At 43.0% G+C, this 288,358-nt stretch overlaps 3 protein-coding genes and 1 non-coding gene across 5 annotated transcripts in view; 3 read left to right on the top strand and 1 right to left on the bottom strand.

Annotated features, from left to right (window-relative positions):
- STON1 (stonin 1) overlaps positions 1 to 27,662 on the top strand; it is a 38,098-nt gene extending 10,436 nt beyond the window's left edge. Inside the window, exons 2-4 of the mRNA XM_064277114.1 lie at positions 15,223 to 17,196; positions 24,729 to 24,931; positions 25,736 to 27,662. Coding sequence (XP_064133184.1) covers positions 15,270 to 17,196; positions 24,729 to 24,931; positions 25,736 to 25,810 — 2,205 coding nt within the window. The 5' untranslated portion in view covers positions 15,223 to 15,269 and the 3' untranslated portion in view covers positions 25,811 to 27,662. The remainder of the gene's footprint in view (positions 1 to 15,222; positions 17,197 to 24,728; positions 24,932 to 25,735) is intronic.
- Positions 27,663 to 49,861: 22,199 nt separating this feature from the next.
- On the top strand, positions 49,862 to 102,064 carry GTF2A1L (general transcription factor IIA subunit 1 like). 2 transcript variants are annotated; one of them, XM_064277115.1, is made up of 9 exons: positions 49,862 to 49,882; positions 52,269 to 52,370; positions 52,561 to 52,684; positions 69,874 to 69,929; positions 71,850 to 71,943; positions 73,142 to 73,728; positions 91,867 to 92,127; positions 92,857 to 92,946; positions 101,227 to 102,064. In XM_064277115.1, exons 1-9 carry the CDS (start codon positions 49,862 to 49,864, stop codon positions 101,332 to 101,334), a joined length of 1,443 nt encoding a protein of 480 aa, XP_064133185.1. In that variant the 3' UTR covers positions 101,335 to 102,064. The 2 variants fall into 2 exon arrangements, with proteins under 2 accessions (XP_064133185.1, XP_064133186.1); XM_064277116.1 differs by lacking the exon at positions 52,269 to 52,370.
- Positions 102,065 to 114,355: 12,291 nt separating this feature from the next.
- On the bottom strand, positions 114,356 to 185,774 carry LHCGR (luteinizing hormone/choriogonadotropin receptor). Its single transcript, XM_003417582.2, has 11 exons — positions 185,617 to 185,774; positions 160,871 to 160,942; positions 158,833 to 158,907; positions 154,531 to 154,605; positions 150,141 to 150,215; positions 149,975 to 150,052; positions 135,390 to 135,458; positions 128,499 to 128,573; positions 124,445 to 124,630; positions 120,525 to 120,605; positions 114,356 to 115,505 (listed from the first exon to the last, which is right to left on the bottom strand). Exons 1-11 carry the CDS (start codon positions 185,772 to 185,774, stop codon positions 114,356 to 114,358), a joined length of 2,094 nt encoding a protein of 697 aa, XP_003417630.2.
- Positions 185,775 to 197,144: 11,370 nt separating this feature from the next.
- LOC111752694 (small nucleolar RNA SNORA70) lies at positions 197,145 to 197,276 on the top strand. The gene has a single exon (XR_002787572.1). It is a non-coding gene; the product is annotated as a small nucleolar RNA SNORA70 (small nucleolar RNA).
- The last annotated feature ends 91,082 nt before the right edge of the window (positions 197,277 to 288,358 follow it).

Here is a 288,358-nt window from a genome sequence, read left to right as displayed (position 1 = left end):
AGGCTTCCCTGACCTTATTCACTTATCAGCCTTTCTCCACATCACCTACATTAACTCCTGGTTCTACCCAGAGGCACCTTGGAAGAAAGGCCTGGAGCTCTACTGAGAAATCAGCCATCGAAAACCCTGATACACATGGGGTTGCCATGAGTTGGAGTCAGCTCAGTGGCAGCTGGGTTTTGGTGTCCCCCCACAGCATGGGTGGGAGCCAGGGGGAGGTTAATCTGGGGCTAGCAGGAAGGGGAAGAGTTGCATCCTGCCCGTATGATAATGAGATACACTTACTGATAAAGCAGTGAAGTCTCCATCACTGGAAGAGTTTTCATAGCGTCTGGATAATGCCTCATCAGGGATGTTGTATTAGAGATTCCTGAATTGCCAAGGTTGGACTCAATTATTCTTGAAGTCTTTATCTGATTCAAAGAGTCTTGTCTTCTCGTGTCCTCACCAAATCTCATCTAGGTAAACTCTTCCAGGTCTTGTAGCTCGTCCTTTTATAACATGAACTCAGCATGTCCCACTGTCCTGGTCACCCCCCCTTTGAGAGCGTTTTAGTCTTTGAATGTGTGACTTCCTTCAAGTCCCAGGATGGAGCCCCTTTGTCCGTTACCAGAGTCCCTGCCCCCTGCACTGCTGTCTCTCCATTAGGTCATCCTCTGCGATAACCTTTTCTAGAACTCTGGGGGTCAGCGTACGGCCTTCTGGCCTCTAGTTTTCTCAGTCCTTTGTTTTCTCTTTTGTGAAAATTGAAATAGTATTTGCCCATGTCTGCCCTTCTGGGCCTTCTGCCACTTGTGGATCCTCAAAGCTTTTCAATGGATTCAATGACAAGTTCCAGTTCATTTGGCTGGGAATAAACTCTCCTGGACCCGGAGACATGAACTCCTGTGACTCCATTCAGTGCTCCCCGCCCCCCCCCCGCCACCATCTCCTCTCTGACTAGGGTGGCATCAGCTCTCTAGCTCTCTTTTTTATTGTGTTAAAAATGTATCCCAACATTTGCCGATTCAACATTTTTTACCTGTACAACTCAGTGACATTGATTAACCATGATGTGCGACCTGTACCTTTCATCTAATTCTCCATCACCATTAACAGATACTCAGTGCTTCCTAATCAATGATGTACCCTTTCCGCCTCACTCTCGCCCCTGGTAACCACTAATAAGCTTTGGTCTCTATACATTTGCCTTTTCTTGTCTTTTTGTGTAAGTGAGGCCGTATAGTAGTTGTCCTTTGACTGACTTATTTCACTCAGCATAATGTCTTTCAGCTCCATCCACATTGTAGCATGTATCAAGACTTCATTTCTCCTACTCGCTAAGTAGTATTCCATTTGATGTATTGTCTTAGTCATCTAGTCCTGCTATAACAGAAATACCACAAGTGGATGGCTTTAACAAAGAGAAATTTATTCTCTCATAGTCTAGGAAACTATAAGTTCGAATTCAGGATGCCAGCTCCAGGGGAAGGCTTTCTCTCTCTGTTGGTTCTAGGGGAAGGTCCTTGTCATCAATCTTCCCCAGTCGAGGAGCTTCCCAGCACATTGACCCAGGGTCCAAAGGATGCGCACTCCTGGCTCTTGTTTCTTGGTGGTATGAGGTCCCCCTGTCTCTGTGCTTTCTCTTTTTTATATCTCGAAGACATTGACTTAAGACACAACCTAATGTAGATTGAGTCCCGCCTCATTAACATAACTGCCTCCAATCCCCCCTCGTTAACGTTATAGAGATAGGATTTACAACACATAGGAAAATCACATCAGATGACAAAATGGTGGACAATCACACAATACTGGGAATCATGGCCTAGCCAGGTTGACAGACATTTTGGGGGGATATAATTCAATCCATAACATGTATGTACCACATTTTGTTTATGCATTCATCTGTTGATGGACCACTAGAGTGGTTTCCACCGTTTGGCTATTGTGAATAGTGCGACATGCATCAGTTCTCTCTTAATCAAATTTGTTCCTCCTTCTTCCCTTGGAGGATTGCTCTTGGTACAGAAGGCCCAAGTGCAAAAAGAGTCGGCGAACCGGGCTTCTCTAGAGACCTTACCCAGTTTTTCCAGGTAGTAGACCTATTAATTCCTCATCTGTCTTCTTGCTCTGAGCTGAGCTGTACAAGCAAACAGCAAAGCACTTTGATTTCTTCTACTATGTGTTCATGCCACCTCAAGTGATGGAAGACTTCACTTCCTTCCACTCCACTTTTCTCTGCTACAGCTGAACTTCAGAAGCCTCTGGGGTGAATCTTCTGATCCAGACACTAACTCTCAGACTCGGGGACACTTTCTGCCCTGGGGACTCCTGCAGCATTCTTTCCTTGGCCTCACACTTCTGAGGGTCTCACACTTTACCCCAAGTGCTTGCTTTCTCTCCCTTTTATTTCTGTCTTTTCCCCTTTTATTTTTCTTCTGCATCCTTTCTTTCTCAGCTCTCCATGCCCACTGAATACTACATTTCCACTTGTACAGTGTTTTTCTTTTCAAATTCTTCACCCTCCGGGTATCTGGTGAATAGGACTGTGGGTGGCTTGTAAGCACCGTTGTGCACATGAAGACAAATGCCCGCAGAAGTTAAGTGACGCACTTCATTTACTGGCAGAGCCTACAAGGCTCCTGACTCCAGCCCATCCTCTGTCTGGAGATCTCCCTGCATTTTCAAATAGCGCTGGAGCCACAAAGAGCGTCTAGCTTCACCTGGGAAACCATCTCAGGCCTCCAGAGACTTATAGTCTGAAACCATACTGATGAAAACTAACAAGAGTAACCAGAACAAAAGAACTTAGAGAGTGCTTCATATTTTTCCAGGAAACTTTTGACTGTATCACCTTATATGATGCTCCCCACAGCCCCTTGAGGTGTAAGAGCCCATGTGAGCCTCATTTTGCAGGTGAAGGTCAAGGATGTAGTCCAGGCCTGAGATGGGCTGAGGTGACCCTGAGCAGATGTGCTGGCTCCCAGTTCACAAACCTTCCACATGGTCATAGAAAACTAGGAAGAGAGGATGAGTTGTTTTCACCTGTTATTAAGGTGGTTGAGGCCCTGGGAGTGGGGGCAGAGGGTTCCAGTTTCAGCGGTTAATCTGAGAAGCAGCCTAGTGATGTGTTTAGTGAGGTGGGAGCCAGGCCAGAAGGTTGAGGTCAGGGCCAGCGCCAGATGAGTGGGTCTGGAGACTATCAGTCTGGACAGGAGGGACGAGCGTAGGCTTGGGGAGCTGGTTATTAAGACATGGGCAGACTGGGAGGTTGGCCTCTTGGGGAATGAGGCAGTGTTCTAGGATCTGGTACTTACTCTAGCTGGGAATTATGAAGTGTAGAGAGGAACCGGCTGTCACTAAATGGATGTCTTGTTAGAATCTCAGGTTATTTGGCCACTTACTCAGCAGGTATCAGTAAGTATCTACGTGAATATATTTCTAACATTTACAGTTTTTCTTATGAGGACCTTTTACATATGGAGCCTTGGTAGCACAGTGGTTAAGTGTTTGGCTGCTAACCAAAAGATCGGCAGTTCAAATTCACCAGCTGCTCTTTGGAAATCCTGTGGAACAGTTCTACGGTGTCCTATAGGGTCAATATGAGTCAGAATTGACTTAACGACAGTTTTTTTTTTTTTTTTTTACATATATCATATACATTTTATCTTATTAATGTGCATAACCAAATCATGGGAATGTGCAATGTTATCCTGCATTTTATAGTGAAAAAACTGAGGCCCAAAGAAGGCATTTTAGTCAGGGTCCCTAGAGAAACAGAAGTAATAAAATAATATGTGTGTGTGTGTTGTTGGGTGCCTTTGAGTTGATCCTGACTCGTAGTGCTACCAAATGACAAAGTAGAACTGCTCCATAGGGCTTTCTAGGCTGCAATCTTTATGGGACCAGATTGCCAGGTCTTTTTCACCCATGGAGCCACTGGGTAGTTTTGAACTGCTAACCTTCTTTTTTTTTTTAATTATACTTTTGATGAAGGTTTGGAGAACAAATTAGCTTCCCATTAAACAATTAGTACACATATTGTTTTGTGACGTTGGTTACTAACCCCACAACATGTCAACATTTTCTCTTCTCAACCTTGGGTTCCCTATTACCAGCTTTCCTGCCTTCTCATCCTTGTCCCTGAACTGGTGTGCCCCTTTAGTCTCGTTTTGTTTTATGGGCCTATCTAATCTTTGGCTGAAGAGTGAACCTCAGGAGTGACTTCGGTACTGAGCTAAAATGGTGCCCGGGGGCCGTGAACCACCAGCCTTTTAAGTAGCAGCCAAGGATTTAGCATTGCACCACCAGGGCAGGAAATTTCAGGAGGGTGTCTGTGTTCAATCATGAGGCAGCATCCTACTCCCTCAGGAAACCTGTTTTTGCTCTTCAGGCCTTCAACTGACTGGATGAGGCCCACCCATGTTATGGAGGATAACCTATTTAAAGTCAACTGATTTAAATGCGATCATTTAAATATCTTCATAGTGACATCTAGACTAGTGTTTGACCAAACAACTGGGCTCCATAGCCTAGGCAAGTTGCCTCATAAAATACACCATCATGGTGGGCCATTGGTTTGCAGAGTCCCACAGTTAGAAGCCGGGCCAGCCCCCCGATCCATCATTTCTGACTTCTTTCACAGATGCTTATAGCTACTTTCCAAGTGTTAAGCAATTCCTAACCTTCAGAATGTGTGGTTTGAAGAGAAATAGAGAAAAACTCCTTTGGAGCTGTTGCTCAAGGTGTTGCTTTATCTTTGGAGGCTGGAAAACCTGAATGCAGGGCTGATACACAACTTTCATCCTTTTTGCTAAACCTGCGAGTGGGCACTTGCATGGTTGCCATCCACTCTTTAAGTAAACCATGAGCAAGTCCTCTTTTTGGACTTGGGATTAATATGTGTACTTTAGTGTGTCCTGACCTGAGCCAGGCACCCTAGTTAGGTGACCATGTGGAGCAGCACAGCAGGAAGAATGGGGTGGACTCTGTGTAGAGAGGGTTCTCCTAGGTATAGAGGAGGGACTGGGGTGATAGTGCAGCCAACATGGGCCCTTCTGTAAGGAAGGCAATCTGCTGTCCCAAAGCTCCCAGAGGCTCAGTATGTGATTCAGCTCACAGTTCAAGTGCCCTTCCCTCCTCCCACCCCGCAACTGTGCTATGACCAAGAGCCAAGCCCCTCCAAGGCCTCCCCCTGCCCTGTAATGGGCACATGGGGTTCTACTGCCTCCAAACCCAAAGAATCAGGCCAAACCAAGCTTAGGGTGATCCCGAGAGACCTTATCCTGTTGGTGCAGCCAGATGCCCTGCTGCTGTTGTTAGCTGCCAACTGGGCTCCCAACTCCTGGCAGACCCATGCACGAGGGAACGAAACACTGCTCGGTCTTGCACCATCCCCGCGATTGGCCACAAATCAGACCATTGTGATCAGTAGGTTGTGATCCATCTGATTTTCATTGGCTAATTTTTGGCAGTAGCTTGCCAGGCGTTTCTTCCTAGTCTATCTCAGTCTGGAAGCTCTGTTGAAACCTGTTCAGGATCATAGCGATACACAAGCCTCCACTAATAGATGGGTGGTGGCTGTGCATGAGGACTTGAATTTGGAGCTCCTGCATGGTCGATGAGATGGTAGGTGCCTCACTGATGCCCTGCACAGCCTTCCTAAGCAGGCCTTGCCTTCAGATGTCTGGGCCAGGTAAGGGCTGTCACTTCCACCACAGACATTGTGTTGGTCAGTGCAAAGAGCGGGCGACCCAGATTCAAGGGGAGGGGAATAGACCTCACCTCTTGATGGGGGGACAGGGTGACTTTCAGAAGAGCTTGGGATAGGATATATTTTGCAGCCATCTTAAGAAGACTTCCAGCCTGAAGCATGGTTGCAGGAGTCTAAAAGAGCTGAAGCAGGAAGGGGTCTTCAGTGAGGCACACACTTCTCTGCAGGCCCATTTTTAGGAGAATTAATCCTCATAGGTTGTTAGAGTTTGATGGGACCTTGGAACCACTTGCTAGCAGTGATTTGTTTAAACTTACAGACCCAGAGAGAAGCAGGGCTGGCACAAAACCCCTGAACACTGGCCCCTTGGCTCCCAGGATGGTCTACCAGCTGTGGGACCTCACTCAGAGGGACCCAGGTGTGCCATGAGCAGGAGAGCAAAGGTCTGGCCAAGTGAGTGTCTTTACAGGGAACAGAGCCTAGGAGTGTCCAGTGGAACCCTGAGAGCACGTTAGAGGCTGGGCGAGAACCTGGCTCTGCTTAGCGGTCTATCTGGAGCTCACAGGCCCCTTGCAGGGCTGTGCATACTCGGCTGGGGTAGCCTTGGCCTCAGAACAGGCTTCCTGAGGAGGCTGGGGGTTACACATTTAAATGGGGACTCAGGAACGAGATGAAGGAGGTGAGTCTGCCAGGAGCTCAAGCTCTTCTCGGGTTGAGACTTACGATCTGTGATTTTACATAGAGGCCAGGGTTGGTTCAGTGGTAGAATTACCACCTTCCATGCAGGAGACCCAGGTTCTATTCCCGGCCAGTGCATCTCATGTGCAGCCGCCACCCCTCTATAAGTGGAGGCTTGCATGTTGCTAAGACACTGAGCAGGTTTCAGCGGAGCTTCCAGGCTAAGATGGACTCGGAAGAAGGCCTGGAGATTTACTTCCAAAAATCAGCCAGCGAAAACCCTATGGATCACAAGGATTTGACTCCATGTGGGGTCGCCATGAGTCAGGGCTGACGTGACAGCAGCTAACAGCTACAGCAGCAACATTGCCCTGTGCAGAGAACGCCATTTGGTAAACCCATACTTTCCGGCCCACTTACACGTTTCTAATCTGACTTTAAGTGTGAAATTCTTTGCTAACACCTTTGGTGGCCTTCAAAACACAATAAAATCCACATGTATGTTTTTAAGCACTCCCTGGGGTCTTAGAGACACAAATATTATTTTTCTGTGCAGATACTTGTATTTGAGGCTTCATAACTGGATTGTGAATGGGACCTTAATACGTGATTTTTTCTGATCTTTCCCTGTTCTTGGGATTGCTCAGATTGTTACATGTTGATACACATGTGCGTTCCATGGGCGTGGAGAGGGTCACCACCGAGAAAAGTGCTTTTTCTCTGTAATTCAGTAGATCTCTCCTGTGCGCCCACAGTGACGTGGGCCATTTCCAGGTGAGTTTGGTGGTCAGCAACAGCCTAGAACTGGATGTGGATAAACCACAGTGCCTAATAATTGTACCTCATGTAACTTCTATTTGGTTCTGGGGCACACATGCAGCCCTGGTGGTCTCTGAGGTTGGCTCTGTGGCCTGTGGCCCACTTTGAGCAGCCCGAGAGGACACCGACCATAGTGCTGATCATCGTGTATGTAGCTGGACTTTTTGTGTCTGCTTACCGGGGCGAATAAAGCCGGGCTGGAGAAACTCCCCTACCCTGGTGTTAACTGGCACCTGGCCCAAATCAGCAGAAATAGGACCAGAGGGCTGGATCGTGAATGCCTGATTTGCCACCCTGTGTTGAAACCCAAGCAGACGCCACCTCCCCCAGGAAGCCCTTCCTGCTTCTCAGCCATCCCGCAGTGCCGTCCCCTCTGACTTCTCGGTGCTTTAGCAAAGGAGGGTGAAAACATGCTGTCTGTCACTAGATGTTTGTTTTTTCTGGTCTTTCCTACCATAGGGTCACTGTGAGTCTGAACTCAATCAACGGCAGTGGGCTTGGTTTTTGTCTTCAAGAGGTTGGCAGTTTGAATCTGTCAGGCGCTCCTTGGAAACTCTATGGTGCAGTTCTACTCTGTCCTATAGGGTCGCTATGCGTCGGAATCGACTCGACGGCAGTGGGTGGGTTTACCAGATTATAGGAGCCCTGATGGTGCAGTGGTTAAGAGTTACAGCTGCTAACCAAAAGGTCGGCAGTTTGAATCCACCAGCCACACCTTGGAAACCCTATGGGGCAGTTCTACTCTGACCTATAGGGTCACTATGAATCGGAATCAACTCGACGGCAGTGGGTTTGGTGTTTTTTTGACCAGGTTATAAGCACTTTACAGACAGGAATCTATAGTAATGACAGCCTGTATTTATGACCTCCCCCATGTACCCGCCATTTTTCATATGTCACTCTAATAAGTGCAAGAGCCCTAAAAGGTCACAATTATTACCCTCATTTCACACCTCAGGGCACAGGCTCAGAGAATTAAAGTAACCTGCTCCAGGTCCCCCAGCTAATAGGTGGCAGCGTTGGGATTCAGACATAAGTCTCCCTAACTTCTCAGATATAAGTCTCCCTAACTTCTCCACCCTTCTTTCTCCACCACACAAGATGTGAATCAGACTTCACCCATCTCTGTGGCCCCCACGGTGCTTCGCCCAGAACCCACCCTTAGAAGACACCCCCCAGGTACTCGTAGAATGAACGTGTGGTACGAGAGTTTGGACCAGAACATTTGGCGGATGGTTCCCAAAGCCCGGCATCCAGCATAGAGATTCTGGGTAACTCTCCCAGCAGGTGGTGGCCCTTCACTCCTTGGACAGACCATTCTAGTCTGAATGCAGCAAGGTTAGTGTGTGAGAAGGAATTACGTTTTTTTAAGGGAGTTAAATATCCTTTCTGGGCCATTTAGCTACCTGCCTCCTCTCAAAACACTGAAAGCAATTACACAGCAATTATGACAAATTACACGACCATTTTTCATCGCAAAGTGGTTGATTTTAGTTATCACCTCCCCCCCACCCCAAGTATTTAAGTCCTGAGAGATCTTTCTGTATCTAAACTTCCAGGACTTCCTGTTTATCTGGGGAGCGGGAGCCGGGGTCCTAAAGGGAGCCGGGAGGAGATTTACATATTTCCAAGTGGGCGATCTCAGCCAGGACCCCACAGCTAACCTTATCCTGGTTTCCTTTGCAAATTGAGAATCAAAACCCAGGAGCCACCATCTAGTCACCCCAGGGCCCTGCACCCCAGCCCAGCGCTGGGAGCCCTGTGGAAATAATACCCTTCTCATTTTTCTCTCTTTGAGTGCCTCGCTCTTTCCACTGAAGAACCCACGGAACATAAATGCCAGAAGGCAGTCCTGAAAACAGCCCTTGTTTGCAGGGTCTCGCCTGAACGCAGACTTCCTTGTCTGCCTCCTTCCACTGGCCGGGGTAGGCTGGATTTTTTGGAGAGTCGGCAGCCCTGGGAGCCATGGTGGCACAGTGGCTTAGAGCTTGGCTGCTAACCTAAAGGCTGGCAGTTCAAATCCACCAGCCGTTCCTTGGAAACCCTATGGTGCAGTTCTGCTCTGTCCTGTATGGTCACTATGAATTGGAATCAAGTGAACGACAATGGGGGTGTGCCTTTTTGGGGGGAGCGAGTGTGGGGGGACCCCCGGCCCTTTTTGTGTTGCTCCTGAGATCCAGAAGTAGGTAGGGTCAGAAGAGGCAGGCCCTTACTAGAAAACAACGCAGCAATCCGGGGAGCAGAACTGCAGGGAACCAGGACCTGGAGGGTGGAGAGGTCTGTGCCAGACAGCCTGGGCCCCAGCATCCGCGCTAGGGAAGCTGGCCTCATGCACCCTCTGCTGCTCGATTCCTGGCTGGCCTCTCCTCTACCTGCTGCTGTCACACACCCTTTGTCACTGTTGACCTCACCACTAAACCCCAAGGTCTTCCCAGACTCTATTGTCCATGCCCTTTGCAATTTGTTAAGGCCCCCATGAGGAAACTTTTCTGCCTTGGGGGTCCTGGCATCTCCTGGCTTTACTTGGCCTCCCGGGGTGTGCCTTGCTGTCTCTTCTGCATTTCCTGTCCCGTACCAGTGACTCCGTGCTCAGCCTTGGGTGCTCTGGGACCTATCCCACTCTCCCTGCAGTCAAGTCTCACCCGCCCTGAAAGACCTCCAACTCTACATTTGTAGCCCCCAGTTTTCTTTCAGGGTACTGTCTCTTGTTGCTAGCTTTTTGCTGGATGTTTCCACTTGGATATACTTTAGGCCTGTCCAGTGTGTCTGAAGGAAACCCTGGTGGTGTAGTGGTTAAGAGCTACATCTGCTAACCAAAAGATTGGCAGTCCAAATCCACCAGGCGCTCCTTGGCAACTCTGTAGGGCAGTTCTGTTCTGCCCTGTAAGGTCACTAAGAGTCGGAATCGACTTGACGGCAGTGGGTTAGTATGTCTAAAACCAGCCCCTCTTCCTGCCTTACCTGCAGGTGAGCCCACAATTCCAGTACCAGACACCCCCTTTTCCCTTGTGTTATAGATTGCATTTGGTTTCCAGGCCCCGTCAGTTATTTAAGAATCCTCCTTTATCAGCCTTCTCCCCTATTCTGCGTTCTGCCCTTGCAGTGTGGTGTCGTGGAAAGAGCATGAGATGAGAGACCCAAGACTGGGTTCCATTCTGGCAGCACCACTTTCTGGTTGTGCCACCTCAGGCAAGTTATCAAACCCAAGCCTTCGATTATCTACAAAACAACACACCCCTGCTTGCCACGCCCTCCGCTCACTGACCTTCTCACTGCAGAGCAGGTTTCCTTTACCTTGGTGCTACTGACATTTTGGGCTAGATTATTCTTTTTTTGTGGAGTAGCGTCCTCTTCATAAGATGCCCTGGTGGCGCAGTGGTTAAAGCAGTCAACTGCTAACCGGAATCAACTCGACAGCACCGAACAACAACGTTATGAGGCAATTTGCGTATGAGGTTGATGTTAATATCACCATTTTACAGGTGAGAAAACTGAGGTTCAGATACATTTGCTTAGCAAATTTCCATAGCATCTATGACAGTGTCATGAACATGATACCAAAGAAAACCAAACCCACTGCCATGGAGTCAATTCCGACTCATAGTGACCCTATAGGGAAGAGTAGAACTGCCCCATAGGGTTTCCAAGGAGCGGCTGGTGGATTCAAACTGCTAACCTTTTGGTTAGCAACTGAGCTCTTAACCACTGCACCACCAGGGCTCCTGAATATGATAATAAGTAAAGAAGTCAGAAATCAGAATGCCTGTCCAGCTCCAAATTCTGTCTTTGTTCAGGTAAAGGCCATCTCCCAGGGCCAGCTGGTTTGAGCTGATATCTGTTAATTGCCATCAGCTGCCATCTGGTCAACTCCAACTCATGGCGACCTGGTCTGTATCAGTAGAACTGTGGTCCACAGGCTCTTCGATGACTGATTTTTCGGAAGTAGATTGCCAGGCCTTTCTTCTGAGGCAACCTCTGGGCAGACTCAACCATCCAACCTTTTGGTTAGCAGCCGAGTGGGCTGTTTGTACCACGCAGGGACTCTACCTACTCTCTAAATTTAGGAAATGAACAGATGATAAATAAAGTTAGAAAAATTGCTGGGGCCCAAATTTATCCTGGCAAAGTGAAGGCTAAATATCACGTGGGAGGGGCGGGGCTTGTCCTCCACTTGAGGCATTAAGTTGGAACCAGCACTGATAATATTTGAAGGCCTCAGTTGGTTTTGGAAACCCTGGTGGCGTAGTGGTTAAGTGCAACGGCTGTTAACCAAGAGGTTGGCAGTTCGAATCCAGCAGGTGCTCCTTGGAAACTCTACGGGGCAGTTCTACTCTGTCCTATAGGATCTCTATGAGTCGGAATCGACTCGATGGCAGTGGGTTTGGTTTTGGGTTCGGTTGGTTTTGCTGTAGTTTAATGTTTTATGAATGGTATTTCCTGTCACGTAGCTGAATTAAATACTACACTCATTTGCTATTAAACCTTATAGGCTGCAGGACATCTGTGCTGATAATATGGTATGTGGGGCCTGTGAGTACTTCTGTGACCTCAGATAAGGGTGTGCTATGCAGGCTTCTTCACACCACTGAGGATTTGGTGGTGTTTTATGGTTCCTTTTGGTTTCAAGCGTTTAGTTTCCCCTTTAAAAGGGAAAATTCTATGGGAATGATCTTTTAAATACTTTGATAGCAAACCTTTCAGAAAACTCTTCACGGATGCACTTTTGCCCTCTGGGCTGTCCCTGGCTTGGGCTTTGTTTTAGAATATATGCCCTGGAATGGCGGCGAGGGTGGCTGGACTGCTGGCCTCTAGCAGCTCTGGAGGCTTTGCAGACGCAGCTCTGGTTTCCTTACAGCGTCCCTATTGAGGAGCCTGGCATTGGTGGGGAGACTGAGAATTCCTTATTTGGGGAACAGCCAATGAAACCACACAGATACTGACATTAGGACATTCTTTCTCCAGATTATGCAGTATTGTTTCAGAGCAGAAAAGGCAGAGGCATAAAAGAGCAAATTCAGCCTCTGTACCAGGGGCGACTTCAGGGAAAGGCCAGGCTGGGCCTGGGGGTCCAGATGTGCTCTGAGGCTTGGTTAGGAGCAGTTCGCTTGGGGCTGATCCCAGAAGGCTACAGATAGGTGTTGGTGGTGTTTCCCTGAGCTCTGCTGAATGCCTCGTCAGCATCAATGCGCCCCAACATCACGCAGACCTGGAGAAGCCAGACACTAGGGGCCATACTGGGAGGGTGTTGTTCTTCACAGACACACGCCGAAGTGGGGACAAAATCTCCAGCTGCAGACGGCCTGGAATGCTGACTCTACCACCCAGTGCATCTAGCCTGACTTTGACAAACAACCCCCAGGACAAGGTACAGCTTCACGTTACCTTTTATTTGGATGGTTTCTGAAGAAGAGCAAACACAACAGCAGAAGTAGACCCTTGAGAATAGATCGGGGTGGGATGGTGAGGAAAGGAAGCTCTTTGCAGGGAGCTACACAGAGTTTAGGAAATTAGACAGTGGGTCAGGATTGAGGGAGGGGAGCTCCTGGACATATTTGTTAGACGGCAATTCTGAGAACCGTTTCATTACTAAGGGTAGGAAACGGGGCAGGCTGAGTTATGAAAGCCGTTCTCAGGGTTGGATCCAAATCGATACTGAGCTGTTGTTGTTTTTGAACAACCTTGAGAAAAGCTGTGTTGTAGCTGCATTTCCCACAGCCTGATGTCCAAGGGGCAGGGGGGCTTCCCGGAGGAATAGGCTCTTCCGGGTGGGCACAGTATCCTTCCGGTTTGTGCTTTGCATAGATTTTTGGGCTTGGGTTAGGAAAATTTTTTTGCAACGTGTACTTTAAAAAAAGTTCAAGGGTCATTTACCAAAAAATGGGATTGATTTCTTTGTCTGGCTTAGGAGAATCACTTTATTTGTCTCATAATAAGAAAAAACTCCGAAGACACCAACATCATGGTTCCAAATTTTGGAACTATCAACGCGAAACTGAAGAGATGAAACATTTTGTACAGATCAGGATAGAATTCAGTCTGAAGCTGGATTATTTCTTCTCTGGATCTCCTCTTTCTTTTTAATAAGCCCAACGAAAGTAAATATTTTCATGATCTCTTACCCTGCGTGAGGAGTTATTTTGGCTGGTTTCCTCCTGAAGAGGGGATGGGGACGGGTCAGGAAACATTGCTGCTGATTTCCTGCCTCTCAGGCTCCTGGCGGCGTCCACTGAAACCTGCTCGTCCAGGGAAAGTGCTTTGTGGTAGCTCCAGTGTGATGGGCAGGGACTGTGAAATGCCAGGGAGAGAGCCAGCGAGCCTGAGAGCCGGAGAGGCTGCAGCTCTGCCGTGTGTTTTTGTGCCCTCAGGAATGTGTGGACGTAGCAAATGACAACACTGAGCACCCTTGCCCAGTGGCGCCCCAGGCTTTCTTTCTGTTTGTGTTGGCTCTTTTCTAAGCTTGAATGATTGGTTGCCTTTGCCGAACCTTAGGCAGGCTGGAGGGAAAGAAATAAGCCTTTCCCATGGGCGATATTTCAGCAGGTTATGAGTCTCCACACAAGTAGATCTCATGGAGTTTTACTTTCTGTCAGGATGGAAGTTCGGTTAAGGATCCCACCACTAAGGCCTTATACACTTAGTGATAACACAATTTCTTCTTTGGATACAAATTTCGGTTGGGCGTCAAGCGTCCTAGAGTAGGTTTCAGAGTTGGAAGGGACCTCAGAGATCATTCTAGTCTAATCACGTGTTTGCAGAGGTGGAACTGAAGTCTGTGAGGCTGTGCACTCAGCTGGTGGTGGCAGCATTCCGGCTACCCAACCCCCAGGTCAGTGCTGTGGTCCTTCAGCCCATTGCCTCTGGCATAGTTATAGTAATTCAGTAATTTCTGTTGTGTTAGATTGTGCTGAAGGGACCTGTGTTCAAATCCTGGTTCTTTCTGTGCCTGGAGAATGGAAAACACATGCCCACACAAAGACTTGTACACAAATGTTTATCCTACACAAAGACTTGTGCACAAATGTTTATCCTACGCAAAGACTTGTACACAAATGTTTATCATACACAAAGACTTGTGCACAAATGTTTATCCTACGCAAAGACTTGTACACAAATGTTTATTGCAGCGCAATTCACAATAGCCCAAAAGTGGGAACAATCCAAATGGTCATCTACTGATGATGGATAAACAAAATGTGATACATCTATGCAATGGGGTATTATTCAGCCATGAGAAGGAATGAAGTACTGATACAGGCTACAACCTGGATGAACGTCCAAAACACTGTAGGAAGTAGAAGAAGCCAATCAGAAAAGCCACATACTGTAGGATTCCATTTATATGAAATCTCCATAGAGACGGAGGGCAGATTCGTGGTCACCAGGACCTGGAGAGAAGAGAGAATGGAGAGTCACTGCTGATGGGCATGGGTTTGATTTTGGGGTGATAAAAACGTTCTGGAATTAGATAGTGGCAATGATTACACGACACTGTGAATATACTCAAAGCCTCTGAGCCGTGGACTTTAAAAGGATGGATTTTTTTTTTTTTGTAGGTGAATTATATTTCAATAAAGCTGTTATAGAAAAATCTTGGTTGTGCCTCCTACCAGCTGGGTAACTTTAGGCAGTGACCCTAAACCCAAGTAATCTCAGCTGAGAGTTGGGGATAATAACTCATACCTCACCGTGTCATTTTGATAATTGAGATCGTAAATTTGAAGATGTTTTCTAAATTGTAAACCTCACATATACGTTGGGCGGCCTATGGAATATAAGTCCGTTATAAATTGGGTTTTTTCCCTCATCTCCGATATTCTCTACAACCTTAACAAGGTCTGGTTATATAGAAACGGCTCAAAGACTTATGGTTTGAATCAAAAGTGCGACAGCTTTTAAACATTTCTTTGAATCCAGTTAATCTGTGAATCTGGGGGCTTTTACATCCGATTATTTCTCAGAACTAAAGACCCCTAGTAACTTGAGTTCTTCTTCTCATTTTCTGTTCCTGTTTTCTCTTTCTCTTTTAATAGAGACAGCATACCCGATCCATCAACAAGACCACAACCTCACCCCAAAGATGTGTTCCACGAACCCGGGCAACTGGGTCACATTTGATGATGACCCCGCTTTTCAGTCTTCTCAAAAGTCAAAGAATTTCCCTCTGGAGAATCAAGGCATCTGTAGACCTAAAGGACTTAAGCTGAACCTCCCTGGCCTCAGGGACTTTTCCAGTGGACCTCCCTCCACCAGCAGCACCCCTCTCCCGTCTCCCATCATAGACTTTTACCTCAGCCCAGGACCTCCAAGTAACTCTCCTCTTTCTACACCTACCAAAGACTTCCCAGGTTTTCCTGGAATCCCCAAAGCAGGGGCTCATGTGCTTTATCCTATTCCTGAATCGTCTTCAAACCATCCACTGACAACATCAGGAGCAGGTTCCTCCTTACTACCTACTAAACCGGCCTACGTATCCCATGCGTCCTTGCCCAGTGACCCCTCATGTGCACGCCAAGCTCCCAAAGTGGGTCTTCCAGATGAAACTAGCCCTCACCAGACTGAAAGCCTACGGTTCCAAAGTGACGCTCCCCAGTTTCAGTATTTCCAGGAGGACTGTGCCTTTTCAAGTCCATTTTGGAAAGATGAGGGCAGTGCTTCCCAGATAACCTTTGACCCCCCAGGAAGCAGGAATCCATTCGCATCAAAGGACAAGGAGATGCCCATTGATCAAAAAAGTCTAAATCAGTGTTCACTCAACTATATCTGTGAGAAGCTTGAACACCTCCAATCAGCTGAAAATCAAGACTCACTTGGAAATTTGTCCATGCGGTGTCTGTATGCGGAAGACCCTGCTTCTTCCTTTGTCCCCCAGGCACTCTTCCAGAGTCAGCCAAAAGCCGGATGGTCCTTCATGCTGAGAATTCCTGAGAAGAAGAACATGATGTCCTCCCGGCAGTGGGGACCAATTTTTCTGAAAGTCTTACCTGGAGGAATTTTGCAAATGTATTATGAGAAGGGGTTAGAGAAACCATTTAAAGAAATACAGCTCGATCCACATTGTAGGCTTTCTGAACCCAAAGTTGAGAACTTCAGTGTGGCAGGAAAAATCCATACTGTGAAGATTGAGCATGTGTCTTACACAGAGAAAAGGAAGTACCATTCCAAGACGGAAGTAGTTCACGAACCAGACGTAGAACAGATGCTGAAGCTGGGGTCCACGGAGTACCAGGACTTTCTCGACTTTCTGACTACCGTGGACGAGGAGCTGATGAAGCTGCCGGCTGTTTCAAAACCAAAAAGGAGCTACGAGGAACAAGAGATTTCCCTGGAAATCGTGGACAACTTTTGGGGTAAAATCACTAAAGAAGGAAAACTGGTTGAAAGTGCCGTGATAACGCAAATCTGCTGCCTCTGCTTTGTGAATGGGAACGCGGAATGCTTCTTAACCTTGAATGACCTTGAGCTGCAGAAGCGAGATGACCGCTATTTTGAAAAGGACCCGGAAAAAAGGGGGATTGATATCCTTGACTATCATTTTCATAAATGTGTGAAAGCTGAAGAATTTGAGCAATCGAGAATCATTAAGTTTGCACCTCTGGATGCCTGCCGGTTTGAGCTGGTGCGTTTCAAGACTTTGTATCACGGGGAGGATCTTCCCTTTTCCGTGAAGTCTGTCGTGGTTGTCCAAGGAGCTTACGTGGAGCTCCAGTCCTTCGTCAACATGGCGCCGTTGGCTCAGAAACCATCCCAAGCTGCTTCCCTGAGGTCCTGTGACAATATAATGATACACTTTCCTGTCCCATCACAGTGGATCAAGGCCCTCTGGACCATGAACCTCCAGAGACAGAAGTCTCTGAAAGCCAAAATGAACCGCCGGGCTTGTCTGGGGAGTTTACAGGAACTGGATACAGAACCTGTCATACAGGTCACTGTGGGGTCAGCAAAATATGAGAGTGCCTACCGGGCTGTGGTGTGGAAGATAGACCGACTTCCTGACAAAAATTCAAGTAAATATTCAACACCCTATGTTGACTTGTATGTGAAGTAGCTTCAATATTTTCACCATCCTCTGGGGGGTTGAAACCAGACTGAAACGGATGCTCACTGCAGTTGAGGCCACACTTAGCACCCGCGGCTGTAGAGCTGGGTCAGAGGCGATACATTTAGTCCAACAGCTGGCTTGTTTTATCCCTAACACCTGGTACACAGCAAGTGCTCAATAAAGGGTTGGTTGAATGAATGAATGCATCAGCTCAGATCCCCCAAACCTGCCTCCAGTTGGCGCCATGGTCCAGCATTCTGCTAGAAATAACTCAGTTGGAACAGAGAGGGGCCCTAGTTTTTAAAAAAAAAAGTGAAATTTATATTAAACCATATAAATTTTACTTTTTTTTTTTAAATCTTAAGAAACAGCACCCTAGGCTAGGATGTGGTTGTGGATGGTGGCACTGAGGGATAATTTGTGGGCATGTCTGGTTGGGGCTCTTGATGCCAACTTTCGAGTATTAAAAATATTGCTAACCTATCTTAATTCCCTTACTATCCTTTTAAGACCTGTCATCTGTGAGTGTACCTGAAATTTTTTTTTTTTTTTAGGTATTCTTAGCCAGTACTACTCCCTCCTTAGGTTTTGATCCTTGCTCTCTGAAATGAGACGGACTTTCATTTTTGCCAATGAAATTAACCAAATTGGCTAAATTAACCAATTTGGCCCTCTCAACTGGTTGTTTTAGAATTAGGTGCACACAGCCTAATTGTTTTAAAAAAATTTTTTTTCAGTTAGCCTTTGATTTTGCAATGAAAACTATCGATCTAGAAGTTTAAAACTTTGAAAAGACAGTCCTAGCACTGCATTCATTTTAGGATAGCTAGTTAGTTAGTTAGTTAGTAGTGGGAAACCCTGGTGGCGTAGTGGTTAAGTGCTACGGCTGCTAACCAAGAGGTCAGCAGTCCAAATCTGCCAGGCGCTCCTTGGAAACTCTATGGGGCAGTTCTACTCTGTCCTATAGGGTCGCTATGAGTCGTAATCAACTCGATGGCAGTGGGTTTAGTTTGGTTTGGTTTGGTTGTTGTGTAGTACAATCCAAAACCAACCAGCTGCCATCAAGTCAATTCCGACTCATAGTGACCCTGTAGGACAGAGTAGAACTGCCCCATAGAATTTCCAAGGAGTGCCTGGTGGATTTGAACTACCGACCTCTTTGTTAGAAGCCATAGCACTTAACCACTACGCCCCCAGTGTTTCCGGTGTAATACGATAGAGCAAAAGAGGATATTTTGAAACTAGGGCTCCTCCCTGATCCAACTGACTTATTTCTAGCAGAATGCTGGGAGATGGGGCTAAATTGGGGGCAGGTTTGGGGGATCTGAGTTGATGCACTCATTCCTTCAACCAAACCTTTATTAAGCACTTACTGTGTACCAGGTGTTGGGGATCAAGATGAATAAGATTTGATCCCTGCTTCCAAATAGCTCACAGCCTGATGTAAATTTCCCTCCTGGGAAATCTAAGCTCGTCTCAGGGCATTTTTGTTTGGGGTTTCCCTATAGCTCAACGGCAACAGGTTTGGTTTATATATTAATTTTCTTTTTTTATACAGTGTTTCTTAAACCTGACTGCATCTTAGAATAGCCTGAGAGTTTACAATAATATCCATGTTCAGGCTTCATTCCTTTACCAGTTTAATTGGAATCTGTGAGGGCGGGGTCCAGGCATCAGTACTTTTTTCAAAGCTCTCAGGGGAATGTGATGTGTAGCCAGGGTTGAGGAGCCCTGACCCTCCGTGAGGATCTCAGAGGGCTCATCCTGCTGGCTGGTCCAGGGGGAGTCAGAGCGGCAGGAAGCTGGGCTCCCAAAGAGCCCGTTCCTGCTGCTCACCTCCAGCTGGTCCTGGCCAGGGAAGCCAAGCTCTTTTTCCAACCTGAGAACCTATATAAATCATTCCTTTCTAATTTTGGAAAATTAAAGCTTCTTGTGAAAATACCCCTATTTACAACACTCCATTTCCCTGGAGTTAATTGATTCTGTCAGCAAGAATTTATTGAGAAGAGGGTTTGCTCATTCATTCAACAAACTCCCACTAGGTTTGTTTTAGATGCAGGCTCACTGCTGGGTGCTCAGATGATAGAGACGCAAACATAATCCCTGCTCTCCAGACGCTTAACAGCCTTGTAGGAAGACAGGCCCAGAAGCAGCTATCCAGACTCCGTGGAAATGTGCTTTATTCCAACATGTACAGAACTCATATGATGGGGGTCTCAGAGAAGCTGTCTGGGGGTGTCAGGGAACGCTTTGCTGGAGAGGCAAAGAGTGGCCTGCAAAAATGAGTAGGGTGTCATCAAGATATAAACACCAGAAACACAGGCACATAGGTGGGAGGTGGGCTTCAGTTTCGAGACTTCAAAGATGTGGTGAAACCCATGTGAAATTGTATACTACAGATTAGGAAGTAAACACAAGAAAGCCTGTGCGTACCTTGCTTACTGGTTAATCTACCCCTGCCCATGACTCATGGTGACCCCATGCACCATGGGATCAGACCATTTGTGCTCGTAGGGTTTTCTTTGGCTGATTTTTGGAAGCGGGTCACCAGACCTTTCTTCTTAGTTCGTCTTAGTTTCTAAATTCCACTGAAACCTGTCCAGCCTCATAGCAACATGCAAGCTCCACTGACAGACAAGTGGTGGCTGCACCTGGGGTGCTTTGGCCAGGAATCTAACCCAGGTCTCCACTGGGAGGTGAGAGCGCCACCACCAAACCATCACTGCCCGCTTAGGGTCGTTAAACCAAAAGCCAAACCCATTGTTGTTGAGTGGATTCTAACTCATAGCAATCCTATAAGACAGTAGAACTGCCCCATAGGGTTTCCAAGGAGCGCTGGTGGATTTGGATTCGAACTGCTAACTTTTAGTTCGTAACCATGCTCTTAACCACTGCACTGCCAGGGCTCCTTAGAGTTATTAGCACTTTGAAAACATGCTCATATTTAGACCTCATCCCACTGATCAGACTCTGAGGTGAGACCCAGGTTCTGGTATCTGGAAAGGATCTCCCGAGCAGCCAGGGTTGAGAACTGTGGACCTTGTGCCTCTCCTGTGGAGCCTGTTATGTCCCCTGGGTGGAGCTCATTCCTCCTTGCCCCCGTAACCTTGTGCTCCCAGACCTTCATCACTGCAGTATTTGACTTAATGAAGTATTTACTGATGGTGAGGTTGACGAGAACAGTGACATGAACGAACATTCCCAGAGAAGCTGGCTGGACTCGATCATAGCCTTGAAGGATTCTTTTGGAAGGCTGTCATAGCACCAGCTCACACAGAACAAGGCCTTACAAGCATTTTTGTCAATTACACAGTGATAATTCACTGAACAAATCCTTTGGGATCAAAGCAGCTTTGTTTGGATCAGGTCTCTGTCCAGAGGAGGCCAAGGACAAAGGCAGTGGGGCTGTGTCAGGTAGCGCTGAGGGCCCCACTGGCCTGGGGGGAGGACACATCCCAGACCATGGGGTCCTGTCTCCCAGGCTTCTCCAGTACTTCAGAAGGGGGAGGGATGGGGCGTGCCCTGGAGAGACTACAACCCAGTTTACTTTCTGAAAGAAGTGTAGAAAGAGTAAGTCTGGGGCATTGAGGAAATCTTTGTCCTAGCCAGTGTTTCCCTAACTTGTGTGCACATGATTCACTTTGGCATTGTGTTACAATGTAGATGCTGATTGTAGATTGTGTTACAATGTAGAGCAACTGGGGCCCAGGATACTGTGTTTCTAACCAGTGCTCAAGCGATGCCAGCGTTGCTGCCTGAGGACCAGAGTGGCCAGAACTTGAATCGTCGCGGTCTTTCTTTGTGAGCTTTGTGTATGGATAGTGGAAGATTTATTATTATTTTTTAAGCCTTTAAAAGGTTTACCCTTCTCAAATTAGTTTTTAAAAAACCAGTACTATTGGGGGAAAAAAAAATCAGAGATGGAAACTGACACAATATATGAATTAGTCTATATTATGCATTGCAGTCCCGGTGACGTAATGGTTAAGATCTTGAGTGCTAACCAAAAGGTTGGCAGTTTCAATCCACCAGCCACTCCTTGGAAACCCTGTGAGGCAGTTCTACTCTGTCCCATAGGGTCGCTGGGAGTCGGAATCGACTCACAGCAACGGGTTTGGTTTATTATGCATTAATATAAATTCTTTTTTTTTTTTTCCCCACTCACATTTGTGTAGGATTTGTGAGATCAGATTAACATTTCATATTCATGAAATCCCTTGGGTGTGATTTCAGGAGAGATGATAAGGGCTGCTGGTCCCTTAAGTGCCACTTCTTCTAGCCTGACAACACTGGATGTTCCTTTCACAATGGGTCAGGTCTTTCATTTTACAGCTAAGGTAGGTGTGAGGCAGGTAGCTCATAGAGTTCATTTATACTAAGGTGTGAATGGTGACAGAGGAGTGTGTCCTGAGAACTGGCATTGTTGGGAGGGATGGAGGGAGGAAGAAAGAAAGGGAGAGAGAGAGAGGACACCAGTTGGCCACAGAAGGTGCAGATGACGGCATGAATTAGAAAAGGAAGAGAGGGTTGTGGAAGGTCGATTAACAAATATGTCTAACTTCCTAAATTTACTAATTAAAAAAAAGATAGCCTGCCTTTACTTTTTTCTCTCAGTTCTTTGTTGTCAGCTCATTGGTAGCTGTCTCCTCGTCTTCTGTCATCCCTCAACTATGCATCCCTCGAGCCCTCAGCAATTCCGTTTCAGATGTGAAGTATTAAAGTTCAAGAGGCTGTGGACATCTCCTAGCTTAAGTAGATTTTGTGACTTGCATCTGAGCACCTAAGAAAATAGTTATGTTGAGAGAATCAACAGCAGTGGGTTTACAATGAGAGCAGGGCTTCCAGACAGTTCCTTCCAGTCTGAGCCCCTGCTGAGAATTTGCATTTCTAAGTTCCCAGGAAGTTATGGGTCAGATCCATCTGGGGATCTTGTTAAAATGTAGATCCTGATTCAGTATATCTGGCATGGAAATACAGATTCTCCACAGGAAGCTTGTTAGAAATGCAAATTCTAACAAGCTTGAAGAACCACTGGCTTGAAGTCCTGGCTGAGAGTAACAATTACCAAAGCCAGAGAGTGCCCCCTGGTGGTCAACGCTGGGATAAATGACATGATTTTTCTCTTAGCTCGTTTATTCATGAATTCAACAAATACCCATTGAGCCCAAAGGTGCCAGAGACATTGTGCTAGGGACACACATGGTCCCTGCCCTTATGAAGCCCAAAGTCTGATGGAGGAGTGTATCATTAAACATTGCACAGTATTTAGAGTTTGTAAAAGCTAGAAAAAATACACCAGAACATGAAAGAAAAAATGCCCATCTTCATCTTTTAGCAGTTCTTTTTTTTTTTTTTTTTAAGAAAAGCAGGTAGAAAGGTTTTGTTTCTAATGTTTTCAGAGTACCAAGTCTTCAACTCGCGTAAGAATTTTCATTGTAAAACTTCCAAAACCGTTTTTCCTATAAAATGTGGTTATCAAATGAGATAATCTCCAATTTCATTTTTGGCTGTGGGAATGTAGAATTCATAGTCTTTTATCAGCAAAAATGATAGTCATTAATTAAATTGGATTTATAACCTATGGCTTTTTACACAATAAAAGTAAAGTGTCTAGCACGTCTATACTGTCATGTGCCCACACGGCTGTGCTGACTGTGCGGGTTTAATCTCACAAGTCTATAAGGTTCATGTTATTATCATCATCTCTCATTTTCAGATGGGGAAACTGAGACCCAGAGAGGTCAAGTAACTTGCCCAGGATTACACAGCTACTCGGAAGCAGAATGGGAATCGACAGTGTCTGCGGGTGCTCTCAACCACTGGGCCATAGCAGATTTAACAGCCTTAGTTAAGACCGAATCCACTCCCAACGAGTCGGTTCTGACTCTATGAGAATCGACTTGATGACAGGGTTTGGGTTTTTTGGCTTGGTAACTAAGATTAAATGCATTTAACTTCACCCTGCTGCAGACAGAAGACCAGAAAGGGTAGTGGGTGTGGAAGCCCCTCTGGATATGGGTGTGGATAGATGGCTATCACCTGCTGCATGATCTGGGTGCCTTAAAGTAACTCAGTGGCCACTGTCATCCTGCCCTACGTGTAAATGGTGTGGGTGGCTAATGAGCATCTGTTGGTTACTTGATTGATGGCTTCTCAAGGCCTTTTAAAGCCTTGGAATTCTATTAGTCACTGTACAAGGAACAGGTTGTGAGGAATGAAAGGCAATTTATCTTTTAAGAATTAAGTGAAATCTCTAAACTCTTGTTTTTGTGCCTACAGCTATATTCTGATGGAAATGTTCTTTCTTGAGCTTTGTCAGTGGTACAGTAATTTAATCTGGCTTTGGAAATTACTGTCATCTCATACAGTTATTTAAGTGAAAAATAACAGCCACACTGGATATGTAGATGCTTTGAACAGTGCAACAGAGTCACAGAGTACTCGTGATGTTACTCCAGCGATGACATTGAAAATATTTTTTTGTTATAATACACACACACACACACACGCATACATTGCACGACCCCACTTAAAGTCTTTGCATGTCTGATATTCCTGAGTCTCGCACAGAGCCTGGCCTGGCACAGAGTAAGATGTTCAATAAATGCCAAATTGAATCAAATGAAAAGCAAATGTGAGCTTGACACATTGAAGGCCAATATGCCCGTTCCTACACTGTACGGCTGTTCCGGCCAAGGCTTTTAAGGAGGATGGGTGAGAATTACAGTCATAAAGAATAACCTGTTCTACTGAAAAAAAGAGTTCTTGGCCTGGAATATTTTCTGAAACATAATACAATTTCAGGAAGTTTTAAAAACTCAGAAGTTTTTAATAATGTAACCTAATTTGGGCTGAAGTTCACCTTTGCATTGTCTATAAATGGAGTGGTAAGGAACCAAGTAAGTTAAGAATTATTATAAGAGCTTATTCAGTCTGCTGAAGAGAAAGAGGCTTGTAAAGTTCCTAAGTATAGCCAGGCAAAAAATTAAGTTTAATATTACTCTTACCTTTTAATTAATTGTTTAATATTAATATTACTCTTTTAATGAACTAAAATAGCCCTAGTAATACTTCTAACTGAAACCATTTTTAGGAACTAATATATGCATATAGTAGATATGTATATTGTAAGAAAGTTATACTTCTTTTAAAGCTAGTACTTTAAAAATGCAGATGTTTTTCCCCTAGCTAGTGCATAATCAGGAAACCCTGGTGGCCTAGTGGTTAAGTGTTACAGCTGCTAACCAAAAGGTTGGCAGTTTGAATCCACCAGGTGCTCCTTGGAAACTCCATGGGGCAATTCTACTCTGTTCTAAAGGGTCACTGGGAGTTGGAATGGACTCAGCGGCAACGGTTTTTTTTTTTAAATGTAATTCACACCGCCATAGTGCTAATGGAATTGCTTATTAATGAGAAAGGTGAGTGCCTCTGTTGTTCAAGAGATATGTTCGAGGCCATGAAGACACTCTTTGACAGTTTGATGTTTCTTTTCTCAAGGTTCAGATCATCCTCATTGTCTGTCATACAAACTAGAGCTTGGATCAGACCAAGAAATTCCCTCCGATTGGTATCCGTTTGCTACAGTTCAGTTTGTTACACTTGACACCTTTGCCTCAAGGACAGAGGTCAGGTCCCTGGGTGTGGAGAGTGATGTCCAGCCTCAGAAACACATCCAGCAGCGAGCTTGCTACAATATCCAGGTACCCCCCAAGCCCCTTTGGTTCAGGTTGGGCAGATCTGCACCTGGTGGCAGGTCGTTTCAGAATGGTAGTCTTCCATTCAGCAAGTATCTGTGAGCAGTTTCTAAGTGCCAAGCACTGCTCCAGCTGCGGAGACAGACAGTGAGCAAGACAGACAAGGTCCTTGTGCCCACGGAGCTTACCTTTGAGTGGGGGGAGACAAAAATTAGGAAACAATAATATAATTGCAGAGTGTGACAAATAACTAAGAAGAGAATAAAATAAGATGATGGGTTGGAGAGTGATGGAGGACTTCCTGGTCCAGGGAGGTCAGGGAAGGCCTCAATGAAGAGGAGACGTTTGAGCTGAGAGGCAGCAGATGAGGGGCAGGCAGATGGGTCAGCCCAGCTGGTTTACTAGTTTGTGTTCTAGCTGATTAGAGATAATTGGGGATGAGTTATAAATCTCAGGTGGGCCAAAGCCTAGATAGATGGAGAATGGTCTATCACATGTCTAGCCCAATCTGCAAATGTCTTATCAATATTTATATTCTGTATACATTTCATTAAAATTCTAAGGGAGAGGGTTTTGGGTCTCTTCAAGATCAGAATCTGGAGGGAAGGACTGGTGTGATTCTGGTCCCCAAAAGGAGAGCAGATACCTTGCTATGGTGCTAGTGCGCAAGGGTGGAGGGGCTGTGTCCGAGTCAGGGCCCAAAGGATGAGGTGGCTACAGTCCTTGTCTCGCGTATAAGATAGGACTGAACAGGTGTTACTGTCACGTTGTACTTGTTAATGCTGCCCATGTTTTGCTTTTGAATAATAGGTTGAAATAGAAAAGAAATGGATTAAAATAGATGGAGAAGACCCAGATAAAGCTGGTGACTGCATAAACCAGTAGGAACAGGAGGACACCATGATGATGACATAACCCAGTAAGAACAGCAAGACGCCATGATGACGACGACCCACTTTTCAAATATGTAATTCGTAGAAACCACACCCAGTTCTGCTACTGCATAGTGGAAATGACTTTGGAACAGAGGGTTTTTAGGACTGGTTCAATGGCTGTGATTAGAGATTAGACCTGAAATCCAACCATCTGGATTTTATACTTTTGATATGTTTGTGCCCCAGGGCTTTGATAAAATGTGTCTATAGTTTGTGAGATGCTTTTGCTCCCTATCAAAGCCCAAGGGCATTGTCAATATATGTGTGACCCGGCAGCCAGATTGGCTAAACGATTTTTAATTTTTGATTCCTCGATGGCTCATGGTTTTGCACTGCGAGTTACCAAGGCGCAGTATTTATTCTCCTCAGCTGCCATCTCTTCTTGATGCATGAGCACTGGTACCAGAGGGTAAGCCAATCAAAGGAGACACGAACCCAAAATGCTTTGTTTTCCACTCTCTGAGATGTGGCTACGTGTAGACTGATGTTTATACCACAGGCAAAAAAGGAAATTTGGAGGTATTGTGAATTTTATATCTTCCTGTCCTTTTACCGGAATCCTTGGTGGCATAGTGGTTAAGAGCTACCGCTGCTAAACAAAAGATGGGGCAGTTCGAATTCACCAGGCGCTTGTTGGAAACCCTGTGGGGCAATTCTACTCTGTTCTGTAGGGTCACTAGGAGTCGGAATTGACTCAACCGCATTGGGTTTGTCCTTTTACCATGTTGATAAGCAATCATGGGCTGTATTTGGTACTTCTCTTTCACCCACTGTATTGTTATTGTGTTCTGGTGTGTGCTACAAAGAAGCCATTTCTATTGGTATATATGTATATATATTTTTAGTACAAGTTATTAAAAGATACTGCCTTTTCCTTGTAGGAATTCCTTTGAAAACGGAATCCCAGTATTGGCCGCTAGTTAAAATATTTGTGTACATTAAAGGTAAAGTTTTTAAGGTTCATAAATATTGTTTCCCAGTAGTAGAGATTCTAAGAACGTATGTTGTTTAAATGTTATTTGTAACACCAGCCTCATTTGAGTAGAAGTCTAAATCATATTACAATTTTATCTACTTTTGCAGTCAGGTTATTTTATACTAACTCCACCTAATTTAGAGTATTTTTCTTTAAAAGATGAGCAAAGTGAAAGACACTAGATTATTCCACCTTGATTTCTAAGAGGCAACATTTCTTTTCTTCAGATTCAGGTAAATGACTATAATAGTTTGGTTTCTAATGAAAAGCCGATGACATTAGCCATTGCAATTCTGTTTATAATTTCCTTTTTGTATTTACAGTGAAAGGCCAGAATTTTCAAATTGATGAAATCTATATTCTTTTTTTTATATTCTAGGCATTAATTTAGTCTGAAAAACAAGTTCTCCATGTGGTATTAATACACTTTCAGTTTATGTTGAATCTTAAATATAATTCCAAACCCAGTGCTGTTGAGTCGATTCCGACTCACAGCGACCCTATAGGACAGAGTAGAACTGCCCCATAGAGTTTCCAAGGAGTGCCTGGAGGATTCGAACTGCTGACCCTTTGTTTAGCGGCCGTAGCACTTAACCACTACACCACCAGGGTTTCCTAAACATAATTAGGAGTTTTTTTTTTTTTTTTTCTCTATTTACTAAATTTGTTTTGGGTTAGAACTGATATGATGTTCTTCCAAACAATGTTTATTTGTTGGCCCACGGAGTTTATTGTGAATGTTGTATTTAACATTGTATTACATTTGTTTTAAACTGTTAAAAAAAAAAAAAAAACAGACTTTCCTGATGGTCTGTATCAATCAGCAGATTTTATTGCTTTTCATCATTTCACTGGTAAAGGTAAAGGTAAAGGTTGCCCATGTCATGTTGCAATGAATTAGGACTGTTCTTTTTAACTTTGCTGGAGGCATTGCTCATTTTTATCATACGGTTGAGGCTCCCTGTTGACGTATGGAACGGCAAATCCGTTTGTGCGTCTTTTTTTTTTTAATTTCATCATATTTCCTTATGGGCACACTCTGGGGTGACTTCAGTTTGCTCAGAGCAAACGTGGAGGCGTGCTGAACCCTGATGGTGAACCACTCGTCCAGGGGAATTAGCTGGGTTAATTACTGCCGCTCTTTCTAAGCTCGTTCTATGGCATCCTGCCCATGAAGAGCTAGGAGTCTAATTGAGATGAACTTAATGAATATTTACACTTCAAAATAAATTCAGCAAAGCGTTCAGTTAATCACCCCTCACTCTTCACAGGCTGAGTGTCTGTGGCTACCTCACTGCAGGGGTGGTTTACTCTCAGCCATGCAGGCTTCTGGAGCATCTCAAGATTCAGTGTCGGAAACACAGAAAGAAAAGGCTGCCTTAAAGCCCAATTAAGTGTCTGCAGAGCAACGCCAAGGGTGATAGCGTGAACAGCGGGGTACCCCAGCATAATTGTTCATTTGCACATCCATTAGGATCCTTAAATATTCATTACTTAGCGTTAAATTAACATTCTGAGTAGAGAGGAGAGGCATTTTAATACAATTCTTCTGACCTCAGAAATGGCAGGAGGTCAAATGTAAGTGGGGAGCTCTAAGTGAAAAATCAGGGTGGGTCCATTTAGACTCACAAATTAAGAAGCAGAATCTCCTTCCAGAAAGTAAATGAAGTTCTTTATGAAGGGAGGGAAGGCAAGAAAGAAGGGAGTGCGAAGGGAAGAAATACTCCTTGCTGGCGTTTTTATTTAGGTAATTTAGGCCACCTTTTTATGAGTTTGACTGTTTGAGGGGGGTCAGTCCTTGGATTGACATAATGGCAGACTTCGAAGGAGTTGGCCAACTTCTGACTAGGCACTCTGGTCTGATTGTTCTGGGCTGGTTTTCTTACCAGCGGAAGAATCATGTTAACTGTAAATGAATTCGTGGGTTGATAGCTACCTGATCAATTGTGCGGATCTGGATTTAAAGACATTTCCTGTTTTTTTGTGGGCATCAAAACAGTTTATCCATTTAAAAACAAAGGTATGAAAAAAAGATTCTTTCCATTACGTAAATAAAGGCTGGCAATTTTGACCTGATTTATAGAGTAGACGGTGCCAGGGTTTTAGTTCCCTTCATCTGGAGCTATGCTTATCAGACAGCCCTTTTTCTTATAAATCCAGTTAGAAGGTCTTCCTGAACAATGACTAAGTACTATATTTTATTCAAAATATGGTTTTATGTCCTAGCACTACAAATATAAAACAGGTTGAGCCTTAATAATAATGTAACAAAGTATTTTGTAGATTGCATATTGATTTTTCTAAAATTAAAGATGTATTTCAAGTGATTCTTGCTGTGCTGTGGGCTTAAATCTTCTTTCGCAAGGTCTGGGGCTATTTTTTTTTTTTCCTTTTTATATATGAAATCAATTTCAATAACCTTAAACAATTGACTCTTTGTCAGGTGTGTGTACACTGCTTCACTATGAAGGAGCCAGTGAACGTGGCATCTTGGCACACCCTGGAAAAATAAAACCACTACCAAAGTGCAGTTGACGATGTTTAAGGGATGATTTTTGAGAGAGGGTAGAATCATGACTCTCACATGTGTCCAAGATTTTATTTAACTTGTTAATGCAGGAATCGGTAAGATATTAAAACAAAAAACCAAACCCATTGCTGTCAAGTCGGTTCTGACTCATAGCAACCCTACAAGACAGAGTAGAGCTGCTCCGTAGGGTGTCTAAGGAGCGGCTGGAAGATTGGAACTACCTTTTGGTTAGCAGGTGAGCTCTTAACCACTGCGCCACCAGGGCTCCAATAAGATGTTACGATCAGTTAAGTGGAGAATTCAAAGAGCAGACTCATATATAGAAAATGAGGAATTCTGTGTGAATGTAAGGGGCCTATCCACAGGGCAGTAATCAATTCCCATGTATTCACAATTAATTTGCATTTCTGTGGGCAGGGACAAGGATTATCATCAGTTTTCTGTAATTTACAGAGCAGTATAATAACTCAAAGACAGTGGAAGGCACTGATAAGAGGTGCAGTGAGGTCACCAAGATACCTACTCTTGCAGTCGTTTACAATTTTTCCTGACAAACTTTGTTCACAGAATGATTTTAAGGAATTTTCTACACTTGCCAACTTACATAGTGCTATTTACAGAAATAATGTGCATTTAAAGGAAAAAAATTTTAAGTTTAGAAAACTTTCTTATACAATTATACAGAATATATTTCAAATAAGGTGGGGGGACATAATAGATCCGAAGTAAATCAGCTCTGATTAAAAAAAAAAAAAACTAACAATCTCTCCATCCTCTCCTTTTTATAAGAAAGCCTTTTTCTTTTCTTTTTTTTTTTTATTGTACTGTAGATGAAGGTTTAGAGAGCAAACTAGTTTCTCATCAAACAGTACACACATTGTTCCATGACCTTGGTTAACAACCCCACAACATGTCAACACTCTCCCTTCTCAACCCTGGGTTCCCTATTACCAGCTTTCTTATTCCCTTCTGCCTTCCAGTCGCTGCCCCAGGGCTGGTGCGTTCCTGAGTCTTGTTTTGTTCCATGGGCCTGTTCAGTCTTTGAAGGGTGAACCTCAGGAGTATATAAAAAAGCTTCTGTGTGTTGAAGTTCTATTTTAATCCAGCTATTAAAGTTTCAAAACTTTCAGAGTCTGGATCATTAAGCACTGTTTTAATCCTTGCTGGAAGTTCGAATCCACCAGCCGCTCCTTGGAAACCCTATGGGGACAGCTCTGCTCTGCCCCATAGGGTCGCTATGAGTCGGAATTGACTCAATGGCAACAGGTTTGGTTTGGATTTTGGTTTGGAGTTAACAAAACTTGTTTCTAGTTCCTTAAACAACAAAAGGATGAAGTAGTATAAACTGACATGTGTAGAAAATTCCTCAGTTCGCATCAATCAATTCTTGACTGTCTCAACTCCACCCTAGATGGCTCCCCCCACCCTGCCCTTTACCTAGACACAGCGATTCCACTAGATTTTGATGTTTCTCTCCCCACTTCCCCATTCTCTGTGGCCGCTTCACTCTGGATTTTGTGCCCTTATCCAGGGTCCTAAAGCCCTGGGCTGTGTCTGTATTCAGCTGAATCATATGTGATAGCCAATATTGACCCATTCCTGATGACAGTTTCATGCGACTCAACCTAACTACCTGCATATTTTCCTGGTTTATATGAAACAAGGACTTTTCTTGTTACAACTGTATTAATAACTTCCTGCTTAGGACTGGCATAAAAACATGCATTTGATTATAATTCGTTTTTAAAGGAAGGCAGAATTGCTGCTCAGAAAGCAAATACTTGAGTTGCCATAAAAGATCATAGCTAAAAGCTGTAAGTAATACTCTTTCTTTAAAATCATGCTCCCTCTACAAGGAAAAGGAAAACTAGTTCGATGAATTGCCCTTATTTTAAAGAATTGAAGTTTGTGTCTATGAGGCTTCCTGCTGGGGAAATGCAAGTCCCCGTGATACTCTGGGGTTTGCCACTTTCCCTCCTCCTTCCACTCTTTTTTCCACTCTTGTATCTTCCTCAGCACAGCCTTCTAAACCTCAGGATTGATAGGACAACTGTACGGATCTGAATATGAGGGATATTTCCTTTTTCTGGGGAATTGAGACAGTTTAAAAAAAAAAGTTATGAAAAAAGATACTTTTCAGCACATAAGGACTGGAGTTTTTGACCAGGGTAGGGGGAGGGTCGTTTATTTAAATAACATGATTGTGTGTTGGCATTTTCTTGAGAAGCCCGTTTTGCTCTTCCCCAGAATTTCTGTGAATTCCAGGAAATGGGATGCAGTACTCTCTGAAAACAGAAGAGGGCACTCACAGCAAGCTGCCGCTGCCGAGTTAGACCCATCAATCAGCCTTGGCTTTTGGTGGTGCTTTTGTTATGATTAGTAAAAGATCTTGGGGGGCATTTTGCAAGGCATTTTCAAAGCATTGTGTGAGTTCGATGAAGTATAATTAAAATTAATGCAGTAGACAAACACTTTAAAGTATTCTTAACGACTGGTCTACAAATGCTATTGAATACAGTTTTATACATCCCAAAGCTTCCCCATCTTGAACATTTCTAACTACTAAAAAAAAAAAAGAAGAAAGAATGCCTTCCTTCTCAACAGATTTCAAACAAACTTCTTCTAAAGAGAGTTAATGAATTCTAAATCTGCTTTCTTTAAGCGATTTGTAAACATCTTCAGTCCGTCTTGTTCTGCTGTGAGTTTTCAGATTCTTAGGCAAGAACATGAAAATATATGTTTGTGGGAGAATATTCCATACTCCCTTGACTCGGGAAGAGCCTTTGCCCTTTTTCATCCCCCAGAAGCAGTCATAAGCCTTGTCCTTTCACCACGGGCTTATCTTTCTCTCAGAAATCTTCTTTCCAGGTGAATGTTGTAACTCTCTTATAAAGCCTGTTAGAACAACGTGTTTCCAAAGTTTGTATTGCACCCCACACACGAGATTGCTGAGACTCTGAGGTATTCCCGATGGTGTCTCCCTCTCTATGAAGGCTGCTGAAGTCATTAGTCCACCCCAAGCTGTGGCTCTGAGTCGCCTTAAAATTCTCTCTGACCATTGTTCCAATCAGTTGTCTTCCCAATCGTTCTAACGTTTATCGAGTACATGCTGTGGACTGGCATTTTCTAGGCACTCAAAACTAAAAAAACCAAAACCACTGCTGTCAAGTCAATTCCAACTCATAGTGACCCTATAGGACAGAGTAGAACTGCTCCAAAGAGTTTCCAAGGAGCACCTGGCAGATTCGAACTGCCAGCCTCTTGGTTAGCAGCTGTAGTACTTAACCACTGTGCCATCAAGGTTTCATTCTAGGCACTGGGGGTAACCAGATGGAGCCTTAGTGGCTCAGTGGTTAAGAACTAGCCTGCTAACCAAGAGGTTGGCTAATTTGAATCTACCAGCCGCTCCTTAGAAACCCTATGAGGCAGTTCTACTCTGTCCTATACAGGGTTGCTATGAGTCAGAATCAACTTGATGGCAATGAGTTTTTTAAAAAAGGGTAACCAATAATCAAAAACAGTTCATTCCTGCTCTTGTAGAGGGTATGTAGTGGTGGAGAAAGTCAGCTAATAAACAGATGTATATCGAGCTGTGATGATTGCAGAAAAATGAAGCAGGGTAAATTGACGAAGAGTAGCAGAGGAATGCCCTTTTACATAGGCTGGCCAGGAAAACCCTCTCTGATGAGGTGACATTGACCTGGAGGATGAGAGACAGCCAGCCACCGGATCCCAGATCCCGGAGGGGAGAGCGAGCCCAGCAGAGAGAACTGCTAGTAAAAGTCACTGAAATCCGGAGTGTGCTTAGCATGTCAGAGGAAACCCAAGGAGAGCAGATGGCCGCTGGGTGGCCCGAGCAGAGTGAGAAGGGAAAGGAAGGTAGTGGGGGAGATCTGAGAAAGGTTGTGGGTAGGTGGTGGAGGTGGATCATGCAGGGCTTTGGATTTCATTCTGAGTGTGATGGGAGCTGCTAGGAGGGTTGAGCAGTGGAGTGACATCACCTGAATTACAGGTTAACTCATTGCCTTCCAGTTGATTCTGACTCATAGCAACCTTATAGGACAACCCCACAGGGTTTCCAAGGAGCGGCCGGTAGATGCCAACTGCAGATCTTTTGTTTAGCAGCTGATCTCTTAACCACTGAACCACCAGGGCTCCGAATTACAGGTTAGGATGATTTTATGGACATAAAAGGGAGTGTCTTAGTTTTCTAGTGCTGCCATAATAAAAAATACCAGAGGTGGGTGACTTTCAAGAACAGAAATTTCTTTTTTCACAGCTCTGGAGGCTAAAAGTCAACAACAGGGTCTCAGCTGTGTCAATGTACTCTGTGGGCCTCGCTCCTGGTTTCAGGTGACCGCCAGCAATCCTTGGCATTTCTTTGCTGCTTATAGGCACACCTGCCCTGGTCCTGACAGGGCGTCTCTCTTTGTGCGTCTGTGCCCACTCTGCTCTTATTATAGGACACCACTCAGAAGTGATTAGGTTTCGGACTTACCCTGTTCCTATATGACCTCGCTAACAACACAAGGAAACTCCTATTTCCTAAAGGGTCATAATTACAGTTACAGGATCTAGGACTTCAGCATCACTGTTTGGGGGGACATAATTCAGTCCATAACAGAGGATGGTGGCAGAAGCAGAGAGCAGTTAGGAGGCTGTCTTAGTTACCTAGAGCTGTTGTAACAAAAAATACTGCAAGTGGATGGCTTTAAAGAAGAGAAATATATTTTCTCACAGTTCCAGAGGCTAGAAGTCTGAATTCAGGGCATGGCTTTAGAGGGAGGTCCTTCTTTGTCTATTTCAGCTTTTAGTAGCTGGCAGTTGTTGGCGTTCGTGGGCTTGTAGAGACATCTGCTGTGTGTGTCTGTCTTCACATGGCACCTTCCCCCGGTACGATGGTGGTTGGGTGTGGTGATGAGAGATTAAAAATGGCTAGACTCAGAACATACTCGAAACATGGAGCTAACTGTGTGTGTTGATGGCTAGGACGTGGGGTGTGAGGAAAAGAAGGAGACCAAAGAGGACTTCCAAATTTTTGGTGTGAGCAATGAAAGAGTGGAGCTGTCTTTTATGGAGGCAGGGAAGGCTGTTGTAGGAGCAGGTTTTGGAGAGAAAGATCAGGAATTCAGGTTTGGATGTGTTAACTTTGATACGCCCATCTATAGACATGCAAGTGGAGATGGGAAGTGGCAATAGGATATACTGGCATCCAGGGAATAGGGCTGGGCTAGAGATAGGACTTTGAGAACATCAGCATTTAAAGCTGTGGGGCTGGATGGGGTCACCTGGGGGTGGGTATAAAGAATAAAAGTGGTCTGAGAACTGAGCCTTGGGCTCTCTAAAGTTTGTTGTTGTTGTTGGGTGCCGTTGAGTTGATTCCAACCCATAGCGACCCCATGTGACAGAGTAGAACTGCCCCCATGTTTTTTTTCTTTTTTGGCCGTAATCTTTATGGAAGCAGATCACCAGATCTTTCTACCCTGGAGCCTCTGTGTTGGTTCAAACCTCCAACCTTTCGGCTGGCAGCCAAGTGCTTAACTGCTGGGCCACCAGGGCTCCATCTCTAAAGTTTAGAGGTCAGGAAAATGAGAACAATCCAGTAAAGGAGACTGAGGAAGATTAACTAAAATAGAAGAAATAAGAGAAAGGTGTTCTAAACACCAGATGAAGGAAGATGTCATCAGCTGTCTCCAATGCTACCGTTAGGGAGCATGGGGCCTGAGACTTGACCACCGAATTCAGCAACGTGGAGCTCACTGGTGACCTTGGTGGAAACGGGGTCAGTGGAGTGATGGTAATAGAAGCCAACTCCTGTGGTGCTGAGGCCATGAGTAGACGACTCTTTTGAGGCGTTTTGCTATAAATATGAATTAGAACAGTAGTTAGTGGGGATCAAATATTTTTTTAAACCCCCTTCCCCCCACTAAAGACAGAAGTCTCGGTCTTGATCTTTACTAGTGTCTCTTTCTTTGTTATTTTTTTATCCTACTGATGTTGACTCCTGCTAACATTTTCTTTCTTTTCCACATCAAGGCTTGCAGAAGATGACTCTTTGCCATCTTTCGGCCCTGTGTCACCTGAATTTGTGTTGTGTCTGGTGTAAGTACTTTGACTGTGACAGCTTGTGTTTCTTCAGCATTTTCATTAACCATATATGCGGCGTTGAAGGCACTACGTATTTCAAAATAAACCCAGCCATAGCTTCGGCCATCTCCTGTTTGGCTTTTATATTTTTTCTTGGTTGAGCTCTGCTGGGTTGATGTCATTTCATGTTGGTATGGGGATCCCACTTCAAATTTTGTTATGAAATTCAGAGTAATTACGAATCGGTGGCTGGTTTCATAACAAGTACCACGAGTACCTGCAAGTCCCTCCAAGTTTCTGTGTAATAAAAAAGCACAACCATTTCCTCGATAGTTTTTATGTCGACCCAATAGTTTGGAAGGAAACCCTGGTAGGGTCGTGGTTAAGTGCTACAGGTGGTAACCAAAAGGTCAGCAGTTCAAATCCACCAGGCGCTTCCTGGAAACTCTATGGGGCAATTCTACTGTGTCCTATAGGGTCGCTGTGAGTCAGAATCAACTCGATGGCAACGGGTTTGGTTTCGGTTTTTTTAATAGTTTGAACATTGATTCTTTGCTATAAAACCCAGTGCCGTCAAGTGGATTCCGACTCATAGCGACCCTATAGGACAGAGTAGAACTGCCCTATGTTGGATATAATAATATTCTATGTAAAAAAAATTGTCTACTAATAAGAGAATTCTAATAAAATTAAAATACATGAAAAGATTACAGAAGTATAGAATTTAAATAAATGAGAACTACCAATATTGTGAAAACCCTGGTGGCGTAGTGGTTAAGTGCTACAGCTGCTAACCAAAAGGTCAGCAGTTCAAATCCACCAGGCACCGCTTGGAAACTCTATGGGGCAGTTCTACTCTGTCCTATAGGGTCACTATGAGTCGGAATTGACTCAATGGCAATGGTTTTTTTTTTTTTTTTTTTTACCAATATTGTAACCATTTCAAAGTTACAGGGTGAGGCAGAGATTGTCTGGATTTTCATTTTCTGAAAGATGTAAAGGATGAAAGAGAGGCAACTGTTTTAATTGTACCACTAATATAATGTATTTGGCGCCCTGGTGGTTAAATGGTTAAGAGCTCAGGCTGCTAAACAAAACGTCGGCAGTTCAAATCCACCAGCCACCCCTTAGAAACCCTCTGGGGCAGTTCTCCTCTGTCCTGTAGGGTCGCTATGAGTTGGAATTGATTTGATGGCACACAACAACGACAATATAATGTATATTTTAAAAATTCAGCCTTTAGTTTTAAAACAATTAACAATTAAGATAGAAGAATAAACTTCAATTTTAAAGGTGAACACAGTAAATATTTCATGAATAAAGTAATCAAACAAAACTTAGCAAACAAAAATATTACATCCTTTCTTGCAACTCACCCTCTATTTCATGCTTTTAAATTAAAAGATAAAAATAAAAACTCCAAAAGGTCACATAAAATGACAGAATTGAAGTAACTCAAGTTCTATTTCTTCATCTTTACAATCAATGTTTATTTCGAATCTATGGTTTAAATCCAGGAACATTATTGTTGTTAGTACCGTTGAGTTGGTTCCAGTTCATAGCAACCCTATAGGACAGAGTAGAACTGCCCCATAGGGTTTCTAAGGAGTGGCTGGTGGATTTGAACTGCTGATGTTTTGGTGAGCAGCTGAGTTTTTAACAACTAAGCCACCAGGGCTCCTAAACACAAGAATAAAAAAAAAAAAAAAGAATAGGTAGTACCAAATGGGTTAGAAATATGAACTACACTTGAAGCAAGTTTGTATGATTCTAGACCAAACCAAAAAAACCCAAACCCAGTGCCATCAAGTCAATTCTGACTCATAGTGACCCTATAGGACAGAGTAGAACTGCCCCATAGAGTTTCCAAGGAGCGCCTGGTGGATTCGAACTGCTGACCCTTTGGTTAGCAGCCATAGCACTTAACCACTATGCCACCAGGGTTTCTGATTCTAGACCAGTATGAACTTATTGCCGAAATAAATATGTGTATCTGAGTCCAAGCGTGTCAGGGGTCTAACTGTGTAACTTGGAGTTCTCCAAACTGCCTTCCATGTAGAATATAATATTTATTAAATGATAAGAAATTAATATGTGCTGATTTGAAGCTTAAAAACGTGCATTATTAAAACTATAGCAATTGCAACGATTGGTTAGACTGTATGCCAATAAAAAAAAAAATGGAGGGAAGAGTATTTTATCATGGACATTGCTTAGAATTCCCGCGCACAGCGATAACGAAAAGCAGACTGACTTTTAGTCAGTTTTATTATTGTATCCAAATTCTCTACAGACCGCGCGCTCTGTTATTGCTTGCGCTCAAGGCTGACTGGACCACTACCCCGTCCTTGATACAGTGCTGATGTGGATGGTGGACATTTCTGCATGTGATCAGTGCATCCAGGAGGGAAAGGAAAATTGGTGACGCAAAGGAAAGAGAAAATACTAGGACTGTATCTCTGAGTAGCTGAGAGAGGATGGCAACCAAGGAGCTCACAGAGGGGCTGACTTAGATAGGAGCACGAACACTCACCCATTGCAACAGGAGGGAAGGTGAAGTTCATGGGTACAGATGCAGGTAGGTCTATGTAGACACAAGGTATTATTTCTTAGTTTTCTTTCCCATAAATGGAACTGGATTCCGAGACTCTTCACTCTTCCACGCACAGATGGTCTTGTTTCTTTAAGGACCCTTTATGACTGACTTATTTTCTTGAATACTTTAGTCACCTTTTCCAATTTACATGTTCTTTACTGGTAGTGATGCTTCAATATCAACTATACTATACTAACCTAAATAGAGACATTCTTGAGATTTTGGGACCAAGGTTATTAATCCCCTCTAACAGAGAAGAAATGGTTAAGGGACCTCTGATTCTGGAAACCAGTGGTGAACACTCTAGAATTTAAAGTCTCTCTCTCTCTGCTTCTCTTCTCTGAAAGAGACGCTACAGATCTGAGTGGCTTGGCGGGGGATGGGAGATGACACCAAGTTGCAGGGCTTGTCCTTCTCTACATGGTTTTATTTTGATATTTTCACACTACTCAGAGAGCATTCCATCCAACGGTCCTCAAGTGCCATGAAAAGGACAAGGAAAGATCATCTTTGAACAGTGGCATTGTTAAATGCCAATAGCCTGCCTCTCCAGTGGATAATTTTGAGACATTCTGAAACACTTTTCAAAGGCTTTGCTAAGTACTCATTGTGGAAAAGGACAAATTCTATATTAAACTCACACTGGGGGACCAGAGTTGGCCTTGGATAAAACAGTGAAATAGACAAGTTTCTAGTCCCTTTTTCTTGCCTGTCTCCCATCAGCAGATGCCCTATCCCGTTTCCCCAGACCACATCAAGACTCTTAGGATCTTCCCCTTTCTTCCCCCTTGGCTTCTGTGATTGAGTTCCAGGAAGAGGCACGCATCGGCCACTTAGATCTCGGTATTCTTCCCCATAGGAGCCCTGGTGGTGCAGTGGTTAAGAGCTCAGGCTGCTAACCAAAAGGTCGCCAGTTTGAATCCACCAGCCACCCCTTGAAAACCCTAGGGGGCAGGTCTACTCTGTCCTGTAGGGTTGCTATGAGTTGGAATCGACTCCAAGGCAATGAGTTATTCTTCCCCATGGATGTTGCTTCAGTGCAGGCTTTTCAAATGAAGCTGTTCATCTTCCACAGCCTGCAGATTTCTAAGTGCTGCTCTGCCCCCATTGTGGCCTTGCTCCAATCCACCCTCCATGCTGCAGCCAGTGGGGAATGCATCATCTGGCATCTGCTCACCAGGCAGCCTCAGCTCTTGCCATAACTTGCCTTGCTCTCTGTCTTCTGGCCAAAGTGAACTACTCTCTTCTTCAAACCCACCATTTCATTTCTCATACCCCGTGCTTTGGCTCATGCTGTGCCCCTGCCTGGAACACTCTTCTTTGCCTGCTTCCTCTGTCCCTTCCTCATCCCACATTCTAGGTTTAGGGGTCCCACTCCAGGAAGCCTACCTCGGCCCTCCACATTTGGCTTAGGCACTCCTCGTGAATAATTTTTAGTACTAATTCCATTATATTGTAATTGCTTATTTATTTTTCTTACAGCCCCTCCCCCATCTTGGATTTTGATGGAGTTGGCTCTGCCTGCAGTGATTTTCCATTTTCTGGGAAGAGACTCATATACAGGGATGGTGGTAGGTGGTGATAGTAGAAATGTCAGTCCTGACTCCTAGGCCAGAATTTATGACCAATGTGTTCAATAAAAAATATCCAATGATAAACCAGATACTACATCAACCTGAGATTGGAAGAACTAGATGGTGCCCAGCTACCACTGATGACTGCCCTGACAGGGAACACAACAGAGAATTCCTGATGGAGCAGGAGAACAGTGGGATGCAGACCTCAAATTCTCATAAAAAGACCAGACTTAATGGTCTGACTGACACTAGAGGGACCCCAGAGGCCATGGCCCCCAGACCCTCCATTAGCCCAAGACTGGAACTATTCCTGACGCCAACTCTTCAAACAGGAATTGGACTGGAGTATAAGACAGAAAATGATACTGGTGAGGAGTGAGCTTCTTGGCTCAAGTAGACACATAAGACTGTGTGGGCAGCACCTGTCTGGAGGCAAGATGAGAAGGCAGAGAGGGACAGGAGCGAGTTGAATGGATACGGGGAATACAGGGTGGAGAAGGGGAGTGTGCTGTCTTATTCGGGGGAGAACAGCTAGGAGTACATAACAAGGTGTGTATAAACTTTTTGTATGAGAGACTGACTTGATCTGAAAGTTTTCACTTAAAGTACAATAAAAAAAAAATACATATATATATATCGAATGAACCACAGGATGAATTTAGACCAATGTAATACTTCCGCCCAAGGATAGTCGCATTTTACTCCCTACTTTTTTCCCCCACAAATAGGCTAGAAATTCCAGTTTATAGCCGTTTAACAATAAATTCAAGTCAATAACTTTAATGAATACTTGCTTTTTTTTTTTTTTTTGCCATATTTGAGGTATTATGCTAGGAACTCGGGGCATATAAAGAAGAAGAATATGCAGCCTGAGTCCTCAAGAATTTTATAACTTATCATATTTAATATGATTACAAGAATACTTTTTCTTAATAAACACATATAGTTTCAGGGGGTTGAAAAGACTAAAATGTTTGTTTTTACATTTGACTTTAATCTTGTTTGGGAAAGCTGCTAAAAATGGGAAGAACCCTTAGCTTTTTAGTGCCTACATGGGGTGGGGTTGCTATGACTTGGAACCAACTCAATGGCAACTGATTACGTGGCAGAGGCTTTGCTAGATGCTTGTCACATTTTCTCACTTAATACTCAAAGCCAAGGAAGGTAATTGTTATTTCTAATCGTGAAATCAAAATATCTGTCTCTTGTAAAGGGTTTTTGGAATCACTACGTAGGCACAGAAGGTTTCTTGTTTTTTTTTTTTTTTTTTTTCTGCACTTGAAACAATTAACCAAAAAGACCCGTTGCTGTTGAGTTGATTCTGACTCATGGCAACCCCACGTGTCACAGAACAGAGCTGCTCCATAGGGTTTTCTTGGCTGTAATCTTTATGGAAGCATATCACTAGGCTTTTCTTCCCTGGCGCCTGCGGGGTGGATTTGAACTGCTAGTTGTTGTCGCTAGGTGCCGTCGAGTGAGTTCCAACTCACAGCCACCCTATGCACAACTAAATGAAACACTGCCTGGTCCTGGGCCATCCTCACAATCTTTGCTACACTTGAGCCCACTCTTGCAGCCACTGTGTCAAATCACCTCCTTGAGGGTCTTCCTCTTTTTCACTAACCCTCCACTTTACCAAGCATGATGTCTTTCTCCAGAGACTGGTCGCTCCTGGTAACATGTCCAAAGTATGTGAGATGAAGTCTCACCATCTTCACTTCCAAGGAATATTCTGGCTGTACTTCTTCCAAGACAGATTTGTCATTCTTCTGGCGGTCCATTCAATATTCAATATTCTTCACCAATGCCATAATTCAAAGGTGTCAATTCTACTTTGGTCTTCCTTATTCATTGTCCAGCTTTTATATGCATATAAGGCTTTTGAAAATATCAAGGCTTTTTTCAGGCATATCTTAGTCTTCAAAATGACATCCTTGCTTTTCAACCCTTTAAAGAGGCCTTTTGCAGCAGATTTGCTGAACCCAATGTGTCATCTGATTTCTTTACTGCTGCTTCCATGGGTGTTGATTGTGGATCCATGTAAGATGAAGTCCTTGACAACGTCAGTATTTTCTCCATTTATCATTATTGGTTCAGTTGTGAGGATTTTTGTCTTATGTTGAGGTGCAATCCACACTGAAGGTTGTGGTCTTCGATCTTCATCAGTAAGTGCTTCAAGTCCTCTTCACTTTCATCAAGCAAGATTGTGTCATCTGCACATCGTAGGTTGTTAATGAGTCTTCCTCCAATCCCTAGGCCCGGTTCTCCTTTATATAGTCCAGCTTCTCAGATTATTTGCTCAGCATACAGACTAAGTATGGTGAAAGGATATAGCTAATACGCACACCTTTCCTCACTTTAAACCAATCAGTATCCCCTTGTTCTGTTTGAACGACTGCCTCTTGGTCTAAGTACAGGTTCCACATGAGAACAAATAAGTGTTCTGGAATTCTCAATCTTCCCAATGTTTTCCATAATTTGTTATGATCCACACAGTCAAATGCCTGTGTGTAGTCAATAAAACATAGGTAAACATCTTTCTGGTATTCTCTGCTTTCAGCCAAGATCCATCTGACATCAGCAATGACATCCCTTGTTCTAAGTCTTCTTCTGAATCTGGCTTGAGCTTCTGGCAGTTCCCTGTTGACGTACTGCTGCAACTGGTTTTGAACTGCTAGTAGTCAAACGCAAACCATTTACACCATCCAGGGACCACTTGAAACAATACCAGGTGCTAAATTTCTCTTGACTTGTCCACGTAAGGATAAAATGCAACCCCAAATGAAAAACATTTGGATAAAGAATTACTCACTAGCTCACCTCAGATAAACACATCCCAGTCCTTGCTTTCCTCTTTCATAATTTTGTGATTTCAGGTACAATTGGGAGTCCTGGTGGCACAGTGGAAACCCTGGTGGCGTCATGGTTAAGAGTTTGCCTGCAAACCAAAAGGTTGGCGTTCAAATCCATCAGGTGCTCCTTGAAAACTCTAGGGGGCAGTTCTATCCTGTCCTATAGAGTCACCATGAGTTGAAAGCAACTTGACGGCAATGAGTTTTTTGGTACGGGTGGTTGGCGGGACACAACCCAAAGACACTTGGATAAACGAAAGGCAGAACTCTTTATTACTTACCCCTCTGAAGTAGAGAAGGCTTTCATGAAGGGCCACACAGGGGTTTTACCTTGGCAAGGGGTAACAGCAAGCCAAAACTGTAGGTGGCAGCTTATGTATGGTAAGCAGGGTGGTGTTAGCCAGATTTGTGGTCTTCCTGGGAATAAGGCATTTTGAATAATTCTGCAGGCCCAAGGAAGAAGGGGTCACCCTCGGGTGTTAGGCATCTGGGGGTCTCTGGCATTTTGTATATATGTGCCATAGCTCAGGAGTGGTAGAGCCTAGTAAGTGAAGTAGTTGGGGGTGTGGGTTAGACCATGAAGGGGAATTGAGGGTTCTTAAATAGGACTTTAAAACTGAGTCCAAAAATATTATACTACACTTCCCTAATATTTGAAAGCACCTAAGATAACAATATAACAATATAGAATATTCAAGATGCTGCCATTTACTCCTTATAAAATAAGACAAATCCAGAAAGAAGAAAAGTACACTTATTGAGGGAAAATGCTGGTTGCTTCTCTCCAGGTCATAGCCTCAAGCTCAGTTTATTGGTCTTACCTCTATCTTCTCTAGTGGAAATTTGGGTTGGAGAATTAACCGGAGACAATGAACATTGTTATCCCTGCTAATATTTCATGTTCACGTATGATTATTCACATTGTGATTAAAGGAATAAAAATGGAATCATTCGTTAGCTAAGAACTTACTGAATCCTTCTCAACACTTTGATGAGAATAATGAAAAAGCAGTGATGGGGAAAATTGTGTTTGAAGTCATCTTGCTTGCTTTCCATGAGTTAATACAATCTGCACCTTTCATATGTACACACCATTTGCATATTTCGAATATTAAAGCATTTTGCAATAGCCAGAAATGTGATGGAAATGTGACCATCAACGATGTTCCAAAGTGTGATAAGGTCACCAGCTGGCTGTAGCATTGTGTCATATGGTCACTTGAGCTGAAATCTTGTTGGGGGTGGGGAGGTGGGTAGGGATTCATCATGGTGGAACAGTATCTGACATTCAGATACTGTAGTTGATTTTAGAGTTGTATTAGAAAATGGAAAATGTTACTAAAATGCAGAGTATAAATAAATCAGAACTACCGACGTTGTAACCATTTCAAAGTTACAGGGTGAGGCAGAGATTTTCTGGATTTTCATTTCCTGGAAGATGTGAAGGATGAAACAGAGGCTGAAAAAACACAATACTGCTGGGTTTAGTGCATTGGTTGCAAAATATATAGAAACTCATCACGAATACTTGTTGCCTTAAGCCACGTGCTCATAGACTAACTTGTATTTTTCATTACATATTATTTAGAGTCTATACTTTTACTGAGATACCCCCCTGTATTTGACTGTGAAGTTTAGTATGCAAAAAAAAAAAAGGTCTGTTTCTAAAGGACATTTTATATACATACAAACATTTTATATACATACGTTTGTATGTATATAAAATGTCCTTTAGAAACACCACTATTTTTATACGTATATAAACCAAACCTGTTGCTGTCGAGTCGATTTGGACTCATAGCAACCCTATAGGACAAAGTAGAACTACCCCATAGGGTTTCTAAGGAGCAGCTGGAGGATTTGAACTGCTGACTTTTTGATTAGCAGCCTGAGCTCTTAACCACTGTGCCACTAGGGTGCCATGCATATGTATGTGTATGTATATATATATATATTCTCCTTAGACAAAGCACTTCACAGATAGGACCTTTTCTCTCCATAAGAAAAGTGAAGTTGTTTCTCTACTTTTTGAATAGAATCACTGATACCTCCAGGGAAATTAATGAGAACATACGGAAAGCAAAGAAATTAATCTGATAATTATAATTTGCTTAACTGCTACAAAGACTAGTGTTGGCTACAAATGATACACGAAATATGTATCATGGTCTGTCTCTAAACAAAGCAGGAGAAAACGAAAATCTGATGCTCTAAGTTGTGATGGGCACTTAGGGGAGAGCTTTATGCTTTGGCCCAGGTGTAACTTCAAAGTACTAGATACTCAAAGAAGAACCAAAGCTCAGCATCTTTTTTTTTTTTTTTTTATTATTTTGTATTTACTAACATAACAAATATTTACTGTAAAATGGCCTCAATGAAGCTTTGGGATCTTAGAGTTTCATTTTTAACATCAAAAATGCTTTGTGTATGGAACATACTTGCCCTCTGAGTTTGAAAAATTGACCAAAGAAATGTGACCATTACGCAAATATAGCAGTCTGCTTGTTTCATGAAAATCTTGGGTCAATTCTATCGAGTATCAGTATATAAAGACTCCTTTACATATTTTTCAACGCTTATAACTGACGTGGGTCCTCAAAATACTTTAAATGCTGAAATTACAATGAGGGAAAACTCAGTCTCCACTTTTTACAGTCCAATCAGAGCGTTAAAAAACAAAAACAAAACCAAAACGCAAACCCATTGCCTACGAGTTGGTTCCCACAGTTTAGGAAGCTAGAAATCTAAACAGCAATCCTTTAGGGCCGAGCAGGGCTGCCCCAGAGGGTCTTCAAGGTTGTAAATCTTTACCGAAGTAGACTGCCACATCTTTCTCCTACAGAACGGCTGGTGGGTTTGAACCATTGACCTTTTGGTTTGCAGCTGAGCACTTAACCACTGCGCCACCAGCGCTCCTTAAATCAGAGAATAGAGCCTGTATTAGTTCTCTAATATTGTGTGACAAATTACCCCAAAACTTAATTAACTGCTTAAAACAACAGATATTAATCATCTCACTGTTTCTGAGGATCAGGCATCTGGGAGCTGCTTGGAGGGTAGTTTTGGTTCAAGGTCTCTCACAAAGATCCAGTCGGGGCTGCAGTCATCTGACAGCTTGACTGGGGAAGGATCCACTTCCAGGCTCACTCACCTGGTTGTTTGCAGGCATCAGATCCTTGCTGGCTTGGGACTGGAGTCCTCAGTTCCTTGCCTCAGTGGCCTCTCCATAGGCTACATGAATGTCCTCAAGATATGACAATTGACTTCCCTCAGAGCGAGTGATCCAATAGAGACACAACCATTTATAACCTAATCTCAGAAGTGATATACCGTTGTTCATGCTGTATTCTTTTGGTCACACAGACAAACCATGATACAGTGTGGGAGAAGACAACACAAATCTGTGAATCCCAGGAGGTGGGGGTCGTGCACGGGCAGAGATGTAACTAAAGTATGGCAGGTAGGGTACGCGCTGTGGGTGCCACTTGAGGAGGTGGGGCTAATGAGCAGTTTCTATTGGCCATAGCAGTTTCCATTGCCACCTTGAGAGATCATTCAGCAATTTAAAACTAATTGCCATAGGCACTATTTTCCATAGATAGCCCTCTGATCATGGGGAGCATCTTGGAAACTAGCTACCACAGGTCCAGAGCAGATTTGCAACTTGAATTCACTCAGAACTCAAGTTAAATCATACCTCCTCTAATGACCACACTGTCTATTATTAGGAAGAAATTATAGCTGAGTTTACCAGCCACCATTCAGGCAGATCCTTAGGGACAAAGGGAAACTCACTGGCATTTCTCTGCCAAAGTTGCATAATCACTTATCTTAGTTTCATAGTGCTACTGTAACAGAAATACCACAGGTGGGTGTCTTCTTTAAAGAACAGGTTTTTCCCCACAGTTTAGGAGGTATCATGGATTGAACCGTGTCCCCCCAAAACGTGTGTCAACTTGGTTAGGCCATGATTCCCAGTATTGTGTTGTTGTCCTCCATTTGTGATTGTAATTTTATGTTAGAGGATTAGGGTGGAATTGTAACACCCTTACTAAGGTCACATCCCTGATCCAGTGTAAAGGGAGTTTCCCTCGGGTGTGGCCTGCATCACCTTTTATCTTACAAAAGATAAAAGGAAAGGGAAGCAAGCAGAGAGTAGGGACCTCATAACACCAAGAAAGACCAGGAGCAGAGCATATACTTTGAACCTGGGGTTCCTGCGCGGAGAAACTCCTAGTCCAGGGGAAGACTTGACGATGAGGACTTTCCTCCGGGGCTGACAGAGAGATAAAGCCTTCCACTGGAGCCGATGCCCTGAATTTGGACTTCTAGCCTACTAGACTGTGAGAAAATAAAGTTTTCTTTGTTAAAGCCATCCACCTGTGATATTTCTGTTAGAGCAGCGCTAGATGACTAAGACAGGAGGCTAGAAGTCCGGATTCAGGGCACTGGCACTGGGGAAAGAAAGATCCTCGTCTGTCTCAGCATTCTTTAGTTCCTAGGTGATCTTCATGTGGGGTGACATCTATCCTCCTCTGTTTGTGCTTCTTGTCTCAGCGTCTATGCTGCTCCTTGTACCTCAGCAGTGATTAGGTTTAGGACACACCCTATACTGATATGACCTCATTAACATAAAGAAAACTCTATTACTAATTGGAATTATATCCACAGGTATCGGGGTTAAGATCCCAACACATTTTATGGAGGACACATTTCAATCCATGTATATCCTGACTATAATAAGTATACTAAGTGATAGTTCTTAGCTACACTTTTCATGGGAACTATAAACATGGCATGGTATCAGACCTCGGCTAACTTCAGGACAAGGAAAGAGAATCAGCCCAAGGCTGACTCCTGTAAGGTAGAGGTCAGACATACCTCTGCTCACCAACCTTTTTACCAATTCCGACACCAGCTATTCCTCCCACGGCACCCTGTACTTCTCTGCTTGGTTTGATAATTTGTTGCAAAGGCCTCAGAGAATTCACAGACCGTACTCACAGAGTTTTTAGGGAAGTAACAGGTTACAACTGAGGATCAGGATCAACTTGGAAGTTAACAGGAAAAACCTCAGGATACAGTTCTTCGATCAGGACAGCTTCTTCTCAGCTGTGCCTGCAGGTAGGTCTCTCAGCCCTTGGCCCTCAGCCTTTGGCCCTCAACCCTTGGCCTGGTCTCTGCCCTGCTCAGGCAAGGGTTACAAAACTCTAGCTCTGCAGCAAAGTTTCCGAAGGCTCTCCACTCTGCCAGGAAGTCTTCTGCTCGAAGTGGCATAGCTCCCTGGCTCCGTGGGCCAAGAATCCCACCATGCCACCCGGCACAGGTCTCCTGCTTCCCACTGTCTCAAACCGCTGCTGCCTACAGCGTTACAGCTCTGTCTCCTGGGTTTAGGAGGTTCTCAGAGCAGTAACCCTGGGTCCAAAGACACGCTCCACTCCTGGCTGTTCTTAATGGTAGTGAGGTTCTCCCACCCCTAGCTTCTGGGATTGGCTCCCTTTAAGCCTAACAGGGTGGCAAAACTGACCAACCCCCTATAAAGGTTCCATGTGCCTTATTGCATTAGAAAAACTGTCCAATCCCCTTGACGGGTCACAAGTACCTTATCTGCATAGTCCCATCCAATCATTTTGTGGGAGTCACAAGACCATGGCTAGAAGGGCCATATAATAGTAATTCACTGCTCCACAGGTACCAACGTCTAAATTTAATTTTGAAAATATGTATGATCTACACTACAGCCCTGAGAAGGGTGTTATATATAATGAAGCAAAATAAAACAGTATGGTGTCACAAAAATTCAGGTGATTACCAACCCTGTGCATTTAGGAATCAAGTTTGAAAACCTGCCTATGAAAAAGGTGGAAAACGAGACATTTCAGCTTTCTTACTTAACTAGCTTGAATAATTTAATTCAATTTCATAACATGAATAGGAATCAATGACTGCTTTTAGCTTTTCTATTTTGGGTGAAAGGTAAGTCACTTTGACTACTCCTGGTAGTAAATTGCCAGGTAGAGAATTATTATATAAAATACTGGGCTTTCTGTAAATGAAATTTCAGGTAGTGGTCAATTTAGGAAAATCTTCTAAAGGGCTTCATATAAATCAGCTGCTTGAAACTCACAAACCATGAGGTAACCGACACTCAGGCAAAGCAAATACAGACTGGTAGGTCATAAACAGTTCCTTCATACTTACATGGGCAAATAAATATATGAGCACTTATATCAGCCAATTTTAAACCGAATAGTTTTAATCATCAAATAACTTAGCCACCTGGTTAGGTCAAGACCAATCTGCAGACTAGAAAGGCTGTTTAAAAGGCAGGGCAGTGGCAATACAAGACTTCTTCCCTTTTTTAACCTTCCTGGTTATCTATGCTCGCATCTACCGTCAGCCCTATGTAAGGTGTGCCCCTAGATGCCCGCTCTTCAGGGGTGGGGGGGAATTATTCCAAGTCAAGAGATGGCGATTTCTGCTGAAGAGGAAAACTGGGAGGCATTGGCAAATCCCGTAGGGACATCTCAAACTAATTGAATCAGTTGTTTTTTTTAAGCTTCCCAGGTGATTTTCAATGTGCAGCGAAGTTTGAGAATCCTTGTCATAGGTCAGTAGGTCTCATTTCAGAGCTCATCAGTCACCTGGAGATCATGGTTAAAATTACAGGGCGCTGGGCCCAATCCAGTTTCTGATATCAAAGATTTGGAGTGGGCCTGGTAATTTGCGTTTTAACAGGTTCTCAGATGGGGCTGGCACTGCTTGGTCCCGGGACTACATTCTGAGAACCAGTTTGTGAGGAATTTGGCTCTTGTTATTTTCACTGGAGTTCAATTGGGGGTGGCATGTTGGGGCGGAATGAAAATTGGTAGGATTGGGCCAGCTACCACCCCACCGATTTCAAAGCTGCAATAAGGGCGAATGGTCACTTCCTTGCCCCTCCACTTTTCCTGAAGTCTATTTCACAGATTGAGGAAATCAGGGTACTTAAGGGTCACGTGAGCTGCCCGGCATTGGTCTAAACCAAAAACCGCTGCCCTCCAGTGGAGAGTAGGACTGCCCAAGGAGCGGCTGGTGGATTCCAATGGCGACCTTTTTGGTTAGCAGCCCAGCTCTTAGCTACTTCGCCACAGGGCTCAAGAGTTGGCCTAGACCCGAGTAAACCACCCATTTTAGCTGCCTTGACTCAGGCCAAGGTGCCCGGATCCACCCCTCCAGCTAAGACAGCTTATTTCGTTAACCTTCCTCTCCTTCCCCGCCCCGCTCCCGCGTCCTTCTGCGGCTGCGCAGGCCGCGCACACCAAGCGTTCAAAAAACGCCCCGGATGCGCTTCCTGCGGGGGTCAGGCGTGCTGCGCACGCGCGAGGCGCTGAGTCCACCGGCATGGCTTGTGCCAACTCTGTGGTAAGGACGAGCCTGGTCTCTGGCCTGAGCAGGGTGTAGGGGGAGCCCCCCACGACCCTGGACGCATGACTCCAGGCAGCCCCACCGGCACACCCCTTTCTTTACCCTGGTCCCTCACAGACTTTCTGAAACCGCATCTTCTTCACCTCTGTGTTGGAGGAAGCCGAAGAGGGCCAGTGAACCGGAAGTTGGCCCTGGCCCCTGACCGGAAGAGCAAGTTTCCCCCTCTTCGTCTTTTTTCTCACCCAAATTGAGGAAGACCCTGGGTGGCACGCTGGGGCAGTTCTACTCTGCACACGGGATTGCTGACTCGATCGCAACTAACAAAAACAATGGGGTACTTTAGGTGGAACCCAAAATCCTCCCAGTTTCCTGAGTCAAGAAAATTTCCAGGTTCATTTGTACTGTAATTCTCATTTTTAGTATGAGTATTGTTGATTCCAAGCCATATTTTTTTACTAACATGAAAACTAGGTAATGTGGTGTTTCGTGTTACTCAACCGCGTATTTTTTGGGCCCTTCAAAGTCCCCTTCTTTAGCATCTTAATGCGTAAGTGTACAATTCGAATTAAAAAAAAGACATTTATCTTTTACTCGACAGCTATCTAAATCTCACAGTGAGAGTTTATAGGATACACGCACTTTAAGACCCTCCATCAATCTTAAAAACCTGAATTAAAAGGAAAAAAAAAATCAAGAATTCACCTTTATTTTTAGTTCCGGTCAACAAATCTCACATTTTGTGAAAGGCAGTGTGTTTATAGGTGTGTCATTTTCATATGTTCTGTGAATGATACATATGCCAGCCTAAAAAGGTCTATTTTTAGAGATTATTTTAATGTGCATCTACTTCTGATGTTAATGCGTTTTAAGATACGTAAAATACTTATACTTGAATACACATTTACCGTGTGTACTATTTTATCTGACATGAACTCCAGGAAGGGGTGTGTGTTTTCTTTTACTTAACGAGGGGTTAAAATAGATTTCCTGGACTATATGCCGTTTTATCAAAGGTAAAGCAAAAATAAAGCCTCGAAAGAGAAAGTATGTCCAATACCTATTTTGGTTTCAAAAAATTGTTTTAATGGGCTCTCTTTTTTTTTTGACTGCTGCTTTTAGGCCGGGAGGGTGGATCTTAAAGATGTTTTTAGACCTAGGAGTCCCCTCCCCCTCCACTTCCCCCAGCTTTAAATGTGATCACGCTAGGGTGGGACTAATCCTCAGGTGTTGATTTAGCAAGCCTTAATTTTTTTTTTAATCAAGGTAAACCATTCTAAAAAAAGCAACTAATCTTGGGGCACTTAATCCCAATGGATGTGCTTGTGAATACCTTCTTATTTAAACATTTCTGATTAGCCTATTCATAGGGTTGCCCTGGATCTTTAGAAGATTTAGTTTAAAGCCTTACCCACCGATCGCATGAGCAGGAATGTTTAGAGTGTTTATGAGAAAGCAGTCCTAGGATGGCACAAAGTTCATTTTGACCTGATGAAGCAATTTGAAATAAGAGCAGCTCAACTAAATTCCTGTTTTGCCTTTTTTTGTTTGTTTGTTTTAATCAGTGGAACGTCCACTAGGTCAGTATTGTTAGCACATTTGCCACTTTGGGGCTAGGGTGGGGGAGAGAGCACAATTTACATAGATATGAAGGACTTTTTTCATGCATCCGTTGTTCTGTTGGTAAAACCAGTGTATAATCTGAGTAGAGATCTGCTTAATATTATTGTCTTGGCATGTTTTTACTAGGAAGTGTATTAGGATGTTACTTAAAAAAAAAAAGCCATTGCCATCAAGCCAATTCTGACTCATAGTGACCCTAGAGGACAGTGTAGTACTGCCCCATAGGGTTTTCAAGGGGTGGATGGTGGATTTGAACTGCCGACCTTTTGGTTACCAGCTGAACACTTAACCACTGCGTCACCGGGGCTCCTAGATGTTACTTACCCTTATGAAATTTGTAGATTGTGTAAGGGTAAAGTTGGTTCAGGTCCTTCTTAGTTTTTGTTAAGAAATCCATCTCATATCCAGATATGGGCCTGAAGCTAATACAATTTATGGAAAGCTAAGAGAGACGGTGGCACAGTGGTTAAGAGCTTGGCTGCTAACCAAAAGGCCGGTAGTTCAAAGCCTCTAGCCGCTCCTTGAAACCCTGTGAGGCAGTTCTTCTCTGTCCTTTAGGCTTGGTTGCTATGAGTTGAAATCAGCTCCACAGTAATGGGTTTGGTTTTGGTTTTTAAGATGATACTGGGAGTGGGAGGTAGTTAGTAAAAGTCCTTATAGTGGCTTTTCTTTAAACTACAAGTTAGAGAGTACATTGCATGTCTTTTAAGGGTAAATACATGCAAACGTGGAATTTAAACCTTTAACAAGTGCTTTTATGTAGCCTACACTCTACAGATCTGTAATTGAAGATGTAATTGAAAGAGTGCGGAATCTATTTGCTGAAGAAGGCATAGAGGAACAGGTCTTAAAAGACTTGAAGCAGGTTTGTAGACAATACATGTTTCTCTCTCCTTTTTTATTTTTTTCAGCTATAAAAAGTGGTAAATTTTAGTTTAGTCCTTACCCGTTCATTGTGCTATTAGATGACAATTAAATTAAAAATGTTATAAAAAACAGAAATAATATGTCCCAATGATTTTTTTTTTTTAAAAACAAACCATTTTTCTCTGCAGCTCTGGGAAACCAAGATCTTGCAGTCTAAAGCAACAGATGATTTCTTCAGAAATAGCATCCATTCACCTCTCTTCACCCTTCAGTTGCCACATGGCTTGCACCAAACATTGCAAACATCAGCAGGTTGGATAGTAAATTAGTACTGTTTGAATCTTCAGAACAAATTCCTTTGGTGGGGTTTTTTTCATTAGGGTAGTGTTTTTAAGGTGAGAAGGCTTGTTTGTACCTTATGGTGATTCCTGTTAAATAAACTGAGCGTGAACCATCACCCCATGTAACTATGATGAAAAAAATCAGTTTCTCAAATTGCTATTTTTTGTTTGTTTTTCGTGTCAAGTTTCACAAAAAGTGTTAAAGCCTTCAGAGGAACAAGTTGTATAGTTTGTGGGCTGTTGGAGAACCCACTGGTTCCATCAGAGAGTTGGATTGGGTCTAGTCAAGGAGGAATCCAGCCACCATTGCTTAGGCAGCAGACGGAAAGGCGCATGCCTGTGAGCGTGTGCACTGTCTTCTGCTCTCTCCTTTTCTGCATTATAATCCTGTTAATGTATCGGAAACAAAACAGAGTTCATAAGAGTATGGAGATTATTCAGACTACTTTCTCTTCTGGGTATGTAAAATAATGGCTAGAAATTGACCATACGCATTTTACCTTTATTTTTGGACTTCTTGAATCTAGATCTCTGCTTTTAAGGAAAATATTCGTCCACGGTGTATATGTATATATATATATATATATATATGTAAACTGGAAATGACTTAGCTGATTAGATAAAAGTGGTACTGGTACTCTTCTAGAGAGCCCAGGTGGCATGGTGGTTAGGTGCTGGTCTGCCAACGGAAAGGTGGTGGTTCGAACCCACCAGCTGCTCCTTGGGAGAGAGATGTGGCAGCCTGCTTCTGTAAAGATTTAAAAAAAAAAAAAAAAAGGTTACAGCCTTGGAAACCCTATGGGACAGTTCTCTGTTGTATAGGGTTGCAGTGGGTTTGGTTTTTGGTTTTGATACTATTCTGTCTTTCTAGCCTTTAATCTTTCTTTTCTCCTCTGGTTCTTACTGTATTTTTGCTGCTGTACTGGGTGTACCTGTGTCTACGGAGACATACACAAATAGGTTTTATTGAGTTTTACTGAAATTCAGTAGACTGGTGTCTCTTAACAAGTGCAGGCAGGCTTGGGTTAGGTTGTCAGTAATAACTCGAGCGTTCATCGCATGCTCAGGTAAATTCACATGAAAATCACTTGTGCCAAGGTGAAGAGAAGAAGTAATAGTATCATTATTAAAAATGAGAGAATTTAAGTATGACAGCAATTATAATTTATAAAAATGAAATAAATTAACAATGAATATTGAATCACCAAACGTGAGTTTTACCCAGTACTATGCTTATAAAAATTACCCGTGGTTGTGTTAATTTCTAAATTGACACATTGAAACATTTTTCATCAGTTGTTGGGTTTTTGGGGCTATGCTTTCATTTTTAACTTTATGGTTTTATCAGGACATCCCCTGTACTTCCATGTTTAAGTAACACTCTTCTTAACTTTTTTTCCCCTTATCTCTATCTTATTTATAAAGGAATTTAAAGATTTTTTTTTCCGAGGGGTGGAACAGAGGTGGTAGTGTGGAGAAGGAAACACTTGATGTCTTTTAGCCAAAGTCTAGTTAGACTTCTCAGGTTCTTTGTCATTCAGAATTGCAGTACTTGGTTTTGCCGCAAGATGGTAATATTACCAGTCATTTAAATCACAAGTCTTGCAGTTAATATATCTAGCTGGTTTTCACTCAGCATCTTACTCGATATCTTAGAAGTTAGAGTAATAGAAATAATTGCATTTTAAACAAGACAATTTTTCTTTTTATTCTCTTCTACAACATTTATAATGAAGTGGTTCAAGAGGAAGTACGTGTAGTTTTTAAAAATGCCTTATAGGCCTTGTTCCTCTCTTCATTACTAGCTACCATACAATAACATTTTCCAAGTAAGTAGTGTCATAAAATTGAACTACTTCTTAATCTTAATGCTTAAGTGTGATTAAAATAACCTAAACTAATGTCTATAGCCTTTTTATCTCCTTTGATAATAAGTTCAAATTAGATCAGCAGTGGACTGAGTCATTCGTCTGTTCCACCACTTGCCCAACCACATAAAAAATCCATTTATTTAGTAGTTTCATGGATCTTTAGTTCTTATTTGGTCTTAGGACCCTATTATACTCTTAGAAATTGAGAACCCCAAAGAGCTGTTATTTATGTGGATTATAAATATCTATATATCATATATGGAAGCCCTGGTGGCACATTGGTTAAGTGCTACAGCTGTTAACCAAAAGGTCAGCAGTTTGAATCCACCAGGTGCTCCTTGGAAACTCCATGGGGCAGCTCTACTCTGTCCTGTAGGGTTGCTATGAGTTGGAATTGACTGGACGGCAGCGGGTTTGGTTTTTGATTATATATCATATTAAGGAGCCCGGGTGGTGCAGTGGTTAAAGCGACTGACTGCTAACTAAAAAGTTGGCAGTTCAAAACCACCAGCAGCTCCTCGGAAGAAAGATGTGGCAGTCTGTCTCCGTAGAGATTAACAGCCTTAGAAACCCTACAGGGTCGCTATGAGTCAGAATCCACTCGACCGCAGTTGGTTTATATCCTACTAGAAATTAAAACTGAGATACTTGAAAAAGTTGGTGTATTAATCAGTTTTAAAAACCTATTACATGTTAGCATAATAACACGTTTATGAAAAATAACAATTTCCCAGAAAACAACAAAAAAAATACTTTGTTAGACGAATGGCATTGTTTTAGTTTTTTATGCAGAGCTTTTTAATGTCCAGCTTAATATCTGCTTCTAAATTCAGTCCGTCTCGATTATGTTGTTTTGGTTTAAATACACTAAGAAAGTCTACCTCTTACAGATACATAGTCAGAAAAGAAAAAAGTATTTTAATAGCTTTCTCAGATGGTACAGCACCAAAACTCCACACATGGTAGTTTCTGAGAGGTTAGCCACAAGGTGGAACCTGACACCATATTAATAAATTTTTCATAACATTATACTAAAATTCATTGCTTATCCTGCACTTTGAATGACTCTTTAACCTATGTGTCGATTTGTAGCATATGTTGGTTATTTGGAAAAGATTGGTTCACTAAGTTACCCAGTTGACACATTTGTTATACAAGGTAAAATCCTGTTCATTAAATATCGCCGATCATCTCATCACGAAAGTGTTTCAAATATGGGAAACCTGTCAAGCTTACTGTGGTAGATCTAAATTTTCCAAAATTCTGATTTTTGCTTAAAAGCTTGAGTCTTTTCTTTGGCATACAAATGCTGTCAGTTGTTTTCCTTGCAGTAATGGATACCAAAAAAAAAAAAAAAAAAAAGTCTGCCAAATGCTCCAGTCTGTATAACCATAGTTTCTGTCAGTTATTCCTTCATGTAAAAATGATGTTGTCATAGATTGAATTGCGTCCTCCCAAAATATCTGTCAGCTTGGCTAGGTCATGATTCCCAGTATTGTATGATTTATCTGCCATTTTGTCAACTGATGTGATTTTCCTATGTGTTGTAAATCCTGTCACTATGATGTAATGAGATGGGTTAGTAGCAGTTACATTGATGAGATCTACAAGATTAGTTAGTGTCTTAAGCCAGTCTGTTTTGAGATATGAAAAAGAGAAGTGAGCAGAGAGACATGGGGACCTGATAACACCAAGAAAGAAGCACTGGGAGTGTGTCCTTTGGAACTGAGGTTCCTATGCTGAGATGCTCCCAGACCAAGGGAAGACTGATGACAAGGACCTTCCTCCAGAGCTGACAGAGAGAGAAAACCTTCCCCTGGAACTGGTGTCCTGAATTTGAACTTCTAGCCTACTGGACTGTGAGAGAATAAACTTCTCTTTGTTAAAGCCATCTACCTGTGGTATTTCTGTTACGGCAGCACTAGATGACCAAGACAGAATTTGGTACTGGGAGTGGGGTGCTGTTCTAACAGATTCCTAAAATGTGGAAGCAGTTTGGAAGTGTGAATGGATAGAGGACTCAGAAGGAAGTGAGGAGAGCTGTTACATGGAGATGGCACAGGCTGAGAGAAGCAGCAGCAGCAGACCAGCATGAGACGTTGCTGGAGCTGACCCATAGAGCGAGAGAGCTGAGTGCCTGTGTGTAGGAGGCTTCCTGGCAGAGAGGGGTATCTCTGGGCACTTACTGGTGGAACTAGGCTTGCCGACCCATGGAGCAAGAGAGCTGAGTGCCTTCCAGCCAAAGTTTACTGGCAGAGTGGGGTGCCTCCAGGCACCTATTAGTAGAGCTACAGAGCTGGAACGCTTGCCCCAGCAGGGGAGATGTGGGTGTGCGGCCCGAGGGGAGGGTCTGAGGGACCAAGCAACCAGGAAGCAGAATCTGAAGCTATAAGGAACAGGAAGCCAAGCTGCCTCAGACTCAAAAGGTATGGCCTCAACCTCTGGTGGTTTCAAAGGGTGGAGCCATGGCATCTGGTGTTTCTAAAGGTGGAGTTGCCACTCAGATGAACTAGGAGAATGGTGCGCCTAAAGCCGAAGGAGCAGAGTGGCCACCCCAGTGGGCCTGGAAGGTGGAGCTGAAGCCCAGGGCTGAGGGGCCTCCAGTCACATTCCAGAGAGTGTGGCCAATACCTAGAGTCTGGAGGGCAGGGGTATCGTGTGAATGATCTCAGAGAACAGAGGATTATTTTCAGGCCTTGAGGGCTGATGTAATGTGTTCTGCTAACTTGTTTGGTGCCTGTTAATGTCTTCTTTCACTCCAGTTTCTCCCATTTGTAATGGAAATACCTACCTTGTGGCTGTTGCACCATTGTACTTCAGAAGCAGATAAATTGTGTTCTGGATTTCACAGATGAAGAGGAATTTTTGGATTTGGGACTTGTAGTTGATTTAAGACTTTTGCAATGACGCGATGGGGTAAATGTGTTTTACATGTGGCAAGGACGTGAATTTTTGGGGGCCAAAGGGTGGAATGTCATGGGTTGAATTGTGTCCCCCTAAAATATGTCAGCTTGGCTGGCTCATGATTCTGAGTATTGTAGGATTGTCCACCATTTTGTCATCTGATGTGATTTCACTGTGTGTTGTAAATTCTGTCACCATGATGTAATGAGATGGATTAGTGGTGGTTGCATTGATGGGATCTACAAGATTAGACAGTGTCTTAAGCCAATCCCTTTTGAAGTATAATAGAGAGAAGTGAGCAGAGAGACATGGGGACCTCACACAACCAAGAAAGAAGCACCAGTAGCAGAGCATGTCCTTTGGACCTGAGGTTCCTGTGCTGAGATGCTCCCAGACCAAGGGAAGACCAACGACAAGGACCTTCCTCCAGAGCTGACAGAGAAAGTCGTCTCCCTGGAGGCAGTGCTCTCAACTCGAACTTGTAGTGTACTGGACTGTGAGAGAATAAACTTTCCTTTGTTAAAGCTATCCACTTGTGGTATTTCTGTTATAGCAGCACTAGGTGACTAAGACAGATGTTTCATGAAAAAGAAGGATAAGTCTGCACCCAATTTAAGGAATCACACAAATGTTCTTCCTCCTACTTCTTGCTCTTCAATGTGCTGAAGACGTGTTTTATGTTTTCTCCTCGTTTCATCACATGGAATAGGAAAGAGAAGTGAGTGTACGTGAGGACTGAAAATTTGGTAAAACTCCTGTGGTTTCATCAAAGACCTTAAGTGAAACTGTTTTCCGAGAGTAAGTGACAGTGGAGAAGACAGTGTCTGCTGCCTCAATTCATGCTAAGGTGTCTGTAGTTTACTCATCATTGCTTTTGCATCATCCAAAAAAAGAAAAAGGCATGTATTGGTATTGTGAAAATAGTTCTGACCTGTCAAACACCCCGAAGTCTGAGGGACTACTGTACTTTTACGGTGGTGATATATGATCTGTAATCCACTTTTTTTATTAATTAACTTTTATTAAGCTTCAAGTGAACGTTTACAAATCCAATCAGTCTGTCACATATAAGTTTACATACATCTTACTCCGTACTCCCATCTGCTCTTCCCCTATTGAGTCAGCCCTTTCAGTCTCTCGTTTCGTGACAATTTTGCCAGCTTCCCTCTCTCTCTATCCTCCCATCCCCCCTCCAGACGAGCTGCCAACACACTCTCAAGTGTCCACCTGATATAATTAGCTCACTCTTCATCAGCATCTCTTTCCCACCCGCTGACCAGTCACTTTCATGTCTGATGAGTTGTCTTCGGAGATGGTTCCTGTCTTGTGCCGACAGAAGGTCTGGGGAGCATGGCCGCCGGGATTCCTCTAGTCTCAGTCAGACCATTAAGTATGGTCTTTTTATGAGAATTTGGGGTCTGCATCCCACTGATCTCCTGTTCCCTCAGGAGTTCTCTGTTGTGCTCCCTGTCAGGGCAGTCATCGATTGTGGCCGGGCACCAACTAGTTCTTCTGGTCTCAGGGTGATGTAGGTCTCTGGTTCATGTGGCCCTTCCTGTCTCTTGGGCTCCTAGTTGTCATGTGACCTTGGTGTTCTTCATTTTCCTTTGCTCCAGGTGGGTTGAGACCAATTGATGCATCTTAGATGGCCACTTGTTAGCCTTTAAGACCCGAGACGCCACATTTCAAAGTGGGATGCAGAATGTTTTCATAATAGAATTATTTTGCCAATTGACATAGAAGTCCCCACAAACCATGTTCCCCAGACCCCCGCCCTTGCTCCGCTGACCTTTGAAGCATTCATTTTATCCCGGAAACTTCTTTGCTTTTGGTCCAGTCCAATTGAGCTGACCTTCCATGTATTGAGTGTTGTCTTTCCCTTCACCCAAAGCAGTTCTTATCTACTGATTAATCAATAAAAAACCCTCTCCCTCCCTCCCTCCCTCCCCCCTTCGTAACCACAAAAGTATGTGTTCTTCTCAGTTTTTACTATTTCTCAAGATCTTATAATAGTGGTCTTATACAATATTTGTCCTTTTGCCTCTGACTCATTTCGCTCAGCATAATGCCTTCCAGGTTCCTCCATGTTATGAAATGTTTCAGAGATTCGTCACTGTTGTTTATCGATGCGTAGTATTCCATTGTGTGAATATACCTCAATTTATTTACCCATTCATCCGTTGACGGACACCTTGGTTGCTTCCAGCTTTTTGCTATTGTAAACAGCTGCAATAAACATGGGTGTGCATATATCTGTTTGTGTGAGGGCTCTTGTATCTCTAGGGTATATTCCGAGGAGTGGGATTTCTGGGTTGTATGGTAGTTCTATTTCTAACTGTTTAAGATAACGCCAGATAGATTTCCAAAGTGGTTGTACCATTTTACATTCCCACCAGCAGTGAATAAGAGTTCCAGTCTCTCCACAGCCTCTCCAACATTTATTATTTTGTGTTTTTTGGATTAATGCCAGCCTTGTTGGAGTGAGATGGAATCTCATCGTGGTTTTAATTTGCATTTCTCTAATGGCTAATGATCGAGAGCATTTTCTCATGTATCTGTTGGCTGCCTGAATATCTTCTTTAGTGAAATGTGTGTTCATATCCTTTGCCCACTTCTTGATTGGGTTGTTTGTCTTTTTGTGGTTGAGTTTTGACAGAATCATGTAGATTTTAGAGATCAGGCGCTGGTCTGAGATGTCATAGCTGAAAATTCTTTCCCAGCCTGTAGGTGGTCTTTTTACTCTTTTGGTGAAGTCTTTAGATGAGCATAGATGTTTGATTTTTAGGAGCTCCCAGTTATCTGGTTTCTCTTCATCATTTTTGGTAATGTTTTGTATTCTGTTTATGCCTTGTATTAGGGCTCCTTGGGTTGTCCCTATTTTTTCTTCCATGATCTTTATCGTTTTAGTCTTTATGTTTAGGTCTTTGATCCACTTGGAGTTAGTTTTTGTGCATGGTGTGAGGTATGGGTCCTGTTTCATTCTTTTGCAAATGGATATCCAGTTATGCCAGCACCATTTGTTAAAAAGACTATCTTTTCCCCAATTAACTGACACTGGTCCTTTGTCAAATATCAGCTGCTCATACATGGATGGAGTTATATCTGGGTTCTCAATTCTGTTCCATTGGTCTATGTGCCTGTTGTTGTACCAGTACCAGGCTGTTTTGACTACTGTGGCTGTATAATAGGCTCTGAAATCAGGTAGAGTGAGGCCTCCCACTTTCTTCTTCTTTTTCAGTAATGCTTTGCTTATCCGGGGGTTCTTTCCCTTCCATATGAAATTGTGATTTGTTTCTCTATCCCCTTAAAATATGACATTGGAATTTGGATTGGAAGTGCGTTATATGTATTGATGGCTTTTGGTAGAATAGACATTTTTACTATGTTAAGTCTTCCTATCCATGAGCAAGGTATGTTTTTCCACTTAAGTATGTCCTTTTGAATTTCTTGTAGTAGAGCTTTGTAGTTTTCTTTGTATAGGTCTTTTACATCCTTGGTAAGATTTATTCCTAAGTATCTTATCTTCTTGGGGGCTACTGTGAATGGTATTGATTTGGTTATTGCCTCTTCAGTGTTCTTTTTGTTCATGTAGAGGAATCCAAGTGATTTTTGTGTGTTTATTTTATAACCTGAGACTCTGCCAAACTCTTCTATTAGTTTCAGTAGTTTTCTGGAGGATTCCTTAGGGTTTTCTGTGTATAAGATCATGTCATCTGCAAATAGTGATAGCTTTACTTCCTCCTTGCCAATCCAGATACCCTTTATTTCTTTGTGTAGCCTAATTGCCCCGGCTAGGACTTCAAGTACGATGTTGAATAAGAGCGGTGATAAAGGGCATCCTTGTCTGGTTCCCGTTCTCAAGGGAAATGCTTTCAGGTTCTCTCCATTTAGAGTGACATTGGCTGTTGGCTTTGAGATGCCCTTTATTATGTTGAGGAATTTTCCTTCAATTCCTATTTTGGTAAGAGTTTTTATCATGAATGGGTGTTGGACTTTGTCAAATGCCTTTTCTGCATCAATTGATAAGATCATGTGGTTTTTATCTTTTGTTTTATTTATGCGATGGATTACATTAATGGTTTTTCTGATATTAAACCAGCCTTGCATACCTGGTATAAATCCCCCTTGATCATGGTGAATTATTTTTTTGATGTGTTGTTGGATTCTATTGGCTAGAATTTTGTTGAGGATTTTTGCATCTATGTTCATGAGGGATATAGGTCTGTAATTTTCTTTTTTTGTAATGTCTTTACCTGGTTTTGGTATCAGGGAGATGGTGGCTTCATAGAATGAGTTGGGTAGTAATCCGTCCTTTTCTATGCTTTGAAATACCTTTAGTAGTAGTGGTGTTCACTCTTCTCTGAAAGTTTGGTAGAACTCTGCAGTGAAGCCGTCCGGGCCAGGGCTTTTTTTTTGTTGGAAGTTTTTTGATTACCGTTTCAATCTCTTTTTTTGTTATGGGTCTATTTAGTTGTTCTACTTCGGAATGCATTAGTTTAGGTAGGTAGTGTTTTTCCAGGAATTCATCCATTTCTTCTAGGTTTTCAAATTTGTTAGAGTACAATTTTTCATAGTAATCTGAAATGATTCTTTTAATTTCATTTGGTTCTGTTGTGATGTGGTCCTTCTCGTTTCTTATTCGGGTTATTTGTTTCCTTTCCTGTATTTCTTTAGTCAGTCTAGCCAATGGTTTATCAATTTTGTTAATTTTTTCGAAGAACCAGCTTTTGGCTTTGTTAATTCTTTCAATTGTTTTTCTGTTCTCTAATTCATTTAGTTCAGCTCTAATTTTTATTATTTGTTTTCTTCTGGTGCCTGATGGGTTCTTTGGTTGCTCACTTTCTATTTGTTCAAGTTGTAGGGACAGTTCTCTGCTTTTGGCTCTTTCTTCTTTTTGTATGTGTGCATTTATTGATATAAATTGGCCTCTGAGCACTGCTTTTGCTGTGTCCCAGAGGTTTCGATAGGAAGTATTTTCATTCTCGTTGCATTCTATGAATTTCCTTATTCCCTCCTTGATGTCTTCTATAACCCAGTCTTTTTTCAGGAGGGTATTGTTCATTTTCCAAGTATTTGATTTCTTTTCCCTAGTTTTTCTTTTATTGATTTCTAGTTTTATTGCCTTGTGGTCTGAGAAGATGCTTTGTAATATTTCGATGTTTTGGACTCTGCAAAGGTTTGTTTTATGACCTAATATGTGGTCTATTCTAGAGAATGTTCCATGTGCGCTAGAAAAAAAAGTACACTTTGCAGCAGTTGGGTGGAGAGTTCTGTATAAGTCAATGAGGTCAAGTTGGTTGATTGTTGTAAGTAGGTCTTCCATGTCTCTATTGAGCTTCTTACTGGATGTCCTGTCCTTCTCCGAAAGTGGTGTGTTGAACTCTCCTACTATAATTGTGGAGGTATCTATCTCACTTTTCAATTCTGTTAAAATTTGATTTATGTATCTTGCAGCCCTGTCATTGGGTGCATAAATATTTAATATGGTTATGTCTTCCTGATCAATTGTCCCTTTTATCATTATATAGTGTCCTTCTTTATCCTTTGTGGTGGATTTAAGTCTAAAGTCTATTTTGTCAGAAATTAATATTGCTACTCCTCTTCTTTTTTGCTTATTGTTTGCTTGATATACTTTTTTCCATCCTTTGAGTTTTAGTTTGTTTGTGTCTCTAAGTCTAAGGTGTGTCTCTTGTAGGCAGCATATAGATGGATCGTGTTTCTTTATCCAGTCCGTGACTCTCTGTCTCTTTATTGGTGCATTTAGTCCATTTACATTCAGCGTAATTATAGATAAATAAGTTTTTAGTGCTGTCATTTTGATGCCTTTTCATGTGTGTTGTTGGCAATTTCATTTTTCCACATACTTTTTTGTGCTGAGACGTTTTTCTTAGTAAATTGTGAGATCCTCATTTTCATAGTGTTTGACTTTATGTTAGTTGAGTCGTTAGTTTTTCTTGAGTTATAGAGTTGTTATACCTTTTTGTGGTTACCTTATTATTTACCCCTATTTTTCTAAGTAAAAACCTAACTTGTATCGTTCTATATCGCCTTGTATCACACTCCATCTGGCAGTTCAATGCCTCCTATATTTAGTCCCTCTTTTTGATTATTGTGATCTTTTACCTACTGACTTCCATGATTCCCTGTTATATGTATTGTTATTTTACTTTTTATTTTTTTTTTAATTAATCTTAATTTGTTTGGTTTTGTGATTTCCCTATTTGAGTTGATATCAGGTCATTCTGTTTTGTGACCTTGTATTGTGCTGGTATCTGATATTATTGGTTTTCTGACCAAACAATATCCTTTAGTATTTCTTGTAGCTTTGGTTTGGTTTTTGCAAATTCTCTGAACTTGTGTTTATCTGTAAATATCTTAATTTTGCCTTCATATTTCAGAGAGAGTTTTGCTGGATATATGATCCTTGGCTGGCAGTTTTTCTGCTTCAGTGCTCTGTATATGTCGTCCCATTCCCTTCTTGCCTGCATGGTTTCTGCTGAGTAGTCTGAACTTATTCTTATTGATTCTCCCTTGAAGGAAACCTTTCTTTTCTCCCTGGCTGCTTTTAAAATTTTCTGTTTATCTTTGGTTTTGGCGAGTTTGATGATAATATGTCTTGGTGTTTTTCTTTTTGGATCAATCTTAAATGGGGTTTGATGAGCATCTTGTATAGATATCCTTTCGTCTTTCATGATGTCAGGGAGGTTTTGTGTCAGGAGTTCTTCAACTATTTTCTCTGTGTTTTCTGTCCCCCCCCCCCCCCCCCGTTCTGGGACTCCAATCAACCGCAAGTTATCCTTCTTGATAGAGTCCCACATGATTCTTAGGGTTTCTTCATTTTTTAAAATTCTTTTATCTGATTTTTTTTCAGCTATGTTGGTGTTGATTCCCTGGTCCTCCAGATGTCCCAGTCTGCATTCTAATTGCTCGAGTCTGCTCCTCTGACTTCCTATTGCGTTGTCTAATTCTGTAATTTTATTGTTAATCTTTTGGATTTCTACATGCTGTCTCTCTATGGATTCTTGCAACTTATTAATTTTTCCACTATGTTCTTGAATAATCTTTTTGAGTTCTTCGACAGTTTTATCTTGTTTTTTTTTCCTTGGCTTTTTCTGCAGTTTGCCTTATTTTGTTTGTGATGTCTTGAAGCATTCTGTAAATTAGTTTTTTATATTTTGTATCTGATAATTCCAGGATTGTATCTTCATTTGGGAAAGATTTTGATTCTTTTGTTTGGGGGGTTGTAGAAGCTGTCATAGTCTGCTTCTTTATGTGGTTTGATATGGACTGCTGTCTCCGAGCCATCACTGGGAAACTAGTTTTTCCAGAAAATCCGCTAAAAAAAAATGCAGTCAGATCCCTATCAGAGTTCTCCCTCTGGCTCAGGCTATTCGGATATTAATGAAGCCGCCTGGGGAGGGTGGGGGAGGGATCAGAGAGATAGGAGAGTAGCACCTCAGAATATAGCCAGAGTTGCTTGTCTTGCTTGGAATGACTGTTATATCCAAGATTTCCGTGGGGCGCGTCGCCTATGTGTGCTGTCTGTGTGGAGATTGCCCCCGGGGGGTCTGGCCCACTGGAGTCACGGTCAGATCCTCAGCTGCCAGTCTGGGGCGGTGCACTCCCGACTCCAAAATCAGTTGCTGCCTCCCGGGGACTCCCCGTCCCGCCTACCGCGTCGCCGCACCACCACCGCGAACAGGCTGGGCTCCCCCCTGGGATCAGCTCAGGCGAGCGGAGCAGCTCCCCGCACCTATGCCGCGACCACGCGTCCCGGCTGCGACGCCACTCTCCCCACTCCAAGTCCCGTCACTGTCTCCCGGGGTCTTCTCCCACCGGCTGCGTCGCTACGCCGCCCTCGCGAACTGGCTGGGCCCCCTCCCGGGGTCAGTTCAGGGCGGTGGAGCGGCTCCCCGCGCTCTGGCCCCGCCAAAATCCTGGCGGGACGGTTCCCCGGCTGGGACGCTGCTCTCCCCGCTCCAAGACCAGTCACTGCCTCCCGGGGACTTCTCCCACCGGCTGTGCCGACACGCCGCCCGTGCGAACCGGCTGGGCCCCCCCGGGGTTAGTTCAGGGGGGTGGAGCAGCTCCCTGCGCCTGCTCCCCTCCTAAATCCCGGCGGGATGGCTCCCCTTCTGGGATGCTGCTCTCCCCGCTCCAAGACCAGTCACTGCCTCCCGGGGACTTTTCCCACCGGCTGCGCCGCCACGCCGCCCGCGCGAACCGGCTTGTCCCCCTCCCGGAATGAGTTCGGGGCTAGGGGTAGGCCCCTTGTTTGTGCCGTCTGCCCCCCTGGGCTTTGCCCCAAATGGGGCGCCGAAGGTCACCTGACTGGTACGCTGGCTCCAGGCTCTGAAAACAATCGCTGCCTCTCCGTATTTGTTTTTTCTCCGTCTCTAAATCTGTGTTTGTTGTTCAGGGTTCGTAGATTGTTATGTATGTGATCGATTCACTTGTTTTTCCGAGTCTTTGTTGCAAGAGGGATCCGCGGTAGCGTCCACCTAGTCCGCCATCTTGGCCCCGCCTCCTGTAATCCACTTTTGAGAAGGCAGTGGGGCTCTATTAATAGATACCTCAGAATAGCAACGAGGTGGATCAACACAGTGGCTGCAACAACGGGCTCGAGCATAACAACGATTGTAAGGATGGCACAGGACCGGGCAGTGTTTCGTTCTGTTGTGCGTAGGGTCGCTGAGTCAGAACTGACTCGATGGCACCTAACAACAACAGAATAGCAGTTATAAACTGGGATGTGTGTGTAGTGAGTCACCTGCCTATGATTGCCTTTTCCCAGGGTCCTTCCCATCAGCTTCCGTTATTTGGTCTTTATTGCAAATGGTCTTTTTAACGAAACCATCAGTCGTTATCATTATGGAAGGAAAGAAGAGGTAAGTAGGAACATTGAAACCTGTGGTGGCTTTTATCATTGAGCATTAGTACTCCTAAACTATAGGTACAGTGTGCCCATTTGTTCTTAGGCAGATCTGGTGAAAATTTCAGTGGCGTCATTGGTTCTGTAGACAATGTGAAGGTTAGAATATTCAGAGACCTCCCTGTGCTAACGCTTAGTCACAGAGATGAAACTGACCAGTCTTTGTTCCTTTTGAATCAGGTGATTTGGGTGTGAGGACTCAGAATGGTTCAAAGCAGGACCAGGAACTTTGAAACTCTTACCTGTCACAATATATCAAAGAATTTTTTATGCTGGGTAGGAGAAAATATACTTAGAAATGCACATATTATTTTGCCAGATTTTCTTCAAAGTTTCCTAAATTATGTTTGTGGGATTGATTTTTTTCTATGTCATAAAACCTCATTGTGAAAATTAAAGTTAATGTTTCTGGAATATATACATGAAGTTATAAATTCTGATACTCTTAGTTTACATAAGAACACATATTCTGTTAAGACTTAATTGGTTATTAATGTTATCCTGAATATTTAAAAGAACGTTTCAAGCATCTTTAGTTGTGTATATAATTTGCGAGCATCCATCAATAGTGTACATAACTTGTGAATTTAGTATCAAATTAAATAGGAGCTACTTGAAACTTCACTCTAGAACTGTGTGAGTTCAGTACTTTTACTCCTATGGGTGTAAAGACATTTGTAAAACTCTCAGAGCTGTGTTTGATTTCATTAAATATAGCGCATTCTCCTTCAGGATTTATTGCAGGGTATTTAACAGAGGAAAATGGTTGCTGTTCTTCCTCAAGAAATTCATTTAATTGCTTCAGACAGTGTGTTAACAGATTTTTGTTTCCTCTCAGGCTGTGGCTTAAGCCGTAGCAGCTTGAGCTTTGCTCACTTCAGCTAATTAAGACTAATACCATTGTGTTTCTGCCACTCCAGTTCTTTCTAATTTAGCCTTTCTAAAGGAATGCCTGTGAATAAGCAAAGCCATAGATGAACAAAGAATAAAAATAATTCACTGCTTCCTTAACCATCAGTCTTTGCAGCCTCACTTCTGTTACCTTAACGTGGAAAGAATGGCTAGTTTAAAAAACGTTTGTTCTTCTGAGCTGTTGGTTGCCTATGATGGAGCTGTCCTAGCATCCTAGAAACAGATATTTGGGTAATTTTCCTTAATGCTGTAAGTGAAAATCTGGCCATAATAAACATTACATTTAATGCAGCTGTGCTGCATAAACATGCTAAAAAGTTGTTTTTATAAAGAAAAGGCAAAATGACATTTTAACACTCAAGTTCAGCTGGGTGAAATGAACCTTGAGTATTTAATATTTGTGGTTACATCAGTGGAACTGAAATCCTTCTGTTGTGGGCTACTATTTAAAACATTTTTTAAAGATGTTAGATTGTATATCCAACAAGGTCAACTTTTTAGAGGTATTACAAGTGAAGGGACCAAAAAAATCAAAACCAAACCCACTGCTGTCGAGTCAATTCCGACTCATAGTTGTGACCCTATAGGACAGAGTAGAACTGCCCCATAGAGTTTCCAAGGAGTACCTGGTAGATTTGAACTGCCGACATTTTGATTAGCAGCCATAGCACTTAACCACTATGCCATCAGGGTTTCCAAATGAAGGGACAGTATAGAAAATTGGTAGATAATGAAGGAAAGACACATGGGTTTGCAGCTTTCATGCAGGTTGAGTTGAAGTTCAGGGAGTTTGTTCCTGTATTTTTCTCAGCAGTTGTACTTACTTCACATGCAGTCTTCAGAAGACCATTTATTCCTAAAACTTGTTTATCTAGCTGTTCTTGCTTACTTGACCAAAGTACTGTAAATAACTTTTCACGAAATGAATGAATTGGCATTTTTTATATTCTTGGTTATTATTTTTTTAATTTTTGGTGAAAATATACACAACACATATACCAATTCAACAATTTCTAAACGTAGAATCCGGTGACATAGGTTACATTTTTCACGTTGTGATACCTTTCTCCATGTCCTCTTCCAGATGATTTCACCACTGTTAACACACGCTCACTTCCCCCGAGCTTCTCTAACCTTTCAAGTTACTGCCATCAGTTTGATCAGATGTAGATAATTCTTTAAAACAGCGTAATACTCAAAGCAAACATTCCTTACTAATTTGGGTAATCTCTTTCAAGATGACTTCAGGGGATAGTTTTGGTTTAAAGATTTCCTCAAGGGAATAATTCTGAGGAGTGATTCAACATCAATGGCTCCAGAAAGGCTGGATTTTTTTTAAATCTGAAATTCTGGTCTACCTTTTTTCCCCTTGTGATCAAGATTCTGTAGAATCTTTGATCAAAACATTCAATGATGGTAGCAGGTACCATCTAATACTTCTGGTCTCATGGCAAAGGAGGCATTTGTTCATGTTAGACATCCATTCCAGTTTTTCTTCTGATTCCTGACCTTCCTTCTTTCTCTGCTGCTCCAGGGTAATAGAGACCAATCCTTGGACCTGGGATGGCCACTCGCAGGCTTATAAGACCCCAGGCACTATACAATGAACTAGGACCTAGAACAGAAGCACTAAAATAATACCAAGTCAGTTGACTGAAATGTCCCATGAGACCATAACCCTAAACCCCTGAACCAAGGAAACAAATCCCATAAGGCGTTTGTTTGTACATAAGCAGTATCAGCAGCTGTTCTTTGTTGTTGTGGTTGTAAAAATGCATATAACACAACATTTGCCGATTTAGCTTTTTTCAGGTTTAGTAATATCAATTGCATTAATCACGTTGTGCCAGATTTCCCATCGATGGGAATAGAAACTACTTTCCAAACAATGGCTCCCTTTTGTTTCCTCCCTCCCGCCCCTGGTAACCAATGATAAATTTTGATTGGTATACATTTGCCTGTTCATGTGATTTCATATAAATGAGATCATACATTGTTTGTCCTTTTTGTGATTGACTTGTTTTACTCAGCATAATGTCTTCGAGGTTCATCCATGTTGTAGCATGTATCAGGACTTCATTTTCCTTTATGGCCGAGAAGTGTTTCATTGTATGTGTGTACCACACCTTGTTTATCCATTCATCTGTTGATAGAGAATAAATTGGAATTTATTTCAAACCTGTAACGTTTAGAATGGTTCTGTGCTGGGTTAGTTGGCTCTGTGGTGTAGTGTCTTGGAAACGTGTGGCTTTAAAAGAAATGTTACCTTTCCTCCCCCAATGACAAACTCTAATGGAGATTTGGTGCTACGTTGTCTTACTAAAGACATCCTAGTTGTTTTGTTACGGATTTCTAAAGTATAGTAGATTTGATTACTGTGAGATACTTTCTTCTGGTACTTATATCTTTATCTGAATTTGTTGGAAAAAATATGTTAGTGATGGAAGCTCTACATATATTTTTTAAAAAGCTGTACTTACCAGTTTTATTCAGTTGGTAAACTGTAACAGATGTGTAATGTTTATCTTGTTTTCTATGCAGCACCTTTAGTTATCCCTCCTGGTAGAACCATTCCCAGTTTTACCACAGCAGAACTGGTATGTAACTTCTTTAACATATATTTTAAAAGATACACCTGCCCCTTAGTGCATGGTGGCAGAACAGGCGTAGATAAAATTCACAATCCTCTAATTGAATGGGAAAAGATATGTGAGGGATGGGGAAACAGGAGTAGCTTCTATAGCAAAAACTCAGGAGTTCCAGAATTGACATTTTCTTACCAACTTTTCCTATCTTTCATGGCAGCAGCATCTGCCAAGTCTGTACCTACAGTGTTAGGAGAGTTTTGAAGTTGCTGAAGTTGTATGCAGTTTTAATACACTGTATAATGGTGGGTCCTAAATAAATAATTTTGAGGTGGTGGGTTTTTTTTTTTTTTTCTGATTTTCCGCCCCCCCAGTGTTGAGCTATATCATAGTTTTTCCTTTTACCGAAGTGAACTATTCTGGTCATTGTCTGTCTTTGTAAAGTAGAAGTTAGAGTGTAGGTTTCTTTTCCCCCTAGCATTTAGGGGCAGGAAATAAAATTACAACTTTCAATAGAAAATTGAATGGTTTTTCAGGTGGGGAAGAACAGATTTTTTTCTCTTTTATGTTACTTCTGTGGTACTGATGATACATGATCTACTGTTTTTCATTTTCTTTCAAACCATTTTACTTTTGTGAGGTAAAAAGGTTAGTGGGCCATCTCTTCCCATTTCTTCGTTAAAAACAACCAAAATCCTCACCCTCATCAGGATTTATGGGGAAGTCTACTGTTTTGGATAGGAAACCAAGAAGAAATATGTCTGACCTTTAAGTTCATGAGAATATATATTTTTTTCCTAATTGTAGAAATATAAATTTCTACAATATGATAGAAATACAAATTGTAGAAATGTATGCGTATAAAAAACAAAACCAAAATCCCCCAGAGATTTGTAAAGTAAAAAGTGAAAGAGCCCTGCACCCTTATTGTGCAAAGATAACTGTTTCACCATGTGATATGTGTCCGCCTAAACTTCTTTGAAGAAATTACACTGGTTTTCAGGGTAGAAGTAGGATCACTGTCTGTACTGTTCCTGTAATTTTTTTTAAGCTTAATAATATAGTGGGACCTTCAATGCCAGTAAATGTAGATTGACCCCAGTGGTTGTATCACAGTTTAATTAACTAATCTTTTGTTGATAGACATTTAAATTATTTCCAGTCTTTCTAATATAGCACTCCATTGAACATACATGTACATATGTCTTTGTGTACTTACGTGATCATCAGGATAAATCCTGGAAGTGGAGTTTATGGCTCAAAAGTCATGCATAATTTCAGTTTTGATAATATATTGCAAAATTGTCCTCCAAAAGGTTCATATCAATATATACTCATAAAAGCAGTGGTCTTAGAGAACTGATTTTTATCACATCTTCACCAACGTTGGGTGTTACTAATCCTAAGTATTTGCAGATCTGCTAGGTAAAAATGTTTGTCTTTTGATTTAGTGTCTTTTTTTTTCAAACCTGAAGTGAGGTTGCCATGACTCAGAACCAACTCTACAGCAACTAACAAGGTTTAATTTTTCCAAAATAAGAATGATAGGCTATCACATTATCTACATTAAAATACTGTAAGTGATCCACTTACAGACTAGAAGACACTGATAAACAGCTGTGGGCCTTATATTTGGCACCTTGAGAATCAGTGGCCCAGACAGGGGGTATGAATTTTACGAATCAATGTTCATAGTACTCACTGAGACTTACTGGCTCATTGCTAAGAGCTGTAGAACAGAATTTGTCTTGCTCCCTGGTGGGATGACCTAACTTGAATATTAAAAAGTTTTATTCAAAGAACTCAGCCCTAATGAACTTGTCAAAACTATCGTCCTACTGTTCTGAATCAGATTTTTTGACTCCCTGTGAGGCCAGGGAAAAAAGGTACAACTCCTGTTCTAACTTTCTAATGTATATTTCTCATATCCAGGGCACCTCAAACTCCAGTGCAAATTTTACTTTTCCTTCCGGTATCGGTTATCCTATTCATGTACCAGCAGGTGTGACGCTACGGACTGCATCTGGTGAGAGTATATTCTAAGGGTTTAGCGTGGGTACTAACTTCCGGATATTTAAGTTTCATGATTTTAATATACTACATACCAGAAATTATAGGAAATTTTAATAAAATCTGGAAACCTTGGTGGCATAGTGGTTAAGAGCTATAGCTGCTAACCAAAAGGTCAGCAGTTCAAATCCACCAGGACCTCCTTGAAAATGCTATGGGGCAGTTCTACTCTGTCTTGTAGGGTCGCTATGAGCCGGAATCGACTCGACAGCAGCAGGTTTGGGTTTAGTGGGTTTAATAAAATCTATTTTAAATGTAATAATAAATGGTGGTTATTATTATCATGGAGGCATCTGCCACAAAAGATGTTATAATAGGCCTTGTGCTGTGTTTTATTCCCAATTCTCTTTCCCAACTTTATTTAGATGCTTTATATATATTTTCTCTAATTCAAGGGCGTTATCTACATTTCAACAGATACAAAATAAAATAACATATCTGGGTGCCTGCTAGCTCTAACAAGGAAAACTGAAAATTAAGCTCATTCACTTTTTCTTCCTCTCTTGGAGGTTGCATGGTATACTACAAAGAACGACTGAAGGTTTGAAGGTTAAACAACCTCTGCTTTTCAGAACACTGTTTCTTGATTTGAAAGAGTACAGTGTCTAAACCTTGGGTTGTAAGGTTTAAGCAACATATCCAACTTGATGCTCAAAAAAGAAATTCCTTTTTTTCTCTTCTTTTAGTAGTATTTTAGAGGAAAGAGAGAGAAGACATTTGATAATTTTTGAAATAATTAAACTTTTTTTAGTTGGCCTTGCAGTTTTTATGTGAGACCTTAAATATCAGAAATATATTTTGTATGATTATGTTTATTAAAATCCCATTTTGGGTTGGTAACACTGCCATTTATTTATCAACGGGAGAAAATGGATTAAATATGGTGGCCTGCGTATATATTAAAATGTACTATATAACCAATAGTAGAAAAGGCTAGAGTTAAAGAAAAACATTTAATTAAAAAAAAAAAAAAGAATAATATAAATGCATTGTAGAAAATACAAAAAAGCCTGAAGAAGGAAATAAACACTAGTAGAGAGAACCACTGTTAACATATTGGTACATTTCCTCCCAGTCTGTTGTGCATGAGATTTTTTTGTTTAAAGAAAGTTAGGATTCTCTTATACTTACAGCTTTGCTTTCTCCATTTTAAGGCCACCTTTATAAAGTCAATGTACCAATTATAGTGACACAGACTCCTGGAAGAGCAAGTATTCTTCAGCATCCAGTTCAGCAAATATTTCAGCAGCTGGGGCAGCCTCCCGTAATACAGATGAGCCTTCCACAACTGAGCTCGTCTCCTCACACAACTACTGAAAAACCACAGGGACTGGAACCTGTGTTCCAGCAGCCCACGGTTCTGCATCCTGGGACGGTGGATAGGAAACACGTAGAAAATGTCACCACCGACGTATTTGTCCCTCCTGGGAACGAGCATAAAATCATGTTGGACGTTTCGTTGAGTCAGCAGGAAAGCCCTCAGTATGTCAATCTTCCAGGCGTTGTATTTGCCCCACAGGTCTCTCAACTAGATTCTAACGTGGAGTCAGCGCTCAGTGTTTCAACGACCGTGACTCAGAATCTGCATGGTAGGCCCTACTCCGCGGGCCCTCGGGGGGCTCTGCACCAGCACCTGCCTGATGTTCAGCTTCGTGTTCTTAAAAATAGGGTGTATGGATGCGATTCTGTAAAGCAACCAAGAAATGTACAGGAGCCCAGCAGCCTACCCGTCTCAGAGAAGGTAGTTGTATGTTCAACTTAATGGTATTCGATGGCGGGCAGTGACCAGTGTTCAGACGTCCTCAGTGTTTTTTTTTTTTTTAAAGCAGCTTAAGTTTAATCAGAAGTCTATGTTTGTTTTCCTTTAGAAGATTGCTTCTTTATTGTTGTATTTCATATAACCATTAGTTCTTAAAGTATTTATGCTCAGCATTTTTAAACTTTTACTTTAACCAATGAATTAGAATATTTCTTTAAAGAAAATGCATTTGTTTTAAGGTAATCCGTTTTACCTTTTCTTTATATTGTGAGAATTGTTTTTTCCTGGCAGATGAATTTTTTTTTTAAGACCCAGAAATCCATCCCAGTAATTAAATATTTTCAGGTAATGCCTTGTCATATTTAATATACAAAAGAAGTCCAGAGTTTTTTTTTTTTCTTCCTTTACCTAATTTTCCTAAACTCCCAATATGGAAGTTTTTCCTATATGAGGAACTGTTTTGCCAGTATATATTTTTGTTTCTCCCTACCTGCTAAAATACTGGATTTATTTAATTTTGTTTAGAAGTGTAAACCACTAAAAAATAGCTTGTAATTAACGTTCTTCACTGAACATAGGCCAGAGATACTAATTTCCAGAGACTTCATAGTGATGGAAAAAAGATTCATAGAGAATTTTGGATGGTAAAAATTAAAAAAGAACAATCTTGCATTATCTTTTTTCCAAATGACTTGTAGCTAATTCCTGTTATAAGATTTAGTGACACCTGACAAATAATTACAGGCTGTACCATTAGCTAATTGTTCAGTGGTTCTCTCGAGCCACTGTACAAACCTGTAGTAATGGGTATTTAAGTGCTGCCTTAATATTTTGTTTTCAGAATGTTTTAAATTTCCTAGGTAGAATGGGAAGTTATTAGGGTACAGTGAGGGACAAAGAGCAAAGAACGTGACTGTCTAAAACTGTTAGGCCTCTTCTAGAATGTTTCAGGTGTTTGATGAAGCCTGTTCAAGACCTCTTAGCAAGTCTGTTTTTTGGTTTTGGTATAAAGTGCCGAGATTTAAGTGTGTTTTATTTTGAGAATTTTTTCATGATATTTCTCATACAGTACGTAAGACTGTAAAAATCAATGTAGGCTGAACTCAATTATGAAACATTGGGTTTTGCAGTGAAAAAAGAAATAACTGTACATTTTAAAATAAGTGTTAGTTTTTGTCCTATTAGTTTGGGAGAAATTTTCTCCGTGGCCTATATATGAATTTCGCACATTTTTGATGGGATGAGCCAAGGACTTATGCTGCTGTTGCTCATTAGATGTCGTCTTGTTGTACTTTGTTCTAATGTGGGGATGTAGATTTGTTAAGGGAGATAACCAAGGATTGTTTAGGAGAGTGTTAGTGGAGAATGTTATTGAAAGCTTGAGCTTTGAAGCCACCAAAACCAAACCCATTGCCATCAAGTCGATTCTAACTCATAGCGACCCTATAGGACAGAGTAGAATTGCCCCATAGGGTTTCCAAGGAACACCTGGTGGATTGGAACTGCCTATCTTTTGGTTAACAGCTGTAGCTCTTAACCACTACGCCGCCAGGTTTTCCTTCCAGATTCACCACTTACAAGCAGAGCTGTGTAATGTTACTCAATTATTCGGTCATAGTCCGTAAACTGAGCGTAATGCCAACCTCGTAATTTTTAGGATTATTTGAGATAATGTATGTCGAGTATTTAACAGCTATAGAGATTAGTGGTATCATGCTCTGTGATTTTATCATATATTGGGAAATGTTTCGTGTATAACTTTATTAGCTTTAAAATAGGTCTGTATTTGAAACAGAGTTTCTGGGTGGCACAGACGATTAATGTGCTTGGCTGCCAATTGAAAGGTTGGTGGTTTGAATCTACCCAGAGGCATCTTGGAAGAAATGACGGGTGATCTCCTTCCGAAAGATCACAGCCATTGAAAACCTTATGGAGTGCAGCTCTACCCTGAAACACATGGGGTTACCATGAGTCAGAATTGACTTGATGGCAACTGGTTTTTATATCTAAAACAAAAAATGTGAACCTATAAGATTATTTACTTTGTGAAAAAGAGTATTTACTTTGTGAAATGTTTCTTTACTGTCAGATACCTTTAAAATAGTTAGCAACCTGGTAAATTAAAAAAAAATTTTTTTTTTGAATAGCTTTTCTTTTCTCTACAAGTAGCTTTCAGAAATTACTGCTTTAAAACAAGTTACGACTAGTTATACTTGTTTACCTTTCCTGTATGGACTTCCAGAGATTGTGGGAATCTATGTAGATTTAAGAGCTAAGGATCCATGTAGGTTTAACATCTCTTACTATTACATAAAATATATTTCTGACAATCTTTGTGCTCTGATTTTAAAGTGCACATTACTATGTTCAGTTTTTCCCTGGCCTAGGAATTTTTTTCTAACCTTAGAAAGCTATTAAAAAAACAAAAAAATCAAACCCACTGCCATCAGGTCGATTCCAACTTATGGTGACCCCATAGGGTTTCCAGGGCTTTAAATCTCTGTGGAAGCAGATTGCCACATCTTTCTCCCATGGAGTCGCTGGTGGTTATAGAGAACTATAAACTCAGTTCTTCATTTGAACACCAAAAATTAGGAGTAGAAGGAGAGTGCAGCGCTAATGGATTGTTTTTGTGTAGCCTTTCTTGCCAGGGTCTTGTAATTCCCACCCAAATAATTGGGTGAGACTCTGCAGATAGGGTAATTATTGCCCACCAAGGGAATTGGTCAGCTTTGTCATCTCGCTTGGCTTGAAATGAGCCATCCCAGAGGTAGGAAAAAGAGGATCACACCCTACCAAGGAAGAACAGCCAGGAGTGGAGCGTGTCCTTTGGACCCAGGATCCCTGTGCTGAGAGGCTTCTGGAACCAGGAGACAGAGAGAAAAAGAGAGTGAGAGAGAGTGAGCTGTGGCACCGAAGATGGCAAGAGGTGGCAGCAGAAGAGACCAATAGGAGACACTGCGGTGGGTTTCCCAGCCCACAGAGGGAGAAAGCTGAACGCTTTCAGGCAAGAGGCTTCCCGGTGGTATGCCTCTGGGTGCTTATCAGCAGAACTAAAAGCTTTGTAACACTTGCCAGAGAGGGGCATGCCTTTGAGCACAGCTGGAAATAGGCTGTCTTGGTGGAAGAACTGTATCCTGAGCGTTCCTGAACCTGTTACTTCCCTAATAAACCTCATAATCGTGAGTATGGTCTGTGAGTTCTGTGTGGCCATTGCAGTGAATTATTGAACCCAGGAGAGAAGTAGAGAGTGCCATGGGAGGGACGGCTGGTGTCAGAATTGGTAAAGATGGTGGAGAGAGGAGGCATGTCTGACTTCCCCGTCTCATGGGAATCAGCCTTGAGCTGTTGATCTTGACTGTCCTTCCCCCTTCTGAAGTTAGAGGAGATCAGACTTTGCCCCCACACCATTTTTACAGAAAGAAATGGACATTGGTAGTGTGTCCTCTTTAACGCCTTTTTATCCTTTGCCTGTCCTTCCCACCCCCTCGTTGCCTTACTGCCAAATACTGTCATTCCTTTTGCCCTAGCTTCTCATTATCTGGCCTTTCTGCCTGTATCCTTTCGTTTTCTTCATGAGCTCCCTTTTATCTTCCCCTGGAGTTTCTTAATGGTTCTCTGTCTTCAGCCCATGTCTCTTCTTACTTCGTGCTTTTCCCGGGCAATCTCATGTGTTGCCATGGTTTTAACTGTCACCCATTTGTTGATAGACTACGTTTGTACCTGAATAACTCCCCCAGTTTCATTCTCCTGTCCATCTGTCTTCGAGGCTTCTCCATCTGAATGTGTCGGTAATTCACTGTTCTCCTCAGAGATGCTGTATGTATGGTGCCATTACCTACCTGGTTCCCCAAGCTAAAGGCCACGGTGGTCGTTTTGGCTCATTCTTCTCCCTTATTCCACTTATATTAATCAGTCATGTGCCTTTGATTTTTCTTGTAACTCCTAAATATTTCTGAATCTGTCTTCTCCATCCCTACTATCATTGCCCTAATTATCTCTCATTTGGGCTAATAGTTTCATAATTAATTTATCAGTCTATAGCCTCTGCAGCTTCTTACTCCAGCCATCTCCTTCTATCCATCCTAAAAGTTTAATGTTTTGGCCTCAATGCTCAGAATTGTTTTGAATTGTTTCTCTGTCCCTTGATAACTATGTGACTTGGTGTTACGGATTAAATCGTGCCCTCCAAACATAAGTGTTGTAAATCTTAACCTCAATACCGGTGGTGGGAAGGCCTGGTGGTGTAGTGGTTAAGTGCTACGGCTGCTAACCAAAAAGTCAGCAGTTCGAATCCGCCGGGTGCTCCTTGGAAACTCTACGGGGCAGTTCTGCTCTGTCCTACAGGGTTGCTATGATTCAGAATCGATTTGACGGCAGTGAGTTTGGCTTTGCTTTTTATACCTGTGGTGGGAAGCCCTGGTGGTGTAGTGGTTAAGCGCTACGGCTGCTAACCAAAAGGTTGGCAGTTTGAATCCACCAGCCACTCCTTGGAAACCCTATGGGGCAGTTCTTCTCTGTCCTGTAGGGTCGCTATGAGTCGGAATCAATTTGACGGCAGTGGGTTTATACCTGTGGTTTAGAAAGAGGCTTTGTGGTGCAGTGGTTAAATGCTCTACCGCTAACTGAAAGGTTGTCCATTTGAACCCCCAGTGGCTCCGCAGGAGAAAAGACCTGGCAGTCTCCTCTTGTAAAGATTATAGCCTAGGAAGCCCTTTGGGACAGTCTACTTTGTCCTGTGGAGTTGCTATGAGTCGGAATCGACTCGGACACACAACAACATGCCTGTGGTTATGTTTGGATATGAGGTTTCTTTCTTACGTTGAGGCGGTATTAGTGTAGGGTGTGTCTTAATTCAAACTCTTTTGAAATATGTAAAGAGCAGATTAAGCAAGCAAGCATAAATGAAGAGGAAGCTACACACCACACATTTGTCAAGGAATCTAGGGATAGAAGCTGAAAAGAGACAAGGACCTTCCCTCACTGTGGACAGAGAGAGAGAGAAGCCCTGAATTCAGACTTCTAGACTCCTAAACTGTGAGAAAATGAATTTCTGTTTGATAAAGCCACCTGCTTGTGTTATTTCTGTTACAGCAGTGCTAGATAACTAAGACACTTGAGCTAGTTACTCAGTTCCCTCATTTGTAAAAGAAAGCCAGTAAGTAGTATCTGACATAGACTTGAGGTGGTGGAAGTGTTAAATGATGGTGTGATGTGCTCAGCAGCACGTTGTCTGACGCGTCCCAAGTGCTCAATGCCTGGAAGATACACCCTGGCATTTATGATTATAGACAACTGGGTTTGACATAGTTTAGCTTGAAAGATGTCAAAAAGTATTGTTTTAAATTATTCCATATTTATCGACCATTTATTTTTAATTTTATTGTGTTTTAGGTGAAAGTTTACAGTGCAGATTAGTTTCTCATTTAGGAATTTATACCCAGATTGTTTTGTGACATCTGGTTTTAATCCCCATAATGTGTTAGCAGTCTCCCCCTTTCCCTTTTCACCCTGTGTTCCCGTGTCCCTTTGTCTACATTTCTTGTCCCTTCCTGCCTTCTCGTCTTTGCTTTTGAGCAGGTGTTGCCCATTTGGTCTTGTATACTTGTGTTATTGTTTGTTTTATAGGCCTGCCTAATCTTTGGCTGAAAGGCAGACTTTGGGAGTGGCTTCAGTTCTGAGTTAACAGGGCGTTAGGGGGCCATGGTCTCGGGGGTTCCTCCAGTCTCTGTCAGACCAGTAAGTCCGGTCTTTTTTTTTGTGTGAATTTGAATTTTGTTCTACATTTTTCTCCTGCTCTGCCTGGAACCCTCTGCTGTGATCCTGTCAGAGCGGTCGGTAATGGTAGCCAGGCACCATCTAGTTCTTCTGGGCTCCGGCTGGTGGAGGCTGTGGTTCATGTGGTTTGTTAGTTCTGTGGGCTAATATTTTCCTTGTGTCTTTGGTTTTCTTCGTTATCCTTTGCTTCAAATGTGATGGAATCAATAGATGTATTTTAGATGGCCGCTGGAAAGCTTTTAAGACCCCAGAAGCTACACACCAAAGTAGGATGTAAATGTAAAACATTTTCTTTATGAACTATGTTATGCCAATTGACCTAGATGTCCCCTGAGACCCTGGTCCCCAGCCCTCAGCCCCAGTAACTTGGCCCTTCAAGGTTTTTGGATGTGTTTAGGAAGCTTCTATGGCTTTGCCTTGGTCAAGTTGTGCTGACTTCTCCTATATTGTGTGTTGTCTTTCCCTTCACCATAGTTGACATTTGTCTGCTATCTAGTTACTGATTTGCCCTCCCACCCTTTCCCTCCCTTGTAAGCATCAAAGATTGCTTTTTCTGTGTGTCAACCTTTTCTTAAATTTTTCTCATAGTGGTTCATACAATATTTGTCCTTTGTGATTGACTTATTTTACTCAGTGTAGTGCCCTCCAGATTGGTCCGTGTTGTGAGATGCTTCACAGATGTGTCATTGTTCTTTATTGTTTTGAAGTATTCCATTGTGTGTATGTAAAAAGAAAGTATTTTATAGCTTAGGTTTTTCTTGTTTTATATTTACCCCCCCCCCCATATGGGTGCAAAGTTGTCAGTACTTACTAGCTGTGGAAAAATAGGGCTTTCATTAGAAGAAAGCTTAATGATTAGAGAGTTGGAAGCTGGCTTTGGCCAACAAAACCTTATCTTGAAGCATCATGTACATTTGTTTATTGTGCTACCCAGCAAAAGGAAGAGATCTTGGGGAAGTGGAGAATCCTGGAATTCGCTGGGGTGCTTTATAATTTAGAGCAGAGAAAGAAAAAGCAGAGACCCTGGCAGGTGATATCATCTGCACTAGAATTGCTGACATTTCTTCACATTCAGCAGGAGTTTGTAGAAGAGTCAGCAGCTATGTGGCTTTTCCTTAACATTTAACAGGGTAAAAATACCAGTTCTTCTCAATGGCAGCCAACATCTGACTTTAATCATTACTTGCACATTGATACAATCAAAGAATTCCTGTGTTGTGAGCCCCCTTTTTTGGGGAAGCTGGAATGGTTGACATTTTGAAATAATGAAAACTTTATTTACTTAGTAACATACTGGTACTCTGTATATTGATAGAACTCTCAAGATGCTTGACAGCACGTGGCTTTGTTGCTTCGGTAAACAAGGCATTGCTATGTATTTCCGCACACTGGCATCATGCATTAGTGCTTAGATTTAGCCAATAATTCTAAAAGAAGTCTCGTCTGCTGCCATGAAACTCAAATACATTAGAGCTAAGAGTTTGAATTACTGTCTTTTCCAAGACATTTATCAAAAAATGTGAGCAAAACATGACATTCTTCATGCATAATTTTTCTGGCTTTCCTAAGGGCAAAGCTTAAAGCCCTTGATTGATCCTTGGGGAGATTTTTTTTCTACTTTTGAGATAGAATGAAAGCCCCCCACCTAAGACTTTAACCTGGAGGAGCTTGTTGGTGATCTGTGTGGTAGATGTTGGCCACGGGGCGTCGAACTGGTTTGAACCAGTTTACTCATGGCCGACGAAGTGAAACTGGAACAGATCCGAATTTTTATAATTTGGGTGATCTAAAATGGGAGATTACAGGTCGAAGCCCTGGAATGGGAGACCTGGAAGAGGTGTCCCGAGCCCTTTCAGGAGCCTGATGTGTGTGATTGGATTATTGCCAGAACTGAGGAGAGCGATGCACATTTGAGAGGCTCATCTGGCCACCATCTTGGTGTGGGGCATTGCTGTTTCCCACTCTGCACAAAATCTGACAGGCAAGAGGCTTGGTTGCTGTGCAAAGGGTACACTGCCCTTGTTTCCTAAGAGAGAGATTATGTTTCTAGCAAGGCTTTGACTCATGATTTGTCCTGTTCTGGCTACTGTTGCAGTTCACCCAGAGTGTAAAAATGCAGGTCTGTCCCAGTGTCACTTCATTGGCTATGACTGAACTGAGAAGAACCGGTTCAAAGCCCCAGCTGGCCATCTGAAAGACTTAAACCTTTCTATTCAAGGTCCTGTAGTATCAATTATGGATGTTGCCGAAAAACTGGTGGCCATTTTGGTCAAATTACCATCTTGGAAGAAGAGATTGGAGTCAGATAATCACGTGAACTTTCCAAGGCCTGGTGGAAGTGCTTCTGAAGTTGACAATGTTAAGTCATTTTTGCAGTTACTGATAAAAAATTTGGATGTGTAATCTTCTGTCCCAGCATAGAGATGCTCTCACTGATTTAAGTAAAAGGTGATGATGCTACATGAATTCAGCTAGAAGAGTCCTGGAATCTTAATAAGCTTATAGTCAGCTACCAAAGTACCATGGAAGCTCTGAGTCACTTTGCAGCAAAAGATCTAGTTAGTTAAGGTTTTTAATACTTGTTGCTACTAAAGTGAAAAGCCAATTTCAACATGTTATTATTCAGGCCTAAGGCTAAGTTTATCATAATTTACTGTTAAAGAAATCATATTTATTGAGGTATAATTTATATACAATGAAATTCACCCTTTTTAAAGGAATACAGTATGAGTTTTGATAAATGCGTGCAGTTGCGTAACCACTACCGCAGCTGAGATACAGGATATTTTCATCACCCCAAAGAGTTCCGTCTTGTTCCTTTGAACTCAGTTTTCTCCCCTTTTCCCCAGTCTCTGGCAACTGCTTATCTGTTTCTTTCTGATGATTTTAACCTTTTCCAGAACGTAAAATAAATAGAATAGGATAATACATAGCTTTAGCGTAATACGTTAGAAATTCTCATCCGTGTGTTGCGTGTATCAGTATATTCCGTCATATTGATATACCACACTTTATCCACTTACCATTTGCACATTTGTTTCCAGTTTTTGGTATTTGTGAGTGAAGCCCCTAAATATATGCATATATAGGTTTTTTTTTTTTTTTTTTAATAAGGATATATGTATATATTTTAATTTCTTTTGAGTAAATACCTAGGAGTGGGATTGTTAGGTCATATGGTATATGCTTTTGTTGATTGCTTTGTCTCTTGATGGTTGGTTGTTTTCATTTTTTGTTTGTCTTGTTATTTTTGATTGAATACCAGACATATAGAAAGGGAGAGACTAAAGTAAATAGTATTTACACTTGGAAATGGTCATTTCTCTTCTCAGAGAGAGATATGACCGTATGTCTTATCCCTCTAAGGGATGCCAGTCCTTGGATTTTAGACTGCTTGGTTGCCCTAAGACCCCAGCTCTCTTATGGATTATGATTTGGAGATTTATCCAGCTTTTGCTCACTGTTAGAGTGGTACTGATTTTTTCTTTTTCCAGCATTTTATATCATAGGCAGCTGTGGAAACTTTGAGATCACTCTCTAATTTATTCTAAACAGAATTAAAATTTTTATTTTATTTTTACAATGTTGACTTATTTTACTCTTGAGGATATAGCCATTAATTTTTCACAAGCATGAATTTTTTATTGTGCTTTACGTGAAAGTTTACAGTGCAAATTAGTTGCTCATTCAAAAATTTGTACACAAATTCTTCTGTGACATTGGTTGAGATCCCTGCAATGTGTCAGCTCTCTCCCCCTTTCCCTTTACTCCCCCTGGGTTCCCTGTGTCCATTTGTCCAGGCTTCCTGTCCCTTCCTACCTTCGTGGCTTTGCCTCTGGGCAGATGTTGCCCTTTTGGTCTTACATACTTGATTGAACTCGGGCACAGTCCTCTCCAATGTTAATTGTTTTATAGGCTCGTCTAATCTTTGGTTGTAAGGTGGACTTGGGAGTGGCTTCAGTTCTGAGTAAGCAGGGTGTCAGGGGCCTATGTAGTCTTGGGGGTTTGTCTAGTCTCTGTTAGACCAGTAAGGTTTTTTTTTTTTGTGTGTGTGTGTGAATTTGAAGTTTGCTTTACATTTTTCTCCCACTCTGTCTGGAACCCTCTGTTGTGATCCCTCTCAGAGCAGTCAGTGGTGGTAGCCAGGCACCATCTAGTTCTTCTGGCTCAGGCTGGTGGAGGCTGTGGTTCATGTGGTCCGTTAGTCCCTTGGACTGATACTCTCCGTGTGCTTTTGGTTTTCTTCATTCTCCTTTGCCCCAAACATGATGAGGCTAATAGGTGTATTTTAGATGGCTGCTTGGAAGCATTTAAGGCTCAGACGCTACTCACTGAAGTAGGGTGTAGAACATTTTCTCTATGTTATGCCAGTTGAATGAGATGTCCCCTGAGATGCTGGTCCCCAGCCCTCAGCCCCAGTAATTCGATCCCTCAAGCTGTTTGGATGTGTCTAGAAAATTTCTATGATTTTGCCTTGGGCAAGTTGTGCTGACGTCTCCTATATGTGTGTTGTCTCTCCTTTCATCAAAGTTGATACTTGTCTACTATGTAGTTAGTAATTTCCCCTCCTCACCCCTTCACTGCCTTGTAACCATCAAAGATTGTCTTTTTCTGTGTGTAAATCTTTTCTTGGGTTTTTATAATAGTGGTCTCATAACAATATTTGTCCTTTTGTGATTGACTTTTTTCATTCAGCATAATGCTTTCCAGATTCATCCATGTTGTGAGATGTTTCACGGATTCATCATCGGTTCTGTATTGTTGTGTAGTATTTAAAAAAAAAAAAAAAGGAATTTTCCTTTTTTTTTATGTACCGTAATTTATTTATCCATTCGTCTCTTGATGGGCAGTTGGATAGTTTCTGTCTTTTTGCTTTTGTGAATAATGCTGCAGTAAACATGGGTGTGCATGTCTATTCATGTGACGACTCTTATTTCTCTAGCATATATTCCTAGGAGTGGGATTGCTGAATTGTATGGTATTTCTTTTTCTAGCTTTTTAAGGAGGTGCCATATCATTTTCCATAGTGGTTGTATCATTTTACATTCCCATCAGCAGTGCATAAGAGTTGCAATCTCCCCGCAGTTTCTCCAACATTTGTTATTTTATGTTTTTTTTGATTGGTGGCAGTTACGTTGGGGTGAGATGGAATCTCATTGTAGTTTTGATTTGCATTTCTCTGATGGCTAATGATCATAAGCATTTCCTCATGTGTCTGTTAGCTGCCTGAATGTCTTCTTTGGTGAAGTGTCTATTCATATCCTGTGCCCATTTTTAAATTGGATTATTTGTCTTTTTGTTATTGAGGTGCTGTAGTTTTCTGGGGATGTTAGAGATTAGCCCCTTGTTGCTATGTCATAGCCAAATTTTTTTTCCCAGTCTGTAGGTCCTCTTTTTACTCTTTTGGGGAAGTCTTTTGATGAGCATAAGTGAATAATTTTTAGGAGTTCTCAGTTACCAAGTTTATCTTCTGGTGTTTGTGCATTGTTAGTTATGGTTTGTATTGAATTTATGCCATGTATTAAAGCCCCTAGCATTGTCCCTATTTTTTCTTCCATGATATTTATCCTTTTAGGTTTTATATTTAGGTCTTTGATCCATTTTGAGTTAGTTTTTGTGTATGGTGTGAGGTATGGGTCCTCCTTCATTTTCTTACAGAGGGACATCCAGTTTTGCCAGCACCATTTTTTAAATAGATTATTTTTCCCCATTCAGTGAACTTTGGTCCTTTGTCAACAATCAGCTGATTTACATCTGAATTCTCAATTCTGTTCCACTGTGTCTGTCATAGTACCAGTACCAGGATGTTTTGACTACCCTGGCTATATATAAAAAAAAAAAAAGTAGGATCTAATATCAGGTAGTGTGAGTCCTCCTACTTAGTTCTTTTTTGTCAATAATGCTTTGCTTATGTGAGGCTTCTTTCCTTTTCGTGTAATGTTGATGATTAGTTTTTCCATCTCCTTAAAGAATTTTTTGGTATTTGGATAGAGATTGCATCATATCTGTAGATCACTTTTGGTAGGATTGACATTTTCACAGTGTTGAGTCTTCCTATCCATGAGCATGGTATGTTTTTCCATTTATGTAGTTCTCTTTTGGCTCCTTGCAGTAGTGTTTTGTAGTTTTCTTTGTATAGATCTTGTTCGTGCCTGGCTAGATTTATTCCTAAGTATTTTATCTTTTTAGGGGTTATTAGAAATGGTATGGTTTTCTTGATATCCTTTTCAGAGTTCTCTTTGTTGGTATATAGGAATCCAGCTAAATTTTTATATGTTGATCTTATACTCTGCTACTCTGCTGAATCTTTCTATTAGTTCCGGTAGTTTTCTTGTGGAATCTTTGGGGTTCTTTGTATAGGTTCATGTCATCTCTAAATAGCGATAGTTTTATTTCTTCCTTTACAGTTTGAATGCCCTTTATTTCTTTTTCTTGTCTGATTGCTCTACCTAGGACTTCTAGCACAATGTTAAATAGAATTGGTGATAAAGGGCATCCTTGCTTTGTTCCCGTTCTCAGGGGAATGCTTTTAGCCTCTTTCTGTTGAGAATGATGTTGGCTGTTGGTTTTGTAGAGATGCCATTTGTTATGTTGAAGAATTTCCCTTCTGTTCCTATTTTACTGAGTTTTTTTTTTATCAGAAATGGATGTTGGACTTTATCAGATACCTTTTCTGTGTCAATTGAGATGATCATTTGCTTCTTTTCTGTTTATGCAGTGGATTACGTTGATTGATTTTCTAATGTTGAACCATCCTTGTATACCTGGTATGAATCCCACTTGGTCATGGCGTTTTTTTTTTTTGATATGATGCAGAATTCCATTGGCTATAATTTGGTTGAGAATTTTTCATCTATATTTATGAGAGATATTGGTCTGTATTTTCTTTTTTTTGTGATATCCTTGCCTGGGTTTGTTTTCAGGGTTATTCTGGCTAGTCAAGCTGTCCATGCCAGAGCCTTTTATGGTTAGGAGGTTTTTTTTTTTTTATTACCTCTTCAGTCTCTTCTCTTGTTACGTGTCTGTTCAGATTTTCTATCTCAGTTTGTGTTAGGTTAGGTAGTGTGTTTCTGGAAATGTTTCCATTTCTTCTAGGTTCTCAAATTTGTTGGAGAACAATTTTTCATAGTATTATGTTATGATCCCTTTTATTTTAGTTGAGTCCATTGTAATGTCCCCCATCTCATTTCTTACTTGGGTTATTTGCTTCCTCTCCTGTTTTTCTTTTGTCAGTTTGGCCAGTGGTAATTTTGTTGATCTTTTCAAAGAACCAACTTTTGGTCTTGTTGATTCTTTCTGTTGTTTTTCTGTTCTCAGTTTCATTTATTTCTGCTCTAATCTTTATTATTTTTTTTCTTTTGTTGATTGTGAGCTTCTTTTGCTGTTCTTTATTTGTAAGAGTTGTAGGGCTAACATTTTGATTTTGGCCCGTTATTTTGGGATGTGTGGATTTATTGCTATAAATTGACCACTGAACACTGCCTTTGCTGTGTTCCAAAGGTTTTGGTATGATGTGCTTTCATATGATTGCGGAATTTTTTATTCCCTGTTTGATTTCTTCTATTACCCCATTTTTTAAAAGCAAGGTGCTATTCAGTCTCCATGTATTTGGATTTTTATCCTTGTTCTTCCTGTTACTGATTTCTACTTTTATGGCATTGTGATCAGAGAAAATGCTTTGTATTATTTAGATGATTTGGATTTTATTGAGAGTCGCTTTGTGGCCTAAAATGTGGTCTACTCTGGATAATTTTCCATGTGCATTGGAAAAGAATGTATACTTTGCTGCTTTTGGGTGGAGTGTTCTGTATATGTCTGTGAGGTCAAGTTGGTTGATTTTGGCCTTTGGTCTTTTGTATCTTTGTTGAGTTTCTTTCTCAGTGTTCTGTCCATTACTGAGAGTGGTATGTTGAAGTCTCCTACTATTATTGTAGAACTGCCTATTTCTCTTTTCAGTGTGTTAGAGTTTGTTTTATGTATTTTGGAGCCATGTCACTGAGTGTGTAGATATTTATTAAGGTTATGTCTTTTAGCGGAAGTGTCCCTTTAATCATTATATAATGTTCTTCCTGTTCTTTTGTGGTTGATTTTTCCTTAAAGTCCATTTTATCTGAGATAGTATTGGTACTCCTGTACTTTTTTGTTTACTGTTTGCTTGATATATTTTTTCCATCCTTTGATTTTTAATATATTTATGTCTTTGTGTCTAAGGTCTGTCTCTTGTGGGCAGCATATTGATGGGCAATGTTTTTTTATCCATCCTCCCACTCTCTTTTTGTAGGCACATTTAAGCCATTTACATTCAGTGTTATTATGATAGGTATGAATGAGCTTATTGCTGTCATGTTATTCTGCCTTTTTTGTGTGTGTTTGTGGTCCTTTTTTTCTGTTGCTCTTACTTTCTTGTGCCAATTTCTTTTGTTTGTGAATTTTCTTTTTTTTTTTTTATCACAGATTTCATGTTTACTGAGACTTTGTTTTTCTTCTTTTTTATTTAGAGGAGTAGGTTTATTAGTTTTCTTTGTGTTTACCTTGAAATTTACACTTCCTACATTTGAACCAGTCTTTTATTGGTATCACCTTGACTTCCTTTTCCATTTGAAAGTTCTACACCTACACCGTTTATTCTGCCTTTTATTGTTTTGATGTAATTGTCATTTACGGATTGATGTCTGTGATTCCCTGTTTTAAGTTTTTTAGCTTTGTTTTATTATTGTGCGTTCTTTGCCTTGATTGACGCTGATCTGTGTCCTAGGCTCCAGTTGACGTCTGTTGTTGTTGGTCTCTAAAGGACTCCCTTTAATATTTCTTGTAAGTTTGGTTTTTATGAATTATGATTATGGTATGTCTTGGTGACTTTCTTTCAGGGTCTATCCTAAATGGGATTCATTAAGCTTCTTGGATGATAGTTTTTTTGTCTTTCATGATATTTGGGGAGTGTTCTTCCAGTAAAGCTTAGCAATATTCTCTGTGTTTTCCCCTTTCTACCCCTGTTCTGGAACCCTGATCATGTGCAGATTTTTGGTCTTGATTGTGTCCCACATAATTTTTTAGGTTTTCTTCATTCTTTTCTCTGAGTTCTCTTCAAAGTGGTGTCCATGGATTTGTCTTCAGTCTCTCTAATTCTGTCTTCGTGGTTTTAGATTTGCTCCTAAAACCTTCTATTGAGTTGTCTATTTCTAAAATTTTGTTGTTTATCATTTGGATTTCTATTTGTTGTTTTTGTATGATTTCTAATTGTCTATTTTGACATTTTGTTCTTATATTATTTTCTTGAATTATTTGATTTTTCTGTGTTTTTCTTGATTTTTGCTGGTTTTGTCTGTGTCTTCCATGATCTTGTCTATTTTTCCCTTGGTTTTTTCTGTTTTTTCCTCATCTCTTTCCTAGTCTCTCAAAAAAACACCACCAACAACAAAAAAGCACCTGTCGCCATCGAGTCAATTCTGACTCATAATGACCTTATAGGACAGAGTAGAGCTTCCAAGGAGTGGCTGGTGATTCGAACTGCCTACCTTTTGGTTAGCAGCTGTTGTCCTTAACCACTGCACCACCAGGGCTCCTCCTAGTCTGTTGGAGAGGCCTAAATATTAGTCTCTTGAATTCCATATCGGGTAGTTCCACTACCTTTTCTTTTATTGGAAGGTCATCTTGTTCCTTATTTTGGTCACTTACTGAAGCCATCTTGTCCTGCTTTTTTGTATGTCTTGATATTGTCTGCTATCTCTGAGATATTAAAGTATGTTTTCTTTGTTTATTGATTGTATATTTGTTTATTTCATCCAGCTTCTTTGTTTTGTTTTGATATGTCAGGGCAGGTGGGCCAAGTGTGCTTTGCTGATTGCTCATCTGTGGACATGATAGCTCTCACTACCTTGTCCAGGTGGGCAGGGCAGCAGCAGGCAGGGCAAGCCTGCTTCTCAGGACACTGGTTTCGCAAGGTGGCTGAGGGCTGACTGGGCAGGCGCCGTCTGCCTCCTGATATTGGTCCAGTGGTGTGATAGCATTTACAGCCCCTTACCAGATAGGTGGGAGTGTTAGACAGGGAGTGATACAGGCTTGCTTCCCTCTGTCCAGGAGCTGGTTGAGTGATGGAAGGGGAGGGGCAGTGCGGGCCTGAGTTGGGAATGCTCTAGCCGCAGACACATGGTGAGGGCTGGCAAGAGGGGGTGGTGGCGTATGGGACTGGGTGGCCAGGGCAGGGGGGACAAAGAAAACAAAAGAGAATGGAGAAAACAAAAGGATAGCTGGCAGCGGGGAGTGGCTGGACCTGGGAGGTGGTGGGAAGTAGGGGAGGTGGCATACAGGACTAGGTGGGAAGGAGAAAGAAAAGGAAGAAGGGGGAAAAATTGCATGGCAGTTGGGGGTGGGGCAGACCTGAGGTGACAGCAGGCCAGTAACTCTCTAGCTATGTGGGGAAGTGTGACCTGTCAGGAAGAGGTGGGGGCGGTGTACAGGGCTGGGTGGGAGGGAGAAAAGAAGGAAGAAAGGGGGAAGAGTGTCACAGCAGGAGCCAGCAGGTGGGGGTGGGGTGGACCTGGAGTGGTGGTGGCCTGGTAGCTCTCTAAGCCCAGTGGCAGTACCTGGCCTGTCGGAAGGGGTAGGGATGGCGTATGAAACAGAAGGGTGAGGGGTGGTAAGGTATGTTTCTCTGGTTACTGGGTGCTGTCTCCTGTTGGGAGCTCCGTAAAGTAGCCTTCCCATATGTACTCTCTGTCTGGGGTTGTTGCTGGCTATGCTCGAAGATGGTGATGTTGTGCCTTGTTAGTTGGTAGGGGACCTCTACTCTGTGTCTTGTCCTCATTCTATTTTCCTTTAGTTTCTTCTTCTATTTGGTGTTTAATCTAGTTCTTCATCCTTCCATTTGACACTTACGGTTCTAGGATTGACGTTTGTATCTGTTTTGCTTAGTTTTTCAGGTCTTTACTGCAGAGGGACAGCATGATGTCTGTCTAGGTTGCTATGCTAGCTCTGCCTTCTGAATTTTCTTATATTCCATCTGTGAAGGAAATCTGTTTCCAGTATGGTAAAAAATAGTTGCATGCAAAATGTATTTTATTTATCTGAATTTTTCTGTGTAGGATTACTTGTTGGGGGCACTTTGAGGGTTTGTTGTAGAGAGTATTCTTTTGAGTATGAATCTCAGGACAGTTATCTATTCAAAAAAACAAGTTCAATATGTTGTATCTTAAGTTGATGGATTGAGATACGTCATATTGTATTATCACCTGTACCTCACAAATTCAGGGGAATATGAAGAAAGGCATCTGTTCAGATCTTAGTAAAGCTTCTTGGGTCTGTTGGGGGCCTTCTTTAGCTTCTGTTACCCTCCAGGCTCCCAAAACTCTCGGGCTGTTATGATGAAGGCCCTTTGAGTACTCAGTAGCTGTCTTTCCATGACTTCTCTACCCCATCCTTGAAGCTAAAGTACCCTGTTGCATGTACAATGTGTGTGTCAACCTAGGATGTGTTTCTAAAACAACCAGCATATGAGCTTTCACCAGCTTTTCAAGGGGTCTGTGACCTTCTCAGAAAGGTTAAGAACTACTGCTGTAGATTCTGTGGCATATACAATCTTTTTTTAAAAGTCCCTGTTCTTAAGCAGCTTAGAATCTTGTTGATTTTGATTCTGCCTGTGAAAAACCACTTGGGAGGCAGTGTGGCACGGTAGTTAGGAGTGTAGTCTTAGAAATCAACCTTGATTTTGACTTCCGCTTTATTCCTTTCTGGCTTAGGACCTTGATAAGTCACAGTGCCTTATTTCTTAGAGTGTTGCTAGGCTTAAATCAGAAAATGCCTGTAAAATACTCAGCAAATGCTCATTTGTTGGTTGTCCTGGATGAAAATAATGATAAAAATAATAGCTACCTATGTAGCCTGAAGTGATGACTAAGTTTCTTTTGTGTATTTTATTTATTCCTTGAATATGCTGCTTCTCCTTTTTACTTCATTGAATTATTTAATATCAAAAGAAATATTTAGAAACTAACCAGTACTGTATATATTTAGGTGCTGAATAAATTGAAGATGGGATATAAAAACAACTGGCAAATATTATTTGATGGCGTTGAACTCATTTGTTGTCTAGGTCTGGTTGTAAGTGGGCTTAATGTCATTTATACTTCATTCCCATAGCACATGGGAATGCTAGGGATGTTCTAAAATTCAAAATTAGAAGGAGCATCATTTTATAGGGCAGAAATATATTTTAAGTGACCACTTGTAGAATACTTGGTAATTTTAAATTCTGTGTGATTCAATGTTTTTATATTTCTCAGTGTTTATATATTTCACAGCTTGTGTAACTTGAAGAACCCTTACTGAATTTCTTTCTCTTTTTAGGATTCTAACTCTCAGAAGGATTTAAGTACTCCAGCCACTGATGACGATATTCATGAAATAATTCAAATAGATGGAGCCGGAGATACATCTTCCAATGAAGAAATAGGAAGTTCAAGAGACGTAGAGGAGAATAACTTTCTAAGGATGATTGATGCGGCACACCTGAAGTTACTTGAGGAAGAAGGTGATGGTGTATCAAATGGAGACTCTACTGTTAACAGCAGTGATAACAGAGACCCTCAAACAGGCATTGTAGAAGAGGTGAGGATCGCTTTTGAGATGCGACCTTTTTTTACTGAATTTATAATGTTTGTATTTGAGTATACTTTGGTGTCAAAAGAAATAACAATTAAGATTAACCCTGTCGTGAGTCTTATTTGTATTATGGGATTTAAACTTTTAAACTGTAATTTAAACCAGTGTTATGTATTTAAAAAAAAAAATTTTTTTTTTTATGTATTTAGGAATCAGCTTCTGTATTTGGTGGCCTTAACTAGAGACAGTGGGATGTTTCGGGGGTGGAAGCAGGGCTTGAAGAAGACAGCCAGGGTAGATACAGTATCTGCTCTAATGCTAATAAATGTGGTGAAACCTGGGTGGAAGATGATAATTAAGTACGTAAGTAGTGTTAGCTGTCATTTATGATGACCTTACATACGTGCCAGGTGGTGTGCTGAGTCTTGCCTGCCATGTCTTATCTAATATTCCCAGTGTGCTATGCGTGTTCTTACTGTCCTCATTTTACAGAGGAGAAAACTGAGATATGGAAAGTTTTAACAACTTGCCTTAGATCAGTCATGCAGCTATTCAGTCTCAAAGCTGAGTTTGACTCTAAAACATATGCTTTTAAGTGTAATACTATCGTGCCTCTCCAAGCTCTTTTATTTCTATATATCTCTCTTTAGAAAATCCAAGGCACCATGAAATTCCTTAATGTGGTCGTCTTTCATCTTCATCTTTAAAAAAAAAAAATTTTTTTTTTTTTTTTAGGACCCTTTAAATTCCGGAGACGATGACAGTGAGCAGGATGTGCCAGACCTGTTTGACACGGATAACGTGATCGTCTGTCAGTACGACAAGGTGCTGTGTTCACCTCTTGCACTTTGCGTTTCTTAATTGCATTATAGTAGAAAGGTATGCGAAAGGGTGGGAAGTAATGATGGGTAAGTTCTAGTTCACAGTTAAATTAACCTTGAAACCGTTTAATTCTGTAAGTTTTGAGGGTGTGTTTTGGGTCTAACGCTGTGTGGTCTTGATGCCAAAAGTGCAGCAGCCCTTAACTTACGGAGTTGACAGGCTTATTGAAGCAAGACGCTCCTGTACAGAATAAGAGAGTGGTGACAATAAGATGGCAGGTGAATCAAACGCGAAGACGAGTGGCACTGTCCTAAAAGTGGCTAGGAAATGCAAGAAATCATTTGTAGTTGGAGCTGTGGGTGATGTGGGCTTTGAAATGGGCCTTGAATGATTTGTAGCATAGAGATAAGTGAGGAGAGTAGGCATTCAGAGTGGAATAGACTGATAAAAGACAGACATGAGTGGGCGTGGTAGGTTTGAGGGGCAGTGAAGAGATAGTTCTACCCGGAATGCCTTCTTTTGGGTGTACTGTGAAGCTGGGGAAGGAGCCCTGGGGGTGGTGCAGTGGTTAAGCACTAGTCTGCTAACCGAGAGCACATGGTTCGAACTCACCAGCCACTCCACAGGAAGAAGATGTGGCAGTCTGCTTCTTTAATGGTTACAGCCTTGGAAATCTGCCCTGTCCTGTGGGGTCGCTATGAGTCAGATGGGAAGGGATTTGGGATGAAGCTGGGGGAGTGGACTGGGCAGGGAGCAGCTTGGAACGTACTGAATGCTGGTAGGAGAAATCCACACTGGATCTGGTGGACGTTAGTCTTCTGAACAGGTTACTGTATATATTGTAATTGGGTATTGGGTGTAAAAACTTGAGTGAGTAGTGGTTTGGAAGCGGCAGATGCTAAGAAAAACGGGCAGGTGCAGACATGAAGTAACAGGAGCCCAGACTAAGGACAGTAGTGAGAACACGGGAGAATTGGAAGTCATGACAGAAGAATTAGTGGGACTCGGCGTTAGTTGGACATTAGAGAATGCCAGACAAGGGCAACTGAAGGTATCTGTGAGGTATCAGATACAGAGATTAAGTTAGTAGAAATTTAACTTGAACCTACTGCACTGAGTTGATTCTGACTCCTAGCGACCCCATAGAGTTTCCAAGGCTGTAAATCTCCACAGAAGTAGACTGCCACATCTTTCTCCTGTGGAGCCACTCACTGGTGGTTTCAAACCGCCGACCTTATGGTTAGCAGTTGATGGCTTTAACCACTGTACCACAGGGCTCCCAGTAATTTAACTTTAGCAACTAAAAAATAGACTGCTTTTTTTTTTTCTTCTTCTTTTTTAAAATACTACAGCTGTGAGAGGATGGATTGGCCAGTTTTTGGCCTTATGTCAGGCATATTTATATCTTTGATTTATTTTTCTCCCAGTCATAATTTGAATATACCTAGGGGAAACAAATAATAATGCTTTAAATTGCTATAAAATGAATCCTTTTCTCTAAAAATCAGATCACTTTCTGTCCTATAACATTTTATACAGCTAGTTTTTTTAGAGAAGGCAACTTGGAGACGCTGGTAAACGTGACCGTAAGAAAGCATAGCGAGAGTTCTCAGTTTGAAAGTTAACTTTAGTTTCTTATTGACAGTACATTACATTACTTTCTATGAAAAAACCGTTATAAGGCACTACATTATATATGCATTTCATAGAGTTTCAAAGAATTTTCTAGACCATTGTGGATATGGTGTCCTTTATTGTGTTGCATTGTGGGAGATAGCTTGCTTTGTGGAGATTAATTACGTACTTCTTTGTGCTTTTCAGAGTGTTCTCGTACATTGTCTTTTCCGCCTTACAACAACTTTGTGGGGTCATAGAAGGAGTGATATTAGATTTTCAGTGATTAAAAATCTAGTTGTCTGAGAATATTCTTTAATTAGTGAATATTTTAAGGCCAATACTAAAAAATTAATGGAAACCATGGCAATAGGGAACCATTGAAATGCTTTTTAAAGGGAATGATGAAGTCAGAAGATAGATAACAGAGAGAATATATCTGAAAGGTCAAAGGGGGAACACTGTTGGGGTACATTTTTATCAAAGAAAAGCTTCCCAGCTCTGGTCATTGGTTGACTCGTTTCAAGGAGTATTAAATGTAACCAAACTCAAAGCAATTGAAAATATTTTCAGTCTCTTTTTAGGGCTTTACTCCTCAGTCGTTTTGAAGGCCAGTCGCGTAAATTCCCCTTGAGGTTGTTACAGACGCAGAATTTCGAGTCCCCGTCCAGAGTACTAGATCAAAACGTACTTTTTTAACAAGACCCCCAGGTCATTTGTATGCACATTCAAGTTTGAGAAGCACTTTTTGTCTTTTCTGAGTGTATTTTGTTTGGCTTTGATTAGCATATAGAATTTACCTTTAAAATTTACAGGCTAATTTGGGAAAAACGTGAAAATATTAAGATGTGCAGTGAAAAAGGACTAAATGATGTCCACTGGTCTACGTGTTAACTGAGAATTAAAGGGTGCGGACACATCATTAGAGGCCTAGAGAATGTCTAAGATTAATAGAAAGATTAAAGTAACAAGGATCTGATAGGGAAGATTAGTGGTGAAATGAGACCTTTTACTATAGATTATCCTGTGCTTTGGAGTCACTGAGTGGTACAAACTGGCAACACGCTCGGCTGCCGAAAGGTTCGAGTTCACCCAGGGGTACCTCAGAAATAAAGCCCGGTGATTTCTTTAGAAAAATCAGCCACTGAAGACGCTGTAGAGCACGGTTCTACTAATTCACGTGGGATTGCCGGTGAATCGTTACCAACTCATTAGCAACTGGTTTTATTCTGTGCTATAAATAGGACACTATAGTGGAATGTGAAAATATTTTCATATGCTGCATCTTCATTTAACGGGTTTTGGGTTGGGTATTCTTGTATTTCTTTGGTTTCTGTTTTATACTTGAGTCTTCATTCATTTGGTGTGTATCTTGGTGTATAATGGGACATAGGATTCCACCTTCCTCCCCCCTCCTCCACCCCAGGGACTATGCAGTTGTCCTAATGCCACTTATTGAAAAGTTTATTTTGTCCCCACTGATTGAGACGATTCCTTTATCATATACTAAATTTCTGTGTGTATTCGGGTCTACTTCTTGACTTTCTGTTTTGTTCCTTTGGTTTGTCTGTTCATGGACCTGTACTACATTGATTTAACTATTGAGGTTTTGATGTCTGGTAAGATCAGTTCTTCTTTACTGATGTTCTTTTCCAGAGCTTTCCTAGATATTTTAATTTATTTTTTAAATATTAACCTCAGAATCAGTCTGTCTTGTTCAAAACAAAACGCTTTTGGTATTTTCTTTGGCCTCACGTTACATTTACGGGATTTGATATTTTCATGATGTTGTGGAGGAGTAGGTTGCAAGGCTACCTTGTAGAGGAGTGCTTCCTAAGAACAAGGTAGGGTAAACATCAGAAGGAGGTAAGGGAGTGAAGCATGAGGATATTTGGAGATAAAACATTTCAAACAGAGGGAACAGCCAATATAAAGGCCCTGAGGTAGAGGAAAGCCTGTGTATTCAAGGAACAGTGAGGAGGCCATAGCAGCAAGGGAGGGATCTTTGTGGTTCATGGTGAGGACTTTAGTTTTTGGGTGGGAATCGTTGAAAACTTTCAAGGAGAAAAATGACATCTGGTTTATGTTTTTAACAGAATTTCTTCGGCTGCCGTGTTTATACTAGACTGTAGGGGGACAAGGGAGAAATCAGGGAGACTAGTTATGAAGCTATTGTATGAATCCAGGCGAGAGTGGACGTTGGCTTAGACAACAGCTACAGTAGTGGAGGTGGTAGAAATTGTTAGAATACGATTGTGATTTGTACCGTGGTGTGTATGTGTTTCTCCATCTATGGTCAGCTGTATGGATATGAGCACAGAGTAAATAGAAAAGTTGGATTTAACTCGGGCTGTTTGTTTAGCTGCATAAATAGAATGACATAAAGAGGGGCAGCAGAATGATGATAATGATCGATACAGAATTTAAGCTGGGCAAGGAGGAAAGTGAGGCCGTTGAGGGAGGGAGGAAGGAGAAATAGTGGAAAAGATAAGAGGACCAAAGGCATCAGGTCCTGGCAGGGGTAAAGGAATGTTAGAGTTGGGTTTTAGAAGGAATGGGCTGGAAAAATAGGAAGTTGGGTTTGGATAGTGCAGTGGTTGAAATTGAGATTATGGAGAGGTTTAGTGGTTGGTCACGTTGATATAATTATCGATAACCATATTGATAACTCATAAATGGTTGAGGTAGGGTGGAGGAAAAAAATCAGTGGATAAGTCAGGGAACTAAGAGGCCAGGGTATTTGGAAGGCACATCTTTGAGCATATTGAAATCTTTAGGATTTAACGCACTATGAGTCGGGATCGACTCGATGGCAGTGGGTTTTTTTATTGGAGACAGTGACTGAACCAGGAACAAAAATCCTCAAGGACTGAGGGGGAACAGGGTCTTGGACCAATGACGGGTAGTAGACTGTATAGTCTGAAGACATGGGATCAAAGGTGGATTTGTTTTTTTAAATAATTTTTATTGTGCTTTAAGTGAAAGTTTACAAATCAAGTCAGTCTGTCACATATAAGCTTATATACACCTTACTACATACTCCCATTTACTCTCCCCCTAATGGGTCAGCCCATTCCCTCCTTCCAGTCTCTCCTTTCGTGACCGTTTTGCCAGTTTCTAACCCTCTCTACCCTCCCATCTCCCCTCCAGACAGGAGATGCCAACACAGTCTCAAGTGTCCACCTGATACAAGTAGCTCACTCTTCATCAGCATCTCTCTCCAGCCCATTGTCCAGTCCCTTCCCTGTCTGATGAGTTGTCTTCGGGAATGGTTCCTGTCCTGGACCAAAAGAAGGTTTGGGGACCATGACCGCCAGGATTCTTCTAGTCTCAGTCAGACCATTAAGTCTGGTCTTTTTATGAGAATTTGGGGTCTGCATGCCACTGTTCTCCTGCTCCCTTGGGGGTTCTCTGTTGTGCTCCCTGTCAGGGCAGTCATCGGTTGTGGCCGGGCACCATCTAGTTCTTCGGGTCTCAGGATGATGTAAGTCTCTGGTTCATGTGGCCCTTTCTGTCTCTTGGGCTCATAGTTATCATGTGACCTTGATGTTCTTCATTCTCCTTTGATCCAGGTGGGTTGAGACCAATTGATGCATCTTAGATGGCCACTTTTTTAGCATTTAAGACCCCAGATGCCACACTTCAAAGTGGGATGCAGAATGTTTTCATAATAGAATTTATTTTGCCAGTTGACTTAGAAGTCCCCTTAAGCCATAGTCCCCAAATCCCCGCCCTTGCTCCGCTGACCTTCGAAGCATTCAGTTTATCCCGGAAACTTCTTTGCTTTTGATCCAGTCCAGTTGAGCTGACCTTCCCTGTATTGAGTATTGTCCTTCCCTTCACTCCTTCCCTTCACCTAAAGTAGTTCTTTATTTACTAACTAATAAGTAAATAACCCTCTCCCACCCTCCCTCCCTCCCCCTGTCTCGTAACCACAAAAGAATGTGTTCTTCTCAGTTTATACTATTTCTCAAGATCTTATAATAGTGGTCTTATACAATATTTGTCCTTTTGCATCTCTCCCTCAGCATAATGCCTTCCAGGTTCCTCCATGTTATGAAATGCTTCACAGATTCGTCACTGTTCTTTATCGATGCGTAGTATTCCATTGTGTGAATATACCGTAATTTATTTAACCATTCATCGTTGATGGACACCTTGGTTGCTTCCAGCTCTTTGCTATTGTAAACAGTGCTGCAGTAAACATGGGTGTGCATATATCTGTTTGTGTAAAGGCTCTTATTTCTCTAGGGTATATTCCGAGGAGTGGGATTTCTGGGTTGTATGGTAGTTCTATTTCTAACTTTTTCAGAAAACGCCAGATAGATTTCCAGAGTGGTTGTACCATTTTACATTCCCACCAGCAGTATATAAGAGTTCCAATCTCTCCGCAGCCTCTCCAACATTTATTATGTTGTGGTTTTTGGATTAACGCCAGCCTTGTTGAAGCGAGATGGAATTGTATCGTAGTTTTAATTTGCATTTCTCTAATGGCTAATGATCGAGAGCATTTTCTCATGTATCTGTTAGCTGCCTGAATATCTTCTTTAGTGAAGTGCGTGTTTATATCCTTTCCCCACTTTTTGATTGGGTTGTTTGTCTTCTTGTGGTTGAGTTTTAACAGAATCATATAGATTTTAGAGATCAGGCGCTGGTCAGAGATGTCAAAAAGTGGATGTTTTTAAGGAGGAAGAAAATGGAATGGTTTGAAATAATAATGAAGAGCAAAGAACATACCGGTTCTAGTGGACCAAAGAGTGAGAAAGCATCATCTTTTCAAAGTTTAGTCTTAGTTATTTTATCTCCTTTGTTACTGCTGTAAATGGGGCCCTCTGCTATATTTTATGTTGCTTGTATATATGAAGGCTGTTGATTACTGTATATTAATTTTGTATCAATATTGAATTCATATTAATTTGTCATTATCTTGGATTTTTCAGACATATAATCATAGCATATGCAAATTTGTTTTGTCCTTTCTTTTTTTTCTACTTCTTTTCTTTTGCCTAATTGCATTGGCTAGTACCTCTACTGACTAGAGCCTCTAGAGTGTTAAGAAGTTGCATGATAGTGGGCGGTCTTGTCTGTGTCCTGCTAAGCATGTTGCTGGATTGGGGGCTGATGTAGGTGTGTGTGTGCATGTGTGTGTACTCTTTGATTCTTGAGTTTATAAAAAAATCTAAAATGCATGAGTTTTTATCAAATGCTTTTTCAACATCATTGCTGATGATTATATGATTTGGCTCTTTAGGTCTAGTAATATGGTTTTTATATTAGTAAATTCCTAATGTTGAACCATTGTTGCATTTCTAGAATAAATATAGTCATTTGATAAAGCTACCAGCATGAGTTGTTGTCCTAATTTCTCCTAATTCTGGCCAGATTTTACCACATGTGATGAGTGCAGGATTCTGTTGTTATTTGCATTCCAGGAACTTTTCAGGACCTCTGATAGTGAAAATTTGGTAGTCAAACTCAGAGTAAACATTTTCTACTATTAGAACTTTTTTTTTAAAACACAAGCAAGGATTTATCCTTTGTTTTTTCTTATGCTTCACAAAATGAATCTGAGTAGCAGTCATGGGCTTCTCTTCCTGCATTTGACTATTTATAGTCAACGACTAGGTTTAATGTTTCCCCTTGCCTCAATTTTAGAGCATATATTTCTAAGGCTTTCTAAATAGTCACTTGTGGTTTACCCAGAGGTAGCAGTGATTTCATGGTTTCTTACCTCTGAAAGGTGGGTAGAGTTTCTCATGTCTTATTTTGTCTGTCTAGGCTGATTTATGGGATCCAAAGAACAGCCAGTAGAATCTAGCAGATTGTAAGCCGTATTTTCTGACCTTGCTCAGTGCTTTATTGTGACTTTTTTCTTCATCATGAAATGCGCCTTTTTCCATCCCTGATGATAACTACATGCTCCCTGTTTATCCCTTCGCAGACATACTGAACTCCTTGCTGTTCTTGAGCAGTCCAGGCATGCTCCTCCTCAGGGCATTTGTACTTCTGTCTTGCTGAGTCAATATCTGCCTATCTTTATCCCTCACATACTTTAAGTCTCTGCTCACATGTCACCTCCGAAGTCAGGCTCACCCTGACCATCCTATTTAAAATTGCATCTCCACCTCTCTATTTATGATCCCCCTTTTCCTGCTCTACTTTTAAAAATAGCACTTAGTATCTTTTAATATTTTATATCATTTACTTATTATTTTCTGCCTCTCTCCTCCTCACTAAAATGTGGACTCTTCAAAGGCATCCCTTTTGTCTGTTTTATATTTGTGTGTGTGTATAGTGGCCTAGTGGTTAAGTGCTACGGCTGCTAACCAAAAGGTCGGCAGTTCAAATCTGCCAGGTGCTCCTTGGAAACTCTACGGGGCATTTTTACCCTGTCCAATAGGGTTTTTTTTTTTTAATAGGGTTGCTATTAGTCAGAATTGACGCAGTGGGTTTGGTTTGGTGTGTGTGTAAATATACATATTTAAACTAAAACAGAGTCAGATACACAGAACTCAGATATTTGTCGAGTGAATGAATGAGCTATCTTAAGGTGATCTTTTAAGGAACTCCCACTTAGGGTCAGAATAATCCCATGTGATATAGCAGAGAAATGTACATGATCCTTTCACTTACAAAATGAATGAATTTAGATTATTTTTCTCCCTCTAGGTTCATCGAAACAAGAACAAATGGAAATTCTATTTGAAAGATGGTGTTATGTGCTTTGGAGGGAAAGACTATGTATTTGCAAAAGCTGTTGGTGATGCAGAGTGGTAAATCTTCTGAGCTCAGTATATCAACCTCGTAAATCGGTGGGACTGTAATATTGCATGTTGTGAAACTTAACTTTTATTTTAAATACAGCCCAGTACAGAACTGCTCACATTTTTCGTTCACTGTATGGAATTGAATAAATTATAATTCAGATGCAGATACAAATGTATGTTTGTGTATTTCTTTTGTTTACTGGTTTAACTTCTTAAGTTTTAACTGTCGCTATTTCTGCATTACAAAGCATAGGTGCACTGGGTTTGATGGGGCATGAAGCGATGTCACATTTCTTTATTTGTCAAGTCAGAATTTAAATCAGACCCCAGATCTCCTTCATGGTAAAGTCAGTGTCTGCTATGAGACTGGGGCCAGTGTTCCCCCACCTCTCCCCAAAACATATTACAAAAGGTCTTGGGGCATCTCATAAGTAGCAGGATGTTCTAGAAAGCTTCTCCAGGTCTTCAGTCTACACTGGTCTCTGGCGGTGTGCTGACCCTGTAAGCCCAGATGGTCCCTGGGAGGCAGAAGGCTCTCCTGTTCCTGCGCTATTTTTGAATACGGAAATCTTTGCCAAGGCCAGGGTTCCTGGAGCTAAGTATCAGTCTCTCTATACTTATGGCCAGACCACCTCTTCAAATCCTCTGGTCTCCCTGGGGAATTGTTAGAGAGTGGGTTAGGGTCCTGCATTCTGGAAACCTCAAAATTCTGTCTTCTTCCAAGTCATGGTGGGTTTTCCCTGTCTTCCTGCCGTTTTCCTTCCCCGCCCCCGCCCCGCCAATTTTCCTTGCAGTGGAAGACCTCTTTGCAAACCCGTCCCCTCAGAGACACTGTCTCTCTTCCTTTTCCCTAACATAATCCCTTCATTGAGTTTAGGCCTTCTAAAACAAGTAAGTCAAGAAGAGGTGTTCTGTTTGGGAACCTTTTGCTTTGGCCTGGCAGTCTCACTTGAGACAAGGAAACCCGGATACTGCCTTGACATCAGGGCAGAGCTCTCATTTTCCTGTAGCAATAAAAACAAAGCAAATTAATATCCTAATAAGCTATTCTGTAATACTGCACTCTCTTTCTTACTAGATCTTCAGATTCATCAAAGAAACATTTTCCTATCATTTCTGCTTCTCTCAGGAGGTGGAGTTCACAAGGTCTTTAATCTAGTTTCAGCCCTCAGTGGTGTTCTCCATGGCAGTGACTCTCACATCAAAGGTAATGCTGGGATGAGTGGGTTATGGTGTAAAAAAGCTCCCTAAGAATTAGTTAGGTAGATCTGGCTGGGCACAGGGCAAATGTCCCATTTATTTTTGAGAAGCAATCCTACTTGGAGGCTTTATTTTATTCCAACATTTGTTCTATTCTACCCAGGGGACTCAGTTGCTGGTAGATCTTTTCAGAAGCTATATAACTCTGTTTTGGGCCTTGGACAGCATGGGTTAGGGGTTGTCTTTGGCTGCAGCTACATGAGGATTAAGTTAGTACTAACTAGTAAGTGGGCTGGTCCCCTAACCAGATTCTCCAGCTATGCCCTCTTCATTCTCAGAGTGATTATTGGTTTCTACACCACCACTGCGATTCCAGATCCTTCTCTGGCTCATGAGAACTCCCAGGAGCTACTGTTTGTCTTTAAGGGTGTCGATTACCATAAAATGTCCATTTTCTTTACATGGATGATGAAAAGAGGATACCACTTATTCTTTGTATCTTCCCCTGGATCATATCTTCTCCGGGGCTGAGGAGTGTCCTTTCTTGTCTTCTTCCTGCCTTTTTCCTCCCAGTCCTATCCAGTCATTCTGTATCTGCCCTAGGTAAACAGTGTTGTCAATTAAGAGCTGAATTTATATTGACATGGGTGCAGGGTGCATTCATCTGAGTTTGATGAGTTGGCTCAAGTGCCTGGGAGAGGCAATAATAGTTGCTTCTGAAATTCCTTTTCTCTCTTCCTCTGAATTTTTAATCTGTGTATTTTGTTTGAGTGATTTTTTTTTTATGGCATATTATGAATACTGTGATTATATTTTTATCTGTCTTTAGGTGGTACATTTTATCATTAGAGGAAAAAGTCATGGTTGTCCTATTTGTGTGTGTGCATACCTTCACACCTCTGATCTTTTAAAAGGCAAAATAATCAATTTAAAATAGACTTATCAAAAACAAAACAAAGCCCAATAATAATCGTTCTTGCGTGCTAACCGATGGTAATTTTGGTGGCAACTACAGAGAGAACTAAGGTATTCCCAAATGACTTTGGACCTGTTGCTCTTTTGTTAGTCTCAGATAATGCTAGGAAAAAAAAAAAATCCTATTTCTTGAGAAGTTGCCTAGACTAGTAGTTTTGAAAAATTTTCAACCACAATGCATACTAAGAAATACATTTTAACAAGCCAGTACATATTTAACATGCACATGCACACATATAACACCACTAGAACAAAAGCTTCAGAAAATCATGCTTGACATTGTGCTAGAGACACAGTGTCCTACTACATTTTCTATTCGGTTCTATTTCATTAAAAAAAAAAAAACTAATAGTCTTGGCCCACTAAACTGACGTCACTACCTACTGATGGGTCATCACCCACAGTTAAAAACAATATTCTTAACCCGTGTGCTAAAGATAGAATGGGACAAATCTTGGTTCATTTTGAAAGAGAAAATTATTTTTTAAGCCCCATAAATCAAGGAACTTTATCTTAGACTTGGTTTTGATATCATCTTGCTTCTACACTCAGAAACTTCTTCATGTCCAAGCTAAAAATTTCTGGTTGTATTTTATAACAAAATACCATCAAGTAGGTTTCTACGTTCTTACAAATACAATACCTTGCGAAGTGTTATCCTTTACCCTTTTATAGGTGGAGAAAGCATCTCTCAGAGAGAGTACAGTTTGCCCAGTGTTAAATAAAATTTGGGAGAAGTGTCAAGTATCCTAATTTCCTATACCAAAGCAGTTTGAGAAATTCTCAAACTTTTTTTCACCCTCACATCCTTCTGTGCTTTCTTACTTACTTTCCAGCTTCTCCTGCAAGCAAAAATGGTCTTGGTGAGCTTTATGCAGGGTTAGCCTCTGAGGGACTGACCGATTGATCTTGCCTGGAATACTCCTTTACCTATTGACTTAGTTCCTAGTGCTGCTTAGTAGAAATGCTAAAAGGGGGTGGCTTAAAGAACAGAAACATATTTTCTCACACGTTAGGAGGCTTGAAGCCCAAATTCAGGGCACCGGCTGCTGGGGAAGGTTCTCTGTCTTTGCTGGCTCTGGGGGAATATCCTGTCTCTTTCGGCTTCTGTAGCCCTGGTTCTTTGGCGATCTTCACTTGGCGTCTGTAGTTCCCTATTTGTACTTGCTTGTCTCTGTCTATGCTTCTGCTTACAACTCAAGAAACAATTAGGTTTAGGATACATTCTACACTATGCCAAAAAAAAAAAAAAAAAACCCAAACCCGTTGCCATTGAGTTGACTCTGACTGATAGCGACCCTATAGGACAGAGTGGAACTGCCCCATACTGTTCGTTTCCAGGAAGTGCCTGGTGGATCCGAACTGCCAACCTTTCGATTAATAGCCTTAGCTCTTAACCGCTATACCACAGGCTTTCCTTCTACACTATAGAGCCTCATAAACATAACAAAATCCTATTCCCAAATGCATCATATCCACAGGTATAAATCAAAACCAAACCCGACTCATAGTGACCCCCTAGGACAGAGCAGAACTGCCCCACAGGGTTTCCAAGGCTACCGGGCCAGCCGACTGGAAGAGATCCATATTTATGCCTATTCCAAAGAAAGATGATCCAACTGAATGTGGAAATTATCAAACAATACCATTAATATCACACACAAGTAAAATTTTGCTGAAGATCATTCAAAAGCAGTGTATCGACAGGCAACTGCCAGAAATTCAGCCAGCCTGGATGCAGAAGAGGATGTGAAACAAAGAGTATCGTTGCTGATGTCAGATGGATCCTGGCTGAAAGCAGAGAATATCAGAAAGGTGTTTGTGTTTTACTGACTACGCAACGGCATTTGGCTGTGTGGATCCTAACATTATGGATAACATTGAAAAGAATGGGAATTCCAGAACACTTTATTGTGCTCATGTGGAACCTGTGCATAGATCAAGAGGCAGTTGTTCGAATAGAACAAGGGGATACTGCGTGGTTCAAAGTCAGGAAAGGTATACGTCAGGGTTGCATCCTTTCACCATACCTATTCCATCTGTATGCTGTGCAAATAATCCGAGAAGCTGGACTACATGAAGAAGAATGGGGAATCAGGATTGGAGGAAGACTCATCGAAAAGCTGTGTTATGCAGATGACATAACTTTGCTTGCTGAAAGTGAAGAGGAATTGAAGCACTTACTGATGAAGATCAAAGGATACAGCCTTCAGTATGGATTACACCTCAACATAAAGAAAACAAAAATCCTTACTACTAGACCAATACTACATCAGTATAAACAGAGAAAAGATTGAAGTTGTCAAGGATTTCATTTTACTTGGATCCACAATCAACACCCATGGAAGCAGCAGTCAAGAAATCAAAAGGTGGATTGCATTGGGTAAATCTTGAAAGTGTTGAAAAGCAAAGATGTCACCTCGAAGACTAAGGTGTGCCTGACCCAAGCCATGGTTGTTTTCAGCCACGTCGTATGCATGCAAAAGCTGGACAGTGAATAAGAAAGATGGGAGAAGAATTGATGGTGGTGTTGGCAGAGAATACCGAATATACCATGGACTGCTAAAAGAACAAACAAATCTGTCTTGGAAGGTGTACAATCAGAATGTTCCTTAGAAGCATGGATGGCGAGACTAGTCTCACATACTTTGGACATGTAATCAGGAGGGATCAGTCCCTGGAGAAGGATATCATGCTTGGTAAAGTTGAGGGTCAGCAAAAAAGAGGAAGACGCTCAATGAGAAGGATTGACACAGTGGCTGCAACAATAGGCTGAAACAGCAATGATTGTGAGGGTGGCACAGGACTGGGCAGTGTTTCATTCTGTTGTACATAGGGTTGCTATGAGTCACAACTGACTTGACAGTACCTGACAGCAACAACAACAACCTTTACCAAAGCACACTGCCGCATCTCTTTGCCCACAGATTCCATTATATATTTTGGGGGAACACAATTCAATCCATAACACCTATTTTATTCAGTATGAAGAACACCTAGGTCTGTAATATAATATGTGTAAATAATTGTACTCCCTAGGGCAGTGAGACTTCAATTCTAGCAGAGGTACTAATTTTCAGTAGTTTAAGTTGTGTAGGAAAACTAATAACTTTACAGAGTAAACAGCAACAATTAATTGGTGTGTTGAGCGGGGGAATTTAGTGGAGTATTTTGTTTTGACTCATGTTAGTAGGTTAATATCATGCTGTTTTTCATGTAAACACACACTGAGCCAGGTGGGAACTTTTGTGATTTACAACTAGAAATCTAAATTACACGTAGGAAGCCCATGGTGATAACTCTTAAGGAAAAAGAAAGTATATTAATTAAAATATTATATATTTAGAAGAAAATATTATTTCTAATTATGAAAACATGTTGAAATCTTTGTGACTGTGAGATTCTAAATTTACACATGGACTTACTACCTTTTTTAGGAAACTAAAACCAGGCTGTCTATAGCAGATGCCATGAATGAAGGATAATATATCAATGCCTTTAAAAAATATTAAGTTGAGATGAATTATTCCAAATTGATTAGCCCTTTTTCACCATTTTGCAACCTACCAGTGATAATATCAAACATGGTAAAAGAAATACAAAATACAAATTTCTTGAGTATTTGATGTTTTTATGATTTACATACAAAAGATTATACAGTGTAAGAATACAAACCTTTTCTATGGGATCATCTCATAAGGGAAATTCTTAATAAGGGCCATTTTATATTTTAGTTAGAAAAGTTTATCAGCTATAAAAAATTATTGAATACTTACCATCAGGAGTGGATTAACCAGTAAGCAAGGTATACACAGGCTTCATTGTGTTTACGTACCAATCTGTAGTGCACATTTTCACGTGGGTTTCACCACATCTTTGATATGATGAAAAACAGGTGAAATTGTGCACTACAGGTTAGTAAGTAAACACAAGTAAACCTGTGTGTACCTTGCTTACTGGTAGTGCATTTTGAGTAATCCATCCTAGGATAGATATAGTAGGAGAAACAAAGAAGTAAAAGAGACAAGTGTATCACTAAAGGCATTTATAATTCAGTTAGGTGAAATAAGAGATGTACCTACAGAAGTAATAATGCCCAGCTATGTAAGCTAAAACACAGATGAGTGGTACAGATGACAAGTGCTAAAGAAGTCCAAAGAAAGACCACCATGGATTACGTATTTACTCTTCATGCCCCACTTTATTTCCCAAAGGAAACGCTGGCGGCATAGTGGTTACGAGCTATGGCTCCTAACCAGAAGTTCAGCAGTTCAAATCTACCAAGTGCTCCTTTGAAACCCTGTGGGGCAGTTCTACTCTGTCCTATAGGGTCACTATGAGTCGGAATCGACTAGAAGGTAATGGGTTTTTTTTTTTTGTTTGTTTTGTTTTATTTCCCCCAAAGGGTTGGCGGTATCTTGATTATAGTGGATGTCATGGATTGAATTGTGTCCCCCAAAATCATGTGTATCAATTTGGCTCGGCCATGGTTCCCAGTATTGTGTGACTGCCCGCCATTTTGTCATCTGATGTGATTTTAACTATGTGATTTGTAACTATGTGTTATAAATCCTGCCTCTGTGATGTTAACAAGGGGGGATAGGGAGCAGTTATGTCAGTGAGGCAGGACTCAATCTATAAGATTGGATTGTGTCCTGAGCCAATTTCTTCAGGGGATATAAAAGAGAAAAGTGAGGAGAGAGACAGGGGGACCTGATACCACCAAGAAAGCAGTGCCGGGAGCAGAGCATGTTCTTTGGATCTGGGGTTTCTTCGCAGAGAAGCCCCTGGTCCAGGGGAAGATTGATGATGAGAGAAGGACCTTCCTCCAGAGCCGACAGAGTCAGAAAACCTTCCCCTGGAGCTGATGCCCTGAATTTGGCCTTCTAGCCTACTTTACTGGGAGGAAATAAATTTCTCTGTGTTAAAGCCATCCACTTGTGGTATTTCTGTTATAGCAGCACTAGATGACTAAGACAGTGGGTTAAGCAGGTGGTGGCTTAAGGAGGGCTTGATAAAGATCAACCTGTAGTTGGGCCCTAACAGATGCAGGGAGGAGGACAGTAAGGAAGGTGTTCCATGTGTAAGAATGGCATGGGCACCAGTACGGAGCGGCAGACAGCATGGCTGGGGAAAAGAGCAATTTGTTCCATAGAAAAACTGCAGGAGACAAAGGGAGAAGATTCAAGGATGGCCTCTGGAGCTCTTGGAACGTTAGGTAAGAGCTAAAACTTAACTTCATAGGTACTGATAGGCTGCTCAGGATTTTTGTGCACGTATGCAATGAGGTGAAGTGGGATTCTAGAAAGATTGATTAGTGGTGGTGGGTATGACAGTGTGGACATGGGAAACACTGGACATGGAGAGGAACTAGGGCGATAGGACAACAATCCAAGGACAAGGGGAAAATGGCCTGAGATGTGGGTGTGGCGGTAGGAATGCAAAGTAAAGAACAGATGTGGAAGACAATACAAAGGGAAAGCTGGTAGGTCTGAGCGAGTGAAGGGCTATGGGAGTAAGAATGGGGGAGACAGTAAAATACCACTCCATGCGTTAAAAGACAGGTTATAATGTCGACAATAAAGACCAGTATTTGTGCAAAAGGTCAAGAAAGTTACTTTCAAAGTGGACATACAGCTAACTTAGGCTTTAACACTACTTAAGAGTATGTTTTAAGTAAAGTTTCTCCACAAGAATAGGTATTTTTTACTTTGTTTTACTTTCTGCTTTTTTTGCTTATTTTGTTGTCTTGGTTCTGGGATTTGTGAATCAGTCCAAAAGTTTATTGTGTATGTATATAGCAACACGGTTAATTATTATTCTGTCATATCCCTGAGAGATTCTAGAAGCTAGCTTACAAGGGAGAGGACTGTATCTGAATAAAGACAAGTAACTAGTTATGTAGTAGAAAAGTCAGAAATGTGAAAAACGCATTCCAGAGAAGAGATTTTTTAAAGTTTATTACCTTTTATAATACCTTTGGAGTAAGGATTGAAAGAGGACTGGATATGTAGAGAGTGTACTTATGACTACACATTTACTTAATAAAACATCAAAGAGAGCCAAAAATGGCACTAGCCCACATCTCCATCAGTAGGAGAATGGAAAATAGTGGCATATTCATACAATGGAATACTGCTCAGCAAGGAAGAGATGAACTAGTGATTCAAGCAACAATTTGTATGAATAGCAAAAACATTGCATCAAAGAAACCTTATACAAAAAAATGTAGTGTATGATTCCATTTATGTGATTTCTAGAACAGGCAAAACCAATCTATGGGGAGAAAAACCAGAACCATGATTACCTCTAGGGATGGGAGTGAGGGACTGGCTGAGCATAGACATGAAGGAACTTTCTGGGATGATGATGTTTTATGTCTTGATAGGGGTTTGGATTTACGGGGATATGAATTTCTCACAACTCACTGAATATTAAGATTTGTGCATTTCACCATATGTAAATTTTACCTAACAAAAGGTAAACAAATATTGAACTTTGGTTAATTATAAGCATGCTGAAGTATTTAGGGCTGATAAGTACTGATGTATGCAACTTACTTTGAGATGCATAAAAAAAAGTTGATAGGTGGATAAACAAGGGATAGATATGTAATAAAGCCAATATAATATTAATTGTTGAATATAAGTGGTGAGTTTATGGGTGTTTGCCATACAATCCTTCCAATTTATCTGTACATTTGAATTTTTCATAATAAAATGAGAGCAATTTAAGGAACTTTGAACACACGTTGAACATTTGGATGACAATGATTTACCAATGTGGGAGCAGTAAAACACAGTGATTAAGAGGTCTTGAATCACAGAGTCTTGTGTCTGAATTCTATTTGTTGAATCTTTTATTAGTTTTGAGAACATGGGCAATTATAATACATGTTCCTCTATTATGTTGTTACTGTTAGGTGCCCTCGAGTTGGTTCCAACTCATAGCCACCTTATGTATAAGAGAACGAAACATTGCTCAGGACTGTGCTATACTCACAATAAGTAGGTATGTTTGAGCTCATCATTGCAGCCACTGTGTCAGTCCATCTCATTTAGGGTCTTCTCTTTTTTCACTGACCCTTTACTTTACCAAGCATGATGTCTTTCTCCAGGGATTGATCCCTCCTGATAATATGTTCAAAGTAAGCGAGACAAAGTCTCAGCATCCTCGCTTCTAAGGAGCATTCTGGCTGTACTTCTTTCAAGACAGATTTGTTCTTCTGGCAGTCCATAGTATATTTAATATTCTTTGCCATCACCATAATTAAATACATCAATTCTTTCTTTGATCTTCCTTATTTCATTGTCCACTTTTTGCATGCATATGAGGTGACTGAAAAGACCATAGCTTGGGTCAGGCATACCTTAGTCCTCAAAGTGACATCTTTGCCTTTTAACACTTTAAGAGGTCTTTTGTAGCAGATTTGCCCAGTGCAGTACATCCTTTGATTTCTTGACAGCTGCTTCTATGGCTGTTGATTGTGGATCCATGTAAAATGAAAACCTTGACAACTTCAATGTTTTCTCTGTTTATCATGATGTTACCTATTGGTCCAGTTGTGAGGATTTTTTTCTTTATGTTGAGGTGTAGTCCATACCGAAGGCTGTAGTCTTTGATCTTCACCAATAAGTGCTTCAAGTCTTCTTCACTTTTGGCAAGCAAGGTTGTGTCATCTACATATTGGAGGTTAATGAGTCTTTCTCCAATCCTGATGCCACATTCTTCATAAAATCCAGCTTCTCAGCTTATTTACTCAGCATACGGATCGAGTAAGTGTGGTCAAAGGATACAATACTGGTGCACACCTTTTCCAAGTTTTAACCACATAGTATCCCCTTATTTTGTTGGAATGACTGCCTCTTGCTCTAAGTACAGGTATCACATGAGTACAAGGCAGTGTTCTAGAATTCCCATTCTTTGCAATGTTACCCATAATTTTCAATGATCCACACAGTTTAATGCTATTTTGGAGTCATTAAAATACAAGTAAACATCTTTCTGGTGTTCTCTGCTTTCAGTCAAGATCCATCTGACATCAGCAATGATACCTCTTGTTCCACATCATCTTCTGAACCTGGCTTGAATTTCTAGCAGCTCCCTGTTGAGGTGTGGCTGCAGGCATTTTTGAATTCTCTTCAGCAAATATTTGCATTTGCTACTAATGCTATTGTTCTATAATTTCCACATCCCCTTGGATCACCTTTGTTTGGAATGGGCACTAGTGTGGATCTTTTCCAGTTGGTTGGCCAGGTAGCTGTCTTCCAAATTTCTTGACATAGACAAATGAGTGCTTCCAGCATCACATTTGTTTGTTGAAGCATCTCAGTTGGTATTCCGTCAATTCCTGGAGCCTTGTTTTTTGTCAGTACCTTCAGTGTAGCTTAGACCTCTTCCTTCAGTATCATCAGTTCCTGACCATATGCTATCTCCTGAAATGGGTGGATGTCTACTGATTCTTTTTGGTACAGTAACTACGTATTCCTTCCATCATCATCATCTTTTTTTTTTTTTTTAATATTGTTTTTTTGGTAAGTTAAGTTACCATTTAACAATTTCTATACAAGTTGTTCAGTGATATTGGTACATTTTTAACAGCGCATGAACATTCTCATTATTTCTGTTCTGGATGTTGTGTTTCCATTAATCTGGTTTCCCTGCCCCCTTACATTCTCATCTTTGTTTTAAACTAATCGTTGACCATTTGGTCCCATATAGATGATTTTTTAAAGGCACACAGTACTTATGGGTGCTAATTATTATTTTGTTAACCAGTTTGTTATTTAGCTACAATGTGGACCTCAGGTTAGTTTTGGTTCAAGGCTTGAACAGTATCTCAGGGCAATAGTCTCTCCAGTCTTAACCAGTCCAGTAGGTCTTTTTTTTTTTTTTTAGGAATTTGAAGTTTTGTTGCAGATTTTTATCCCATTCTATATTTCTTTATCAGGGTCCATCTATTGTGGCCCTAATTAAAACTGTCGGTAGTGGTAGCCAGGCACCATCTAGTGCTTCTGGTCTCAGGGTAGATGAGGCCATGGTTCATGTAGACTATTCACCCTGTAGACTAGTTTCTCTTTGAGTCTTTGGTTTCCTTTTTTCTCTTTTGCTCTGGATGAGTAGAGACCAATAGTTGTATCTTAGATGGCCACTCGCAAGAATTTAAGACCCCAGACGATACTGACCACACTAGGATATAACCTTCCGTTTTCTTTTGATGCTTCCTGGCTCATTCAAGTTTTTGCCCATAAGATCCTTCAGTATTGCAACTTGAGCGTTGAACGTTTTCTTCAGTTCTTTCAGCTTGAGAAATGCCAAGCATGTTCTTCCCTTTTGATTTTCTAACTCCAGGTCTTCGCACATTTCATTATAATACTTTACTTTGTCTTCTAGAGCCACCTTTGGAATTCTTTTGTTCAGATATTTTACTTCATTTTTCCGTCTGATTTGGCTACTCTCCATTCAAGAGCAAATTTCAGAGTCTTTTGAGATCCATTTTCAAGGAAAATTGGAAGTCATCAAAAATGAAATGGAACACTTGAAGATTAATATCCTAGGTATTGGTGAGCTGAAATGGACTGGTATTGGCCATTTTGAATCAGACAGTCCTCCGCTGTAAGATTTGAATAATGTCTACATTACTGAGTTTTGTGAAGATTAAATGGGTTAAATAAAATATTTGTCAAAATGTTTGGCATATAATGACTTCTTAATAAAAGTTACTTTTAAAAAGTCAAAGGCACATACAAAGAACACTGCAATTGAAACCATATTGTCATTGTCCTATAAGAATCAATGCTAATAAATAAAAATACTTTTTATTTTGGATGTATTTTTCTATACCTACCAAAAGATGAAAATGACAAAAGTTGTAGTATCTTTAAATATTTTCTTTTTGCTCAATGAAAAGATGGAGCCCTAGAAAGAAAGCACATTTTTTCTCTTATAGATTTCATTAACTTCAATGCAATTCACACATTTATTGCATACTGTTACCAACATCCTGGCCTAAGAGACAGGGAAACAAAACAGATATGGTCTCAACCTGCAAGGAGCTTACAATCCAGAACTTAATGTTTCATTGCTCTTTAGAGGCTAAACACTGAACTAAGCAAGTGGGCTGAAATGTGCCTTCAGATGCTTATGTTTACATCAAATATCAAATAAGTATGATCTAGATGGGACAGATGAAAGGGTCTAAAACACTGCTACCTAATTAGAACTTTCTGCGGTGATGAAACTGTTCTCTGTATATGTTTTCAAATTCAGTAACCTCTGAGCACTTGTGGCTGTCGAGCAGTTGAAATATGGCTAGTGCAATTGAGAAATTGTATTTTAAATTTTATTTAATTTTAATTAAGTTTAGCCACACGTGGCTAGTGGCTGCCAGATTGGACAGTGCATCTCTAGAGTGTGTTTCTCATACCGTCTGAGGAGAAGGACCAATTCTTTTTTTTTTTTAATTTCTTATCTGTTACGGACTCATACTTTTGTAAAATGCAATAGGTAATTACAACAAAATGGAATGAGATAAAACCAAAGACATGCAAAATACCACCCCAATTTTTGAAATTAGATTCAACAGACATAAAATAACTCTGCCAAAACTGGTATAAGATTTCCTAAACCCTATCAGCTTCTTTATTTTGTGTCATCATGTACCATTGAAAACAGTTTTTGGACTGGCAGTGGCCCATGGATCACACTTTGAGCTAGGCACAGAGAGGTTCCTTTTTGCTGAATGTGCCTGAAAATAATTAATTTCCTAAAATCCATTCTTTATGTTAAAATTACTGGCACAGGTAATTTGACACAGGTATAGGTACAACTGAGTAATGTGATTACTGGTAGAACAGTTAACACTCATTGCAGCAGGTCTTCTCTAGGCTAGCTGCGTATTGACCGTTCAGTGCGGACAACTTCAGGGTGGACTGGGGAGGCTTGTTGGATCCAGGGAAACCATTTTTGCAGTTAGAGGTATAAGCTGAAATATCCTTTCTTCTATAAAACTCAGCCCGACCTTGACAGCAGCCAAATTTGCTCAGCAAAAGGAAGAAATCTCTTCGGAATGCCTTTGTGAAAATTGCGTACAGAAATGGATTGGCACAAGAATTGACAGGGTAAAAAAGAACCAGTAAAACTTTGGAGTTGGTTACTGTGATCAGGGGCACTTTGAAGGCAGCTGAGATGGCAAAAAAAGAGATGGGTGCCATGCAGGTGAAGTTGGTGAAGATGAGGATTGCCATTTTCTTAGCAATCTTTGTATCTTTGTTGGTAGCCATCAGCTCTGGATTTTGAACGGCAAAATAAATTTTAATGTAGCAAGCACAAATGATGATGAAGGCCACCACGTTGAGTATCAGGATGGTTAATATGTAGATCTGTGAGAGGGTGCTTTCCACATCCATCGGGAGACAAATGCTGACTTTCATGTAATTGCTGACACCCACAAGGGGCAACACAGCAATCAGAGTCGAAAAGAGCCACCCTCCAAGCATAATTGGAATGGCGTGTCTTAATCGCAGCTTCTGATCCAGCTGAATAGCATAGGTGATGGTGTGCCATCTTTCTAGCGTGATGACGGTGAGGGTGTAGACAGAAAGTTCACTTGCAAATACAGTGAAAAAGCCAGCCGCGCTACACCCACTCCCTGTCTGCCAGTCGATGGCGTGGTTGTAGTACTGGCCTTTGGTTTGGGAATCAACGGAGGCAATGAGCAGCAGGTAGAGTCCCATACAAAAGTCTGCAAAGGAGAGATTGCACATGAGAAAACGGGGCACCGTCAGTTTGTAACGGCTGGTCAGGAGGACAAAGAGGACGGTCATGTTTCCCGTGATGGCTAGGATGTTAATCAGCCAAATCAGGACCCTGAGGAAGTCATAGCCCATGATGTCTTCGCAGGGATTAAAAGCGTCCGGTTCAGGAGCACACTGCAGAGTCTTAGGTGAGCAGAAACCATAGTCATAATCCCAGACACTCAGTTCATCCTCAAAAATGGCAGAGTAACTGTAAGAAGAAGATTTCGGTTCAGCGTCAACAAGAGGTTTTCTATGATTCTGAGTATTACAAAATTCAAGAATCATCTGTAGTGGTTTTTTTTTTTTAAGGCCTAAGAAACAAAAGGAAACAAAACCACAACAGTCGCAGCCTTACGTTTATTTGTTGAATTATTTGAGAACTGAATTGATGTTGGAGTTCCTTAAGAAGGGAACGAAAAGCCATTTAGACTTTTTTTTTTTTAAATAGATTTTACACATTGATGTAAAGACTTAATGAAGCTGTTTACAGATGATGATTTTCTTTGGAAAACAAATTTAGAGGCACAATATATGCTTGCTAAATCCAAAAGAATCCTTTCTTGGCATTTTTCTTAGCTATTCATCTCATTTAGTTGCCAAGCAAACTGCTACCGAGTTGTTTGTCTGTAGTAGAACACAAATGAGATTGTAATTTGAGCCTTGTTGAAAATTGTCAGCTACTGGTGAAGTGGTTTGCAGTGAAGGCCTTGGGTAATCAGCCCAGCAGATAATGAGAAATCAAGGACAGATTAGTGGAAACATGGGAGAAGAGGAAGAAGGTTATAGTCAGGGACAGTAGGGAGAAATAGTGAAAGTAGATACTCCTGAGGGGTGTGAGTCAAAGAGAGGGGGTGGGCTGAAGAGGGACTCCATCCCTAGAGAAGGGACAGCTCCTCTCTTGCCGCCCCTGCCCGCAACCCTGCTGCTACTGCTCAAGTTCAGGTTTTCATCCTCTCCTACGGAACATTATGTTTTGTTCCTGGCATCCTTCCTCCATTTGCAGCAGTCTCCCCAGCCTGTCCTGTACCTTCCTCCTGGAGTGCTCTTTCCTAAGCATAAATCTCTTAATTCCATTGACCCATGTCAAACCTTTCCTAGGTTTGAGACTCCTTATGGTAATCTCCACCGTCTGCCTCCCTCTGGCCTCTGCCTACTCCAGTCTCATCTCTAAGAAGTACTTAACCAGCTGTCATTGAGTCGATTCCAACTCACGGTGACCCTGAGCGTGTCAGAATAGAACTGTGCTCCATGGGGTTTTCAGCAGCTGATTATTCAGAAGTAGATTGCCAGTCCTTTCTTCCGAGGCACCTCTGGGTGGACTAGAACCTCCAGCCTTTCGGTTAGCATGTTAGCCATGTGCACCCTCCAGGGACTCCAGCAGCAAAGCCTCAAAATTCAGTGCACGTGCTCTGGATCCATAGTGCTTGGGTTCCGGTCCTGGCTCAGCTGCTTACAGGTTGTGCCAACCCTGGAGACTATATGACATCTCCATGCTTCACGTTCTTCATTTGCCAAATAGGGATAACAATCATATCTCCCTTGTAGGATTGTGCTAAGGACTAAATGTGTACTGCATGGAGAATATTTAGAATAGTGCCCGACAGATATTAAGTATTCAATACATGTTAGCAATTCATATTATCTCTTGCAAATCTCCTGTGCAGCCTTCCCTTTGGTCACATGAAATGCCTCGTGGTTCTCTGAATAAGCCTGGTCTTTACTTCTCTCTGCCTTTGCACGTGTTGTTTCCTCTGCTTGGAGTTTCCTTCCTTTTCTCATCCATTGGGAAGGCTTCCTTGATTCTCCTCCTCCAGGGAGTTTACCACCCCTCCTCTGTGCCAGGGTTGCACTTAGTCCACTGCAGTTATCAAACTGCTTTGTAACACGTGACGATCCAGGTCTCCCTTCTTTAACAGTCTTAGCAACACGTGATGATCCAGGTTGCCCTTCTTTAAGAGTCTATTAGCTTCTTGAAGGCAGAGAACGGGTTCTTCTTCATTTCTGAAATCCCAGTACCTCACACAGTTTTTGGCTCAGAGTGTCCATTCAATAAATGTTTGTGGAATGGATAAATGTAAATTAGGTGCTAAGGATGACCTGCCTCTGAGAGAAATGAGAGGGTCCAGGGACGGTGAGAATACTCAGCCCGAAGCATGTAAGGTCAGCAAGCTTTCTCTTTGCCCACAGTCTGCTAATATAATCTCGGAGTCTGGAGAAATGGATTTGATTTTCCTGCCAAGGCTATTACAAATATGTATTTCACTTTAGGGTTCCTCACACATTAAAAGGGTATTTTCCTCTACTCTCAAAGTTCAGGAGCCTTGGTGGCACAGTGGTTAAGAGATGGACTGCTAACTAAAAGATCGGCAGTTTGAACCCACCAGCTGTTCCTTGGAAACCTTATAGGGCAGTTCTACTTTGTCCTATAGGGTTGCCATGAATTGGAATCGACTTGACAGCAATGAGGTTTTTTTTTCTCAAACCTTAACCGCACATGTTGTTTATTAGGAAGTGTGTACCTACTATAGTGAGTGAATGAAATACACATCTGACCAAAACAATTATTGAAGTGGAAGGCACAGATTTAAAAAACAAACAACAAATCTATGACCTGGAACTCCAAAAAGGTGCCAGAATATCACAGAGCCCAGTTTGGAACCAGAGAAGGCCTGCTGCTATGTGCGGGAGACTGCTTAGGAAGCTCACCTGTTTCATTGTTAAATATCTTTATAAGCAGCACATTCCTTTGTCTCATGGACATCAATATAATTACACATAGCTTTCTATCTTTAAAGGGATAAGGTGGTTATAAAGAACTATTAAAATGGGTCACTCATTTCTTAGTGTTAGTATTGACCCCCTCATTTAATTGGTAAGGGAACCCAGATTAAAGGGGACGGTGGCAGCGCTAGGTCTTCAGATCCATACTTAGTCCAGAGGCCTTTCCCCTTCTTCACTCTCTCAGTGCTCTTCAAAGTGTGGTTTTTGGATCACCCCCACCAGAGTCACCCAGGGTGCTTCTAAAATGCAGATTCTTGGCTTTACCCCAAACCCTGAGTCAAAATCTCTAGGGACAGAGCCCAGGGATACATCTGTTTTTTAAGTAAACTCTCTGGATGACTCTTAATACCAAATAATAGCCTTTTTTTTTTTTTTTTTATATATATATATCAGGTAAAAACCTTCCAACTATTGCTCTTGATTTCCTTTACTTCTTTCTCCGTATCAAAATTATTTCTGCTGTTAGAAGCATGGATCCAAACTTTTAAAACCGCTCCTGTGCTTTCTGAATAAATTTATGTCAACGAGGGGTCAAACACAATTCCCCTCCACCACCCAGCCTTTTGCCCTTTCTTTTTTTTTTTTTTTTTTTGCCCTACTGGGCATATGTCTGGCGATTTCTCTCCTTGGTGATTTGTCTTCAGACCGAATACCCACCTGCTGTGATTTACATTTGCGCCAGTCCCAGGTGGCTCCTGAGGCAGCATCGTGCTTGTTGACAAAGCCCAGCATGGAGCTGTCTTCAGTACTGAGCTGTGCTGGGAAGGATGAATGGGCTCAGCACCTCCAACTGTTAGTGGCACTGCTGCTGCTGTCCCAATGGAGAATGAGAGGGGGAAAGCGGAACTACAGGCAGACAATGGGGCCAGCCATAGCAACGAGGAAGGAGACCGTGATATCTTGGGGAGAGCAGGTAAGGCTTAGTGGCTGCCCTAGAATTTCTATACACACTCAGGAATGGTGGTCTGGTGGGAAGTGGGAGGTGGAGGGCTAATCCTAGAGCGTGCTTTCATGGCAAGCACACTCTTTTTACTTAGAATGTCTATGAATTTTAGGTCGTTTTGGGGGTGCTGTTGGAGATGAGGGGATTTATCTTAAAGCAGTGTTAGACGGCAAACTCCAGATCGTATGGTCATGTGGGTAGGCTTGGGGTGGGACTTATGAGGATTCTTGGGGATGGGCTAAAGTCCTCTCTCCTCCCAAGCCACTCCTCGCTTCCGCCATTGACCGTACCCAGAAATGGTTTCCTCTCAAGAGAATAAAGCCTTGTGGCGGCAAGAGTTAGATGGAAAGCTGTCTGACTGAGAGAATGTCAAGAGAGAAGAGTGGAAAGGGTGAGAGTGTGGAACCCTGGAGGATAGATGGCATCAGACCTAAATGAAAGAAAAGCAAAAGGAGACAGAATGCCAGGTGAGGAACTTACCCTAGTTCCCTTTACCTTCTTTAACAACCCCCTTCACTGTCACAGCCTAAGAGTCAAGTGATATTTCTTCTGGTCCTTGCAGATGAGGAAAAAGTCTCAGCAAGGGTAAGTGATTGTCCAGGGACACCCAGTGCCCCAGGAATGGTACCACCAAGGAGTCATACCAGCTCTGAGGACCCCAAAGCCCAGAGTCCTTCTACCATGCCACCTGCATATAATTTGGAGATTGAAAGGAAAAAAGAGAGAGAGAGACAGAGAGAATAAAAGGTGTAGAAGAGATTAGAGAGGTATCTTAGAGAAGCGTCAGGTTTTGCAGCCTGAGACACAGAGGGGCGGAGAATGAAAGCTCTTAATCTCAGTGAACATGGCATAGGGACACTGGGCATTATTTTTTGAGGTGTCCTCTTTTATATTTGAAGGTAAGTGGAAATGCCAAGGCACCCAGCGTTTAGAGCGGGAAGAATGTTAAAAATCAGTCAGTAGGATAGAAATAGCTCCCATCCAGCACATGTTAGTGATAGCATGAAAACAGAATAGTTTGAAACGCAGGAGTATAGTGGTCAATCAAGGCGGCCTGAGTCTCTCTGAAGGAAAGTGACTACTTCTGGAAGCTGTGTCTGCAATTAATTAACCAAGTGGTCTATGTGGAATGCTGACCGCGTGATGAGTGAAAATCCTACTACTGAAGCTGTCATTTAAACCGGCCCTTCGTGACAGGAGAATGCCTTCAAATAAAATTTTAATTTCTAAGGAGAATTTAATTTAATTGCTGAATGAACATTTAGGCACATTTTTCAAATAATTTTTTTTTTCCCCTACCAGTTAAAAGAGATACCTGATCGCCTGGATGACACCTGCAAAGAGAAACTCCCATTTTTAAACTTATTATAAAATTCTTGGCGAACATCCCCCTGCCCTCCCAGCTGAGACTTTTATCAAAAGAAGATTGTCGGCGCTGACGACAGTAAGGTGCCTACAGAACGAGATGTGGCTTCCTGAGTTTCTTTGCATGTACATACTTACAGCGTTTCATTATCTGGTTTCCTTGCTGTGTTTTCGCATTGTTTGGAAAAGTTTTCAAAAATGGAAAATGAAAAATTCTGCCTGAAAGAAAAGAGGTAAAAAAATAAATAAAGCGGCAGTTGAGCTTTTGGCCTTAAAGCTAAACCTGATCATATCTTTCTATGCTTCTGTTCATCCAAATTAAACCCTGGTGGCGTAGTGGTTAAGTGCTACGGCTGCTAACCAAAGGGTCAGCAGTTCGAATCCGCCGGGCACTCCTTGGCAACTCTATGGGGCAGTTCTACTCTGCCCTATAGGGTTGCTATGACTTGGAATCGACTCGACGGCACTGGGTTTGGTTTTTTGGTTTTTTTGTTTATTACGCCTGTGTCGTGCTCGGCACCATTACCCTAAGTGAGATGCTTCCTGGGGAGAGAGTCAAGCCTTCTGAATTGTCGTTAGAGTTCTTGCAGCTCAGATAAAGTGCTTCTGAATGCTAAGTGTTTAGTGTAGGCTCCGGGCACGGCTTTTTCCATGCTCGTTACTGTGTATTAAATTAAGGTGTGCTCCTTGCCAGTCTCCTCTCCCCACCCACCTGGAGGAACAAATAGCTATTCTGAGTTCCTGGCTTTGAACTGTGAGTGGCAATCTCTTTGGTGAGGATTTGAAGATTCCATACCTGTCACTATGAGGTGGATTTTATGCTTTTTTGCTTATGTGTTGAAATACAAATGGGTGCTCCCCACTCCTCCAGCTTTCCCTCTAAGAAGATAAGCCGATGGGAATGGGAGAGTGGGGGGGGAGGGCAGGAAGTCAAGGAAATTAAAGAAGACCTGTGCTTACATTTCCAGATGAAACCAAGGGAGGTACAAAGGAAAATTGATGAATAGAATAGGGAAAGGAGAGAAGGCTGTGAGAACCTCAACATTTACTGGGGAGGAAGGAGAAATGGGGCAATTCAGACGGACATGTCTACGTATTTCTTCTCCAGTACTCACGAGACAGTTCTTTATAGGAAAAACTCTGTAAAAAAGCAGGAAGGTGGGGGAGATATCAGAATTATTTAACCTACTGGACTTGCTTTCAAAGATTAAACAGCTTGTCATTTTGGGTCAAAATTGTAAATCCTCAAGCTTGGATGAACTTGTGTGTGTGTGTGCGCACGCGACACTGGCTCTTAGAGAGAGATCTTGTATGTGAACAGATTTACAGTTGACAGGAAATGTGGCAGTTCTTGGCCTTCAGAGAACAGCACTGGGTTCTGTCTATTCTATCTTTGTCGAAATTTTAGTTGCAGATACTAAGGAGGCCTTCGAGGCCACCTGCCCAGGCAGCTGTGTGCATTATCCAGGCTCAGCAGCTACAAGGGCAGGGGCGTGACCCAGAGTTTGCACAAACATCCCACTGGCCCAGCTTCAGGTTCACCGTCTTTACTGGCACCCAAGGTTTCAAGCTTTATGGATACAGAGGGAGTCAGTAAAGCCTGTGATTCCAATCGAGATGACCTCCATGTGACCACATTCCCTTCTAGCTGTAATACCAACTGGCCCACAATTACTGTTGTTGTTAGGTGCAGCTGAGTCAGTTTTGACTCATATCAACCCCATGTGACAGAGTAGAACTGCCCCATAGGGTTTTCTAGGCAGTAATCCTTATTTTTTTTTTATGGGAACAGATCGCCAGGTCTTTCTCCCTCCGAGCTGCTGAGTGGGTTTGAACCGCCAGCCTTTCGGTTAGCAGCCAAGCACTTAACTGTTGTGGCACCAGGGCTCCTTGGCCCACAATTACATAATCCGTCCCTTTTTCCCTCTGTAATCCTTTTCTTTTCTACCCAGAGGCAGTCACTTTTATATACTTTGTACATGCTAGTGATTTCTGAAGGGGTGTGACTTCTTTGCTATGAAAATGGAGACATCCAGAATCAGCATTATTATAAACCAGCATCAATATTGCTGTCCTAATTGGTCTTTCGCCAACTTTGCTCGCCTCTAACCCCCCCTCCACCCTGCTGTCAGTTATATTCTATGAAAGCACATCTGAGGAACCTTGCTGTAAATTCTCCAGTGGTTTCCCATCCTCTAAGCTCCTTGGCCTGGCACTTAGAGCCCAGCACAGCCCGTCCCTCCCAGGCTCTCTCTCCTGGCTCATCGTCCTCCATGTACACGAAGGCGTTTTTGTTCCAGTTTCTGAACTACTTCCTCCTGCTGTTTTCTCCTTTGTGCCTTCACACAAGCACAGCACTCTTCTTGGAATGCTTCTGCTGCACCCATCTAGCCAAACCTACGTGTTCAAGGCCCAGAGTAAGTCACCTCCCTCAGGAAGCCTTCCGTAAACCCTGCCACCGCCTAAGAGCTCTTCTTCATGCTGCCAGAGGATGCCGTTCTCAGCTCTGTCATAACATTCACTGTGTTATACTCAAATATTGGTATTCTTGTATGCTGCCCACACACAGCTGTCCCTCTGTGAGGGCTGGGATCAGTGCTTACTCATTTTTGTACCTTCAGGCTTCAGCACAGTGCTAAGAAAACATGGTAAGTCCTCAATTAGTGTTCTTCGAAGCTCAGTTTTACGGTTTAACTGCGCAGGACATTCTGAGCACAATGAGTGCTTTGTCTTCTCAGCTACCATGGAACCTCTAGGCGAGGCACATAGTAGGTCCATGGTACATGCTCGTTGACTAATTATAACCCGTTGCCCTTCAGTCAATTCTGATTCACAGTGACCCTATAGGATAGAATAGAACTGCCCCATATGGTTTCCAAGGAGCGGCTGGTGGATTTGAACTGCCGACTATTTGGTTAGCAGCCTGAGCTCTTAACTGCTACGCCACCAGGGCTTTAGACTAATTATAGATTAAAAAAAACAAAACAAAAAACCATACCCATTGCTGTCAAGCCGATTCTGACTCATAGTGACCCTATAGGACAGAGCAGAATTGCCCCATAGAGTTTCCAAGGAGTGCCTGGTTGATTCCAAACAAAGACAGCAGCATCCCAGTGTCACTCTCTCAGCACCTTATCTAAATGGTTGAGACTGTGTCCTTAGGCTGAATAGCAGCCCTTTAGGGCAGTGTTTTTCAAACTGCCAGTTGTGACCCATCAGCGGGCCAGGAAAACAATAGAATGCAGCAACACTGGCATCAAAAACAAACAGTGAGATAGAGTAAAAGAGACAAGAAGACGTCACCGTGTATCATATAAAAAAGGTAAGTCTGGCTTTGTTATATTTCAGTTAAATATGTGACATCTATACTGGATTGTGATGTGAAAAAAGGTATTTCTTACTATGCATCTCAGTCAAAAAAAAAAAAAAAAGTCTAGAAAACACTACTCACAGGAAAGAATGGAACCCTGCTGCCCTGCCATTCCATCCTGGATTGAAATGAATCAGTAGGATGGACCCCATGGGGGACAAACCAGCCAGGAGCCCCCCGTCCCTTATGCAAAGATAATCGTTTGGGAGCTGGCTTTGTGTCCTGAAATGGAAGGTGCTCTTCCGCTGGAAAAGAAATAGCTGTAAAAAACCAAAACATTTCTGCAGTATTTTGTGTCACTTTTTGTAATTAAAGATGAAGACATTGAGGCCAGTCTCCCACTTGTTTAAAACGGTGCTCTCGGACGAGGGTTAGAGCTGATTGATCTTTGCCATCCCAGTTTTGTACTCCACCGTGCAGTTGCTAAAGTCAGCTCTAATTCAGTTAGCCCAGAATTGGCTCAGAGGCCCTTTGGCTGCAGGGTGAATTGACCCTTTGGCAGCAGTTTTCCACGAGGGAGCTGGCCAGTTCTTTTTCTTCTTGTTTGTCTGAAAGTGGCCCCATGGTGGTGAAGTTGGCCTGGATGGCAGGGACTGAAGGGGCCAGGAGCCCTTGACCAAGTTGGCTATTTTGAACTCTGAGTTTCTCACACAGCTTGGCAGGTTTTACCTTTTGTTTTTTTACTTACTCTTTTGTTGGCAAGTTTCTAAAGGCACAGCAGTGGCTGGGGTAAGTCAACGTGGCAGCCAGGAGATTGGTAAATTTTTCTCTTGATGGCAATTTTTTTAGGGCATAGGATGACATGGCAATTAGTGTCTGAATGGACTCCAGCCCGTAGCTCGGCAGGGCCTGCAGTTTGGTGGAAGAAATGTCCCTGAACAATAAAGGAGAGAAAGGCGTTTTATTTATTTATCTCGTACATTTGATTCACAGAAAGAAACTACCCTGTAATGATAGTATCACTCTAGGTTCTGAGAAACCCTCCCGGTTTTCTCCGTCGTGTTCTCCCTCTAGTTCTCTTCAGCTGCTCCCAGTAAGATCTGAATGCAGAGAAGCTATGCTCTGTTTTTTTCTCATACGTACCCATTATTCTGTCCAAGGTTGAGTGTAAGTCCTGGTACCTGCCATGCATTCATTAGCATTTTCTCTCTCTCCCCTTTCTTCTCTCCCTCTCTCCTTTTCTTACTCCTTCTCCCTCTCCTACCTCCCACTTAGCAGAAGTGAAAAACAAAACAAAACTACCTGTTGTATAATACGGCAGGCACAGGCAGTGACATCAGCTTTTTGTAACCTACCCCAGGAGAAAGTACTCAGGGCTTCAGATGCCTCGGTCTTTGACTGAGAAAGCCCAGCAGGGTAGATTCCAGGAAGCACAGGCTGGTTAGCTATTCAGGGCCACTGTGTGGCATTAGCCATCATCTACCTGGGAAGCAGAGTGCACATTCTCTAAAAGCAACCTGGAGTCATCTGTCCAAAGCAAGCAAACACTCGGCCATGCAAGCAGAGCTGGGTGGAGAAACCAGGCTTTGTAAACAAGGTCCCAAAGGCTTCACTTTTATCAGACTTGAGGCAATGTCAAAGCAAATTCCAAACAAGTTAGCTATCAGGAACAAGAGTAAGTGGAAAGTTTTTAAAATTCTGTCCCAACTTCCAGTGGCTGCTGCTGGTCTCCTATGAAATTGTCCAGCAGCACAGCCCCATTCAGCCACCTGCCTCAGTATTAAAAAAAAACCAAAACCCAGTGTAGTCGAGTCGATTCCGACTCATAGCGACCCTATAGGACAGAGTAGAACTGCCCCATAGAGTTTCCAAGGAGCGCCTGGCAGATTCGAACTGCCGACCCTTTGGTGAACAGCCGTAGCACTTAACCACTACGCCACCAGGGTTTCCATTAGTGCCCAGCATATGGGAGGGGATCAGCAGATGATTGATGGGCAGATGAAATTGGCAACATGGAATGATGACTAATGTGGGCCCTTGGTGGATCAATCAAGGCAGGAGAATTTGCCTTGGTGCCTCTACCTGAGGGGCTACAGACCTTTGCTGCTTTTGTGTCCTTGTGGATTTGGGTAATCCATGTGCTCACTCTGCTTTCTAGGGTTATTTTCTCTAATGTGTTAGGGATTGAGCACCTGACTCTTCACAGGCCTTGTTTTTTGCTTTATTTTTAAATTTGCATGATGAGAATATTAAATCAGGATCCTAGAAATGGCAATGCTTCATTACAAAGGAATGAATTTCTAATCGTGGATTTTCAGTCTCAGGAATAGACAAAATATTTTTAGGCAGCAGGTAGAAAGAACACTTTTGGACACCATTCAAATCCTAAGGGCGTAGTGGGAACGGCTGCTTGGGAAGTAAGAGATGGAGGTCTGGTTCCAGAGTTCTGGACAGTAGAAGGGCCTGCAATGCCCAGAGTCGTTTCTAGGCAGGCCGACCAAGCAGCTTTTTAAGCAAAGACTGCCATGCGGTGTGTCCTGTGACCACACTGGCTCGATCACATCTCATTCTTGACCCATGGTTGACTCTTGGCTGCCCAGTGGCCTGCAGGTGGCCAACTTGCTGTAAGAGCTCTGCCTACGGGTGTGCCAGACTGGCCACCTCTACAATTCTGAGTCTGGTATACTTTGATTATTAGATATGTAGAGAGGGACCTGCAAGGTGGGTGCTGGAAGCTGAGAGACAGCGAAGAAAGCAGTGGACAGGGCCATAAGGTAGTGGAAGCCAGAGTAAGCAGAAGTTACAAGGCTGAGTGGAGAGCAAAGAGAGTTAGGATTGGTAGTGGCAGAAGTTAGGATTAGATTAGTTCTAGTGGCAGGAGTTGAGAAGTAGACAGCATAAGGGATTGATGGTGGTGGGAATTAAGAAGAGGCAGAGTCAAGAATGGATAGTAACAGCAGCTAGAAAGCAGACGAAGTCAGGAGTTGACAGTGGTGGAAGCTAGGAGGTAGAATCAGGAGTTGTTAATGGAGGGACTTAGGAAGTAGAAGGAGTTGGGGACTGACAGTGGCCGGGGCAGGAAGTAGACAGAGTCCAGGGCTGATAGCAGACAGGAGTTAGAAAGTAGAATATTGGGTTGATGGTGGTGGGAGGCAGAAAATGGTCAGAGTCATGAGTTGGTACTGGCAGGAGCTAGGACATCAAGAACACCTGGGTCACGTCACATTCTGTCCTTCCTGTGCTCAAAGCCCTAAAGCCTTCCGTCTCACTCAGAGCAAAGACAAAGTCCTTAAAGAGGCCACAAGGTCCCACATGATCTGGCTCTCTGCCACCTCTGTCCTGATCTATGACCCGCCTCTTTGCTCATTCGCCGTACTGGCCTCCTTGCTGTTCCTGCAGTGCATGAGGCCAGTTCCTGCCACAGGGCTGTGGCTTTTGCCATCCCCAACAGCAATGGGTTTGGTTTGGTTTTTGATTTTTTCTGTTTACCCAGCATCTTGCAAAACAGCCCTGCCCTGCTCTTAAAGAGCTTACAGTCAGAGAGGGGAGACAAGAAGAAACAGGAAAGCAATAAACTCACTCAAAACCCACTGCCGTTGAGTCGAGTCCGACTCATAGCGACCCTGTATGACAGAGTAGAACTGACCCATACGGTTTCTGAGGACCGCTTGGTAGATCTGAACTGCCAACCTTTTGGCTAGCAGCCGTAACTCTTAACCACTACGCCACCAGGGTTTCCAAGCAATGAATAGGCATGTAATTTCCAAATGAGAAAAGCACTAGAAAGATGGTAAACATTTTTTTTTTTTAAATTAATTCATGTATTTTCTGGGCCCCTAATGTGTGTTAGGCACTGTACTGGGCACCCAGGAAATGGTAGAGAAAAAGGCAGACATCTCTGCCTTCAGAGAACGAGGGAGGACTGACAAGGATGAAATAAGTAAGTAAATACATAGTATGCCAGATGGCACTGATTGGGAGGGAGAAAAATCACAGGTGGTCTAGGGAAGATGACTGCTGGGAAGGGGGAGCTACCATTTTAAGGAAGATGGTCAGGAAAGACCATTCTGGAAAAGTGTCATCTGAGCAAATACCTGAAAGAAGTGGGAAAGCTGTCGAGTTGATTCGGACTCACAGCAACCCTATAAGACAGAGTAGAACTGCCCCCATAGGGTTTCTAATGAGTGGCTGGTGGATTTGAGCAGCTGACCTTTTGGTTAGCAGTCGAGCTCTTAACCACTACACCATCAGGGCTCTGAGAGAGGCTGTGCTCAATGGCTGTGTGTTGAATGGATGAGTGACAGGGAGCCAGAGTACAGCGTAAAGGCTGGGTGTCCCCACGGAGGGGGTGATGCCGTCGCCCACGTTAGAGCTGAGCATCTGGGCCCCTTGGCATACCTCCCTGAGGCCCCACTACAGCTGCAGTTGGTTTCTGTAAGATATTTCAGGCTTCCCAAGGCTTCGTCAGAAGGCCAGGGTTTCAGTTTCCTGGTCCTCCTGATTTTCCCATGTGTCCTAACACTAAGTCCCCAGTAACTGAGGGAACCTGGCTCCACTCTCGCACCCTCAAGAGCCCCACCCAGCCCAGTGCTGGGGCCAGTCAGCTCGCTGGCCATGGGTTCCCACGAGTGGTGTTGGCTGGGCAGCACCCGCTCCACCAGCACTCCCAGCTGCCCTCATACGTGGCCTTTTCAGATGCAGAGGCCTACACCACACACCAGCCTGGGAATGAGGTGGCTGGATGCCCCGGGAGGCCCGCTGGGCATATGGGGCCATTGGGGAGGAAGTGCCGCTGTACTCACAAGATGTTGGGCCCGGTGGTCCCATGGAAGGCTCCGTTGTGGATCTTCTTTAGGTGAACGTTTTCCTTTAGCTCCCTGTAGGCAAGGACAGGTTCCTGAGTGGACTCTACACCTCTCATAGTGTAAACAGCCATAGCTCAGCACACACATGTGTGGGCCACCCTGCCCGGTGCGCAGGGCGAGACTGGAAAGAGGAGAAACTGCCAGTGAAGTGCGACAGAGACACGCTAGTCCTTGGCCAAACTGTGGAATTACTAGTGTTTGGCATCCCCTTTTCTCTGCAATTGTCCTCCTCACTTGGTGGAACCCTAGTCCTACAACTTGAAGTACCGCTTTCTCTCCTGGATCAATTAAGGTTTTACTATGAAGTGAAGTCCCTCTCACAAAGGTTAACTCCCATTTCAACCCACATTCTCAATGAAGAATAAAAGCTTGATTCCTGTTCAAAGGACTCTCCACTACTCACCACTGGCAGCCTTGTTTGCTCTGTCAAAGCTGGAGGTGTGACTCTGAGGATGACCCGGTGAGGAAAGGGTCAGTGATGGTTATACGATTATCTTTGGCCGCTGACCTCATTTCTCTCTATATCACCTTTGCTTTTCCCTCTTCTTCCCCGAGAACTGTGTCTACTTCAGGAAGCCCCAGCAGAGCCAGATCTTGAGGTTCTCTTGCCTTACCCCAGGGTCACTGAGCTGCCCCACTGACATGGTGGACTGTGTGAATGGTGCCCCTTGGAGTTGGGGATGGCTGGCCTGTGCAGTTTTACCTGGCGGCCCCACCTTGCTCCACAGCTGTTCAAATGGACACACTGGCTTCAAGGGTGCCTACCATGGTGAGATCATTCCAGAAGGCCTCTCTCTTCCTGCAAGATTTCACTGTATCCCACCAGGACACTGATTGCCCTTAAGCTTCCTGAAATGTCTGACTTGTGTATGATCATCACAAGGTCTGTGTGTTGTGGAACCAAGGGTTGAGGGCCAGTGCTCTCAAGGCTGTGGGAGAAGCCAAAAGCAGCTACAGCAATAACTATCTTAGGCTTTCTTTTCCCTTTAACTCAAAGCAATTCAGGGAAACTGCTCTCAGAAACACCTCAGCCTGGCCCTCCGGAGCAGCCTTGTCGGACAGAAGAGCTCTCAGTGGCTCTGACTGGGCTCTGATGTGGGTGTCTCCAAGCCCAGGCCACCCTACTCTGGGTGGTTAAGAGAGCTAGGAGAAGAGTCCCTGGGCTCAGGCCTGCCAGCCTTCCTTTGAGTACCTTCTTCCTACAAGAGAGAAGGTTGGTGACCTCAAAGAGCATTCTGGAACACTCTGGACAGTGGGCACAGTGAACATCCATTGTTGGTGTCATGATGTCAAGCATGGGAACATGATTCTTCTGCACCGCTGTTACATGGGAAAGCAAACCAACAAGCCAACAGCCACCCCTCAGCCCCCGCAAGATGCCTTGGTAATTACCTGTCCCTTCGTTGCTTTACATCTTTTCCATGGTCTTTCTGCCTGTGTCCAACATGCCCACCATCTAAAAGCTGCCAAAGCCCCTGCATCTCGCCCCCGGGTGGCTGTTTTCCACAGGCTTCGACTAAGTACTTTCCTTGGAAACCCTCGGTCCTTTCATCAGAATGCACCCATCAGTCTCACATCGCCGCATCCCCTGGGTGCCTTCCCATTTTCAAAGAGATGAGGTTGTCCAGAGTCGATTGCTGTTTAAAATCTAAATCAAAAGAAATTTTCCATCCCAAACCTCTATGGCTCTTCTTCTTGTTTTAGTTCATTTTAATTTTGTTCAGCTATGGTCATAAATTGTTGAACCCAGGCTTGATGAGCAAACAATCCTTGCGACAGCCAGGCCAAATGAATTGTTCAAATTGCATGACGGAGCATTTCCCATGTTTTATTAAAACTGGGGTCTTTGTGTATACTCATGACTATGTGTGATGTAACTTGGTTTTTCTGTATACTCATGACTATGCGTGATGTAACTTGGTCAGAAAAGGAAATCAAGTCCATCTGTCACATTTTCCTGGGGGACTCTCCCAAGTGATGTGGCCTTCCAGGTATGAGGAGCACAGGTAAGGATGGCCTTCTGAAGGACAGTGGGAGAAACCGTACACTCTACCCAAAGCTTTCCTAACTGAGCTGCTCTGTCAATGGTGAGGACTGACTCCAGGAATCCTGGAGGTATCTGAGGGCAACCAGAAGGCTTCTCCTGCCTTAGTAAACTGGTGTTTGAGAACTTCACAGGGCTTCTGTGCCATTGTTTTGCACAGGTGTATATCTGAGGAAGGTGTCTGAGACTGGGCTGGATGTATATTTAGTTTTAAATTTTTGTTCCAGTTTTGAACACTACTTCACTCTCCCTGCCCTTGGAACATGGCCCCCCTAAAAGGAGCCCTGGTGGCATGGTGTTAAAGTGCTCGGCTGCTATCCAAAAGGTCGGTGATGAGAACCCACTAGCTGCTCCATGGGAGAAAGATATGACAGCCTGATTCTGTAAGATTGTTGTTGCTACGTGCTATTGAGTCAGTTCCGACTCACAGCGACCCTATTACAACAGAACGAAACACTGCCCGGTCCTATGCCATCCTTAGAATCCTTGCTATGTTTGAGTCTATTGTTGCAGCCATCGTGTCAATCCATCTTGTTGAGGGTCTTCCTCTTTTTTGCTGACTTTCTGCTTTATCAAGCATGATGTCCTTCTTCAGGGACTGGTCCCTTTTGATAGCATGTCCAAAGTACATGAGATGAAGTCTTGCCTCCCTTCTAATGAGCATTCTGGCTGCACTTCTTTCAAGATGGATTTGTTCTTTTTTTCTGGCAGTCCATGGTATATTCAATATTCCTTGCCAACACCATGATTCAAAGGTATTGATTCTTCTTAGGTCTTCCTCATTCATTGCGCAGCTTTCCCATGCACAGGAGGTGACTGAAGATTCTGTGGTTTGGGTTAGGCGTGCCTTAGTCCACAGTGACATCTTTTTTTTTTTTTTTTAATAACATTTTAAAGAGGTCTTTTGCCTTGGAAACCCTATGGGGCAGCTCTACTCTGTCGTATAGGGTCCCTATGAATCAGAATCAACCCGCTGGCAACAAGTTAGGTTTTTTTTATGGGTACCATGGCCCCTCAGTCCTGCATGAGGAGGCGCCTCTACATCTCCAGCTTCTAGCTACATCTGCGTCCTCTCAAGGTCTACAGCATATTCACTTATGTCCCACCTCAGGACCTTTGCACATGCCATTCCCTCTTTCAGTAATGCGCTTCCCGTCACTCTTGCCACAGTGGACTTCTTGCCATCCTTGAGGTTCAGCCTAAATATTGTGCCTTCGGTGAGGCCATCCCAGAGCACCTCATCTAAAGTAGGTTACCCCAACTCTCGCTCTCAAGGATGGGCTTTTTCCTTCATAGTACATATCATTACTTGCAAAAATTTTATTTATCTATTTAGTTGCTGTTTTGTCCTTTTCTTCTGCTAGAAAGGAAGCTTCATGAGGGCAGGGAGTGTGTCCACTCTACAAATGCAGGCCCAGTGCCTAACACATTGGTGGCACTTCATAAATATTTGTTAAATGAATACATGAATGAAATCATTGTGCATTCTTGGTTTCCTCTTTCCCACAACGATGTGATACAGGGGGATACAGAATTTTGACTAATTGGACTTTTTGCATCCACACCCATTTTGGTGTCAGTGGCAACCGAGACACTGCTGACACGGCCTCCTTCCTGAAGTCCTGTCTTCCTGACTCTCTCAAGATGCACTCTGGGGTTGTTCCTCACCCTCTGCTTTTGCTCCGGCTTTTCTTCCTTGTCTCTTGTTTTCCCCCAATTTTGTATACCATTCTCTTATTTTTCCCCTTTGTTCAGGTGTCTTCATCCACAAATGACTTCAGCCACCCCTTTATTCAGATGATCCCGAAGTCTGTGTCCCTAGCCCTGGCCTGCCCCCGAGCTGTAGGCTCCCATGGATGGCCGCCGGCTGTGCCTCCCCACCTGGGGTACCTCTGACACCTCGAATGACATTCTACAAAGGCATTTCAACTTGAAGGGCCTAGAGTCACCTCTCCTAAACCCTTCACTTTATAGGTGAGGAAACTGAGGCCCAGAAAGGGGAGGGGCTTCCTGGGTCCTGTGCAACTCTGACTTCGTTACCCCCTCTTCCCTAAATATGCCCTGGTCACCTCCTGCTTTCTGTAAACAACACTGCTGCTTTCCCCACCATCCATGCTGGAAATAACTACAGTGCGTACTTACTAAACTCCCTTTTCTTTCTTATCTGCATCTAGGAATTTGCCTTGTCCTGTCACTTCTACGTTCATCACCGTATCTTTCAACTTTCCCCCTTTTTTCCACTTTTGTGGAGCCGACCTCCACTCTAGCCTTGTGGCTCTTTGCTGCCCACCTGGAACACTGCCAGAGAGTCTAGTGCGTCTCCAGCCTCTGGTCTTGCTCCCTTCCAGGCCTCTGTCCTCACTGCTAACAGATTCAAAACCCAAACCAAACCCGTTGGCGTGGAGTTGATTCTGATCGATAGCGACCCTATAGGACAGGTAGAACTGCCCTATAGGGTTTCCAGAGAGCAGCTGATGGATTTGAACAGCCGACCTTTTGGTTAGTAGCCAAGTTCTTAACCACTGTGCCATCAAGGCTCCACTAACAGATTAACCTTCTTTAAATATCATTTCAAGAAGCACTGGTGGTGCGGTGGTTAAGCTCTTGGCTGCTAACTGAACGGTTGGAGGTTTGAACCCACCTGTGGCTCTGCAGGACAAAGCTGTGGCAGCCTTCTTCCATAAAGATCACAGCCTTGGAAACCCTATGGGGAAGTTCTACCCTGTCATTTAGGGGCACTAGGAGTTGGAATGGACTCTGTGGCGACGGGTTTCAAGCATCACTCTCAATTTCTCCACCCCGGAAAATGGCTTCTCCTTTTCTGCAGACAAGGAATCAAAACTCTTTACTTTGGCATCGAAGGCCCTTCCTTGCTTTGTCCCTAACTTGTCTAAGGCTTTCTAAATGGTACTTTTGCTGTTCCTTGAACACATCCCATGCCCCTTCCTTTGGGCCATTCTTGCTGCCCTCTGCCAGAATGGGGTTTCCTCGTATCTGTGCCTGTATAAGTCAGGCCCAGCTCAAAGTCCACCCGTCTCGTGAGGCTGTCTCTATCTTCCCTTGCCCCTGCCTCTGGAATCCCAGAGGACCGTCCCTCTCTCAGGGCAGGTGACATGCTTTAGCCTTCTACTTTAGTTACTGTTAAGTGTGCAGTTTATATGCCATTTGGAGATGCCTCTTTTGAGGTTGTAAACTCCTGTAGAGCAAGCTCAGGGCTTACCCACCTTCACTTCCCCTCAAAATACAGCATGCTTCGTCAACACTTGCTGCATGAACAATGGACAAGGCATCTGAGGGTGCTGCTCCAGGAGAGAATATCAACGCCTCTGACTTCACTTTGGCAGAAAGAGATTCAACTGGCCACAATAAACCCTTCATTAAATTCAAGTCAACAAATAGCAAAAAGTGTGACTCACAAGACAGTGAAGCAAGTTCCGTGCCATGACAGGAAGAATAACTCTTCAAAGCTACCGTTTCTTGAGCACTTAACTATGTACCTGACCCTGTGCCAAGCACCTGTAAGTCTAATCTTATTTATTTACTCATCCATTCATTAAATAATAAATGACCACCTACTATGTGCCAGGCACCATGTTACATACAGAAGATGCAAAGTAGAACTTTTCATGCTGGTGGAGGGAGCCTCAAAGCAAGCCTGTTAAGCTCTGTTGCTCCGCTGACTTGCTCAAGGCCACACAAGCTGACCAAGAGCGGGACTGGATTTTGAGTCCAAGTCAGGGACTCTAAAGCCTATCCTCTTAACCAACAAGTTATCTAGCGTGGTATGCATGCCGTAAGATCTTTGGTTAATGTCTATAGGTACAAAAAATAGATAATATATTGTATAGGCTTGTGTGACTCAACGTTAGACCAGCGGCATCAGCATCCCCCCAGGAAGCTTGTTAGAAATGCAAATTCTCAGGCCCCACCCTAGACCTATTGAACTGAATCCCAGGAATCAGTGATTGAACAACCTCCAAGCAATTCTTTACCCCCCACCCACCAGGTATTTCTTACGTGTGTTTAAGAAGCACTATAGACCGTGGTTTAGATGCCTTGTTTATTATGAAAGCGTCTCCCTGTCCCCTTCATTTAGGCTTTGATCGAGCTTTCCATGGGTGCTCTTAGTTTTTATAACACCCACTGGTACAGAGATCATCACCTCACCCTGCACCTATATTAAGGGTCAGCTAGTCCCAGCCCCTGCAAGCTTTGTGTCACTGGCTTAGAAGAGGAGCCATAGAGGTTGAGAACAATGAAGGAAACAGTAAGGATGCCCCCTTGAGTTAAAGGCTGCTAACACTGAGGACCTGGGGGAGCTCCCACACCCTGTGGAGAGGAGAATGAGCTTGAGGCTCCCCCACCTCCCACAACAGGGAGATGGGGCTGAGTGGAATTGCTGGTAAACAGTGTTACCCGATTTCTCTGCTGGCGGGCCAGGGAGAAGAATGGCTTTTCTGAAACCCCGCTGCCTCACCCGCACATCAACTTAAGCGAGGGGCTTAGAGAGGGAGGCTGTGAAATGGAGGAGGCATAAAGTCGGGTGTTGAATATTTTAGCAAACTGTCAACTTCAGTGTATCGAGGCGGCATCTGCCTTTGAAATCAGAGGGCTCTGGGGTTTCTAGCCAGCCAGTTGCCTAGTAACACGTGGGAGGCACTGAGGACTAGCCACTTGGAAGTTTATTTTCGCCCCGAGTTAGTTGCTGAAGATTGAATGGGACCTGATAGCCAGAGTAATGTTTCATTTTTATTCATGAGCTGGGGAAATGAGCATATACTTACAGGGAAATCAGCGTCGTCCCATTGAAAGCGTGACTTTGTATTTCTTCCAATCCATTTCCATATAGTTTGCTGAAGGAGGGAGAGAGGGGGTTTAGGAACTGGAAGGAAATGAAGGCAGCACAGTTTGGGAGCTCACATCACATTCTTCCTCCTCCTGTGACATTTATTACTAAGGTAATTACTGGCATTCGCAATATCTGGCTGTCTCATCTAACATTTTAGGTTCCAGGGGCCCTGAGGGATGAAGGTGTACTTTTGGTCTAGTTTACCTCCATCCCTGCCTCCACCATCACCACCACCAATTTATTAACTGTGAATTAAGGGCTGGTACTTGAGACCTGGTGGCGCAGTAGTTAAGAGCTCAGCTGCTAACCAAAAAGGTCAGCAGTTCGAATCCACCAGGTGCTCCTTGGAAACCTTGTGGGGCAGTTCTACTCCGTCCTATAGGGTTGCTATGAGTTGGAATTGACTCGATGGCCATGGGTTTGGTTTGGTTTACCTGACTAGCCATTCCACCGATACGTAATGATTTAATCTTCCTTGTCCTTGCACCCATAAGAAACCTAAGCCTGAGCTTAGTTTGAGTTAGTCTAATCTGGAGAAAAACATCAGACATTTCCCAGTAGAGAGACATTTTACAAAATACCTGCCCAGCAATTTGCAAAACTGTTAAGGTCATCAAAAACAAGGAAATTCTGAGAAACTGTTACAGTCCAAAGGAGACATGACTATGAAATGGAACGTGGCATCCTGGATGGGGTCTTGGGACAGAACAGGGACGTTGGGGGAAAATTGGAGAAATCTGAACAAAGTATGGCCTTTGATGAATAACAATTTATCCATATTGGTTCACTAACTGTGACAAGTATACCACACTAATATAAGATGCTGATGGGGGAGGCTGGGTGCACGGTGTGTGAGGGGACTCGCTGAAATCTTTGCAATAATTCTGTAAGTCTAAAACTGTCCTACAATAAAAATTTCATTTAAAAGATTAAAAAAAGTGAATAACATAAAAAAATGAATAAAATAAAAAGAAGCACAGTGGCAGAGATGGGCTTTGACGCTGTCTGCCTGACGCTTCAGCTTCCCCTCTGGTGCTACAGGCATGGATGGGTACATGAGCTTTCTGGGTTGCTGGAAAGCTGGTGGCAGAGGAAGGCTCCAATCCTGAGTCAGCATTTCTCTCTCTTGGATGAGCCCTGGGGGCGCAGTGGTTCAGAGCTCAGCTGCTAACCGAAAGATCGGCAGTTTGAATCTACCAGCTGCTCCTTGGAAATACTATAGGGCAGTTCTACCCCGTCCTAGAGGGTCGCTATGAGTCAGAATCGACCTGATGGCTATGGGTTTGGGTTTGGGTTTGGTTTTGTTGGACGAGTATGTGGCTTTGCTGATGCTAAAGCTGGCTCCAGGACCAAGAAAATTTCAGTGTCTATACAAAGAAAAAAAAAAAATTTTTTTTTTTTTATACAAAGGTCCTTAAGACTCATCCGTGGTTAGTGAAATCAGTTTAGTGGGTGCAACCAGCATTTAAAAAATGAAATACGACAAATGGGAAATATTAGAGCATGTGGTATGTGGTTATGGTAGTGTTTTACGAAGTTCTGTTCTACCATTTTTATGTTATGCACACACTCACATCTACACATGCACGCATATGGATGTACATACATATGTTTCTGCCCTGGATAAGACATCAGAACCTCCTTGGAACACAGACACTCAGAAAGGTTAGAGCTAGAAGAACCCCCCTTCATTTTAAAAAAGAGGAAATAGGCTCAGAGAGGAAAGTGACTTGTCTAAACCGGTTGGGGGAGAAACGGGACTAGAACACACTTTGTCTGGGGCTATTTGCAGCACATCGGTTTTGCTGGTTGTGTTCATCTTTCTTCCCCCATATTTCCATGTGGCCCACTCACCCTCCTCCTGCTGGGCCAAGTTCACTGTCATCTTCTTCGTGGGTTCTTTCCTGGTTGCCCTCCAGCATTCCCTCGGCTCCTTCCCTGATCTGTTTTTCTTCCATCGCTTTACCACCATCTGACCCATTGTTGTATTTTACTTGCTTCTGGTCTAACTCCCTCTGCAGAATATAACCTCCACGAGAACAAAGATTTCACACTGTTTCTTCATTGCTGAATCTCCTGTATCCAAGGCTTGGAACCAGTTCGTTCTGACTGGAACCCCTGCTCAGAATTTGCATTTCTAACAAGTTCCCAGGAAGTTCTACATAACAATCACCCAGGGATCTTGTTAAAATGTGAATTGTGATTCAGTATATCTGGGAGTGGAAATGGAAATTCTCAGCAGGGAGCTTGTTAATTTATTTCTTAAAACCCCCAGGCCTCACACAATGCCTGGTACCTGGCGAAGATTGGTCAGCAGGGGGTGAGCGCTGGGCTAGCCTTTGGGGGGGCGGTTTCCCTGACTTTCTTGCTGTCACATGCTTCCTTCTGAATTCCTCTGACTTTAGAGCTTCACACGTTGGTTCTTAAATATGTTCTCCTTTGATTCCTGGACATCATTTTTCAATAGTTTTCCTTCCCCATTTTATATCATAGAATATAAAGATCTGAGAAGATAAGTTTGCTGTCTGGGCCTGTGGTCTTGTATAATTAATTATGTGCAGTCTTCTTACCTCCTTAGCTGCTCAATCCTACTGGAATTCTTTTCTATTTTATACTTAGAATCTTATTCTTGGACCACCTCCTGTCATTTGGGGGGCTGAATTTACTTTTTTTTGTGTGTGTGTGCTTTAAGTGAAAGTTTATAGCTCAAGTTAGTTTCTCATACAAAAATTTATACACGTATTCTTATGCCACCTTAGTTGCTCTCTCTGTAATGTGACAGCACACTCCTCCTTTCCACCCTGGATTTCCTTTGTCCCTTCAACCAGCTCCTGTCCCTTTCTGCCTTCTCACTTTGCCTCTGGACGGGAACTGCCTTTTAGTCTCATGTATGTACTTGAGCTAAGAAGCACACTCTTCAGGAGTATCATTTTATGTCTTATAGACCAGACTAATCTTTGAATAGTTGACTTTGGGAATGGTTTCAGTTCTGGGTTAACAGAGAGTCCAGGGGCCACGTCTTCTGGGGTTCCTCTAGTCTCAGACCATTAAGTCTGGTCATTTTACTGGAATTAGAGTTCTGCACCATACTTTTCTCCTGCTCCGTCAGCAACTCTCTGTTGTGTTCCCTGTCAGGGTGGTCATTGGTGGTAGCCGGGCACCATCTAGTGCTTCTGGTCTCAGGCTGATGGAGTCTCTGGTTTATGTGGCCCTTTCTGTCTCTTGAGCTAATAGTTATTTGCCTTGACTCTTTGGTGTTCTTCATTCTCCTTTGCTCCAGGTGGGTTGGGACCAATTGAAGCATCTTAGATGGTGGCTGGCTAGCTTTTAAGACCCCAGACACCACTGAATTTCTTTGTAGCAATCAGTTTTAGATGAAGGAATCATGCATCTTTCTCTGACCTTCTTTGAAGTCTGATTTCTTAGAGTCTAGGCTAGTATTTATGAAAGCTTTCTCTTCCATTTACCAAATCAGAATCACCTGAGGCTGCTTGTTAAAATGCAGATGTTGGTCTACTGACCAGATGAACTGCAGACCTACTGAACCAGAATCCAGTGGGAGCAGGATCCAGGAACGTGCAGGCTTACAAAGGAATTCCCCAGGCGAGCCTGGGCGTCCCAGTTTGGGAGCCCTTGTCCCAGGACTTATCAGAGGATGCTGTGGTTCTCATGATTTTCTCGATGCAAATCCGGTGGTCTGTTGGTCAGAATTAAGACCAGAATCTATTCCCCTTCTTGTTTTCCTACCTTCTGAGTGATGGAGCTGCATGTGTAGTGGATCCAGAAAAAGGAGCCCCTGCCCTGCTTTCCGAAGCCTGAGTGACGCAATCAGCTTGTGATGGGCTGCTAATCTAAAAGGTTAGCGGTTCGAACCTACCCAGCGGCTCCACAGAGGAAAGGACTGGCAAACTGCTACTCGTAAAGATTACAACTCAGAAAACCCTACAGAGCACAGCTCTATTCTGTTAAGGCATGAGGTTGCCATAAGTCAGAATGGGCTAGGCTGCAATGGGTCTGCCTTTGGCTAAGCAAAGCTGTCAGCAGTTGTATGGCTGCGCCCCTGTCTTTGCTGTGTGCTGCCCTGATCCTGGTTTTGATGCATGTTGGGATTTTGTACTCCTTTGATGGGCTCACAATGCCGCTGCACTAAGTGCAGCCTTGTGATTAAGTTTGCAGGCCCTGAGCCCCACATCCTTGCTCTGCAATTTAGGAGGTGAGTAGCCAGGCAGGAGAATTAACCTCTCTGTGCCTCACTCTCCTAATCTGAAAATGAGGATGCTAATAATAAATAGATCCGCCTTATATGGCTGTTGTGAGGACTAAAAAGGTATACACAGGTAAGCACTTAGAACGTAGAAAGGTATACACGGGTAAGTGCTAGATGTATTGCTGCAATTATTATTGTTGTTATCATTAGCTGCTGTTGAGTTGGCCCCTGACTCACGGGGTCCTCATGTGTTACAGAGTAGAACGGCTCCATAGGGTCTTTTTGGCTGCCATCTTTACGGGAGCAGGTAGTCAGGCCTTTTGTTCTGTGGAATTGCCGGGTGGGTTTGAACCTCTAACCTTTCAGTTATCTGCCGACCACAAACCACTTGTGCCATCTAGATTCCTTATTATTGTTATTTTATTACTATTTTGCACTGGTCTCTGGCCCTCTGATTGGGGCAGAAGGAAAAAGGGTTTCCCTTTTTCTGCTCTATATAGGATTTCCGTGAAATGCAGGCTGTCTGTTAAATTAAACTGTCATCCTCCTCTACTAGGGTAGGGGTGTTATACCTCTGGGTGGAGCAGGTCAGGTCAGTGGCCTGGGCTGCCCCCCAAAGTACTCACTCTCCAAGGGCCCTCAATCTTTTTGGGCTCTGTTGGTATCACGGACATGTGGATATTTTTCATATACATGTATGCTTTTTTTTATTTTGGAATAGCCTTGGTGTCTGCGAAGACTGCAGCTCTGTTTCCTTTTCGGCTGCTTTGCGTCTCTGCTCTTGCCAGTCACACTGCTTTGCGTCTCTGCTCTTGCCAGTCGCACACAATAGAACATGCTGCCTTGTAGTGACTCAGGAGTGGCTTCCTTACTTTGGAGACATTACAATGTGAGTGGGAGGCTGCGTGCTGTCAGGCCTGCACAATGCTTTTTCCATGCCCTTTAGAAACAGCTGGAAAGTCACTTCAAATAATTTTTCCCCAAACACCATGGCGTTGCAATGAAATGAGGAGGGCTACCTTTGCCTTGAGGATTCTGTCATCACGCAGAAATGAAGGCTTAGCCCCCGTCGCCACTATTACAATGGCTGCACCTTACATGAAAGCATTGTCTCGGCTCTCTATTCAAATGTCAGTAATTGTGAATCCAACAGAATTGCACCTTTTTGTTGGAAATAAGATTCCGGCCTTAGAGCGTAATCCAGATGACGCTTTAATTCTGAATGCTGCCTTACCACAAGTGTTCCTGAGGCTCTGAAAGCATTTCTGAGGGTAGCTTAGCAGTATCAGATGTTCTGCCATAGTTCCTCCCTAGATCGTGTGGCCACCGGGTTTTTGGATGATTTTAGAAAAGGAAGCCTAATTTAAGTCCACAGATTCTCAGGTTCTCAAAGACTGACCCCACTGCCGAAGGACCAAGCATACCGTTTTAGAAAATATGCCCACTGGTGATATATAACCAAAAACCTGTTGGTGTCGAGTAGATTCGGCTCATAGTGACCCTATAGAACAGAGTAGAACTACCTTATAGGGTTTCCAAGGAGGGGTTGGTGGATTCTAATCGCTGACATTTTGGTTGGCATAGTGGTTAAGAGCTATGGCTGCTAACCAAAAGGTCAGCAGTTCCAATCCACCAGGTGCTCCTTGGAAACCCTATGGGACAGTTCTACTCTGCCCTATAGGGTTGCTATGAGTCAAAATCAACTCAATGGCAATGTTTTTTTTTCTTTCGTCACTGTTAACCATTGCATGATGCATAGCTATAAGCAAATTTTTCTCAAATGACTATGCAAAATCCATCCTAAAGAAGGGGAACCCTAAATTTACCATTTCCTTTCCTATCCTATCTTCAAGATTTTGCGGAAGTCCTTTTATAGCTGAATAATTCCCCTTGGATGAAGTTGACACTTTTTTAGTGGATGTCCTGGCAGTAATTGTATAGGTAACCAACCCCTGGTCACTAGTGTTGAATGTACACCAGGGCCCCCCCATTTCCTCAGGGCTCACAGTCTCCATGGCAAGGGCTCCCTCTCTGTGGTAGGGGTGCCTCCTGCCTTCCAGCAGCTCTGGGTTTCCCTGTCTACCTCCACCTCAGCCAAGTTCATGTCATGTCATCTGGCTTTACCATGTGGAGACAGTAAAAAGGGGTGACAGGCATCAAAAAGAATGATGACAGTGATGGATTATAAAACATTGAATGCATGGATTATAATACATTGAATGCTATTTTTTAAAAATCTACATTCTAAAGTGATATTTAGAGAGAAAGAGAAAGACAGAGAGATGAAGGAGGGAACAACAACAATAACAAAAAAATGGAAAAGGAAAGTTCTTTTTTTTTTTCTTCAGAAGAATGCTGGCTAATACATGTGGAATGAATGACAGAATTTAAAAATTACTACTTTTTAACTCCCTATGTAATCACTCCAAGGCTCCCTGGTGATGCAGTGGTTAAGTGCTGGGCTGCTAACCAAAAGGTTGGTGGTTCAAACCCACCAGCTGCTCCGTGGGAGAAAGATGTGGCAGTCTGCTTCTGTAAAGACTGGTAGCCTTGGAAGCCCTTTGGGGCAGTTCTACTGTGTCCTGTAGGGTTGCAGTGAGTTGGGATCGACTTGACAGCAATGGGTTTATGTAATAACTGTATTAGATGAGGACCATCAGTGGATGCTGAAACCACTGGGTGAAAGGTTGTTGGGGAACAGGATATTCACACACATTCAAAGTATCCCCCACAGTTTACTTGTTAATTGCAAAGAGGAGAATGGGCCCTTACAATGAAGGGGTGTAGCAGTCACCACCTTAGCCAAGCAGCCAAGTAGTGGGAGACCGTGACACCGTGTGCCTCCTACTTTGATACAGTGGGAGAGACAGTGTCTTGCAGAAATGTTTGACCTGAATCTATTTGTGATGGTACAGTCAGGCCGATCCAGCCAACCTGCCCGGCCTCCTCAAAATCCAGTGTCATTAGGAAAAGGACATTGTGGGGACTGTTCTAGATGGCGGAGGAGGGGGATTGGGAGAAACTAAGAGATATAACAGCAAAATCAATTCATAAACTTTGATTGGCTCCTGAATTTAGAAAAATCTTCAGAAGACATTTTTGGAATAGTTTGGGACATTTGAATATGGACTGTAGGTTGGATGATGTCATTGAATTCGTGTTGATTTTCTTAGGTGCAAGGGTGCTGTAGCTAACGTAGAACATCCCTATTTTGGGGAGATACATGCTAAATTATTTAGGCGTGAAGTGTCATGTTTTCTATAAACTTCTTTGATGGTTTGGCAAAAGGGAAATGTGTTGTATATACTTACATATAGAGAGAGAGATGGAGTGGATGTGGCAAGCCATTGTTGTTGTTAGATGCCATCGAGTCAGTTCCAACTCATAGCGACCCTAGGTACAACAGAAGGAAACACTGCCGGGTCCCGTGCCGTCCTCATATTCGTTGTTATGCTTAAGCCCATTGCTGCAGCCACTGTGTCAATCCATTTCATTGAGGGTCTTCCTCTTTTTTCCTCTACCAAGCATGATGGCAAACTCTTAATAGTTGGTAAATCTAAGTGAAGTTTATCATTGTACTGTTCTTTCCATCTTTTGGTGGATTAAAAAATTTCCAAATTAAAAAACAAAGCATTTAAAAGAGGTGATGAGATACGATGTTTTTAGGGTGGTCTGAAACAAACCACTGGCTTGACTGGGGTTGCTGAACCTTATCTTTTAATTGTGGAGGCGCAGTGTCGTTGACACAGTGTGATTGGATTTGCACAAAAAACAAACCAAGCCTGTTGCCATTGTGCTGCTTCTGACTCATGATGGCCCCATGTGTTGCACAAGGAGGTATTGATAATCCCATTGACTAGACAGAGGGACAGGCACGGTGAGGGGCTGTGACTTGACAAGGCTGCTCTGCTGGGTCCAGAGGCAGACCCAGGACTAGAACCCAGGTTTCCTGTTTCAACACCCAGCAGTCTCTATGGCTTGTCATCAGTGCAGGCTGGCATCTTGTCGTCCTTAGCCAGGCATCCCTTATATATGAAGGGTCTTGGAGAATTAATTGCCATGACCTTCCCTTCTCATTGGGAAGTTCAGATGTGAATCAAGGCTGTCTCCTTTTGGAGACTAGCTTGACCAGTCATCTGAAATATTTTTAAAGGTGGTGCAGCCAAATCCCGCTCACTTGGGGGGACATTTAAAGGTGGCCTCTTGAGGAGATTTAATGAAAAGCCGGAGTGACTGTAAAAGGACCTTTGGGTACAATGCATCGTTTTAGCATCAGCCCCACTGAGCTTTTCCAGCATCCAGTGAGTTCTTTGTTTTTACGAAATGTGCTCGCAGTTGGTAAAGATTTGAGTGGGGGGAGGACAGGAAAGGTTCCACAAAGAGGAAAATCTCAAATCCTACTAAAAATGGAAAAACGAAGGCTTGCTTCATTATTTTCTAATTAGGGAGTGGAACTTTATAGCTGAGAAAATAAAGCTTTCCTCCTTAAGTGTAATACCCTTTTTCCAGCGTGGTACTCCACATGATCCTTGATCCTAAGCTTACAGAGGGGCCATTCAGCTGAGAACAAGTGTTAAGCAAATAACTAATCACTCCCCTGGCAGACCATGGGCCAAGAGTGAGGAGGGGGAAGAGAGCACAATGCCTCCACAGGCCTCCAAGAGAGACGGATTGCCAGTCCTCATTAAGTTCAGAGGTGGGCAATTACCCCCCATTGGTATGCACTATTCTTCCTAAAATAATAACCAACATAAGTGAGAGGCCCTGTAATAAGAATACCATGTAGCTCTTGTGTGTGCATGCTGACATGTGGTGTGTGAGAAGGAATCTCTGCTTTCTCTTGAATTTGATGGGGTATCCTAGTCTTATAAGCTCACAGAACCCTATGGATTATCCCAACACTTATTTTCTTCTTGATCCTCCTCCTTTTCTGCCCTTTCATTCCTATTCCACCACCCCCATTGCTGTACATTTACGGAGAAGTGGTACCACTTGGCTCCTGAACATTTTTAGATTTAGGTTAAAATCAAAGGAAGTCTTGGACATCTGAATAGAGGCTATTCTACCAGGTGATTTTTTTCTTATTACTTTTCTCGTAGAATTACTTCTAAGCCTTTAAAGTAGTTCTCCTGACCTTATAAGGCCCTTTCAATCCAATATTCATTATTTTTTTAAACTTATTTCCCATTCCCTAAGCAAGGTGTTTAGTCCGTAAAAGAGATGGACAGAAGATTTCAAAGGGAGGCTCAAGAAGACAAAGTAAAGTATTATAATGACATGTGCAAAGACCTGGAGTTAGAAAATCAAAAGGGAAGAACATGTTCAGCATTTCTCAAGCTGAAAGAACTAAAGAAAAAATGCAGTCTTTGAGTTGGCATTTGGAAAGATTCAATGGGGAAAATACTGAATGATGCAGGAAGCATTAAAAGAAAAGGGAAGGAATAAACAGTCATTGTATCAAAAAGAATCTGTCAATATTCAACCATTTCAGGAGATAGCATATGATCAAGAACTGATAGTACTAAGAAGTCCAAGCTGCACCGAAGGCACTGGAGAAAAACAAGGCTCCAGGAATTGAAAGAATCCCAATTGAGATGTTTCAACAAACAGATGCAGTGCTAGAGGCACTCACTCGTCTACGCCGAGAAATTTGGAAGACACTATGGGCCAATCAACTGGAAGGGAGCCATACTTGCTCCCATTTCAAAGAGGAGTAACCCAATCCGGAAATTATTGAACAGTATCAACATCACACACAAGTAAAATTTTGCTGAAGATAATTCAAAAATGGTTACAGCAGTACCTTGACAGGGAACTGCCAGAAATTCAAGCTGGATTCAGAAGAGGATGTGGAACGGGGGATATCATTGCTGATGTCAGATGGATCCCGGCCGAAAGCAGAGAATACCAGAAAGATGTTTACTTGTGTTTTATTGACTATACAAAGGCATTTGACTGTGTGGATCATAATAAATTATGGATAACAGTGCAAAGAATGGGAATTCCAGAACACTTAATTGTGCTCATGGGGAACTGTATATAGAGGCAGTCGTTCAAGCAGAACAAGGGGATACTTCATGGTTTAAAGTCAGGGAAGGTGTGCATATCAGGGTTGTATCCTTTCACCATACTTATTCAATCTGTATGATGAGCAAAGAATCCAAGAAACTGTACTATCTGAAGAGGAACATGGCATCAGGATTGGAGGAAGACTCATTAGCAACCTGTGTTATGCAGATGATACAACCTTGCTTGCTGAAAGTGAAGAGGACTTGAAGCAGCCACTGATGAAAATCAAAGACTACAACCTTCAGTAGGGATTACACCTCAACATAAAACAGAAACCCTCACAACTGGACCAATAAGCAACATCATGATAAATGCAGAAAAATATTGAAGTTGTTAAGGATTTCCTTTTACTTGGATCCACAATCAATATCCATGGAAGCAGCAGTCAAGAAATCAAAAGATGTGTTGAATTGGGCAAATCTGCTGCAAAAGACCTCTTTAAAGTGTTAAGAAGCAAAGATGTCCCTTTGAGGACTAAGGTGTGCCTGACCTGAGCCGTAATATTTTCAGTCGCCTCAATGCATGCAAAAGCTAGACAATGAATAAGGAAGACTGAAGAATAATTGATGCGTTTGAATTATGGCGCTGGTAAAGAATATTGACTACCTAAAGAATGAACAAGTCTGTTTTGAAATAAGTATAGCCAGAGTGGTACTTGGAAACAAGGATGGTGAGACTTCATCTGACATATTTTAAACATGTTATCAGGAGGGACCAGTCTCTGGAAACTGACATCATGCTTGGTAAAGTAGAGGGTTAGAGAAAAAGAGGAAGGCCCTTGTTTTAGGCTGGGTTCTCTAGAAAAGCAAAACCAGTGAAGTGTCTATATAGAGAGAGAGAGAGAGGGAGGGAGAAAGAGAGAGAGAGAGAGAGAGAGGTGTATATGTATATATAGGGAGACAGAGATTTAGAGCAAGAAAATGGCTTCTCCTGACTCAGCTGCAGGTGTTGGCAAACCCAAGATCCAGACGGGGGAGGCTGATGAATCCCAAGATCAGCAGGCAAGCTGCTAACTCAAGGCCCAGGAAATGGAGGTCAGATGAACAGAAGCCAGCTGCAGAATCCAGAGAGAGCAAAAGCTGCAGAGCCTTGCAGAAAGTCCACCTATATTGAATGTAGGCCACACCCCCAAGGAAACTCCCTTTCAACTGATAGGCTACTCACAGCAGGTCCCATCACGGAGGTAATCACATTATATCAGATCTCATCATGGAGACGATTACATCATTATATGACTGCCAAGCTACATCATAATTGCCAAACACACTGAGAATCATGGCCCAGCCAAGCTGACACACGACCTTAACAATTACAGTCCTCGACGAGATGGATTGACGCAGTGGCTGCAACAATGGGCTCAAACACAGCAATGATTGTGAGGATGGTGCAAGGACCTGGGCCATGTTTCCTTCTGTTGTACACAGGGTCACTATGAGTCAGAGCTGACTCGACGGCACCTAACAACAACAAGAAGCAGCGTGTTCACTTCAGTTGGGTAAGCTACACCCTGTTGGCTGTGTTCCCAGGTTCTTGCTGGCTCCTCATTCAGGTTCCTTGTTCCCCTTTTTTTTCTGTATGTGGCAGCACATGATGGTTAAGAAGATGGTTCTGGAGCCAGACTGCATGGGTCCAAATCTTGGTCTTGGGCAAATTACTTTACCTCTCTGTGTCTTGGTTTCCTCACCTGAAAATGGGGCTGAAAGTCCCTACTTCATAGGGCAGCTTTTAGGTGTAAATAAGTATAGGCATTTAATACATTTTTTTTTTTTATCTAAATATTCTACCACTCATCTGTCAGTTTGTCATACTGGCATGTTGCTGTGATGCTGGAAGCTATGTTACCAATATTTCAAATACCAGCAGAGTCACTCATGGTGGACAGGTTTCAGTGGAGCTTCCAGACTAAGACAGACTAGGAAGAAAGGACGGGTGATCTACTTCTGAAAATTAGGCAAGGAAAACCCTCTGGGTCACAACAGAATATTACCTGATATACTGTTGGCAGATGGTTGGAAGGCACTCCAAATATACTGTGGCCACAACCAATGGACTCAAGCATACAAATGATCTTGAAGATGGTGTGGGACAAGGCAGTGTTCTGTTCTGTTGTACATCAGGTCACTGTGAGTTAGAGCCAACTTGATGGCAATTAACAACAACAACAACATCTAAAAGTTAGCTGCTATTATCATATTTAGGCCCCTGGGTGGCACAAATGGTTGGCACTCAACTACTAGCCCAAAGGTCGGTAGTTTGAACTGACCCAGTGGTGCCGTGGAAGAAGGGTCTGGTGATCTGCCTACATAAAGATTACAGCCAAGAAAACCCAGTGGAGTAGTTCTACTCTGTAACACATGGGGTCGCCATTAGTTGGAACCAACTCAATGGCAACAGGCCTTAAAAATTTTTTTTTATTGTGTTTACCCATACAAATTTCACTTATTCTCTGAGGTCCAACTCAAGTCTCATCTCCACCATATAGCCTCCTCTGCTTACTCTAGCCCAGGAAGATTTCTTTGTGATCTTATTTCTGTATTTCACACAGTCTCCCAGTGAGCATCTACCGGCTTATATTATTCTTGTGTTATTTCATGTCTTTTCCTCTTCTTGGGCTTATGAGCTTCTTGAGATGATATGGATTTTATCATATTTCTTTTGTGTTCCCAATAAAAATATGTGTAGACCAAAAATCCTAAGACATAAAGATACTTCCTCACTCAGGGGTGGCCCTGTGAATACTCTGCTTCTGACAGGAGACATGAAGAATGAGTAGTTCTAGATTCATTCTCCAGTGAGGGCCTAGAAACACTTTATAGACAGCTGGGAGAGCTGGGGCGTGTAAGCAAAGAGGCAGGAGTAGAAAAAGGAGCCTGTAATGAAGTGTTTCTAGATCTACAGGGTCTCCTTCCCAACATTCACGCATTGCAAGTAAAGAACTTGTTATTTTGAGATTATTTTTGGTTGCCACTTTGAATTCTCTTGATTGCAATACTCTGAGCAGGGGCCACACTGGTCACAGCTTTGTAACATGACAATTATATATGTTGAATTATACCTCCACAAGGTAAAGTACTACACACGTGCAGCGTGCCATTTACGTCAATTCTTAGAACCTGTTGGTATAGAAGGAAGCCCTCCGAGGTGGCTCTTCCTGTCCTTTGACATCTACTTCCTCATCTCAGGGTTGTCCCAGTCTACTCCCTCTCTGTTATTCCCTAAGGGTGGGCTCATTTATTGCCTCCTCACAATTCCACCTTGGGCTGTACCCAAAACAGAAAGAGTGAGAGGGATGAGGATGTGGGGAGCAGACTTGAATATGGTCACTGGGTTTTAATATCTCTGATACATGGGATGTATATACTTCTGAATGGTGGGGCCAAGGAGGGCACCCATGTGGACATGGCAGGGATCCCAGAGGGAAGGACGCCAGGCAGGTGTACTGTCAAGAGGTTGGGTTGGGTTATTTTAATACAATGTTCCTCAAACTTTAAAGTGCATGGGAATCACCTGGGGATTTTGTAAAAAACCTAGAGTCTGAGTCAGCAGGTCTGGGTGGGCCTGAGAATTTGCATTTCTAACCAGCTTCCAGAAGGTGCTGAAGGTGCTAGTCCATGGACCATACTGCGGTCCAAGGACTAGCAAGGCCTTTGGAAACAGCATGACAGAGACAGGACTGGTAAGCTTGGTAACCTGATGAGTGACAAGTCAGAAAACCACAAATTTTAATATTAAAAAGTGTAGAGAACGGGTCTTGATGGTATTGCTTCTTAAACAGGGTGAAAAGGTTCCAAGGGAATGGTGAAGAAATCAGAGGGAGAGAGCAGGGCTCATTGATCATCTGCTCTTCTTGCTTGGAGAACATCAGTTCAAAACCCTTCTCAGTGGAAACCCTGACATGCTTGTGCTGTTTTAACCTGGGCAACCGCTCTCCTCTAGGCTGTGTCTTCTCATCCCCCAAGCATTCCATGGATGCAGTGACAATGTCATCACTCGACATGTGGTCACCGAGAATCCTCAGGGCCCATTTGATTAATTTTAAACTGGATTTGGTCGTTGTTTGCTATGTGACTGGGTGATCCAGCTGCAACTCCCACACAGCTCCTCCCACCTGTGGCATTTCAGGTCAAGAAGAATGTCACCAGCGAGTGAGGGATTCGGTAAAGCATGAGAAGGAGCCCACCTCCAGCTAGAAGTGAGAATAGCAGACGGCTGTAAGGCAGGACATGAATCTGGGATTTACTCACAGTGTGATGGATTCGTTATTCATCCCCTGAAAAGCATTTCCTGGTATGGTGGTTACGTATAAGTTATCGCAAATTTCCCTTGAGGAAAGAAATGAGAAATATTTACTGTCCAAATCTGAGCTACACATAGGAAACTGGTGTATATAGCAATCAACCTGGTACTTACAGAATGAAGTTAAATTCTGAGGAGAAGATCTTGGTGACATCTGGAAGCTTTCGGATGCCTGTATTACAGATGGTGCTGTGACGTGAGGCAAGGTGGTAACGATGGCAGAGAGTAAGTGACAATAGCCAGTATTAAGGCATAAAGATACAACGGAGTGCTAAGACACTTTGTTAATACCATTTTCACATTAAACTAAAAATACTGAGTTTGGTTTTATCGGTAACACTTTTAGCAGATGAAGACTATCACCATTTAAAAGCCCCTAATTGTACGGGTCGGCGGTTCAAATCCAGCCAAGACAGAGGAAACCCTACAGGGCAGTTCTGCTGTGTCCTATAGGGTCACCATGAGTCAGAATTGACTCGGGGGCAATAGGTAACCTATGGGGAAGTTGCTCTAATGACTACTGTTCAGATATTTAGGGGCTGGGACCATGTTTTTATATTTCTATCTCTAGCCATCCTTTTCCTATTGCATTTTCCTACTGTGTTAACATTCCATTTCGTTTTGGTAATTAGTTTATTCCATGCTTTTGATAGTTCCAGAAAGTATCCGTCTACTTTGGAACAGGTTTTAACACTTCGGAACGATTACCCTCTGTGTGAGAAATTCATATCCGTTATTATTAAAAATCCTTTAACTACCTTGCAAGTTAGCAAGTTCTTCCTCGTGTCTCACTAAAATCGTTAAACATTCTTTTGGCGTTTGGGAGCCCTGTTGGCACAGTGGTGAAGCGGCTCTGCTGCTAACTGAAAGGTTGACGGTTCGAATCCCCCAGCCACTCTTTGGAAACTCTGTGGGCCAGTTCTACTCTGTCCTATAGGGTTGCTATGAGTCAGAATGGACTTGATGGCAATGGGTTTGGTTTTTTGGTTTTTGGTGTTTGGAGCTACTCAAGGCTCCCCTTTATTTAAAAGAAGAGCGGTCACAGTAATGGGTTAAATTGAAGAATGGGGTTCCTTCAGACGAGCCCAGGCACCAGGTTCCCTCCAGCTGAGTTTTTAAATTCACTGGGCATGGACTCTGGACAAGGGATATAAACTGACAGGCGCCCTGGTGACAACAGAATGAAGCCAGGGTTCAATTGTGGCTCTTGCCTGCCTCACCTCATCACCATTTCCCCAGGTCACACCAAATCGCTGCTTCCCTATGGCGGGCCATAGAGGTGTGGGTTTAGGCTACACAGTGCACTGTGGCTGCTGAGAGCAGTGCCAGCTTAGACTGCCCAGTGCACCATGGCTGGCCATAGGGGCGAGGACTCAGACTGCACAGTGCACCGTGGCTGGCCATAGGGGCGCGGGCTCAGACTGCACAGTGCACCGTGGCTGGCCATAGGGGCGCGGGCTCAGACTGCACAGTGCACCGTGGCTGGCCATAGGGGCGCGGGTTCAGACTGCACAGTGCACCGTGGCTGGCCATAGGGGCGCGGGCTCAGACTGCACAGTGCACCGTGGCTGGCCATAGGGGCGCGGGCTCAGACTGCACAGTGCACCGTGGCTGGCCATAGGGGCGCGGGCTCAGACTGCACAGTGCACTGTGGCTGGCCATAGGGGCGCGGGCTCAGACTGCACAGTGCACTGTGGCTGGCCATAGGGGCGCGGGCTCAGACTGCACAGTGCACTGTGGCTGGCCATAGGGGCGCGGGCTCAGACTGCACAGTGCACTGTGGCTGGCCATAGGGGCGCGGGCTCAGACTGCACAGTGCACTGTGGCTGGCCATAGGGGCGCGGGCTCAGACTGCACAGTGCACTGTGGCTGGCCATAGGGGCGCGGGCTCAGACTGCACAGTGCACTGTGGCTGGCCATAGGGGCGCGGGCTCAGACTGCACAGTGCACTGTGGCTGGCCATAGGGGCGCGGGCTCAGACTGCACAGTGCACTGTGGCTGGCCATAGGGGCGCGGGCTCAGACTGCACAGTGCACTGTGGGTGGCCATAGGGGCGCGGGCTCAGACTGCACAGTGCACTGTGGCTGGCCATAGGGGCGCGGGCTCAGACTGCACAGTGCACTGTGGCTGGCCATAGGGGCGCGGGCTCAGACTGCACAGTGCACTGTGGCTGGCCATAGGGGCGCGGGCTCAGACTGCACAGTGCACTGTGGCTGGCCATAGGGGCGCGGGCTCAGACTGCACAGTGCACTGTGGCTGGCCACAGGGGCGAGGGCTCAGACTGCACAGTGCACTGTGGCTGGCCACAGGGGCGCGGGCTCAGACTGCACAGTGCACTGTGGCTGGCCACAGGGGCGCGGGCTCAGACTGCACAGTGCACTGTGGCTGGCCACAGGGGCGCGGGCTCAGACTGCACAGTGCACTGTGGCTGGCCACAGGGGCGCGGGCTCAGACTGCACAGTGCACTGTGGCTGGCCACAGGGGCGCGGGCTCAGACTGCACAGTGCACTGTGGCTGGCCACAGGGGCGCGGGCTCAGACTGCACAGTGCACTGTGGCTGGCCACAGGGGCGCGGGCTCAGACTGCACAGTGCACTGTGGCTGGCCATAGGGGCGCGGGCTCAGACTGCACAGTGCACTGTGGCTGGCCATAGGGGCGCGGGCTCAGACTGCACAGTGCACTGTGGCTGGCCATAGGGGCGCGGGCTCAGACTGCACAGTGCACTGTGGCTGGCCATAGGGGCGCGGGCTCAGACTGCACAGTGCACTGTGGGTGGCCATAGGGATGTGGGCTCAGACTGCACAGTGTACTGTGGCTGGCCATAGGGGCGCGGGCTCAGACTGCACAGCGCGCTGTGGCTGGCAACAGCGGCGCGGGTTTAGACTGCACAGTGTACTGTGGCTGGCCATAGTGGTGCAGCCTTAGAGTGCACAGTGTACTTGGGTATGGGCAATATCTCCCTCACCCTTTTTTTTTTTTTTTTTTGGTGAAAATGGTGTCTAATAATGATAACGATGCTTAGATACTAAGAGACTGCTGTGGTCAAATATGGACTAGGAGGTTTTCTTATGTTTTTCTCAAGTGGATGATGCTGCAGTGTGCATGTTTCCTGTAGAATCCCCGGAAATTTGGAAAAGCAGAGCTCCTGGGGTTGGAGCGGTCGGTGTTGGTGATGCCCAAGAAGCTAGGCAGTTCCTGCAGCTCGGAAGGAGCCTGAAGCCAGACTGCACAGAAGATTCCAAAGAGAGAAGGGCCCTCCCTCTCCTTCTCTTTTCCTTTTTTTTTTTGGGTGGTGGTGGTGGTAGTGATTTTAATTCCTCTGGGGATTTTATGAAATTTAATTTATCAAGAGGAAGAGAGAGAAGACATTTGAATTAGGGCGATTTTAATTTTTCTGTGTGAATAAGAAATTATTTGATATGTGTGAAGATCCACAGAGGTAAATTTATAGATTGCGTCTAATTCCAGGAATTTCTGTATTGCTGGCAATGAGTCTGTTGGGCTACTCAACATGCACTGCTAGCCAGTGGACTTGGGAAGATTTAATGGGAAATAGAAAATGATTTCCTTTATGTGGCACAGTGCCTACCTCAAGGCAATGCTTAAAATGTTTTTACTTAATGGATAAATGAACACGTGAGATAAAGGGTATCAGTAATTGTCAGCCAGGGATGGGGTCCAATCAACTGTCCCTTCCCCACCTTCACCCACTCTCCGCCCTCACCACCACCTGCCTTAGAGATTCTGACCCTTTTTAAAGTATCATAACCCCTTGCCTTAAAGATTCTGGCCCTTTTTAAAGTATCGTAACCCCTCATTCCCACTTCCAATTTTAAAAATCACTGCAAAAGGGTGACACTCCTCTCAGGCATTTGGGACACAGGAAACTTTGGGAGCCACTAGTGGGTGTCTGAAAGCACTCAGCGCCATGACTAACACATAATGTTGTTGGGTGCTGTCGAGGTGATTTCGACTCATGGAGACCCCATGTGACAAAGCAGAACTGCTGCGTAGGGTTTTCTTGGCCGTAATCTTTATGGAAGCAGATCGTCGGGTCTTTCTTCTGTGGAACCGCTGGGTGGGTTCGAACCACTAACCTTTTAGTTCACAGCTGAGCACTGAACCATTGTGCCACCAGGGCTCATTCTCAGATAATACCAAAAAAACCAAACCCAGTGCCGTTGAGTCGATTCCGACTCATAGTGACCCTATAGGACAGAGTAGAACTGCCCCGTAGAGTTTCCAAGGAATGTCTGGTGGATTTGAACTGCCAACCCTTTGGTTAGCAGCTGTAGCACTTAATCACTACGCCACCAGGGCTTCCTTGCAGATAATAGCTGCTCAGAAATGCTGATTGAATTCAAGTTAGAAGACTGAACTGGGTGAGGGAACAATGCTGTCTATGGTTAAAAATATTCTTCTCAACCTTTTGATTTGATTTTCACCAAATTCCACTCCCCACCCCCCCGCCGCCTCCAGTTGCTTAAAAAAGAAAATTGCTCACAGGTATTTTAACCGGGGGAGATTTGTAAATGCTCCAGGCTCGATGAACACCAGGTTTTTGGTGTTCTGGATCAGTCTGCAGAGAGAGAGGTTAAAACAGGCAGCAATTTAATAGTGCACATTGTTTGGGTGCATGTGACCATGTTGCTAAAGGATGCCAGCTGAAAATGGCATCACCACAATCAAAGGGTTTTCATGCTTGAGAGGCGCTCCTGAGACCTGGGGACTGGGAACGGATGGCAACAGCCAGTTGGCTAGCTCCAGGAAACTTTGCTGTCGGCCTCCTGCCGGGTAGCGTGAGCACCACACCTAGGAGACAGCACCAACTGCACTCCAAGACACCCAGGGCTCCCAGCCCAGTAGGTCAGGCCCAACTGAGGAGCCCGCATGCTGGGAGTGATAGGAGATTCTGCTCCCAGGAGAGATGGGCGAATCAGCTAAGCTCCCTCGTAGCAAACTGGCAGCCATGGGGCCCCGTTATCCAGATGGGTACCCAGTCTGTGGGAAAACCCAGGGCAGAGTCCAGGGGCTTGGGATTTTTAATTATTTTTAACATTTTTATGCCCATTCTATGGAGTTCCTGGGTGGTGCAAACTCACTGGGCTGCTAACTGAAATGTTGTAGGTTTGAGTCCACCCAGTGGTTCCATGGGAGAAAGACCTGACAATCTGCTTCCATAAAGAAAACCCTATGGAGCACGGTTCTACTCTGACACGCAGGGCGTCTCCATGAGTTGGAATTGACTCAGTGGCTGCTGGTGGTATGCCCATTCTACAGTGAATTTGCTGTGTGTTGATGCACAGCCACACAACTTCCCTGAGCTAGGGTTCCCTTCTATAAAATTTTTATAATAATATATACTCTTCCCACCTTACAGATTGGTAGGTAGTGAATGCCTAAAGAGATAATGCATGAGAGGGGGCTTTGGAAAGTATAAGAGTGCAGCCATAACACCACAAGTGGCCCTGTTACACACACCCTCCCCTTATGAATGTGACTCTTTGAAAAGCAGCCACAGTTGCGGAGTCTTACCTACTTTGGGTTCAATAAAATGTCACTGAGAGCTAGTAATGCCTTTGGCTTTCTTAACCCATGCACCAACCAGTTGAAGAAATAATAACTGCCCTTGTCCTATAAAGAAAACAGTGTATTGGTTAAGAGCAGGACTCTGGAGTTAGGTTGGTTTTACTAATGACCGATTGTATGACCTTGGATACATGACTTAAATCTCCCTGTGCCTCGGTTTCCTCAGAGGGTGGTTGTGAGGAGGAAATTAGTTGTGTCTGATTCATACTAAGGCCTCAACCAATGTTAACTATTGTATGGTAGTCCGTAGTTGATGAAGCCAGGAAGTGGAACGATTTATCTCCAGTCACACAGCTGAGAAGTAGCAGAATGTGGACGTGAACTCAGTTTTTCTGACTTCAAGTCTAGTTTTCTCATGGTACTATGCTACAGTTACCCATCACGGCTGCCTAATTCCATCCTTTGTTTAAGTCTTTTAAATTCTTCAGATGTGAGTGACTTTTTTTGGTAATAATTTTTACAACAGTGAGTCACGCACTCATGGTCCATACAGGGCATTGTGCAGGTGGCATGGAAGGGAACTTTATCTGTTCAGGATCTTTGGGGTCTGACTTTAGACCAACCATTCATACGTTAATTTGTTCAACAAAATTTATCAAGCACCAAGAACTCGGCTGCTAACCAAAAGGTCGGCAGTTCGAATCCACCAGCAGCGCCTTGGAAGCATGATGTCCTTCTCCAGGGATTGGTCCCTCCTGATAACATGTCCAAAGTACGTGAGACGAAGTCTTGTGATCTTCACTTCTAAGGAGCATTCTGACTGTATTTCTTCCAAGACAGATTTGTTCACTCTTCAGGCTGTCCATGGTATATTCAATATTCTTTGCCGATACCATAATTCAAAGGCATCAATTCTTCTTCAGTCTTCCTTATTCCTTGTTCTTGGGAAAATCCATAAATGTTCCCTTAGAGCACTTAACTCAATTTTTACTTCTATTGATAAATGTTTCGTTGCATCATGGGAAGCTCTATTTATCTTTAGCTGCCCTGGTGATTCTCAATATAAGTTGTGCTTCAGCATCACCTGGGGAGTCTGTTAAAACTGCAGATTTCCAGGTATGGGATAGGACAGGCATCTATAATTGTCATGAGTCCCACACGTGATTCTATGTCATAGCTAAGTCCAGATGCTGCCATTTGCACTTGACCGTCCATTGCTTTGGATTGTTCCATGATTGCTTGGTGAGTTAGTCTCACTTCCCGGGATACACCGTCATCTCCTAAGGGAAACTGGATTTTACTTCCTCTGTATTACAGCCGGACTTGGCTCAGGCTTGGACACTTGGTGGGGACTCACATATCTACCAATTATTTATTCTTTTTAGATACTCACTAATTGGATCATTAATAGGAAAGCCATGTGAGACAGTGGAAAATGCTCAAGCTTTGAAGAAAGATGGGCCGGGTTGCATTCTCAGTCCTCCCATTGCCAAAGGTGTCACTTTGGTCAGAGCACTGAGCCTCCCTGGGCTTCCTTTCCTTCTATTGCACAAAAGCAACAACTACCCCACTGTGCAGGGTGGCTGTGAGAACTGAATGACGCCACTTACAGAAGCTGATACCCTTCCCTTAGCTTGCAAAACTCCTAAGCAGGCCAAGCTTGAGTGCTCACCTAGAAGCCCTGGTTCAGGAGTAACATGACCTGATTTCTAGTTCCAGCCCTGCACTAACTTGTCGTGTGATATTGGGCAAGCCAGTCAACCTTTGGGCCATAGGCTCATCTTCTGAAAACCGAATTGAGGCAGTCTTTTCCCATCCTTTTTGTGAATTGGGGGAAAATGATAATTTAGAAAGGATTTTATTGTTTTTTATTGTGCTTTAGGTGAAAGTTTACAGCTCAAGTTAATTTCTCATACAAGAATTTATACACGTATTGTTATGTTACATTAGTTGCACTTCTTATAATGTGACAGTTCACTCCCCCTTTCCATCCCAGGCTTCTTGTGTCCATTCAAGCAGCTCTTGTCTCTTCCTGCCTTCTCACCCAGCCTTCAGACGGGAGCCGCCCATTTGGTCTTGTGTACCTGACTGCACTCAGACCACTCAGACTGTGTCCTCTCCTTAATCTCCCCAAAGGAAGAGAAGAATCAACACCTGTGGAAGCAGCAGTCAAGAAATCAAAAGACGCATTGCATTGGGCAAATCTGCTGCCAAGGACCTCTTTAAAGTGTTGAAAAGCAAAGGTGTCACCTTGAAGACTAAGGTGCGCCTCGCCCAAGCCATGGTATTCTCAATTGCATCATATGCCTGTGAGAGCTGGACAATGAATAAGGAAGACCAAAGGAGAACTGACGCCTTTGAATTGTGGTGTCGGTGAAGAACATTGAATATACCACGGACTGCCAAAAGAGCGAACAAATCTATCTTGGAAGAAGAACAACGAGGATGCTCCTTAGAAGCAGGGATGGCGAGACTGCATCTTACACACTTTGGAGATGTTGTCAGCAGGGATCAGTCCCTGGAGAAGGACATCATGCTTGGTAAAGTACAGGGTCAGCGGAAAAGAGGAAGACCCTTAATGAGATGGATTGACACAGTGACTGCAACAGTGGGCTCAAGCATGGCGGCAGTTATGGGGATGGTGCAGAACTGGGCGGTGTTTTGTTTTCTTGTGCATGCGGTCGCTATGAATCGGAATCGACTTGAGGGCACCTAACAACAACATCTAATTGAACTAGAAAGGATTATTTTGAAAAGGTATTTCTAAGACAGCACAATAACAAAACAACCACAAATGCAATATTTATATGCCCAACACAGGACTCTTACATGGTCCGTATTCAGGAAGCATTTACTGAATGTATGAATATGCGAAAACAGCTCCCAACCAACCAATTCATGATGGCTAAGCTCCTGTCTTTTTACTGGGTAAGCTCCTTTCCAATTTTTTCTCACTACCCCAAGTACCTTAAGCCTTCCCTTCCGTAAGGTAAGAGCAACTTGGCAGCACTCCACAATGCCAATTTTAATTTCCAACTTTATGTTGTGATGTTTCAGAGTTTATACAGCTCCCAGGGAGAAACAGTTGTCACCATGGCAACCTTCAGGCCACTGCTGTGAGAGAAATTAGTGCCTGCCCAGACCTAGTAATTGCCGTAGTCTTTTCCTCTTGGGTTCCTAGCAATGGATGCTTGAATACAAATACAAATACCGAGTGGGCTCCAGCCAGCAAGGGTAATAGTGTACAGCAATAAACTATCTGTTAGCCGATGCTTACATTTCAGACAAATTGAGAAGGCTGTCAAAGGCATTAGCTTCTATTCTTTCCAGGGAATCACTCTGAGAGATTTCACTAGGGGAGAGAGAAAAGAAAAGGAAAAAAAAAAAGAAAGAAACATGAAAGAAATGACGGTGGCTGCATGATAATGAGCTCTGTGTGTGACCCACAAAGGGGGCTCCAGGGTGTCCCTTGGAAGAGGAATGGGGAAACCAGGAGTCATCCTCACATGATAAAAGGACATCTCCTTGAGGAGCACTGAGAGGCATCCACAACCTGGGTGCAGCTGAAATGCAAATTTCAATAACCCCTGTTTACGAGACAGATTTCTTTCTTATTTATTTATACTCACAGAGTCACAGATTGTTGGAAGTAGATCGGCCCTTTGAGGAAATCTAGTCAGATTCCCTTGTTTTATAGTTCTGGAAACCGAGGCCCTGGGAGAAGAGGCAAATAGTGCCTGTATGGAGATTCAGGACTAGGATCAGGATTTCTGGGATCCCAGTTCCATCGCTGGGGTGAGGTTTTAACTTGGGTTGGATTTATGGGTTCATAAATCCTAACCCTTGATTTCCCCAGATCCTGTTCTGAGGCTCCTTCATGAGTTATCATTTTCTCATTCTGTGAGCAAATTGAGGACAGGAGTATAAACCCATTCACTTCTGAGTCACTGGTGGCTTCATATGGCCTGGCACGTAGTTAGACAATGAATGAATGAACAAAGGGGCTAATGCGCGGATTTTTAAAAAAAGACACACTCCTAAAGAAGCCAGCTTTGCCATAGACTGCCCCCCAAGCATGCATGTAATATCAGTGTTATCATAAAATCCCGACATAAGCTACCATCTGCTGCTGGCTGAGGAAAACGATCTCAAATTTACAAATTGTACAGTTGCACGTTTCTAAGGTCAAGGTTCAGCGAAGGCTTTTGACTTGAGGATGGCTTTACCCCATAGAAGGGCAGAACCTAAGACAGTTAGTGTCTTTTACGAACAACAGAGTAATGGATAATTCCTGGGCTGGTTCATTGGTTCCTATCTGATGGCTTGCTTATTGAACTGTGGCTGCTTTTCTCACTAGGAGATCTTAACGTGTTAAGAATTATCAAAACTCAACATTTAAACTTGAGCGCAGAAGAGGAAGGGTTAGGCTCAAGCCAATGGACTTTTCTGTAACCTGCAATGAATTTCCCGTAATCTGCAATAATTCTTCAGGAATTATTTTTATTATCTTCATAGCTTGCTAGTGCCTGAAAGAGCAGTCAGAAGTTCCCCAAGGAGCTAAGCTTTCCCGTGTAGCGTCAGACGCAAATCAGCTTCCAAAGCCTAGGGAATTGGTAAGATCAGGGGTGCCCTTTGGGAACTAAATGGGCTTTGAGGTTCTTTGGCTCAGGTTAACTTTATGGGAGATATTGGAATCCTGGGACTCCTTAAAAAGTTCTCTCTTTAGATATGGGGTCTTGGACCTTAGAAGGTGAGACCCAGGGACAAAGCATTGAAGTTACAGCACAAACATGAGATCACACTACATTATCACTTTCAATAAGTGCCTTTCATGAGTGCAGATTTAAATAATGTATTTTCGTCATACACTTATTATATTTTAGATCCCAACCCATATATTTTAGATACAAGATTATATTCTGATGCACAACAGACTTCCAACACGTTTTCTTCTCTGTGGGTGTTATCTAAAAATGTGACACAGGGGACTAGCTGCTTTAGCAGAAGCAGAATTTTTATGATTGGAATCTATCTTTTTTTTCCACTTGAGGAGTTTATCATCACTTATCAAAACACATTCAGTTCTCTGAAGCAAGGTTAATTACCTAGATTTTAATGACTCTTGAAAATCATACCTTTTTCTTCAAAGGTTCCTGGATATTATTTGTATTTGATACAGATAAAAATACTAGGGTTTCTGAAAGACAATTTCTCTCGGAGAAAAATCATCCCCTTTCAGGTGTGTTTTCTCTTCAGGAAAAAAAAAAAAATCATTCCCATTATGAATGTCTTTGGATATGCAGTATCTTACTTACATATTTACGACCTCGTTAAGTCCTCTGAAAGCTTGAGATGGGATTACTTTGATAGGGAGATAGGTGAGTGATCTAGAAAAGCAAAAAGGAAAGGCAAGAGTTTAGGATTTAAGGCTGGGTGCCTTTTAAGTTCCTGAATAAAGTAACTGTGTGTGTGTATGTGTGTGCATCTGTGTATAAGTGTGTACATGTGTGTGACCCCAGAATTCCCAACAACTGGATTCAGGTTCAGAATTCTAACTTATATCAATAAAGACATGTATCATGACTCATTTTTGGTCTTTATCAAAGAGCGTGTAATTTAATGGCTGAGATCACTGGCTTTGAGATCAGACACACCTGGGTTCAAATTCCAGCTCTCCTACCACCTGGCTATGAGACGGTGGGCATATTACTAAGCATGTTATTATGCTGTTAAGTTCTCTGTGCTTCAGTTCCATCACCTGTCTGACAGTTTGTCATTCTGTGATGGCTTCCATGTTGCTATGATGCTGGAAGCTATGCCACCGGTACTTCAAACACCAGCAGGGTCACACGGTGGACAGTTTCAGCAGAGTTGCCAGACTAAGAGTAGGGAGAAAGGTCTGGTGATCTATTTCTGAAAATAATCCAGTGAAAACCCTGTGAGTCACAACAGAATATTGTCCATTATAGTCTTGGAAGATGAGCCCCCTAGACTGGAAGGCAATCAAAATACACAGTGGCCGCAACAATGGATTCAAGCATACCACCAATCGGGAAGACAGCACAGAACCAGGCACTCTTTCATTCTGTTGTACATGAGGTAACCACAAATCAGAGCCAACGTGACAGCAACTGACTACAACAATACTTCAATTTCTTCATCTTCAAAATTGAAATAACAATTCCTATTTTGAGGGGTTAATGTGGTGATTAACCAAGCTAACCCATGTAAAGCACAGGTCTTGGCACCAAGTAAATAGTTAATAAACAGTTCTAGAGTGGTTGTATAGGCTTGGCTGGGAGGATGGAAAAGAAGCTATACTGGGGAGAAGTGGAGACGTGAATGGTGAAAACACAACTGGAAACCAAGCAGGCAGGAGAAGGGAAGATTGACTAAGAACATGCTTCTGTGTTGAATTTTCTCATCTTTCCTAAGGAGCCCATTTCAGTATTACCCCAACCAGATCACTTTGCTCTTATGGTTACGCCTGACCCAAACCATGGTATTTTCAGTTGCCTCATATGCATGTGAAAGCTGGACAATGAATAAGGAAGACCGAAGAATAAGTGACACCTCTGAATTGTGGTGTTAGCGAAGAATATTGACTATACCATGGACTGCCAAAAAGAATGAACGAATCTGTCTTGAAAGAAGTACAATCAGAATGCTTAGAAACAAGAATGGTGAGACTGAGTCTTACCTACTTTGGACACATTGTCAGGAAGGATCAGTCCTTGGAGAAGGACATCATGCTTGGTAAAGTACAGGGTCAGCGGAAAAGAGAAAGACCCTCAATGAAATGCATTGACACAGTGGCTGCAACAATGGGCTCAAGCGTAACAATGATTGTGAGCATGGCGCAGGACCGGACAGTGTTTCGTTCTGTGGTACCTAGGGTCCCTATGAGTCGGAACTGATCTGGCAAAGGAGAGGAGTGAACAACAGCAAAGGACAGAAATACGAGAACAGAGGTGGGAGATGCAGCCTTGCTTTTCATGTGCTTATGCTGGAGGGATTGCCTTCCCTACTAGGAAAGAACACCTCCTCTGTGATGAGCAGATTTGAATCAGCGAGGTGCCTTACTGACTCATAGTGGTGACCCTTTATGGTTTCCAAGGAGCAGCTAGTGGTTTCAAACTGATGACCTTTTGGTTAGCAGCCATAGCTCTTAATCGTTGAGGCACCCCACCATGGCTCCATGAGTCATGCACCTCACCCACAACCTTGTTTTAGCCATTCAACAATGGCGTGAGGTGGGGTGATGGTTAATTTTATGTGCCAACGTGGCTGCGCTATTGTGCCCAGTTGTTTGGTCAAACAGTAGTGAGATGTTGCTATGAAAGTGTTTTGTAGATGTGATTAACATTTACAACAGCTGACCTTAAGTAATGCAGAATACCCTTGATAATGGAGGTGGGCCTCATCCAGTAAGTTGAAGGTCTTAAGGGCAAAAACTGGTTTTCTGAGTGGGGAGGATTCTGTCTCAAGACTGTAAATAGATATTCTGCCAGAATCTCTAATTTCCAGGCTCACATCCTGGCTCACATGGGGTCGCCATTAGTTAGAATCAATTCAACACCAACTGGAGAAGCCTGGGCTACAGCTTTCCACAAGACTCCTGGAGTTGCCAGCCTGTCGCCTGACCCACAGGTTTTGGACTTGCCTGCCCCCCCACAATCGCATGAGCCAACTTCTCTAAATCAATCTCTCTCTATACGCATATATGTATGAGGAACCCTGGTGGCCCAGTGGTTAAGAGCTTGGCTGCGAACCAAAAGGCTAGCAGTTTGAATCCACCAGTCACTCCTTGGAAACTCTATGGGGCAGTTCTACTCTGTCCTATAGGGTCACTAGGAGTCAGAATTGACTCAATGGCGATGGGTTTGTTTGTTTGTTTGTTATATATTTATGTATATATGTATGTATCTATACATGTATATAAGAGCTCTCGTGGCACAGTGGTTAAGCACTTGGCTGTTAACTGAAAGGTTGGCAGTTCGAACCCACCTACCGGTTCTACAGGAGAAAGAGCTGGTGATCTGCTTCTGTGAAGATTACAGCCAGGAAAACCCTATGAGGTAGTTCTACTCTGTCACATGGGGTCGCTATGAGTCGTAATCGACTCAACAGCAACGAATTATATATATATATATATATATATATATATATATATAAAATATACACATATGAGGAGCCCAGGTGGTGCAGTGGTTAAAGTGATCAACTGCTAACTGAAAGGTCAGTGGCTCGAAACTACTAGCAGCTCCACGGGAGAAAGATGTGGCGGTCTGCTTCCACAGAGATCTACAGCTTTGGAAACCCTATGGTTTCCCTGTCCTACAGGGTTGCAATGAGTCGGAATTGACTTGACAGCAGTGAAGAAAAAAATTACTGGTTCAGTTTCTCCGGAGAACCCTAAGACAGGTGGGTATTTTCCTTTTATGGCAAAAGGAACCTGAACGAGGTAACAGAACTGGGAGACTGACTCCAACTGCTCTTCCCACTGCGTCCTCCTGGGCATGTGATTCCTGACCTGCCTTCTTGGTGAGCGGGTAGAGGGTCAGGCATTGTCACCTCACACTCTCTCTGTTCCCCTGACCAAGCAGGTTACCAACGGCTCCTCTCTGAGAGCTCCTGCAGAGAAATTTTTAGAAACTTCATTTCAGAAAAAGCACTTTTGCACTCCAGTCTCTTAGAGATGATACAATCTAGAGGAAGTAATTAAACGCTGGTCCTCTGATTCTATTCCTAAAAACAGGCCCACCAAGCACATGGTTCAACGCCCAAACCTGTTTACCAGGGAACCCGAGAAAAGCAGGGACGACAGGGGGAGAAACCTTCTTGCGATGACATGTTTGCTTCCTATATTTCTTCTGGAATCATGTCTGCTTGGCTTACTGATTAAAAACCCAGTTTTATTGCTCTCTGCACTGCCAAGCCAATAAATTTCCAGAAGAGAAAGCTGTATTCTACTGTACCCCAAGCAACATCAATAAAACAGACAGCCAAATTCTGATTCCAGAATCTTTATTGCTGGGGAGAATGCAGTGCAGAACGTATTTTGGAGAGTGTTTACATAAAAGCTTCAACTGAACCCTTCAGAGCTATTTATTCATGCGAATGGTGCCCAGAAGCTGGAGCCTGGTGGCAGGCATACCCTTCCTCCAAATGGAAGCATTGAGTGGTCCCCAGGAGGGCAGCTTGGCTCAGGCTTCCCTGGGGAGGTTGCCTGAGGGGTTGATTGATGTAAGGATGAGGGATGGAGAGGAAAGGTCTGACGGAAGCGAGAGGGGCTTTGGTCATGATCATGCTCTGGTAGTCCCCCGTGACTGCAGAGCAGCCCTGGTGCAAGATGAAATTTCGCAGAGTTGATGCTGATGCTGCAGAGAGGGAAAGGCAGCAGTGAGGAGAGTGAAAATACAGTCTCCATTGTAAAAGAGCCACTGAGTGAACAGCAGGGGACTCTGTGGATGCAGCTTACATGAGAAAGCAGCCTGGGGGCCGGAGGAGGGGAGGAGAGGTGGGTGAGACAGGTGCACCTTGCTTTTCAGAACAGATATGCTCCCATGAAGCTAAGTGGAGAATGGGGCTCTGTGATCCCACGCCCATAGTTAAGGTAATACGTCCAAGGATTTTCTTTATAGCCCTGTTTGCAGCACCAGGGGGTTGGAGGTAACCTGGCTGTCCATTGCTGAGTGAGTAGATGGGTAAAATACGGATGTCTGTACCGTGTCAGCAGCTGGAAGCAACAGCCTAACAACACACAGGGCAGCGTGGGTGGATTTTAGAATCATGGGGCTGAGAGAAGTAGGTAAGAAATAAATGAGGTCTATAACAATACCATTTGCAGAATTAAAATACATGCACACCAAACATTAAACATCTTAAGCCATGAAAGCAAAGTGTACAAACACATTAGAAGAATTGCCTATGAGGCAGAAGTGGGGAAAAGGGGATAGAATAACTAAAAAACAGAGAGGGTCTTTGAATGGACCGATGATGATCCTATTAATTGGATAAAGTATAATCAAGAAAATGGAAAAGAAAAAAGTTTTATTCGATGTATCATGTTTCTTCTTTCTTTTTTGTTTTTAAGTTAGGCTTGTATGTATTCCAAGAATTTGAACCTCAGGAACTCTTGTGGAAAGGGTTGGTCAATGCCATTTGAGATGCAGCAGAAGCCAAGGAGAACTGGGGGAAAGAGGTCAAAGGCAAGGACAGTTCAATGGTCGTCCAGGGTCAAGAAAGGGAATGAAAGTGGTACATAAAACAAACAAAAATAAAGGAGCGAGTAGCAGAGTCCTTCCTGTTTTAAAGAACCAGGCTTCCTGGACACACATGAGGTTGATTGAACTTGCAGGGCTGAGAGTTCTCTCTGGCTCTTAAAAAGAGACATGAGATGCCGGTGCAAGAACGTGGTTGTGGAGCCATGTAGCTTATTACATTTTCACAGTCCATTTTTTACAGTTTTAAGTCTTAATTTTTAAATACATGGGTGGTACAACAGTTGGTACCTGGGTCATGGCCAAATCCCACCCTGCCCAAGTACCTTTGCCGCAGATATCGGACCAAAAACTTAGACTGGATAATAAAGGCAGCCTTAGCCTCACCAGCTCAGGAACCTTCATCTACCCTAGAATCCTTTCTACGAGCCCCCTACCCATTCAGTTCTGGAGTAAAGATGAAGGAGAAGCAGCCTCTGCTCCTTTGGATCCCTGGCCCTAGGATCATGTGGTTGGTCAGGACTTACATACAGCCCTGTGTTTCTGATGACTATTGTCTAGACTGGACCCGATATTTGGAAGGCAGGGCCCCTTTGTAGTGCCTTGAATTATACTTGCTACCCAGTGCAGTATTCTTTCAACTCCTGGAGACTTGTTTTTCACCAATGCCTTCAGTGCAGCTTGAACTTCCTTGAATACCATCAATTCTTGATCAAATGCTACCTCCCGTAATGGCTGAAAGCCAACCGATTCTTTGTGTTACTGTGACTCTGTGTGTCCCTTTCATCTTCTTTTGATGCTTTCTGTGTTATTCAATATTTTGCCCACAGAATCCTTCAAAATTGCAACTTGAGGTTTGAATTTTTTCTTCTGTTCTTTCAGCTTGAGAAATGCCGAGCATGTTCTTTCCTTGGTTTTCCAACTCCAGGCCTTTGCACATGTCATTATAATACTTTACGTTGTCTTCTCGAGCTGTCCTTTGAAATCTTCTGTTCGGATTTTTTACTGCATCGTTTCTTCCATTTGCTTTAGCTGCTCTATGTTCAAAAGCAAGTTTCAGAATCTTTTCTGACATCTGTTTTGGTCTTTTCTTTCTTTCCTGTCTTTTTAATGACCTTTTGCTTTCTTCATGTATGATGTTCTTGATGTCATTCCACAACTCGTCTGGTGTTCGGGCATTAGTGTTCAGTGCGTCAAATCTATTGTTGAGATGGTCTCTAAATTCAGGTGGGATACACTCAAGGCTATATTTTGGTTCTAATGGACTTGTTTTAATTTTCTTCAACTTGAACTTGCATGTGAGCAAGTTCTGACTGATGGTATCAAACTTTTTCATCATCTGTTTCCACAAACGTACTCGATTTGATTCCTGTGTTTTCTATCCAGTGAGGCCCATGTATAATGGTCACAGTTAATGTTGTTGAAAAAAAGATATTTGCAGTGAATAAACTGTTGGTCTTGCAAAATTCTATCATGCAATCTCCGGTGTCATTTTTATCACCAAGGAGATATTTTCCAACTACCGATCCTTCTTCAACTTTGTTTACAACTTTCACATTTCAATTGCCAGTAATTACCAGTGCATCTTGATTGTATGTTTCATCAACTTCAGGCTGCAGAAGTTGGTAAATATCTTCAGTTTCCTCTTTTTTGGAAGTAGTAATTGGCACGTAAAGTTGAATAAAATTTGTATTAACTGGTCAACAAATGAATGCAGCACTGGAGTTGCTCACTTATCTATGCCAAGAAATTTGGAAGATAGCTACCTGGCCAACCAAGGAGAAGAGATCCATATTTGTGCCCATTCCAAAGAAAGATGATCCAACAGAATGAGGAAATTATTGAACAATATCATTAATATCACATGCAAGTAAAACTTTCCTGAAGATGATTCAAAAACAGTTGCAGCAGTAAATCGACAGGGAGCCGCCAGAAATTCAAGCTGGATTCAGAAGAGGATGTGGAACGAAGGATATCATTGCTGATGTCAGATGGATCTTGGCTGAAAGCAGAGAATACCAGAAGGATGTTTACCTGTGTTTCATTGACTGTGCAAAGGTGAATGTCTTTGTGTGGATCATAACAAATTATGGATGACATTGTGAAGAACGGGAATTCCAGAACACTTAATTGTGCTCATGAGGAACCTGCACTCAGACAAGAGGCAGTTGTTCAAACAGAACAAGGGGATACTGCGCGATTTAAAGCTAGGAAATGTGTGCATCAGGGTTGTATCCTTTCGCCATACCTATTCAACCTGTATGCTGAGCAAATAATCTGAGGAACTGGACTAGGTGAAGAATAATGTGTCATTCGGGTTGGAGGAAGACTCATTAACAACCTGTGAGATGCAGATGACACAACCTTGCTTGCTGAAAGTGAAGAGGACTTGAAGCACTTACGGATGAAGATCAAAGACCACAGCCTTCAGTATGGGTTATGCCTCAACATAAAGAAAACAGAAATCCTCACAACTAGACCAATGAGCAACATCATGATAAACGGAGAAAAGACTGAAGTTGTCAAGGATTTCACTTTACTTGGATCCAAAATCAAAGCCCATGGAAGCAGTGTTACCACAGTTTCGCGAGTTAGAGCCACCTGCCACAAATAGCCAACTCTTGAGACAGGGGTGAGGTGCGTAGCAAGAGCTTTATTAGATATACCAGTATATGGAGACAGAAGGAAACGATCTCCTCCTAAAGTCGTCTGTCTCTCCAGACTACGGATCAGCTCGGGTTTTTAAGGGAAAAGGGGCCGTAAGTTTTAGGGACTTGTGGAATGTGCACTCTCTTTCTTCTGTTTGGTTTCGGTGGTCGTATCTCAAACATGTTGACCTTTTCCTGCCGTTACTCCATCGGCTGGGGGTGGGGGGTGGCTGGTGCCATCCTTCTTATTTGACAGGCTTAGATCAGTATCACTTGTTTTCCACAGTTTTAGAGGAAACATTGGTTAACACTTAACCATTTGGGGAGCTAACATCAGGATCTTACTTGGAGGCAGGGATGGGCTAGGGGAGGGAAAGGAGAGAAAGAAGAAGGAAAAAAAATTGGCTCAGGTACTGTTCAAGATATGGCTGAGCAGCCTGTTTTAGCAGCAGTCAAGAAATTAAAAGACGCACTGCATTGGGCAAATCTGCTGCAAAAGACCTCTTTAAAGTGTTGAAAAGCAAATATGTCACTTTGAGGACTAAGGTGTGCCTGACCCAAGTCACGGTATTTTTAATCACCTCACATGCATGTGAAAGCTAGACAATGAATAAAGAAGACCGAAGAAGAATTGATGTCTTTGAATTATGGTGTTGGTGGAGAATACTGAAGACAGCATGGACTGCCTGCCAGAAGAATGAATAAGTCTGTCTTGGAAGAAATACAGCCAGGGTGCTCCTTGGAAGTGAGTATGGTGAGACTTCCAATGACTGAGGCCCCCTTGCCTCAAGGTAAGACTACTCAGAAGGGCTACCCCACCTTGGAGCTCCTTTCATCAATTTCTTTACCTGGGCCCCAGCCAACTTCCGTTGCCAAGACCCAGTGCACCATGGTTGGTGCATAAATGTGAATAATAGTTATCCTCAACGAGGTGGATTGACACAGTGGCTGCTACGCTGGGCTCAAGCATAACAACGATTGTGGGGGTGGCACAGGCCTGGGCAGTGTTTCCTTCTGTTGTAAATAGGATTGCTTTGAGTTGGAACCAATGGTGCCTAACAACAACAACAGTGCACCACGTGTCAGAGTTCAACACGGGGAACTTTACAGATAACCTATTTACATTCTCCCAAAACCCACTGCGGCCAAGTTGATTCCGACTCATAGCGACCCTATAGGACAGAGTAGAACTGCCCCCACAGGGTTTCCAAGGAACGGCTGGTGGATTTGAACTGCTAACTTTGTGGCTAGCAGCCAAACGCTGAACCACTTCACCACCAGGACTCTTATTTGGATTCAGATAAACCCAGTTCTTGAGAAAAATAATGTCACTTTATCATGCTCTCCCCAATGGTTTCTAGTGTCTCCTGGATACTCAAGGATTTCTTTTTTTTTTTTTTTTGCGTTTAATAACACAGATGACTTTGGAAGGAGCCCATTGCGCAGTTCACTGGCTTGTTAACAAACCCTCATAATAATGTTAGTTGGAGACCTTTAGAGTCTGCAGGGCTCTCTGTTCCCCCTTTAAGGAAATCTAAGATTGGAAAATCCTTATTTACAAACCTATCAATTGGGAGAGATTTGCATTACCAAAGGGTTTGGGATTCTACAGAAGCATTAGCTGCAGGGTTCCTTTAAACAGCAAACTCCCCTGGGTGGGTGAGTGGAAAATATGATTCAGTTGACACTCTGTCTTTTCAAAAAAGGACAAAACCAGTTGCCATGGAGTCGGTTCCAACTCATAGCCACTCCATGTAGTCAGAGTAGAGCTGTGCTCTATAGGGCTGATTTTTAGAAATAGATCACCAGGCCTTTATTCCAAGGTGCCTCTGGATGGACTTGAACGGCTCACCTCTTTGTTAGCAGTCCTTTGCACCACCTAGACCCCCCCCCTTTTTGACTTGCATGAGTTGGCCATCACTTACTTATTATTTTCTTTTTTACATAATTTTATTTATTTTGTTGTTGTTGAGAATATGCACAGCAAAACGGACACCAACTCAACAGTTTCTACATGTACCATTTAGTGACACTGATTACATTCTTGGAGTTGTGCAACCATTCTTACTCTCTCCTATTAACATAGTTGTTCCTCCCTCATTATCATAAATTCACTGCCCCCAAGGTTCCTATCTAGTCTTTCAAGTTGCTGTCGTCAACTTGATCCCATATAGACAGTTCTTAAAAGAACATAGTGGAGCCCTGGTGGCGCAGTGGTTAAGAGCTCAGCTGCTAACCAAAGGATTAGCAGTTCAAATCCACCAGCCACTCCTTGGAAACCCCATGGGGCAGTTCTATTCTGTCCTATAAGGTTGCTATGAGTTGAAATCGACTCGATGGCAATGGGTTTGAGTTTTGATTTAAAACAGCATAATGCTTAAGGCAGATATCTTTACTAGTTAAACTAAACTATTGCTTGGTTTTAACGAGACTTCAGGGGATATTTTTGGTTTAAAGTTTAAAGATTATCTCAGGGCAATAGTTGCACCCAACCTTTGTGGCTCCAGAAAGTCTGCAGTCCATCAGCATTTAAAAGTCTGTTCTATATTTTCCCCCTTTTGATTAGAATTCCTCTATAGAATCTTTGACCAAAATGTTCAGTAATGATAGCTGGGCACCATCCAATTCTTCTGGTCTCATGGCAAAGGAGGCAGCTGTTCATGGAGGCAACTAGCTGCACATTCCATAGCCTCCACTTATTCCTGACTCTCTTTCCTCAGTTGCTCCAAGTGAATTGCGACCAATTATTTTGCCTTGGATGGTCGCCTGCAAGCTTTTAAGAGCCCAGGCACTATGCACCGAATTGGGATGTGGAACGGGGCACTAAACACGTTACTATGTCAATTAACTGGGATGTCCCAGTGACTCCCTTTTAAAGACAGATGTGGCATAAAACAAATTACAAGTGTAGATTCTCCACTTCGTCTTGGTGTAAGAGCTCAGCATGCAAGAAGGTTTCCAGGGAAGGACCACCTTCTGAGGCTCATAGACCAAGTGGGCCAGAGGAGGAGAGGAGGAAGAGGGAGAAATCCAGCCCAGATCTGGAGCCTTCAAAGCCTAGGTAGGGGCTTTGGTCACATTGCAGGATCTTTTACCTTTCCTTCTGCAGAAGTGAATAATTTTATTCATTGTCATCTAATTGTTTTAAAAAGCCATCTGTATTACCAATTTAAGAAAGCTACAAACCTACATTCATCTTTCATAGACGATTAGTTTCTTGCTAGAGCTACAAACTCAGAATTTTAAAACACTGAAAAATCAGAGGGAGTGAGAAAGAGAGAAGCAAGATATATTTAAAGCACTTTTGCCTAATGAGCTTGTTGATATGGGAAGGGGACTCATTACCTCATTTGAATTCAAAAGAATGTTAATATTTCAGTATTTATTGTATAAGACCTTGTTCTATAGTTAACAGCAACTTAAGAATTTCTGTGTTTTTTTTTTTTTCAAAGCTGCTCAATAATTACAATAAAACTTGCTCTCATCTTGGAGTGAAATAAAAACAGCTTTCCCCTTTTCAAATGATTTTAAAATCTTCCCACTTTCCAAAGCACAGACCTATGTGGAAACTTCATGGCAGGGAACGTCTTCATTTATTGGTGTTCTGTTGCCTTTGGCATTTATTTAGAAGGAGCTGAGGCTTCATTGTTCACTGAAACATCAAGTCAGTATAGACGGATGCTGAATATGTTACATTCTCATCAGAAATTTTTGGATCTCCTGTAAAAATGCATCCAGGTTTTATTATTATTGTGGTGAAAATATATTAACATATAACAAACCATACACCAGCCCAACAGTTCCTACATGTGCGGTTCAGTACCACTGATCACAATCTTCAAGTCGTGCAGCCATTCTCACTACCCTTTTCCACCCCCAGTAACATAAAGTCAATGCCTCGTAAGCAAACGCTCTCCCACTCCCTTTCCGTGAGCGAGATTATGCAGTATTTGTCCCTGTGAGACTGACTTCCTTCACTCAGCATGTTTTCAAGATGCGTCCATGTGGTGGCACGCGTCAGGGCTTCATTTTTCCTTACGGTTTAGTAATATTCCACTGTGCGTATGTGACACATTTTGTTTATCCAGTCCCCTTTTGGTGGACATTTCGGTTTCCACCTTTTGGCTACTGTGAAAAGTGCTGCAGTGAACACTGGTGTAGAGCTTCATCCAGGTGGTTGTGATGACCGTTGGATTATTTCTGTAAACATTTATTGTAGTAAAGCTTAAGGTATGTCAGAAGAAAAGGACCCTGTAGAGATCATTTGGGTCAATCCCTTACTTTACAGAGGAAGAATCTTAAGTTAGAAAATGTGAAATGGTTTCCCTGAAACCACATGACAGATCAGGGGGCAGGTCTGGACTAGAACATAGGCCACTTCTTTCCTGGTCCAGTACTGTGTCTTCTACCAGCCAAATCCTATCAGTAGTGTTCACTGGGGAGCTTGTTGATACACCCTACTATGTGATCCATGGTTTCTCCCGTGAGTGGAGCTATCAGCTTCTTGAGGGCATGCACTCAGTCTTCAACTTTAAGACACAGCTTGCATTCATGTTCCTCCATGAAGCTTCAGAACTATCAGAGTGGTTTTTCTTTCCTCCCCACTCTGTCCTCCTCAGCACTTCAGTGACTACACTATTTTTTTTTCCTTGTACTATTGTTTGAGAACTTACCAGGTTCCCTGTATGGACGTTTCCTCTGTTCCAGCATTGAACACCCAGTCTCTGGTGGATTCCGGCTTCACACCATTTCTTGCATCCAACTCCTTTATTCCTTGCTCACCGACACTCTTCTTGCCCATTTTTTCCTCCACCTAGACTATTCCATCGTCCCCTAATTGGTTCCCCTTCACTCCATCCTGGCTTTCCCTGTCTGGTCTTGATTAATCTTCCTACAATTCCAACAATGTCACTCCGGTGCTCAAATACCTTCTGTGCCTCCCCTTGGCCTATTAATTATCTACAGATGTCTCAGCCGTGAGGCCCTCCAACCAAAGAGTTAACCATCATGTGCCAGACGTGTCACTCACCATTCCCCTGCTGTAACCAATACACTAGACTTGGGTTTTCCCAAGTGTGTGGTACTGACCACTTGAAATGTGGCCAGTCTCAGTTGTGATGTGCTTAAGTGTAAAATACATAATGGATTTCAAAGAGTTGGTAGGAAAAAGAATATATTTCTTAATAATTTTTATATTAATTAAACATTGAAATAATATCTTAGGTATTTTGGATTAAATAAAATATACTATAATTATTCTTTATTTCATCTTTTAAAAGCCTTTCAAATGTGGCTACTGTAAAATTTAAAATAACATATGTGATTCATACTATATTTCTACTGGACAGCACAACCCTGGACAAATCAGACTATTTACATTTCCTGAAAGTGCCTCATACTTTCCTGCCTTCATTCACACTGTTTGTACCGTTTGCAACATCCTCATCCTTTTCTGCTGGCCAAATTCTACCCTTGGTTAAAGGCCTATCTCTGGCGCCACGTACTGGACAGAGTGTTTCTCCAACACCAATTGCATGTGCTCTCTCTCGAGGCAGCCTAGCAAGTAGTGCAGACTCTGGAGCCACCCTGTCTGGGCTCAAACCATAGCCCACCTCTTTGAGACAGCTGTTGCTGTTAGGTGCCATTGGTCGGTTCCGACTCACAGCGAGCGACTCCATGTACAACAAGAACGAAACACTGCCTGGTCCTGCGCCATCCTCACAATCGTTGTCATGCTTCAGCCACTGTTGCAGCCACTTTGTGAATCCATCTCGTTGAGGGCCTTCCTCTTTTTCGCTGACCCTCTACTTTACCAAGTGTGATGCCCTTCTCCAGGGACTGGTCCCTCCTGACAGCATGTCCAAAGTACGTGAGATGAAGCCTTGTCATCTTCTCTTCTAAGGAGCATTCTAGCTGTACTTCTTCCAAGACAGATTTGTTCGTTCTTCTGGAAGTCCGTGGTATATTCAACATTCTTCACCAACACCATAATTCAAAGGCGTCAATTCTTCTTTGTTCTTCCTTATTCATTGTCCAGTTTTTGCATGCATATGAGATGATTGAAAAGGCCATGGCTTGGGTCAGGCGCACCTTAGTCTTCAAAGTTTAAGGCAGTTTCCACATTTATAAGATGGTGATGATACTAACTTTATCAGTTAGCGTTCTCCAGGGAAACAGAGCTGATAGGATACACACACACACACACACACACACACGCACGCACTCACCAAGGGGTAGAATTTGACCAGCAAAGAACGGTGAAGACATGCCATGTGGTGGAAACAGTGTGAATGAAGGCTGGAAAGTTAACCATATCTACAAAATACCTTCACAGCAACACCTACATTACGGCTGGAATAAATAACCAGGTACTGTAGATGGCAACTGGGAGCCCTGGTGACACGGTGGTTAAGAGCTCGGCCACAAACCAAAAGGTCGGCAGTTCGAATCCACCAGCCACTCCTTGGAAAGCCTATGGGGCAGTTCTGCTCTGTACTATTGGATCACTGTGAGTCGGAATCAACTTGATGGCAAAGGGGTGGATGACGACTGGTTTATAGCCTAGCCAAGCTGACACATAAAACTAACCATCACACCAAAGATCCCATAGATTTTTCAGATTAGTTAAGAAAATGTTTATATAATACTAACATAGTGACAAGAGCTCAATAAGTATGTTTTTAAATTCACGGCTGCTCACTGTGATAGAGTCAAGCTACCCATGCCATACCCAGGCTACACCTCATGACAATGGGGAAGGTGGAATGGGGAGGGCATGGGAGAGTAGGCGCGACCTGTTACAGGATGGGTGCAATACTTTGGAATTGATTCTTCTGTTTGTCATGGGTCACTCTTAGGTCTATAAAATGCTTCTGACTTGTCTCTGGCTCTTGAGAGTCTTGATAATCTCTCCTGATTATACACAGGACAACTGAGAAGGAGGGTAAATACTGCCACTGGGTACCTTTGTTTTAGGCTCAGATATATTGGCTTCACCTGACAGCCTTTTAAAGACATGATAAAGAACAACCTTCCATCAAACATTTCAGGTCTGGGGAGCCACTCTGCAGATTTGGCATTTGCTTGTTGATTTTATTAAAAAGTTCAGCCCATTGGAACCCTTGCATGTGCAATCTGAGTGACTGCACCAAGACAGCTGCTCTCAAGCATCCAAGGAGCTGTAGGGAGCTTGTGAATTACAATATGAACCAAGATGCTCAACAAGATTCCCTGGATAATGGGTTTTCCAAGTCATTTGTGCTACAGTGAAATTAAAAATGTAAAGCCTGAAAGGAAAATGGTAAACACATCTAAGCCCATACTAAAAAACCATTGCAAGTTTTCTAGACACAAAGCAAAAAAACCCCAATCTTTACCCCCTAAACTAGAATTCTCCCAGCAAGAATATAACATGACAAGAATAACTCTGGTAAATAAAAACTACATGTTGAATTCTCCCTGGGGAATGTCTTCATCTGTAATGATCTCTCAGAAATGTTTTTCAGGAGCAGCAGGTATTACGTTGTCAGGGCAGCGACATTGCAGGTATGCTTCGGGAAGCTCTTTCATTACAAGCTTCTGTTTTTAGACATTTAAAAACTTTTTTTTGTTTTTTAAGTGAGCTTGTAAAAGCTGGTTGCAACTGATACACCACATACTTTTAATTAATTTGAGGTTGGGTTGAAGTGCCTGGAATTACAGCCTTCATCACTTTTTTAGTCATTCACCAGCTCTTGGAGACACCCGTTTGTGTGGTTGCCTAGCTCCAAAATACCCCTTTCTCTGAAGCATCTCACTGGCTGTAAAGGTTGACCTTAAGCCCCTGCTCAGAGGGAAACACCTGACATAAGCCAGGCCAAACAGATTCTCTCTTGGGAATTTCAAACTTGTAGTGGAGAGATCCACCACCTGTCTGTCAGTTTGTCAGACTGTGGTGGTTTCTGTGTTCCTACGATGCTGGAAGCTATGCCACCAGTGTTTCAAATACCAGCAGGGTCACCTATGGTGGACAGGTTTCAATGAAGCTTAAGACTAAGACAGACTAGGAAGAAAGGCCTGTTGATCCAAAAATTAGCCAAGGAAAACCCTATAGATCACAACAGAACATTGTCCCATATAGTGCTGGAAGATGAGCCCCTTAGGTTGGAAAACACTATATACAGTGGCTGCCACAATGGCCTCGAGCATACCAAAAATGATGAAGATGGGGCAAGACTGGGCAATGTTTCATTCTGTTGTACACGGAGTTGCCGTGAGCTGGAGACAACTCAACGGCAGCCAACAAGACCAGCACTAAAGAACCAGAGAAGAGGAGTCTCTGGAGTTGATTTATTGTCAAGGTGGAACCTAGGGAGAAGGTCCATGACCTGCTGCTGCTAAGGTGTCAGATTCTCTGCAGATCTTGCCTACATCCTTCTACCTCTTTATTCTTCTACTAAGTTCACCTCTGATGATTAAATAAGAGTCCAAGTTGATCTCTGGGGCTTGCAAATTAGAAAAGCCTTAACCAGATCCCTACCCGAGTTTTCCAAGGTGAAGTAATGCACTGTTCTATCGGCTGTTAATAACACAGATGGGGCATGTGTTGTTGGTTGGTAAGAGGGCAGGAGACTTTGCAAGGTGGTTCCCCAGTGGCCTCTCTAAGCTGTTGTCAAGGGCCAGGATGAGTTTATGGCATAAACACATTAGCTCAGCTTACTGTCATAAAGAATGAGGCTTAAAGAACTACAGCTCCAATAACATCTCCACCAAGCTTTCTTGGATATTTGGGCTAAAAGGGACAGCATCCTCCTTGGAATTCCTACCAGTCTTTGTTTATGCCCCTCGTTCGACTTTTATCATCTCCATTTCCCTGCAGTTGTCTGAGCTTCTGTCTCCTATGGCTGGAAGAATGTAAGCTCCTGGAGGGCAGGGGCTGTGTCTTGGGATCCTCTACGTTGTGAGAACTTGCAGTTGAGGAGCACAGAGTAAGTCTTCAGTACATGGTTTCCGAGTGTTCATCAAGCCTGACATGCAGGTTTCCTGTGTAACCAGCCTGAGGCTCAGGATGGGAATTGTGAAAAGAGGACAGAACGGGCTTGGATGCTCCAGCTGGGCAGACAAGTCCGAACTAACTGAAGGACATGAAACAGCCTATCACCAGGTGTTAGGTGGCACACTTCGGAGTCAGCTCAGCCTGGGCTGAAAAGCCAGCAGATCAGACTCCAGCTAATAATGAGCTCTGCTATTTTGAAATTCTAACTTGTTCACCTTTGAGGCTGAGAAGACCTAGTGGGTCATTTTCTCTAATTAACACCTCCCAGGAACAAGCACTTACTGATGAAAATCAAAGACTACAGCCTTGAATATGGATTACACCTCAACATAAAGAAAACAAAAATCCTCACAATTGGACCAATAAGCAACATCATGATAAACGGAGAAAAGATTGAAGCTGTCAAGGGTTTCATTTTACTTGGATCCATAATCAGCACCTGGGGAAGCAGCAGTCAAGAAATCAAATGACATATTGCATTGGGCAAATCTGCTGCAAAAGACCTCTTCAAAGTGTTGAAAAGTGAAGATGTCGCTTTGAGGACCGAGGTATGCCTGACCCAGACCATGGTGTTTTCAATCACCTCATGGGCATGGGAAAGCTGGAGAATGAATAAGGAAGCACGAAGAAGAATTGATGCATTTGAATTACGGTGTTGGTGAAGAATATTAGATATACCACCGACTGCCAGAAGAACAAACAAATCTGTCTTGGAAGAAGTACAACCAGTATGCTCCTTAGAAGTGAGGATGGCGAGACTTTATCTCACATACTTTGGACATGTTATCAGGAGGGATCAGTCCCTGTAGAAGGACATCATGCTTGGCAAAGTAGAGGGTCATGGAAAAAGAGGAAGACCCTCAAGGAGATGGGATGACACAGTGGCTGCAACAATGGTGTTATGGACTGAATTGTGTCCCACAAAAATATGTGCTGTAAATCCTAAACTTTATGCCCATGGTCATAATCCTATTTGGAATGAGTTGTCTTTATGTTAATGAGACAGAATTAGTGTAGGCTGTGTTTTGAGTCAATCTCTTACAAAATGTAAAAGGAGCAGATTAAGGAAGCAGAGATCCTGGAAGACTGATGCCAAGCTACATGGAGATCTCCAAGGAACAAGGAAACAAGCTGAAGAGACAAGAACCTTTCCCCAGGGCCGACAGAGAAAGCCTTCCCCTGAGTCTGCACCCTGAATTCGGACTTCTAGCCTCCTAAACTGTGAGAAAATAAATTTCTGTTTGTTAAAGCCACCCACTTGTGGTATTTCTGTTATAGCAGCACTAGGTAACTAAGACAAATGGGTCAAACATAGCAATGATTGTGAGGATGGCGCAGGACAGGGCAGTGTTTTGTTCTATTGTACAGAGGGTTGCTGTGACCCAGAACCAACTTGACAGCGCCTAACAACAACAGGGACAAAAGTCTTCCATCTTGCGTGCCCATTATCCGGGGATATTTATCGTTCAACCTCGCATATGGGTTTTTCTGTCTTTTCTGCATCAATCGGATTGTTACAATAATACTTTGTAGTTGTGTGAAACCTTTATTTCCTAGTATTTTGGGCCCTGTCGTCTCATTTATCTTCACAACAGCCACCCCCACTCCAGGGGCAGGAGTTGTTATGTCCCTCTTACAGACAGCACAGAGGGCTTATTACTAGCTCAATTCCACAGTGCAAATTAGGACAGGGGACCCGGTGTTAGACCCGTGGGACAGGCTGTGTCGGAATCCCATCCTGTCACATCAGAGCCTTCTCACTCCGCAGACTCTGAAATGCCATCTGGTGCTGCTTGTGAGGTGGAATTAGGCACCCAGGAGTAGCCACATTTCATCAGAGTCAAGGGCAAATTTAACAGCAGCGAGGGATAAATACAAAATCTTCATTCTGAAAGTCGAATTTTATTTAGAAATTGGACTTTTCTGAATTTGGCTTAGGTGGCATTGAAGAGCTGTGTTTCAGGGCCTTGTGGACAGCAGCTGGGAGTGGTTTCCTGGCTGGGAGGAGGTGTCATCTCCTAGTGAGATAGAAACCCAAAACCCAAAACCAAACCCATGCCATCAGACGTGTAGCAACCCTGTAGGATGGAGTAGAACTGCCCCATAGGTTGTCCAAAGCTGTAATCTTTATGGAAGGGGACTGCCACATCTTTCTCCCGTGGAGCAGCTGGTGGGTTCAAACAGCCCAGCACTTAACCACGGCACCACCAGGGCTCCTTGGAGTTATTACACAGATACTTGCAAAGTAGTAATTTTTAAATTCTATTCCTTGGACACTTAGGAGCCAGTGTTCTTCCTACAATTTAGCCTGAAATATTATTAGTGAAAGGCTACATTTTTTTTTTTTTGCATAGCCCTTGGGGTAGTTTAATCAAAGTTTTCTGATGACTTCGTATCTTGGGTTTACACACTGCCTTCCTCCCCCAAAAGAGCCTGGGAAAGGCATGAAGAGGGAAGAATTCATTCAGCCGTATTTGTATTTCTTGCTTCTCAGCAAGGACTCGCTAGTCTATTCTAACCTGGCATGTCTCCCTTGACACTCCAATCTCGTTTGGTTCTTCCGCCTGGACTCTATTTCCCTTCTCTCCTTCAAGGCACAAGTCTTGTGCCTTTCTCCTCACCTACATGTCTCTTGGGGTGTGCTTCCGCCTAGATAGTGGGTCCCTTAAGGGCAGAAACATGCCCTTTGCTTGTACATTCCCCTACTGCACAGAACCCTATTCTGGACCCCAATTTCAACTGAAGGTGGAAGAGGAAAGAGGAAGACATTCAGACAAGATGTCTGGAGACTGGCTTTTTCCTGTGACATTGAACTGGTGGATACAGCACACTTCATCCTTCCAAAGTCTCTGGTTGTGTCTTACAGTAAAATCTCCAAGTTTAATCTCTTTTCAGTAGGCACAACATGCAAAAAAAGAAATTGCCATAATTATTATTAGCATTTTCTTACTAACAGATTTTTCAGAAGCTGTTTCCATATCAAGCAGATCAACCTTTCTGTTGTCATAGAGACAAAGATCTTTATATAACCATGAGCAAGGTGAGATTTTTTTTTTTTTTTCCTTCTCCCTCCTTCCAGTTGCCTGGAACTAATACAAAACAGAAAGGAAATTTTTAAAATCAGTTTTCTTTCTTTTCTTTTTTTTTTTCCATTAATTTTAATTAATGAGTGACAACTTGGGAGGCTATTTTTTGTATTATGTTGTAGATTTTAAATACTCACGCTTTTAATAAAATATGGAAGTGGAGGAAAGGTATAAATGATACCATTTTCAAAATTTGTAAGCAGTGGGCTTGTCAGTAATCAATAATTATAATCCACGTACCTTTTATTTGTTTCTTTTTAAAACCAAAGAGTGAATTTTAGGTGGAGGTCTTAGAAGGCAGGGCTGCGAAGGACTGGGATGGTTAAAACATAAAGTAGCATCTATTGAGGGGCTGATGATGAATTGTAAGGTGCTCTACAGCACTAATCTCCTTCTCAGAACTGGGAGTGCTCCCCTTCTCACCGCAGAACTAAGTCCAATGGATGAGTTGGCACAAGACCACACCCTTCTTCTCAAGGAGTCTTCTCCCAGAATTCTAGTTCTCTTTTATTTTTTTATGAACACCTAATAACTTGTTGGAGCCCTGGTGGCTCAGTGGTTAAGAGCTACGGTGAGCTATAGCTGTTAATCAAAAGGCCAGCAGTTCGAATCTACCAGTCACTCCTTGGAAACCCTATGGGGCAGTTCTGCTGTGTCCTACAGCGTCACTGTGAGTTGGAACCAACTCGATGGCAACAGGTTTGGTAATAACTTCCTATTCATAGCATTTTTCTATCTTATAATTATCCTTTATCATTTCGTTTACTCATCATCAAGAAAAGAGGATTCTATCCTCAAAAAGTTAAACAGAATTACTGTATGATCTAGCAATTCTGCTCTTAGGTGTATACACAAAAGATTTGAAAGCAGGAACACCAATACGTGTACCCCAATGTTCACTGCAGCACTATTCATAATATTCACAAAATATTCACAAAAGGTGACAATAGCCTACATGCCCATCAACACAGGAATGGATAAACAAAACATGGTACATACGTACAATGGTATATTACTCAGCCATAAAGAGAAATGAATTCCTGACGCATACTACAGCATGGATGAACCTTGAAAACATAACGCTGAGTGAAATAAGTCAGGCGTAAAAGGACCAATATTGTCTGATCCACTTACAGGAAATACCTAGGATAGGCAAATGCATAGAGCAAAGTTTATTTGTGGTTTCCAGGAGCAGGTGGGAGGAAGGGGTAAAGGGTGGCTCATTGCTTCAGGAACACTGAGCTTCTATCAAAGGTGATGGAAAAAATTAGAAATGGATAATGGCGATGACTGGACATAAAAAACATAACTAACATTGCTGAATTGTGTGTGTGAAACATTGCTGATTGTGTGTGTGAAGAATGTTAAAATGGCAAATGTTTTGTTACATATATATTTACCACAACTAAAAAAAAAAAAAAAGAAGATTCCAGCATCTACTTGTCCACTTTTCTGGTCCTTTGCCTCAAAATTGAGTTATACTGTCTCCTTCCTTCAGGACTCAGAAGTATCCCTACTCTTTCTAAGACTAACCCATCCCTAACCAGGCCCCTATGTTCTTAGACTGATGCTCTTCTCCCAGCCCCATTGAGATCATAGTCCATCAGATGTTATTCCTCGCTCATCCCTGGTCTTTGCAATCTGTCCTTCTCCATGGATTCCATCTCCATTCCTTTCTGAAGAAAAAAATAATAATAACTTCCCTCATTCCTGTTTATTTTCCATCTATCTTTGAGTTCAAGGTTTTAATTTTATCACAGCTGCCTTTTTGCAATAAAGAGATACGGTGTATGTGGATGGGGGAGGTTGGGAAGGAAGGTTTATGGCATAAGGATGTTTAAAACATTTTTCTTGCTCTCCAGAAGATTATGTCCTTCATGGAGAGCAATGTCTTGGCTCTCAAACTTGAGCATGTATCAGAATCACCTGGGGACCTTGACTCCCCCTCCCGCCTAGCTCTGGATTCAGTAGATTGGGGCTCAGGTCTGAGAATGCGTTTCTAATAATTCCCTAGGGGATACTCATGCTGCTGGTCTGGGGACCATACTTTGAGAACTACTGCCTTAAAGTAATAACCCTTCTCCTACTCCTTTTGTCATGTGGATGCTGTGTTGAAAAAAGTTATTCTGTTTTGGTCTTCATAGGCTCCACCTCCACAGAGTTCTCACCTGAAGGATGAGGCCATCTCTCAGTTATCTGGTCTTTGGGAGACCCGCCCTTGGGAGGTCACAGCCCTTGACTGTGTGAAACCCTAGGTAATTAGACGTAAGGGGTCTAAATGTTCAAAAGATGATGCTCCCAAGTGGTGGGTGCTAAAATAGGACCCGTGTTCGGAGGAAGTCAATGGTTCTCCAGGATCTCACATGGATGGCAAAGGCCGCAGGGCCTGGAGAATCAGCTTCTTTTTGAGAGCTCGATTAGCCAGCTTCAGACTGCTGTTGTTGTGTGCCATCGAGTAGATTCTGACTCATCGCAACCGTATAGGACAGAGTAGAACTGTCCCATAGGGCTTTACGGAGCAGACCACAAGGTCTTTTCTTCCATGGAGAAGCTGGTGGGTTCAAACCTACGACCTTTCTGTTAGTAGCCCAGTGCTTCATATTATGCCCATTTCCCACTTTCATCCTCAAACCTGGTCAGCCCTATAAAATCTTTTTAAGGGGCTCCAGGCTTCTCTAAACTGTGTTGTGGGGCAGAGAGAGAAAGGTAGTTACTATTTTGTTTTCTCCCCCACTTGAGCCCTCTCATGGGCAGAGGTATCTCCTGAGGCCAGCATGGGGGTGGCGGCAGAAATCATTGAGCCATCTCGGGTGGAAGCTGAATTCTAGAAAGAGCTGGGACTGGGTCCACTCTTTCCTGCCCTCCCCCCCCAACCAGTGCGAACTTTGGAGAAGCTAGGAGCATTTTTTATTAAGGAAGGGATAATCTCCTTAGGAGCCCTGGTGGTGCAGTGGTTAAGAGCTTGGCTGCTAACCAAAAGGTCAGCAGTTCAAATCCACCAGCTGCTCCTTGGAAACCCTAGGGGCCAATTCTACTCTGCCCTATAGGGTTGCTATGAGTCGGAATCAACTCGACAGCAACAGGTTTGGTGTTTTGGTTTTTAATCTTCTTAGACAAGCAAGTACAAGAAGACAATTAAGAGAAAGAGTCCCATCTTTGTGACTCAGTAGCTGTGGGACCCTGGGCAAATGATTCTATCTCCCAGGATTTTGGTTTCTTTCTTTACTATAAAGGTAATCGGTGGGGAACAGGGCGAGGATCAGGGCTTGGTCATCTCTAAAGTCTCTGAATTCTCAATTTCTGCTATGCTGTGTGATAAGTGGAAATCCTGGTGGCCTAGTGGTTAAGAGCTACGGCTGCTAACCAAAAGGTCAGCAGTTCAAATCCAGCAGGTGCTCCTTGGAAACCCTAAGAGGCAGTTCTACTCTGTCCAATAGGGTCGCTATGAGTTGGAATCGACTTGTCGGCAACGGGTTTGGTTTTTTTTTGGTTGGTGTGATAAGTACCAGGCAAGTGTGAGAGGCTATTAATGCCACAATCATTCAAAAGAGCCAGATGGGAGGCTTGGGAAGGAGGGACAAGGGCTCAGATGTGGAAGGCAAGTTCCACAGATTTGTTGATTGATCGAAACCAATTCTATCAGCATGGTTCTCTCCCTCGGGGAATGGAACTGACAAGAGAATTAATGGAAACTAATTAATATAAACCCCTCAACCTTTAAACTGTATCTCCCAACCACACTTAGTCCCAGAAGCACACTAACTCTTCCAGGGGGAGAAGCTCAGCCCCTCAGGAGGGAGGCGGACTTCCCTCTGTGACCTATTGCCCTGACAGACTGCTGGGGGCAGCAGGCCTCTCCTCCCCCAGCACCGAATTCCCTCACCTGTAAGGGTCAGAACTACTGAAGACCTCCACCAGCCTGTGCCTTTTTGATATTTTTATGGCCATTTTTCCTTTCTTTTCTAATAGCTTTATTAAGATGTGATTCACTCTCCATAAAATCCACCCATTTAAAGTGTACAATGCAATCGTTTTAAGTATGTTCATAGAATTGGGCAGCCATCATCACAGTCTAATTTGGGAACATTTTCATCACCCCAAAAAGCCCTACTCATTAGTAGTCATCCCCCCTCCTCCCGCCCCCCACACACAGGTCTTGGCAACTGCTGTTGCTAATCTCTTTTCTCTCTGTGGATTTGCCTAGTTTGGCTGTTTCATGTAAACAGAATCCTACAATATGTGGTAACAAAAAAAAAATGTACCTTCCTCTAAACGGAAGAAAGGTGTAGGTGGCACTAAAGGCTATTCCTGCCCCCTTCCACTCTTCACGCGGTCATTTCAGCACCTCCACCTGCTTCCTGAGGTATACAATTCTCTCAACCACTCAGTGAGCGTGGAGGTGGTAGGTGGTGGGGGGAGAGGTGGCAGGACACAAGGCCTTTGGTTAACTAGACAGGCAGCTTGAAATGCAAGTACATCTGGGGCAGGGGCAGAGGGGTGACCAGTATGTTCAGAAAGGTGTAGGTGGGCACTGTTGGCAGAGGTGGGCCCACTAGCAGTCCCATTGAGTTACCAGGGCACCCCTGACCCTAGGGCCTGAGCTCCTCATTCCTAGAGGACCACAGGGTGCCAGAACCCACAGTAACGTACGCCGACCTGGCATACACTTCTTGGGGTAGCAGCAGCTGCCAATTTAAGGGCATCACACCCATGTCCCCTTCCAGTAGTGGCAGAGTTTGAGGGCTTCTCTTGGGACATCTGAGCAGGTCCACGCACCCTGCCTTAGCCCCAACTGGGGAGGACGGTGGGGACAGAGAGAAGGAGCGGGTCTGCGGGTGCCAGGGGCAGGATGGCGAGTCCGCATGGGGAGCTCAAAACCAAGCAGCGTCACCGGCTGGCAAAGATGACCCCAGGATTTGGGTTCTCATCCCCCTAAAAGGTGGTCAAGTTTGGGAGGGCGCAGCGTCTATCTTGGAGCTTCTAGGCAAAAGGGCCACAGGGGCAGGGAGGGAAGGTGGCCCGGAGCAGGGAGGGAAGGTCCCGAGGTGGGGCGAGGGCGCCGGTACTCACAGTCGGGAGAGGCCGGCCCGCGGGCCGGGGCAGCGCAGGGCGCCCTCGGGCGGGCAGCTGCAGGGCTCGGGGCAGCGCGCGGCGCGCAGCGCCCGGGGCAGCGGCAGCAGCAGCAGCAGCGCCAGGAGCGGCCGCAGCGCCGGGTACCGCCGCCCCATGGCCGGCGAGCCTGAGCGCGGCCTCCTGCGGCTGGACCCGCGCCCCGACCGCCCCGAGCGCGGCCGCGCCCTCTCCCCGCCCCCCGGCCGCCTGCCTCCCACCCCGGCCACTCCGCCGGCCCGTCCCCGCCCCCGCCCCCGCCCCCCCCGGTGTCCCCAGCTGGGGCTCCGCTCTGCCTCGGCCGGGGAAGGTGAGCAGTGACTCCGTCACCTCCTTTTTGCTGCTTTCCGCTGGCTTGAGCTGACCTCCACGCCTGCAATGGCCCCAGCAATAGGCAGCAAAGTGTGGTAATGGCCCATGTATTATAGCAGGGGGCGGAAGTTCTGAATTCTTGTTCTGGCTCTGCTGCAACTATGGGTGTGAAGTTGGGTGAGTCGTGCCACTAGCCCAAACCTCTCTTCTGTCATCGGTGAGAAGGGTAGACCAACACTCGTCATACCACATCGGAAGGCGTGAAAGCGCCCAGCTCAGATGCCCTTCCTTTTCTTCAAGCTCAACCTCAAATCCTTCCTCTCCCTTCTTTCCCAGCCCCTAACTCCCTCCGCACTGCAAGTCATCTCTGCCCTTCCAAGGTCCCCAGTAATTTCCCTTGGTAATGACGTCTTTCCACTTTATATTATAGCTATTCAAACCTGTCCTATATCTGGGCTATAGACTGTGAGGTCCTTGAGAACAAAATCCAACTTCTTTATCTTTGTATTCTTTCTGGGTTCTACATGATAAGTCCTCAGCGAAGATTTGTTGAATGAATGAAACAGTTATAATACATACAGCAGGCGCCCTAAGGAAGGCCCACTATAGGCTAGCCTGGGTGACTGGGGATCTGTCTCACTTCATGTCTAAGCCACACAGTCAACCAGTGGGGCATTTACAATGAGAAAACTGATGTCCAGAGAGGTCATGTGGCTTCCCCAAAGTCACTTAGCTTGTAGGTGCCTACTGGTTAGAACCCTAATTGAACCTATGTCTATCATCCTGCTTTCTATGGCCAAGCAAGAAATTATTACATACCAGGGGACTTGGAAAGGAGACTAAATTTTATGGCAAACATCCCAAACCCAAATCCATTGCTGAGGAGCTGGTTCAGACTCATAGCCACCCTCTAGAACAGGGTAGAACTGCCCCGTAGAGTTTTGAAGGAGTGGCTGGTGGATTTGAACTGCTGACCTTTTGGTTAAGCTCTTAACTATGGTGCCGCCAGGGTTCCATGGGGATACATAATTTCTTCTATTCCATCTGATCATCAAAGCACTTTTCTCCTTCAGAGGACTCTGTGTGGATTCTGGAAATCCTAGAGATATTGTCAGTAGAGATGGATTTTGAGAGCTGGGAGGGAGTAGAAGGCTCAAAAGAATAGATTTCTTTCTTGGGGTTTGAAGCCAGCTTTCAAGGGCAGGCCCTTGCAGTAACCAGTCTGTGTTGTTTTTGTTATTAGGTGCCATTGAGTAGGTTCCGACTCATAGCGACCCTGTGTACTACGGAATGAAACACTGCCTGGTCCTGCGCCGTGTGTTCACAATCGTTGTTATGCTTGAGCCCATTGTTACAGCCACTGTGCCAATCCATCTGTAGCCTCCTCTAAGTAGCCTTAATCACAGGAGAGAATGAATGGATAACTCAAAGTGTCTGAGTGGGCATAGTCAGAAGCACAGTTCTTCAAAGGACATTTCAAGTTTCATATCTTATGTGGGTTTTTTCTTCCTACTACATAACCTATGTGTTTTATAAAAAGAATGTTTGCTCTCACCCACTCCTGAATCTTTGAGAACAGCTGATACTCCAGGAAGAAGAACTATTTAATTCTATGCTTGACTATATCCGGCGGGGGCAGGGGTGGGGGTGGTGTTGGGACAACTGGATTTTCCTTCAGGTTCTGTCATTCTTTTCTTCCTTAGGGGAAAGGGCTGGAGTTCACAATCCCTAAGGTTCTTTTAGTTCTAACATGCCAGAACTTTTTGTAAGTAGCTCCTCTCGTATTGCTGATGGGACGACTTGTCTGGGATTGGAAATAAAATTCTGTTTGTGAAGTGGTGAGATTGTTCCTTTGGAAGAAAGTTCACAATGCGAGTGAGTTTTCATAAAATTTTACTATCTGGTGATTAATTGCAGTTGAATCCTAATTATCACCAGGCAGTTCTTGCAAGTACCCATTATAACAAAACCACATCGATTGGGTTTGTTATGATCACAAAGTTTGTTACAATAGAATTTACCTGCCCTACTCTGTGACCTACATAGACAACCTTTTTCAATCTGAAGGATTTCTGTTCTATATATGTTTATAGCTACTTTTGTCACAGAACTTCAAAAGAGCACAATCCATAGGATTGCTAATTACGTTTTACTGACCAACTGAAGTTCATGGGATTCACAGGTCATTTATCCTACTTTAAAAAAAAAAATTTTTTTTTTTTTTTTTAGAGATACAAAAATACATCACACTACAGCACAGAAATCCCAATAAAACTCTCTGAAGTTCTAGAACAGGGCTTCTTATATTTAAGGGTACAAAAGTATCATTTGAGAAGCTTTAAAGAAAGACTCATGGCCCCATCCCAAGAGATCCCCAAATCTCCCAGTGTGGGGTGGGACCCAGGAATCTTCATTTCAACAAGTCCCCTGCCCATATAGATTTGAGGTATGGGGTCCACACAGGACAGTGGAAATTCTAGAATTAAGTATGTCTTTTTTTTTTTTTAGGAAGACAGTGCTCAAGAATCCTTACTAACTAATGGAACACAGCTACCACAGCCTCCACTAAGCTGAGTTCAACACAACTAGATGGTGCCCGGCTACCACCACCGACTACTGTGACAGGGATCACAATAGAGGGTCCTGGACAGAGCTGGAGAAAAATGTAGAATAAAATTCAAACTCACAAAAAAAGACCAGACTTACTGGTCTGATGGGGACTGGAGAAACCCAGAGAGCATGGCCCCTGGATGCCCTTTTAACTCAGTACTGAAGTCACTCCTGAGCTTTAGCCGTCAGCCAAAGATTAGACAGGCCCATAAAACAAACAATAAGAGATGTAGCTCAACCACCTATACGAGACTAGATAGCACACCAGTACAGGGACAAGGACGAGAAGGCAGGAAGGGACAGGAAAGCTGGAAGAATGGAAACGGGGAACCCAAGGTCGAGAAGGGGAGCGTGTTGACACATCGCGAGGTTGGCAACCAATCTCATAAAACAGTACGTGTATTAATTGTTTAACGAGAAACTAATTTGCTCTATAAACTTTTTCCTAAAGCACAAAAACCAAAACAAGCAAACAAAAAAAGCACAACAAAACAAGATACATTTAAAAAAAAAAAAATCCAGGATTAACTTTCTTCAATAAAAAAAAAAAAAAAAAAAGAATCCTTACTAAGGACTTTGAATGAAGCCTAAGGATTTCCAAACATTGTTAAAGATAGTTGGTGTATGTGAGTACATGCCACACAGAGTATTGTGTGTGTGTGTGTGTGTGTATGTGTGTGCATGTGTATTTTAATGTCCAAAATTGCTTAACTGATTGTATTGCTCAGTTTTTTTTTCTTTTAAGTAGCGATGAGTTTACTTATTTTAATTTTAAGGAATGAGCAATTTCACAAGATCAGGGATCCTATTTTTCTTTGTGCTTCACTAGGCTGAAACTCAGTAGCACTTGGCATGACATTAAGATATTGGAGCTGCAGGAAGTTAGCAAAGAAATAAAAAACCTGAAGTAGAATAGGCGAGATTTTCTGATTCTCCAATGCATATTCTGTTGGTACTATAACTAATATTTCTTCCTTCTTAAAAGCAGTGGTTTTACTTTTCTCTGGAAGAAAAGGTGAACGTAGGGCAGAGGAAGAAAAAAAATAAGGTAAAAAAAGTATAGTTATGTCTCTGAATTGTCCACCTTGCTACCTGGAACCACCAAAAACAAACAAACAAACAAAAAAACAACCAAACAATAAGTAAATAAATAAAAAAGTGAGAGAGAGCAAAAAGATGACCTTTCAAAGTTGTGCCCTGAAATTTCACGCAGCCTCTCTGTTGCTTGCTTGGAAATTTCATACTCCATTTCAGCTGAGAAATTTGATTTGGGATCAGCTGTTCTATCTTCGACTCGACACTGGGGTTCAGGTGCAAGGGAAATCAAAGCAACAGGCTGGTAGATACCTCATTCCTAACCCCAGGAATGGGTCTGGGATTGGACTGTGACTGGTCCATCTTGGGCACAAGAATCCTTCCCTGGGACTGATGGAGAATCATGTTGTTGGAAGGTTGTGAAATGGGGGCCATCCTCCTTGTCTCATGGAAAAAGTAACCAAAGCTACCTAGAGAAAAAGCAGAGATGAGACATGGGGGCAAACAAGACTCCTGATCATGTCCTTTGACTCTATGGGACCAGTCATGCCTGAGGTCAGACCATCCTTGGACTCCAAGTCATGAGCCAATGCATTCCCTCTTTTCCTTAAGCTGATTGTACTTGAACAGTCTCTCACTTGCAACCAAAATTTCTCATCTTTACCATCAGCTGTACTGTGAGCTACCTTTGACCTGTCATTCCCCAGCCTTCCCCAGTTAGGAGACAATTAGGGCTTTTCTGTGCTTATCTCTGTCATAGGACTCATCACATAGTGAGTTTTTTCCCTTTACTTTCCCTCTGACCCCATGCTTCTGGGAATGAATGCGTCCAGTGAGTGGACAAATGGATGAATAGGGGCATGTTGTGTCGGTGTCACAGAACCACCCTCTTTTTGCTTTTAGAGAAGCTACACTTTGCTAAATAATTCACCAGGCATTGTCTTCATTTTAGGCAAGACATCCTGGTAAACTTCAGCCTTGGGTTAGAAATCGAACGTCAAGCTGAAATACTAGGTACAGCCAACGCAAGGAAGGGGAGACAATTTCCGAAACAGGATTTTATTTTTAAAAAACCAGTGTCCAATTACTCAAAGTGTGTTCCACAAGGATACTGGTTCCCTGCCGTGCCAGTTGGTTATATTTAGGGAAAAGGTGTCAAAGCTCAAGAAATCTTGGGGGTGAAATGAGTTAAAAAATGGTGAACAAGGCTCTTTACCAGAGAAGGTCTCAGAGATTTTAATATGCATCCTGAATCTCCAAGAGGGTGGTGCACGTGCAGAGCTGGTGTTTGTTCAGAACACCCTTTGAGAATACTGATTTATTCACAAACTTTCCGGCACCTGGATTTTATGGCCAAGAATCCCTCCAGGGCCTGGAAGCCAGAGCTGACCTTAGCATCCATATAGCAGACTAATTTATAGATTTCAAGGTGATGGAAAAATCGTCTGTGTCTCTCTTCTCCCCTTTATCCCTTGATGTAGATACTCAAGGACTGGATAGCCCAACATTATCAATATATTTCTTTGGGTTAAGAATTACCCTCTTCAGGTTCGTTTTTGAAAATGAAAATACTGCCCAGGGTGGGGCAACACACTGAGTTCACTATATCTTTGTCTTAGTCATCTAGTGCTGCTATAACAGCAATACCACAAGCGGATGGCTTTAACAAAGAGAAATTTATTCTTTCACAGTCTAGTAGGGTAGAAGTCCAAATTCAAGGTGTCAGCTCCAGGGAAAGGCTTTCTCTCTCCGTCAGCTCTGGAGGAAGGTCCTTGTCATCAATCTTCCCCTGGACTAGGAGCTTCTTGGTGCAGGAACCTGGGGTCCAATGGACATACTGTGCTTCTGGCACCACTTTCTTTGTGCCCCAACTCTCTGCTTGCCTCCCTTTCCTTTTATCTCTTGTAAAATAAAAGGCGGTGCAGGCCACAACCCAGGAAACTCCCTTCACATTGGAGCAGGGATGTGACCTGAGCAAGGGTGTTACCTCCCACCCTAATACTCGTTAACCACAGGCAGAGATTATGATTTATAACACATAGGAAAGTCACAAAATGGAGGACAACCACAGGCTACTGGGAATCATGGCCTAACCAAGTTGACACATATTTTTGGGGGACACAATTCAATCCGTGACAATCTTTATCTTTATATTTTCAAAATGAATTTTGAAAACCCAGGGTGTTGTTTGAGGACACTGAATATGGGGAGTCCCCAATTTACAGCTTGATTGAGTTACGACAAACGGCACTTACGACTGGCTGTTTGTGTTTTTTTTTTTTTTTGTATCTCTTAACCGTTAGTAGTATGTACAATATTGCAGTACATAATTTGCTGATGTTATCACCCTCAGATCTTCACTTGAAAAACCCACTGCCATCAGTACACAATTTGCTGATGTTATCATTCTCAGATCTTCACTTGAAGATGTTCAAAGTTATGATTTACTGTTCAAAACACTGCCGTAGAGCAGAGGAAAGAAATGCTGAAGAAGAAGGAATGAGGGAGAGGAAGGAGAGAAGTTGTCAAAAAATTTTACAGTGAAAGGATTAGCTCAAGTTTTTTTAAAACTGTATCAGCAGCTTCAGTTGCTTGAAAGCATGGATCTAAATGCTGATTGCTTTGCGAAAGTCAACAGGCGGATTTGGGAAGCAGTGAGTTGTTACCACAAAATACACAAAGAAAAGGACCATACAGACAGCTCTCACTAATTTTCTGACTAGAAGCGCCATCCTCATTCCCAGGGATAATCTAGATGATCCAGAACCTTCCACAAAGTGGAATTATTACCGCAACTGACAAAATGCCAACGTTGACCATCCTTCTTCATCGTGGCAGTAAATCTTTGTGATTTGTGTATTTTTTAATGTATGCATTAAAATATATCTGTAAGTTTACATGTAATGTTGCAGCCCCCAAACACAAATAAAGATAGGATTTATAAAGAGTCTGATAAGAAATGGCAATAATTATGAAAACGGAAAAACAAAACAAAAAAACCACGTGGTATGCCTCAGAGCTGACTTATGATGTAGTGGCTGGGGGGCTTACCTGCAGCTAGAACTTCAGGTGAAGGTCCCCCAACAGGGAAAAGAATCCACAGGAAGCTTATCTCATGAGCTGATCCTGTGACTTGTTCTCAGCTGTATTCAGAATTCAGGGCCTAGAGACCTGGAGAGTGAAGAAAACATGTTTTTCTTCTGGCCACTTTGTGTGGACACAGTGACCTCTTTCATGTTCCTGGGACACAGTGGTCCTGCTCTCAGGTCGTTGGGAGACACGTTTTTCTTCTGGTGCTGGCTTTACTGAAGAGGCATGTCTGTCCACCTGCTGCTGATCATACCTGTCACATTGAATTATTCCTTCTGGACTTCATGTGGCAGCAAGCAGATGCCATTTATTAGCTTAGGTCTTGCAAGGCTTTTTATCAAAAGAGGACTCTCCTTCAAAGAATAGTTTAGAAATAACAGTACTGAGTGGTGCCTGTGGAGCCCCGAGACTGGGAGAGTGGTGCTCTGGATTTCAGCAGGAGCTGATTAGCAGCAGGGCTGAGGGTACCTGTGAGAGATGGGAGTGACAGACAATGACGAGTGTCCTTTTGGAGGTGCAGAGTTAGAGGTGACAGCTGGATGGAGATCCAGGAGGCAGCTGAACTGCTCTTGTGCAGAGGGAGAGAAACACTGAAGTGAGAGACACAATTTTGGGAATTCTCCATCAGTGGTTGTCAAACTTTAAGAGTCACTTTCGCGGTTAATGGCAGATTCCCAAGGTCCACCTTGGGCGATTCTGCTTCCCTACATCGGGCATCGGGACAGGACATCTGGAATTTAAAGTGTCCCAGGTGATTTTTAAGGGAAAAAGAGCCTCAATATACCCTCTGAAATACACTATTCCAGAATGAGAGTCGAAACCTGGGGAGATAATGCTGGAAGAGAAGAGAAGAGAAGCGGGCTCAGGACAGCACCTCGGGAATACCTACATTGTTGTTGTTGTTGTTAGGTGCCATTGAGTAGGTTCCAATTCATAACGACCGTAGGTACAACAGAATGAAACACTGCCTGGCCCTGTACCATCCTCACGATTGTTGTGATGCTTGAGCTCATTGTTGCAGCCACTGTGTCAATCCATCTTGTTGAAGGCCTTCTTCTTTTTTGTTGACCATATACTTTACCAAGCATGATGTCCTTTTCCAGGGACTGATCCCTCCTGATAACATGTCCAAAGCACGTGAACATAGTCTCACCATCCTTGCTTTTAAGGGGCATTCTGGCTGTACTTCCAAGACAGATTTGTTTGTTCTTTGGCAGTCCATGGTATATTCAATATTCTTCACCAACACCATAATTTGAAGGCATCAATTCTTCTTCAGTCTTCCTTATTCTTGTCCAGCTTCTGCACGCATATGAGGCGATTGAGAACACTATGGCTTGGGTTAGGCTCATCTTAGTCTTTAAGGTGACGTTTTTGCTTTTTAACCCTTTAAAGAGGCCTTTTGCAGCAGATTTGCCCAATGCAATTGTGTCGTTTGACTTCTTGACTGCTGCTTCGATGAGTGTTGATTGTGGATTCACGTAAAATGAAATCCATGACAACTTTAACCATTTCTCCATTTATCATGATGTTGCTTATTGGTCCAGTTGTGAGGATTTTTGTTTTTTTTCATTAGGGAGGAGGAATCAGAGGAGCCAGGGAAGAGGACAGTGACATTCACAGTTTTTAGAAACTTTATTTTGTTTTCTGAGTGTTTCTTATTTTTAAATAGCAACCTGTTCTTGTTTTACGGTGCAGTGTATTATATCTATAGAGACAATACAGGATAGGGTAGAAGTACCCCATAGGGTCTCCTAGGCAGACTGCCACATCTTTCTCCCTCGAAGCTGCTGGTGGATTCGAACCATTGACCTTTTGGTTAGCAGCTGAGTGCTTTAACCACTGTTCCACCTGGCCTCCTTTTGGGAACCTTTTATATATATGTATACACACACACACACACACACACACACACATATATAAAACCCACTGCTGTCAAGTCGATTCTGACTTTCTGTTAGGTGCCCACAAGTCAGTTCCAACTCATAGCACCTCTATGTACAACAGAACGAAACACTGCCTGGTCCTGCAGCATCCTCACAACAGTTGTTAGGTTTGAGCCCATTGTTGTAGCCTCTGTGTCAACCCATCTCGTCCAGGGTCTTCCACTTTTTTGCTGACCCTCTACTTTACCAAGCATGATGTCCCTCTCCAGGGACTGATCTCTCCTGATAATATGTTCAAAGTATGTGAGACGAAGTCTCACCATCCTTACTTCTAAGGAGTGCTCTGGCTGTACTTCTTCCAAGACAGATTTGTTCGTTCTTCTGGCAGTTGGTGGTATATTCAATGTTCTTTGCCAAAACCATATTTCAAAGGCACGAGTTCTTCTTCATTCTTTCTTATTCATTGTCCAGCTTTCGCATGCATATGAAGTGATTGAAAATACCATGGCTTGTAAAAAAAAAAAAAAAATTTTTTTTTGTGTGTCAGCCTACCTTAGTCCTCAAAGTGACATCTTTGTTTTTTTTTTTTTTTTTAACATTTTAAAGGGGTCTTTTGCAGCAAATTTGCCCAATGCAATGGGTCATTTGATTCCTTGACTGCTGTTTCCATGGGCGTTAATTGTGGATCCAAGTAAAATGAAATCCTTGACAGCTTTAATATTTTCTCTGTTTATCATAATGTTGCTTATTGATCCAGTTGTGAGGATTTTTGATGTCTTTATATAGAGGTGTAATCCAAACTGAAGGCTGTAGTCTTTGATCTTTATCAGTAAGCACTTCAAGTCCTCTTAGCTTTCAGCAAGCAAGGTTGTGTCATTTGCATGCTGCAGGTTGTTAATGAGTCTTCCACCAATCCTGATGCCACGTTCTTCTTCATATAGTCCATCTTCTTGGATTATTTGCTCAGCATACAGACTAAATAAGTATGGTGAAAAGATACAACCCCGACGCTCACCTTACCTGATTTTAAATCATGCAGTATCCCCTTGTTCTGTTTGAACAACTGCCTCTTGATCCATGTGCAGTTTCCGAATGAGTACAGTTAAGTGTTCTGGGATTCCCATTCTTTGCAATGTTATCCACAATTTGTTATGATGCACACAGTTGAATGCCTTTTCGTAGTCAACAAAACACAGCTAAGCATCTTTCTGATATCCTCTGTTTTCAGCCAAGATCCATCTGACATCAGCAATGTCCTCTTCTGAATCTGGCGTAAATTTCTAGCAGTTCCCTGTCGATGTATTGCTGCAATTGTTTTTTAATGATCTTCAGCAAAAGATATATATCTATATATATCTCCATACTTCATGTTAATCTACCCTCACACTTCATTGCTGGTTTGGACCTAAAGTTGATCTAATTCTCTCCCTTTGTAACTGAGTGTCAGAGCAGGGTGATTAGTAGATGAGCTGGCTTTTTCATTGAAGAGATCTCTGAATGTTAGTATACAGAGGTCTGTGGTTCACCTCTCAGGGGTCATTCAATAATCCCAGAGAAAACTCTTCCATTCTTCTGTCTGAAGATATAGACCTGGTTGCCTGTTCTCCAGAAGCATGGTATAATTAGGCCTAAGAGGAGTCCCACCACCCAGAAGGAAGGTTTTCTACTAATTAACCTGTTTTTAAATCCTGTTTCTCAGCTGTTCCCCTACTACCACACCTACTGTCCCCAAATCTTAAGCTTCTGGAGAGAATAACTCTTGGTCTTAAGTTGGAGTAGGTGAAAGGTGAGCAGGCCTGGGGAGAGGAGCTGGTAACCTCTCTATATATGGACTTTCAGCTCCACACTGTAGCCCCACCTTCAAAAAACTTGTGTCTCCCAGTTCTGAGACTTTCTGGATCTTCTCTCAACTTAGCTTGATACTTATCAGCATTCCTTTCTACAGGGTTTTCTGGTCCCTCAGCTAAATCAGCTGCTGTTCCTCCATTTGCTTGTTATCTTCCAAATATTTGTTGAAATCTTTCATCTGCAGTTGTGTGTTAGTCTAGGTCCTTGAAGAGCCTAATGTACAAAGATTTTATTAGAGAACTGCCTGTGTTAGAGAAAATGGGGAGTGAACTAGAAAAGACAGGGAGAGCGATGGCCCGAGGTGCTAGTGAAGGAGAGAGGGAAGAAAGGTTGGATAGAAGCATGCTAGACTACAGTGTGGTCTAAGGAAAGCTCAGCAAGGCTGTTCTTAAGCCAAAGTTGATAACTGGGGGAATCTGTTGTGTTCCGGGAGTAGGCCTGCCTTAGTTTCCCTGCCAGTGCTCAGCTGTGGACTGGGAGCAGCCCCAGGCAGCATGGCCCAGACCCAAACTCACCTGTGGATTTTAGGTGGATTTCAGAGTCCAGCCCCTGGAGACCTTGATCAGTTACACTCCCATAGTAGGAGGTCTGAGCGTGCTCATGGCAGCCACAAATGGTTTCGTCTCCCATTCCCTTTATCCTTTGGGTATATTCCTTTTGTTTCGGGGAGGGGATGTATTATTTTTTTAAAAAAAAAAACTCTTTATTCTGCAGCCAATTAAGCCAACTGTCCTCTTTTCCTGTGGGGCCTGGTGTCCAATGGCTGCAAACAGCAGCAACCTCAGTAGTTTATGCAGTCTGTTTCACATACAGGTTCCCTAAGGGACATTGGAGACAGCCCTGTCCTGTTCTTTCATGTCTCTGACCTCCCTAATCACTGCTATCCCTAATCTAGGCCCCAGATGGCTATGCAAGGTGCATTTGGAAAATCCTAGGGTGCAGTGGCCAAGTCATCATGTCCATCTGCACCAAGCTTCAAAACAAGGAGCATGTGATTAAGGCCCTATACAGGGCCAAGTTCAGGTTCTCTGGGTGCCAGAAACTCCACATCTCCAAGAAGTGGGACTTTTCCAAGTTTAATGCTGACAAGTTTGAAGACATGGTGGCTGAGAAGTGCCTCATCCTGGATGGTTGTGGAGCCAAATACATCCCCAATCATGGCCCCTTGGACAAGTGGCGGACCCTGCATTCATGAGGGGCTTGGTAGCACTGTCCCACCTGACCTGTGTCCACCCATAAATTGAACTTCCTGTCTAAAAAAAAAAAAATTGTTTATTGTAGTTTAATGGAGTTTAGGGAAGGAAATAAAATAGATGGGTGTAGTTTAATATTCATTTTGGTCTATCATTTAACATCTTTTTTTCTCCAGAATTTCTGTGATGTGTTTATACCTCCTAAAAAATTTTAAAAAAGAAGGAAGAGGTGATCAGAAGTGTCATATGCTGAAAGCTGGAGGAGGATAGAGACAGAGAAAAGGCTGTGTGACTTGCTAATTAGGAGGTCATTGTTGAACTTATTGCTGATTCCACAGTTGTGGGTGTGAAAGCTAGCTTGAAAGAGACTGGAGTGGGTAGGTGTAGACAGCTCTGTTAAGGAGTCTGGTGGTAATGGAAGGAAGAAGAAGAGAGTTAACCAGCTGGATAATGGAAAGGGTCTTTTTAGGCTAGAGAGATTCTAAAAAAGTTCATTCCCATTGCCGTCAAGTCTATTCCGACTCATAGTGACCCTGTAGGACAGAGTAGAACTGCCCCATAGGATTTCCAAGGCTGTAAATCTTTATGGAAGCAGACTGATACAGCTTTCTGCTGCAGAACAGCTGATGGGTTCTAACCCCTGGCCTTTTGGTTTAGCAGCAGAGTGCTTAACCACTGTGCTACCAGGGCTCCTCTAACAGGTTCATTAGTAGATTATAAAAAGAGCCAAAACAGAGGCAGAAGTTGAGGATTTAAATAAGAAAGATGAGGCAGGAGAGGGATGAGATCAAGAATGCAAACAGGGTGGCCCTCAAAAAGCTGGAGGGATGCCTCTCCCTCAGAGGTATGAGCAAAAGAGGGAAGGAGGTGTAGACATAAAGAAATGTTGCAGTGAACTCAAAAGATTAGATAGGAACCTTAGGGAGCAGTGAGTTCATGTTAATGAAGGAGAAGCAACTCAGATAAGGAGGATGAGAATGATTGGATAACCTGAAGAAAGTAATCAATGTCACTAAACTGTAGACAGAAATTGTTGAGTTGGTGTGTGTTTTGCTGTGTATATTTCCAACAACAACAAAATAAAGAAAATTCAGAAAAAAAAAGAAAGGTTGCAGTGGTGTGTCAGTTAAGATTGCTTTGGCTGCAAGTAGCAGAATATTGACTATTGTGGCTACATTAAATGGACACTTAGGAGGTAGGCAGTCCAGTGCCAGTATGGCAGCAGTGAGATGCTGTCAACGTCTCAAGATCCTTCCATCTTTCTGCTCCATCACCCTTAACATCTTTCTCATGCTTCCAAGATGGCTGCTATCCCTCTAGGCTTTATGTCTGCACTTCAGGCAGGAAGAAAGGGGAAGAATGAAAGGAAAAGGTATGTGACTGGGGAAACAATAGGTTTGGCACTGAACTCTGTTTCTATCTCATTGGACAGCCTTTAGCTTCACCAGAGCCTGGAAAAATGGATATTTTAACTGGGCCTTAGTCACCCTAACCCAAATTGGAGTTCTATTAAATGAGAAAGAAGCAATGTCTACCCAGGTAGAGAGAGGGACGTTTAAGGAGAACTTTATTTTCCTTGGTAGTCAGAATGGCAGACTTGGTGAGAGTAAGATGGTAGGTGTTGAAAGCTTGAGAAAAAAGACTTGAAACTGCTGGGGACAAACTATGCTTCAGTGAATGTGAGAAAACAAAAAGCATCGGGGTTCTGAAGGACCCAGCGGGAGGAGTCGGCAGTGTGGGCCTGGGGAGGGTCAACTTGCCCTGTGTGGTGCTGAGAATATAGAATAATTAATGTAGGAGTTTTGCTTCTAGGCAAGTCACTGTGGAGAGAAGGGTAGAGAAGACAACCTGGAGGGCCATGCTAGAGGAGGGGAGAAGAGATGCCAAGTGGGCACCATTTGTTAATATAGAAACTTACGGAACTGGAACCCTAGAATCTCAGACTCAAGAGGCCCTTTCAGCTGCTATGTGAGCTAATCCCATTTGCAATTCTCAGATCTCCTCTACAGAGTATCCAACACACTTAGAACCTCTGCTTCATCTCCTCCAGTGAGAAGAACTCACCACCTCCCAAGGCAGACTATTCCATCTTTGGAGCCAGCATCTGTCCTACTGGACTCAGCATCTGTCTCTTTGGCCATAGTTCTGTGCTCTGGATCCCAGAATCTGTATGTAATTGCTTTTCACAGGGGGAGCCTAAGGACTGTCACAAAGCCTGCACAACCAAGTGCTCAGTACGAGCTCACCGAATGAATGAATGAATAAGCAAAATATTGTGAGATAACTATGCTACTCCCATTGAGATTTTCCTCTTCTAGTGAAAAACAATATGCATGACCAAACAGTGGTGATTTGGTTAAATAATCCAGTATGTGAAAAAACTGAGTGTCACAGTGTCTTACAAAAATACATATGTGAGGTAAAAAAAAAAAAAAAAGCCAAAAGCCCATTGCCATCAAGTTGATTCTGACTCATAGTGACCCTAGAGGACAAAGTAGAACTGCCTCATAGGGTTCCCAAGGTGGGGCTGGTGGATTCGAACTGCCAACCTTTTGGTTAGCAGCTGAGCTCTTAACACTACACCACCAGGGCTCCATACATGAGGTACGGACATAAAAAAAAAAAAAAAAAAAAATCCAGATTAAGTAATGGTAAGTAAAATAAAACCTTAAAATGATATGGTTGCATTGATCACAGTTATGAAAAACTGTATAATATTAAGGCCAAGAGAGACCATTGTATCTTGACAATAGGTTTTTGGGTGGAGAGGGCTGAGTTTTCTATTTTATTTAGTTATTTATTTTTGATGATTTTGCTTATATTTCACTAAAAAGTTGTTAAAATATATAACTGAAAAATTACAAAGCTCATACGAACATTCCTTGAGCCCCTCCAGAGAAAGGCACTCCAAAAATGCAAGCTTGGTTGTGAAAACATCATCACATTGTAAACACACGCACAAGGGTGGCCATTAGAGTCTAATAATGGAGTAGGTTCCGCTTGGAATGCTGATGTGAGTGAGGTCTCCGTGAATCTGTTCGTTGGGTGATCAGCCTGCAGTGAGGACTCCCTTAGGTTTCTTGGGGCTGGGGAAGGGGCTGGACCATGTGGCATTTACGTGGTTGCTACACAGGCTTGCAGTTTGCGTGTGTGTATGTGTAAAACGTGGCTTTCCCTTGTCAAGCAGAGGCATTGTGACCTTCACACTGCGTGTAAATGATTGATGGGAATCTTTCTAAACAAGAGTTTCAATATCTGAGAAGGCAGAAGGGTGCAAAAAGAGGAGGATGGGACATCGAAGACTAGTCCCTTCCTCAGCGAGCAGAGGATGAGGATGAACCTAGATTCCCAAGTCAAGTGACCTTCTGTCCCTCCCTCCTGACTTCTCTCCCCTCCTCCTTTTGTTGCAAAGAATCACAGGGCAGGGAGGAACTACTCATGGCCCTTTAATTTATCCTCCTGCCCTCTATCTGGGACTTTAAATCACTCCAGTGAAGCAAGTGTTTCCTATTCATAAGTACCAGAAGAAGATGTCCCTCAAGACCCTTCAATCATCCATTCTTTGTCTGACAAGGCTCCCCCCAGAAATGAAATTTTCAAAACAAAATTCCTGACCTGCAACTTGGCAGCTGTTTCTTGCTGGACTGCCATCAGGAATTAAGAATCCTGGATCATGGCCTTCAGAATTTTCATCTGGAAGCTCTGAATGTTGGGATTATCCACCCTCCTTAACTGATGAGATTCAAAGGCCTAACAGTGGGCTCAGAGACCCAGGAACACTCTTTCTAGGTCTTAATTTTATCATCTGAAAAATGAGCAGAGTAGCATTTGCCCTTCTCCTCCTCACATGGACATTTTAGGGACCCAGGAAGATAATATGCACAAAAGTACTCTGGGAACTGTAAAAAATACTCCTCACTTTTCCCCTTGGGCCTTGCTTTGCCATTTTTAAACCCCTCCTCTGCTCCTTTGTCTATTGCTGGTTAGCCCAGCTCTGGCCTTGCACTGGCCTTGGGACTTCATGATCTTTCTATCAGCTTCCCAGGCCTCCAGCCTTCCTCCTTCTCCTGCATTCTAGCTTGCAGCTCTGTTCGACCCACGGTACTAATTGTTAGGCCTGGGTGGTCCACATGGCCTCAGATTAGTCTCTTCTTTTACCTTCTTTGTAAACACGAGCCATTCTCCCCACATCGGGGACCTTTGGCAATGTCTGCAGTCATTTTTGGAGCCCTGGTGGTATGGTGGTTAAGAGCTGAGCTGCTAACCAAAAGGTCAGTAGTTTAAATCCACCAGCTGCTCCTTGGAAACCCTATGGGGTAGTTCTACTCTGTTCTATAGGGTTGCTATGAGTTAGAATCAACACAATGGCACCTAACAACAACAACAGCAGTCATTTTTTGTTGTCATAGCTGGGGGTAAGGGTGCTACTTGCAGGCAGTCTTGCTTAGACATCTTGTAATGCACAGGACAGCCCCCACCCTATCCACCTAACAAAGAATTATTCAGCCCCAAGCGTCAACAGTGCCAAGGCTGAGAAACACTGCTACAGATTAAAGTTCAATGAACTGTGTCTATATATTTTTAAACAGCTTTCTTAAAGTATAATTGATGTACGACAACATGTGCATATTTAAAGTATACAACTTGATGAGTTTTGACACCACCCCATGTGAAACCAACACCATAATCAAGAAGGTGAACCTGTCCATCACCCCCCAAAATTTCCTTCTGTCCTTTTGTCATTCCTCTCTCCCTTTGTCACTTTGTTCCTTCCCTTGCCCCATTCCCAGGCAACCACAGATCTTGCTTCCTGTCACTACATCTTAGTTTGCATATTGTAGAATTTTAAGAAATAGAATCATACAGTGTGTACTCTTTTTTGTCTGGTTTCTTTCAGCATAATTATATTGAGAGTCATCCATGTTGTTGCTGAACGACTTATTCTTGAAAAAGAAAGATAAGCCGAAGGCTGAGAACGAAGGGATATAACTTCCAGACTCTTGGGTCACTATTAGACATTCCTTCAATGATTTTACATCCTAGATGGGAAGATTTCGGAAGTAGATGGCCCAGACTTTCTTCCAAGGTGCCTCTGGGTGAACTTAAACCTATAACATTTCATTTAGCAGCTGAGCATGTTAACTGTACCATCCAGGGACTCCATACATGTTGTTTCTTTGTTTGTTATGTTTTCACAATCATTTCCCTTATCATGGTCCTCTTCTTAGTTATCTAGTGTTGCTGTAACAGCAATACCAAGTATAGATGGCTTAAACAAACAGAAATTTCCTCTCTCACAGAGTAGGAGGCTAGAGGGCCAAATTCAGGGCATCAGCTCCAGAGAAGGGCTTTCTCTCTCTGTCAACTCTGGGGAAAGGTCTAGGAGTTTCTCAGCGCAGGGACCCCAGGTCCAAAAGGTGCACTCTGTTTCTGGTTCTTCTTTCTTGGTGGTAGAAGGTCCCTCTCCTCTCTGCTTGCTTCTCTCTTTCGTATCTCAAAAGAGATTGACTCAAGGTACAGCCGAATCATTAACGTCATACCAAAAAACCAAACCCAGTACCGTTGAGTCGATTCTGACTCATAGCGACCCTAAAGGACAGAGTAGGACTGTGCCATAGAGTTTCCAAGGTGTGCTTGGTGGATTTGAACTGACGACCTCTTTTTTTTTTTTTTTATAATTTTTATTGTGTTTTAAGTGAAAGTTTACAAATCAAGTCAGTCCCTCACACAAAAACTTATATACACCTTCTACATACTCCTAATTACTCTCCCCCTAATGAGACAGTCTGCTCCCTCCCTCCACTCTCTCTTTTCATGTCCATTTCACCAGCTTCTAGCCCCCTCTACCCTCTCATCTCCCCACCAGGCAGGAGATGCCAACCTAGTCTCAAGCGTCCACCTGATCCAAGAAGCTCTGTCCTCACCAGCATCCCTCTCCAACCCACTGTCCAGTCCAATCCATGTCTGAAGAATTGGCCTCGGGAATGGTTCCCGTCCTGGGCCAACAGAAGGTCTGGGGGCCATGAGCACCAGGGTCCTTCTAGTCTCAGTCAGACTGTTAAGTCTTGTCTTTTTATGAGAATTTGGTGTCTGCATCCCACTGCTCTCCTGCTCCCTCAGGGGTTCTCTGTTGTGTTCCCTGTCCGGTCATGAACCGCCGACCTCTTGGTTAGCAGCCATAGCACTTAACCACTACGCCACCAGGGTTTCCATTAACATCATAGAGGTTAGGATTTACAACACGTAGGAAAATCACATTAGATCGTGAAATGGAGGATAACCACACAATACTGGGAATCAAGGCCTAGCCACGTTGACACATTTCTGGGGTACAAAATTCAGTCCATAACAGCCCTCCATACCTGGCCTGTGAACACTTCCATGGTCTCCTAGTCTCTACTCCTTCTAATTCATGGGACCCCTGATTCTTTCTGTTTTCCCTCAAAGAGAATCTTAAAGAGGTGATTGTGGACCACCAGTTTGGGAATTGTTGACCTGACATAACTGTTTCGTTTCTTCAATCTGACTTTCTCATCTTAATCCCCATGTGGTGCAGACAAAAAGATAAGTGAAGCTTGCTGAGACACAATAAGTAATGGGCACTGCTTACCTAGTTTTGCCCACTTTGGTGTTCAGAATCTTCCCTGAAAGGATATCCACTCAAGGTATCAATATTTAATAATAGCTGAAGGTTTTTTTTTTTAACTCAGGACTTTGTAAAGACCTTAAAAAAGATCAGTTGAAAATAACTGAATTCACACATAATAATGAGAATTAATGTGGATTTTACTACATAGTTAGCTCGTGTTGTTAGGTGCTGTCAAGTTGGTTCTGACTCAGCCGACCTTGTAGGACAGAGTAGAACTGCCCCGTAGGGTTTCCAAGGAATGGCTGATGGATTCGAACTGCTGACGTGGCTTATTGTTTTTTCTTCCCACACGGTCTCTCTAGGGCTAGAACTTCAATCTCAGGCAAGACCGGGGTCTCTTTTCTTATATTAATTTCCTTATATTAATATTTTTATTTTTCTTCAGTCAGCTCTTGGTTTTTGCATCTGCAAATGCTACGAGTTCATTTTAAGTATTAAGGCTAATATTGTTGAGAATGATTTGTTGCTGTTGTTGTGTGTCATTGAGTTGATTCTGACTCATAGCGACTCTATATGATAGAGTAGAACTGCCCGTAGTGTTTCCTAGGCTGAAATCTTTATGGGAGCACAGGTCTTTGCTGGTGGCTTCCAACCACTGACCTTTTTGTCCACAGCTGAGTGCTTAACCATTGTGCCACCAGGGCTCCTTGAGGCTGCTTTACTCTCCTCCATACACAGTGGTCTGCCCTGACAACTCATTACCTGGAAAGGCTCTCCTCTGTTTGCGTGATTGCTGACTATGGTGGCCATTGGTTGTTTTGCCTACCTCATACCTTCTTCAGGATTCCTGGATGGTATGAACAGTTGACATGCTTAGCTGCTAACTGAAAGATTGGAGGTGCCTCAGAAGAAAGGCCTGGTGATCGACTGTCAAAAAATCAGCAATGGAAAACCCTCTGGAGCACAGTTCTTCTCTGACACACATGGGGGTCTCCATGAGTTGGAATCAACTCAACAGCACCTGTTTTTGTTTAGTACCCCCTTCATTTGATAACAGTGCTTTGCTTTTCTTTTGGATGAATTTTCTGTCCCCTATTCAAGATGTGTTGATCAACCTAAATGTTCCCTGGCTGCTAGCTTCACTGCCCCAGGGGTGGTGGGCACATCAGATTTTCTCTACTGGGAATTGAGTCTTCAGTGGAATGACTGTGGGCAGAAAGCAGCCAGCGCTGAGTCATTGTTCAGCCTGTGAAATTCTGACTGTAATTCTTGGAACTGCCCTTTTTGAGAACTGGTTGTACAGATTTCAAAAGGGAGGGCAGAATGGTGAACCTTATCTTAGGCCCCTGGGCTCCCAACATTGGCAAAAATTCCTTTTGCCCGGGCTGAGCATGAAAGCAGAGAGATGCCAGATTTCAGGGTCCACCTTGGGCTGGACAAGGAGGGTGCCCGCAGTGATCGTGACCAACGTGAGGGCAGAGGCCCTTGGACATTTGGAGCACCATGGTCACCTTCTGGATTCCGGGGTTACTCTGAGAAGGAAGGAGACCCCAGTCCTTCCTGAGATTGAAGTTCTTGCAAACCTAGGAGGATGAGAACTCAGAAGGAAAATTAATTTGATTCAATGAAAATGAAGAAGTAGATTTTTTGGGGGTGCCTCAGTTTTTAAATTGAGACGCATGATGGCTAGAATTCAAGAATTAAAAAAAAAAGACTCACCCCTAAATTTATAAGTATGTTGTGCCAAAAGTCTTCCAAACATTAGCAAGACTCTCTGTGGGGAAAATAGAGATGTATATGGCTCTGCCTGAGTCTTCTAGTCTTCTAGGCATACACAGCCTACTTGGAGGGACAAGACTTGAACTGCTAGGAGGAAGTTAGATACCATTACGAGAGACAGTCATCAGCCTTTGACAACAATTTTAGAGCTGCCGCTTGGACTTAATTGTCAGATGAATGGCCCGGTCAATAAGCATTCCGAGTTCAAAAACCAGAAGCAAGAAGAAAAACAATAATAACCTAATGCCTTTTGGCTCAGTAAGGATGAGCGTGCAGGGCTGACTGTTCTGAGAAAAGGAACAGCTCGTTCCTGCCGCTCGTCTCTTCCTAACCTAGGGAGCCCATAATTTGCCAGCCTGTGGTCTCAAGGGTCCCCCCTCTTCAGAGGAGGGGGTCAGAGAGCTGGAGCAGCCTGGCAGAAATCAAGCAGACACATGATGTGCTTAAAGATGTTTTCTCCTTGTCCTTCTCCCCTGTCTTGCCAAGTACACAGTGCTTGTCCAGGTCAATGTCAGATGAGCTTATGTTCCTTTTAAACAATAAGACCCAGCAGTCAGGGGATTGCTTGGGGATTAGGGGAACGCAGAGTGGCTGTGTGTGGCAGAGACACGGGCCAATTCCTCTGCGCCAGTGTCCGGTGCAAGGTTGTTTGAAAAAAACCTGCTTAAAAAGTCTCAAGTTATCGCCAACTTGGAGCTTGTGGCTCTGATGTAGGCAAGGTGAAGAGATCAGATGAAGGTCCTCAGCGACCCAGGCAGTGAGGTTGGGAAGATAGGGAAGGGATTCGAGAGTCATGATGTTGTTGTTGTGTAAGTCGGTTCTGACTCATAGCCACCCTGGATGACAGAGTAGAATTGCCCATAGGCTCTCCTAGGCTGCAATCTTTATGAGAGCAGATTGCCAGGTCTTTTCTTCTGCGGAGCCGCTGGTGGGTTCGAACCGCCAACCTTTTGGTTAAGAGTCAAGAGCTTAACCATTGTGCCACCAGGGCTCCTTATAGTTAGTCCCAGGGTATTCGTGGAGAAGACATAATTCCCTTTTGGAGTTTAGTTTTGTTGTTGTTACGTGCTGTTGAGTTGGTTCTAACTCTAAGCGATCCTATGTACAACAGAATGAAACATTGCCTGGTCCGGCACCGTCTTCACAATCGTTGTTATGTTTGAGCCCATTGTTGCAGCCAGTGTGTAAATTCATCTCATTGAGGGTCTTCCTCTCTCTCTCTTTTTTTTTTTTTATATAATTTTTATTGTGCTTTAAGTGAAAGTTTACAAGTCAGTCTCGCACAAAAACCCATATACACCTTGCTACACACTCCCAATTACTCTCCCCCTAATCAGACAGTCTGCTCCCTCCCTCCACTCTCTCTTTTCATGTCCTTTTCGCCAGCTTCTAACCCCCTCCACCCTCTCATCTCCCCTCTAGGCAGGAGATGCCAACATAGCCTCAAGTGTCCACCTGATCCAAGAAGCTCATTCCTCACCAGCATCCATCTCCAACCCATTGTCCAGTCCAATCCATGTCTGAAGAGTTGGCTTCAGGAATGGTTCCTGTCCTGGGCCAACAGAGGGTCTAGGGGCCATGACCACTGGGGTCCTTCCAGTCTCAGTCAGACCATTAAGTCTGGTCTTATGAGAATTTGGTGTCTGCATCCCACTGCTCTCCTGCTCCCTCAGGGGTCCTCTGTTGTGTTCCCTGTCAGGGCAGTCATCGGTTGTAGCCGGGCACTATCTAGTTCTTCTGGTCTCAGGATGATGTAGTCGCTGGTTCATGTGGTCCTTTCTGTCTCTTGGGCTCGTAATCACCTTGTGTCCTTGGTGTTCTTCATTCTCCTTTGATCCAGGTGGGCTGAGACCAATTGATGCATCTTAGATGGCTGCTTGCTAGCGTTTAGGGTCTTCCTCTCTTTTGCTGACCCTCTCCTTTACCAAGCATGACCCCCTTCTCCAGGGACTGGTCTCTCCTGATAACACATCCAAAATATGTGAAACTACGTCTTGCCATCCTCGCTTCTAAGGAGCATTCTGGCTGTACTTCTGCCATGATGGATTTGTTTGTTCTTCTGACAGCCTGTGGTATATTCAATATTTTTCTCCAGCACCATGATTCAAAGGCATCAGTTCTTCTTGGGTCTTCCTTATTCATTGTTCAGCTTAGTTTTACTGTTTGTAAAATGACTACAAGAATATAGGTAGAGCTTTAATTAAGACCAAACACAAACATCTAAATATCCTACATTAAGGGATGGTCATTCACCTCACAAAAAGATGGTCCCTTTTTTAAGAACTCACAATAAAATCTATTTACATGGCTTTGCCATCCACCTGAAAGTGGGATTTGGTTTACAAAATGTGGCTGCATTTGCAGATTTTAAGGAAAATGGCAGCTACAAAAAGTGAGTTCTGCGTACCCCTTGCTCTATTCCTCCTTCACCCCTCCACCCACATCCTCCTTCCCCCGTGAAGATTGTGAAGATGATTTACTTACAGGCACTTAAGGATGGTTAAGACTTTAGAGTACTGTTGTATGAGGTGAAAATCCAAATCTACGGCAGTCTCATCAGTAAGAATGAACTGAGGGGTCATCCTCCAGTAGCTTCTAGGCTGGAAGTGGGAAGACCTGAGTTTCTAAATAGTTTTGCCTCTAAGTAGCTGAGTTCTTTTGGACAAGTCTTAGAACTGGAGAGCCTTTGCATTGGAATCAGACTAGAGGTTGGCTAGTCCAACTTTCTTTTGATGAACAGATTTCATCTACAACATCCCTGATGGATGAATATCTAATTTCTTTTCTTCTGGGCCCCAGTGTGTGTCCATCTATACAGACAGTGAAGGGAGCTGGTCGTTGATTTGAGTCAGGCCCAAGGTAGGGGTGGGAGGCTCAAGGAAGTGAGGGCCAGGACTCGGAGGATGAAATGTGTTGACATCACAGTTTTGCAGAGGCCCAGCCCTAGATAAAATGTCTAACTGAGAACCTCTTGAGAATTAAACTCTATCCATTCCTTCCTTCTTTACAGGCCCATCCTCTTCTGGTCTATAGTGGGAACAAGTTTTGAGACCTTAAAACACTTGCAGTTTGACCTGGAACTGCTCACACCTGTACCTCAACATTTTAAAAGGAAGATCCAGTGAGGGAGTCAAGTGAATCCTCTCCATATGGAGCTGAGTATTATTCCAAGGCTGTAGAGCTTCGGCTGGCCTCTTCTGCTTTGCTTCTCATCCTCTCTCCATCCTCTCCTCCTCCCCTCATCTCCCTCCCCCCACCTCTTTTTACAGCCTGCAAACCTCAAGGGCATGCAGTTGGGTCTGGCTGAAATGAGCTTGTGTTTGCCTGAGTTTATCTGAGGAAGAGCCCTTGGGTCATTGTCATGGCAATTTTGATAATCCTGACAGGGTGCAGATGTGGTCGTCCAGGGCAATCTGGGAGTCTTCCAACTTGCCAGCCTCAAACACTGCTCAGGGCAAATGGGGCTTGCTTATTCTTTTCTCTAATCTCCGAGTGAAAAAAAGAGCACTCAAATTTTCAGTTATAAACACACTGGCCCATAAAAGTTCTGTTGCAAACTTCATCTGCGGTGAGATAAAGACTCTGAAAGGGCTGGATGAGTCACTGGTAGGACGAGACAAATTGTCCATTTCTGCCTCTACCATGTTGCTGCTTCATTTCCTGTTAACAAGTCTATTCACCCTCCACATCCCCCTTCCCTCTGGCTGTACCCATGTATGGACTATGAGCTCCTCAAGGGCAAGGGTAATTCTCAGTTCATCTCTTATTGTCTCCTATGCCCAGTACAGCACCTAGGCACTTCACAAAACCAAAAACAATCAAACCAGTTGCTATCAAGTCGATTCCAATTCATAGAGACCCCCTGTGTGTCAGAATGGAACTGTGACCCACAAAGTTTCCAATGGCTAGTTTTTCAGAAATAAATCCCCAGGCCTTTCTTCTGAGGAACCTCTGGGTGAACTCATACCTCCAATCTTTTGGTTAGCAGCTGAACACATTAACCATTTGTATCACCCAGGGACTCCAGGAATTTAATGTTGTTGTTAGGTGCCGTCGAGTCAGTTCTGACTTGCAGCGACCCAATGCACAACCGAATGAAACACTGCCCGGCCCTGCGCCATCCTCACAATTGTTGCTATGCTTGAGCCCATTGTTGCAGCCACTGTGTCAGTCCATCTCGCTGAGGGTCTTCCTCTTTTTCACTGATCCTCTACTAAGCATGATGTTCTTCTCCAGGGACTGATCTCTCCTGATAATATGTCCAAAGGATGCTTCTTGCTTCTAAGGAGCATTCTGGTTATACTTTTTCCAAGACAGATTTATTCATTCTTTTGGCAGTCCATGGTATATTCAATATTCTTCAAAAGGCATCAATTCTTCTTTGGTCTTCAATAGGAATTCAATAATGTCTGATGGAAGAGTGGAGAGGTGGGCATGAAATGGCAGAAAGACGGGCAAGGCCGCTCCTTATGGGGAGAGATTGAATGAAAGGAGAAATGAGAAGAGTGAAAAGACTTGGGCTAGCAAACCAGGTGCCAGGACAAGACACAGAGGGCAGTGAAGCTGCTGTGGCAGGATGAGGATGTCTCACCTGAGTGCAAGCCATACTCATGAGCATGGATTTGATTCAATGAAGATCCATCCTGAGAAAAGTAAACTTGGCATCAAAATGAGTAGAAAACCGGAGTTGGAGAGAGCTTGGGGCAGGGAAGCCAGCAAGGAGGGTGAACTTGTCCTTGACATAGTGGAGAAGATGGTGTTAGGGGAACCTAATGAAGACCTGTTACTGTGGGCCCATTCACCTGGCGAGGAGCACAGCCAGGAGAGAGACTGAAATGCTTAAAGGCGCCAGCTTCTATTTGAATGTTGATAGCAGCATTACTGATAAGAACCAAAAAATAGAAAGAACCCAAAACAACTGATGAATGGATAAATACATTTGGTATATCCGTACAATGAAATATAATTCAACATGAAAAGGAATGAAGTATTGATACAGGCAATGACATGACATGATATCATGCTAAATGAAAGAAGCCAGATACAAAAGGTCACTTATTACATGGTTCTATTTATATGAAATGTCCAGAAGAGGGCAAATCCATAGAGACAGAAAGTAGATCTGTGGTTGTCGAGGGCTGGGGGTGTGTATGTGAGGAGAGTTGGAGTGGGGAGTGACTGTTAATGGGTGCAGTTTTTTGTGGGGTTGATAAAAATACCCTAAAATTAGATAGTGGTGAGGATTGTACAACTCTGTGAATATACTAAAAACACTGAATTGTACACCTAAAAAAAGTGAATTACAAGGTATGTGAACTACATCTCAATAAAGCTGGTATTGAAAATAAAAGAATTGAGCACCAGACCTAAGAGTCTGAGAGTCTCCTTGACCTTGGAGGAAAGGCCTGAGGGCTCCCAGAGAATAAGAATGAGCCAACAGATCCTAAAAGGCAGTTGTTTGTGCTCAAAAGAAACGTGCTCCCGCAAACCGGTTCACAAGGCTGCAAGATGGCAGTCCCCCTTTTCTTTCCATTCATTTCAAACATGGGCTTGCAGCTTGAGCTGGACCCTCTTGCTTCTGCTGAGGGCTCCACAAGTGTCCCAGCTCCCCCTTGCTGCAGGCTGGTGAAGAAAGCTCGGAGCTGGGCTGCACTGGACTGCAGCTCCACATGGCTCAGTGATCTTTATGAAGCCTCTCTTTCAGGTTTCACCTGCTTGTTATGACAGCCCCTCTTTCTCTAGGACTCGCTCTCTGCTGGAGGACAATTCTGAGTGACAGACACTGTTCTGTCCTCAAAATGGCCCCTCCCTTGGATCCTGCCCCATCGTCATGTTCCTGATCTTAGAGGGAAAGCATTCAGCCTTCTTCGGTTAAGTGTGATGCTTGCTGTGGGTTTTTCATGGATACCCTTTATCAGGTTGAGCAAGGGCCCTTCTGTCCCTAGTTTGTTGAGTTAGTTTATCAAGAAAGGGTGTTGGATTTTGTCAATGCCTTTTCTGCATCTCTTAAGATTATCATATGGTTTTTATCCTTTATTAGCTTGAGAGGTATTACACAGACTGATTTTTGGATATTAAACCAACTTTAAAACTCCCTTTTGTTTTTAAGCCTTTAGGATTTGCAGAGACCATAAGGGACTTTGGGAAAGTCTGGCTCCTGACTTATGTTGTTTTGGGGGGTTTGCTTTTGAGTTAGGTTTAGCCTAAAGGTGACCATGTATAAATATCTTGCTGAGCCTAGTCCCAGGGTTTACTCCCAGGAGAAACTGGCATCTGGCAGCTATGGATTCTTTGGGGGCTAATGAGATGGACAGATGCCTGGACCAAGGAACCAGGAGTGGAGCTAGCAGGGCTAGATTTGGTGCAAGACCAAAGGTGTTGGAGTTGGGAATCGTAAGTGACCCAGGGCTTATGGCTGGACGTGAGTGGGAGTCACAGACAAGTGGGCAGAGCTGCGTCTTGGGTAGGGACCAGAGTCAAAGGGAAAACAGGCAGACTGGAGCAGGAGCCACTTGCTGAGGTCGGGAAAGAGAGACGCTGAGGATGTATTGTTTTAGAGCTTCTAGATCACGCACCTGGGACTGATGACCCCAGCCAGGCTTTCAACATATCGTAGCCTCAATCTCTTGTCTGAGGTGACACTAGACTTCTCTCAGAAACCTGCTTCCAGCCACTGGGGTTTCCTTGACCCATAAATTCTCCCTACTATTATCTCTGGCAGCTAGACCAGTTTGAGGCTCAGTCAAGAACTGGGTGGGTGGAGGCTCCTTCTTCCAAAGCCCCAGGTTGTTGACGGTCAGAGCCCTCGGGGTCCCAGGAGCTAGGTCTTCTCCCTGACTGTGGATGGATTTAGAATGGCATCCACTTTCTCAGCTTAATTTAGTCCAAGGAGCCTCTTGGTCTGGGCCATTACCTTCCTAAAGAGTTTACAGCCAGGGATCCTGTGAACTAGTGTGGGTATCTTATGAGTGAGTGAGACTGTTGAGTGCTTATTAATAGCACCATCTTTGGAGGTAGAGAGATAGGGGCTCTGGTCCTGGCTCTGTCGTTTGCTATTTACTGAACTACTGTACTTGGTTTCCTTAGCTGCAAAATGGAAATACTGTCTCTACCTCATAGGTTATATTTGAGATAATGCATGTGGAGTTTGTTAACAGCGTCTGGTCCATGAGTGTTCAGCAACAACTAATGCTTTAATTAATGATGGTGATGATAATGGTGGTACAAGTGGTTTAGCCCTTTACCTTGCCTGGATGAGCATCTGACATCAGACCCAATTCCCTCTGCAGAGCACAGTAAGTGATGTTCTAGCTTGGGTATTGAAATGGAAACACTAGAAGAGAAAAATTTGTTGGCAAGTATGTGTGGATGTGCATAGAAAATGAGCTTTGCCTCAACGTCTGATTTAGTTTTTCCAGTCAAGAAAATGCAAATGAGCCTGATTAAATGGTGGTGCTTAATCCTGCAATTTAAGAGGGAAACGAAGTTGTTAGTAAGTTGATTATCATTATTAATACTCAAGGCAATCAGGCTCATTTGTAGAAGCTGATTAAAAGTAAATGTCCAAATGAAAACACTGGGTTTAAATTAATGAAAGTTGGAGCCCCAACTATTTAAGACAATCATCTGTGGCACCACAGTAAGATTAAAGCGATTAAGTTATAGGTGGTATTTTCACAAGAAAAGATGTATGTTTTGTCTTTGTCTTTCTCACTCACATGTTACTAGTTTCATTCAACACCTTTTGTTCCTTCTCTGGTGGTCGCTTGGATTTTTACAAATTCTGAGCAGATTTGATGGAATGGCCTCAAATGCAGGCAACCCTTGGATCAGCTCAGCGTCAGTCATTCTTCATCAGCTTGCACCTATTCATGAGACGGAACACTCAACGTGAACTTAAATATAAAATATCAGATCCCAGGAGGTTGCCAGGAGCCCTTGAGTGGCGCAAACGATTAAGCACTCGACTGCTAGCTGAGAAATTGGCTGTTTGAACCAAAGATGTCTCAGGAGACAAGCCTGATGATCGGCTTCTGAAAGGCCACAGCTTTGAAAACCGTAAGGAGTGCAGTTCTACTCTGCTCACAAGGGGTCTCTAAGAGTCAGATTCGAAAGCAGTTGGTTTAGTTTTTTGGTTTAATAGGTTACTGGGGCTTTTGTCAGAAGTATATTGCCTAATTTTTGACCCTCAGTCATCTGCTGGGATCTCAAACCTTTTAGTGCTGGCATACCTTGTTTTAAGAAATATACGTTACCTGATAGAACTTTTGGGAAGAGCTGCCAATTGGCCCTTCTTTCCTATGCTTTTGGCTGTTCCCTTTTGTCTCCAACTTCTCTTTCAGCGTTGGAAGGTATACAGGTGACTGCACCATCCTAAAATCACTCCCTTGACCCAGAGGTTCCTCTTTTTCTCCTTCCCTTTACTGCCAAAACTCTCAAAGGAATAGCTTGTTCCTGCTGCTTCCACTTGCCTCATTGACACTTCACCTTCCAACTCACCACTAAACTTGATCTTGAAAAGGTCCTCAATGTCCCCTTTGCCCAAACCAGTCCTTATCCTTGATCATATAGTGTTGCTCGCAACCCCCTTTCTTCTGAAAACACTGTTGTTTTGGATTTGGAACCCTGCCCTGTCCTGGTTCTCCTTTTAGCTTCCTGACTGCTCCATCTCTGCATGCCTGTCTATCAAATGCAGGGCTTTCCTGATTCGTTCTCAGTCAGCTTCCCACTCTACTCTCTCTAAGCAAGTTTACGGCTTTAAAAGTACCTCTGAGATGATAACTCCACAGCTCTATTTCTAGTCTAGAACTCTTTCCTAAGTGCTAGATCGATTTTCTAACTGCCTGCAAGTTATCTTTTCCTAAAGCTTCCAGAACTATCCCAAAGTTGATATAACCAACATTGAAGTCATAATCAGCCATATCAAGCCTGTTCTTCCTCCTGTTTGCTAATGACACCACCTTCCTTCCAGTCACAAACTTGAGATCTCATTGCCACCTTTGGCTCTTTCTCCCCATTTCCAACCAGGTGCCAAGCCCTGTTCATTCTCTCTCTTGTATTGCTTCCTTACCCAGGCCCCTCATCACCACTCTCCTAGACATCCAATCTCTCTGCCTCCTGCCCCCATTGCCATCAATTGAACACTTCCAAGCTGTAGTTCTGATCACATGACTACCCACTCATAGCCTACCACAAATGTTCACTGAACACTTTTCATGTGGCAGACACTATGCTAGGTGCTTTGTGTGTATTACCTCAGCTAATGCTCATATCAACCTGTGAGGAGGATTTTATCAGCTCTGTTTTACAATGAGGTGGGGGCCCTGGGGCCTTAATCAAAAGGTTGGTGGTTTGAACTCACCTAGAGGTGCCTTTCAAGAAAGCCCTGGTGATCTGCTTCCAAAAGGTCACAGCCATTGAAAACCTTATGAAGTGCAGTTCTACTCTGAAACACATGGGGTTGCCGTGAGCTGGAGTAGACTCAACCGCAATTGTTTACCTACCTAGTTAGGGAAGGAGCGTAATCTGTTCTTACCACTGTGGTTCCGCCATGCCTGGGAGGATCTGGGCCCAATCTACTTTTTCATCTTCATTTTCTGCTTTTTCCTTCATGTCCCCTATTCTCTAGCAAAATGAAACTACTCTCTCTTTCTCGTATATGCTCTATATTCTCCTAACTTTGTGCCTTTGTTGATCTTGCTTCCCCATTTGGAATATTCTTCCTCCTCTATGTATCCAAAATCCTGGCTACCCTTCTGGGCAACCTATTCGAGGAAGCCTTCTGTAATTCTCATCATTTAAATCCATCACTCTCGCTCTCTTTTTTTTTTCCTCCAAATGGCCATAGGGCTATCAGTATTCTTCTCAGCAGACGTACTTTTCTACTTTGCACTAAAGGTACCAGGATTCCATGTACGTCTGTTCTACCCTGCTAGGCTGTAAGCTCATGGAGGGCAGAATCCCGTATTTTCTATCTCTATACCCACACCACGACAGTGGGACATTGACTTGTGTGTAGTAGGAGTTGAGTAATTATTTACAGTAAGGATGAATCAATGGTATGAAATAAGCAGGAGACTAAGTTGTGGAGAAGTCCTCCAAATTTGTTTAGTCACCAAAATTAGTCTTTCGGGTGTCTAGGCATTCCTGCTACGACCCGGTATCATTTTTCAAAGTGTTTCCTTGACCCCCTGACTCAATCAAGTACCTACTGCTCTCTTGTTTTTGCCATTTCTATCAACTCTGCAAGTCATTTAAACTCTCTGAGCCTCAATTCCCTAAATGTAGAATAGGTATTATTTTACAGAGCTTCTGGGTTGCTGTGAAAAGTAAATAAATTAGTCCTACATGGATATGCGTAACATGTCTAGCATAGTACTAAGTACAAAATACATACTTAATAGTTGTTTATTTCCTCCCTATTTTTCCCTTTTGAAAATTTGTTTTCATGCTAAGGTTTTAAAGACTAACTAGGCTGTTAAATGAGTTACCATTCTTTGGGGGTGTTTGCATTTTAGCCTAGACAATTAAATCAATCATTCATTCCTTTATTCCATGTCAATAGATATAAAAAAATCCATTGCTGTTGAGTCGATTCTCACTCATACAGACCCTATAGGATGAAGTAGAACTATATGTATTTGTGTGTGTGTTTATGTATAAATGCATATATATGTATGTAGCTCTATATGTTCCAGGAGCTGTGTTAGCTTTAGCAGTTAAATATTAAGCAACAAAATATTTGGGATCAGATGTTCCTAAACTTTTACCTAGTGGGTTTGAACCTACACACTCAGACCTGGCAAGGCACTTGAATTATCTTAGTAGCATTTTACACCTCTCATTTTCAGGGTATCTTTCCTGCTTCTGGTTACCAGATTGTTGTCGTGTGCCATCAAGTCATTTTCGACTCATAGCGACCCAATAACGTCACAGAGTAGAACTGCCGCACAGGGTTTCCTAGGCTGCAATCTGTTTTTTTTTTTTTTAATTGTGGTATAGGTGAAATTTTAGAGCTCAAGTTAATTTCTCATTCAAAAGTTTATACTCATATTGTTTTGTGACATTAGTTGCAGTCCCCACAATGTGACAGCACACTCCCCCTTTCCACCCCGGGTTCCCTGTGTTCATTCAACCAGTTCCTGTCCCTTCCTGCCTTCTCAAACTGCTTTTGGACAGGAGCTTCCCATCTGGTCTTGTATATCTGATTGAACTAAGAAGCGCATTCCTCCTGTGTATTATTTTCTGTTTTATAGCCCTGTCTAATCTTTGTCTGAAGAGTGAGCTTTGGGAATGGTTTCAGTTTTGAGTTAATAGTGCTTCTGGGGGCCATAGTTTTGGGGGTTCCTCCAGTCTCTGTCAGACCATTAAGTCTGGTCTTTTTATGTGAATTTGAGTTCTGTTCTACATTTTTTTCCTGATCTGTCTGGGACTCTCTGTTGTGTTCCCTGTCAGGGTGGTCATTGGTGGCAGTGGGGCACCATCTAGTTCTTATGGTCTCAGGTTGGTGAAGTCTCTGATTCATTTGGTCCTTTAGTCCTTTTGGCTAGTATTTTTCCTTGTGTCTTTGGTTTTCTTCATTCTCCTTTGCTCCAAGCAGGATGCGACCAATTGATGTATCTTAGATGATCACTTGAAAGCTTTTGAGACCTCAGACACCACTCACCAAAGTGGGCTGTAGAAACATTTTCTTAATAAACTATGTTATGTCAACTGACCTAAATGTCACCTGAAACTATGGTCCCCAGGCCCCAGCCCCAGCTACTCTGCTACTCTGCCTCTGAAAGTGTTTGAATTTATAAAGGAAATTTCTTAGCTTTTGCTTTGGTCCAGTTGTGCTACTTCCTCTATATTGTGTGTTGTCGTTCTTTTCACTGAAGTTGATCCTTGTCTACTATCTAGTTAGTGATTCTCTCCCCCTCCCCCCTCATAACCATCAAAAAAGGCTTTTTACTATGTTTAAATCTTTTCTTGAGTTATTGTAGTAGTGGTCTCATACAATATTTGTCCTTTCGTGACTTACTTATTTTACTCATCATAATGCCCTCCAGATTCATTCATGTTGTGAGATGTTTCGCAGATTTATCACTTTTCTTTATCATTGCATAGTATTCCATCGTGTGTATGTACCATAATTTGTTTATCCATTCGTCTGTTGATGGGCATTCAGTTTGTTTCCATCTTTTTGCTATTTTTAATAGTGTTTCAATGAACACAGATGTGCACCTAGGCTGCAATCTTTATGGGAGCAGATCTTCAGGTCTTTCCTCCCTCAGAGCAGCTGATGGGTTCGAACCATTGACTTTTGGTTAGCAGCCGGGTGTTTAACAATTGCACCACCAGGACTCCTTGGTTACCAGATTAGAGAACATTATTATCTCTGAAGGCTGGGACAGAAGGAAAGATACTCAAGAAGCCAGAATAGCTAACAGCATGGTCTTCCCAAATGCTGCTGTTTGGTCTTGACAGCCTCTGTGCAGCAAGCCTCTAAAACGGAGGGACATTTGCATCATTCTCTGAGGGTCCTGGGCCTTGTGATAAACAATGCAGGATACCCTGTGGTGAAAGGTGCTGTGAGGAGCCAGTGATTTCCTTGGGGTTGCTTTAGGCATAACAGAGATAGGACCATACACAGAACTTAGGGAATTCAAGAGACAATACGTTGAAGGACTGGGGTTACAGGAAAAGTTTGGATGATTAGAGCAGGGGCACAGTCCTGGAACCCTTAGCATTTTTTATCCAAAGAGCTCAAGTATCCTCTCCACTTCCTTTCTAAAGAAGAGGAGGACAGACATACTTTCTACCCACTTTACAGGTGGGAAACAGAGATGCACAGAGAGATCCAAGGCATCTTTTGCCTGGCCCCAGCTTACCTGTTCCTCCTTATCTTTAGTACCTTCATACAGCCTTCTGCAGCAATCACACACCCTTTTCGTCGTTCCCCAATTATACCATGGTTCCCTCCCAGCTCTGACCTGGAAAAGGGAGGTATACTAATCCCAGTTTACAGATGAGAAAATATAGCTCAGAAAGTAAACAACTTGGCTAAGTTAACTCGGTTAGTCATGGTAAGGTTGGGACAGAATTTAGGCCTCCTGGTTGGCAGTCTATTTCCCTGACCTCCTTACCCTTCAAACCTTAGGGAAGTGGGGGGTCCTAGGAAATTCCCTTTAGTGCACTCTGAATTTGCTCCCAGGAAGGACAGCAGACACGGCAGGTGGAGAAGGAAGGAAGCATTACCTATCCATCAGGATCCATTTACTCCTTACCAAGGAATTCTTTGCCTGACAATTTACCACTTTCCAGAGTCAGCATTTAGTGAAGGTTGTAAAAACACATACAATTTAGTACCCAACACCCTGAACTGTAAACTCCAGTAAATAGGATCAGGGGAAAGATTTAAGTGGAAAGGACAACTGTTATAAAGACTTAACAGGAATTCATTAGGCTCCACAGATAAGGCAGATAAAAGATCCATAACTACACACAGGAAGGGAAAGGAAAATCTTAAATCATTAAGATGCAATGAGGTCCTACCACAATTCATTACTAAGATTGTCCTCAGGGGCACTGGCTCAAGTATTCCAAGGAGCTGGGAGAAGGAAAGCTCCAATGCCGCCATTTTAGATTACAGCAGGTTCTTACTGGTATGCATGTATGTCAGGGATTTAATATCATCTGCCCAATAACACTGTCTTAGGCTGGGTTCTCTAGACAAACAAAACCAGTGAAGTGGATAGAGAGAGAGAGAGAGAGAGATTTATCTCAAGGAAATGGCTCATAGCCAGACGTCAGGCCAGAGGCTTCACCTGACTCATGTAGGTGCAGGGGCTGATGAACCCAAGATCAGCAGGTAAGATAGCAGACTGCTGGCTCACAGGCTATGGAGGCTGATGACTCACAAGATTGGCAGGCAATATGGCAGGCAATACAGCAGACCACTGGCTCAAGTTCCAAGAACTAGAGGTCAGATGATGAGAAACTGGATGCAGATTCCAGAGCAATCGATCGATCGAGCTTTGTCAGAACGTCCATATACATTGGATGCAGGCCACAGAGAAAACTTCCTTTACAACTGATTGGCTGATCACATCAGATCAGATCATGGAGGATGACTACATCATGACATATCTGCCAAACTACATCATTACATAACTGCCAAACCACTGAGAATGATGGCCCAGCCAAGTTTCCACACAACCTTAACCATCACAACCACCATTTTTCCTTTGATTTCTTTCTGTCTCTATAAACAAGTATTTGCTTCCTTGCTCTCTTTCAGCTTTGGCTCCTTCCTTTTCTCCTCTCTGCTTTCCCTCTTCCATTCCTTTTTAAAATCCCTATTCTTCTGTTTGGAGTCCTGGGTGGCTCAAATGGTTAATGGATTCAGCTGCTAATTGAAAGATTGGAGGTTCAAATCCACCCAAGAGGCACGATGAAAAAAATCAGCCATTGACAACCCTCTGGAGCACAGTTCTTCTCTGACACACATGGGTTCACCACGAGTTGGAGTGGACTTGAAGGCAACTGATTTAACGGGTTCTTTCTCTTGTTTCTCCACCCATTTCTGCCTTTTCACCTCTCTGTAACTTCTTTGCCCACATTTTTATTCTCTCCCCCTTAGACTCCTTGGTATTGCCTTCCTCCTCTTCCTCATCCTCATATCCCCCTGCCTTGCATATTCTGCCTGTGGCGTTCAGTGAGTCCTCCCTCTGCTGTGTGCCGTGTGTGAGAGAGATTCAAGTGACATGACACTCTTCTTTCTTGCTTGCTTACATTTCTTTCAGCATTTGTATATGCCTGAGAGAAGTGGAGGGAAGAGCATAAAATAACCTGTTAATTTGGCCCCAAATTGTTTGGTTTTATCATTAAATCTGAAGTCCTCAGATTTCTATGTAAAAACCAAACATAGCTATGCTGAAAAATATCTCAGTGTTTCTTTGGAAATGAAGGGACACAACCGAAAAGAATATGAAGTGTTACAAATCTGAGGTGCCTATTTCTCATCTCTCGCTGACTAGCACAGGGTTTTTCTGAAGAGAATGCCAGTGTGGCTTTCCATTCTCCTATCCTCTGACCTTCCTCCAGAAGAGATGTGACAGATTCTCAAGAATTGAGCAAGATTTTATTGCAAGTGCTACATGATTTTTGAAGTAATTGCTGATTAGTGGAAACGAAGAGCTGAAGAACCTTGGAGAGACGCTGTATCACTTTCAGTAAATCAAAAGGAAGGGAGAGTGGGCGTTTTTAATGACAGTGAGGGGGAAACTGCTCAGAGAACAAACTGTGTGTGTGTGGGTGGGTGGGTGGGTGGGTGTGTTTTCTCTGCAGCATCTGGAAGATTCATTCCAGTCTCCCCTGTTTTCTACGATTGCTGACGAGATTGTAGCAAGATGAGAACCTGTGCCCCCTTTCCTAGCACATCCCTGGATGCACCCCTTGCATATTCAGCCACGGGGGAAAAAGCAATTTTCAATACACCAGGGGGCTGTGATTTGAGTACCATAATGATGAGTGATTTCATCCCTCTTAGTTGACCCCCTGCTCATTTTTAGGTATTAAATGTTAAAAAGGAAAGGGAGAAAGCTTGAGAGTGCTGGGTGATGGAATTCTAAGAGGAAACTTGTGAGCAGATAAAACAGACTGTGAAAAGCCAGGGTGCTGGGAATTTCAAGATTAAAAAAGAGAGAGAAATAGAGAAAGAAAAAGAAAATAATCCTAAGAATGTTCCCTAAGTCGCCGATTGCGAATAATGTGTATACACTTCCTAGGCTATTTGAGTTTTCACCTCTCCCCCAGCACTGCCTTCCCTCCTTTTTTTTACTCCTTCTCCACCTTCTTTTCCCCATCTGTCTCTCTTCCTCTTCCTCTTCCTCTTCCTCTTCCTCTTCCTCTTCCTCTTCCTCTTCCTCTTCCTCTTCCTCTCTCTGTCTCCTTTCCTTCTTCCCTTTTTCTCCAGAAAGAAGCTATGCAACGTCTCCCGAATGGGAGGCAGACTCTCTAATGGTGCCTAGTTGTCATGGAAACACCCAGATTCCAAGGCCTTGCATTCTGCCACAGGAATCAGGGATCAGGCCTGGCTTGGGACAGAGGTTGAGTCTGTTCGTAGGATTTCTGGGGAAGGGATAGCAGATGATAAAAGATCACATGAGGTGAGGGTCCACACGGAAAGGCTAGAAAAGACCTCTAAACCGCTGTTTCTTCTGTTTCACATTATTATTCATAATTAGATTTGTAGTTAGGAATATTGATGAATGTGGCTGTGAGTGGGAGGAGTTGAAAATAAGGATAATTGCAGTATTTTTGGAGGTTTTATACTAGTCTTTATATATGCATTAACATAGGTCATATCTCTGAGGAAGAGCCACAGTTTGAAGAAATTTTTGTGGCTCCTCTCATATCAGTCCTGGGGCAAAGCGTTGATATTTCAATAGAATAAAAAAGTTCAGTTACTTTTATAGACACCAAAGTCAATTTTCTTTTCCCAAACCAACAGTATTACATTTTGCAAAGCACATCAAATTTTATTGAGATTATTTAATATTGGCTCAGTATTTCAACCTATATAAGAGGGTGTCACTCCTGTCTCAGACCAGGTCTCCAGAGTGTTTATCTCTGTCCTCTCTCCAACCCAAACACAGGTATGGAGGGTTTACCTCCACTGTCCTGTATGGTATTGAGGGTCACACCACTCTTGGGGGTTATGGTCACATAATGTGGACATAATGGGCTAATTAGGTAAGGAGTGAGCAAAATTCACTAAGATCTTCAACCTCTTTTTTTGTGTGGTTAGGTGCCATCAGATTGGTTCTGACTCATAGCAGCCCTATGTATAACAGAACAAAACACTGCCTGGTCCTGCACCAGCCTCATAATCATTGTTATGCTTGAGCTCTTTGTTGCAGCCACCTTGTCAATCCATCTTGTTGAGGGTCTTCCTCATTTTCGAAACCCTCTGCCTTACCAAGCATGATAGATATCCTCCTCCAGGGAATAGTCCCTCCTGATAACATGTCCAAAGCCTGTGAGATGAAGTCTCGGCATCCTTGCTTCTAAGGAGCATTCTGATTGTACTTCCTCAAAGATCTCTTTTTAGTTAGGGGAAAACCATCTTTCTTTTGATTTCTCTCATAGGTATTCTTCTTTCCTTCTCTTGCCCCATCTCCTCAACCCCAAATCTATTCTCCAAGTGTTTGTTCACGAAAGACCCCAATGACCCAGGGAGCCCAGAACCAAAATTATTCAGAATGGTTCTTTTTTCTTGAAGCCAAGAGGGCTTGCCCTTCAGACCATCCTAGAAAATGAGAGGAATGTTTATATTCCATCCTTTAGAACTATAACAACAAAATGCATCCAAGTTTCCAATTAAACCCAGTCACCAATATTTTGACCACAGGTCCCTGGCTGGCACAAGTCATTTGAGCTTGAATACTAACCTAAAGGTTGGTGGTTCAAACCTACCCAGGGGTACCACAGAAGAAAGGTGTGGTGATCTGCTTGCATAAAGATTACAGCCGAGAAGACTCTATGGAACAGTTCTGCTCTGTAACACGTGGGGTTGCCCTGAGTTGGAATCAACTATGGCAATGGGTTGGGGTTTTTTTTTTTTTTTTTAATAGTCTAAGTAAAAATACTCTTTTCTCCAACTCGTTCACCAAACAGATTGATTGATAAGTAAATAAATGGTGAGAGATGTTTGAAGGCTCTTGTCAGCAGGCATATTTTACCCAATTAGATTTTTTGAGACACGGACGATTTTTTTTTTTTTTTTAAGGCTCTCAGGAGTGGAAGGGAGCCAGTGGTTCTAGTCTGTGAGACCTCAACAAGGGCTTACCCAAACTTTAACACACCCAGAGCAGGGAGGTCTCAATTGCCTGGCTCAGATATCTCCTTCTTTAGCAGCCACTCCTCTCCATCAATTACATCCCCTTAGCTCCATCAACCCCTGGCTCTGTACTGGTTCTTTTCACTTAGTTTATACAAACGCTGGAAACCCTGGTTAAGTGCTACAGATGTTAACCAGCGGGTTGGCAGTTCAAATCCACCAGGCGCTCCTTGGAAACTCTAATGGGCAGTTCTATCCTGTCCTATAGGGTAGCTATGAGTCGGAATTGACTCGACGACACTGGGTTTTTTTTTTTTTTTATACATATGCTATGACGGCACTGGTTTTTTTTTCTGGCTGCTAATCAAAATGTCCGCAGTTGAAATCCACCAGGCGCTCCTTGGAAACTCTATGGGGCAGTTCTACTCTGTCCTATATGGTCGCAATGAGTCGGTAATCATCTCGAAGGCAGTGGGCTTTTTTTTTTTTTTTAATACATATGCTTGGATCTTCTCTATGGAGATGGGAGAGGGGACAGGGGAGAATGGTGAGAAAAATCAAACAAATGCTAGTTCTCAAACCCATGCCTCCGTTTATCTACCATTCAGCATGCATGTGGTTGGTTTTAAGCACCTCACATTCAACCTGTTCAGGACTGAATTTACCTTGAGCAAAACTACTTGCCGTCTATTCTCTGGATAGGGGAATGGCACTACCATCTTGCAAAGAAACTTAGCTAATAATTGACACCCTTCTTCCCTTCATCCCCCAGTCCAAGCCCTTTCTATTCTGCTTCACTGCTTTAAATCTATCCACTTCTCTTTATTCACACTTCTTCTAGCTTCACTATCTCTGTTTTGTATTATGACAATACTGTCCCCACTGTTCTTTCTAATTTATGGGTACTCCCATTCTAGTCAAGTTTCTTTATTGCAACCAAACCTAGAGATTATATTCAAGTGTCACTCCCTCCCTCATCCCACTCCCCAGGCTCCTACCTTATATTTTTTTCACCTATATTATACATTTTTCTACCCTGGGTATTGTAGTTGTCTATTCCTTTGCATGGTTTCTACTCTTGGGGGCGGGGTAATGGATGTTACATAGCTGGCTCACGATAAATATTTATGGCAGAAATCTCCATCTCCTGAGGTAGTATATTTAGTCTTTGGACAACTCTTTCTGTTAGAATATTTTCTCTCCTATTGAGCTTGAATTTATCTTTCTAGAAACTCTACTCTTTCATTGTAGTTGTATCCTGCGACTAAAAGCCTCCGATTTTCTAGAATAGTTTTGATTTCAAATATTTACTGCGTTATAAGCCAACACAAGATCCTGGTAACATTATTCAAACCACATCCCCTAGGTTGCCTCTCACATCTGGAAGTAGTACACAGGGTCACTGTCCAGTAAATGCCCTGATTTTTGGTCTGAAAAGTTTGGGCATCACACAGTAGGGAACCAATCTAATCCCTCCTGCTTGGTGCAGCCCTTCAGATATTTGAAGTCTCTCTTGTCTAGGCAGAAACCCTGCTGGTGTAGTGGTTAAGTGCTACAGCGGTTAACCAAAAGGTCAGCAGTTCAAATCCACCAGGTGCTATTTGGAAACTCTATGGGGCAGTTCTACTCTGTCCTATAGGGTCACTATGAGTTGGAATTGATTCAACGTTTTTGGTTTCTTCTCTAGGCTGAGTCTTTTTAGGCTGATTCTCGTGGATTGTTCTTGTACTCACCACAGGGTTCCAGGTGATGCTACCTGTGCAGAGGAGCTTAGACCATCCTCTTCTTGGCTCTAGACACCAAGATTCTGTTACCATAGCCTAAGTTTGCATCGCTTGCTCTCCTTGGGGGAGCCACATTATGTTTGTGACTCCTAATTTTTTAAAATTAACTCGTGGTTACTAAGTTATATCTCCTACATCTTATACTGAGTCTTGGGTTTATTTCTGTTAAAATACATCTGGCTAGGTTTGCACCATCATGCAGATCTTATATTTTACTCTGGATTCTTATTCTGCCACCCCGTGTATTCTCTGGTCCTCTCAGATTTGTGACACAGAAACAATGTTAGTTTGAGTTGTTGGCCTGTACTCAATAAGGCTGGAACTTAGGACATTCGTCAAAATAAAATTCTCCCATAAGTTGTTCTTCCTGTGATGCCATTTGCCTTGTGAACACCTGTTCATGTGTTTGAATTCCACCCAGTCTTGTATTTCACAGCAGGTACCTGGGGTCGGAAATTACCCTCTGAGCTGACACATAATTAAAGACTATAGTTTCTGTAGGAAATAATTTGCCTTCATAATAGAATGGCAGGCAGTAGTTGTCGCTAGGTGCCGTCGTGTCGGTTCTGACTCATAATGACTCTATAGAACGCTATAGAACTGCCCCATAGGGTTTCCAAGGAGCAGCTGGTGGATTCTAACTGCCGACCTTTTGATTAGCAGTCATAGCTCTCAACCACTGTGCCACCCGGGCTCCTATTCAAATACCCATTCAAATATTTGCTTATTATTATGCCATGTAAGCATTTTCAGATCCGTTTTAGTAGTGAGACAACTAATTACAAATCTTCTTCATCTCTAATCTGAATATTTTCAAGAACTATAAACTCAATGCCATTTGGAGCAGGGAGTATGCTTTATCCTTCTGTATCTGCCTATGCCAAAAAACCTGAGATAATAAAACATTTTCTCTTTCCTATGTCTACACCTTTCCTTATGCCAACTCTTCTTTCTAGAATACTCCTTTCCCCCATATTCTTTGTGGACTAAAATCTCTGTTACTTTTCAAAGCCTAATTTAAGTTTCATATCCTTTGAAAAGCCCTTCTCCAAATTCAATGGAGCCCCAATTTTTCTTTACCTTGATTTCCTAAGATAACATTATCTTACCTCTTGGTCTGTTATTGGCTTAAACGTGGTATTGTTTTCTTACTTAAGTGTTTTAAAGATGGTAGTACTATCTCTTGAGCTGGGTTATAAACTCCTCGAGGGTGGGAACATATCTTCTTTTCCTTTGTGATTCCTTGCTATCCTCTGCTGCTTGCTAGGCACGGAATATGAACTGAGTTGAACTGAAATTTCAGAAAATGTAAGAAGAAGAAACGTGTGTAGGGAACAGGGCTGGTGGGTCATTACTTTCCTTTAAAAACAGGAAGAAGGATATGCTCTTTGAAATTGCTGGAGCAATGCTTCTCAGAGCTCCAACTGTCCCCACAAAAGCCTTTGAAGGCTCACCTGAGCATCCCTCATGACAAGGATTTCACAACCCTTCTGAGGGCCCCTCAGGCAGGGAAAGAGCCATGGAGAAGGGGCTGGGATGGATGACATGGGAGCCTCACCCGGGCCCCAGCACAGGCAGGGACATGAAACTGCAGCTTCTGAGACCTGGCAGGGTGAATTTGGAATCTCTCTTCAGTGTCAATGCAAGGTGCGCATAATTTTCATTTTTTACTTTTTGTTTTGGCCAGAAAAAAAAAAAAAAAGAGAGAGAGAGAGATCCTTGAATATTTTTAGAGCATTTCATCAGCCTTTGGTTAGGTCACCTCTAGCCCATTTGGTCTCAAGGTATTAATACATGTTTTTCTTTCCACCATTCTATTCTCTCTCAACTAATCTGGGAGGTCAATGGTGAAGGATTAGGTTTGACTTTAAAAAAAAAAAATTCAATTTCTGTTTAGACTAATTATTTTCCCCTCCCAAAGATCTTTCTTAAGCTACGTGAGTGTCCACCTTTTGCAGTGGTGTTTTGAAGTTTATCAGAAACCCTAGGGAGGTGGATGCAACTGAGCTTCCTATCTGCTATCTGTGGTTTTCACCTTTTTAGCACATTGTGGACACATATTTTTAGGATCTTCCATCCAAAGACAGAAGAAAAAAGACAATAAAAAGCAAACAAAAACATTTATATCAAACCATGAAACCCAGGCGATTCAATAAAAAATTTTTTTTATCCTATTTCTCCTAAAACAAATTTGTGTAAGACCAAGAGAGTAGTTTTCCTGTGTTGTATCTTAATGTAGTACTTTTGAGAGAGAGCCCTCGTACTTCTAGTTGGGGGAAGCAGTCCACACCCTCCAGGTATTTAGTTTGGAGACGTGGGAGTCCTCAGTGAGTGAGGCGTCTCTGGGTGGTGCAAATGGTAAAGCGCTCAGCTGCTAACTGAAAGGTGGGAAGTTTGAGTCTACCCAGAGACGCCTTGGAAGTAAGATTGGCAATCTACTTTGAAAACTCAATCATTGAAATCCCTACAGGGCAAGGGTCTACTCTGACACACATGGGGTTGCCATGAATCGGAACCGACTCAATGGCACCTGGTTACTGGATGAGTGAGTGAAGGCGGTTGTAAAATAATTCTAGATCTCCTCCCTAGTGGTGCTAATCAGGATTCTCTAATTTGCAAGTGGACATGCAGGTGGGATTACAGAGTCCGCCTCTTTAAGGTAACTGTGGATACCCACAGAGAAAGCACAGACTGCTCATCAAAAGAGAAGTGGGGGTGGTGAGAGCTGGGTTGGGGGGCAAACATCTTTCCTGAGGTTCCTGCTTTGTCTTCTCCTTTCACCTTTTGGAGAACCTCTTTCCCCCATTCTCTCTTCTCATCCTTGCCTTCCACGCAAAGCGGACCTCTCAGCTCTCCCTTCCCTTCCCACCACCCATGCACTCTGATCTTCCATTTATCAATGCTCTATCACAGCAGGGCAATATGGGATTTGCATGTCACCTGGACAGCATCTTAAACTTAGAGGTCCGGCACGGAGGGTGGAATTTCCAACCGCACTGGAGGGTTAAACTGTGGATTCAGAGGCCTGAGAATATGCTCTGTTGAATCTCCTTCCCAGGCTGGCTTCTACCCCACTCATCCTAATGTTGCTTTTCAGTGATGACCTCAGGCTTACGGTGAAGGAAGCGTTATGTCTATTGAGGTGGCCTTTAAAAGGAAAGTTAGTTTTGCTAGGAGTGCAGAGAGAATATTACCTAAAGCCCCCTTTGGAGTCTTGAGTATAAGAAATTAGTAATTCATGAATTGCCTTGGCTTGTGGCAACAGAATTTTGGGGCAGCCCTGGGGAGTGTGTTCTTGAGCAAATCCTGAAGGCCACTGCTAATTAAATTGAGCCTGAGTGAAATCAAGCTCAGGACAGATGGAAACCAGGTTTGAGGCAGCTCGTGTGAATGTATAGGCGGATCTGTGTTTTTCTATACACAAAGGATCTTGGACAAATCACTGCTTTTCTCTAGACCTGGATTTCTTTATGAGTAAAAAGAGAGTGGTAAGTTTGATGTTTGCTAAAGATCCTTCAAGCTTTAATGATTTTTGTAATTTTTAGCATAGGAGTAGGGTCAGGAATAGGAGGAATGGTTGCCAAAGAATGGAAAATTTACATAGGTCAGGCTATGTTGGAAACCCAAATATACTGTTTGTGTCCTGGACATTTTATTTGGAGACTGGCTGCTTTGGGGACAAAAGGAGAAGAACTACCTAGGGACCTCAAGTCTGATGTCTTTTAATGGTGGGCCCAAGGGAGGGAGCAGACAATGAGAGTGCAATGCCATGGATGAGGCTAAACAGATACCGTGAGCCGTTCCTCAGCTTCCTGCTCACTCCTATTGCTGTTGCACAGACAACCTCACCAGTTAAAAGGCAGAAGAAGGGCTGGAATATTTGTCCTTTATTATTTTTAATAATGTCCTTTATGGCGGCACTTTTTAACCAATAAGACCATGGCCAGAACTGGCCCTCTAAAAATTTGTGGACAAGGTGACTTTTGTCCATTCTCAGAGTTCTCTTCTCACCTCTTATTGTGATGCCCAGTGCTTTCCTGAAAGAAAATACCTTCCTAATTAATAACAAAAAGCCAAATTCCAGCTTTTCTGAGGTTGGCCCTAAGTGGAGGAGACTCTCCTGAGGGGGGAGCTGGCCTGTTCATACATTCACCTTCGTTTTGGGGTTTCTTGGATGAGACCAACACACATGACCTCAGGTAAACTGCCCTCCTTAACCCTAATCCAAGTGAGATATAAGTGTCCTTTTCCTTGCTTCTCAGTTGTGGGACTGAGTCAAGTCTAGGACACTCCAGCAGATCTTATCTGGAGTGGATTTTACCCCACAAGCAGGATAGTGGCTTGATGCTTCTTCAATCTGATATCCTTTGTTAGTGGTGTGTTTAGGAGGCAGAGAGAAAGACTTCTGACAGGAGAACAGCCTTTCCTCCATGATCCCTGAGTAATATAACTATGAGCTCAAACTTGCATGCTTTACCCAGCAAATCAAAAGTCCAGTGATTTACCAGTTCCACCTCTCTTGGAAGACCTGGCCCTTCGGGGTCTCTCCCCCTTCCCCTTCCCAAGTGATTTATCAATCAATATGATTTCTCCTTGACAGAAGCTTCAGTAAACACAATTTCCTCCTCCTGTTCGTATTTCCAGTGATGCAGCAGCCCCCTCCGGAGCTCTGGTAGCATAGCGGTTAAGAGCTTGGCTGCGAACCAAAAGGCCAGCGGTTCTAATCCACTAGCTGCTATTTGGAAGCCCTATGGGCCAGTTCTACTCTGTCCTGTAGGGTCACTAGGAGTCGGAATCGATGCAATGGGTTTTTTAATTTTAATTTTTTAGTAGCCCCTTCTAGATGGCCACTCCAGGCAGTTGCCCAACTGACTTAATCTAAACTTTAAGCTGAGGATAGAGGAACTGCTAGAGAAGGCAATGTGTATCTAAACAATTTGCTTTATAAATACTTCTCTTTTGAGTGCAGGTTGTCCCCATCACATTCTTGGAGGATCCTAGGAAGAAGACTCAACTGGGCATCTTTCATTTCTGGCACCTGGGGTTCCTTCACATGGAGGATGCTATGTTTATACCTAGTACCTAGTGAGGCCCTCCCAGACACCTAGACCCTGACATCCAGACCTTCCAGCTCTGATTTCTTCTTCTTCAAGGACTGGCCTCTTCCTTCAGTGCTAGACACTGACAATGACCCTTCATGAGACCCTGTCTAGCTCAAGGGTTGGCCTTTATCCAAGGATGAAGAATAACTACAACAAGACATGTTGTCATAACCTACATTTCCATCAGGGAAAGTATTTTCCTATTCATCCCACTGCCTCGACTGCCTTTAGCCTTTCATTCAAACTATCTCACTACCACCATTGAAAATCTTCCTGTTTCTCTCTCCCCATTCCTATATGAATTTAGACAACTTTTAATGGCCATTCGTCTGTCAGAAAAGAACTGATAAGCTAAATTGTAAGAAGGTACTCCTGGCTAAAAACCGCTCAGTGGGTTATTCCTTGGAGTGACAGTGCTTTTAACCCAAACGAACCAAGCTTAACTGTGGTTCTCAGTCATTGTTGCAGACCACTGGGAAGCTATTTTGGGTCCAAGAGACCTCCCTGGTTCAACTTAAACCACACACATAAGTAGCAGCCTATGCCAGTGACGTCTGCATGATGCTTGCCTTGTGGCCGGCTGCTTGGGCTAGTCTGTAAAAGAGTGAGGAGAGGGTTAGAAGAAGTACATCCTTACTAGGAAGCCTCTCATTCCCCCATTATTGAGCATCTTATAGTGTACTGTGTGTGTGGTGGGGGGTGGGGGGCCATTGCAGTTTGCTAAGAGGTATTCAGAGCTCTCAGGCAAGTACGGTGATCCTTCTTGGAGCGTAGAATTTTCTTGAATATTTTTGAAAAAAACAACCGTAGTGGAGTTATTTATCCAAAATATTAATTTGTTTTTGCTGCCATAGAGGCATCAGAAAGAATGAGAACAATTTGTACTTTTTCTCCCCTGAATTTTGAGAAGGCGTTGTGCTCCCTTGTTGCAATAGAAGCTTCAAGATTATTTTCCAGGGTTTTTTTTTTTTTCCTCCCCCAAATCCTAAGGTCTTTGAAAGTATGCTAAGGGTATGTGTGTGTATATGTGAAGGTGGTAGGCTATGGAGAAGAGAGGCAAAAGTAGCATGAGAAGGGAGATTCCCAGAGCCTGGGAAGGGGTAGAAGTCTGGGAGGGGCTTTGTTGCCCCTTTTCCTGGTTAGGAACTGCCAGAACTGTAGAGGACAAGCTGGGCTTTGGGCTCAGGGCTCCAGCCTCAGCAAAGATCCCGTGGCCAAGCTGAGATCTTGTGTGGCGCTTCCTCACCCTTAACTTCAAGGACCATGCGCACTTGGGCAATACACCTATGAGTGGTGACAGTGTAAGCCAGGAACTAGAGGCTCTTCCCCAACTACTCTGCTCCAAACACACTGGGTCTCTGATAAGACCCCGGAGGAATAGACGTGGATATGGAGTCACAGGACTGAATGGAACTATTTCCTGCTAGTCTGGCAAGGGGAAGGAATAGGCCTACAATAGATACGTTGTTGTCAGTTGCTGTTGACTCCAACTCATGGCAACCCTGTGTGTGTAGAGTAGTACTGCCCCATAGGGCTTTCAAGGTTGTAGCCTTTTAGAAGCAGATCGCGAGGCCTTTCTTCCAAGGGATCTCTGGGTGGTTTCAAATAACCAACCTTCTGGGTAGTAGTTCAGTGCTTAAACATTTGTGCTATCCAAGGACCAATAGATATAATTGGTTTTTTAAATCTAATATTTGTTGGAAACTTTGTATATTAGTTATCTGTTGCTGTGTGATAGTCTATTCCAAAGTTTGGCATGGAACAATGGACATTTCTTATCTCATTGTTCCCTGGGCCAGGAATCTGGGCTCTGCTTAGCTGTGTGCTTCTCACTAAGCTTCTTTCACAAGGCTGTAATCAAGGTGTCAGCTGGGTCTAAGGTGATCTCAGAGCTCCCCTGGGGGAGGATCTGCTTCCAAGCTCACTCACATGGCAGACCTCAGGTCATTGCTGGCTTGGCTGGAGGCATCAGTTCCTCCCCACGTGGGGCTCTTGTGAGGGCGACCCCCAGCATGGCAGCTTGATTCCCCCAGTGCAAGGAATCTGAGAGAGAGAGAGAGAGGGCACTCAAGACAGAAGCACAGTCTTTTCATAACTATCATAGTCTGCTAGTGCTACGGTAACAAAATACCACAAAATGGTGGCTTTACGGAACAGACATTTATTTTATTACAGTTCTGGAGGCTAAAAATCTGAGTTCAGGGTGTCTCTCTCTGTCTGGGCTTTAGGAGGAAGGTCTTTTCTTGTCTCCTATAGTTTCTTGTAGCCCCAGACATTTCTTGGCATTCCTTGACTTGTAGATGTATCTTTACATGCTATCTTTCCCGTGTGTGTGTAACTCTATAAAACACCACTCAGGAGGAATTAGGACCTACTCTGCTTCTATATGACCTCATTTAACTGATAACATCTGCAAAAAATAAGAAAAAAAAAAAAAAGCTCCATTTTCCAAACAAGGTCACATTCACAGCTACTAGGGTCAAGACTTGAACATATCTTCTTGGGAGATACAATTCAATCCACGACAATAACCTAATTTCAGAGGTGACATCTCATCACTCTTGCCATATTCTTCTCATCAGAAATGAGTTCATAGGTGCAGCCTTCACACTAGGGTAGAGGATTGCACAAGAATGTGAATACCAGAAGGTGGGACTCTTCGGAGACATCTTAGAGGCTGCCTACTACACCTGAGTTTGAGACTACAATTACATGCCTGCAGTACACAACCAGACATGGCATAGAACATACAATTCTGGGGTTATTCATTCATGGCCATTGGGAAGCTTGTTCTACACTTATGGAATTGACCCATGTTGGGCTTCCACTTGTGGGACCCCTGGTACCGTTTGAGGGGCTATGAGAGTTCGTAGATAGGTGAGAAAGAAAAATGAACAAACAAAACATGTTTTGCTGAACACTCTGGAAGAGACAAAGGAGGACTAAGACATAGACTGCTCTCAGATGTGACGTGGTCAAGTTGGAGAGACACTAGAAGATAGAACTGAAAATAGTACTAAGACTGAATTTAAGCTAGGGCTCACAACAAAGGCTGTGTATACCAAATAAGGGGCCTAGGGCTTGAGTTGGGGGAAATTTTGAAAAAAATCTGAGACCTGAGCTGCACCTGAAATTGTGCGGGTGGAGATGGGACAAATAAAGTGGGCAGGACCTCAAAAGGAGGAAGAAGAGCAATGTATTTGGAAACTAGCTTGGCTGGAAGGTGAGTGTATGTGGAGTTTGGGTCCTGGCCTTTTTGCCATTGACTCATCTTCAGTGTGTCCTTTTGAGGGTGTCTCCTGCCTGCCTAGCTCTGTACTGAAGGGCAGTGGAGAAGCTGAGAGTCAGCGGGGACCAGAAAGCACACAGCCCTCCTTCAGGGAGCTTCCTGGTAGCCTGGGTTGCCTGGGGCACCTGTCCAGCGTTCCTTACCTCCTTGCCTAATGTCACACTTCTCATTACTATGATTCCAGGAGGTTAAACTGAATACAGAAGCCCTTTTAGTTTCCTGAAAAGGGTAGTTCTTTTTGGGCAAAGGGCTAATTGGCTAGGAAAAAAGCCAAACAGGTTCAACTTTTTTTTTTTTTAACGTTTTATCATGCTTTAGGTGGAAGTTTACAGAGCAAATTGGTTTCTTATTCAAAAATTGTTTCGTGACATTGGTTTTAATCCCTGCAGTGTGTCAGTACTCTCCCACTTTCTGACCAAGGTTTGCTGTTTCCATTCGTCCAGTTTTCCTGCCTTCTCATCTTTGCTTTTGGGCAAGTGTTGCCCATTTGATCTCGTGTGCTTGGTTGATCTAAGTAGCAAGTTCCTCACGGGTGTTATTTTTTGTTTTATACGCTTGTCTAATAATTGGCTGAAATGTGACCTTCAGAGGTGGTTTCAGCTCTGAGTTAGAAGGATATCCGGGGGCCATAGTCTCAGGGGTTCCTTCAGTCTCTGTCTGCCCAGTAAGTCTGGTCTTTTTTTATAAATTTGCAAGTAGGTTCATCTTAAAAAATAACGTTTAGTGAAGAATCTCGAGGAAATAACTAAGACTGTGGTAGATGTGGTCCACTAGTTTTGAACTAATTAAATATAATTGGCTGGTCTGTTTGAAAGAGTTAACACACCTCAAGGAGCACAATTATTTTTAGAATCCCAAGGAAGCAGAGATTTGTTGGAAACTTCAGATTGAAGATAAATCTGGGATTCTGCGAGGTGATGGGCAAAGAGACCAGATTAAAAGCTCTCAGAACTTTGAATTTGTGAGATTTGTAAGGACGGTAATCTGTCTTATTTTATTCATTTTATTCCCAGGATGGCTTGTCAGAGCTTAAATGTCATACTTTGGGGATTTAGTGAGTTGACACGTTCACAGGCTAACTTGTTAATTAATCTTTGCTCTGACCAGGGCTGGGCCTTCCTTCCTGATCCAGAGCTTGGAGTGGGAGATGTAAGTCCTGCTTGCATATCCTTCCTGGAAGGAGCCGGCACTGAGCTTTGTAGAGAAATAGGTGCCCATGGGCTGGACGGCTTTTGGGGTCAAGGCAGTGGTTGGGTGACAAGTAAGTCCAGTAGAGGCATACTGGATTCTGCAAAATTTTAAAGTTCTAATATTGTGCTGTGGTGAGATTGGTGGTTCAGGGGTAGAATTCTTCCATGTGGGAGACCTAGGTTTAATTCCTGGCCAACACACCTCATGTGTAGCTACTACCCATCTATCAGTGGAGGTTTGCATGTTGCTATGATGCTATACATAGGGGCGCTATGTGTTGGAACCCACTTGATGACACCTAAAATCCACAAGAACATGATGCTGAACAGGTTTCAGCAGAGTTTCCAGACAAAGACAGAATAGGAAGAAAGACTCGGTGATCTACTTCCAAAAATATCAGCCAGTGGAAACCTGATGGGATCGTAACAGTCTGATCCACAACCCATCATGGATGGTGCAGGACCAGGTGGTGTTTAGTTCAATTGTGCATGGGGTCATCACGAGTCGGGAGCTGACTTGACGGCAACCACCACCACTACCAACAACAATGATACTGTGTCTGTGTTCACCTAAACAAACTTTGCATCTCCTTTATCTTGTCCTGTCTTCACTCCATTAGAACATTCACAGTAAAAAGTTGGTTACATCTGGGAATTATAAAGGAAAGACACAAGTACACATTCATATTTATTTACCTACTTTTTTTTCAGTTGAACTTCAGGTGATGGTTTGGAGAGCAAATTAGTTTCTCATCAAACTGTTAGTACACACATTGTTGTATGATGTTGGTTAACAACTCCATGACATGTCAACTCTCTCCCTTCTCAACCCTGGTTCCCTACTACCAGCTTTCCTATTCCCTCCTGCCTTCCAGCCCCTGCCCCAGGGCTGGTGCACCCCTTTAGTTTGGTTTTGTTCCATGGGCCTGTTCAATCTTTGGCTGAAGGGTAAACCTCAGGAGTGACCTCATTACTGAGCTGACAGAGTGTCCGGGGCCATACTCTCAGGTTTTCACAAGTCTCCGTCAGACCAAGAAGGCTGGTTTTTCCTTTTGAGTTAGAATTTTGTTCTACATTTTTCTCCTGCTCTGTCCAGGACCCTCTATTGTGATCCCTGTCAGAGAAGTCAGCGGAGGTAGCCGGGCACCATCTAGTTGTACCGGACTCAGTCTGGGTGGAGACTGTGGTAGATGTGGTCCACTAGTCCTTTGGACTAATCTTTCCCTTGTATCTTTTCAAAACATTCAGTCTAGTTTTTAAAGAAACAATTCGTCCTTTTCGTGCTCATATTTCATCACGATACACAATGTTTCTTTGGATTAGATTATTACACAACAAGTGAAACTGGAAAAACACATTTGGGAACAAACAATTGACTATTGGAAAGTATTACTTATTGCTTACTAGCTTGGAGCTCAGATTGCTGCAGGCGTAAGTTTGTATATTTTAGAGGGAATGGAGGGTGTCTGTTAATCTAGAACAGGAGTCAGCAAACATTTTTTTTTTTTTTTTGAAAAGTGCCATATAGTAGATATTTTTGGCCTTGCAGACTATTCAGTTTCTATCGCAACTATTCAACCCTGCTGTTGTAGCACAAAAGCAGCCATAGACTATGATTAGAATGAGTGTGGCTGTGTCTCAATAAAACTTTATTTATAAAAACAGGAAGTGGATGGGATTTGGCCTGAGGGCTGTATTTTGCTGACCTCTGATCTGGAATATTAATGGTTAAGTGGAGGTAGATAAAAAGAACTCTTACTTTTCTTGATTCAACCCACCAACTGTTTATTGAGTGCCAACTGATTGCCCAGCCTTTCATACTGGTGGTAGACAGGGTACGACTATGGCTTATTCTTCCAGACTACAATAGGATTCATGCCTTGCTGCTCGCTTTCTCGACTGTTTGATGTCCTTTCCATGCCTCTTTCATCACCTGGCAAATTGCAGCCTATCTTTCAGTTAATCCTTTTGGGCTAACTGAGACAGTCCTTCTTTGGGTTGCTGCCATATTGCGCAGTCCATTCCCCCTGACATAGCACTTATCACACTGTCTGGTAAAACGTTGCTTCCTGTCTTTATCTCCTTTCAAGCTTTGGCCTTTTGAAGGCATAGTCTGAGCCTTAATCATATCCATAATCCTTTGTACATAGCAGGCGTTCAATAAATATGTGTCGAATGTATGGCAAGATCAACCTCGAAAACAATGAAATAAACAGACTGTTTGAGCACACTTTGCTATCATGTATATGTACGTGTTTTGGCTTTTTAACCTTTGTCCTCTTTTTATTTATGCAGCAAGAAAATGTAGGCATGCGTGACAGCTGTTTTTGACAAGTTTCCCTATAATTTTCTCACAGAAACTTGAATTTATTTAGTTATTATTTATGTACATTAAAAAAATGTAATATATGTACGTAGCTTTAAAGGTCAAATGGTTCTACAAAACTTACAAGGCAGACCCTGTTGTTTGGCTCTTCCCAGCCATTCTCAACCGTCTTCTCCTTTTCGTGTTTCCAACTATAAACCAAATTAAGCCCTTGTGGTAGAGTCAATTTCGACTCATAGAGGACAGAGTAGAATTGTCCCACAAGGTTTCCAAGGAGCAGCTGGTAGATTCGAACTGCTGATCTTTTGGTCAGTAGCTGTAGTTCTTAATCACTGCACCGCCAGAGTTCCAACTACAGTGGACAAAAATGCAGACCCTCCCTTTCCTGGCTACTGTTTTAGCTAAAGGTGGTCACGTGACCCAGTTCTGACCAGTAAGATGTAGGGGAGTCTTTCTGGAAAGATTTCTCCCTTCCTAATTGTGGAACCCTGGTGGTGCAAGTGATTAAAAGCTTGGCTGCTAACCAAAAGATCAGCAGTTCAAGTCTACCAGCCACTCCTTGGAAACCCTATGGGACAGTTCTACTACGTCCTACAGGGTGAATATGAGTCGGAATCAAATTGATGGCAACTTGTTTGGTTTTTTGGACTTGTAGAAACGGTCAGTTGTCCATTCTAATATTTGTTCTGATCTTTTCATAACTCCTAATTTTTAGCTGTGCACATATCTGCCAGGAATAAAGATTACATTTTCTAGCCTACCTTTTAGCTAGTTGTGGCTTTGCGATAAATTCTGGCCTACAGGTTGTAAGCAGAAGTTTTTGTGGCGACTTTCAGGAAATTTCCTTAAAAGAAAGTAGATGTCTCACCTGTGCACTTTTCTTTTCTTTTTTTTAATATTTCTTCCTTCCTGCTGGCTGTAATGTGGACGTGATGGCTGGAGCTAGAATAATCATCTGGAACCATGAAGTGACTTTGGGAGTAGAGGCTATGCCTAGTGGAACAACCAGAGAGAAGGAGACTTTTTTTCTGAGGAGAGCACAAAGCAGGGCCTACATACCAGACCTGGCCCACCTACCTCCAAACTCTTACGTAAAACAACATTATGCCACTCACGGGTCTCTGTTACTCATTGTCAAAGCTAATCCTAACTGATATACGAATAAGAGGAGAGAGTTACATGAGAACAACTCAACCCCACGGCTATTGACTGTCTGGCCCATTATGTCCTGCCTGTGAAACATGATGTTTGGAGCCATGGTGGCCATCTTGCAAACTTCAGTGGACAAAGGTGGTGGTGGAGCAGAAGGCTGGGAAGAATCGAGTGCTTAGTTATGTCATTGAGATGTCAAATCAATCCCAGGACCAACCACGTCTACACATATTGTTTAAATAAACAGCAAATGTCCTTATGTGATAAGCCACTGCTAGACTAGTTTCCTGCTGCTGGTAGCCCAAAACATCCTAAGTGATTTAGGTTAAACAAAAGCAATAGTCCCTTGCCTCATGCCTTTTCATCCTGATTCTTTCTCCCACAGGGAACCACTTTCAACTCTTGCTATCCTAAATTATACCTTTAAACACCTCCCCTAACTTCTCTTCTTCCATCTGTCAACAGAGATTTGTCATTATTTTTTTGTTTATTTTGGCTTTGTAAATATTCACAATATTCACGTAGTGCTCTACAACTTCATTTCATTTCTTTTACAACTTTTTTCTAGAATTGTTAATTGGCTTGCTTTTTCATTTGCATAGTTTTCTATGTGTCTATCCATAACGCATTTCCAAATATTCCACTATAGCTGTAAAACTCTTCTGAGTTCATTCAAACACATGAAGTAATCAAATAATTCCCTTTTTTGCTCTTGGAGCCATCTCCCCTGGAGCCTTCCATCCAAGTACTGCAGTCCGGACTCGTTGCTGTCTCATTTGGCTTCACAGTTATCATCCTGGGATCCTTTTAGCCTTCTTCTTGTGTTGGAGTCCCTGTTCCCTGATCCCATGTCTTCTTATTTCCAGGTTTTCTTTGTTTGGCTAGAGCACATCCTCCTGAAGCTTTCTAAGAAAGAACACTTTAAAAAAATGTTTTTATTTTAAGATCTTATATGTCTGGAAATAACTTGACCTTCCTACTTGATTGATAGTTTGATTGGCATATAATTGTTGGCTGGAAATGTTCCCTCAGAAATTTGTAGGCATTACTTTATTATCATCTAATTTATGCTACTTTTGAGAAGGTAAATACTATTTCACCCGTCCCCGCTGCCGCCCTGGGAGCTTTTAGCGTCTTCTTGAATTTCCAGTATTTCGAAATTTTACAAGAATGATGTGATGTGTGTCTTTTTTTGGTTATTTTACTGGACACTTACTAAGCCCTTTCAATCTGGAAACTCATGTATATCAACTCTGGGAAATTCTTTGATTACTTTCTTTCCTCTGATCTTCTGTACTTGATTTCTGCAACTTATGTAAGTGAGGTGTCAGGTCTTCTGGATTGGTTCTCTAATTATTTTCTCTTCTCCATTTCTTTGTGTTTTTATTCTAATTTCTGAGACATTTCCTCAACTTTGTTTTGATCTATTGATTTTTTTGAGACCAGTCTTTACATTTTTAATTTGCAATAGGTCTTTCTTGTTCTCTCATTTTTCCTTTCAATGGCATTTTGTTCTTCTTTCATGGATGCAGTATTTGTCTCTTTGAGATAGTATTATTATCATGGTTTTTTTTTTTGAAGTTCTCCCTGCATTGTCTCTATTCTTTTGACTTTATTTTCTTGTTTGTGTTGATTTCTCTCTCTCTTTTTTTTTTATTGGCAGATTCCCCTCACATGTCGGGAAATCAGTATCTTTATATCTAAGAGGAGAGAGCTAAAAAGATAAATGGAGGATCTGTACAAAGGAAGGGGAGGGTTAATGAGCGGTGGGCAATCAGGTAAAGACTTAGTTATCTCCTTGCAGGACCCCTAAAGGTCACCCCTACAGCTTTTTTTTTCTTGGGCTGCTCAGTTTCTGCAGAGTAATTGCCACACCTTCTGTCTGGAAGGTATAAGCTTGGGTGCCAAGTTCCAGAAACTGAGAGTGGGGCTGGGGCTCGTGTCTCACCATTTAGGATGCTAACTTCCACATAATTCCCTTGATTTGCTTTTTTTTTTTTTTTAAGAAAAGTAACAGATTTTTGAGGTATAATGGGTGTATCTTTTTGTTTTTTAGTACACAGCAACTCAACCCCGTTCTCTATTGTACAAGCCTCTTCATTTTGTCCTAGAGGGAGCCATCAGGTGTCCCTGGACACTCCAATTTTTCAGCTTTTCTGGGGTCTACGGCACAAACCAGCTTGCTTCCTGGTTTATCTTTAAGCTTTTTCTGGTCTGAGTAATTTACCATCTGCCCATCTACTTTTAGGAGATTTTTTAAAGAGAAGCGGAGAGAAAAGTACATCTTCTTTCTGTCCAATTTAACCAGAAGTTCTATCAGTTATATTTTACCAGCATTAGTACCAGCAATTCCTATTACTCAAATGTTGGTAGCTGTCATGGATTGAATTATGTCCCCCCAAAAATGTGTGCATCAGTTTGGCTGGGCCATGATTCCTGGTATTGTGTGATTTTCCTATATGCTGTAAATCCTGCCTCTATGATGTTAATGAGGGAGGTGGGCAGCAGTTGTGTTAGTGAGGTGGGACTCCATCTATAAGATTGGATTGTGGCTTGAGGCAATCACTTGAGATATAGAAGAGAAAAGCAAGCAGAAAGACAGGGAGACCACATACCACCCAGAAAGCAGCTCTGGGAGCAGAGTGTGTCCTTTGGACCTGGGGTCCCTGCGCGGAGAAGACCCTAGTCTGAGGGAAGATTGATAAGAAGGCTGACAGAGAGAGAAAGCCTTCCTCTGGAGCTGATGCCCTGAATGCGGACTTCTAGCCTACTAGACTGTGAGAAAATAAACTTCTCTTTGTTAAAGCCATCCACTTGTGGTATTTCTATTATAGCAGCACTAGATAACAGAGACAGTACACTCAACTGCTTGGGGGCCAGAGGTCAGGAGTAAGGGACATGTGTGCATACATGTGCATGTTTGTCTTTGTGTGGGGTTATGTATGAGATCGTGTGTGTGTGTTTCCAGCATGCATTGGTTAAAATAAGAACCAGGGTGCTAGCTGAAGGACTATAAATAGGCCTAGAGTGGTGAGTGGGAGAAGCTGGAAGGGTGGGGAGAAGAGCAAAGGACAGGAGCAAACTACATGTTTTGAGATAATTTTCTGCCTCGACAGAATACTTCCTTTTCTGAACCTGGTCCTTCAACTGATCTCTTTCAACCAGAAACACTGGGAGTAAGGATGATGCCTGATTTAATTTTTGTCAGTAAAATTGTGAGATTTAACTTTGTTTCTTCTCCTGAAACCAAAAACCCAAAAGCGTTGCCGTCAAGTGGATTCTTCCCCCAGTACCTTTTTTACTGGCTCTGTGACGTATCTGGGTTACCTTGGGCTTTCTTAGAGCTCTCTGCTCTCTGCTTCTGCCCCGTCCTCATACAGAATCTAGGATAAAAAATCTTCTTTACATTCACTCACTTCTCATTTAATTTCACCACTCCTTTGTAAGATGTGGAAGCCCTGGTGGTATAGTGGTTAAGTGCTTCAGCTGCTAACCAAAAGATCAGGAGTTCGAGTCCACCAGGTGCTCCTTGGAAATCATATGGGGCAGTTCTCCTCTGTACCATAGGGTCGCTATGAGTCAGAATTGACTCGGTGACGATGAGTTTGTTTTTTTTTTGTTTTTGGCTTTTGTAAGATGCTATCGTTGTTGTTAGGAGGTGTAGAGTCTATTTTGACTCATAGCAACCCCATAGGACAGAGTAGAACTGCCCCACAGGTTTTTCTAAGCTGTAGTCTTTACAGGAACAGATCGCCAGGCCTTTCTCCCTCAGGGCTACTGTGCCACCAGGGCGTCTTGTAAGGTAGGTCTAGTTTTTTCCATGTGATACATAGAGAAACCAGTACTTGCAGAGATGTAGTCTTTTTCTCAAAGTCATACAGATAACAAGAAGCAAACCGTGATTTGAAGTTAGCTGCTCTGTCTTTAATGTCCATTCTTCAACCAATACACTACGCTGCCTCGGTGTATTTAATTGCATGGGTATTCATTCATAATTCTGTGTGCAAATGTTTGTATACAATCAGGACACATATTAAAATCAATTTCATGAATGCATATTGGCATTTGATTGCATAAAGTACAAATCTAGATCCTTGCTGGGCAGGAGAACAGCTCCTAAGAAGGAAATGTGTATTGCCCGCCTTCAAGGAGCTTACCCTCTGAATGACTGATACCTGTCAATATTCTGAAACTGCAGCAGAAAAGACTTTGGGACTCAAAGAAGAGTTTATACCTATGGAGCCAGTAATTCAGCTAATCATAGTATCATCTAATGGGAAAATATAAATCAAAACCGAATCTGTTGCAGTTGAGTTGATTCCGACTCGTAGCAACCCTATAGGACAGAGTAGAACTGCCCCATTCGTTTTCCAAGGAGCACCCGGTGGAGTCAAACTGCTGACCTTTTAGTTAGCAGCTGTAGCGCTTAATCACTATGCCACCTGGGTTTCCATGGGAAAATCTAGAGCCCCCAAATTTAGGATTAAACATTGGCTGTATGACCTTGAGCCAAACATCACTCTGTGCCACCAGGGCTCAAGAATCAAGATACATAATGGAAAAGAAGCGTTTACTGCAACTATCTACATAGGTAAGGCGGGTATCATTACCCCCCCCACCAAAAAACAACAACAAACAAACAAACAAACAAACAAAAACTCCACTGCCGTTGAGTGGATGCTGACTCACAGAGACCCTATAGGACAGAGTAGGGTTTTCAAGGTTGTAAATCTTCATGGAAGCAGACAGCTACATCTTTCTCCTGCAGAGCGGCTGGCTGGTGGGTTCACATTGTCAGCCTTTCGGTAGGCAGCTGAGCACTTTAACCACTGTGCCACCAGTGCTCCTTGCAGGTATCATTATACATGTGTTAAACATAAATAAAATGAGGTCTGTGAAGTTGAGTGGCTTGCCCAAGGTAACATGACTAGAATCCAGTCTTCTGAAGGCCAGCCCGGGGTTTCCTCTTCTCACTGACATTTTTTTCATGGTCCTATTTTTATGTATTTTTCAAAGACTTCACATTCTTTAGATCCTCACAGCACCCTTATGACATAGGCAGGGTAGGTAATATCGTTTCCATTTTATAGATGGAGAAACTGGTGCAAAGATGCTTTCAATTAATGGCATTTTGGGATGGGTCTAAACAGTGTTTTTATTTTCTAAGCAATTTGGGTTCATAACATGGAAAGAGTTTGGGAAGATAGAAGGAGGAAAATCAACATTTATTGAGCTTCTACTGTATGCCAGGCAGCCAGAAACTGTACCACCAAAAAGCCAGTTGCTGCGGAGTTGATTCCAGTTCATGGCGATGCCATGTGTGTCAGAGCAGAACTGTGCTCCACAGGGTTTTCAGTGGCTGGTTTTTCAGTAGGTCGCCAGACCCTTCTGAGGCACTGCCGGGTGGACTCAAACAGCCAACCTTTTGGTTAGCAGCTGAGCTCATTAAATGTTTGCACGACCCAGGGATTCCACATATGCTCTCAATTAATCCTTACAACAGCACTGAGAGATTGGTATTTTTATCTTCATTGTACAGTTGACGCTCAGATAGGTCATGAAACTTTCCCGTTGTCACACAGCCCATCATCCAATCTACAATGGGTCTATTTCACGCAGCACATGGCAAGGTTGATATTGGACCGAGGACGGTGTAATTACAGAGCCCACAGACTTCTCAGTGTGTGACTGATCGTTGAAAGTTTCATAGCTTCTTAGAGCCGACACCCAAGATAAGTTTGTCTGAAACCACTTCACAGACATTGCTCTAATTTGAAAAGCACACTCAGGTCTTTTTCTCTCTGTTCTGGGAGAAGGATAAGTGTATTCCAGGAGATGTTTCTTCAGACGATGCTTTAATAAATGCTTCCCTTTTCCTTCCTTCTGAGTCCATGGACAATATTTTTAATTGCTCTGCTTTTTTCTGAGTTATAAAAGTCATACTATGAAAGTTGTAAATGTTAAAAATTTTATTCATCTGCTAAGCTCTCTGCTTCAGAGTATAGTCTGTTGGTTTGGATTTACACAAAAGTATTATAAAATATTTAAATAGAAAAGATGTTTGAGATGGAAATTCAATAGTTAAGAGGCCCACAAAGCTTGCCAGATGCTGTAGTGAAATGCCAGCAGCTCAGGTGGGTATTTACTGCTTCCTATGGTGGCGCAGCGGTTAAGTGCTATGGCTGTCAGCCATGAGGTCAGCAGTTCGAATCCACCAGGCTCTCCTTGGAAACCCTACGGGGCAGCTCTACTCTGTCCTATAAGGTTGCTATGAGTCGAAATTAACTCGACGGCAGTGGGTTTACAGGGTACTATGGAGTCCTGGTGGTGCAGTGATCAAAAGCTCAGGCTGCTAACCAAAAGGTCGGCAGTTTGAATCCACCAGCCACTTCTCAGTAAACCCTATGGGGAGTTCTACTCTGTCTTATAGGGTCGCTATGAGCCGGAATTAACTCGATGGCAACAGTTTTGGTTTGTGGCTTTATACAGTACTATGGAGTCCTGGTAGCATAGTGGTTAAGAGCTCAGGATGCTAACCAAAAGGTTGGCAGTTCGAATCCACCCAGCCTCTTCTCAGTAAACCCTATGGGACAGTTCTGCTCTGTCCTATAGGGTCACTGTGAGTCAGAATAAACTCAACAGCAACCGTGTTTGGTTTTTTGGTTTTATGGTGTAATACAGGGAGCTCGGTGGGGCAGTGGTTAAAGTGCTTGGCTGCTAACTGAAAGGTTGCCAGTTTGAACCCATAAGCTGCTCTGCAGGAGAAAGATGTGGTAGTCTGCTTCTGTAAAGATTACAGCCTTGGAAACCCTATGGGGCAGTTCTACTCTGTCCTATAGGGTTGCTTTGTGTCAATGGGTTGGGCATAGGGTAATATGAGCTGCTTGGGGGCCATGAAGTAAAAAAAAGAGTCCCTCGTCTGTATGGGGAAAGAGTGTAATGGCACTGGCTTTGTAATTAGCGGGGAAAAACCCACTAAAATCAGGCAGAATCACTGCCTCTTGGTCTATGTACAGGTTCAGCATGAGCACAATTAAGTGTTCTGGAATTCCCATTCTTCACAATGTTATCCATAATTTGTTATGATCCACACAGTGTCATAGATGGGATGAAGGGATTGCTGCCCATGTCCAGGGTAGCCTGCCCTCAGAGCCGGGTCACCCTCTCAGGAATAGTAACTCTTTGTTGGATCCAGGTGGCAGTCAGCTTGGCTCTGTTCTAGAGCCTCATAAAGCCTCAGCTTATCGTATTAGAAATACTTACTAATGGGCTCGTTTTCTTCTGCTTAAAAAAAGTCATACGCTTTCATTATCCTAAGTTTTTCTAATTGTGCTGAAATGACAGATAGTTCTGGATTTGCCTAAATGTTCTTGTTTCTTGTCCTCTTCTGTTTTTTTTTTTTTTTTTTTAGAAAACACCAGGCACAGTCCATGGGTGGTGCAAATGATTTTTGCACTCTGCACTCATCTGCTAACTGAAAGGCTGACATTCAAGTCTGTCCAATGGTGCCTTGGAAGAAAACCCTGGTGATCTGCTTGCAAAAAATCGGCCATCGAACACTCTACGGAGAGGAGTTCTACTCTGACCCACATGGAGTCTCCACGAGTCGGAGTTGACTTGACAGCAACTAGTTACCAACGGGTACTCTACCCGGGAATTGGTTGGGCACTGTGGGAAAAGCACAGGAAGTGAGCAGTCACCTGGGTTAGAGCGATGGGATTAATATACATCAACCATCGGGGGGAAAACAAGAAGTCAGGACAACTGGAATCTCATGCCCGCAGCTAGTAGGCACTCTGAAGGATTTGTTGGTTGGGTGATTGTGAGAAGGGAATGATCAGGAAGCCTGAAATAATCAGAAAGCCTGAAATAATCAGAAAGAGGTTGAGGGAGGAAGTGGATTTATGTAGGATCTTGAAAGATCAGCTGCGTTTAGATAGAGAAGAGGGAAGTCCTACCCAGTTGGAGATCATTGAACAGAAATGAAGAGATGAGCAGTGGCTTGATTCAAGAGAGGATGAGTGAAAAGATCTATCTAGATCAATTAGAGCTTCATCTTAGGGAGAAATAAGAAATAATTCTGTGAAACCCATACATTCCTGCCTCTTCCCTTGTAAATTGTCCTGTTCTGCCCTTAGTCACTGTTATCTGCTGTCTGTTGGCACTCTTAGGCTTTTGGGAGCTCCCTGTTGGGGTCCATCTATCTTCTGAACTGTCAGGGTTAGGGATGCACTTGTTTAGAAAAGTACCGGTTGTTGTCAGGTTGATCCCAACTCATGTGTCGGAGTAGAACCGAGCTCTGTAAGATTTTCAGTGACTGATTTTTTGGAAGTAGATCCCCATAGGATTTCCAAGGAGTGGCTGGTGGATTTGAACTGCTGACCTTCTGGTTAGCAGCTGAACTCTTAACCACTATGCCACCAGGGCTCCATATAAATTGAGGAAGCGTGTTTTGGGTCCTTTAGTTTGTATATGTGCTATTGAGGAGAGGAAGGGTTGAGTCCCCAGCCCCAGCACCAAATACTGAATAGCTCGTGTCAGCATTTCTTTGGCATAAATTTCCTCCTTGCAGAGGCTTGCGTTGTATTTCAAAATTATCCAGAGAGGTTTTTTAGCAGCATAACAAGAAGGCTTAGTTACCCCTTCTCTGGGGAGTAAATTAGACGGTTATAAAGTTAAATAAAACCCAGAAAGTTCCTACTGCGTTAAAAAAAAAAAAAATCCTTTGTGAAAACAAATAGCCTTGAAATGAACATAAAAATTTAAATGGCATTGACTTTAATGAAACAACTTGGAGCCTAATGAAGTCGAAGTGCTGAGAAAGTACTAGGAGAGAGGGCTGCTTTTATCTTATTGGAATGCTTATGTCCTTGCACAGCTCCTAATCACACTGTGGTAACGTCATTTGGAGAAAATGCTTTAGCAAAGATTGCCAGCAAAAAACAAAAGTGATACAGCTTCATGTTAGCAGTGCTAGAGTCTCCTAAGAAGTCAGCCCCAATCAGTTGTCTTGGGTAGAGGGCACTGGGCTGGAAGAATACGACTGGAGTCACCACTGATCTTATATTTGTGTATGTGGCTATTTGGTGACATTGCTAAAGAGGTGCCCAAATATTGTTGGGAAATAAAAAACCAAAAAACCCGAACCCACTGCTGTCAAGTCAATTCCGACTCACAGCAACCCTGTACGACAGAGTAGAACTGCCCCATAGAGTTTCCAAGGAGGTGGATTTAAATTGCCAACCTCTTGATTAGCACTTAACCACTACGCCACCAGGGTTTCCTGTTGGGAAATAGCACCTCAAATTCTACATGTTGGTAATTGAATGTCTTTACTTCTCTCCTGGAAATCAGCTTTCTATCCACCGTTCCTTATCCTGCAAATGAGTCTTCATTCTTGCAGGCATTTGGGGCTTTGATCCATCCTTGGCTCTTTCTCTACTCCCACATCGAAAAGTTACTGTTGTTTGTTTTTAGGTGCCACCGAGTCAGTTCAGGCTCATAGTGACTCTACGTACAACAGAACGAAACACTGCCCGGTCCTGCACCATCCTCACAATCGTTGTTATGCTTGAGCCCATTGTTGCAGCCACTGTGTCTGTCAATCCGTCTCATTAGGGTTACTAAATTTTAATATTTATTTTATTAGATAATTTTCATTATTTATTTTATTAAATGATTTTATTATTTCGAAAGTTACTAAATTTTATTATCCCATCTCTCAATAGCTCTAGTATCCCTCTCATTCTTTCCACAGCTACATCACCTAGTTCCACTCATTTTCTTGCCCCTAATCCTTAGGCTGTAGCCCTAGTGGCGTAGTGAGTAAGAGCTTGGCTGCTAACCAAAAGGTTGGCAGTTTGAATCCACCAGCCGCTCCTTGGAAAACCTATGGGGCAATTCTACTCTGTCCTGTCGGGTTGCGGAATCGACTCGAAGGCAATGAGTTTTTTTTTTTTTTTTTAATACTGGGCTTGGGGGCTGTCTGACTTCAGGCTCACCTCCTTAGACCTCGTCTTATCCAAAGTGATCAGACGAAGCCTCCTAAAAGCCCCAAGTCACTGTGTCATTCACCTGAGCACTGTCGTTACTTGGTGATTTCTCATTGTTCACGGGATAATCCTGACAGTCAAGGCCTCTTACCATCCAGTTGGAGCCTGCTTTTCCAACTCCATCTCTTGACACTGCCGTATGTGAACACGTGACCATTACTACCACCAGATCGCCATCGCTCATTTTCCACTAAACATGGCTTGTCCGTTCCTTCATCATTCCGTTACCATTCCCTTGTTTACTTGTTCCCCTATTTAGGATGCTGCTTTTCTTCCTTACTACTTGCAATTTCCTTACAGTTTCTTCCAAGGCAACAGCTTATAACTTTTTCAGTCACACCTGAGAATCTGATACATATCCAAGGGGTTCATTGACTCTGAAGCTCCATTGGTAGACTACTTAAAGAACATTGACCTCAAAAGAAGAATCGTCAAGGTAAGGCTGAACTCCCCAACCCTTCATGGAATGGTCTCGAATCTCCCTGGCTAATGATGATAACTTCCCTGCTTCTTCCTCCCTCACTGAAACTCCGCTGAAATTATTGCCTCCATTTGCCACTCACTGAAGGCCATTGTGTATTAGTTTTCTTTCTAAGCACATGGCCTATTTCCCCCAAATAGCCTGGGAGTTCTTTGAAGGTACGGTCCTGCCGTGTACTTCTTGGAATTGTATATAATTCAGCGAGTGGGGTTTTGACTGGTCAAAGAATACTTTCAGGCATATATGGGAATCCTGTGGTTTTTCCTTCTACTTTACTTGCTGTAGAACAGATATTGGAGAGACTTCTGATGTCCGGTGGGCCAGTGTTGTAGAGGAAAAACATCACAAAGTTTAATAAAGCAAAAAGAAAGTTTTATTCGGCATATATTCAGAAAGGCAAAAGTGGGAAGTGGACAAGCATGTTGCTAGAGCCATGTCTACCCGAGTCCAACAAAAATATTACAGAATAAGCAAGAATGGGAAAACGGATAAGCATGTTGTCACAGACATGTCTGTCCGAGTCCAGAGAATATTACAGTATAGGCAGAAGTGGGAAAACGGACAAGCCTGCTGCCACAGCCACGTCTGCCGGAGTTTGAGGAATCCGAGGAACGCCGCAGAGTCATCAGTACATGTTAACATCACAAAATGGGCAAAAACCATTGAAAGCTTCACCTTTTCACAGATTGGCTAGAAACTGTGATCCGACATTTTAAATCATCTTTCTTAACAGGTTTCAGTAAGGACAGTCAGAAGGGTCTTCATTGGGCCAACAAATTTCTGTTCACTAAATGCTAATAGAAAAAGATAAGAGTGGAAAGTCTTTTGTGTTCTGGCTTACGTGAAAGGTTCCCTAAAAGATATTTTCCAAGATTATTCTATCTGTTGTCTTATATCAGGGCCCAGTTGATGTGTCCTTGTGAGACCTTGTGAGCCCAGCTCCAGCTGGGTCACATTCTCTGTGTTCAAGGACAGGGAATAATAACTCCAGTATTATTTCCTAAACCACCAGTTAGAACCTGGTGACCCCAGAAGACTCGTGACCTGTGAATACATTTAGTGTAGTGGTCACTGGCCCTGAAATTTTCACAACGTTGGATACTTAAAGGCCTTTGGGATGCAGTAAGGGCCTGGCACTTAGTACAAGAGGTTGTCAAAATTGTGAAGATGATGAGTGAATCCTTGGTGTCCCCACTTTTCCTTTCTCAACTCTCTCTGCACCCATCTTCTCTGAGATTATGTGTCTTCAGGTATCCTCTCTCCTAACCAGAATCTGTACACGGGCAAAACTCCACTATAAGTTACTTAGACCTCAGTCTGAACAACAGCCACTCTATTCTTTATCCCAGGAGTATTTATAGTGTAAGACTCATTTCTTATGGCACAAGAAACTTAGTTTTCTAGAAAAGATAGTTCAGGCATCTGAGATTGTGAAAAGAATTTGCGGGGCCAATAGCTCATGCTTAAGATCACACCACACAGCTTAGCATCTATACCATCTGTCTCACTCCCCACACACACACACATACATGCATATGCACGCACACACATGCATGTACACACATGACTAGAACTGGTTTCTCTGTAATGGATCTATACGGTCTTAATAACCCCAGCCATTCATTGAGGAAACAGTCTTTTCCAAATTTCCCCGGTAACAATCGTAGCCACGAAGACTTCACCACACTCCTTCACCACACCCCCATCGTGCTCTCTAGCAGAGACAATATGCACTAGTTGGGAAGAGGCAATAAGCACCTGGTTGAGGAACATGGTACAGGTTCAAGATTATGGGCTGGTATAGAAGTAACAGCTGTAGAAGTGATTGAGTTACAAAGTCCAACAGCAGCAAAGGCCATATAGATTACAGGCAGCCCCCCAGCAGTGCCCCTCAGGCTAGGCTGGGGGAACAGAGCCTGCTGGAGCTCTTTTGCTTACTTATGTGATATATATGTGATTATGCTTACAATGGTGATATATTTCACCCCAGAAGGCAAACAGGGAGTAGTACTGCTGCTAGCAGAAACCATCCCTATGTTATACGTATGAAATCAAACCTCACGATCCAAAGCACACCTACACCAACACAAAATGAAGCAGGACCCCTTGGAGGGGAGAAGGGAAAGGAGAGAGGATGACTTCTCCAGCTTGCTGACCGCAATCCTCCTGGGGCAGCGACCTTGAGTAGAAGGGGTGATGGTAAAGTCAGTGGCCACGGCCAGCTGAGGACAAAGGACCCTTTCCTAATTTTTGTTGATATGCACAAGCCTCTTGGTTTTTTTTCAACCGAGTAAGAAGGAGGCAGTCTCCTAAATAACTGTGATTGGATTTCCTGCTCACCAAGTGGGACTGAGCAATATTTAATTTTATTTAGAATACTAAAGAAATGTCACGGTTCTTGCACCCAGGTATCATAGAGCAATTTATATCCATTACAGATTTTTGTTGTTATTTCACAGTAGGGACTGGTCATTCTCAAAAGTGCCTTTATGAAGTCCTGAGTTCAAGAGCTCCCCATTTGCTGTATTGGAATCTGGCCTAGATGGGCCCTATTTTTAAGCTTCTGGCAACCACATGGGAACCCTGGTGGCATAGTGGTTAAGTGCTACAGCTGCTAACCAAAGTGTCAGCAGTTCAAATCCGCCAAGTGCTCCTTGGAAACTCTGTGGGGCAGTTCTACTCTGTCCTATAGGGTCGCTATAAGTCGGAATCGACTCGGGGCACTGGGTTTGGTTTTCGTTTTTCGGTTTGGTGACCACATAGCTTCCCTTGTCTAAGTGTGCTAACTAGTATGGAACAGAGGCTAGAAGAAATACTTCCGTCAGTTTTCTCTTTGAATTGAGGGAAGACCATCATCAATGGAGTTTAGGTGAAGAACACCTGGGCTCAGCTCTCATTGAAGTCTGTATCTATACAGGTTGAAGTCTATATAGATTAGAGCAGTGTCCTGAGGTGCAAATGGTTAACACCGTTGGCTGCTAACTGAAAGGCTGGAGTTTCTTGTCCATGCAGAGATGCCTTGGAAGAAAGGCCTGGCAATCTACTGAGAAATCAGCCATTGAAAACCCTACTGAGCACAGCTCTACTTTGACACACATGGGTTGCCATGAGTTGGAATCAACTCGAGGACAGAGAATATGGTATCTCAAACTTTAAAACTGGTGTGAGCCAACCTGAGATCTTGTTAAAATGTAGATTCTGACTCAGTACCTCTAGGGTAGGGCCTGAGAGTTGTCTACATTTCTATGCTTCCAGGTGATGTCCATGCTGCTGATCTACAGATCACACTTTGAGTAGCAAGAATATAGAGTGCTTGTCTCAATTTCTGTTCCATCTCTGCCTCTTACTCTTTGATCTTTAAAAAGTATTTAACCTTTCTAGATCTCTGCTTCCTTCACTGTAAAAGGAGAGAATTGGCTTTAACAATCCTGTGGAAGACATTTGTTATATTTTGCTACTCAGCATATATTTTCTCTTCCTAACAGCACTTTGATTTCACTTTGGGGATTCTATATCTCTCCTTTGTGTGTGATTATGATGGGCAGATAAGTCTTAGGTCCTCCTTCCCACAGCAGCAGCCAAAGGAGACCCTAGAGACTCAGTTTCTAGGACCTTTCTTTCACAACTCAAGTAAAGCAAGAGGTAGGATAGGACCTAAGCTTGGTCAATTGGGCTTTCTCCCTCCCAGGACCTTAACCTTGAGTAGCGTGAACCTAGGGCAGAGGAACCGTTGAAGTTCATCTATTCCAGCTGTGTGGTCAGTGCTCATCTGGTAGCAAAACCTTCTGGAACCTCATTCCTCTCTGTTCCAAGCCTGGTTCTCTAGCCTTTTCTTCAATCTTGTGAGCAGCTCCCTGGATTTCCAGAATATTCTCTTTTTCTTACATCACCCAGAGTCCATTTCTATTGCTTGAGAGCCTTCTGATTTGGAGCACCCTAGGATTCAGTCGTAAGCGGCTTGTTGATGAGTCTGATCCAAACAAAACAAACTAAAAACAAACACCAAACCCTTGGCTTTGAGTCAACTGCAACTCATGGTGACCCCATGTGTTACAGAGTAGAACGGCTTTTCATAGGGTTTTCTTGGCTGTAATCTTTATGGATGCAGTTTGTCAGGCCTTTCTTCTGTGGAGTTGCTGGGTGGGTTCGAACCTCCAACCTTTGGGCTAGCAGTCGATCACAAACCGCTTGCACGATCCAGGCTCCTCTTATGAGTCTGACCATAGTTCCCTAAAAGGAAAGCAAAAGGCATAAGAATATTTTCCCTAAGGAAGACCAGTTACTTAGGCATCTTGCGCATGGGGCTAGAGGTTGGGTATTGGACATAGATTCCTTCCCCAGCAACTTGGTCATTGCAGCAATGTAAACAAGTTCCTTTCTTTGACTGCCAGTGGTGACCGAGCTGCAACCTGTATTTCAGAAGCAAGCAGTGAGGGCTTCTCTTAAGGAGGCTTCTTGAACGTACTTACGCTAGGAAATGCCAGGGATGGTTTGCACTCTGCTTCCTTTGGCCCTGCCAATCAGCTTACAGAGTTCTCTTGAGACCTCCAGAGTTGCCTGTCCAAAACCGAAAGTAGTAGCTAAAAAAGGCAGAGAAGATTCTGGAGAGCAAGACCATTGCAAAGCAGTAACAGAGCAGATAGCTTAGCCGCCCTGAATTTCAGGTTGAGGGATGAAGACACTTGACACCTTGTCCTCGTTACCAAGATTGTAGTAAGAACAGGAAATGCCACGTGCATCTCTCCCCTTTTTGGCTTGTGCAGGAGCTCCTTAGCTAATTTAGGCCACTCTCTTCCTGGTCTAGGGCTTCAGCTGCTGTAATCACTTCCTGTTGTTTGAAAGAGCCTACTTGGAATGGTCTTGCTGTTCATTTGCTCATTCTTCACCTTTCTTGTCCTCACCCTACATTGGAGCCTTAAGGGGCCAGTAAATAATACCTCTTTATTCTTACTGAGGAGCCCTGGTGACACAGTGGTTAAGTGCTACGGCTGTTAACCAAAGCGTCGGCAGTTTGAATCTGCCAGGCGCTCCTTAGAAACTCTGGGCAGTTCTACTCTGTCCTATAGGGTCGATATGAGTCCGATTGACTCGATGGCACTGGGTTTATTCTTACTGAGGATCCCTGGTGGTGCAGTGGTTGAGAGTTTGTCTGCTAACCAAAAGGTCAGCAGTTTGAATCTACCAGCTGCTCCTTGGAAACCCTTTGGGGAAGTTCTACTCTGTCCTATAGGATAGCTATGAGTCGGACTTGACTTGACAGCATCGGGTTTGGGTTTTTTTTTTTTTATTCTCACTGAAGAGCCCTGGTAGCGCAGTGGTTAAAAGCTCAGCTTCTAAACAAAAGATTAGCAGTTCGAATCCACCAGCTGCTCCTTGGAAACCCTGTGGGGAAGTTCTACTCTGTCCTATAGGGTCGCTATGATGGCAATGAATTTTTATTCTTATTGAGCCCTGGTGGCACAGTGGCTAAGTGCTCAGCAGCTAGTAACCTGAAGTTTGGCAGTTCAAACCCACCAACCTCTCCATGGGAAAAAGAGGTGCCTGTCTGCTTGTGTAAAGGTTTACAACCTTGGAAACCCTATGGAACTGTTCAACTCTGTCCTGTAGGGTCACTCTGAGTCAGGGTCTATTTGATAGCAGTGGATTTAGTTTGGGTTATTCTCACTGAGAGGTCCCTAGGTAGGGCAAGTGGTTTGTAATCAGCTGCTAGCCCAAAAGTTGGAGGTTTGAACCCACCCAGTGGCTTGGTGGAAGAAAGGCCTGGCAATCTGCTTCTGTAAAAATTACAGCCAAGAAAACCCTATAGAGCAGTTCTACTCTCTCACATGTGGAATTGCCATGAGTCAGAATTGACCCAACAGCAACTAACAACAACAGCAATTCTCATTGAGTCCTGGCGAGTCAAAGATGAAGATCACATTCCAACTTTATCGATAAAACTGTATTGCAGGATATGGCTTGGACCACAAGCCTATGGGCTTTCCAGAAATTCGCTTCTGGTTTCAGCCTGGCTGTAGGGCCTCCCACCAGTAAGGGTGTGCTGAGATTCTTTGGTAGAAGAACAGAATGTCTGTGTGCTCTGCAAAGATAAGGGAGAACGAAGCCAGTGTGATTCTGAGCTGAAGTACTTTAAGGTTTTCTGTTGTGACAAACCCAAGTTTATTTTCAGTGACAAACCCAATAATTCCTTTTCCTTCTTTCAATCATCTTTTCACTATTAAACTGATCTATTTCCTTCCTAGATAGTTTCTTCCTACACCCATAAGCCTCAATGTTCCTTGTTGTTCCCCCATATTTAAGTCCCAAGGACACAAAGCAATTATCTACCCTAATGTAATGTTACGGAATTCCTGACTTCAACGACACATGGCCAGCGTGGATGCTGAGGCCTTATCAACCATTTGCTTTGTGAAGTAGGACAATCTGCAGAACCATTTGCTGAAGAAAGATCTTGGTTCTGCCCAGCAGGTGCTTTTTTGGCAGAGGGTAAGCGGTCTTCTTTTCAGGTGTACCACTCTCAGGCTATTTCGTTTCATAATATCAAGCCTTCCCCTTCAGTAGATTGTTAAAGGTTACAGATCTGCCTAGAATGTCTGTACTCTAGTTCCTGCAAAAGACTTCTTTAAAGTGTTAAAAAGCAAAGATATCACTAAAAAAATTGTATTGTAGTAAATATACAGCTAATAAAACATTTGCTATTTCAGCCATCTTCACATATACAGTTCAGTGAAAAGATGTCACTTTGATGACTAAGGTGCGCCTGACCCAAGTCAGGTTTTTTTCAATTGCCTCATACGCATGCGAAATCTGGACAATAAAAAAGGAAGATTGAAGGAGAATTGACCCGTTTGAACTGTGGTGTTGACAAAGAATATTGACTATACCTGTGGAGTGCAAGTGGAATGAACAAATCAGTCTTGGAGGATGTGCATCCAAAATGCTCCTTAGAAGTGCGGATGGCAAGACTTTGTTTTGCTTATTTTGGAGATGTAATCAGAAAAGACCTGGCTAGAGAAGGGCATCATGTTTGGTAAAGCAGAGGGTCAGTGAAACAAGGAAAACCCTCCACAAGGTGGATTGACACAATGACTGCAACAATAGACTCGAACACACCAGCAATTGTGAGGATGGTGCAGGACCGGCCAACATTTCATTCTGTTATGCATAGAGTCGCCATGAGCTGGAGCCTACTCAATGGCAGCTAATAACAACAACAACAAGTTCCTGCTAGAGATCATAACCTTGAACTCTGTTGCTTCGTTCTTATCAAAAGCTCATTCGTGAGAATAAAACTCTTGGAGGATGGGTGGAAGGCTATCACCTCCTCTAGGCAGTGTCGTATTTATCCCCAGAAGAAGCCAGACCATCAAAGAATCGTGCACTTGGACCACATTTCTCTGGTTTCTCTTAAACTGTTTTTACTCACCTGGGCTTTGGGGTTAAGCAATGAGACTATTAAAAGAAGAAGAGTATGAAAGTTGCTATGGTAGTTTTTGAAAGGGCACTGGCAAGGGTATCGTCCACTATTTCACACCATACCCCTTTACAAGGACAGCAGAATAAATTTCTTTTAGGCCTAAATAAAATTTACCTTTCTTCTGAACAAATGGAATTAAGAAAATTTATGTTCATAATGATTCTTGTAATAAATAATGTTTTCCTTTATCTCTGGCTGTCATGGTACCTAGAAGTAGATTTGGTCGTTTAACATTCATATATGACATTTTGATGTTCTTTGCGTATGTGTGTGTGTGTGTGTACTCATTTTACTTTTTGTTTCAGAGCTGTTCCACCCTTGTTTTCTTCTTTTTGCTAATTGGTTATCTATGTTCTTTTTTACCCAATTGTTTCATATTTCATAAGCTGCTTCAAACCTTTTTTTAAGAATGAGATAGAATATAAGTAAATAAATTAGTTAGAAAACGAAATACGGAACTCTTTTTTCCTCACAGAGGAGAATATTCTCCCCACTTGTTGGCACAGTAATTTCTGGCTCTGTGTACCTCACGGCTCTGTCCTTGTCTTGCCCTTGGCCTTGCCCTTGGCCTTATTTGGTCCACTCTTCTCCTTAAGCCACCTCCATTACACTGCAGCTTCCAGTCCAGTGGGTGACTTCCACATCCAAGTCTCTAGACCTGATTTCAATTCTGTGCCACAAACCCTAGATTATGGCACTCCCGAACTCCACTTCAAATCTGTTTTCCCCTCTGATTTGTTCCTCCTCCTGTGTTCCCAAAGTAGAGAATGGGGCCTCCACCACCAAAGATACTTCCATCAGAAAACTGGAAAACATACTAGGCTTCTTTGTCTCCCTCATCCTCTACATCCAATTCATCCCCAAATATGATTGATTCTTGATCTTAGAAACATTTGGAATTTCTCTACTTTTTTCTTCCTCCACTGTTAGTTCATCTCTCGCTCATCACTTCTAGTCGAGACTACTGCCTGCATAACGCCACCCCAGATCATTCTCCACATAGCTGTCAGAGCAAGATTTCTAAAACCAAATCTGGTTACACCAGCTACTTAAAAGCCTTCAACGGAGACCTGTTCTTAGGGGATAAAGTTCACACATCTGTGCATTTCGTGAAGAAATGCTACCGTAGGTTGTGAGGGAAAGGGTGGTTCCCCACTCCAGTCTCATTCCCTGCCATCCCTGGTGATGTAGTGGTTAAGTGCTACCTTTGCTAGCCAAAAGGCTGGCAGTTCAAATCCACCAGGCATGCCTTGGAAACTCTACGGCATGATTCTACTCTGTCCTTTAGGATCTCTATGAGTTGGAATCGACTCGATGGCAATGCGTTTTTGTTTGTTTGTTTGTTTGGGCTGCACCCTTCTCTTCTTTATACCTGAGTCTTTTCATCATTTCCTTTACCTTCTTTTCAAGCATCAACTTCCTAGTGTAGGCTTTAAGTAAAAGACAAGTTAGCAACCTCTTAGCTGACTTCTGGGGGGAGGGAAGTGTTGAGGGATAAAGAAAGGAGCTGTACCATCCTATTAGCTGCTGAGATACCTAACAGGAGCAGGAGACCGCTCCTCCCTGGGGAGGGAAGAGGACATGATTCCACATCTTGGCACAGGAAAATTCAGCGATATCCTGTGATTGCTGGAAAAAGTGTACTTTCAAGGGTGTTAGGTAGCAACACTGAAATGCCAAGAGTGTAAACCGAGAGGACCAAATTGTAATCGTTCCAGAATCAAAAAATTGTGTTTATTTGGAGCAAATTGAATTTATGAACTGTTAAGAGTTCAGAATTGTACACAGAAGATGAATATGGATAGAATGGATGGAAAAATGAATTATATCACAAAAAGAAGGGTGACTATAATAGCGCATGTTTAATTTATTTTAATAATCAGGGAAGTGTTATGTAATGTACGTGGGCATTTTGTTTCTTCTGTTAAGTATATCTATGTCCTTATAGTGTAGAGATGTTGCTAACAGTAAAAATGGATTCCCAAATAGTCCTTGGGAAAAACAGTTGGAACTACTGAGAACAGCAACAGCTGGTCAGTACACTTTGTCTCATATAAAAATGAGATAGAAAGGGGCTCCAAGGTGTAATTGGCACAGTGATCACCCACAGCAAGGCAGTTGAGAGAGAGCTTTACAGTGAGTGGGCAAGGTTTTCACTGGCTGTATGTCCTAAGAAGGAGAGGTAATTGCACAGATGCGATCTTTCATCTCCTAGGAAACAGAGCCCTTGGATGGTCTTACTAATCATAATAATAGAGTATTAGGAATACAAATTTTTCTAATGATCTAGCAAGTCCCTATAGCCTAATGATAGAACAAAGGTTCACGCTGACCAAGTGAAACATAGAGAGTGTGGTACATTGTTTCAAAGACGGATAATAAATTCTGTGTGAGAAGTGTGATTTTGGCATCCTATTAACATAACAAGGGAACTTTAACTTTTTAGGAAAGCTTAACCAGATCCCAAGTCAAACCAAAAAAAAAAAAAAATCAATGGGTCAATCACACTAAACATGCAAACTCAATTGATTAGTCTGCGAATTGTTTTGGGGATGAGAGTGGATCTGATAGCTTAAATTCATGTTATTAGCACTAAAATTAGTTTTAGTTTAAGCTTAATAAGAAGTTTTATATTCTTTGTGATATTGTGTAAGGAGTTTGGCTACCTCACCTGATTAAAGAATTTATGAGAATACGACTTATTAGATTTGCAGTTGTAATTAAATGTTTCAGAGAGTTTGAGTAAAAATATTTATATTCAATATTTGGGTGTTTAAGAAGATATAACTTGTTAAATTACAAGCATTGATTTATTATTTATGTAAGTAAAATGTAAATTTTGAGGGCTATTGATTGCTTAATATTTAAAGGAATGTTAATTGCGTTGCAGATTTATGAATGTTATATTGGGCATTAAATAATTGTAGTCATGGAGGTTCCTCTCCATGACCAAAAAAAGCCCTGGGCTGTGGAAGAATCTCCCTCACCTGGTATAAGGCATAGCTTCTGCCCTCGACTTTTCGTTCAGATTTTCTGGGGCCACAGAACAGTCTGCAGTAACTGATGTACAGCTTAGATGTGGGGAGAGTTTGAAGTGGGAGTCAAGGATGATAACACCGAGATGAGGCAAAACTGCTGGATGCGGTTTTAATCAAGTGAACCTTTCACTCTGTTTAGCAATGAGCTCTTGAGCAATTGGTGAAGAGGCATTTTAAAGACACAGGAGTGGACCAGAGAACAGAGGGACATAATCTGACAATGTGTCAGAGTCTGCAATAGCTCGCCAGGGGAGTCCAGGAGACTTCAGCCCTCTTGTTCTTGTTTTTGTTTTGACAGGTGATATCTTGAAAAACAGGCCTAAAGTTTACTAACCCCTCCCCCCGACCCCATTGCCATCAAGTTGATTGCGACTCATAGCAACCCTATAGGACAGAGTAGAACTGCCCCATAGTTTCCAAGGAGTGCGTGGTAGATTTGAACTGCCTACTCTTTGGTTAGCAGCTGTAGCTCTTAGGCACTACGCCACCAGGGTTTCCTAATGTTTTCTACTTAGGTTAAATCATAACCACGAGAATATTAAATTTTTTTGACAATATTAAATTTTTTAACATTTATATTGCTTTAGACTATTGCTTACAATCTTTGTATGGTTATATTCCTTTGTCTTTCCTCCTGGATTCTTACAGATTCTAGAGTCTTCAGGAAAATCATACTTGCTGCAAAAGAAATAGAAGTTGCATCAATTTACAACAGCAACTTGACGGTTTAATTAACTGTAAGTTTTCACTGAAATGAGAACCTCGTTATTAAGGCAAGTGGCTTCCTTGGTTGAGTGTGGATTGAAACTGTGGGTGATGGTCCCAGCCTCGTGGGAAGGTCCTGAAGAATGACAGGATTCACAGTGTACAAAGTGCACCATCTTCTCATATCTGCAGGGACACTTTTAGGGAAGAGGCCACACCAGTAATTTAACCCTTTATGGCCTGAATGCTTGCACTTCTTTTCGCTGTAGTGGAGGCCTTATTGATGATAAAGCACCTCTTTTCATCTGGTGTACAGAGTATAAAAAAAAACCAAACCCACTGCCATCGAGTAGATTCCGACTCATAGCGACCCTATAGGACAGAGTAGAACTGCCCGATAGAGTTTCCAAGGAGCGTCTGGTGGATTCGAACTGCTGATCTCTTGGTTAGCAGCCATAGCACTTAACCACTATGCCACCAAGTACACTATAATAAATATAAAACTGCCCTGGAGAAGAAGTACAGCCAGAATTGTCATTAGAAGTGAGGATGGCGAGACTTAGTCTCAAGTACTTGGACATGCTATCAAGAGAGACCCTTCCCTGGAGAAGGACTTCACGCTTGGTAAAGTAGAGGGTCAGCGAAAAATAGGAAGACCCTCAATGAGACGGATTGACACCGTGGCTGCAACAATGGGCTCAAGCATAACAATGATTGTGAGGATGGCACAGGACTAGGCAGCGTTTCGTTCTGTTGTACACAGGGTCGCTATGTGTTGGAACCAACTTGACAGCATCTAACAACGACAGCAAATGTCACTAATGATAATTGCTATGCTTATTTTAAATGATTGCTCTCCCTGTCTTCATGAAAACGAAGATGGTAGAAAAAAGATGAAGAGAGCATTTCTGCTGCTTCAGATTACTCAGAAAAAGACAAATAGAAAAATGATGAGCCCTGATGGTGCAGCATTTAAATACTCAGTTGTTGACCAAAAGGTTGGCTGTTCGAATCCACCCAGCAGCTCTCTGGAAAAAGATCTGACAATCTGCTTCTGTAAAGATTACAGCCTGGAAAACCCCATAGGGCTTTTTTACTCTGTCACGTGAAGTCACTATGAGTTGAAATCAACTTAAAGGCACACAACAACAATAGAAAGATAGACAACGAATAACCAAAAACCCCACTGCCGTCGAGTCGATTTTGACTCATAGTGACCCTATAGAACAGAGTAGAACTGCCCCATAGAGTTTCCAAGGAGCGCCTGGCAGATTCGAACTGCTGACCTCTTGGTTAGCAGCCGTGGCACTTAACCACTACACCACCAGGGTTTCCTGACAAGGAATAGCAACAAACAATTCGCAGTGGTAAAATAGTCAAAGAACAATAAACATATGAAAAGATGTTTAGTCCCCCTTAGTAATCATGAGAATGCAGGTAAAACAGGTTATTTTTCGTTTATCAGACTGATAAATATTTGAAAGATTGATGATATTCATTGTGGGCAAGGACTGAGGAGAAAGATTCCCTCATACAGTGTCAGTTGGAGTGATTGGAGAGGGTAAAGTGTTTTGGTGGCTGGTTTTTACATTTCTATCAAATTTTAAATTGTGCTCATGGTTGACCCAGAATGCCAATTCTAGATACTCTATAAAAAATTCTTGTGCATGCCCGCAAAGATGAGGATACCGGGATGTTTGTTGTTGTTAGGGGCCGTCTCACAGTAGATTCTGACTCAGAGAAACCGCATGTGACAGAGTAGAACTACCCCTTAGGGTTTCCTAGGCTGTAATCTTTACAGGAGCAGATCGCCAGGTCTTCCTCCCATGGAGCTGCTGGGTAGGTTTGAACGCTAACCTTTTAGTTGGCAGCAGAGTACTTAGCCGTTGCACCAAAAGGGTTTTTTCTAGGACGTTTAGTGCTGTATATTATTTTATAATATTGAAAAATTGGACATTGTCTACAATTGGTCAAAAGAAGAGATTAAATACAATATAGTGCATCCACACTGTGGGATATCATGTGACAATAAAAAGTTAAAAAATGTCTCCACAGCCAAACATGGTGTCTTAGTTACCTAGTGCTGCTGTAACAGAAATACCACAAGTGGATGGCTTTAGCAAAGAGAATTTTATTCTCTCACAGTTTAGGAGGCTAGAAGTTCGAATTCAGGGCGCCAGCTCCAGAGGAAGCGTTTCTCTGTCTGTTGACTCTGGGGCAAGGTCCTTGTCATCAATCTTCTCCTTGTCTAGGAACTTCACCATGCAGGAACCCTGGGTCCAAAGGACATGCTCTGCTCTCAGTGCTGCTTTCTTGGTGGTATGACGTTCTCCTGTCTCTCTGTTCGATTATCTGTTTTATCTCTCAAAAGAGATTGACTTAAGATACTACCTAATCTTGTAGATGGAGTCCTGCCCCATTAACACAGCTGCCTCTAATCCTGGCTCATTAACATCAAAGAAGTAGGATTTACAATACAAAGGAAAATCACATCAGGTGAAAAATGGAGGACAATCACACAATACTGGGAATCAAGGCCTAGCCAAGTTGATACACATTTTTGGGGACACGATTCCACAACACGTGTGGTGATCAATGAGACATTTGGTTAAGTGATAAAAGGATGTGGAAGATAGGTGTATTGATTCTATTAAAGCAAAAAACAAAAAAACTCAACTATGTATATGTTCATATATAATTGCAAATGCATAAATGAGTAACTTGAAGGAAATACTAAATCATCATCAGTGATCATCTTTGGATAGAGATGAGTTTTAGGGAATGGGGAGGTAAGGGGTCATATTCTATTTTATGCTATATAACCACGCCTACATCTGTACCTAGACATAGATTTGTAGTGTAAAACAACAGCATGTCTATATCATCATCTATATTAATGTCTACATCTATACTGATGACGATGTCAATGTTGATGTGTTGTTTGTTGTTGTTAGTTGCCATTGAGCCAGTTCTGACTCATAGCGACCCCATATACAACAGAACAAAACACTGCCCAGTCCTGCCCTATTCTTATAATTGTCACTATGTTTGAATTCGGCTTGAATTTCTGGTAGTTCCCTGTTGATGTACTGCTGCAACAGTTTTTGAATGATCTTCAGCAAAATCTACCTGCATGTGATATTAATGATATTGTTCAATAATGTCCACATTCTGTTGGATCTCTCCAGTCAGTTGGCTGGGCTGCTGTCTTCCAGATTTCTTGGCATAGATGAGTAAGCACTTCTAGTGTTGCAACCCTTTGTTGAAACGTCTCTAGAGGCATTCCGTCAATTCTTGGAGCCTTGTTTTTTGCCAGTGCCTTCAGTGCAGCTTGGACTTCTTCCTTCAATACCGTTGGTTCTTGATCATATGTTATCTCCTGAAACGGTTGAACATTGACCAATTCTTTTGGTACAGTGACTCTGTGTATTCCTTCCATCTTCTTTTGATGCTTCCTGCACTGTTCAATATTCTGTCCATAACAAGCTTCAATATTACAACTTGAGGCTTGAATTTTGTCCTCAGTTCTTTCAGCTTGAGAAATGCCGGATATGTTCTTCCCTTTTTGTTTTCTAACTCCAGGCCTTTGGACATTTCGTTATAATACTTTACTTTGTCACCCTTTGAAATCTTCTGTTCAGCTCTTTTGCTTCAACATTTCTTCCATTCGCTTTAGCTACTCTACATTCAAGAGCAAGTTTCAGAGTCTCTTTTGACATCCATTTTGTCTTTTCTTTCTTTCCTCTCTTTTTAATCACCTTTTTCTTTCTTCATGTAGATGTCCTTGGTCTTCAGTCATTAGCTTTCAGTGCATCAAATCTAATTTCTTGAGAAGTTCTCCAAATTCAGGTGGGATATACTCAAGGCCATACTTTGAATCTAGTGGACTTGTTCTAATTTTCTCCAGTTTCAACTTGAACTTGCTTATGAGCAATTGATGGTCTGTTCTGCTGTTCCAAAGTCGGCCCCTGGCCTTGTTCTGACTGATAATATTGAGCTTCTCCATCATTTCTTTCCATAGGTGTAGTCGATTTTATTCCTGTGTGTTGCATCTGATGAGGTCCACATGTATAGTTGCTGTTTATGTTGTTGAAAAGAGTTATTTGGAATGAAGAAGTTGTTGGTCTTGCAGAATTGTATCATGCCATCTCTGGGGTTGTTTCTATCACCAAGGCCATATTTTTCAACTACCATACCTGTTCGTTTGTTTCCAACTTTTGCATTCTAATCACCAGTAATTATCGATACATCTTGATTGCAAGGTTGATCAATTTCAGACTGTAGCAGTTGGTAAAAATCTTCAATTTCCTCATCTTTGGCCTTAGTGGTTGGTGTGCAAATTTGAATAATAGCTGTATTAACTGGTCTTCCTTGTAGTTGTATGAATATTACACTATCAGTGTTGTACTTCAGGATAGATCTTGAAATGTTCCTTTTGATGAAAAATGTGATGCCATTTCTCTTCAATTTCTCATTTCTGGCATAGTAGACCATATAATTGTCTGATTCAAAATGGCAATACCGGTCTATTTTAGCTCACTAATGCCTAGGATATTGATATTTATGTGCTCCATTGCATTTTTGATGACTTCCAATTTTCCTAGATTCATACTTTGTACGTTCCACATTATGATTATTAATGGATGTTTGCAGCTGTTTCTTCTCATTTTTAGTGGTGCCACATCAGCAAATGAAGTTCCCAAAAGCTTGATTCCATCCACATCATTAAAGTTGACGTTATTTTGAGGAGGCAGCTCTTCCCCAGTCGTATTTTGAGTGCCTTCCAACTGGAGGGGCTCAACTTCCGGCACTGTATCAGAATGTTCTGCTGGTATGCATAAGGTTTTCACTGGCCAATTTTTTCAGAAGTAGACTGCCAGGTCCTTCTTCCTAGTCTGTTTTAGTCTGGAAGTTCTGCTGAAACCTGTTCATAACGGGTGACCCTAAAGGCATTTATCTGTTTATTTTTATTATGCTTTAGGTAAAAGTTTACCACTCAGGTTAATTTCTTATTCAAAAATGTATACATATATTGTTTTGTGACATTAGTTGCAACCCCTACAATGTGACAGCACACTTCCGCCTTCCACCCCTGGTTCCCTGTGTCTGTTCAACTGGTTTTTGTCCCTTCCTGCCTTCTCATCCTGCTTTTGGACAGAAGCTGCCCATCTGGTCTTGTATATCTGATTGAACTAAGAAGCACATTCTTCACATGTATTATTTTTTGTTTTATAGTCCTGTCTAATCTTTTTTGAAGAGTGGACTTTGGGAATGGTTTCAGTTCTGGGTTAATAGTGCTTCTGGGGGCCATAGTTTTGGGAATTCCTCTAGTCTCTGTCAGACCATTGAGCCTGGTCTTTTTATGTGAATTTGAGTTTTGTTCTACATTTTTCTCCTGCTCTGTCTGAGACTCTCTGTTGTGGTCCCTGCCAGGGTGGTTGGTGATGGTAGCTGGGTAGCATCTAGTTCTTCTGGTCTCAGGCTGGTGGAATCTCTGGTTCGTTTGGTCCTTTAGTCCTTTGGGCTGGTGTTTTCCTTGTGTCTTTGGTCTTCTTCATTCTCCTTTGCTCCATGTGGGATGGGACCAATTGATGTATCTTAGATGGCTGCTGGCAAGCTTTTAAGACCCCAGATGCCACTCACAAAAGTGATATGTAGAACATTTTCTTTATAAAGTATGTTTTGCCAATTGACCTTGATGTTCCCCAAAAGACCCTACAGGTGTTTGAAATATCAGTGGCATAGCTTTTGGCACCACAGCTTGCAGCATCACAGCAACAGGCAAGCCACCACAGTATGACAAATGTTGATATGGATAACTATATCTGTATTCTTTTGCTCTTTTGAGATCATAATACTCACTTAATATAAATTATCTTAAAAAAATAAGAAAGTGTTTCTAAAATCTTGGCATTATGGCCCAGTCCTTGCTCCACTCGGAAAATGATCACTTGTGTTAGAATGAAAAGGATAGCAAGAAAGGACCTGAAAGAAACAAATGGCCACTTCTTGGCTATGGTTCCTTTCCTCCTTCCCCCTTCTTTCCAATGTGATATATAGGGAGCATCTGACTGTACCTTTGTGTGCTTGCCCATTCTTTCCCTTGACTTCTAGAATCAAAATACACCTGAACTAGAACATCCTTTAAAGTGGATAAGGCCAATTTGGAATACTTTTCCCACTGTCTGGTTTTCCTGCATGTGGCTAACATCCCCAGAACTTCCCAGTGTGCTTGCTGACTTTCTGCAGGCAAAATAGAGGTTTGTTGCAGGCTCTGCTTCGTTCATTCTTAGTGAAACCACAGAGGAAAGCCTCTTATGGTGGGGCCAGGACTGTAGACCTGTACTTGGCTTATGAAATGAAACAGTTCTGCCAACAATGGCCTTATCTCCCAGGAAGATAGACGAATAGTTTACTTTGAGCGCTTGAAGTGCTCTGCCTTGACTTATGTTAATTAGAGATTGGCACTGGCATGACACCTGCACTCCGGACTCGTGAGTCACAGCTCCTGTACAGGCAGGTTCTTCAATAGAGGAGCCAGAAAGGCCCTGACCCTCAGAAGCTTGGGATTGTCCCACCAGCCTTTCCCTTGACTATTCATTTATTCAGCAAACATTTATTAGCTTTTACCACTCTGGAATGCCGATAGTATTCATTGCCAGGGACATATCAAAACCCACCATTTCTATGATTTTCTCAAACTCTTTGAACTTCTGCTCCTGGGCAGTCTTTGTGTAGCTTGTTATCTCTCTTCCCCCATCTCTGTTTGCTTGCTTGTCCAAAGCTGCCCTTTTTCTATTTGGGCTAAGAGATTCACTCAAAATACACCCTACACTAATCCTACTTCATTAACATAACAAAGACAACCCATCCCCAAATGGAATCATAACCACGGGCATAGAGGTTAGGATTTACAACACATATTTTTGTGTGACATAATTCAATCTATAACATTCTGCCCCTTGGCCCCCCAAAATTCAAGTCCTCGCCACGAGCAAAGCACATTCACTCCATCACATCATCCCCGAAGTCTTAAATCAACTCCACATCTGAAATCTCATCTTCTGAATGATCTAAATCAAATATGGGTGAGGCTTCATGTGTATTTCAACCTTAGGGCAAAGTTCCTCTTCATCTGTGAACCTCTGTCAGGAGCAGAGCATGTCCTTTGGACCCCGGATCCCTGTGCTGAGAAACCCCTAGACCAGGGGAAGATTGATGACAAGGACCTTCTTCCAGAGCCAACAAAGAGAGAAAGTCTTTCCCTGGAGCTTGTGCTCTGAATTTAGACTTCTAGTCTACTAGACTATCAGAGAACAAACTTCCCTTTGTTAAAGCCATCTGCTTGTGGTATTTTTGCTATAGCAGCACTAGATAACTAAGAAAACCCTCAGTGAGATGGATTGACACAGTGGCTGAACAGTGGGCTCACACATGGCAACAATTGTGAGGATGGGACAGGACTGAGCAGTGTTTTATTCTGTTGTACATAGGGTCACTATGAGTCAGAACTGACTAGACAGTACCTAACAACAATATGTACTTCTCCATGAGAGCACATATGAATAAGGAAGACTGGAGAAGAATTGATGCCTTTGAATTATGGTGTCGGCGAAGACTATTGAATATACCATGGACTGCCAGAAGAACAAACAAATACGTCTTGGAAGAAGTACATCCAGAATGCTCCTTAGAAGCAAGGATGGCAAGACTTCCTCTCACATACTTTGGACATGTTATCAGAAGGGACCAGTCCCTGGAGAAGGACATCATGCTAAGTAAAGTAGAGGGTCAGCGAAAAAGAAGAAAACCCTCAATGAGATGGAATGACATAGTGACTGCAACAATGGACTCAAAGCATAGCAACAATTGTGAGGATGGCGCAGGACCAGGCAGTGTTTCGTTCTGTTTTACATAGGGTCGCTATAGTCAGAACCCACTCCATGACACATAACAACCACATGAGAGCCTAGTTATTTGTGTACATCTTAACCTGTCTACTAAATTGTAACTTCCCTGAGGGAAGAGATCGTAGATTATACTATTTGCATTATGCACCACGCTAAGTGTTTAATTATTTACTGAATGAATGAATGAGTAATGACTGTGGAGAATTGTTAAAAGGCAGAAGTGAGGCAGCCCTGTTGGAAACAGCAGTGAGTCTGGTTTCCGCTTGGCAAGTGCTTTGTTGTTTTTTATTGGTTTTCTCAGAGTCCACTGTAGCTGCACAGAACAATCTGTAGGGAGAACCGTAGGTGTGAATCTTCAGCCAAGAAAATGATTGCACCAGGGTCTGATTCAATTCCGTCTTGCCCAGGGGCAGTATTAAGAAGCAAGTTAAATGAGAGATCATATCCTGTCAAATCCTGAGAAAATGGCTGGGTGCCTGCCAAATGAAAAATTGCAACTGGACAGTAATTTCTCTCCCTTTCACTTTTGTAAATGTGAAACCGTGTGCACTGAAACAAAGCAGAGGACGGGGACAAGAAGTTAGAGAATTCAATCAACGTGGACAACTGTTCTGGTAAATTCAGACAAAACCAGTCCTTTTCCCTCAGTAGCGGTGGCCTCACTGCCACATCTGCCCTGCTGGGCAAATGTTCCAAAGCTCTGTAAGTCCGCTGATAAATGCCTGGAGACACCCAACTCCTTCAGCAAACTTCAGCTGCAAGTCCCTCAGATTCGAACTGCTGACCTTTTGGTCAGCAGCTGAGCTCCCAACCACTGTGTCCAGTAGTCTTCCTAGATTCCCCACCTCCCCATCCTCATGGACACCAAGGTGTGCTTCCCCCTTGGGGCTGAGATGGGTTAGTGTGAAGTGAACTCATTTCCTCTTGCTAGTCTAGATTTTCTAATTTCCCTTGCCCTCAGGGTGTGGTGTGTGACTGAGTTCTGCCCAATGGAAAATGGGTACAAGTATGAGTGCTTCTCTCTCAGACCCCACACAAGCCTCAACCTTTTCTTCTATTTACTAACCTGATGTTGACGCCCTGCCCTGGGAAGCAACGTGCTGAAAATGGCAGAGCCTCTTTTAGCCTAGAACCTTGAATGGCTTCATGGAGTAGACACTCTCACCCCACCCTTCCAACCCTGATTATAACTTATGTTAAGCCATGGAAATTTGAGGGTTTATTTGTTACAGCAGCTAATGTTATCTTAACTAAATGGATCGCCTTACCTTAAATCTAAAGAGAGGCACTTTACTAGGACCACCTAAAGAGCTTAACTTATGCTCCCTGGAGTTGGAGGGTGGGCACCATGGGTTTGGGTTCGATCCTTCTTCAGAAACCTAGAGGACAAGATTTGGGCAGCAGAACAAGGACGGATGGGTTGAGGTTGACCTGCTCCCCCAGAATTTGTCAGGGCAAATGGGGTGTGGACTTTTTGAACTTCTGTCCAAGTGGATGACTACAGGGCAAGGATACACAGATGGTGGAGGAAGTCTCTGGTTAGTGGTGACAGAAAACCTAAGGAGACTGGTGAAGTAACAGCAGAGGATGCAATAGTACTGTCCTTGTCACTGGGGGCATTATGCCCAGCAGAGGAACCTCTGAAGAACCCTGGAACACTCACAAAGAGTCAGATTTAAACTTTAGCCAGGCTAAGAGTAGGGTACCAATATAAGGCCCTACAAGTCAAGTAAGAGCATTCTGAGCTCCTTTCACCTTCTCCTTCCCTGACCTTTCCACCGCAGAGAGGAAACAGAGGGGAAGCCAACTATATACCCTTCCTGTAGGCCTATGAACCAGAGCATTATTTTTTTCTCATGAGGAAATGGAAAGAAGTCTTATCTATGAATGAAGATAGAAGTGTGCATTAATACACAGTGGAGTGGAAATTCTACTTTCTCAATCGAATCCGTTTTTCCACTTAAAGTGACCAAATGGCATCCTGTTTCTTAAGAGTGATGAAAAGCATCACAGAGCCTGCCAGAGTTTTCATCCAGTGGAAGGGGAAAAACTCTCCCAGATGATAAACTTTTCAGGGTAGTGGGAAGCAAAAAATAAAGGTGATTCATTTATCAGGTAATCCATTCATCAAGTGGTGTTTGTTCAAGGTAACACAAGCAGCTCCAAGCAGCCTGAAAAGCTCTTGGATGGGAGTAAGCAGCCCTGGTGGCCTAGTGGTTAAGAGTGATAAGATGCTAACCAAAAGCTCGGCAGTTCGAATCCACCAGCTTCTCCTTGGAAATCCTATGGAGCAGTTCTACCCTATCCTACAGTGTCACTATGAGTCGGAATTGACTAGATGGCAACGGGCTTGGTTTGCAGCGCATATGGTTGCCCAGGATAAAGCCTACATTTCCAAGCAACATTATAGCTCAGTGGGACTACGTGACTATATACTAGTCAATGGGATATGAGTGGTCAGTGCAACTTCCAGGAGAGGGTTTTGCCTTCTTCTTCCTGTTTCTCCTTCTTATTGGCTAGAATTCAGACACGATAGCTTGAACCAAATCAGTCTATTGGACCACTGGGAGCCTACCGGACACAATGAAGCAATAAAATACCATTAAGCTGGGTTCCTGATGCCTTAGAGTGCCACTGCAACCTTGGCCCACCTACCTAGACTTTTACTTGAAAGAAATATACTTCTGTCTTGTTTAAACCCTTGTTATGTGAGGTGTTTTTTTTTTTTTTTTTTTTTTACTTTCAGGCAACTAATCCTCATCCTTCATTGTTGTTCATCCAGTGAGGCAGGAAGGATTTAATGGCTTTACCTAGCAACATGCTTTCTAGGTTTTGGTTCTATTCCTGTGGGTGTTGCTAGTTTAGAGGTCTTGGTATGTAAAGACTAAATTTTTCATCAGGAGAGGTAATGGGTGCACGGAACTGGAAGTGGAAACCGATACTTGGCCACATTATGCTCTTCACACAAGTTGGGAATAGGAGCAAGTGATTATGGTATTGACTGGTGTGAATCACCTTGATTATCAAGGAGAAGTCAGGTGCCAACTATGTAAATAAAATGGACATAATCTGAAGATAATTCAGAATAGTTGCAGCAGTACATCGACAGGGAACTGCAAGAAATTCAAGCTAGATTCAGAAGAGGAGGTAGAATGAGGGATGTCATTGTTGATGTCAGATGGATCTTGGCTGAGTGCAGAGAATACCAGAAAGAGGTTTACCTGTGTTTTATTGAGTATACAAAGGCATTTGACTGTGTAAATCATAACAAATTATGGATAACATTGTGAAGAATGGAATTTCCAGAACACTTAATTTTGTTCATTTGGAACCTGTATATAAACCAAGAGGCAGTCATTTGAATAGAACAAGGTGATACTGCATGGCTTAAAATCAGGAAAGGTGTGTGCCAGGATTGTATTTTTTCACCATACTTATTCAATCTGTATGCTCAGCAAATAATCCAAGAAGTTAGACTGGATGAAGAATATGGTATCAGGATTGGAGGGAGTCTCATTAACAACCTGTGATATGCAGGTGAGAATACCTTGCTTGCTGAAAGCAAAGAGGACTTGAAGTACTTACTGATGAAGATCAAAAACTACAGCCTTCAGCATGGATTGCACCTCAACATAAAGAAAACAAAAATCCTCACAACTGGACCAATAAGCAACATCAGGATAAATGGAGAAAAGGTTGAAGTTGTCAAGGATTCATTTTACTTGGATCCACAATCAACACCTATGGAAGCAGCAGTCAAGAAATTAAATGACTTATTGCATTGGGCAAATCTGCTACAAAAGACCTCCTTAAAGTGTTAAAAAGCAAAGATGTCACTTTGAGAACTAAGGTGCTGCTGACCCAAGCCATGGTCTTTTCAATTGCCTCACATGCATGGGAAAGCTGGACAATGAATAAGGAAGACTGAAGAAGAATTAATGCCTTTGAATTATGGTGTTGGCAAAGAATATTGAATACACCATGGACTGCCAGAAGAATGAACAAACCTGTCTTGGAAGAAGTACAACCAGAATGCTCCTTAGAAGTGAGGATGGCAAAACTTCATCACACATACTTTGGACATGTTATTAGGAGGGACCAGTCCCTGGAGAAGAACATCATGCTTGGTAAAGTAGGGGGTCAGCAGAAAAGAGGAAGACCCTCAGCAAGATGGGTTGACACAGTGGCTGCAATGAGGGCTCAAACATAGCAACGATTGTGAGCATGGTGCAGGGCAGGGCAGTGTTTCATTCGGTTGTACATAGGGTCACTATGAATTGGAACCAAATTGACAGCATCTAACAACAACAACAACCTGAGGAACCTCTTATTGTGCCATGCCAAGGGGTCAAGGTTAACGGTAATTTCTGTGTCCCTCTGCAGGAAAGACCATCAGGGGCCCAGACACCTTAGAAATGTCAGCTCTCCTGTCATGAATCCTGACCAGATAATGTTCTGGTTAAAGGTCAAATATCAGAGGTTGGTGGCAAGCCATAAATACCAGCAATAGTTTTGTGATCAGCTGGAGAAATGAAGAAATGAACTAACAGCCTCTACTTTCATCTTTTTGCTTACTGTATACAATAATAAAAAGTTTTCTCCTCTTGATTTACTTGGAGGATTCATTTACCATTTAATCCATAAGTGCTGACCATAAAAAACCATACAGATACAATTATGATGGAGCAGGAGGAGGAGTTGACATTTCTCAGGAGCTGTGGACCTAGAGAACTCCGTGCGTGTGTCCTGCCCTGCTGCCAAGGACTTGACCATGGTAGGCATTTATTCTCATCTGCTTATTGTGCTTTCCTGACCCCCTGCCCATGCTTTCTTCTGATAATAGATATAGTACCCCTGATATTGGTGCAGGCTGGGCCTCTGAATAATACCATGTCATGGCTCCTTTTGGTTTGCAGCTGTAGCACTTAACCACTACACCACCAGGGTTTCCTACATCACCAGGGTTTCTGGCTCCAGGGATAAGCTGAGCCAATTCATTTTTTCTCCAGGACTTCTAAACTTATGCCAAAGCACAGGAGAATAGAAGACTGTCAGAGCCGAATCACCTAGATGGCAGCGCAATTGAGTGAAGACCTGCAGGTTTTTGCTGTTGAATTTCCAGGATTTATTTGGTTTGTGCCGTCCCTATACCTGGCAATTCAGCTCTTCCTGCAATTCTGTAAACAATTGCAGGCTCCTACCATTTTTTTTTAATTGACGCTAGTGCCTTTGAATTATGGTGTTGGCGAAGAATACTGAATATACCATGGACTGCCAAAACAGCAAACAAATCCGCCTTGGAAGAGGTACAGCCAGAATGCTTCTTAGAAGCAAGGATGGAGAGACTACGTCTCACATACTTTGAACATGTTATGAGGAGGGATCAGTTTCTGGAGAAGGACATCACACTTGGTAGAGGGTCAGTGAAAAAAAGGAAGACCCTCAACGAGATGGACTGACACAGTGGCTGGAACAAGGGGCTCAAGCACAACAATGATTGTTAGGATGGCTCAGGACCATGCAGTGTTTCGTTCTGTTGTACATAGGGTCGCTATGAGTCCGAACTGACTTGACGGCACCTAACAACAACAACAGCATCATTTCCTGTTGTGTGCAACCAAAGGACATTAATTAACTCAGCATCTTAGGGTGAGCGTGGGCTTCTTGCCTATCTTGCAAAGTTTAGCTATGTCCAATATACAGAGCAAGAAGGCAAGTTACCTGTTTGAGGCCATCCAGAAAATTGATAGAGCCAGCACTAGCACAGGTCATTTGACTTTTTGTTCAGTACTTTTTGAACTAGTTTGTATTATGTTCAAATGGCTTCCTCTTGTAAAAAAATCAAATGGTTTGCTTTTTCTTCAAAGCAAAGTGAACGTAAACATGATGGTACGGATTGTGAAACAAGGGAGAATGTGAAGCATCTTTGTCCATGTTAAGCTTGGAAGCAAACAAGCAAGACACAACACAGCACAACAAAACCAAAACATCCAAAAAAATAACACACTCACACACAGAAGTTGCAAGTGTTGATTAAAGACAGAACAAATTGTTCCCAAAGTTTATAATGTAAAACAAGGCAAATCTTGAAAATTAAGTTGACAAGCAGATACAGCAGTGTAATTTTTTTCTTAATTAAACTGACAAAGATCCCCAGTTCCACATAAATCAACCCAAAACAACAAACCTATGGCACTAAAAGGAAGGACATTAATGTTGCTGAGAGGAGAATATAGGGAATAAAGAAATGTAATGAAATAATCCGTGCTTTGCTGACTGAGTTCCTTGGCATAAGTGGTCGTTGATTGGTCAGGGTGGGGGTGGGGGAGTCATGAGGCAGAGAGAGAGTGGGCTCTCTGTGTTTAGAAGGATTCCGATGCCATAACTAGCTCTTTGGGAAGAATGCCATTACTGATGAGCAATGGGCTTCATGAGTGCAGGAAGTGAGCATCGTGGCATTTATTTTCTCTCCATTTACTTATAATTAGACTATTACATATAGTGAAATGAATTGGAAAAAAGTGGTTAGAATTTACCAAATTTCACTTTACACAAAACAATGGAAACACATCTACCTTATGCAATAAAGAGAATCAATTCATCAGGAGGATCTCAGAAGAATTAAGCCACTGAGGGAGGAAGGAGGTAGTGAGTGGAGAAAAAAGACACACATGGGATCCTCATTCCAAGAGTCTAGGGTCATCCCCATGGGAGAGTACACTGGGAAGACTCAATGGTTGCCTTCTTCCACTTCTGAATAAAAGAAAGAAGAAATTAAAGTAAAGATAAAAGAAGTATCAAAAGGACAAAGGAGAGTTGACTCAACAGAACCATCTAACCTGAGGGGAGAGGTTGGGCTGTGAAGAGGCTGCTTGGGTATCATCTCCACCTCCCTCCTCCCACTCCGACTCTTGGAATGAAGATCCCATGTGTGTCTTTTTTCTCCACTCACTACCTCCTTCCTCCCTCAGTGGCTTAATTCTTCTGAGATCCTCCTGATGAATTGATTCTCTTTATTGCATAAGGTAGATGTGTTTCCATCGTTTTGTGTACAGTGATATTTGGTAAATTCTAACCACTTTTTTCCAATTCATTTCACTATATGTAATTGTCTAATTTTTAGTAAATGGAGAGAAAATAAATGCCACAATGCCCACCTCTTGCACTCATGAAGGCCATTGCCCATCAGTAATGGCACTCTTCCCGATGAGCTAGTTATGGCATTGGAATCCTTCTAAACACAGCTTCTAGGAAGCCATCCCAGCCAATCAGAGCTGGCCTATGAGGTAAAATCTGTTTGCCATTTCTGGACTAGTTAGGAAGGTAGGCTTTGGAAGCAGACGGAGGGAGGATTCACAGCCTGCTTGCCCACTTGTTAACCATGTAGTATTGGGCAAATGATTGAAACCCTCTGAGCCTCACTGGTAAAGTGGGGTTGTTATTGTCATTGTTAGCTGCTGTTGAGTTGACTCTGACTCATGGCTACCGTATGTATAACAGAACGAAACATTGCTGGATCTTGTGCCATCTTCATGACGGTTGGTATGTTTGAGTTCATCATTGTGACCATTTGTATTTTGAGTGCCTTGCAACCTAGGAGGCTCATCTTCCAGCACTATATTGGACAATATTCTGTTGTGACCCATAGGGTTTTCATTGGCTTATTTTCAGGATAGGATTGCCAGGCCTTCCTCCTAGTCTGTCTTAGACTGGTAGTTCTGCTGAAACCTGTCCACCATGGGTGACCCTGCTGGTATTTGAAATACTGATGGCATAGCTTCCAGCATCACAGTAACATATAAGCTACCACAGTATGGCCAACTGACATTCAGATGGTGGAAAATGAGGTTACTATACCTCACGTGTTGTCTTAAAGTTTAAAAAAATGTATGTGCAGCTGGATCGTATTATGAGGAATTAATTTGTCTTTTCCTGCCTATGTTTCTCCTTCCACCTCCCCCCTTCCACTGAAGCATAGCTCAACGCCCCAGAAGAGCTATGTCGCTTGAAAGGAAGAAGAACTAGCCTGCAGAGACTTTCTACTTTTGTTTGTAAAAGTCCAAGCCTATCAGAGAATACAGAGATTTTCCAGAGGAAGTAGAAGAGAAGAGAGATGATGGAAGAAATGGAGTGGCTAGAACGATAGAGAGGAAGGGAAAGGCTTTCCACAGGCAATATCCATTGGGACTATTTGGATTCCCCAGCCCAGAGGTGAGCAGAAGAGAGGTACTGCATGTCTCTGGGCAGTGGGGACCCAGGCTGTACATCCTGGAAGGACCCCAAAGAAGATGGCTGCAGGTGGGTGAGGCTCTAGATGGGGTGCCCCATCTGGTGTGCTTTCAAAGCAGCAAAGAGCTGCTGGGTCTGAAACATCAGGCAGGCTGGTACAGTAGATGCTTCCAAGGGAGGCTGTTTGGACAGATGACCCAGGGCAAAGGCCCTAGTGCCTTGGCACGGTGGTCTTGGGTTGGCAAAACCTCAAAAGTGACTGAGGTGAGTTTTCCTGCCAGCCTGGTATGGTGGGAGCTCCAAATAAACATTAAAGCTCGTTTATAGAAAATTAAAAGATGCAATATTTCTTGCACCCTTGAGGCTGGACTGTGATTCATACTCACTACATCTGCAAAGCACCGAGAGCAGTGCCAGGCACACAGTGAATAATCACTCTAGCCACAGGTATTATTAGGAAAGTTATCTAATCCTGTTTGAAAGTGAGAAATTCCTTTACAGTATTCATAATGACCTCTGTAAAACCATGTTTTTCTCTCCACATGGGTTATTCTCCACTTGCACCCACCCCAGACCCTTTCACCTTCCTCCACTGTTCTGTTCTGTGTCTCAGGAGGCTGAGCTTTATGGGCTAACTGGCTTCTGGGGAGCTCTGACCACTGGGAGGCACCAGAAGAGTTGGGGGTATGGGGGAAGAAAGAATCTGGGGTCTTTCTTTTCAGCTTCCTCCCTGATGGACACCAAGGGTCTGGACATGGCTTTGTCCCAGGGTGACCACATCTCCCTCCTTGCACCGGGCTCCAGTAAACCAGTGGCCAAGTTGGCTCCAACTCGAGGTGACCCCATATATGTCAGAGTACAACTGTGCTCTACAGGGTTTTCAATGGCTGATTTTTCAGAAGCAGATCACCAAGTCTTTCTTCTGATGTGCCTCTGGGGGGACTTGAACCATCAGCCTTTTGGTGAGCAGTTGAGCATGTTAACCATTTGCACCACCCAGGAACTCCTCACCAGGCTATATGATCACACTATTTCCTCCTTTGCCCCTTCAGGCTTTGAGGTGAAATTGGCTTCCTCCTGTTGTTATTTTTTGGTAGTTCAATGTCCCTTGCCCATTCCTCTGAGGGTTATTCCTCTTCATTAAATTCCTTTTATTTGAAACATCTGAGTAGAGTTGTTTCCTGCCGGGACCTTGACTGATAACATAAGCAAGATTATTCTTTGGACTGTTTTTCCAGCAGCGGGAATGGTTATAGTGATCTGGTCACTTTGTCCAATTTGGATTCCATTAGGATCCACAGCTCGTATCAGCCAGCGTGAAGGTTGATTTGGACTCCAGGTCAGTCTGTGGTTGACACTGTGGGAAGTTTTTGGCTAAAGATGGGAAGATGTATAGCCAGGGTGTTAAAAACTGTTGGCCTCCGTGCCAGTTTCAGTTCTATCTGTTATTTATTTGCACTTTGGTAATTTAGACAACCTCTCTATGTATGCCTCTCTTCATCTGTAATGATTTGCTGGTTTTAGCATTCGCTTCATATTGTTGTATTGAGGATCCATGAGGTAATCATGAAAGAGGCCTAACACATGCATGTTAGCTCTGAGAATATGACTGTGGTCAGAGGTGTTGCTGTTTGCCATCAGCGATTGGTCTCTTGCCTTAGCTGCCTTGACTGACTCTTGCCCGTAGCCTGTTAGGCTCCTACTGTGGCTTTCCAGTAGGCAGGCAAGTCAGGGAGGATGAAAGAAGGAAGCCCTTTAGGATCTGCTGATCATTAGTTAATCCATTCACTTACCCTACTTGCCGGGGATTTCCAAGCACAGAGGTTGTCTGAGCTGATGCGTCTCTGTGTTGGCACTCCTGCCTCTTGGCTGGTCCATGATTTTGAATTGGTTTTTGGCTTCAGCAGCTGGAGTTCGGCCTCCCTCTCCTCTCCTTCACTTCTTTCTTTGGATTTACGATTTCCCAAGACAAGCCGTAATACTCAACAGTGAGTGAATGAGTGAGTGAGTGAGTGAATGAGTGAATGAGTAAATGCGTGAGTGAGGGAGTGAATGAGAGACTGAGTGAGTGAGTGAATGAGTGAGTGAGTGAATGAGTGAGTGAGTGAGTGAATGAGTGAGTGAATGAGTAATTGAGTGAGCGAGTTAGTGCAGGCCTGCCCTCTGAGCTGTAGGACTCTCAAGGGGCTGTGCTCAGTGAGTCACTGCTCTCTTGCCTGCAGCTCCATTTGCAGCAGGAGCTCAGCCTGAGCAGGAGCTACCTCAGGTGGACATCCTTGTTACCTGTTCCTCTCTACTCAAGCTAACGGCGTCAGCTACCTGCTGCAGCAATCAGTCACTGTAGTCAGCCCATTGAGCCCTGCCTGGTTGGGGTCCTTGGTCTCACTGAGATGTCAAACTGACTACCCAGTAGGTCCCTCCTAAGACAGACAGGGTGCATTCATTTCCAGTGACAATTTGGGACCAAAATAGGAAGAGGGACCAAGCCTGGCAATCAAGATAGATTTTGAGAAATGTGGGTGGGAAACCTTATTGGCTCTGGTAAAACTCTGTCTCTGACTGTAACTAGCTTATGTGACCTTGGGCAGGTTGCTGGCCCTTTCTGGGCCTCAGTTTCCCATTGTCAAATCAGGGCAAATGAAATGGGTGATTTCTGAGGTCTTTTCTAGGACTTACTCTCTACTGTGTTCCGCTACTACGGCTCTCAGACAGATGTTGCCTTGCTGGCTGCTAACAACCAGCTGCTCTATTTGGGGACCAGGGACCATCAGTGAGAAAAATGTCTGCAGCACCCTGGTGAAAAGCCAATCCCAGCCTTGAGGACAATCTCCATCCACTGATGGATGCTGTGGGTACGTGTGTTCCCTGTGCAGTTCTCATCTCTCAATGTTGGCTCTCTGCCTCTGGGCTAAATGATTTTGGAAGGGGCCCATCTTAGAGGCAGGGGTTGATCTGAGTTGGGGAGAGCAACTGGGCTTATAGAACAGTGCTGGGTTTGGAGTACAGCCAGAGCTTCCCTTTGCTAGTAAGACCTCAGTCATTTCTTTCTTCCATATCTTTCCTACAACACAGGTAGGCCAGTGAACCAAAATCCAAGCCTCATTTATCTTTTATCTCCCTAGATATTCTGGCAAAGGCCAGGTTACAACCTTTAGCATACTTTTGAATTGAAATAGCATTTGGCAACAAACCTTTTATAAGTGATGGCATTGACATTATACCTCTGTTAGAGTAATTTACTTCCCACAGCAATTTTGGCTTAGTTGGTTCTACACAGAGGGTTATTTTAATCATTCTTTCAGTTGTTATTGATGAGGGCTCTTGGATAAAGATTAGAAGATTAGTTTAAAATTATCCCCAGTGAATTTAGAACAATAACAGGGAAGTGAATACAGACTACAACAAATCAAGGGCTGTCATAGATGTATTGAAAATTATAGTTTGATGAACCGGAGACCCAATGGTAGCTAAATGGCAAGGTGTGGATGTACCCTCTCTTAGTCAACTCTCTCCTGGGCCCCATTTGTCCTTGGTGCTCATCTCTGTCTTTGTCACTCTGCTCAAACTGTTCCCTTCTCTGACATGCTCTGCACCATCCAGAGCTCTCCAGTCCTACAGGATCCTTTCCATCCTTTCCCTTCCCTGGAAACTTCATTTAAAGCCAATGTCTCTACCTCAACTGCTATGCAAGTGTTGTCTGTTGTTGTGGGTTCAATTGTGTTCCCCCAAAATATGTGTTGTAAATCCTAATCCCTTTGGGTACCATGGTTTCAGGGGACATCCAAGTCAATTGGCATAACAAAATGTATTAAGAAAACGTTCTGCGTCCCACTTTGGTGAGAGGCATCTGGGGGCCATCTAAGATGCATCAATTGGTCTCAACTCACCTGCAGCAAAGGAGAATGAAGAACACCAAAGACGTATGTAAAGATGAGCCCAAGAGACAGAAAGGGCCACATAAACCAGAGACTACGTCAGTCTGAGACCAGAAGAACTAGATGGTACCTGGCTACCACCGATCACTGCCCTGACAGGGAACACAACAGAGAATCCCTGATGGAGCAGGAGAACAGTGGGATGCAGATCTCAAATTCTTGTAAAAAGACCAGGCTTAGAGATCTGACTGAGACTAGAAGGACCCTGGAGGTCATGGTCCCTGGACCCTTTGTTAGGCCAAGACTGGAACCATTCCTGAAGCTAACTCTTCAGACAGGGATTGGATTGGACTATAAGATTTTTTTTTTTATAAGATAGACAATGATACTGGTGAAGAGTGCACTTCTTGGCTCAAGTAGACAAAGACTCTGTGGGCAACTCCTGTCTGGAGGTGAGATGAGAAGGAAGAGGGGGACAGAAGCTGGGTGAATGGACACGGGGAATACAGGGAGGAGAGGAGGAATGTGCCGTCTCATTAGGGGGAGAGTAACTAGGAGTACATAGTAAGATGTGTATAACCTTTGTATGAGAGACTGATTTGATTTTTAAACTTTTTCACTTAAAGCACAATAAAAAAGGAAGGAAGGAAGAAAGAAAGGAAGGAAGGAAGAAAGAGAAAGGAAGAAAGAAAAAGAAAGGGGAAAAAAAATCCCAACCCCTATACCTGTGGGTTATAGTTCCATTTGGGAATGAGGTTTCTTTGTTATGTTAATGATTCAATTTCTTTTGAGATATAAAAAGAGCAGATTACACATAGAGAAGCAAGCAGAGATGGGGAAAGATAGATGCCAAGCCACATGAAGATCACCAAGGAACCAAGGAACAATGACCTTCCTCCACAACTGACAGAAAGACTTTGCCTAGAGCCTGTGCTGAATTCAGACTTTCAGGCTTCTAAATTGTGAGAAAATAAATTTCTGTTTGTTAAAACCACTCAATTGTGGTATTTCTGTTACAGCAGCACTAGATAACTGAGACATCAGTTACTAGATAACTGAGACATCAGTTACTAGATAACTGAGACATCAGTTATCTAGTGCCAATCATTTTAAGGAAGGGTCTCTGTTTTTTTCCCAAGATACTAATAGTTATTCTTAGAAAGAGAGAAGGGTTTTGTTGATACATATTCTTGGGGAACGTTGAGTTAAAGGTAAAAAAAAAGTTTTTATTGTAAGATTATCAGCACCTTTAATCTATTATTGTGCTTTGTGACTATCCCTATAAAAAAAAAAGGAGGATATAATATACAGCTTTTCCCAAAGTCTTTCAGTTTACTACCACTAGTGGGGTAAATGTAGGGATATGTGGGAAAAGAAGGGAAGTATGAATTTCACTGAAAACTGAGATAGTCATGCTACTGGATCTTATGGAGATTGAAATCTTGTTCAAGAAGACTCCAGTGAGACTCCAAGACATTCACATCCAGTGTTTATGGACTCTGCTGTCCTCTCATAAATAGGACCCACATATTTGCTGGTGTATATTCCTGTGCTACTACAATGACTAATGCTTTATGTATCTCCAGTTAAAAATTCATGAGAAAGTTGATCTGTCTGAATCAAGTAATACGTACTGTCTCTGATTGGGCAGAGTTTTATTCCAGGCCATGCTAAAGGCCACTAAGAGAGTGTGAATGTCCTTACTGCCCTTCAGTCTCTAATGCAACCAGTGGCCACCTCTGTGCAGTCAGCCTTAGCACCACTTCACTGGACCAGGGGCTGTGGGCATGGCAGCTTCAGCTGGCGGGGAGGTAGGAGAGGCTATCTCATGAGAGGTGTATCCAGGATAGTTCACCTCTTGAGCACCATACGCATACCTCCTTTTTTCTCTATGTTCATTTCCAAAGATACCAACACCTAACATGATCTAATTACCAAGCCTACAATTGTGAAAGCATTCTTACCCCCATGTGGGAAGCAGCCCAAAGTCAAGACAAATGGCGCATGAAGAGTCTCAATTGTCTCGGAGCCACAGTCTCCTAGCGATTTGTTTAAAGCAAAGGATCTCAGCCTGGGAAGAGTCGGTACATATGGGACTTAGTGTGGAAATGCTCCCCCACAGAGAGTGCTTAGCCAGTGTTTTGCATTGATTGCTTAGCATCCAGATTATTGGGTATCTAGATGGTTCCTATCAACATGCAGCAAAGTGGCATGATTGAACACATCTTTTTCAAAGCAAGAAATTACCCTTTAGGTTTGAAGGGATAAAAGATGAATTGTACTGTAGATTCTTCTGCAGACGAGCACTTAAACATGCTGTCAGGAGTCCATATGGGTCAAAGGCATCTTTGCTTCTTGTGATTAATTTTATGTGTCAATTGATCGTCAACTATGATTCCCAGTTGTTTGGCTACACACTAGTCTAGTTATAGTTATGGAGTAGTTACATGTGATCAGATCAGTTGGCCTTAAGTAAAGCAGATTACCTTCTATAATGTAAAGTAAAATAATGCAATGACCTCACATCTGATGTAATGTAATTACTTTCCATAATGTAATCTAATGTAATATAATCATTCCGTCAGTTGGAAAGGGCCTTTCCCTAGATGTGTTCTGCCTCTAGACTACAAATAGATATTTGGGCAAAACTCTCATCTTACTCTTTCAACACCTAACCTGACCTAAAGAGCTTGGAATGCAAGCCTGTAGGAGTCTCCACCCTGTCACCTGACCTACAGATTTTGAACTTACCAGCCCTAACAATCTAGTGAACCATTTCCTTGATGTAAATCTCTCTCTCTCTCTGTCTCTATCACTGGTTCTGTTGGAATCGATTCGATGGCAACGGGTTTTTTTTTTTTTGGTATCTCTAAAGAACCCTAAGACATTTCCTTACTGCCATGTGGCCAAGGCTGACTCTCAGATAACACGTTGCCAGAGAAAACCAAGGTGAAGAAATCCTCATTCACATGCACAGCATGGCTCTCTTTAAAAAAAAAAAAAAAAAAAAGTCAATCAACTCAGCACTCAAGCTTTGTAAAAGCCGACTTTCTATCAGTCTTGGTTTTAGAGAAGCTGGAAAGTGTGGCCATATGTGTAGGCTTGAATTCATGGAGGAGGCTCTATTATGAGTGAAACCATCTTATGTGTCACTAACGGCCTGTCCCTGGCTCCTTGGCATACTGGGGTGGTCAGTGGTGGTAGCAGGTGAATATTATCAAGTGCTGACAAACGCAGAGTGGGACAAGGAGAGCTGACCAGGGCAGCAGGAGTCAGCACTCCAGCCTAGGGGATGGATCCAAGGCTTTCTGATCACTGCTTATCCAGCCTGGCGGGTGTCAGTGTCCCAAGGGTCTGATTTACGGTGCAGGCGTGGCATCAGGACTGCTGGGCACTGGTGATTCTGCCTGGTGGATTCTCTAGGTTAGGTGTGTGTCTGCAGGAAGCCATATGGCGCAGTGGAAGGCATACACACTCGGGAATCTGACATCTGGGATTCGATTTTGATTCTGTCACTTTCTAGATACTTGACCTCAGGCACATTTTGCTTACCTCTATGAGCCTCAGTGATCTTATCTGTGAAATGAATGTAATAATATCTACTTCCCAGTGTTTTTGTGTACATTACAAGAGATGATGTACTCAAAACTTTAGAAAAATGCCTGATACCTCATTGGCGCTCAGAAAATTTCTCTCTTTTAGTTAACAAGACCAGTGGACTTATCCTGCCACAGAAGTATCCTTCCCTTCCCCCAGGTCACTTTTTATTAAGCAGAGAAAAAAAAAAAAGATTTCCTGGAGAGGACGCAGAGACAGTTGTAGCAAGAAACAGAAACCCTGCCTAGGGTGCTTCACCTTTCCATTTGGGCTCTTTGAACTCACTTATTGCCAGCACCATCCTGCCAGCCTCAGGAGTACATCCTTCTCTCCTTCATTCCCTAACTTTGAATGACTCCATCCCAGGATTGAATATACTCAAAACTCAACTTTGACGTCTTACTTCTACATGACCTAAGTGGATATTCTATAGGAAGGTATCTTTCCCAAGAGGATAAAAATCCTTTCTCTTGATCCCCCTAGCACAATTGAAGCTGCTAGGATTTTCAAGCACTACTAAATATTCTTGTTGTTAGATGCCATCAAGTTTGCCTCTGCCTCATGGCGACCCCACACACAATGAAGTGAAACGCTGCCTGGCCCTGTGCCATCCCTACGATTGGATGGGCATCAGACCATTGTGCTCCACATGATTTTCATGGGCTGATTTTCATAAGTGGATTACCAGGCCTTTTTTCCTAGTCTATCTTAGTCTGGAAGCTCTGCTAAAACCTGTTCAGCATCATAGTAACACGCAAGCCTCCACTGACAGACAGGTGGAGGCAGCCCCTGAAGTGCATTGGCCAGGAAATGAACCAGTTCTCCTGCATGAAAGGCAAGAACTCTACCATGGAACCACTGAGAACATATAGGAAACAAAATATAAAGATAAAAACAGTTGGCCTATATACTTCAAATTTCTGATTCTGTCCCAAGTAGTTTGCACTCATGGTTTTCAGGCCCTGTCCTGTGATGGGTACCTTTTTGGAAATCTACCCTCTAGCTGTGTGTGTGTGGGCAGGGGATGGGGGGTGGTAGTGAGGAGGTAGGAGTAGTAGTAGGGTGGGGGAGTAGTGAAAAGGGAATGGCACTACTTTGCTGGCTTTGAGCTCTTCATTCCCAGCTCCTTGCTTCTCTTCCTGTGGAGGTGATGATGAACACAAGCCTCTAAAGTCTGTCTTGGAAGAAGTACAGCCAGAATGCTCCTTAGAAGTGAGGATGGTGAGACTTCATCTTGCTTACTTGGGACATGTTATCAGGAGGGACCAATCCCTGGAGAAGGACATCATACTTGGTAAAGTAGTGGGTAAACAACAACAACAAAAAAAGAAAGACCTTCAACGAGATGGATTGGCACAGTGTCTGCAACAATGAGCTCAAACAGACCTACTATTGTGAGGATGGCGCAGGACTAGGCAACACTTTATTATATTATACATGGGATCACTATGAGTTGGAACTGACTTGATGGTGCCTGACAAAAAGATATATTACAACCCCTTTACCACTTTGTTTTCACTTCTCCTGAGGGTTCAGGCTTCTAGTTTGAGAGCTAGCAGTTCACACTGCCAATTAATTAAAGCCAAGAGTGACTTTGCCTGTGGGTGAGCTCCTACCCCTTTCACACGGGCAAGGTCTTCTTTTGTGTAAGGTCTGACGAGATAATGGCCACAGCATCCATGTAATTACAATACCCCATGCAGCAACTGATGTCTCTCCCATGATCACTCAAGGAGCTGGCAAAGGATGATACAGAGAAGGCCAAAAGTGGAGCCCAGTAAGAGGAGAGGCTGGCAGGGGCTAGGCCAGAAAGTCAGAGCTCCACCTACCTCTGACCCTGTGGGAAAGCTGAGGTTGAAGGGAACCTGGGCTGGAGGCTCCACAGGCAGACAGCTGCCCCAGGAGTGTGGGTGGAGGTGATGCTCGTGCAGATGTGCAGAGGCTAGAAGTTGTCATCCCCAAGTTAGCGTCCAGGTGTATGGGAGCCAGACCATGCCTAGGCCCTGATTGACGGTGGAGAAGGAGCTTCTGTAGGATCAGCAAATCTGGCTTTTGCGGGCATAGGCCTTGGCAGAGCTGACCTTGAACCTGCAGGGGCCGAGATTGTTAGAGGAAGCTGAGAAATGCATGCTGGGGCACTAACTGGAACTGCCCTCTCTCTTGGTCTTGATCACTTTCTTGGGTCTCTGTGTCTCTCTCTGTCTCTTGCTCTGGCTTTCACCTTCTTCTAGTTCTTCCTTAGACTTGCATACATAAGAGCTTCTGGGGGTATCTGGTAAACTTTCCGGTTCCTGGGGGCCCATCTCCAGTAACTCTGATTGAATTGGTCTGGGCTGGGGCCCAATAACTTGAAATTTTAACCATCATACCAACTGACTCTGAAATAGGGGCTACGTAGACTCCATTTTACAAGCGTTACCTTAGGTTACTACGTAAAATCTGGAACTGGATTTTACTTCTGTTTATCTGAATTGGTGATTTTATGTTATAAAAGGTCGTTATGAGTTGGAAATGACTCGACGGTACACAACAAAAACATTTGGAACTGGTTTTAAAAAGAAAATCTGTTCTGAAGAATGACCACATGCCATAGATAACTGCCGGCTAAACATGAACCAGTTGCTGACTTTTTGACTACATCATGGGCATTAAAAAAAAAAAAAAAAAACATTAGCCGGAGATAAAACCAGTGTAAGGAAAAGCTATAATTTGATTGAATTCACAAGATGCATGCCTGAATAGGCATACAGCTCACAGCTCTAGGCTCATCTGTGTGCATGCACGGAGCTCGTTCATCTTGACTCTAACTAGTGGGGGTTGCTGTTCAAGAATTAAGACCAATTTCTATTAATTGACTATGGCTCCCACCACTGCTGACTGTGGACTGAATGAGCAAGAGGAGATGCTATCGTTCTCTTTGTGTTCTTATCACTGCAATGTGATGTTCTCCCCCCAAACCCTAAACACCTTGAACTGTTGCCATCTAATGGGAATAGCACTAGATTCCAAAGTATTAAGATAATGTCTCCACAAGGCCTCAGTGCTTAACCCTTTCTCCTTTCATGCATGAAGGCTCAGCTGGCTCTCCCCAAGTACATGGCCAGCAGCATCTGGCTCCCTTCCTTGCGACACTTGCTGACACTTGCTGACACTTGCTGAGGGTGGTTCTGGCTGTCCAGGGCTCTTCTGGTCGAAGGTTATGTTGCAGCTGCGGCAAAGGACAGGTGATGCTGTTGGCTGGTTGTGCTGACCCTAGGTTAACCTCGGGCTTTCATTCTGTATTATTAATTTTTAAGGATCTTCTTGTCATTATCTTTAGAGATTATTTGTTATATAGCTGGAGGACATCAACCAAAAAGACAAAAACAATACCCATTGCCAGGAAGTCAGTTCCAATTCATGACAATCCGGTACAGAGTAGAACTGCTCCGTGGGGATTTCTTGGCTGTAATCTTCACAGAAGCTGATTGCCAGGCCTTTCTTCCACAGCACTGCCAGGTGAATTTGAACCACTAACTTTTAGGGTAGTAGATGAGTGCAAACCACTGTGCCACTCAGGAACCTAGGAGACCAACACCACATGCTTATGCAACGGGTAGGAGAAAATTTAGCAATTGTCCTAGGCCCAGAAACAGTTTTAAGAGCTTTTTTTTTTTTTCCAAAGGTGTTCAGAGAGAATGGCCCCAAACTGCATTTAACTTGAAGTAGTGGGAGAGGGTATAGATCCTGTGAAGCACCAGCCTGCTGGGTGACTCTAAGACACTTAATCTCCTAGGCCTTGGTTTTCTCATCTGTGAACTGAGAATGGTACCTGCCTGATTTTTAAAGTCCTTGGGAGGTCCAAATAAAAAACTCAGTAGGAATTTTCTGTGTGAAACACAAACCAGATCCAAACCCAAACAGTACTACTATTGTAAGCCTGGTTTTTATAGAAAGCCATGATGGAAAAATGTATTACCGTCTTTCTATGCATGTCTAACTTCCCGAAACTCAGTTCAAAATAAACACCATTTTTATAAAGTTTTCAAAATAAAAACCAGTGGCATTTGGAGTCTCTCTTTTTGACGATAACTAAGTTCTTGTTTTTCAAAGTCATGCAATACCCAGGAAATCTGGGGAGCTCTGGGTAGGCATGAGCCCATTTGTCTGTGCCACAGACGAGGGGTGGACAGTCAAATCTGAGACCATTGCAGAATCGCAGCTCTAGAGAGGACGATGGTTCTGATGGTAATGGCAGAAGTTAGAAGATTCCTGTGGAGTTACCCCACTGGTCATCCGAGGCTAGGTGTCTATATACCATGGGATGTTTACTGTAAGGACCGTAAAGCCA

The sequence above is a fragment of the Loxodonta africana genome, chromosome 26 (genome assembly GCF_030014295.1).
Source record: "Loxodonta africana isolate mLoxAfr1 chromosome 26, mLoxAfr1.hap2, whole genome shotgun sequence".
Classification (NCBI taxonomy): Eukaryota; Metazoa; Chordata; class Mammalia; order Proboscidea; family Elephantidae; genus Loxodonta; species Loxodonta africana.
Note: the sequence above shows the minus strand (reverse complement) of the source record. Positions and strands in the feature narration are given on the sequence as shown.

Bases quoted from the DNA above. Each gene is read 5' to 3' on its own strand.
- LHCGR (XM_003417582.2), bottom strand. From the start codon at position 185,774: ATGGGGCGGCGGTACCCGGCGCTGCGGCCGCTCCTGGCGCTGCTGCTG. The intron at 158,908-160,870 runs GTAAGTAAGATA...TCTCTCCCCTAG, and splicing joins CTTAACGAGGTCGTAAATAT to TGAAATCTCTCAGAGTGATT. The intron at 150,216-154,530 runs GTGAGCAATTTT...CTCACGTCACAG, and splicing joins CTCCCCCGGTTAAAATACCT to CACCATCTGTAATACAGGCA.
- GTF2A1L (XM_064277115.1), top strand. From the start codon at position 49,862: ATGGCTTGTGCCAACTCTGTG. The intron at 49,883-52,268 runs GTAAGGACGAGC...GCTTTTATGTAG, and splicing joins TGGCTTGTGCCAACTCTGTG to CCTACACTCTACAGATCTGT. The intron at 69,930-71,849 runs GTATGTAACTTC...TCTCATATCCAG, and splicing joins GTTTTACCACAGCAGAACTG to GGCACCTCAAACTCCAGTGC.